This window comes from Phocoena sinus, chromosome 2, assembly GCF_008692025.1.
Source record: "Phocoena sinus isolate mPhoSin1 chromosome 2, mPhoSin1.pri, whole genome shotgun sequence".
In the NCBI taxonomy this organism is placed as follows: domain Eukaryota; kingdom Metazoa; phylum Chordata; class Mammalia; order Artiodactyla; family Phocoenidae; genus Phocoena; species Phocoena sinus.
In genome coordinates, this window is record NC_045764.1 from 20,396,461 (window position 1) to 20,684,818 (window position 288,358).

General features: G+C 42.6%; 2 protein-coding genes across 2 annotated transcripts; one reads left to right on the top strand and one right to left on the bottom strand.

Annotated features, from left to right (window-relative positions):
• Positions 1–72,535: 72,535 nt before the first annotated feature.
• Positions 72,536–73,306, bottom strand: LOC116748523. The gene is given in 3 exon segments (XM_032621670.1): positions 72,536–73,151; positions 73,153–73,267; positions 73,270–73,306. Coding segments are annotated over 3 exon segments (768 nt in total).
• Positions 73,307–79,530: 6,224 nt separating this feature from the next.
• On the top strand, positions 79,531–224,185 carry USP6NL (USP6 N-terminal like). Its single transcript, XM_032623105.1, is given in 16 exon segments — positions 79,531–79,661; positions 97,694–97,780; positions 162,061–162,128; positions 164,775–164,857; positions 173,276–173,315; positions 183,447–183,527; positions 191,461–191,568; positions 200,218–200,327; positions 202,471–202,519; positions 204,140–204,260; positions 207,404–207,458; positions 207,460–207,496; positions 208,154–208,219; positions 208,312–208,411; positions 210,899–211,051; positions 220,766–224,185. Coding segments are annotated over 15 exon segments (2,493 nt in total). The 5' UTR covers positions 79,531–79,661; positions 97,694–97,776; the 3' UTR covers positions 222,184–224,185.
• The last annotated feature ends 64,173 nt before the right edge of the window (positions 224,186–288,358 follow it).

A 288,358-nucleotide genomic window follows, 5' to 3' on the forward strand; every position in this document is an offset into this window, starting at 1 on the left:
TACTCTGTGGCTTACACACCAGATAGCTATGGTTTCATGGTTCTGGAGCCTGCAAGTCTGAGCTCAAGGTACCAGCAGGGTTGGTTCCTTTTGGGGGCGGTGAAGGAAGTGTCTTTTCCAGGCTCTCTTCTTAGCTTGTCCACGGCCGTCTTCTCTGTGTCTGTTCATATCATTTTCCATGTTCGTGTCTGTGTCCACATTTCCCTTTCTTATAAGGCCACCAGTCACATAGGACTAGGGCCCACCCTAATGACCTCGTTTTGACTTGATTACCTCTTTGAAGACCTTATCTCCAAGAAAGGTCCCATTCTGAGGTACTGGGAGTTGGGACTCCAACATATGAATTTGCAGGAGATACAATTCAACCCATAACAGCCAGTACGTTTATTTTTTTAATTAATTAACTTATTTATTTATTTTTGGCTGCGTTGGGTCTTTGTTGCTGTGCATGGGCTTTCTCTAGTTGTGGCGAACGGGGGCTACTCTTCGTGGCGGTGCGCGGGCTTCTCGCTGTGGTGCCTTCTCTTGTTGCAGAGCACGGGCTGTAGGCGTGCGGGCTCAGTAGTTGTGGCTCGCTCTAGAGCACAGGCTCAGTAGTTGTGGCGCATGGGCTTCGATGCTCCGCGGCATGTGGGATCTTCCCGGACCCGGGGCTCGAACCTGTGTCCCCTGCATTGGCAGGCGGATTCTTAACCACTGCGCCACCAGGGAAGCCCAACAGCCAGTAAGTCTTAAACTTCAGTGTACCTATGGCTTCCCTGGGGGCTTATTAAAAATTGGATTGCCAGGACTTCCCTGGTGGTCCAGTGTTTAAGATTCTGTGCTTCCAATGCAGCTTCCAATGAGGCGAATGCGGGTTCGATCCTCGATCTGGGGACTGAGATCCTGCATGCTGCGTGGTGTGGCCAAAGAGAAAAGAAAAGAAAACAAAACAAAACAAAAAAATGGAAGTGCTAGTGACAGCCCCACAGATTCTAATTTGATAGAACTGGGGTGGAGTTCAGGACTCTGTGTTTTCACAGCCCCCTGGGATAAGTGTGATGTGCCCCCTCTTCCCATAAACCCTCCCAGATTTCATACCATGAACTCAGCACTTCGCTTACTGAGGGCTTATGATGGTGTTGTACCCACCACCTCAAGCTGCAAAGAAATGACTTTCTTTTCTATCTAGCTTTTCCTAAGTCTCTACTGCAGGACCAGGCACCACTCACATGTCACCACACACCCTCTTTAATTTTCCACCCTTGTCACATCTGGAGGCTGCCAAGCCCACTTTGATGGCCATCATCCTCTCCTACTGGTGGGTGGATGGTGTGACTTGGGTTTGGGACTTTGGGGCCCAGCTCTCCTGCTTATTGACTGGTTGATCCCTGGGCCTCTCTGAGGCTGAGTTTACACACATCTGCATCGAGAAACTTCCCTGTCCATCCCAGAGGGCCCCTGACTGGATCGAAGGAAACAATGTTTGCAAAAGGCAGGGTACCTGGTATGTAGAGAGGGCAGAGTGGTTACTGGTTACTATTATAATCCTCTTCCTGCTTCAGATGGCAAAATCCGATTTAACTCGTTTCTGCAAGTCACATGTGCTATAAGGCAACAAGGAGAAAGTCTATCCCAGAGACCTCAGAGGCTGTCAGTTCTGGAAATGAAGATGGAGCCTCTCCTTCAAATGTAGCACCCAGTGTTGGCACGTGAGATCCGCAAGGTGTGCTCTGAAAACCTGTTTTAGAAATCCACTGCCTGATGACTTCTCGCCTCAAAGAAACCTGCCCCTCATCTCCAAAATTGGAGGTATAATGGTTACACCAGGATGGCATAATGGTTACAAGCACAGGGTCTGGAGCCTGCCTGGTTTCAAGGGGCCAGTACCATCATCTCCTAGTCGTGCCACCTTTTGCAAGTCCCTTAACTTCTCTGTGCCTTGCTTTCTTCATTTGTAAAACAGAGAAATAATAATCCTGTGATGGTTAATTTTATGTGTCAATTTGACTGGGCCAACGGTTGACCAGAGAGCTGGTAAAACTTTGTTTCTGGTGTGTATGTAAGGGTGTTTGGGGAAAAGATTAGCACTTGAATAGGTAGACTGAGTAGAGAAGATCGCCTTCACCCATGCAGGGGGGCCTCACTCAAGCTGCTGAAGTCTGAACGGAGTAAGCAGGCAGAGGACGGGCGAGTTCACTCTCCCTCCTTGAGCTAGGCTGTCCATCTGCTCCTGCCCTGGGACATTGGGGCTTCTGGTTCTTGGGCCTTTGGACTTGGACTAGGACTTACACCATCTGTCCCCTGATTCTCGGGTCTTCAGGGTTGAACTGGAACCACACCATGGGTGTTCCTGGGTCTCCAGCTTGCAGAGAGCAGGTTGTAGGACTTCTCAGCCTCCATCATCAAGTGAGCCAGTCCCTCATAATATCTGTCTATCTATCTATCTATCACCTATTGGTTGTGTTTTCTTGCTGTATGACAAACGACCACAAAGGTAGTGACACCCAGTCATAATCCTGCAGGTCAGAAGTCAGGCAGGCTCAGTGGGACCCTCTGCTTAGGGGCTCATAGGCTGGAATCAAGACCGTTATCTGGAGGCTCTGGGGGTGAATCCACTTCCAGGCTTACTCAGATTGTTGGCAGAATTTGGTTCCCTGCAACTGTAGGACGGAAGTCCCTGTTCTGGGTTTACTGTCAGTCCAGGGCCTCTCTGGAGCGGGTTGAGTCAATGAGTGCATTGACTCTCGTTCTTGTGCTTTGCAATTCTGAGACTTCCTCTTCTGCCCCTCATCTTAAGGGCTTATGTGGTTATATCGGGCCCACCCAGATCATCCAGGATAATCTATTTTAAGGTCAACTGATCACATCTGCAAAGTCCCTTTGTCATGTACGGTAACACATTCATGGACAAGATAGCATATTCATAATCTCAGGAATTAGTGCGTGGAATCTCTTGGGGCGCCATAATTCTGCCTACAACAAGGGTATTCCTTAAAGACTTTCCCCCTGGATCAGAGGTCAAGGTGTGTTTTACATACATACAGTTTCACCTGCAACACATGCTGTAATATGTTTTGTTTTCTCTGCTCTTCAGCACAGTCCACATCCAACTTGTGGATGCAGTGGATGGTAAAGCTGATCCCAAATCATCTATGTCAGCCTGCCTCTGTGGCTCAATTCCTGCAAAGCAGTGCATGGTTTGGGTGGAGTGGCTCTTCTACCACCCCCCCCCAGCTCCAGAAATGGGTCCTTGTTTTCTAAGGTAGTCCCACCCTACCCCCAGGCACACTGATTAGTTCAGAGATGGGCATGTGGTCCATATCAGAAGGATGCTTAGGATCTCTGATCCAGTTGGGGGAAGGTATTCTCTTCTTGCTCTATGGGATGGAGGCAGTTTATCCCAGGAGCTGCTCGTGACCATCTTGTAACCAAAGAGGACAGAGCCCTTGGTTGAAACCAATACCAGGAAGACAAACAGGGACAAGAAATGGAAAGAAATATGGGTTTTTGGTGGCATTGTTGAACTGCTGGATCAACCCCTGCCTGAAGCCCACTCCACGTTTGGGCTTTTCATTTATGCGAACCAATAAGTTCTTATTGTTAAAACCACTTTGAGTTAGATTGGCTCTTACTTGCCACCAAAAGTACCCCAACAGACAGAACTTTTTTAACAATATGGTGATTTTACAGATTGGAGTAACGGATGGGGCCACCAAGAGAGGTGGGGTCTCCTGGGTTTTTCCTCCCCCCACCACACCGCAGGGACTGCAGCCACGGGTCCCTCTGAGTTGTGGTCGACAGTGGGGTGAGGAGTGGCCCTGGCAGAGCAGGAGGAATGCCCAGCTGGGGAGGCAGTGGTCAGACAGGGGGCTCTGGACCCCGCGCGGGCAACCCACCTCCTTCTGCTGTCACGCCTGCCCAGATGCACCAGAGGGGGTGACACTGAAGAAGGAAGGAAAGGCTGGTACCTGGTTAATGTGAGTGACGTGCTGGGCAGGGCCTGGCACGTGTAGCCCTGGGACAGAGCCATATGCCCTGTGTCCTCTGAGGTGGACGGGGCACCAGAGAATAGACGTTTGCTTTTTCTCTTCCTCAGCAAGTTCTGTGTCTAAAAACCACCTCCTTGTTATGGGCTGAATTGTGCCCCCTCAGAATTCCTATGTTGAAGCCCTAACCCCCCGAACCTCAGAAGGTGACTGCGTTTGGAGATAAGGCCTTTACAGAGGGGACTAAGGTTAAATGAGGTCAGCGGATGGGCCTCTCATCCAACATGACAGGCTACCGTATAAGAAGAGGCGATGTGGACACACAGAGACACACCAGAAATATGCCCACAGAGGAAGGACCACGCAAAGACACTGTGAGAAGTTGGCCGTCTGCAAGCCAAGGAGAGAGGCCTCTGGAGAAACCAACCTTGCTGACACCTTGATCTTGGACTTCCAGCCTCCAGAACTGTGAGAACATAAATGTCTGTTGTTTCAGCCACCAAGTCCTTGGGATTTGTTACGGCAACCTGAGCTGACTAATACACCTGGATTGAATGGCGCTCCCCTAAAAGATATGTCCAGCAGAACCTGTGAATATCACCTTATTCAGAAAACGTATCTTTGCAGATGTAATTAGGTTAAGGATTTCGAGGTGAAAACATTCCAGATTAACCAAGTGGACCATAAATCCAATGACAGAAGACAGAAAAGCAGAGGCGAAACACAGAGATGGCCGCGTGAAGGAGGTGGAGGTCGGAATCACGCAGCTGCCAGCCAAGGATTGCTGGCGGCCCCCAGAAGCTAGGAGAGAGGCATGGAAAGGGTTCACCCTCAGAACCCCAGAAAGACCAACCTGCCAACACCTTGATTTCACACTTCCGTCCTCCAAAACTGTGAGAGAGTAATTTCCATTGTTTTAAGCCACCCAGTTTGTGGTCATTTGTTATGGCAGCGCTAGGAAACCAATACACAGCGGGACTCACGTTTGGGGCCCTCCGGGCTAGATTTAGTCCCGAGGAAGTGGCTGACCCCACCTCTAAGAGCCCAAGCCTCTTGTGCACAACTCTTGCCAGGTGGTGGACAGAGATGGCTGGTGGAATCAAGCAGGAACGGTTTCCAGCAGCGGTGCTCGGTGGCCTTCAGAAGCAAAGACATTTTAGACTTGATGTTTTTCTCTGCTCAGATGGTGTGGACCTCTTGGGGTGAGGAGGGAGAGGGAGAGCCCCATGAAGGAGATAAATGGATTTCCTGATAATTAGACAAGGTCTGAGTATTAATGGTAAAAGTAGAAGGTGCGGCGAGCCGCTTCTGACCAGCAGAATGACGAGTCACCACACGCTAGATTCTTCTCGTATCACACTTTATTGGAGTACAGCTTGGTTTCAGACAGATGGAAGGAAGACCCCGAGCCTTGTTCACACTGGCTTTTATAATGCACTATAACCTGTGGCAACCTGTGGTTGGCTGGTTAACTCAACAAGATATGTGCTGTTCACAATTTATTGGTTGCAATTCTGATCCTTCATTAGCATATTGGCTCGTCGTGGCGCATGTGTGGCACATAGCCTTTGGGCTACTCCCTGATAACCGTTATCTGCGACATGGCAGAACACAGGCTTCCCGTTATCTGCGACATGGCAGAACAACGGCTTCCCACATCTCCCCCTTTTTGTTTTCTTAGACCCAGGAGCTGAACTCGAACAATGCCCGCACAAGCGCTCACCCCATGGGATGCTCGCTGAGCAAGAGTTGGTTCGAGAAGCTGGCTCATCACCCTCCCCGTCGTGCAATGTCCACACAGACTGCGGAGTGCAGGGGCTGATGTGCCTCGTGATTCCCATCAAAAGTGCAATGGTCATAAACCGTTTTGTGCAAGGGCAATCACTACGGGTCGTTCAAGATGGAGATCCAGGCGCCAGGGGAGTCGCCTTTACTAATGGCCACCAATGCCTGCGTGAACAACATCTTATCTCGCTTCGTCCGAGTTCGCAAGCGACATATCAACCACAGGCACACCACAAGTCCTGCCATGCAACACACTGCAAACATCCCTACACCAATCCACTCCTTAAAGAAGGTAAAGGCAGAGGACAGCCAGGTAGTAAAGTCCCCAAGCGTAACGGGGTCTAGCCTAGTAGCATTTAAAGTCTTAATCTGTATCTTCTGGTTTAATAGCATCAATTCAGCCTCTCGGGACCAATTGCCTCTCAGGAAATTGCCAATCTCCCTGCTCCGGTTCAGGGCATCTGGATTACTCACCGACGGTCCACTCCGTGTGTCGAGTTCTGAATCGGTCCTCCATGCGGGGTGCGAAGTTCCCGGGTTTCGGCACCACTTGCGGCGAGCCGCTTCTGACCAGCAGAATGACGAGTCACCACACGCTAGATTCTTCTCGTATCACGCTTTATTGGAGTACAGCTTGGTTTCAGACAGATGGAAGGAAGACCCCGAGCCTTGTTCACACTGGCTTTTATAATGCACTATAACCTGTGGCAACCTGTGGTTGGCTGGTTAACTCAACAAGATATGTGCTGTTCACAATTTATTGGTTGCAATTCTGATCCTTCATTAGCATATTGGCTCGTCGTGGCGCATGTGTGGCACATAGCCTTTGGGCTACTCCCTGATAACCGTTATCTGCGACATGGCAGAACACAGGCTTCCCGTTATCTGCGACATGGCAGAACAACGGCTTCCCACAAGAAGGGATGTGACCATATGGGCACACTGATTGGAGCGCTTTTTACTGGTCACCCAGGGCTGGACCTGCCCCCGTAGGTCTGCTCTGGGCTGTGCTTTTGAACGCGGAGATTCCTTACATCTCTATTTCTGCGATCCCTTCTCAAAAAAATGTAATTACAATTCAGGAATTCTGATGTTTGAAAGAAAACAACTATTATTGGTTAAGCCAGAGACGGGGTGCTGGAAAACAGTGGGCACCCTTCCCCTCCCCCTTCTCCCTCTGTTCCAAACCCTAGACCCCACAAACCACACAGGCAGAGCCAGATAGCTCCATGGTACTGCCAGGTAGGGGAATCACTGCTTGTTACAGGAGCATCTGTGGCCAGGAATCAGGTTAGGAATTCCTAACATCTCTGGCAGACATGTGGGTGGGTTTACCAAATAGTGGCTCTCCTTCTTGCCAGATGTCTCCTCCGGCTGCAGGATGCCGGCAGCTCTCAGCTCTGGGTGCCCTCATCTTCTCCCTGTTTGGCAAATTCTTCCTTGGTTTTCTCTGTGCCCAGTTCCACTTCACACACTGTGTGGGTGTAAGTTAAGGAAATACATGATCACGGCCCATGGGGGTGGGGGAACCTGGTGCCGGGAGAGGCTGGAACGACCTAAGGGTTTGGAGTCAACCAGGAGCCTTCCTGGGATAAGGTGAAGCCCAGATTGGGGCAGGGTGTCTGGGCTTTGCCACTGGATGCCAAATGTTGGTGCAGATTTTTGAAATAATGGTTTTAAAAGACTGTAAAGTTGAAAGCTGGTGACTTTTTAAAAACATTAAAAATTTTTTTTGGCTCCGTGGCAAGTGGGATCTTAGTTCCCCTACCAGGGATTGAACCGGTGTCCCCTGCGTGGGAAGCATGGAGTCTTAACCACTGGACCACCAGGGAAGTCCCTTAAGCTGGTAACTCTTGAGGAAGTGCCCTACCATACTCCTTGCCTCTCCCATCCCCACCCGAGGGCAGCTCTCTGGCTGGGGTGGCCAGGTGACCCCTGTCCCTGTGTCAGCTACGGTGGACACCGGGGTGCAGAGAGGAGGCTTTGTCTATGTAGGGAGCGCTCTCCCCTTGCCATCGGGCATATGGTTGTTCCATTGACCTGAGGGCACTTTTCACACTTTGATCTTCTGCTGCCAAAATGGCTACTAGAGCTAGCTATAAACTTGGGGAAAGATTCTCTTTGGAGGAAGACGGACTCCTGTGCACCTGGAGAAGGACCAGGCAGAGGGATTGGAGAATGTGGATCCTTGACAAGGTCCTGCTGAGGTACCAGCCACAGAGGCCATCTCTTAGCTTTGAGGGTGGAGGCTCCTAACAGAAACGAAAGGCTTTCTTTTTCTCAGATGTCAGCTCAGTTGAAAGCAGGTCCCTGTTTTCTTGGCTCTGGTTGTGGCCAAGAGGACGTCCATCTCCAGGTGGGCACTAAGGGCTGTCAGAGGTATTGTGGGGAGGACGCCGGGGCCACCGTCCCAGAGCCACCACAGCCTGGGGGCCTGTTCTGTTCTCTGCTGCCCACACCCTGCTCGGTGGAACGCTGGTCTGTAATTTCATGGACCTGCATTTCCCAAGAATAAAGTCAGACCACAACTCTGTCACTCCCGAGAGCTTAATGAGATCAACAGAACATGGTCGTGTCCAGCCGCAAACCCCACTGTCGGTGCTCAGACACAGAAAAGAATACAATCCCATACTGTAAACTTTGAAAAGTGGTCCCTGAGGAAAGAAACATGATATACTAAGCAGCTCCTAACTCCAGCTTCACCCCCTGCAAACATCCCCCGAAAGCAAAATATAAAAAGGAAGATTAATCAACAAAATCAGGAACATTCTCTAGTGAATGAAACAGTTTGACAATATTGATAGGGAAACTGCATGAGAACAAAAACTCTTACCCCGCCCCTCCACCCCCAGGCTCTCAGGATCTTAGCCCCTTTCCAGAGCTCCACAAAATTTGGAGGAATGACCCTAAGACCTGAGGGATCCACACAGCAGTTAGAAATACTCATAATGAGGTAGTGTGAAATCTAGGACATTTCACACCATCTCAGAAGAGAAAGCTAGGTGCAGCTTTGCCAGCAAAAGCTGCTCGGAACCCCACAGAAACTCTCCTCTGTCTCTTCCCTGTTAAGTGACCAGATACAGAAAGTGGCTATGACTGCAAACCCCCCATCAAAACTATAGCTCAGAAGGGGAGACATAAGCGATCCGATAAGGAGTGAAGTATGTCACAGGGAATTCAACCACACTCTAAGAGAGAGAAACGGAAGCCTGGAACAGCAGATGTGCAAAAATAATCAAGAAAGCAAAGGCAGGAATAAATAAACAGCCGTAAAGATGACGGACGAAGAAACCAGTCTGGAAAAAAACCTCATCAAAGGAACACAAGTAGATTGGAATCCATGTTTCCGGCTGTAATAGACACAGGTGGATCCCCAGACCGCCTCTAATAGGCCGTGTTGGCTGCTGACAGCCAGCCCTTAGCTGCTGTTCTGCCCAGGATGCTATGCAACCGCCCCAGCCCCAGGGCAGCTGGAAGCCAAGGCTGCCTGATGAGGAAAGGCTGGCCTCCTCGCCTTAAGGTGGACCAACCTCGTGTTCAGGCTCCAGGGTGCTGACTTGTGGGGCCCACAGCTTTACCCACGACTGTGTGGGTGGTGCTCGAGAAACATGTGAAGGAGACAGTTCACACCAGTTGGGACTCATGGCTCATCTATTTCTCAATGAGCACAGAAAGCCTTATTCTTTCCCCACCCAAGAAGAAACAGTTCTAAGCCCTTGAAGTGGCTGTAAAGGGAGGATTTTCTGCCCAGAAACTGGGTTTCACTGAGGCTTTTCCTGGGCCTGGCATCCGAGCCCAGCGTCAGCAGGCTGTGGGCTGTGAGCAGGTGTAACTGGTTCTCTGGGCAATGACGGTAATGAGGTCACCAACGAGCCATCCCTCCTGTGTGTTTAAATGGCACAAGCCCAGAATACCTGAGTTTCTCCTGGGGTGAAAAGGAAGGGACATACCTGGGGCCAGTCAGACTGCTGATGCCATTTTCTGTATCCAGATACTTCCCTCAACCCTGTGTATGAAGCCCCTTTGTAGAGATCTTCTCCTCTGGGAGACAGAGCCCCCATCCCCCAGCATGGAGCACTACTGAGGCCACACCAGATAGAGCTGGCAGCACCTGGGTCACCCTTGTCCCGTGGTTAAGTAGCCTATCAAAGGTGGTTTCTCCTGAACAACTGGTCTACCCCGTAGTACCTGGCCTCGTCCTGTGTGTGGCTCGCGTCGGTGACACCTCCTCAGTGTGACTTCAGAGCCTCTCTGTGATGTTCCTCCCTACCCCTCATCTTCCCCCATACCTCCTGTTCCTTCTGACACCTGAAATTCCAGTTAGACCATATTCCTCTTTGTATTAAGTCAGGCTTCTCCAGAGAAACAGGACAAATAGGATATATATAGATAGACAGATATACAAAGGAGATTTATTGTGAGGGATTGGCTCATGCAATTTTGGAGCCGGAGACGTCCCACAATCTGCCCTCTGTAAGCTGGAGGCCCAGGAAAGCCAGTAGTGTAGTTCCAGTCCAAACCTGAAGGCCTGAGAACCAGGGGGCTAGTGGGTAAGTCCTGGTCCAGGTCTGAGGGAGTGCTAATGTCTAAAGTCAGGAGAAGGTGGACATCCCACCTCAAGCAGACAGAGCGAGTTCCTCTTTCCTCTGCCTTTTTGTTCTATTCAGGCTCTCCATGGATTGGATGATGCCCACACACATCAGAGAGGGAAATCTTTACTCACTCTACCAATTCAAATGCTTCTGAAACGTCCTCATAGGCATGCCCAGAAATAATATTTTACCAGCTACTTGGGCATCCCTTGGCCGAGTCATATTAACAATTAAATTACCCAGCAAGAACACAGATGCTGCTCAGAGAGGCAATAGCTCAGCTGCCAGAGGTCAGCCATTGACATCTTGATGAAAGACCATCACATTTTCCCTTAAAACCTAAGGTTTAGGAGAACATAGGGCTGGGCTGGGACCTGCAAGAAGAAGGAAAGGAGTGAGGTGGACACTAGGGTGGGCAGGTGGAGGAAGCTGAAGATTCCTTTGTCTACTTTTACAGTTTGCCTGTGGGCTGGTCCAGCTTTGGGCCAGGTGTGGGAGAGAGGGCCACGGGGTACAGAAGTCCACCAGGACCCTACGTACTTCTTCCCAGACCTGTGCCAAAGCTAACCTTGCTTGAAAAATAAGATCAATGCGCTGGTGAACCATGGTGAGCTCTGGGGACTGTGGAGGAACCCAGCCTTGCCTCCCCAACCTGTCCAGTTACAAACGAGGAGGAACCTGGGAGCACAGCCACCATTGGCTTCATGCTCTACGGAGCTGCCTGACGACTAAGGACTTCTCCTCTGAGTCGGGTTTGTTACCACGTTTCGCTCCTGGAATGCATTGTTTTCTCTCCTTTTTAAGACATTGGAAGTCGTTTGATGAGCTGATGTTTATATTTCATGTTCTCTCATGCCAAATGGGCACTTATTATTACCTAGAATTACAAAAGCATTTGGTGTTTTCCAAGCTTAGCTACCTTCAGATTCCAAGAATATCTTGCTTTTTATACAATATAGGGGGTCTGAAACAGTTGTATGTAAATCAGATTTCTGACAATTTAGTAATGTTGAAAATTCACTAGTGACCAAAAGGAAACTTCTGATGGATCTGGGGGGGGGGTGCAAAATAAAATAATTATCATTCTGTAATGATTACTGTTGTCTCTGTGCTAGGCAATTGAAGTATCATAAGTTGAGATTCTGGGTTGGCGTTTTTTACAGGAAGGCATCCTGTAATATAAATGCTTACTTGTCTTATATCCTCTATGTAGTTATCCTGTCTTTTCCTTCATTTTTTTTTTCCTCCTCCACTTTACTTTAATTGGCTGTGACTCACATAACAAGTCAAGCGCATTAGAAGCCAGACCAAGACATTCAGGGATAGTCCCAAGAACCCTGGGCCTGGCAGGCACCCCAGCTCCAGGGGAAGCCATCCGTTTCCTCAACCGGTCCACCTGGCAAAAGGTAATTACCGTTTGTGATGCTTGTTAAAGCAGCTGGTGGAGTGAGAGCAGGTTGGGCTGCCCCTTCGCGCCCCAAACAAATGAAACACCTACTGTTCACAGCCCCATCCTAGGTGCTGGTGCAATCGCCTTCCCTGGATTCCCAAGAGGTCAGCCTTGAACGTGAGTCCTTGCTGCCTTGAAGGCTCGTAGGCGGGTCCTGCCTGGAAGTAGGGGGGCACAGAGAGGGGTCTCCTCCAGACCTGGCCCCAGGGTCCCCCTCAGCCTGGAGTTCTCTGATGGCAGCAGGAGCCCCAGAGTTCTGGTGACTTGGCAGGGAGGAAGCGTGACTCGCCAGGCTAGTTGTGATTCTAAGGTGTGAGGCAGCGGCTCACTTAAAGGAAATGCAGCCTTCTCCTCTCCCTTCCGAGAGGGAGCCGCCAGAACCCTGGTTTAACACGAGTTAAACAGGTGCCAGAAAGAACAAAGAACTCTCGGCCTGCTGATCTGGTTTGAAAGCTGCTTGTGCAAGCGGCCAGGGCAGGGCTGTCCCAGTGTCTCTCAGCCCAGCCCTCCCGGCTGCCCTGAGGTGGCCGTGCGTTCTGGGGTGAAGCCAGTGGCCAGCAAGGGTACGCTTATCTCCGTGTTCAAGCAGGCCTGGGATCTAAAAGGCAGACTCTTTCCCTTCTTGTTCCAAACCTGTGTGTGTGTGTGTGTGTGTGTGTGTGTGTGTGTGTGTGTGTGTGTGTGTGAAATTGCAGGGGGAGGGGGGAGCCTGCAGGGCATAGAACAGCATCTCTCATGCCAGGTGCCCTGTCTGTTCCCCTCACGCTGGAGCTGGGCAGAGCAAGAGGCTGAAGTCGATGTTACTCCACTAACAAAGACAGAAGCTTTGAAACAGACCAGCTCAGGCCTCCATGATGGGAGGCAGAGGTTCTGAAAGGAGCCTGATGGGAAAGTTGCTGTTTCACTTGGCTCAGTGGTGTGGGACAGAGAGGAGGGGAGATGTACCCTCGGGAGCCGGCTCTGCAAAGTAGAGATAGGACGAGGGCAGGTGGGCTTTTGCAGCTCTGTGCCTTTTTAGGAGGTCGCGCTATAACTGCTCAGTGCGTTCTCCAAGAAGCAGGCTGGGGAGAGCATCTCAGTTGCCTGGGTTGGGCACGGGACAGGGCATGGAGTGCCGGCAGCCGTTTGGGGGGAAGTCAGAGCACAAGGCAAGGCCGGGCCAGGCCAGGATGGCGGGCTGGTTTCACCTTGTGAGCCAACTCTGACCCCAGGGTGCTGTGTTGAGGAGGATCCTAAGTCTCTATCTCAACGGTCTTTCATGTTCCACCAAGGCTGTCAGGGGCGCAGGAGGTCCTTAACCAGCAGACTGCCCAGCTCGTGGAGCTGTGCACCTTTCCTCATCTCTGACGTGCATGTGACCCAGGTCACACAGAACTCTGATTCCTGGGATGTGGGACCCCTTTCTTTATGAGGCCAGACGTATCTGGGCTGGGAGGCAGGGGCAGGCCAGGGCCTGGGAGGCTGAGCCCAGATCTCTTCCTGGTCAGTGGACAAAAGAGCTGGTAGCTAAATGAGGGACCCCTTCTCCTGAAACTCTGGCAGGTTGGGGCAGTTTTTCGACCATTGCCCTGGGGACAGGGGCTTACACATTGTGGGTGCACTCCTCCCAGAAAGGCCCAAAGTCCAGAATAGAGGGCGGTCTCTGGACACCTGACCGGCTGGCTGCCTTGCACAGAGCCTGGAGGGGTTTTGTGTGGGATTAAATAAATCAATTAGGCCGGTGCTGATATACACTAGGTGCTCCATGAATATAAATTCACTTTTCCTTTCTCTCTTTTACAAAAAATGTGGTAAAAATGTGCATAATGTGAAATTTACCATTTTAACCTTTCTTTTTAAAAATTAATTAATTAATTTATTTTTGGCTGCGTTGGGTCTTTGTTGCTGTGCGGGGGCTTTCTCTAGTTGCGGCGAGTTGGGGCTACTCTTCATTGCGGTGCTCCGTCTTCTCACTGTGGTGGCTTCTCTCGTTGCAGAGCACGGCCTCTAGTCTTGCGGGCTTCAATAGTTGTGGCTCGCGGGCTCTAGAGCACAGGCTCGGTAGTTGTGGCGCACGGGCTTAGTTGCTCCACAGCATGTGGGATCTTCCCAGACCAGGACACGAACCTGTGTCCCTTGCATTGGCAGGCAGATTCTTAACCACTGCGCCACCAGGGAAGTCCTGATATGTCCTTTTGTGACTGGTTTATTTCACTTAGCATAGTGTCCTCAAGGTTCATCCATGTTGTAGCAAGTGTCCGAATTTCCTTCCTTTTAGAGGCTGAATAATATTTCATTGAATGTATATGTACCACATTGCTTTTATCCTTTCACCCGTCAGTGGACACCTGGGTTGTTCCCACCCTAGGCTATAGTGACTAATGCTGCTATGAACATGGTATACGTGTGTCCATTTGAGTCCCTTTCATTGAGTCCATTTCAGTGCTGTTCTGGGCACACACAGAGGTGGATCCTTTCTCCTTTGAAACACCTTTAGCAAATTTGATTTTCAAAAACTTGAATAGGTATCATGGAGATTGGAGTGGGCCAGCTATTTTCTGTAGCACTGTCAGATGGCTTTTTACCCTGTGTTCGTCTTGGGGCCCAGAGATGAGGCCATCAACCCACCTGGCTCCCGGCTCTGTATGGGTCCTCTCTCACCCCCAAAGAGCCTTTTAATCTCTCTAGGCCACTGTCCTTCCAGTCTATAGCATTGATGGATCAGCCTAAAACCTGCAAGTCCTCCCTGGAGCATGAGCTGTAGCAACTGCCTTCCACCTGTCCCGATCCTGCAAGTCCATCTTTTCCATTGGCCCTAGTGTCATCCACTTGCTGTGCACATCTCACCCTAACACCTCCCACTGCCTGCAGGATACAGGTGAGGTCTTCCCTGACCACGCCTCCCCACTTTTTGCAATTTATACCATAGTTGCTCATAGTTTTGCACCTTCTATGCCTTTGCTCGTGTGGTCCCCTCTGAATGCCATCCACCTATTACGCCCAACCCATCCTTCGAATATCTACCTGATCCAATTTATCTTTGAAGACTCAGCTCAAGGATTTGCTCTTCCAGAAGGCCTTCCTTGTGTGGCCTGGTTGAGTAGGAATTCAGAAATGTCTGGTGAATTGACGAGGGAATGGCATCCCCAGCGATCTCCCTCCAGGTGAAATGCGAGCGTCCTTTTAATTTTTGCTTTAGAGGTGGGGTCACGCCTATAAAGGGTGTGGGCTCAAGTAAGTCCCACTGGGCTTCCATCCCTTCCCTGGTTGGACAGTTCTATAAAGTTGAAGGTTAACAGAAACACCAAGGGCTCTTTGAAATGAAGAAGCCGCTAAAGGACACGGTATAATTGGAAGTTGTACATGGAGCATAGTTGGGTGATGGCGGCTCTTTAAGGATTCATTGTACAAACTTACATGCATAGATCTATGTGTGAGTCTAGATGTGTAGACCTAGCTCTACAGGAGTCTTAGCGCTTTGTCAGTAGCCATGAAGACCACTGCCTCTCTGATTTGTCCCCTGGCCCCCGGGGTCCCCTAGAGTGGGGGAGCCAGAGCAGGGCTAAGCTTTGCTCTGTCCTGGGAACATTGCTTGTTCCATCTAGGTTGTGACTTAGATATTAATAACTCTGTTTCTTGCTGTCCTCAATCTGGTAGGTTAGCCCTCCCCCATGGGATGCTTGCCCTACATGTAAGCACATTCTTCCTTGTTCTCTGCAATAGTTCAGGCTTAAATATCACCCTTTGCAGAAAATGTAAATGCTAGGGCAAGAAAGTACAGAGTTCAACCAGTTGTAGGTTATAAGTAGTGATTATACCATTTTCTCAGTAATGCCTGCACGGTGATTAGCACCGTGTATGTATTATACCCTATATATGGGGGCTGCTGAAATCTCCTTGGTAGAGACAGACTTCAAATGCAGCTGCACTGGTTTTAAAACAACATCAGTTTAATGTGTGACAGCCCATTCTGTCACCAGGAAGCCAAAGTCATTGCGACATGGATTGAACCACTTAACCTTGGAGTCATTGCAACAGGGGTTGAACCACTGAACGTTGCGGTGGCAGCAGCCTGTGTCTGATGGATATATTCCTGTCTTTGGGATGTTAAAAAAAAAAAAAAGTCACACAAAGCCCTGTGGGAGGAGGATAGAACTTCCCTTCAATTTATACCCTCTCTCTGAGTCTGGGAAGAGACCAGGGAGAGCTCTCCAAAAATGGCTTCCATGCATGCGCCAGCCCTGCTGTGGTCCTTGCCTTGTTCTCATTTTGTTGAAAGTCCCATCCTAGCTGGGATTCCATTCCCAACATGGGTCACCCCTCAACCTGTGGAATGTGCCTAGAGAATCCCCTCCAAGTTATACACAACTGTTCCCACAATATTTCTTCTCTCCACTCTTTATTCTACCTGGTCTCTGCCCTCAGGAAGTTTGCAGACACATAATAGATCGTATGGCATTGGGAGAGATGAATGCTGGGATGCTGGGGTTCCAGGAGAGCCAGATGAAGGCCCTCAGCCCAGCCCAGGGGAGGGGAGCAGAGCGGGCATTTAAAGGAGGTGACTTTGGGGGTGGGGGGCACAGTCGGGAATGCTTCTTTTCAACTCCTGGTGTTTCCTTCCATGTAGAGGAAGCTTTGTTAGTGTAATGCTTCTGGTCTCCTTCTGCCCTGTTGCTTCCTAGAGGAAGAGGAATTCCTTACATTTGGAAAGAGAAGCTGGGTTTGCAGAGTCCAGATATGTCCTCTCCTTTTCTTGGCGAGCCAGCCTACCTGCACGGAGTGCAGGTCTGCTCTGCCTTCTACCCCGCCCCCGGCCCCACAGTAAATATTCCAGGGGCAAGGCATGGAGGTGTGCTCTGACACAGCACAGCCTGTTGCTGGGTGGGCAGCTTTATTTGAAGCTGGGGTTAGTGTCCAGAAGCCCCTTGTTTGCAGATAACATAAGCAACGTTCTCCAATGTCTATTTTGTCAGTCATGAAGATGATGTTTTGGTTTCCAACTGCCTGGCTCCTTTCACTTATTTCTCAAGGACTCAGAACTTGGATAGAGAAGAAGGCTGCCATTTGGGGGACCATGCTGCATTCCAGTAGTGACAGTCAGCTCAGCCCCAAACCCTGATCATTTAAAGAAAAAGGAGGTTGGGAACATGCTCTATCTCCAAAGTGGCTGCCTTTGAAGTATGTGGAGGTGAACTGTACAGACACAGGGAAGAGAAAACACAGAGCTCAGAGTGGGAAGGATTAGCGTCCAAAGACTGAAACACACCAGTGTGGATGGAACATTGTGACTGAGGAAGGAGTGATTGAGAAAAGCCTCGAGAAATCACCAGACCAGACCATGCAGGCTTTGCAGGCTAAGGAAGAAGAGTTTGAATTTTATTTTAAGAGTGATGGTAAGTCAGTGAAGGTCTTAACAGGGCAGTGATATGGTCTCATTTACGCTTCAAGAAGTCATTCTTTTGACCCTGGTAGAGAATGGTCTGTGGGCTGGGTGATGACAATAGGAGAATTGGGAATGAATCCTAAATCTGGCTTGATGCGTGGATGGAAGTGCCATTTACAGAGTTGGTGAAGACCAGGAGGAGGATGGGGAAGGTAATTAAATTTCAGATGCTCCAAGACTTCCCAGTGGCAATGTTAGGTAAGCAGTTGGATATGGGTTCTGGGACTCAGAGGATCTGGAGGAATCCCAACATTTACAGGGGTGTGTATGTGCGTGTGTATGTGTGTGAGTGACCACGCAAAGGAGACAAATGAACACATCCCTGGCCAGTCCATATCATCCTGCCTGGACAGTCACTGACTAGAGAACACTAGCAAAACATTTTTTTTTTTAATTTAAATTTTTATTTAGCAAAGTTTGGGGCTGAATGATACAAACAATTTCCTTTGGAAAATTCCGTATAGAATACCTAGCCTTATAAAGAACTATCATATGATCTTATTTGGGGGAAATTTTCATAACTTCCAGGATATTCTTCTCTACACAATAACTAGTTGTCAATCATTTTCCTGTTGAGGGCAAAGAATGCAGGAGACTTTTCATTCATTACAATTGATGTCTTTCGCAAAAGGACCCCTTAATTAATGTTTATACGGGGCACATAGCTTTTTCAAAGACATCCGGCCCTTCCTAACGCACACAGCTGTGTTTGAGAGCCTGATTTTTCACCCAGCCAAAGGACTCCGCAGGGATCCAGTCTTCATCTCGACCTCTGCCTTTCCACCTTTTTCATAGCGGAGCCACTTTCCTGCAATGCTCCTGCTGGCTGAACTGCATTCATCGCCATGAAAGGGGCTGCCAATATTTAAAGTTCATTTCAGGAAGGTTTCATAATAAGAACTGGGGAAAATAACATAATCTCATTTTAAAACATTTCCTTCCTCTGTTCTGCTGATAGAATCAAACAATTCAGAGTTCCATCTGTCCTGTAACAGATCCAGGTTGCATGATGTGGTTTTTGAAGTTATTTGTTTGCTTTGTTTCAGGGCACCTCTGGTGGGATTCCCTCCCCTCCTGGCTGCATTCAGCCTGTGCCATTTGATCCTTGGATTTGCAATTCCAGGAGCAAAAATAATGAGCTAGCATTGTAGGAAAATGTCACTCAGCCCCAACACAATCAGAACCTAAGTCTGGGGAGGGATGTCAAGCTCTAAAAGGCAGAGTGGATTTTTGCTTAAAGGAACATTTTTAAAGTCAGTATAGAAACACACAAGCATGGAATCAGACAACAGCAATAATAATCCAAATGTGAGTCTATATGTAATGTGCTGACAGGCTCCGTGGTATGTTAATCTTTTTTCCCCTCCCTGGGCCTCTGAACAACCAAGGCATTTTATGGTGCTAAGTGCTACACTGAGAGACCCTTTCCTGATGTGATCTCAGTCCCAGATGAAGGTGGGAGGGGACCACCTTCTACAGCTTTGCCTGACTTTTCCTTTCCTGGGTTTCCAACCTGCCCATCCCATTCCCTGTGGCTTCTAGTTTGAGGGCCGGCAAACCTTTTCTGTAAAGGGCCATGTCTTACTGGTTTAGGCAACTATAACAAAATACCACAGACTGGTGTCTTGTAAACAGAAATTTGCCTCTTACGGTTCTGGATACTGGGATATTCAAGATCAGGTGTCTGGTGAAGGCCCACTTCTCAGACTGTGCCTTCTAGCTGTAACTTAGTGTAACAGAGGGGTGAGAGCTCTCTGGGGTCTCTTTCATAAGAGCCCATTCATGAAGGCTCCACATCCTAATACCATCACAGTGGGTGTTAGGTTTCAACATATGAATTTTGGAGAGATGTAAACATTTAGACCAATGCAGGCCAGATGGTAAATATTTTAGGCCTTGTGGATCACACATCTCTTCCACAACGACTCAATTCTGTCACATAGCATGGGAGCAGCCACAGACAACATGTAAACAACAAGAGTGACTGTGATCCAACAAAACTATTTATGGACATTGAAATTCGAATTTCAAATAAATTTCACATGTCATAAAATAGTATTCTTTTGATTTTTTTTAAAACCATTTAAAAATGTAGAAGGCATTTTTGGCCCATGTGTTGTTCAAAAAAAGGCCGTGGGCAGGACAGATTTGGCCCATGGGCTATAGTTTGCAGCTCTTGTTCTAGGTTATTGCTTTTGTGCTAATGTTCCTCCTGGCCACTAGGGGCACATGACTTCCTCTTGACCACACATCAAAATTCTTTCTCTACAAAAGCAAGGATGAGAGTAAAAGTTTCTATCAGATTGCAGTTGAAAAGTGAAAGGATCCTTCTTATTTTCATTTTTTTAATTCTTTTTTACTCACTTTCCCCTCACTGCTCTCTCTGCTCACCTCTTCACCTAAGTGTTGATCTCCTAAGCTTTCATTCTCTTCCATTCCTCCTTCTCCATTATGTGCTCAATTCTCTTCCAGGACTTTCTCATTAAATTTCACAGTTTGGGTTACCCTTGTGTCTTAAGCCCATGCTGGGCAAATGCAAACCAGACGGTCTGTGACACAAATTTCACAGGTGTGCAGCCAAACGAGACAAATGGGGATGATGGAGGGAGGTTTTCATATAAATTGATTTGATTTAAAGGAGTCTCCTTTATTCTGATGGCTTTCATACTTTTTTTTGGAATTACAGTGTCTGGTCTTTTTTGAAGTGGTGGTACAGTAGATGATAATATATAACAAACAAAAAAATTAGCTATGTGAACTGCCCCCTTTTTTTTCTGAGAAATTTTACCAAAATTTGAAATTCAAAGCTTGACAACAAATATAAATATGATTCCTACCCCAACCTCTCTCCTGGGTTCCAGACCCATAAATCCGAACTGCTCACTGGACATCTTACCTTGAAATACTGTAGGCACCTCCAATTCAACATGTCTAACTTGAAATGTTTTACCTTCCCTCTCCTCCTTCTTCCATCCCTCTTTACCACCCTTCCCTGAAATGAACTCAGATTTTCCTTCTTCCTGAATCCTCTATCATGGTCAGGGCATCACTCTCCCCTTAATAACTCGGGTTAGAAATGTGCAGTTATATCTTACTCCTCCCCCTTCCTCCCCCTCCACGGCTGATCAGTTGCTAAATTCTGTTGATGTCACCTGAGATAAGTTTCCTGAATTGGTTCCCTCCAGCATCTCCAATGCCTCTTCCCCTTTCAGCCCTTAATGGTTTCTTGGTTTCCTACCAATTGCCCCCTGCTCCATGAGTCTTCTCTCCAGCTACCAAAATACTGTCATTAACAATCATCTTTCTAAAACAGATCTGATTGTGTGATTCACCTGCTCAAAGAAACCACCAAGTTCTTCTTATTAGGTACAAAATAAAGTCTTGGATTTCCTACAGCTGTTACTCAAGACGGGTTTGCCCGCAGCCACCTTGCTAGCTTCATTATATATTTACCTTATAAATGTATTTATTTATTTAAATTTTCTATTCTCTGGTCAAAATGACTTAGTCACTTGACTTCCCATCTTTATTCCTTTGCTGACAGCATTCCTTCCATTTGGAATGCCCTTTACTCTTCTCCAAATAACTAAATCCTGCTCAATCTTCAAGACCTAACTAAAATGTCACTTTTTCTATGGAGCTTTTCCTTGTCTTTTTTTTTCTCTAATTAATCAATTTATTTTTGGCTGTGTTGAGTCTTCGTCGCTGTGCGTGGGCTTTCTCTAGTTGTAGCGAGCGGGGGCTACTCTTCATTGCGGTGTGTGGACTTCTCATGGCGGTGGCTTCTCTTGTTGCGGAGCACGGGCTCTAGGCACACAGGCTTCAGTGGTTGTGGCACGCAGGCTTCAGTAGTTGTGGCTCGTAGACTCTAGAGCACAGGCTTAGTAGTTGTGGTGCATGGGCCTAGTTGCTCCATGGCATGTGGGATCTTCCCGGAATGGGGCTCGAACCTGTGTCCCCTGCATTGGCAGGCAGATTCTTAACCACTGTGCCACTGGGGAAGTCCCAGCTTTTCCTTGTCTTTGTTCCTGCTTATCTCTTCCCTACATAGCAATCAAAGCAACCTCTTCCCAATACTAATCAGAATATTTCTTTCCCTTTTTTGAAGCCCTTCAGTAGCTACCCATTGCTCTTAGAATAAAGATCAAACTCTTAGCATTGCTGACAAGGCCCCTGAACATCTGCCCCACATCTGGCATTCCAGCTTCATTCCTCACCATCCCTGTGATGGTTAATTTTATGTGTCAGCTTGACTGGGCCATGGGGTGCCCAGATATTTGGCCAAACATTATTCTGGGTGTTTCTGTGAGGGTGTTTTGGATGAGATTAACATTTAAATGGGTAGGTTGAGTAAAGCAGATTGTCCTTCATAGTGTGGTGAGCTTTGTCTGATCAGTTCAAGGCCTGAAGAGAACAAAAAGCTGATCTCCCCTGGGCACGGAGATTTCCTCCTGCCTGACAGCCTTTGGACTGGGACATTGGGTTTTTTCCTCCCTTTGGACTCAAACTAAATCTTTGACTCTTCCTGGGTCTCGAGTCTAATGGACTTGAGACTGGATGACACCATCCGCTCCCTTGGGTCTCAGGCCTTCAGTCTTGGACTGGAATTACCTTCTTGGCTCTCCTGGGTCTTCAGCTTGCTGACTCACCCTGAAGATACTAGGACAGGCCTGCTTCCATAAACACAGGGACCTATCCCTTATAATAAATCGCTCTCTGTATATATCAATGCATCCTATTAGTTCTGTTTCTCTGGAGCACCATGACTAATACAATCCCTTCCCACCCTAATTATCTGCAGCAACCTGATCTTTCAGTTCCTTGAAAGCACTAAGTCCCTTCCTGCTATGGGGACCCTCCATCCTTCCTTCATGTCCTGGCTAAAGCCAAATCCACCTCAAGCCTCAGCTTAAGCATCGCTTCCTTAAGAAAGCCTGACCCCTCTGCATCCCCTCCCCCATGGCTAGGCCAACTCCTTCTAAACTTCTTTCCTAATGCTCACCATAACTGTAATTTAAATGTTTATTTGTGAATTTACTTGTTTAATGTCTGTGTTCCTCCCAGGACAGGGCGCTTCCTGAGGGCAGGGACCACACCTGTCTTGTTCAACACTGTGGTCCCAGCACGTGGCACAGGGCCATGCACGAATGGATGAATGATTGCGTGGACCCTTGTGCCCGTGGCTGGTATTATACCAGAAGTGATTACGTTCTGCAGAAGACAACAAAAGTGTTAGGGCAAGATAAAGTAATAAACAACCTGCCTGCTTTCATCTGTGTCAAGAAGTGTAAATCCCAAAGAGAAAGACTGTTTTTCTTGTAGTGAGTAATATCACTATTGCTCTGTCATAGCTAAGATAAAAATCAATCTAATTAAAGCAACAAGGTGTTTTCTGGTTGGGTAATTTTGCTTGTTGTGGTTTTTAAAGTGTGTGTAGAGCTGGATGATAATAAATGACTAAGAGTCAGGACAGATGAAATTTTAATTTTTGTTTCTTCACTTTTATCCTTCTCCCACTTTCCATAATGACTTCCGTATGGGGATAAACATGACTCATAACTTGTGTTTTTAAGTTAAAAATGTATAAATTGTAGCTCCCCGGTCTGCCTTATTATTTTCACTTTGCAGAGACTTCCTATTAAGCCAGGTTGTCCTTGATCACTGAGCCGTCCCTGGACGCTGGGCAAAATGAAGCTGAACTCCCTGACGCTGGGTTTCCCACAGGCAGGCCCACCTTTGCTTCTGAAAGACCTTGCAATTCCCTTCTTCCATCTCTTCTGCCTCTTGTTTCCCTTCTTCCTCCCCCACACAGACTTGGCCAGTTTCCATCAGAGGTTTGGAGTGGGGTATTTCTTTTATTCCCCTATCGTGTGCTAAATTCTATTTACAATTCTCCGAAGGACACAACATGCAATCAATGGAAGAAAAAGTTTCCAAAATAATGGTGAAGATTTTGAGACGTGGGAGGCCATCAATGAACAAATCAGTTGACAGAGATATTTTTAAAAAATTTTATTGAAGTAGAGTTGATTTACAAGGTTGTATTAATTTCTGCTGTACAGCAAAGTGATTCAGTTATATACATATATTCTTTTTCATATTCTTTTCCATTATGGTTTATCCCAGGATATTGAATATAATTCCCTGTGCTATGCAATAGGACCTTGTTGTTCGTCCATCCTATATATAATAGTTTGCATCCACTAATCCCAAACTCCCAATCCTTCCCTCCTCTACCCTCCTCCCCCTTGGCAACCACAAGTCTGTTCTCTATGAACAGACATGTTTTGAGAGTCTTCTTTGAGATCCGTGCTGTAGTAAATGATTGAGAACTACAAAAGTATACCATTATCTATTTGTTCCCTACCTAATTAGTATTTATTGAATATTTGTCTTATGCAACTTGGAAGATAGTGTTGGAGCTGGAAAGCCCCATGTGCTACAGTGGGGCATGTCCAGAGGAAAGGAAAGGAGGAAGTCAGTTAGGAAATGTGTCCTCTGGTGTGAGGTGTTGAGTGCCCACACCTGAGAGGTGATAAAGCCTCATGAGGCTCATACCTGATTGGTTCCCTCTGCATGGCTGCCCTGAATGCTGTTTCTCTAAGTATCTTCATGGCCAACTCCCTCACCTTCTTCAACTGTTTCTGCAAATGTCACTGTCTCAATGAAACTTCCTTATCTGTTATGTTCTGATTTTTGTATTTGGTGTCTCCCCCAGAATTTATATGTTGAATCCCTAACCAGTAATGTGATGGTATTAGGAGGTGGGGCCTTTGGGAGGTGATGAGGTCATGAGGGTGGGACCCTCATGAGTGGGATTAGTGCCCTTATGAAAGAGACCCTGCAGTGCTCCCTCATCCCTTCCTCCAGGTGAGGACACAGCAAGGAGACAGCCATCTGTCTATGAACTTGGAAGTATGTGCTCACCAGACACTGAATCTGCTGGTGCATTGAACTTGGCCTTCCAGCCTCCAGAACCATGAGAAATACGTTTCTGTTTATAAGCTCCCCCAGTCTGTGGTATTCTGTTCTAGCAGCCTGAGGAGACTAAGACACTCACCGTGCTATTTAAAATTGCACATCCCGTTCCCTCTGCAACATTCCCTGCCTTGTACTCTCAAATTCCCTTTAACCTTTCCAACTTTTTCTTCTTTTCGTAGCATTTGCCATCTTCCAATATACTATATAACACCCATATTTATTTTGTACATTAGTTATGTTTGCACACCGCCCGCGCCCCCCCCCCCCAGCCGACTATCCATTCCATGAGGGCTTATCTGTTTTATTCATTGGTGTATCTTAAGTACCTAGAAAAGTGCCTGCATATGGCAGATGCTCAATCGGTATGTTTTGAACAAATGACAGGGTCACATATTCTTAGCGAGTTTGCTTTTGTGTTCCTCTAGAACATCACTGCATTGAAATTGATAAATAATTTACCTTCCAACACCTGTTAGTTGATGTTTATTGCTTTTGTTTCCTGGTTTTTAAGTAGCTGAGAGGGAATCACGGAGGTGGTAATTTTATTGAGAATGGAGATGCTAAATTTGCATCCAAGGTGCAGGTGAGTACTCTTTCTGGATGTTTACGGTTCAGACTACAGGCACTAAAGACAAGGAATGAGTGGGGACAGCAAGACTTAGGCTGGGACTAGAATAGCTTGAACTTAGATCAGTGAAGGTCATAGGAAGCACCTTCCTGGCATGATGCCCCAGGGGCACAGATGCAGGAGAAAACAGAGCGTTGGTGAGAAGACCAGCCTGTGGGATGATGGGGACTAAGGTAAAACAGGAAGGGAGGGGCCGGATGCTGAGAACCAGAAAAGCTGGGCAGAGGAGTTTTGACGTTTTGTGATGAGCCACGAGGAGATAGGAAGTGGCCCGATGAGAGCTTGTTTTAGCAGAGTCTTGTAGCTGCTCTACACAGGCTGGCCTGCAAAGTGGAGCCGGAGAAGGTCAGAGCAACCTGCCTTGATGTTGTTACCCACAAGCAAGCCAAGGTCTGAACAAGGTGTAGTAATGGGTCATCTCAGAGATTTTGAAAGAAGCAACTGAAGTTCTTCTGATTTTTATTATGAAAAATTTCAAACATACAGAAACATTTGTAATATATTACTCTACATATATATGTACACACACACACACACACACACACACACACACACACAAACATTGCCTGGATCCAACAACAGAATTTTAAGTGGGTTTTATTTCATTTACCAAGAGTCTACAGATGGGTTACAGTACGGACATTATATACACGGAAGAATATTTTTCCAATTATTGCAGTAAGACCTCAGATTCAACATATGATCATGTTTTCTCATTATAATTTCCATGGAGTCAAGACTGTAATACCAGTTTTAGGATACTTAGTTCTCGAATGCAAACCTCCACGTGAAGTCACAATTCATTAAATGAATGAGGAAGGCAACGTGATGCTGTTTGGCTGAGCGCATCTGTGATTGTAATCTCTGCCAGCAAAGTATTTTTTTAAATGTTCCTGTTAGCTGGGTTGAGATGGAAAATATTGTTTTGTTCCCGTCTAAAGAAAATAAAAGCTCGTGCGGTTACTTTTTGTTGTTGTTGTTGTTTTGCCAAGCATTCTCTGAGGATAAAGAACTCATTCATGCTTCACCATCTTCACCTCTCGTGTGGGGGGAAAAAAAGTAAAAAAGTGAAGTTTGAAGGTGAAAATACTGACGAAAATAAGACTTAGCAGCTTGACATATACTGTTTTTTTTTCTTTTTCTTTTTCCAGGTTTCTTCCTTTCCCCAGTCTTCTGTTTTAGGTTGTTTTCGTTGCTGTGTGTTTTCTTCAGCCTTTTTGGTCTGACCCAGTGTTACTTTCTGTGTCCATCAATTTATAGGTCACCGTTGTCACTTGCCAGTTCTTTCGTGGGTGACTTGTTAAAATGCCAGTTCAGTACCTTCAAACTGGTCCTCTGTATCTGTTTTAAAACCACAGATACTGCAGACTCACTGAGGTTGAGTAGTGCAATAGTGAGGGACTTTGAATTCTCTGTGTAGTAAAGAAAACCCCCCTGGATGGGGGTCAAGGGAAATGGTCTGACGGTGAGTTTTGGAACTGTAGGTTATCGCGTTCCAGCGAGGTTCCTAACTGTTAAGTTCCTACAACGATGGTTCTCAGGCCTGTGTCTTCCTCATTCTGTGGGGGATGAGGTAGTGGTTTGGATACCACACTGCCTCAGAATAGAGTGCTGGGGCCACCCAGCCAGTAGAGATGGATGGGACCGTGTGCCAAACGTCCAGTCAACTCTGGAGGGAACGGGGGAGGGAGAGAAGGAGGTGGGTACTTTTGCTTCGTTCCCTGGGAAGAAGTTCCACCCTTCTCAGTGGTCGACTCTATTTACTTGCCTGGCTTATGAAGACAGACGCTTTTGCTCCTTCCCCTCATTCTTTTTTTGCTTTTGTGTAAAAAATTTTTTTCTATTGAAATATAGTTTGATTTTACAATGTTGTGTTAGTTTCAGGTGTACAGCAAAGTGATTCAGATATATATATATACACACATATATATATACATATGTATATGTATTCTTTTTTTAAGATTCTTTTCTCTTCTTGGTTATTACAAGATATATAGTTCTCTGTGCTATATAGTAGGTGCTTATTGGTTATCTATTTTATATATAGTAGTATGAATATTTTAATCCCAAACTCCTAATTTATCCCTCCCTGCCCTCTTTCCCCTTTGGTAACCATAAGTTTGTTTTCTATATCTGAGTCTATTTCTGTGTTGTAAATAAGTTCGTTTGTGTCCCTCATTCTTTTAAAATCCATTTGGACTTTCACAAGTAACACATGAATACATTCTCTTTGTAAAATACAGACAAAGACAAAAATCTCCCTGAATTCCTCAATACCCAACCTCCTTCCTCCCCCAGACGTAATTGCTAGTATCATTTTGGTATAAATGTGTCCAGATTTTCTTGTTTGCATTTGAGTGGCCGTATTTACATAGAGAAATATATAGTTTTGTGTGTGTATTTACATGAACAGTGTTACGCTTTCTGTAGCCTTCTGCAACTTCAGCTTTCAGTGAACAATATGCTTTGACATCTTCCCATAGATCACTGATGTGGTCTTTTCCATCTGAATTTACTTCATTCCTTCTTTTGCTGCTCCGTTGTATTCCACGGATGTGCCAACATTTAACCAGGCTCTCTAATGATGGTTTTTAAGTTGTTTCCTTTTTTTTTTTTAAACACTGCTGTAATAAACATTCCTTGCTTCTTTGTACATACACTTGAGTAATTCTCTAAGACAGATGGAAACCGGGACAGACATCCAGAAGTGATTGGCTAGCTGAAAGGCACAGGCATTTCATAAAGATAGATGCTGACAAAATCCCACCCCGCAAAAGTGTTATCAGAGTACTGCCGGTGAATAGAAGGCAATCTACTTCTCCACCTTGTCTATGGACAGTCTTGAATCTTTAACGCTCTGCTTTGCAAAAACATAGTATCTCACTGTCATAATTATAAATGGTATGTTATGAGAATTAGTGGCCATTGAGCGCATTTATTAGCTACATGCCCTCCATCTTCTTTTTTCCTCATTAAGATGCCTTAGATGTTTCTTTTAACAAATGTGCGTAATGACAGAAAGATGTGCGTTATTTGAGGGGGTTGAAATGGAAATGCTTCGATCTAGGACCTGGCCCCCCTCACCGGGTACAATATCTGTGTTTGGGGTCTGGACTGTGGTGGCTCTTGTCTAAAATGCCTCTTGTCTAAAATGACTTGGAAAGCTTACAGTTATTAGCTTACAGTTAACTATCTCTAGTTACAGCGAGCGGGGGCTGCTCTTCGTTGCAGTGTGCGGACTTCTCATTGCAGTGGCTTCTCTTGTTGCGGAGCACAGGCTCTAGGTGTGCGGGCTTCAGTAGTTGTAGCACATGGGCTCAGTAGTTGTGGCTCGTGGGCCCTAGAGGGCAGACTCAGTAGTTGTGGCACACGGGCTTAGTTGCTCTGCGGCATGTGGGATCTTCCTGGACCAGGGCTTGAACCCGTGCCCCCTGCATTGGCAGGCAGATTCTTAACCACCGTGCCAGCAGTGAAGCCCAATCTGGCGGCTTTTAAAGAAAGAATTCTCTTTTACTTTGGAGGCTTAGTGACGCCGAGTCAGGTTTTACTGCTCACCCATATCCTTTGACAAGGCTTGATTCTAAACTACAGTCAGCTGGTCAACTGAAACGCTCTGGCCCCTGTTCATCCCCTTCTGAGTGGTTTTCATTCATCCACAGAAATACCAAGGATTTTCTGGGGTCTATCTCATCCCCAAGAGCAGATCTGAAGACATCATTCTCCTAGTACGTTCAATCTTGTCACTTATCAGGACAGGGTCCCTCTGAGCAGGACATTTTCATGCCCTTCACTGCTTGACTCCAATCTACCTTTTTTTTTTTTTTTTGTGGTACGCGGGCCTCCCACTGTTGGGGCCCCTCCCGTTGCGGAGCACAGGCTCCGGACGCGCAGGCTCAGCGGCCATGGCTCACGGGCCCAGCCGCTCCGCGGCATGTGGGATCCTCCCGGACCGGGGCACGAACCCGCACCCCCTGCATGGGCAGGCGGACTCTCAACCACTGCACCACCAGGGAAGCCCCAATCTACCTTTTTAAGCTCACCTAGACCCTCCTCTTTCCCACTCCCACCAATCACAAGCATTCTAGAATCCACCTGAGGTTTCTGAGCCCAGTGAAAGTCGTGAGAAACGCCTTGGACCCGAAGGCAGGGGTGGGGCTGCCAGCGGCTGCTGTTCTGTTGTGCTCCCTTCGCCTGTCCCCTCAGAAGAGCTGTCTCTGCTTCACTGTTCTCGGCTGGCCACACCCTCGCTGCTTGCCCTCTGCCCCTCCTCCTCCAGCCCGGCTGTTTACCCCCAACTTCTTCCCTCCTGCAGCCTTCTCTGATTACCAGGAGGACTTGGCCTCTTCCAAGAGGTGTGGGCGGTGTCTGCAATTGAACCTAAGGTCCCTGGGAAACTCAACAGCTACTCACTGCCATGTCCTGGCTCCCCACCCAAGCAATGCACTGACAGGGACCGGATGAATGCTTCGGTTGGCAGCCACCGGTATGGTTTCAAGTTCCCACCTGCTGTCATTTTGTCCTACCTGTTTGTCCAGGTGAATGCTGTCTACCTTAGAAGGTAAGATCTTGAAAACAAGAGAGCAGTTCTATGCAATTCCTTCTGTACAGTGCTTAGCCCAGAAACACAAGCAATTAGGTACTTAATAAATGCTTCCTGGTGGTAGAACACTACAGGAAATCATTTCTTTAATTATGTATTTCTTAGACTTTCTTGGACTTATCTCTTGAACTAGGTGGAAAGTGGGCGGAGTGGGGTTAGAATGGTGGTGATTATTTTTTAAAACTTTCCAGGGGTTGAACTTCTAATTTGCATATGTGTGATTCCCTAGAGGGTCTGATTTGATGCATAATTCTGGAAGTATAAAGCATATTTACAAAGCCAGGTCCCCAAATGAGCTGCCATACGCAGATCTGAACAAACGTGAGTGAGATCATCCCATTCTTGGCCTCGAGTTATTGCAGTTCTGCTTTGGAGGCTTGTCCCAAGCCAAATAAAACACGAAGGGCAAAGAGTGTTTCCCCATTGCCGTGCCCTGCCCCAGACGCTCTTGAGTCTTTATGCAGCCAGGGCACCTTGCTTTATGTCCGATTTTTCATTTTTAAATAGAACATTTCTACAATTTAAAGAATTGTTTAAACTTACCCAATTTAAATTTTAACTGTAACTTGCTTGTTGGGGAGGGATGTGGGTGTATCATTTTATTTGAAGACTAGATAAATTAAAAGAGGTATATAGGATTGGAATCAGAAAAAGCTACCGATTTTTATTTTTCTTGTCTGTTTTAGTTTAGCCAACTTGACGTTTCTAAGCTTCAGATCTCTTACAATAAGACAGGTGTAATAACATTTTAAAAAACATGTGAGTAGACTATTATACTATCTCTTATAGCTTTAAGTTCTTCCTCACGAGGCATTATCGGAATACCACCCCAAAGATTGTCCTGGGCCTCTTTGGTAAGACTTAGGTCTGGGGACTGAGGCCTTCTAATCCTGGCTGGACCCAGTGACTCACTTTGTGATAGGGAGACGGTCGGTTTCCCTGTACAAGTTTCAGAGTAGTGAGATGGGAGCCCTAACAGCAGCTAGGATGCTGTCTGCCACTGTCTGCCACCCAGAGCTACTAAGAAGCAAAAGTTGCTACGTGGATGCAGAATAGAAAGTAACCCCCGTGTTGAAAGGACTTGCCCCCAGACTGCATGTCACGGCTAAAAACAAGAGCTCTGGACTTCCTGCCTCATGGTCTAGTGCCCAGGCCAGATGTTTGGTGAGAGAGGAAGTAGAAGGGACCAGCCCCAAAACTCTGTCTGCTTTCGCCAGCTCCCAGTTGGCCTGGCATCAAGGGACTTTCCCGGCTACTGTGTGAGGATGGTTTCTACCTGGCTCCATCCATGAATAACCTTCTGGTGAGGACCAGGGACACTGCTGCCCAGAAGTTGGATGTTGGTGGAAGCTCGTGCCGTCCCCCTGCTCATACCCCTGTGTGTGTCCCCGAGGCCTGCAACTTCCTGGGCTTGTCCATCAGAGCCAGGCACAGGGTTTGCTGGGAAGGACCCCTTTGAGGGATGGGAAGGGGCAGGGCCCTGCTTGAGCCTGTTGTGAACAGAGCTGGGATAGGAAATCCAACTGGCAGAGAAGGAGAGAGAGAAGGAGAGCAAGAGGGAGAGGTGTGTGCGTAGTAGAGGGGATGAAAAAGAGAAAAAAGAGGCCAGAAGACAGAAAGTGGGCTCTCTTGTCTCATTCAACTTAATTTTCATTTCAAAATTCTTTTCCTGTTTCTCTGCTCTGGGCTGTCTTGTCCACTCTGCTTCCTGATGTTCTGACTCTCAGCTTTGCTGTGTCTCATCTGCGGTCAGCCTGGCCCTCTGTTTGTTTCCCACTTGATCCAGGCATTTTTTCATTGTTTTTGCCTTCTGCAGTTTCCGGAACACACTTTAGAGACAGCACACTTCTCAGGAATTGGGTGAAAAGCTCTATTTTTATAAGAACATACTTTTTTCTTCCTCCTAAAAACCCTCTCTCTTTTTTTTTTATATAGTTTTTTGTTTTTTTTGGCTGCGTTGGCTTTTTGTTGCTACACGCAGGCTTTCTCTAGTTGCGGCGAGCAGGGGGCTACTCTTCGTTGCGGTGCGTGGCCTTCTCATTGTAGTGGCTTCTCTTGTTGCGGAGCATGGGCTCTACGTGCTCGGGCTTCAGTAGTTGTGGCACGGGGGCTCAGTAGCTGTGGCTCGCGGGCTCTAGAGCACAGGCTCACTAGTTGTGGTGCATGGGCTTAGTGGCTCCGTGGCATGTGGGATCTTCCCGGACCAGGGCTTGAACCCGTGTCCCCTGTATTGGCAGGCAGATTCTTAACCACTGCACCACCAGGGATGCCTCTAAAAACCCTCTTGCTCCCCCTCTGATTTCTCTCAGCCTCACAGTTCACTTCCTCTTACAATGACTTCTTCTTCTTCCTCCTTTCTCCTCACTGTGGGTTGTGTTTTGATAACAGCTTTATTGAGATACAATTCACACATCTTACAATTCGCCCACTTAAAACGTACAACTCAGTGGTTTTTAGCATAGTCACAGAATTGCGCATACATCACCGCAAGCCACTGCAGATCATTTCCATCACTCCCCCAAAGAAACCCTGCACCCACCAGCAGTCACTCCCCACCCCCCTCTCCACCCAGCCCCTGGCAACCAGTATTCTATTTTCTGTCTCTATGAATTTGCCTATTCTGGACATGCCGTATAAATAGAATTACCATAAAGTATTGTCCTTTGTGACTGGCTTCTTGCACTCAGCCCAGTGTTTCCAAGGTTCATCCATGTCATAGCATGTGTCAATTCCTTGTTCTTCTTTATTGCTGATACCCAGAGATTTCGTGTGTCCATGTGGCATGGACAAGCCTGGGGCAAGAGTCAGATGTGACGATACGAACATGCGTTGCGAGGAAAAGAATGCAAAGTGATAGATTATTGAAATACAGTGTGGAGCTTTTGCCAGAAATAGTGCTGAAATTATATTAAGGACCATCAAATAACCCTGGCAGAAGATATGACAAACCTTCCAGAATTCAGGAGGGGTCCAGTCTAGAAAATCCTTTCCATGTACATCTCAATGCTCCCAAACTCCCTCCTCTTGTCCCTTTCTCCCTTTTTCCCTCTAGTCTTTTTGTTCAGAGGAGCAGTATTCCCCCGCTTGGAATTGTGTGCCCATGAGGTTGTACCCATACCTGGGAATTTCAGTTCCAGTCTTGGTCAAGAAGGAGGGAAATGATTTCTTTCTTGGGAATTTGGTTGGGCTCAAATGAGAAAGATCAATAGATAGGTTGAGTTGGCTTTTTAAAGGAGGAGATAAAAACGGCCGAAGATACTGATAGACAAGAGCTTGGAGACTAATTATCATTGAAGTCTGATGTCATAACAAGACCACGTGAGAGCCAGCAGCACAGGAGCAGGGAGTACATTTTGGTAGGTGTGGGTAGAGGGAATCAAGGAAATGGTGTCTTGAATTTCCTTCATTCTCCTGGCAGAGGTTGGAAAGCTTCCTGCAGCCTCCAGCAGGAAGGCTGTTCTCATACACAGCGACAGCTGGCCACGTTTAAAGTCAAGGAGTTAACAGGAACCGTAAGCTAAGAAAGGAATATAGGGGCAGGACGGGAAAGCTCTCCCCTTGCAAAAATATCTCAAAAATTATATTAATAGTTACAAAATCCATTAAATGTAAATATCACGAACTTGATTCATGTGGCTCCAAAACATTAATGCACAAAAAGAGAAAGATCATTTTAAAGCTCTGGAATGGCTGGCATTAGGATATTTTGAGGTTGGGTTGGAAAGAAAGCAGAGAAGTCAGGGTATGATTTACCATGTTCCACTGTCGGGTGATACGCTGCTGTGCACTCTGAAATTCTGAGACTCAAGACCATCCCAGACAGCCTTCATCCATCTGCCGTGTTCTCTAAAGGGCCCAAGTGGTGCTGCTTATGCCCCTGGAGTTTTACAGAGTTCACAGAGACAGTTATTCTATTTATAATCTTCTGTGACCCCAGGACCCAGTCATGCATCCCCAGAGCTGGGCAGGAACAGATGTGCTAACCACCACCACACAGTATTCCGAATTCATTCCCTCACTCAAGTAGGGAACTAACAGGTATTAGTACTACTGCCAGCGTAGTAAGCTGGGTGCTGGGGACAGAGCCATGAATAAAATAATCATGGTCCTGGTTATGAACTGAATGTGCTCACCCTCGGTGTGGTGGTGGGGTCTCTGGGAGGTGATGAGGTCATGAGGGTGGAGCCCTCACGATAGGATTAGTGCCCTTATCAAAGGGACCCCAGAGAGCTCCCTCACCCCTTCCACCATGTGAGGACAACTGTCTATGAAGCGAGAAGACAACTGTCTTTGAAGAAGAAAGTGGGTCCTTACTTGCCACTGAATCTGCATGTGCCTTTAAATTAAAAAAAATTTTTTATACAGTTTTAAAGGTTACTTTCCGTTTACAGTTATTACAAAATATTGGTTACATTCCCCACGTTGTACAACACATCCTTGTGCCTTCCTTACACCCAATAGTTTGTACCTTCCAATCCCTCACCCCCTCCCCACTGATAACCACTAATTTGCTCTCTATCTGTGAGTCTGCTTCTTTTATGTTATATTCACTAGTTTGTTGTATTTTTTAGATTCCACATGTAAGTGATATCATACAGCATTTGTCTTTCTCTGTCTGACTCATTTCACTTAGCATAATATCCTTCAAGTCCATTCATGTCACTGCAAATGGCAAAACTTCATTCTTCTTTTATGGCTGAGTAGTGTTCTATTGTATGTGTACCACATCTTCTTTATCCATTCATTTGTTTATGGACACTTAGGTTGCCTGGCAATTGTAAATAATGCTGCTATGAACATTGGGGTGCATGTATCTTTTTGAATTAGAGTTTTTGTGTTTTTTGGATAGATACCCAGGATTGGCATTTCTGGGTCAGATGGTAGTTCTATTTTTAGTTTTTTGAGAAACTTCCATACTGTTTTCCACAGTGGCTGCTCCAATTTACATTCCCACCAACAGAGTACAAGGGTTCCCGTTTCTCCACATCCTCGCCAACATTTGTTATTTGTGTTCTTTCTGATGATAGCCATCCTGACAGGTGTGAGGTAATATCTTGTGGTTTTCATTTGCATTTCCCTGATGATTAGAGATGTTGAGCATCTTTTCATGTGCCTGTTGGCCACCTGTATTTCCTGTTTGGAAAAATATCTGTTCAGTTCTTCTGCCCAGTTTTTAATCAAGTTTTTTGTTTTTTTGATGTTGAGTTGCATGAGCTGTTTATAGATGTTGGATATTAATTCCTTATTGATCATATCATTTGCAAATATTTTCTCCCACTCAATAGGTTGTCTTTTCATTTTGTTGATGGTTTCCTTTGCTGTGCAGAAACTTTAAAGTCTAATTAGGTCCCATTTGTTTATTTTTGCTTTTATTTCCTTTAGGATATAGATCCAAAAAAACATTGCCTTGATTTATGTCAAAGAGTGTTCTGCCTATGTTTTCCTCTAGGAATTTGATAGTATCTGGCCTTACACTTATGTCTTTTATCCACTCCGAGTTTATGTTTGTATATGGTGTTATAACATGATCTAATTTATTCTTTTAGATGTAGCTGTCCAGTTTTCCCAGCACCACTTATTGAAGAGACTATCTTTTCTCCATTGTATATTCTTGCTTCCTTTGTTGTAGATTAATTGACCATAAGTGTGTGAGTTTATTTCTGGCCTCTCTACTCTGTCGCCCTGATCTATGTGTCTGTGTTTGTGCCAGCACCATATTGTTTTTATTACTGTAGCTTTATAGTATAGTCTGATGTCAGTGAGTGTGTGAATCTGCAAATGCCTTGATCTTGGATTTCCCAGCCTCCAGAACTGTGAGAAATAAATGTCTGTTGTTTATAAGACCCCCAGTTTATGGTGGTCTGTTACAGCAGCCCGCATGAACTAAGACAGGTGTACTCATGCAGCTTTGAGTGAGTGGAAGCAACAGGCATTAAACATGTCTTTAGCTATAACTGCAGGAAGGGCTATGAAGATGCTAAAAGTGAGGGTGTATTGCAGGGGACACTCCCTGAATTGGAAAATTGCTTTTCCCCTGTGCTGAGCCAGACTGTGTTTCTGGGTCAGCTTCCTGCTGCCTGGGTCTTTCTTCCTTTACAGTGAGTTCCCAGCCCTCTTGCAAATGAACTTCTCTCAGGCCACCCCAACATTTTCCGAGATTTGCCTAGGTATATCCCACCACAGGACATGGTTACAGTCTGAACTCAAGCTGAGGTCCCTATTGTGTATGTGAACTTTAAAAGTTTTCTGTTTCTTTTTTTAAGATGGTGGTTAAAAAAAACGCATGACATGAAAGTTACCATCTTAACCATTTTTACATGTAGGTTCAGTAGCATTAAGTACCTTCGTATCGTTGTTCAACTATCACCACCATCCATCTCCAGAACTTTTCCATCTTTCTGAGTGGAAACTCTGTGCCCATTAAACAAAACTCCATACTTCCCTTTCCCCCAGCCTCTGGCAACACCATTCTACTGTCTGTCTCTATGCATTTGACTATGCTAAGAACCTCATATAGTGAAATCATATAATATTTGTCTTTTCATGTCTGGCTTATTTCACTTAGCATAATGTTTTCAAGGTTCATCCATGTTGTAGCATGTGTCAGAAGTGTGTGTGTGTGTGTGTGTGTGTTTAATTCTAAGTATTATTGATGCCCCATTCCCACTATGTTGTCAGGGTCCCCTGACATGGTTTTGGATATGGACATGGATACTGAGCAAAATTTAATAAAGGAGCTATTTATAAGGGTGTGGGTTTAAGGAAACCAACAAGGCGTGGTGAAGCACCCCCCCCCCCTCCGCAACAGAGCTAACAACCACTGGGGGCTGTTACCACTCCAAGGCCTGAAGGGCAATGGGGGTAATGATTACCAGAACCTGGAGAGACTATTGTAGCTGGAGACAGGGCCACCAGTCAGGAGCTGAAGACTTGGGGAGAAGGGAGAAGAGACCCCCACTTCCCTCATCCCCCACCCCCCAATCTTCTTCCTGTGCTTTACACTACCCAACCCAACCAGGAGCCAGAGGGTAAGACTGGCCTTCCCAGGCACAGAGCATGGGGGGCAAGGATAGAGACTGGACCTAGAGGAGCAAACAGTATATCCAGCCTACCACCTTCTACAAGGAGTTAAGTGTGGGGTGAAAGGGGAGGCAAGATGAGAAGCTAGCAACACGAGTGGGCTGAGTTCCTCTAAAAGAGAAAGGGTGTGGGAGATACTCAGAGGGGAAAACAGTCTGAAAGGAAAGAGGAAGAGCCAGAGAGAGAAAATGAAGAGAAAGTAGAGAGATTTGACAGTTCCAGTGAGAGACACTGGGAAGAAACCTTAGGAAGAAGAGATGTCCAAAGGGGATTTACTGTGTGAAGACCTAAAACTCCCCTTTCAGTGTTTCAAGGGACCTTTAGTAAAGATCACTTTATTTTCAAGGCTTTTGTAGAATTTTGAATGTGACACTAAGTTGGACCAGAGTTAGGAACAGGGAAGACCAGTTATACTTGGCATGGAAGGCAGAATAATGGGCCCCAAAAATGTCTGCCTCCCAATCCCCAGGGCCCATGAATATGTTAGGTCATGGAAATGGGAATTGTTTGCAGATAGAATTAAGGCTGCTAATCAGCTGACTTTGAAATAAGAAGATTATCCTGGGTGGGGCCAGTGTAATCATGAGATCTTAACTGGGGAAGAGGGAGGCAGAGGAGTCAGTGTCAGAGTGACATGATGTGAGAAGGAATTGATTGGCCATCACTGGCTTTGAAGATAGAAGGAAGCCACAAGCCAGGGAAGTGGCAGCCTCTGGCAGCTGGAAAAGCCCTTCCAACAACCTGACCTCCAGAACTTAAGATAGTATATTTGTGCTGTTTGAGCCACTGTGTTTGTGGTAATTTGTTACAGCAGCAATAGGAAACTAATACACTTGGGTTTTATGGGTGTGGCGTATAGGTAGCTAAATTTTGGATTGAAAATGTGAAGCTGCATATAATTACCGTAAATACTGTATGTAAATCTATAGCTATGAATTTTACTGATAAGAGCTTTGATTAAACTCCTTAACTTCCTCACACTAGGTGAAAACACGCTAGCTAAAGTAGGACTTGTCCTTTATACTTGCTTTCAGTGCTGTAGTAGCTGTGTGGTTCTTTTAATCTTGGTTCTTGTGTAGCTGCTCTCATCCTGATCCCTTGATCAGTGGAGTGTCTGGATTCTCACTTTGTGGCTTCCTTGGTCTCCTTTGAGAGACCAGTGCTGTGCCCACTTCTGAGCCCCCACAGTCTGTTTTTAGGGTTCTCCATACAGGTGGTTTAATGTCCAATCCGTCATGAAAAGGTTTTGCTCTTCTTTGTAGCCTCCTTGTTGCTGGCATGAGCTTTCACTTCAATCTTGTTGGACACACAAACACAGCAGACTTGTGGTGGGAAGGTTTAAAAGTCCAGCTTTCTGGTAATGACAATACCCACAGAATAAACCCTCGACTCTCAGGCACCTGCAACAGATAAGCTTCTCTATGTCAGCATTTCCACAACTGAAAGAGGTACTTTCAGGCATTGCTGGCAAGAGTTCAAAGCAGCTTAACGACTAAGGAGGAGGACTTAGCAATATTTAATAAACCAACATCAATGGATCTCACCGAATTGAAATCAGGGTGTCAGCAGGGCTGCTTTCTCTTTGATCCAGCAATTCAGCTTAGATTAATTTATTCTGAAGAAACAACCCCCAAAATGAAAAACAACATATGAAAAAGGTTATTGATTGTGGAATTTCTTATAATAGCAAAACATTGAAAGCACAACCAAAGTTCTTGTCCATAAGAGACTGGTTGAATCCATCAAGGAGCAGTCAAGTCATGGAATATTATACAGCCATAAAAAAGAACGACTGAATCACTACGAACTGATGTGTGAGGATTTCCAAGCTATATTATTAAGTGAAAAAAGCAATGTGGAAAAGAATATATAAAGCACATTACCATTTGTGTAAAAAAAGGTTGCAGGGGGATGAGAATGTGTGTGTGTGCGTGCATGCTTGTTTTCACAAGAATCACAGAAAAGGTAAACCAGAAATAAATGAAAATGATTACCTATAGGGTGTAGGTGTGGATGGAGTGGAAGGAATACGGATGAGAGTGATAGTTTTCACTTCTCTGAGTGTTCCTTTTAGGCAGTTTTGAATTCTGAATCATGTAAAGGTTTTAAGTATTAAAAAATTACATTAAATCTAAGAGGAGTTAAAAAAAAAGAAACCTTGAAGTTGAATGCAAACAGAAACAAAGGAATGTATGTGGTTAGCAAATTGATGGCATAACAACACAGAGATAAGAACTACATGTAGTTTTTTTTTTTTTTTTTTTTTTTTTTTTTTGCTGTACGCGCAGGTCTCTCACCGCTATGGCCTCTCCCGTTGCGGAGCACAGGCTCCGGACGCGCAGGCTCAGCGGCCATGGCTCACGGGCCCAGCCGCTCCGCGGCACGTGGGATCCTCCCAGACCGTGGCACGAACCTGTGTCCCCTGCATCGGCAGGCGGACTCTCAACCACTGCGCCACCAGGGAAGCCCTACATGTAGCTTTTAAACCCTGTGCTTTTGACTAGTGGGATATATTCTAAGGGGAAAAAATCGACAGGAGGCTTATGAATTAGGCTAGTAATTGAGACTAATATTAGGGTCATCATGCAAACCTCTCTTGTGTATGTTGTAGGATACAGCAAATGGGTCAATATATTAATTGTGTGTGGGTGACCTAAGGCCCTCACTGTAGCAGGGGGCAGGTAATATAGAATGGAGGTAAATATGGAATGGTGATATGATCCTGCAATGGGAAGCGGGGTATCAGAATGAATTCATGATGTTTCAGTTCTATCCACTGTTAAAGACAAAGTGGGACATTAGTTAAAGCTGTGAAAACATATTTTATTCAGTAACTAGTGACAGTAGGGAAAAGAACTGAGCTCTGTTCTGATTTGCACAGAGTGACTGGGTGTTTTAACAGGAGAAGGAAGGAGTCAGGAGCGGGACAGAGCAGGGCTCAAGTAAGTGATTACCCTGGGTCAGTCAGTGTAGATGTAATTAGGTCAGCTGTGTCTGTTAGCTGGCAATCACGGAAGTGAGAATTCTTCACCCCACAGAGATTAGGAAACAGAGGTACCTATACTTCTTGATGATTACATTTCAAAGGAATGGCTTTTAGGACCTTGAAGATGACACTCTTGGGTTGTAGGAGATACATACATATCTCAAAGGGGCAGAGTAAAGATTCACAACTGTAGGCAATTTTTAGTGAATGCACTAAGAAAGGCTGGTGAGGGGCCTGTCCTCAGGTGTTGGCTGGAACAAACAGTAAATTCTCCTGGCACTGTTGAGTTTTCCAGGCAGGTGTTGAAGGGAGGGGCTGGGGTCATCCTACAGACATGGCCTTATGCTGTTTGAAGCCGTGCTAGAGTTTAGTTGTCTCTTGGTGCAGAGGTTTGGATGGAGTTGTTACACGCAGTTCTCACCATTGAACGTGCCTTGAAGCAGTGACACCCCAGGACCAATAGACACAGTAGTACTCAGATCTTGGTTTCTAAATACCATTTCCCTCTAAAAGGAACAAGCCTCCTTGAATAAATTGTCTGACTATGAATCAGGGACAGGGAAGCTATAATGTGTTTGGAATGTCTTCTTGTGCCAGAAATCAATGGGTGGGACCAGCTACATAATTTGCAGGGCCCAGTACAAAATGAAAATGCAGGGCCTCTTGTTGAAAAACTACTAAGAATGTCAAGAGAGAACCACATAGAAGGCTTTGTAAGAGCAGGGTCACAGGCCCATGAAGCCGGCCCTATTAATGGAAGATGTGTTAAAAGTTCAGAAGAGCCAGCTTGAAGGGGCTCTTGCTGGTGAATTTTGGGACAATTTGAGCACACACAAAAAAAGAATAGTAATAAGAATGGATTATAAAACACAGAATTGAAAAAGAACCGATTGAGACTTCCCTGGTGGCGCAGTGGTTAAGAATCCACCTGCCAATGCAGGGGACACCGGTTCAAGACGCGGTTCGGGAAGATCCCACATGCCACGGAGCAACTAAGCCCATGTGCCACAACTACTGAAGCCTGCACTCTAGAGCCCATGCTCCACAACAAGAGAAGCCACCACAATGAGAAGCCCGCGCACTGCAAGGAAGAGTAGCTCCCGCTTACCGCAACGAGAGAAAGCCCACGTGCAGCAACGAAGACCCAGCAAAGCCAAATAAATGAAAGAAAGAAAGAAAGAAATTTATTTAAAAAAAGCACCATGAATTTATAGTGATACTGAAAATGAGTATCACTATACTCCCTTGCACAGAAGGGAAAACTTTATGAGGAATGCCAGCCAATAAATGTAGACAGAATAATATAATTAGAAAATTTACCATTTTTACCACCACCAATGTAATAATGATACTAAAACATTGGGTTAAAGATTGTTGGGAAACAAGATATTCACACAATTCATAAAGTCTCCCCTTATCACCCGATAGATGACTTATTAATTACAAATGGGAAAAGATGCCTCTGTGATAGAGAGATCTGACAGAAACTATCTTACCCGAGTGATCAGCTTCGCATGAGCGATAATGAGACAATGTTATCATGCATCTCTCAACGTGATGCAATGAAAAGTACATGGGTAGTATTTTGCTCAAAATGTTTAACCTGAATCTAAGCACGAAGAAACAAACAAACGTGGACTGTGGGACATTCTACAAGGCAACTGGCCTAAGCCCTTAAGAAAAAATGTCATGAAAGAAAAAAGTCAGGGAGAGCTGTTGTAGATAAAAGGAGGGTAAAGAGTCATGAGAACCAAGTGAACTGTATGACCATTGATTGTCCTAGATTGAAAAAGAGCTATGGGAGACATTTAGGGGACAACTCTGGAAATTGGGATTTTGGACTGTAGATAATACTATTGTATCAATGTGAAATTTCTTGAGTGTGATGATGGTGTTGGTTATGGAGGAGAATGTCTTTATTTTTAGAAGATACATGCAAAAGACTTAATGCCCCAGTGTCTGCAACTTATTTGCAAACAAAAGGGAGAGAGAAAGGGAAAGGGAAAGAGGAAGGGGGAGTGGGAGGGGGAAGAGGGAGAGAGAGGGCAAAGGTGACAAAATGCTAACGACTGTTTGAATCTGGGTGATGAGTATACAGCTATTCTTATACTATTCTTTCACTTTGCTATAGGAGAGATATTTTTAAAATAAAAACTTGGGGGAAAAAGTTTTCCTAGCTAAAGTCATCTCTCAAGGAGGAACACAGTAGCACATCAAGGGCAGAAAGCCTCTCTAGGTTGGTTGGCAGGACCCCTGAAGCAGCAGACATGCCACCTGGCACTTCAGCATCATTCACGTGTCTGCCAATCTGTGTGCCCAGCATAGTTATGGTGAGCAGAGCAGAGCTGACAGCAGACAGTGGTGTGAGATGGGCACCTGTTCCCAGTGCGGGCTAACAAGAGCCAGGACCGGACTGGTAGACCAGCTAGTCAAGGGCTGAGGTTTCTTCTGTGTCGTGAGAAAGCAGGAAGTCTAGTGCCAGTTCAGGCCGGACAACTTCTTTGGGTCTTATTTGAAAATTGGGGAGAATATACCCTCTTACTTATGCAACAGAGATCAAATAAGATCTTGTACGAGGCAAAACAGTCTTCATAGATTTTCTTATTATCTTATTTTGTAGATTATCTCATTTTATTTTATAGATTTTAATTCTGGAAATATAGATAGCTTTTTTTCACATATGAGCTGTTACAGATGTACTTGCTGTTTGTAGTTCTATTACAGTTTGTGTCCTATATGTACAGAATTTATGATCTTTCTATTTTATACGATTCCCACCAAAAAAAAAAAAAAAAGAAGCGGTGCATCTAGAAGGGTCTCTGCTGCGTTACTGAGTCCTCCTAACTATTCAGGAGTCAGAAGCAGAGGACTTCTTTTCTGACTGGGGTTCATTGAGAACAGATTGCATATTTCAAACTTGTTTTTCTTTCACTACCAGTATCCTTTCAGGACTGAGTGCAGTAGGACACGTGTCACATCATGACGTGCTTTCTAGGTGAATCAGCCTAATGGACAGTAAGGAATATTCCTGAAAGCCATTCCTGCACCAGGGTGGCTAGCAACAAGCGTACACCCAAGTGACTGTGAACCACATGGATATATCCCACCAAACCCAATAAAATGCATCCCTAACTCAACTTCCCTTTGGCTAGAATCCAAAATGCCATAGCCATTCCAGGGGTATCTGTGCAAGGGGAAGGAGGATGGAGAGAAAATCCAAGAGGAAAGAGACAATGGTTTTAATTGATTAGAGTTAAAATATCTTACTTTAGGGCTTCCCTGGTGGCGCAGTGGTTGAGGGTCCGCCTGCCGATGCAGGGGACACGGGTTCGTGCCCCGGTTCGGGAAGATCCCACATGCCGCGGAGCGGATGGGCCCCTGAGCCATGGCTGCTGAGCCTGCGCGTCTGGAGCCTGTGCTCCGCGACGGGAGAGTCCACAACAGTGAGGGGCCCGCGTACAGAAAAAAAAAAAAGAAAAAAAAAATCTTACTTTAAAAAAAAAAGGAGAGAAAAGGAGAGGCAGAGACAGGGAGAGGGACAGACAGGGAGAATCTCTTAGTGTTACATTAAACAGGAAATAGAGAGGTCCACTGGGCAGTCAGAAGTGTGGGTTTGAAGAGATGACGGATGGTAATGTAGAGATTAGGGATGTCATTTCACAATCGTAGCTGCATGAGTGGATGAATCCCCCCAAATGAAAGAAAAGAGGACAGAGGACAGAATCTTGGGTAATGCCTGTATTTCATTGTGAGGTAGGGGAGATGGCTATAAAATGAATCTTAGACCAAGACACTGATTACAGCCCGGACATGAAGAATGAACACAGTCAGGTCGATTGGGGTTTTGTCATTCGTAACAGAAAGATTTTTGATAATACATACATTTAAATATTTAAAGCCAGCTATAAACCTATGTTTATAGCTCTTCTACAATTATAAGATCAAAACATATTAAGTACTAACAAGACTACAAAACTCATAAAAACAGAAATTGACATTCAGTATGACACGTGGTACTGTTTTGCTGAAATAAAATCACTGCTATTGACGTTAATAGTAGAACATCTATTTATGTGGTTGAGATTTCACTTGCTGGTTTGGTTATTTTGATTTTGAGCGTATTTCCCATCATTTGAGTAATTGTCATGATCTCTGGTGATATTTTTCCTTGTGGACAGAATTTATTTTATATCCCCTATCCATTATTTAGAAGAGACCGTCTAATGGTGCATCTCATATATGATGGCAAAAATATCAGTTAACACAGTTTATTCACAGATTGTTCACTGTCCCCACTAATGATCTGTTGTAAGCTGGTGTGTGTTTTCATCATGGACTTCTTACTCTAAATCACTTACAATGTGAGCATGGAGCTGAGCTCTGGGACACACTCTTTTGAGTTCTGTATGCTTACACCACCGTGTGTATTTTGATGACTTAATTCTCCCACCATTTTTCCCCAATCAAACTACTACAATACTTTCATCTCTATAGCATGGCTTCCGATGGTCTACAAATACTTCACCATATAAAGAAAAGAACTAAAGAATATATAATCCACTAAAATTGGGTGGTGGAGGGAAGCAAGGGAGGGGGGAGAAAGGAGAGAGATACTAATTCACCATTGCTCAAAATAAGGTGTTAATACTGTCAAAAGAATGTTCACACCAACCTTTCCACGTCAAAGCCTTTATGGGAGTCAGTGTACCAGAAGCATGGGAGTGGGAGTTAGACAACTCTGAATCTGGTGATGGTCTTACCAGCTTTGACATTGGTAAGTTACTCAATCACTTGGTTTTCTCATCTGTAGAGATGATTAAATGAGGTCATGTAGCTAAAATGCCTAAAACTGCCTGATCCACAGTTGGTGTTCAGTAATAGTAGTTATTAACAGTTTTTGACACTTAGCAGGGTTAGGATAAATGTGGAACTTAAAATGCTGGTAGATTAGGTAAGTAAGGCTCAGAGGTCTGATAGGTCTGGACCTACCAAGCTAAGGGCAGGCGTTGGCTCTTAGGACTATTTAGAGTCTGTATCCAGGTTATTGCTGGTTCTAAATGTTTACGGTGTGATGTCTCGCTGTGTTTGTGTCAGGTTAGTGCATCTGTCCCCCAACTGTCCAAAAACCCAGTGTCACTTACTCATCACATCTTTTTGTAAATTTCATTATCAATCTGGGGAAAGGCTTTGGTACACAGTCCATTCCTGGGGGTTAAAGTGATTATTTCCTTCATCTTTGAGGATGATAATTCTTTTGGTTTTCTTTGGAGCTTCTCCTTTTAGTCTTTCTTAAAGAACTAATTTCTGTTCTTTTTCATTGCCGTTGTTAGTAGGAAGAATTCAGTCCTAATCACTGCAGGAGCAGAGGTTAAGTTCAAGCAGACCTGGTTCCGTCCTGGCTGTCACTTAGCTATTGCCTGATCTTTTTGAGCATGAGTTTCTTCTGCTGGCAGATGAGGAAAAATAATGCTCACCTCCTGGATTATTAGGAGGATTAAATGAGAAATGGCTCTGAAACCCTGGACATATCTTCACTGTTCACATCTTCCCAGCTTCTCCCACCCCAGTTAAAGAGCTCTTTGCAAGATTAGCAGTTCTTTGGCATACAAAAAAAGTATTTAGTTCCTGTTTGGAAAATATTAAAAACTATAGCACCAGGCTGAGTCTTAACCACACTTGAGAAAAATTGGAGAGGAGTTTTAAATTGGAAGCTTACTTTATTCAGGATGAAGAAATACTGAAATCAAGGGGGAAAAAAATCTGCTGTTAACTTAAATACATGATTATTATCATAATTTCTTTTTTTTTTAACTGAGAAGTACAGCTAAAACACAAATGATTTCCAAAGATTATCTGCCAATGCATTTAGTGAGAGGCAGTGTGGTGCAGAGGTGGTGCTAATGAGCTCTGCTAATGAGCTCTACAGTATCCGCAAGTCACCCCCTCTCTCTCGCCTCAGTTTCCTCACCATCAAATGGGGTGATTGTGCTTAACTGGGGGAGGGGAGGGAGGTTGAGGGGATGTGTGAGATGCTTCTGCTCTCACAGTGGTGATAGATATATGGTAGCCATCTTCCCAGAGGGCCCCCAATGACCCCTAATTCTGCGGTTCCCACCGCTGTAGACCCCTCCTCCCCAATATTGCATCAAGGTTGGTCTGTGTGACCCATAGAAGGCTTCAAAAGTGAGGGCCAGCCATTCGAGATAAGGTTAGAAAAGGCACCTTCCGTCCTGGGCTCCTTCTCCCACACCTCCCCCTCCCTTTCTCTCTGTTTCTCTCTCTCTCCCTCTCCCCCTCCTTTTCTCTGTCTCTCTCTCTCTCTCCCTCTCCCTCTCCTTTTCTCTGTCTGTCTCTCTCTCACCATTTGCTCTGTGGAAAGCCCTGCTGTGAGCAGCCCTGGGGAGAGGCCACATGATGAGGAACTGAAGCCTTCTGCAAACCAGCCAGATGCGTGAAGTTAGAAGCCAGCCCTCCAGACCCAGTCAGGTCTCAGAGGACTGCAGCCCCAGCTCATACCTCGACGGCAGGCTCGTGAGAGACCCTGAGCCTGGACCATCCAGCTAAGCTGCTCCCAGATTCTTGACCTACAGAAACTGCGAGATAATAAATGGTTATTGTTTTAGGATGCTAAGTTGGGAATAATTTGTTTTGCAGCAATTGATAACTAATACAGGATGCTACTGGCTTTTAATTAGCAGAGTCAGGATGCTAAGCATCCTGCAGTCTGTGGGACAGTCCTGCTCCCAAAATTCATGTATTGGAACCTAATCCCCAATGTGATGGTATTTGGAGGTGGGGCCTTTGGAAGGTGATTAGCTCATGAGGGTGGAGCCCTCCATAAGTGGAATTAGTGCCCTTAAAAAGGGACCCCAGAGAGCTCCCTCACTCCTCCTGCCATGTGAGGACACAGGGAGAAGACAGCTGCCTATGAACCAGGAAGTTGGCTCTCACCAGACACTGAATCTGCCAGTGCCTTGATCTTGGACTTCCCAGCCTCCATAGCTGTGAGAAATAATTGTTTAGTGTTTAAGTCACACAGTCTATGGTATTTTTGTTAAAGCAACATTAATGGACTTAGACATACCCCCACTGTGGAGATCAGACCTCTCCCAACATTGGCATGATCTCTCCCAGCTTGAAATACGTATGATTGTCTTTTGCAAGTTAAAAGCGTAAGGTCAAAAAGAAAAGGTGTCCATAAATTGCTGTCTAATTCTACGCACATTGAAATGCAGGTATCCAATAGCCCAATGATTCTTCTTTGAATCTATCCTGCAGAAATCCTGGCAGATGTGCACAAAATTATGTACAAGGATGTCTCTTGCCCCTTTGTTTGCAATACCCAGACACTGCAAATAACCTACATGTCCACCAATAGAAGATTAGTCAAATAAGTTGTAGTACATCTGAAATATTACACAACTCCTAACAAAAATGAAGTCAGTCTATATATAATGGCATAAAATGAACTCTAAAGTGTATTGTTAAATGAAAATCTAAATCACAGAATAATGTAAATGGTATACCGTTCAGGTTTTAAAAACAGTATGCTGTGTGTGTGTGCGCACATGTATGTAAATGCATGTAAATAGATAAGATATGGACTGATTCACCTCAAACTCTTATCAGTAAATTTCTATGCGGGAAGGAGCTGTGTGAAGTGGAACTTTGACTTTTGTTCTCCAAAACACTGTTCTGTTTGAATTTTTTACAAAAAACATTAGTTTTGTGATTATAGAATGTTCTGAATTATTATATTCAGTGATATTGGTAATGTCCTGTGTACTTTGGGTGCCACCGAGGTTGGCAGTGTAACAGAAATGGGGACATTGCCGTGGAGCGTATTTCACGTCTCATCCCCCTCAGCCCTGTGAACTCCGCAGTCCCCAAAGGACCCATCACCAGCTGGTCTGGAAACATTGGAAGCAGCTCCAAGTCCAGAGATGGAATTGGGAACACTTAAACTCAGAACATCCTGGAGACCCTCAGTTTCCCTTTGGCTCTTATAAAATGGAAGCTGCGCTTCCTCCATCATTTCCGATTTCAAAGTGGAGTCAAAGATCTCAAGTAAGGAGTATGACTTTATATAGGTTGGACTGGAATGCATCTACTCCTTTGCTCACAGTACACCTCCCCTTATTCATTGACTGGCTGCATTCTTACCTCTGCAGGTCTTTGCCAGATAAAACACATGCTACTAGAGTAGACTTCACTCATTATCAACAAACGAAAGCTTGGTGTTATGTATCCAAAGTCCAAAAAGGTACAAACAATTAGATGAAAATGAGAGTAATGAATATGACTAAGGAAACTGAAAGTTTGATTTATCTGTGAAGATAAAACAGTAAAGATAAACAGTACAGGGACTTCCCTGGCAGTCCAGCAGTTAAGACTCTGTGCTCCCAATGCAGCAGATGCAGGTTCAATCCCTGGTCAGGGAACTAAGAGCCAGCATGCCGTGTGGTGTGGCCAAAAAGTAAAGAAAAAAAACCAAAACAGTACAGACATCTTAGCCAATGACAAATAAGATCCAAAGACAAGACATAGGGAAACAACAAAAGAAAAAAAAAAGAGAGAGAGAAAAGAAGTACAGTTTTAAAGACTTGGTTGACTTGGTTGATCATTGCTTGACCACCACCACCACCACCACCAATTTATTTATTTATGGCTGCGTTGGGTCTTTGTTGCCGCACGCGGGCTTTCTCTAGCTGCGGCAAGTGGGGGCTACTATTCGTTGCGGTGCGCGGGTTCTCATTGTGGTGGCTTCTCGTTTTGGAGCACGGGCTCTAGGTGCACGGGCTTCAGTGGTTATGGCACCCGGGCACAGTAGTTGTGGCTCGTGGGCTCTAGAGCTCAGGCTCAGTAGTTGTGGCACATGGGCTTAGTTGTTCCGCGGCATGTGGGATCTTTCCCGACCAGGGATTGAACCCGTGTTCTCTGCGTTGGCAGGCGGATTCTTAACCACTGTGCCACCAGGGAAGTCCCTTGACCACCATCATAGGAAAATAGAAAATCGCATAGCCTGGTTGAACAAAAACTCAAAGGACTCCCCAGATGCCCTTTTCTCCGGGGTTTGTTACAAACAATACTTGTTCAAGACCTGTAGAGCCAAAGATGTTGTTTTTCCCCACAATCCACAAACCCCTTACTCAGGACGGGAAATGTGCATTCAGTGAATGACTATGTCAAAAACACAATAAAAGAATGGGAAAACCTTACTTTTTTCCTCTGTATGGAATTAAATTGTTGGAAGGAAACCAAGGAAATGACACATCTCACCTCTGTTTCTGGCTAGACAACCATTTAATCATTGATAGTTCTTGATCAAATTGGGGTCTTAGATACTGTAGGTCAATGAATTTATTTTCCAGCAACCAATTTTAATTTTTTTGTATTTCCATGAGGAAATGAGACATGGTACCTTAATGTAGATTATAAATCTATACTACTTTTTAAATTAAAACTAGTGGAAAATTATCCTTTGTACCATCTGCCTGAGTAATAGTTTGGTTACTTGCATGTACAGGCTTGTGTTGATTTTTAATATCTTTATTTAAGTAACTTCTCTCCAACCAAGTCAAGGCAGAGAATAAATCTTTTATTTTCTTCATGTTTTTCTGAATATACTTGACTTTTCACTTCACCTCACAGTCTTAATTTCCTCATCTGTACAAGTAAGAAAGTGGTCAATAAAAGGCTGTAAAGTGTAAACTGTATTAAGGAAAAATTCTGTGGGAAAGGAAATGTGATATTAAAGGGGGAAAGAAACCATATAAAATGCCATCTGTTAAAAAAGAGGTTGTTCAAATATTTAAAAATATGACGATAGTGGGTTATAACAAATCACCATGCTTCGTAGATTCCATCAGATTTATTTAGAAGAATCATATAACAGTTTCATTTGAAAATATTCATATTTACACTGTATTAGAAAACTCATTCTTGTAGCTATTTAGACTTAAGATAACATTTTTTTTTTTTTTTTTTAAGATAACATTTTTTAATATGCCAACTTAAAAAGGTACAGGGAGAGTGTATAACCTTTCAAAATACTTTTAGGAAGAAAAAAGGAAAAAAAACACATTGATTTAGGGATGGGCAGAACAAAGAGGACTAAGAAAGAATAGTCAGAGAGAAAGAAAAAAAACTCAGTGAGCACGTTCACAAAATTCAAAGGAGGAGAGACTTTGGAGGAGAGAGTTTGCTCTAGGCCTCAGAGAGCTGAAACAAGGCAAGTGCCACGAGGTAAGCTACTGAGGCTTCAGTTCATGAGAATACAGATCCTTGCGAGACAGTTCACCCTTCCCCTGCCCAAGGGAGATTTTGAGTTTGGAGATCAAGGATTTCCTTGTCCCCTGAGGGGCTCACAAGGAGTTGAATTGTTTGAGAGCAGAGGAAGCGCTCCAAGGATACTGCAAAATTGAGAATGGACTGTTTAGTGAGGACAGTGTCCTAAGGGATTGGGAATGAGTTGAAGCCCGTGGACTCTCAGAACAGTGGGGCCCATGGCCTTCCCCCTTAGGAACCCGGGGCATGTGGCAGGTGCAGTGTCCACCTAGCGGGGAACGAGGTTATCTAGTCTAGACAGCACCCCCTGTGCCCAGCTTAGAACAGAAGCAGGGGAGCTATTCATCCTCGATGGAAGCATAGGGGATGGACAAGAAGCACGTCACTCCAGACTCTTGGGAACCAAAGATCCCACCCCCAGTGTTGTGTGCTGTCTAAAACCCTCTGGAATCTTGCATGAGCCAGGTCCCAGGAAGGGAACCCCAATAATGGCGGAGATTGGATTTCTTCCCTACCTAGTGGGAAAGGGAGCTTAGCAACAGATTAATTTTTAGAGGGGGAAACATATAAATAGAACATTTCTTTAAGTCTGTGTGTTGTTGCATATTCAAAGCCGCTCCGTAAGGACTGGAAAGTATTTGGTTGCATCTGACAGCTAGGAGGTAGGTCATAGGTGCAGTTTCAGCAGAGTGTGGGGCAAGATCTAGATTTTGTGGAAGGAGGAATGAGTGGGAGGTGAGGAAGTGGAGGAAACACATGCAGACTGCTGTTCCTAGAAACTTGGCTATGAATAGAAAGTGAGATGAAGGGTGCAAGCTTGAGAGGATGCAGAGGAGAGGATTCTGCTGTGAGGCCCCGACAGCAGCTTCGGAACATCATTCTAGCTGACTGTGGTCCTCCTGTCCAGCTTCCTCGGGTATCTTTTTGTTATCTCCTTGGTCTTTATGAAGGAATGTATTATCATAATAAAGGTATTTAACAACGAGGTCCTACTGCATAGCCCAGGGAACTATATTCACTATCCTGTGATAAACCATAATGGAAAAGAAAATGAAAAAGAATGTATATATGTGTATAACCGAATCACTTTGCTGTACAGTAGAAATTAATGCAACATTTTAAATCAACTATACTTCAACAAAATAAATTTTAAAAAATTCTAAGGAAAATAGCGGCAGACCAAATTCAATAATAACAATAAAGGTATTTATTGTAAGGTCAAGTGAGCTGCTTCAATAAATGAACTCCCAAGTCTCAGTGGCTTAACACAATAAGGTTTTGTTTCTCATGAAGTCAAAACCCAATTGGGTATTCCTACTGGGACCCAAGCTCATTCGATCCATGTCACCTTCCATGCGTGGCTTCCAGAGTTGCTCTGGAAAGGGAAACTAGAATAGAGAATTGCCTGGGGGAGGTTTCTGTGGGCCGTGACTGCAGGGGATGAGCATCACCTCTGCACACCTACAGGAGAGTGCATTGATGTGACCACATGTAACTGCAGAGTGGCTGGACATGGAATGTGAGTCCATGAAGAGTCAAGGCTGATGAACGTCTACTAGTCTCCCCCACGTTATTCACCCACTCACTACTATGACCCACTTAGCCTGTATCTTAGCCTCTCAGGACCCCACCGTCAGGTGAGCCTGGTATCCCGACTAGGGTACCCCTCAGATTCCTGTCTTCACCTGTTTCCAGGCTGATACATTTAAGTCTCAGAGTTTCTTGTAGAGACAGTAAGGGAATCATCCCTGCTTAGAAGTGAAGTCACAAAACCCGTATTCTTGGCTTGGGAAGTATCAGAAGGGAAGGCTTAGGTGTCTGGGGGCGGAAGAGGCAGCAGGACCAAACACCCTCCCTCGAAACATGGGCATTTCACTTTCCCTTGAGAATCTCTACTGTGATGACCACTGTCACACCACCATGGCCACAGATACTTTCTCTATGAACGTCCTACCCGCAATGTAAAAACACCCGTCTTCACAGAGTTGAGACAAGATGGCATTTTCAAAGAGACTTTACTGCATTCTAAGGGAGGACAAATGGAAATAAACGAAGCTTCACCAGCCCTTCCTCCTGAGCATTCTCGTTAGCCTATCTTTTGCCTCCAGCTGTTATCCTCAGTCTCAGGGAGCTGCAACATTAAACAGTTGCCTCTAAGTGTTTTTGACAGATGGCCCAGGGAAAAGGTCGTTCTCACTGGGTGAGCTCCGAGTCATGTCAAAGACAGCCTTACAAGTGGAGTCTTCTAGGTCGGCCAGACCGGTCAAATAATGACAATTCTCTGGTAATGAGGTGTTGAAGGAGTTCCGACCCTATTCCCTTTTCAGTGGCTCTGGCTGCTGGGTTTTTGGGGGATTTTTTTTTTTTTTTTTAAGGCTACCATGGTGCTGTAGAGAGGGGATTGAAACAGGAAAAGTTAAAACACCTCAAGAATGTTAGGGCTTCCCTGGTGGCACAGTGGTTGAGAGTCCGCCTGCCGATGCAGGGGACGTGGGTTCGTGCCCCGGTCTGGGAGGATCCCACATGCCGCGGAGCGGCTGGGCCCGTGAGCCATGGCCGCTGAGCCTGCGCGTCCGGAGCCTGTGCTCCGCGGTGGGAGAGGCCACAACAGTGAGAGAGGCCCGCGTACCGCAAAAAAAAAAAAAGAATGTTAAAACATTCTGAGCAGAATTCTGCAATTTTTCTTGATTAAACACTCCCCAGATTGCTGTAAGCCTTGGATTAATTTCCAGAGTTTTGAAAATGCTGATTCTGTCAGTTTTTGCCAATTCTCTCATTGCTTTGTTGGAAGGAAGCATTTTCATAGGTCTGTACCCCACACCATTTCTGCTGACATCACCCTGTATTTATTCTTACAAGCCTCACTATCCTTAGAATGGAAAAGTTCAATCCTATTTGGAGCTGTTACACACTGCGTCTAGCATATCAACTCCCTCATTCAATCATCCATTCATTCTTTTAAGAAAAAGTTGTCGGGTTCCTGATATTTGTTCAAGCTTTGTGTGCAGTATTGACGATGCAACAGTGAACAAGGCAGACCTACTTCCTGCCTCAATGGAGCTTATATCACCAGGGGCAAAAATTCGGTGCTAGGGTGAGGGGTGTTGAGGATAGGGTGAGAAACATGTAATAGAAAATAAGACTACAGTGTGATAAGTGCTATGATAAGAACATACTGGGTTCTGTGGGGGGCTTGTGGGAGAGGCATCCAACTTGAACTTGTCAGGGAAATCTGAGAAAGTTAAAGAATTCGTCATGGGCTCCCCTGGTGGCGCAGTGGTTGAGAGTCCGCCTGCCGATTCAGGGGACACGGGTTCGTGTCCCGGTCCGGGAAGATCTCACGGGCCGCGGAGCGGCTGGGCCCGTGAGCCATGGCCACTGAGCCTGCGCGTCCGGAGCCTGTGCTCCGCAGCGGGAGAGGCCATAGCAGTGAGAGGCCTGCGTACCGCAAAAAAAAAAAAAAATATATGGGCAGAGGACAAATAGTCTACAAAGCAGATGGAGGGGAGATAAAGAGGGAGGAGAAAAATCAGGAGAGGGAGGCATATTGGTTTTTAAATTTAAAAAATTTAATTGTGGTCAAAAACGTAAGATTTGTCATCTTAACCATTTGAGTGTACATGCAGTTCAGTAGCGTTAAGTATATTTATATTGTTGTGCAACCAATCTCCAGGACATTTTCATCTTGCAAAACTGAAACTTCTTACCAATTAAACAACAGCACCTCCAGCCCCCAGCCCCTGCCAGCCACCATTCTACTTTCCACTTCTGTGGATTTGACTTCTCTAGGTACTTCATACAGGTGGAATCATGCTGTATTTGTGAGTGGCTTATTTCACTCAGCATTATGTCCTCAAGTTTCATCCACTGTAGCATGTTTGGTACATTGTTTATAACCAAGAAAAGCCACAGGTATTTTCAGGGGGAAACAGTTTTTGAAAAAATGTGAATATCTGTAGAAAAACTAGAATCACTGAGAAAAACTTTTGCACAAAGGCATTCTGGTAGTTATACAATAAAATTTACAACCAAACTATGTGAAGCATGAGCGTTACTCTTAAAATGTAGTTTTCATCACCTTAATTTCTCCCATACATTTGTTTAGTTCCAAAAATATGTTCTTCTCTATGGTAGCAAATATGACATAAACATTCAAATTCATGAGAAATGTGCATTAAAGGTCTATGCTCAGCTGTTCTATAAATTAAGTATAGGTTTAAAAATTCAAGTAACAGTTGCTTAGACAAGATAAAATGTTATTTCCTCTCACATATTATAAAAAACAAAGTAGGCAGGTCCAGGGAAGTATGGTGCCAGTGTCATAAACGTCCTCCTTGGAGACACAACATGGCTGCTGTAGAACTTATCAATGTATTGCTATCTGGATTTCTGGTAGGAAGGAAGGAGATGGGAAAAGAACAGAGTAAGCTGAAGCCTGAATCAGTGATTTCTGCATGCTTTTCATAGGCTACTCCAATTGTAAGGAGGGTTGGAAAATGTGTTGTTTCAACTGGGTGTAGTGTTACCCCAACAGTGTACGGAAGGAAGAGGTGGGGAATGAACAGCATGTGATGACCAGCTGTCTTTGACTCAGACCATTTTCAGTGAGCTCTCAGCTAACATCCAACTAAAATTTAGAACACTTTCCCTGTTAATGAACAGCTAATTGATGTCTCAATGTTATATAAAACAAATGGACCTATTTAATCAATGACATTTTGCCAGATAAGCAGTGTTTATGGCATGTGGGTACACATATGCTTTTTCATACACTTTTTTTTTTTTTGGCGGTACGCGGGCCTCTCACTGTTGTGGCCTCTCCCGTTGCGGAGCACAGGCTCCGGACGTGCAGGCTCAGCGGCCGTGGCTCACGGGCCCAGCCGCTCTGCGGCATGTGGGATCCTCCCGGACCGGGACACGAACCCTTGTCCCCTGCATCGGCAGGTGGACTCCCAACCACCGCGCCACCAGGGAAGCCCTTCATACACTTTTTAACTTCCTATGTTGGAGCATTCTAGCCTCTGGGGGAAAAAAAGTTTATGTTTTCTTTTGAAAAACAGAAAACTCTCATTGGATACATCATTGAGGGTTTCTTTTCTCTTGAAATCAGAAGTTGTCCTGGGGACTTTTGTCTCTGTTTCTGCATTGGTTATATGACTATAGGCATGTGACCCACATGCTTATACTGAAGGGGATCTCAGGGCAATAGCTCATCTCTGTGTGACAATTTTCTGGTCTTCACCCAAGATGGGGACTGTTTCCCAGGCCTCCTGTCAGTATTATGACTTAACACCCAGTGGGCTGCAGAGGGGGAATTTCTTTCTCGATTTCACCATAAAAGTGTGAAGTTCTATAGGCAGGAGCTGCTGGCGAATGGGATTGGGAGCTCTGGCCTTGTACGTTGAACTAGATCAGGAGCTGGAAAGTAAGGAACTTAGGGGCCACCAGGGAATGTGTCAGCTCCTCAGGGTTAGAGTTTAAATATTGTAAGAGAGGGGGTGGAATAAGGTCTGTGAATCCCAGGAGGAGCTACTTACGTGGGGGTCAGACCCCTCTACTTTGAGAACAACCTTTTTTGATAATAAAAATGTATATACGTATTCTTATCATCTGAATTTAGTCATGGCAAAACACCAAGCTCATCTAAATTGAGAGATCTGTCTACAAAATAACAAGCCTGTAGTCTTAAAAAAATGTTAACGTTACAAAAGGTAAAGAAAGACTAAGGAACTACGTCAGATTAAAGAGACAGATCTACTAAGTGCAAGGTGTGGTTATGGACTGAATCCTGAGTTAGGGAAAATTTTGCTACGAGACATTATTGAGATCACTGAGAAAATTTCAATATGAACTGTATATTCAATAGCACATTGTTTCTTGATTTTGATAATTGTCCCGTGATTGTGTTAAAGCATGTTCTTATTCTTAGAAAATTCACATTTAAGTATTTGAAAGTAAAGGAGCATGATATTTATACGTTATTCTCAAATGGTTCAAAATGGGTGTGTCTCTGTGTGTGTGTATGCGTGTGACTGATAATGAGAAAATAAATGTAAAATGTTAACAACAGTGAATTTGAGTGAAGCATATACAAGAGTTCTTTGTACTTTTTTTTTTCAAATTTGCTATACATTTGAGATTTTTATCAAAACAAAAAGTTAAAAAGCAATCTTTACAGAGGATCTACTCTATGCCAGACATTGTTCTAAGCATTGAGATATGGCAGTTATCAAAAGAAAAATTCTTGTCTTCGTGGAGTTTCCATCCAAAAGGGGGAGACAGAATAAACTAAATAAGTATACTATATTGCATTTGGATGGTGGTAAGTGAAATGGAGGAAAATAAGCAGGGGAGAAGGATAATAAATTCCAGGGTGAGGTATTTGCGATTTTAAGTAGGTGGTGGGTTAGATATCTCCTTTTGTGCCACTTCAGATCTCTTGTGTGCGATCTCTGACCATCCTAGCCCAGGTGCAACCTGGTAGCACCACCTTCACCTTGTCTCCCATTGTGGGGCTGCTCTATTGATGACAAGGTGTGGGACACGTCTCTCAGTGCCCATGGCCACACATGCATGACCATGGACACTAAATCTCCCCATGGGAACTTCCTTGGTGGTCCAGTGGTTGGGACTCTGTGCTTCCATTGCAGGGGGCACAGGTTCGATCCCTGGTAGGGCAACTGAGTTCCTGCATGCTGAATGGTATGGCCAAAAAAAAAAAAAAAAAAAAAGTAGGATCTGTATAAAAAAATAAAACATCCCCAAAACAATAATTCTATAAAACAAGAAAGAAAGAAAGAAAGAAAATCTCCTCCTGGAGTTAACCTTTGACCAGTGTGGGACAGGAGCTGATAGCTACATGCTTCCTCTTTTCTCCTCCACCCCAGATGGCTGTAAAAGTCCTATAGGACCAAGTAACAAGTCACCAACTTCATAATGCAACCTTGCATCTTTGTGTTGGCTCTCCCCTCTGCCCTGCTTTGCCTCCTTCCTCCCTTCCTATTTTGATCCCTGAGGTCACAATCCCCAACGAAGTATGCATACAAAAGCATCTTTCTCAGATTCTGTTTTCTGTGGGAACCTAAGCTATGACAATGGGTGAGGAAGCCCCCCACCCCGGCCCCACTGAGAAGGTATCTTTTTTTTAATAGGAATTTATTGAGCATTTAAAACAATCCAATGAGATAGGTTCTGTTATTATCATCTCTCATTTCATTGTTGAGGAACCTGAGGCTTGGGGAGATGATGTGACTTGTCCAAGATCCTATAGCATAGCAGTGGCAGAACCCAGTTAGTTTGTCTCTTGGCTCATGCTCTGAGCCTTTGTGTTGTGCCCCTTCTTTCCCCCCATTGTATTTATTAATGCCATTTCAAAAGTTCCAGTGTCTTATCAGCTAAGTCAACAGAAACCTAAGAAAGAGTTTTTGTCAATGTGGGGTTCTCGGGTTAAGGGAAAATTAATAATGAGGGTAAGGGCGTTAATGATAGTAATAAGCTCACTGTGATTAGTCAGGATAGGCTAGACTTGGCTGCACCAACAAATAACTCCAAAATTCCCAGGGCTAAAACTAAGATTTAGTTCTTGCTCACGCTACACTCCTACTGCTGGACAACTGGGGGTTCCACTCTGCATTTGTTGTAAGTCAGGCTGATGGGGCAGCCAGCATCTGGAACATTGCTTTGCTGGTTGTTGTGGCAGAGGGAACGCGTGCTGTGGAGGGTCTCACACCAGCAATCACGTGTTTCACGCAGAAGTTACATATGTCACATTCTGTTCACAACTCATTAGCCAGAATGACCCCACTCAACCCAAGGGGGCTAGGAAGCAATCCTACCATATGTCTGGGAGGCAGAGGGCCAGAAATATTTGTTAAGCATCACTAACGACTGTCACACCCACTGAGCAAACCCCAAGTGGAAGTGAAACTCAGGTGCAGAGGCAAGTTCTCCATCGTCAGCATCTTGTCCTCATAAAGAGCATCTTCTCTCAGAGATTAGGGAGACAGAAATCCCTTACATTTGTGTTTTTTAAAAAATATATATTTAAAAAATTGTATTCCAAGTGTTTGGCTTAAAATGCCTTTTTAGATTATTTTTACTATTATTAATTTTTTGAGGAAGGATAGCAAAGACTCCAATATTAAATACACAAGCTTCCCTGCTGCTGAAACAAGGGACGACATTCTCTTTAACTTCAACATAGTTATGTCTTATTAATAGTTTTATTTGTATATCCTCTATTTAGTCAAAGACACTCACAGTTTATACCCAAATGCATATACAGTGTAGAAGGATTATCACTGGTCATTATCTATAACATCAGCTGCCATTCTGAGTCTGTCTACCAGAGCAAATTTTATTATATTTTGGCCACTGATGTAATGAAAATGAAAAGAGGGTTTCTGTATCTATCTGCTTCTTGGTCCTAGATTTTGCAACGTTGGAAAAGGTGGATCTTAACATTTTCTTTGTCAAAAAGAGCATATTTGGTATTCTTTGAGAAGTGGCTTGAGGCTGGTATCACAATATATATACATCTGTCATTAGCCATTCTTTGACTGAGCTGCATCTTCTCAGCTTCTTGAGGATAATGCCACGTTAGAATCTTTATTGAAGAAAGGTGCTGTGGATCAGCGGTCCCCAACCTTTTTGGCATCAGGGACTGGTTACATGGAAGACAATTTTTCCATGGACGGGGTGGGGAGGGGATGGTTCAAGCAGTAATGTGAGCGAAAGGGAGCGACGGGGAGCGGCAGATGAAGCTTTGCTTGCTCGACGCTCACCTCCTGCTGTGCTGCCCGGTTCCACAGGCCTCGGACCACTACCAGGGGTTGGAGACCCCTGCTGTGGATTATAGACATGGTTCCTCCTTATCAGTGAACCCTCCACTTCATCCTAGAAGGAAATGAAATTGCCCTTGCACGGTTTGCTCTGTTCAAAGCTCTCTTCTTTTGTACTTTTCTCTGCTCCTCAGTATTTTTTCTGGTTGATGTTCCTCCTTTTACTTGGAAATGCATTTTATTTCATAGTTGATCTTAGTATCTCCCAGGTAGCAAACATATAAATGCATGATGTGTAATTCCCAAAGCTGTCTTTTATTTTTCCACTTTTTTAAAAAAATAAAATTTATTTATTTTTGGCTGTGCTGGGTCTTTGTTGGTAAGCACGAGCTTTCTCTAGTTGCGGCAAGCGGGGGCTACTCTTCATTGCGGTGCGCAGGTGGCTTCTCTTGTTGCGGAGCACGGGCTCTAGGCGCGTGGGCTTCAGTAGTTGTGGCACTGGGGCTCAGTAGTTGTGGCCTGCGGGCTCCAGAGCGCAGACTCAGTAGTTGTAGTGCATGCGCTTAGTTGCTCCGTGGCATGTGGGATCTTCCAGGACCAGGGCTCGAACCCGTGTCCCCTGCACTGGCAGGCGGATTCTTAACCACTGCACCACCAGGGAAGCCCTCCACTTTTCAAAAGGACTTTTTTTCAGTTGTAGGTACTATGGGTCTTCCATTATATCCACACAATAATTGTCATGACCACATAATATACTGCAGGGCTCCTCTTGTACTTCTTGCTGAAGAGTAAAAAATGAACAACTAACATGTAACAAAACTTGGGAAGAAAATTAACAGGCAAGGGATACCTGTCTTGAGTCTTTGCCTGGATACCAACAGGGATTAGGTTATTGTAATAAAGGATTAGTAGCGCACAGTTATCCCAGAGGAGGAAAATGTTGACCATCTTGCTCTAAGTTGAGTTATTCCTTTATTCAGTCAGTCAATCATTTACTGAGTGTTCACCATGCACTTTGTTTTGGAGCTCTGAACAGGCAGGTAAGTGACATGGTCAGATTTAAATTATAGGCAAATCATGCTGTTAGCAGTGTGAGGCATAGCTATGTGGGACGGAGTGAAGAATGGATGGAAGATAAAGAAGAGATTTGTATTAATCCAAACACAAATTGATGAGAGATTGAATCAAAACAGTGGTGGTGGGAATAGGTGAGGAGGAAATAGATTCAGCAGTTATCTGAAGATGGAATCTACACTTGTTGACTCGTTGGAAATGGGGACAGATGAGAAGGAGCAGTAAGGAGGATGCCCAGGTGGTTGGCTTTGACAATTAGGTGGATGGTGGTGCCATTTATTGAATATGAATACAAAGGAAGAATGGTGTATGTGTCTGTGTGTTTGTGTATGTGCATGTATGTGTGTGATTAAGTTAGTAGTAGACGGGTTGCTGCGAAGGATATGATGGGTTAGTTATGTGGGTCTGGCGGTCAGCAGAAAGTTTCATTTATTTAATAAATTACTGTGTGCCTGGGCTCCAGCTACAAGTGTGGCAATTGGATCATTCCCATACAGGTAGTAGTTAAAACCACGGTGTGGATGAGATCGCGTTAGACTGTGAGTGGAATAAGAAGAGCCCCTTCTCTCCTGTATCATCAACCCCTCTCCTGCTCCTGGATGCTTTTATCAGCAGTGAAACATGCTCTTAGTTTTCCCACCTTGGAAAATCCTCTCTGGACCCCTCCTCCCTTCGGACCTGGCTTCGCCCCTCTCCTGAGCTGACTCTTGCTAAGGCATCCGGGTTTTCCATGTTGCCACATCTAAGGAACACTCCAGTTTTCTGGCCTCGCAATATTAGGATATTCCCATAGGCCCTCACCGCTCCTCTGGCTGCTCTGAATGGAGGAGAATGACTCTTTGTCTTACTCAGGGTCACCTGCCCACGTACCCTATCCGGGCATTGAAGTAACACTGTCTATGCCTCTTTGTCTCACAGAGCTCCCTGGGAAAACATCCCTTTCAGTCCTTGCTTGCAGCCTCTCTTGCCATTAAGCTCAGCCCTAATCTGGGGGTCTGAGCTGTAGGTTAGACCTTGACTGTCCTCTTCCTCCAGCTTCTACATGCCCCCCATCTTCTCCCCATAGAGCTGTTCCCAAACTGCCTTAGACACTGTTCCTTCAGTGAAAATTCCTATGCAAATAGGTGTAACATGTCCAGATGTTTATTTCACAAAATGCAGAGTTTTAGAGGGGAAAGGATTTTAAAGTAATACAAGCTCGCTGTAGATATTATTCAGGAAATGTAAAAATGTATAAACACAAGAAAATTTCCAGTAATTATTACCCAGAAATTACCACTCAACATTTTCAACAATTTCCTTCCCACTTTGGTCTATGTGTCTCACACATTTTATTCAAAAATAAATTAGTCCAGTGGTTAAGACTCCACACTTCCAATGCAGGGGGTGCAGGTTTGATCCCTGGTTGGGGAACTAAGATCCCACATGCCGTGCGGTGCGGCCAAAAATAAAAGTATACTATATATGTAGTTTTAAAAAGTCAGTGAAAGGTATATTTCCATTGTTAATAAATATAGATGGACATAATTTTTTAAAAATTTATTTTATTGAAGTATGGTTGATTTACAATATTGTATTAATTTCTGGTATATAGCAAAGTGACTCAGTTATACATACATATTCTTTTTCATATTCTTTTCCATTACGGTTTATTACTGGGTATTGAATATAGTTCTCTGTACTATACAGTAGGAACTTATTGTTTATTCATTCTGTATATAATAGTTTGCATCTGCTAATCCCAAATTCCCAATCCATCCCTCCCCCACTCCCCCTCCCCCCTGGCAACCACAAGTCTATAGATGGACATAGTTTTTATTGGAATTGCCTTCCGTTAGATGGGTTGCTCTATTTTAACCAATTCTTTATTGGCATGGAGGTGGCTTCCAATTTTTTTATATTGTAAACAAGGCTGTGATAAACCGCCTCCTTATACATGGATCTTTGTGGGTCCTTTTTGTATGTGAGTTATTTCCTTAAAAAATATGCCTAGAAAGTAAATTACTGGACCACTGTATTTACATTACAAAATCTAATACATATTGCCACAGTGCCCTTTAGTTAAATCCTACGAGTTTACATTCCTGCCAACCCATATCACCAGATTCTCAACATATTCTGGGTGTTTTAAAATCTTTGCCAATATGATAGATGAATGATTACATTCTACTGGCCTCAATTTAGGTTTGATTACTTGTGAAGCAGAACAGGTGGTTATTCATTATCTGTGTTTATTTCTCATAAACTTCCTTGCCATGTACCTTGGTGGTTGCCCAGTTTTCTATTGGCACCTTCGTATCGACTCTTACTACAGGACAGGATAACAGCAATGATTACCATCATTATTTAGAGTAAAATTGACCACTGAATCTGATTAACACATTAATATAAGTTCTGTGAGGGGAGGAACCATGTGTGTCTTGTTGATTTTTGATACTATAATGTGTTGTACAGTACTTGGCACATCTGGGTGCTTAATAAGTATGGGTTGAATTAGTAAACTCCCCTTTTTTTCATTGCTTTTGAAAAAATAGACTTTATCTTTTAGAGCAGTTTTAAGTTCACAGCAAAACTGAATGGAGGGTGCAGAGATTTCCCATATGCCCCCTGCTCCTACCCAGACACACTGCCTCTCCCAAGATCAACATCCCTCATCGGATGGTACATTTGTTACAATTGGTGGACCTACATGGACACGGCATCCTCACTAAGAGTCCATAGTTTACATTAAGGTTCACTCCTGGTGTTGTACATTCTGTGGGTTTGAACAAATGTATAATGTCACGTATCCATTATTAAAGAATCATACAGCATTTTCACTGCCCTAAGAATCCTCTGTGTTCCACCTTTTCATGCCTCCCTACTCCTAGCTGCTGGCAACCACTGATCATTTAACTGTTGCCATAGTTTTGCCTTTTCCAGAATGTCTTAGAGTTGCAATCATACAGTACGTGGTCTTTCAATGTTTTATATACATTCTCCTTTAAATGTAAACTTGACTTCTAATAGCAAACTTAAGTTGGGCAGTTTCACTTCTGGACCAAGGCAAGCTACATTTTCTGGGTTGGAAAGAGAATTGTTTTAATTTCACATGCATCCTTCCCAGCTCAGGTAACATAGGGAAGAAAGGAGTGACACATACTAGAGGATGGGGAGTGGGCAGGTAAGGGACTTTGGTAACTGTTGTTCTCAAGTCCTGCCTCTTTGTAAGTGCTCAATAAGTGCTGTTGAAAAAAGGGAGGAAGGATGGAGAGAGAAAAGAAGGAAACTTCCAAGTCCATTATGGGTAATTTAACTTAATTATCCAGTCTCTGCTTTGATTTTAACATGACAATATTAGGTTTACAAGGCGGTAAAGCAAAGTCACCTATTTTTTGAGTGAGTCTGTTGGGCTTGAGGTATAGAAGACCTTTAGGCATAGCTCCCTGTCCTTTCACCAGTTAGGGCTAAAGAGTGACCTCTCTGTATTGAAGTATTAACCAGACTCAGAAGACTCACAATAGGAATGGATTAACTTGGCAAGGGACATGGAGATTTTGAGAACATTGTTGGTCTCTGAGCTACCCCCGGTCAGGTGTGTTAACTACGATTTGAATGCTTTCTTACCTTGCTTTCCGCTGGCTGTGAGTGATTCAGTGGCTGTAACTCTCTTCTGGCCCAGAAGAGAGTTTAACCAATGTTTTTCAAAGGCAGATGTGACATTAGAATCTGATGACAGAATTTAACCAATGCTTTTTAAAGGCAGATGAGACATTAGAATCTGATGACATGATGATATCATGTATAAATTCTCCATTGGCTTATTACCGCCACAAGGGTGATGCTCTGTTTTTTTTACCATTGAATCACCAGCTCTTGGCATCACAGTGCCCAGCACGCATTAGGGACTCAACAAATATTTGTTGATTGAATGAATGATTTTCCATAAATGAATAGCTTATCAAATACCAAGTCCTAGCATTAAAATGAATTTTTCTAAATTCTTTCTTTTTTTTTCTATTTTTGGCCGTGCTGGGCAGCATGCGGGATCTTAGTTCCCTGACCAGGGATCCAACCTGTGCCCCTGCAGTGGAAGTGAGGAGTCCTAACCACTGGACTGCCAGGGAATTCCCTTTAAAAATTAAAAAAAATTTTTTAAAGATAAATTCTTTCATCTCTATACAGTTTTAATTAAAGAAACTTTTTTTTTTTTGAGAATAGGTCTCCTTTCCTCCCCCCCGCCTTTTTGCTGCTTAATGAATTAAGTCTAAACGCCTTAGGCAGGCATTTGAAGTCCTCCATAATGATATGCTCTCAAGTTATGCTCCTAGGATTACTAATTTTCACCTAACACCAGTGGTCCAGCTAAAATGGATGATTATTCTTTATTTTTAAAATGGACCTCCAAAAAAAAAAATGGACCTCCAAACTCTTCTGCTATTAGATTCCCTCTGACCAGGTCAAAGCCTATCTCCTCTGTTACGACGCCTGTAAGATTACCTGGTGAACGTTGTGATGACCCCCCCCCATAGCCATTCCTCTTTTCTTTCTCATTGGCCCAGTTTTCCATGTGAGAACCATACCTTCCCCATGTGGGAAGAAGCCTAACTCCATATATATATATATTTCTCCTATAGATATCTGTACAATCTGTACAATATCTGTACAATGACTTGTCTATAGTCATGGCTAAACAAAACCCATTTATTAAGAAACAAATGAGTCTTTTAAGGCTGAGTAAATTTCAGTGGTTATAGAGTTAATTTTGGTCAAAGGATTTACCTTATTTCTACAAAAAACTTATAGTGTGGTTTAAAATTCTTTTATAAATATAAAAACTCAAACATAAAACTCTTAGAAGAAACATAAGGGTAAATATGCCATGACCTTGGATTAGGCAATAGGACACTAAAAGCAGAACAGTAAGAGAAAAAAATAGATAAATTGGACTTCATCAAAACTGAATACTTTTGTCCATCAAAGGATATTATCAATTAAGTGAAAAGGCAATCTACAGAATGGGAGAAAGTATTTGCAAATCATATATCTGAGAAGGATCAGAGTACATAAAGAACTCTTACAGTTCCAAGATAAAAAGACAAACAACCCAATTTTTTAAATGGGCAAAGGAATTGAGTAAGCATTTCTCCAAAGAAGATTTACAAATGGCCAACAAGCACATGAAGAGATGCTCAGAATCATTAGTCATTAGGGAAATGCAAGTCAAAACCACGAGACACCACTTCATACTCACCAGGATGGCTATAATCACAAAAGTAGAAAACAGGTGTTGGCAGGGATATGGAGAAATTGGAATACCTGTGCATTGCTGTGGGAGTATAAAATGGTTCAGCCGCTGTGGAAGACTGGCAGTTCCTCAAAAAGTTAAACCCAGATCAACCATACAACCCAGCAATTCCACTCCTCAGTATGTATCTAAAATAATGGAAAAGTAGGTACTGAAACAAATACATGTACACACATGTTTATAGCAGCACTATGGACAAGTCAAAAAGTAGAGACCACCCAAATGTCTATTAATGGATGAATGGGGGTATATCCCTACAGTGGAATGTTATTCAGCCATAAAAAGGAATGAAGTAGTGACACATGCTATAACATGTATGAACCTCATACTAAGTGAAAGAAGACAGAGACAAAGCTCATGTATTGTATGATTCCATTCCATTTATAGGAAATATCTGGTGTAAATCCATAGAGAAAGCAGATCAGTGGTTGCTGGGGGTTGGGAAGACAACAAACGGAGAGTAACTGCTTAATGGATACTGAGTTTCTTTTTGGGGGGATGGAAACGTTTTGGAACTACATAGAGGTGGTGATTGTACAACATTGTTAATGCACTAAATGTTACTAAATTGTTCACTTTAAAATGGTTAATTTTATGTTATGTGAATTTCATCTCGACCACATCCAAAAATCTTATATGAGTGAGTCAGTAGGAGCAAAACATACTAACATGCATTTAATACTCAGCTATGAAGTAGTTTTCAAAATTGAATAAATAAATACCTGGATTCTCAGCTAAACTTTCAGTATTGATATGGCAGAAGGCAGTGTTACCCAAAGTGTGGGTTGTGTTCTATTGATGGCAGGTAAGACAGACAAGGCTTTAAATAACATTGCCTTGCATAGTGAGAAATTTAATTTCTTTACTGAGATTTAGACACCTTTTAGTCCATGTGAATATATCAATGACAGTCTCAATTTGGTGCTAGGAAGTTTGCTGTTAGTACATTTAATGTCTCTAATACAAGCTAATCTCCCTTTACAACAAAGAGAGAACAGGCTTCAGGCTCAGAGCCCTCTGGGCAATGTTATTCTGGCGGTTTTAATATCATTGTTTTCAGTGTGTTCTTTTTTACTTTTATCTTCTTTTTTTCTTTTATCTTTATGTCATGTGACATCTGTTTTCTACTTCAGTGACTTACATTCTACTTTACATAGTGATGCAAAATTTCCTCTTTAGATTGATTTAAGTAGAAATGTGAGTCAATAATAATATAAATGGTATGAAGATTTAAGGGATAAAGTAGAACCCAGATGATTAAATAGGACACAGCAGCATAAAGACACATTCTCTAGATTTCGAATTTAAGGACCTGAGTCTCTCCCTACCCAGGCAACACCAGACACATCACTTAGCCCCTGTGCTACTGTTCCTGCCTACCTCAGAGAGCTTTTATGGCAAGTGCTTTACAAATGTAAATTATTGTTATTAAATTACTGTTTATGTTGGGTATTGCCTGATTCAGGGCTGCATTTCCCAGAGTCCTTTGCCAGCAAGTTCTGATAAGGTTTAGGTTCTGCCAGTGAGATGCACTCGGGATTTGAACAGCATAAGGATGGTGCCATTTTTCCTCCAGGAGTGGCTGACACGAGGGTTTGACAGACATACATTTTTGCAGTGAAGCTAGGCACCAAAGAGTGTCCCTGACAGTCACCAGCTTCTAAGCTGCAGGGCAGCTGTGACATTGGCCATGGTTTCCTGTCATTTCCTGCAAGTTCTGATCTCTGGGTGCAGCAGCTTCCTGACATTGGGTCCACAGCTGATGTGGAATAACCTGAAAGTTAGTGGAGGGTCACTCTCAACCTTCACCCATGCACTCCTTCCAAAGCCTTTGTACACATCTGATTTCATGGGTTAAATATTCAATATCTTTCTGCTGGTAATACCTTGAGTAGTTTCTTTTTCCCTCACTGAATCCTAACTGAGATATTATTTATTTCATTGAATTTATGAAAAGCTTACGTTTAATAATAATACAATAAGAGTGAACATTTTTTGAGTGTTTACTACTAGTCATTGGGCTAAGCATTCTGCATGCATAATCTCACTTAGTCCTCTAAGTCAACCCTATGAGGTAGTTTCTATTGCTGTCCTCATTCTGCAGGGGAGGAAACTGAGGCAGAGGGTTGCACACTAACGCAGGTCTCAGAGGTGGCCAGCGGTGGAGTTGGGGTTTGAACTCAGGCTGTCTGAATCCAGAGATTCCTCAGTGACTCTGCGGTAGACTGCCCTTACCCCTGCAAAAAAAGTTTACTTTATGTCGTCAATAAAGTCAACTTCAGGTCTGAAACAAGAAGTTGCCATTTCAAGGGTGACACAGCACATATACTGCATGTTACTTGAGGGTGGCAGCATAAGCGGGGTCTGGGACGGGACCTTGTAATCAAACACACTAATTGTTCTGTGAGGAAGTGAGTGTTCATATGAAATAAGGTAAAGACCATCATAAATAGCCAAAGGAAAGTTCAGTTGCTACCCAATGAGTTTAGATGGCAAATTATTTAGGAAAAATACTTTTGGTTTTCAGAGCTTTGTGGATTTCAAAATTACAGATTAGGAATTACGGACCTGAATCTTTTTTTTTGGCTGCCCCATGCGGCTTGTGGGACCTCATTTCCCTGACCCGGGATTGAACCCGGGCCCTCAGCAGGGAAAGCATGGAGTCCTAACCACTGGACTGCTAGAGAATTCCCCTGGACCTGCATTTTTAATAAAGTATTAGCCAACAGAAAAGATAAACTGAGCAGATAAAAAAAATTTTTTTCCATCTATCGTCTTATTTTAAACGAGTCTTTGGTCTGGCTCCTTGTGACCACTCCTTCTTTCCTTTTTTAGCCAAAGCATGTGGACAAAGACTATTGCATATCTATTTAAGTCAAGTGTAATTGTGAGTATATTTACTTTGCAGACACCAAAAGGTTAAGGTCACTGTGTTCTTTCACAGCACCCAGCAACATGACCCCACTTCAAAGGAAAGAACCAGACAAAATCAGCAACTTAGTAGTGAAAAGCGTGCTCGGAATACGTTAGGATCTCTTACAGCTCCCCTCATTCTTCTACAACTGGACCTTCTAATACAGCATTTCTACTAATCTTGATAAAGTTATTTACTTATTAAGGTTTCAGCTAAAATATATCTAAGTATAGCTTTCACATTTTATTTTTAATCAATTTATTCCAGTTATCTGTAAGTGGGTAAAAAACCACCCTAAACTCAATGGCTTAAAATAATTTTTTATTGCTCTCCTGGTTCTATGGGTTCTGTGGGTTGACTGAGATGTCCTCATTTGGGGTTTCTCATGCGGTTGCACAGTTGGGGCTCAAGACATCTTGAAGGCTTGACTGTGCTGGGTGTCCAAGATGGGGCACCCATGTGACTAGCAGTTGATGCTGGGGGCTCAGCCAGAGTTGTCATTCAGACCACCTAGGTGTGGCCTCTCTGTGTGGCTTGGGCTTCTTTCAGCATGATGGCTGAGCTAGGAGGGAGCCCATCAAAGGTAAGTAAGTATTCCAGAGACCCAGGTGGAAGCAGTAAGACTTCTTATGATCTAGCCTTAGAAATCACTTAACATCACTTCCACCTGATTATTTTTGTCAACAGTGAGTCACAGGTCCAGCCCAGATTCAAGAGGAGGATAGTATAAAAGGATGTGGATAGCAGAGGCATTTTTCATTGGGGGGTCATCTTTGAAATCCAGCTCTCAGACAATGTATATAGATTTATGTGTACAGAGTTTAAAAGTAAATTCAAAAATCACATACACAGAGGCAAAAGTTTTATTGCCCTGCAACGGAGACAAAAATGCCTTGAAGTTGTACTTCAATTTTTTTCAATATCTTAGAATACTTTTTAACACAACTCTGCTTGATGAGACAAATAAAAAACAAATAAATGTCATGAAAGATATCTAAAAGGTGGTCAAACAGAGAGTTGAAGTATGGAAACGCTAAGTTGAGCAGACAGAAGAAATTCTCTAAAGCTATAGAAACATAAGGCGATGCTTTTCAAATGCTATGACATCATTATCGGTCTCTGGCAAACCATGACAGCCATTCTGGTGTGTCATCAGGAGCAGGTTGGCTTGTGAACCAAAGAGCAGAGGAGATAATGAGAGGCAGCCTTTGTAGTTGAAAACAAATCATTCCTACATTTTTTTCCCCTTTGAGTCACAGACCCTTTGGAGCACATGGAAAAGTTAGGAAATACTTTGCCCAGAAAATAAATGTATTTTTTAAAATTGAAGTATAGGTGATGTACAATATTATATAAGAAAAATGTATATTTGTATACCTTTGTTCCTTCCTTCATTTTTTCCTCCCTCTCTCCCTTCCCCCTTTCCTTCATTCCTTCTACAATTATTTAGAGAAAGCTCATTCTGTATCAGACACTGATTTGGACTAAGGGATAGAGTAGGGAAGAAGACAGATCCATTCCCCAGTCTCACGGCATGTCCATTTTTAAGATAGACAGAAAAAACCCAAGTATACCAGTAAAAAAACAAGACGACCCCAGATAGTTATAAGGAACAAACTGTGTACACAGCATCTTGCATACAATTTTATGGGGTTCACAGTCGTGCCACGGACTCTCCTTCCTTGCTGTGCAATCAATAACTTCTCTTTTAAACCAAAGGATAACTTTTCAGTATGAGCATTGTGGATGTGGTTGTTGATTAGTCGTTGCTTTTTCACTTATACTGGGTACACAGGTGTTGACTGGCCTGAGTTGTTTTCAACAATGAAGCACAATTATACACAGTGTCACTGGAGCTGACTTTCCTAACCAATGGGAGAGCACTGGCTCCTTATGAGATTTCAGAAAGTACTACTGCTGGTGAGCATGACAGTGTGCACTGCAAGGCTTTCCACAGCTTTACTAAAAAAAAAAAAAACTCCCCCCACTAGGGAGCTATCTGCTCTCCCTTATTTTAAAAAAATTAAATGGATCCAATAGCCATGGATTCACATTTCAAATTCTCAATTTACAGGAGACTCTAGGAACGCACCCTTTCATCCATATTCTGATGATAGTGAAGGACGTAGGATTTGCTTTGGAGATTTTTTTCCCTCTATGTCCTATGTTCTTCTGTTCTCACCACAAATTGTACTTCTGGCCTTAGTTATTATGGCATCCTGAGGATTTAAACATATACTTTTACCTTGGGCAACATTTTAAGTTTTTTTCATTAGCATAATGCATAACTTTTGCAAAAATGAAATGCAAATATCCATCTATCTTATTCCATCATAATGTGTGAGACATAGTTCTAAACCTTTGTTTTTTGTTTTTGCGGTATGCGGGTCTCTCACTGTTGTGGCCTCTCCCGTTGCGGAGCACAGGCTCCGGACGCGCAGGCTCAGCAGCCATGGCTCACGGGCCCAGCCGCTCCGCGGCATGTGGGATCTTCCCGGACCGGGGCACGAACCCGTGTCCCCTGCATCGGCAGGCAGACTCTCAACTACTGCGCCACCAGGGAAGCCCCTAAACCTTTGTTATTTTTGAAATATTTTAACTGGTAACATAAACTGTTACTCCATACTTTTTTTTTTTTAACTTTTTGGTGCTTTATGGATATCAAGCTTTTACACTTTCTCCAGTTAATACCTGAAATTTTATTGGAATGAATATAAAAGTGGAGTGAGCATAATCTAAATATAATTTTTAGGGGGTTGGTAAAATATGCCCTGTGGGTCAAAGCCACCTATTTCCATGATAAATTTCTAGTGGAATACAGGCACACTTATTCTTTTACATATTGTCTATGGCTGCTCTCATGTTCATTATCTTTCCCCTTTAAGAAAAAGTTTGCCCATCCCTCATTTAGAGGAAAAATGATTCTATCTTTATTTCCTTGCTAATCATTGACATAAATTCTATATATTTATCATATGCCATAGATAAGGGAATTTGCATGCCTGCCGCGTGTCAAGCACTATGCTGGGGATATAAAGACAGAACTTTGTGTTTACTGTTTAACAATAGCTCCAAGACGGTTAATAAAAAAAAATTCTGGGAAGCCCCTAAAGGTATACCTAAGAACAAATACAGGTTTTATACTGAGGTGACGCAATTCATTGATGACACTTTGACTTGGGGAAAATGTGGGTTTTTCTGAACCTTAATCATGCTATTATTGTAGTATAAAATTGAGTCAGTGGTGCTCATAATTAGGTCCAAAGTAAAGTTTTCAAAAAATTACCCATAAAATTTATGGAAAAACATATCTGAAATTTCCACTTCGTTTTGCCAAATAAGCCTGGGGCTGAGGTTGTTCATCCCAAATCCCATTAACTCATTAACTAGTAACTCCGGGTTCTTGTTTATGATGTTTGCGAGGATGTCCCTTGAAGAACATCTCTTGCGTGTCTCTGTGGTCCCCAAGGCCTCCTGAAATGATGAGAGCACAACCACAAATATGGTGATTTAATTCAATAAATGTTTATTGAGGGCCTACCATATGCAAAGCAATCTGCTGGTCCAGTGGGGGCTAAAAGGCTGTATGAGAGGGGGCTCCTGCCTTGCAGAAATTCAAAATTTCCCAAGCTGGGGGATGGCTAATCAGAGCATTCCATAATTTTTGGAGAAGTGTCTTGAGTGTTGAAAAAGTTACCAATGTCCTGCTGTCCCGCCAGCTCCTGATCTGTTTTTACCCCAGTTCATTTCATATATCAAGCTATTTATGGCTTTGTTTTGTTTGCTTTTTGTTTTTGCCTGCACTGTGCGGGATGCGGGATCTTATCAATAGTTTCCTGACCAGGGATCGAACTCGTGCTCCCTGCAGTGGAAGCGTGGAGTCTTAACCACTGGACCGCCATGGAAGTCCCACTAGTTTTGGATCAGGATCATTAAACACTGGTCTTCACAAATCTGGCTTAAATGTATGTAGGAAGACCCAAAGGGAAGTATATACATTGTATTTTCTTAAAGAGTGTACAAAGGAGATCACAACATTTGTGAGCTAGAAGGAGAAGCCTTAGAGACCATTTGAGACCTAAGCTTATGCAAGGTTCTCAAGGTTGCATCCTTTGGAAGAGGCCGTGACCCCGCCTCCTTCCTCCCCTCCTCTCCCATAGTGCACACAGCTCCCAGTTTCTTGGTGTCAGTTTTCAGCAGCTGGAAAAGAGAGATAATAGCCACCATGCAGAGTTGCCAGCTTTAGTAATTCTAGTTCCTGGAATCAAGGACAGGAAGCCTTTTAGTTATTTGCGCACCCTAACTTTGCTAGCTTCTAGTGAATAAATCATTTAACTGCCAGCTAATTACAGTATTGGAAAGTTTACATCATTCATCTTTTTATGGAACCTCTTGACGGACGATTCTGGAGATTAAAACTCTTGACAATTTCCATGATCTAAAAAAGGAAAGCTGACCTAGAGAAATACGGGACAAAAGATCAGCATTTCAGAAGTCTCAAGCAGCAATGGGATCTTACACAGTAGCCTATTTAAAGTGGTGCTGATTTGAACACTTAGATTAAGTTCCTGGAAAAAGACAGAAATGTGACTTTTGTCAGAAGCAGTGCCATTTTATTGAATGAATGATAATTTTGCACTTTCTAAGTACCATGCACTTGCTTCCAGGAAACAACCCTATGAGGCAGGTACTATTGTTATGTCACTTTACAGATGAAGAAACCGAAGAAAGTGAGGCATAGGGAAAAAGTGTCCAAGGTCCTGACAGCTGGTCAGTAGTTGAGCCAGGAACGAAACACGTCCATCCCTCGACCTGCCAGTTGACACCAGCTGAAGCCGGTCGTTTTCGCGCAATGCCTCGAAGCCCCGCTCCAGGTCCTGGCTCTCCAGTGCCGCCCGGGCCCTCCCTCCCTCCCTCCCTCTGGGTTCCAGGAGCCACTTCTGGCCGCGCATCCGGGGGAACGGCGCCCGCACCCGGCAGCCCGGGCAGCGCGCCCCCGCGGCCGGCGGGAACGCGGAAGCTGCGCGCACGTGCCGCCGGGAAGAGGCCGACCGGGCCGCCCCAAGATGGCGGCGGCCGCGGCCGCAGCGGCGTCGGTTGGCAGCGGCCCGTGAGGCGGGCGGGGCCGGTGGCGCGGAGGCGGGGTCCCGGGCGAGCCGCCCTGGGAGGCGGGGGCCGTTTCCATAGCGGCGGCAGGAGGTGTCGCGCCGGGCAACTTCCTGGTTCCAGGGCTCGGCTTCGCCGGGATCCTCTTGGAAGGGAAACAATGGGGCGGAGGGCACTGCGGTAGCCGCCGCCGCGCCGGGACCTCCTGGGCCCCCGGGACTCCCCACGCTGCCTCCGCCGACGGGACCGTCCGGAGGTAAGTTCATTTTCTCCTCTCCCCCCGCCAGAGGCCGGCGGCGGTGGGGCTCGGCGCGTTTCCTCCAGGCAGGGACTCGGAGTTGGCCCCGGGGAGCCGGACGCCGCCATTCCCGGCCCCGGGGGAGGTGGACGGAGCAGCGCTCCCCGTCCCCGCCCTCCAGGGGGACTGGCTCCGGAAACGAGCGCGGCCTGGAACCCCCTGGAACCTGGACGGCAGGGTGCTGCGGGTGTGATTGGCAGGTTGGCGGGCGCGATTGGCAGGTTGGCGGGCGCGGGGTAGGGGGCGCAGGGGGGCGTGCGGGGAGGGTTTGGCGGGGCCGGCGCCCGAGGGGACCTGCCGACCGGTGAAGGGGGTCTCTGGAAGGGTCGGGGGTCGGCCAGGTCCGCGGGGAGGGGAGACCCACAGCCTCTCCCTACCCCCGAGCAAGTTTCGGTCCCCGGGAGACGTGTCTCCCTTGCAAGTTTCAGTTGCGTCCTCCAGAGTCCAAGTGGGCAGGACTGAGGCAAACTTCGTTCTTTTAAATTATTGCCTTCCTGCCGTGGGACTTCGTTTCGACTAGGCAAGGGGAGGATGGGGTGAATGAGGGCTTTGGAGAAGCTGGAAATCTCTGCGCCTTTGCAGAGTTTGCAAAATAGTTTGGAGCTCACAGCCGGGTGTTGGTGCGGCAGTTGTGATGCGGCAGAATGGTTACTCGCAGGTATTTTAATGCCAAGAAATGTGAAGAGTCTATGAATCCACGGGTGGACATTTCTAGAAATTGAAGATTAAAGTCTGCCCGCCCCCCCCCCCACCCCTTCATTTTAATCCACGGATGCTTTTTAGTCAGTAGATTTCAACCTGAGTTAAATGAGTCCCTTACGGGACTGGGAAGGAGTTTTGAATTGGGGCAATACCCAGTCATTGGAAATAAGGAGACACATAGAGAAAAAGTGGGGACATGGTCTTAAATATTTTGTTTGCTGGAAGAAAGTGATTTCAAGCCTGTATTAATTCATTTATAAATAGAAGTAAGTCTTTGGGATAGATATTTAATGTTTCGTAGCACAGAGAAGTTGGACAAAACTTTAGATATCACCCTGGCCAACTCCCTCACATGTTGAATCTATGAGAAGTTCTGTTACAGGGAAGTCAGGGTACTTTTTTCTTCTGTGCAGTCATCTTAACAAGAATCAAATTAGCCAGCATCAAATGGACAGTGGTTTATTTCTCACTCTGTCAGACCCGAAAATTAAGAAAAACGTTTCTGAGCTTGCTGTTTTTTTTATAGTAAAGTCTGTAGACATAGTCTAGTTTATTACTTAAAGTGGATGTTGTTGACCTATGTTATATTCCACATAGGTAACTGAAATATGTCAAAATATGAGAAAAAAGCTACACTAATAAAGGTATAAATTAATTTAAAAAGGAAAACCAGAGCCTTGATTCCAAGTACAGATATTCTGAGTTAACAGAAATTCCTTTGCTGATTACCTATTTAAAGAATCACTGAGGTGTCACAAGGGCATTCAAAGAAGCATCATTTCCCAAACATTAAGAACTTGGGCCCTGAGTCTTGCTGTTGGTGCCTACTTAGTGTTTTTAGCTAGTCTGTCTGACTCTCTGGCATCCTTGTTTCTGGTGAGAATAGCTCATTACCAGTTGTAACATTGTTTTGACATGAAATAGCTCCTCTGGAGGACAGCTGCCATTGGTTAAACAAGCCAGTAAGCAGAAGTGTCGGCTTTGGCACCATCTGTTTTTTTTAAACATCTTTATTGGAGTATAATTGCTTTACAATGGTGTGTTAGTTTCTACTGTATAAAAAAGTGAATCAACTATACATATACATATATCCCCATATCTTGGCACCAGCTGTTAATTGGCTGGTCATCCTTGGGAACCAAGACAACTTCCTGGCATGGCAGATCCAAGTTGGACTTCCAGTGCCAGGCAGAGGTTGTGTGTCAGGCTTTGCCTTCATGTTGCATCTCTCTCAGGTTACTGTTACCTTTTGTAGCTAGTGAAGATGGGTGAAAAAGAGGCCAGTAAATTTAAGCTAGTGGCAAGCTGAAATGAAACAAAATTACTTTGATTTGTAAATGCCAGGAATGTTAAGGCAGTTTGAAGCTGGCAAAAAAACTTAGCCACAATACCAAAACTTTAGGAATTGCTGCTTCAGTTAGAAAGTGGCAAGTGATTACATTTTCTGGTTTATGTTTGCAATTTCACTTCAACCATCCTTGTTTCGCTTTAGCACAATGGTATTGTTACACCAACAATCCTCAGACCATTTATTACCAGAAGGGTATAGTTTGTCCCTTCAGTGTGATTTTGAAAGGCATATTGCATTGTTAGATATGATTTCCTTATATTTAGTGTCTCATTTTTTTTCCTTTAGAAAGTGTCTCAATTTTTACAGTGGAAGTCAATACAAAAATAATATACATTCGAAAGAAATCTGACTTCTAGCACACTTCCTTATAGTACATGGGCATTAGAGCACGGGAATTAGAGTCACAAACTTGGAGTCTCAGCTGGTCTCTGCCATTTCCAGGTTATGGTATTTAATGCAGATAACTTAATTTTTTAAAGCTTGTTTCTTTGTAAAATCCGGGGGGGGGATCATAAATTCACACTTGTTTGTTTATTCAACATATATTTTTTGAGTGCCTTATTGTACCCATGACCTTGTGTTAGGTACCTTGTTTTCAACAACAGGAGGGATCAGTCCTTTGAAGTAAAGTACGGGGAGCTATAAAACCTGTCACCAGGGAACCTAACTTGATTGGGAGTGGCAGGGCAAGCTGTCCTGAGGAAGTGGCTGGTAAGACCTGAAGGATGAGGAGAAGATGGCAGGTGGAAAGGGCAAGTGGGAGGGTGGGACGCTTTGAGTATGAGAGAGAGCGCGTACATGGTCCCTGAAGAGAATGCTTGTGTGTTAGTTCCCTCTGTGGCACATACACCACCACTGTTAGTTGTGGAGGGAAGGTAGGCTCTTGGCCCCGTGCTCGCATCATCTGAACCAGGTGAGAACAAAGGTGGCTCAGCCTTTGTAGAAAGGGAGTTAGTCGAGACGACTCTCACCTCGCTAGACTGGAGATGAGTCTGCACACTTTGTGTCTCCTTTCATAACTCTGGCACTGGTTACTTGATAGTTCTCATATCTGTTAAGTGGTAAATAAAAGGTTCTTTGATTTCTTTAGCGAGATGCTGTATAATATGAGTGTAGTGTTTTGATTTAATTTTGATAGTATTTTCCCTTGGAAGAGCTTAGACCCCCCCCCCCTATTTAAAATATCTCCTCCTCACAAAATGCAAGTAGCAATCCACTGTAAAATTTTTTTTAAAAAATTAGTAAGTGGCAGGTAATTTCATTTGCTTATAGGACGCTCAAGAGTGACTCTGGAGTTTCATATCTTGTTTGGTTAAGTATCTTTGGCTCTAAAGAGATTAGTTATTCTCTGATAGAGGTATATGTTGCACCTGTGTCTTGCTGACATTGATACTAGTGTAGAAAAAGTTTTAATTTTATCCTGGGATTTCCCTTCACTGAATTAACAAGTGAATTAAAAAATATTAGAGCAATGTTTTTCATGAAATAAGTGAAAGAATATCATTTTAAGCTTCTTAACTACATTAATTTTGGTTAGTACTATTATATAGATCAGTAATGGCAAATTAATATTTTATTGCGGAATTAATGCAGCATTTATAAGCCAGTTGGTTCTCTGGATTTTTTGTTCCTGTTTCTTTTTGTTTGGCTTTTGGATGTTTTAATGATTGTTAGCATATCTGCAGTTACATAAGAAAAGATAAGGTGAAATAAGACTTTGAAAAGTCAGTGACAATGGAAAAAAATGGAATGGATGTGGAGGTTAAAATTTACGAAGTTTAGGTATGTGAGTGGGGGCTAGGTATTTCTGTGTATTTTGCTGATGGCTCTTATAGAAATGAATTGGCAGATACCTTGATATTAATGGTTAAAAATTAAGCATCTCACCTGTTCCATGTTCCTTTTCTCTTTCTAGATTTGTTTTGGATTGATTTTAAAAAATAATTATTCCATTTCCTCCTTTTTTATTAGCTTGGGATTATATATTCTTTTACTCTTTTACTCTTTAGTATTTGCCTGAGAAACTCTAATCTTTTCTCTACTTATCAAAGTGTAGCATTAATTGAGACTTTCACCCTTTTTCCAGATAATGTTAAGGCCTTTAAAAACATGTAAGTCAATTTCTTTCCTATTTTTTAAACCTATTTCATTGTTATCATGTTTTTAAATGCATATATGTATTATACCCCAAGGACCTATTTCTGTTGTTTTGTACCATTATTATTCAGTTAGACTTAACTGCCTTTCTTTTCCTTTGCTCCTTCTTGTGATACTGACCTTCCTTCTGAAACAATTTTCCATCTGCCTGCAGAATACCCTTTAGTATTTTCTTTAGAGTGGATTTAGTGTTTAAAAAATTTCAGTCTCTTAGTTTGTCTGAGAATGTTTTTATTTCACGTACATTCTTGAAAGATACATTTTGCTAGGTATAGAATTCTAGATCGGAGATACATACATACATATATTTGTATATTAGTTCTTTGAAGAAGAGATTACTCTATAATCCTTGTTTCTATTGAGAAGCAGCTGCGGTTTATCACTTTGTTGGTAATTTGTTTCTTTCTCAGGCTATTTTTAAGATTTTCTTTTTGTCTTTCAGATTTTATTTCAGATGATGTCCTCTCCCTCCCCCGCCCCTCACCCCCCACCCCTTCCTTTTCTTGCTTGGGCGTATACCTGTTAATGCTGTTACCTGATGTCTTTCATCAGTCTTGGGTAGTTTTTAGCTGTCATCTCTTAAAATATTGCTTCTCCCCATTTCGCATGCTTAATCTTTCTGGGACTTCGATTCCAGTGTTAGGTCTCACTGACTCCACTGTGTATTTCACCTGTCTTCTAGGTTTTCTATTTTTTTCTTTTTTTCTGGACATTTTCTTCTGGCCTATCTTCCGGTTTACTAAGTTAGTCTTCATCTCTGTCTAATTTGGTCTTAAATGTGTTCATTCTCTGGGTTCTTAATTTTGGTTATTGTGTTTTTCATTCTAGAATATCAGTTTGGTTCTTTTTAAAATCTGCTATGCTGCTTTTATAGTTACTAATTCCCTATCAAAATGTTCAAGCTTTGCATATATCTCTGTGGACAGAGTAAGCATGTAACTCTGTCCCAGAGTCCTGCAGGTTTTTTCTGTCGTCTGGTATTTCTCAAGGAGTCTCATCTCCTTGTATGCCTGCTCATCTTTGATTGTGTACTGTTCACTGTATTTGAAAAATTATTTCTAGAAGTAATTATAGATTTAGATAAGGATTTTTCTGTTGCTTTTGCCAGGCACTTAGGATCACCTTGATCCAAATTGAGATTTTTTTTTAGCGTCTGTGCAAAGGCTGGTTTAGTTTACTTTTGTGTTATTCTTTCTTCTGGAATTCAGCTTTTTGAAGTCTTATTCCAAAGCACGGGATGGCTCCCTTGGTGGCTCTTGTACTCTGACATGTTGTCTTCCTAGGTTGCAAGGCTGCCTAAGTGCATTTTAGCCTCTCAGGCACCTCCCTTGATTGGGCAAACATTTCCGGGAGGAAAGAAGCCCCAGGGTACCATGGTCCCCATTTTGGATTCCTCTTCTTAGACTGTGGCTGGTAATTCCTCATTATCTTGTTAGCTCTTTGATCGCCCCACCCCTCCCTACCTTTTAAAAATTAAGGTGTAATATACGTATAATAATATGCACTAATCTTAAATGTATACCCTGAAGAATTTTTATAAATGTAATTAAGTATATAATCACACCCAGTGTAACGTATAGAATATTTTTGCCACCCAGTAGGCTCTGTCACACTCCTTCCCAATCCATGCCACCTTCCTCCCTTACCTCAAGTAACAGTTACTCAGTTTTCTCTCACCATAGAAGTTTTCTAGTTTTTCGTCAAAATGGTATCATACAATATGTACTCTCTTGTCTGACTTGTTTCATTCAACATTGTATTTTATCAGTGAGATTCAGCTATGTTGTTGCAAGTGGCAGTAGTGTTTCTTTTTTATTGCTCTGCACTTTTTCTAGTTTACTGTGGCTTCAAAAAAAATTGCTTCAAAACTCAGTGACTTAAACAATGACAACATTTATGTTTGTCACAAAACTGCAGTTTGGGCAACGCTTGTCTCTGCTTCATTTAGTTTCAAGTAGGGCGGCTCGAAGGCTGGGCCTAACGTTATTTGAACGTTTGCTCCCACAGCTGGTGGTTGATGATAGAGCATCTTAGGTGGCCTGAGTTTGTCACTGGGTGGTGGCCGGTTGCCAGGGCGGTCGTCCTGCACAGGCAGCCCGGGGAGGGGGGGATGTGGAGAGCCAGATGGACGCTAGGTCACCTGTTAGGAACCGACCCAGGTTTAGAGAGAGCAGAAACCTGTTGATGAGAGATGCAAGGTTCTGGAACAACATGTGAGTCGAGAAATATTACAGTGACTGTTATTGGAAAATACTGTCTGTCATAGTAGTAACCTAACATACGAATGTATCACAATTTATTTCTCCATTCTACTTTTAATAGGCATTTGCATTATTTCCAGTTTTGGGCTGTTATAATAAACCTGCTATGAACATTCTTATACATGTATTTTGTTGGACATATGGACTCCTTTCTTTTGGAAGTATCCCTAGAAATGGAATTGTTGAGTAATAGGTAGATAAATATTTAGCTCTTGGAGTTACTGCCAGTTTTTCAAAGTTGTACCAATTTTTACCCTCTGATATTTTTAATAATTAAAAAATATACTTTATATATACATTTATATATATATATTTTTTGGTCTAGGTTTTTGTCTTTAAGGTTGGTGTGTAATAATATGTGGTTTAGTTTTGTCGGAAATGCAGGTCCCTTATTTTGTCTTTTATGTAACTTTCATGTGTTTGTGTTTTACTTTCCCAGCTGATGATTAGTTATTGGAAAATAGAGGCTAAGTAGAATAATGTGGTTGTGAAGTAATAGACTCATTTTGAAAGCAGCATTTTAGAATATGTATTCAAATTAGTTACCATTAGTAGACTACATTAGTTGCTGAAGAGAAGTTTCTTTTTAGAAATTGCTTTTTAGAGATATGAAACCCTATTCATCATCAATTTATATCACATTTTATTATCAGTTTGAATTCTAAGCTCCTTCACCAGACTTGCTTGGGAAATATTTTTCTTTTCTTTTCTTTCTTTCTTTTTTTTTTTTTTTTAAGAAATATGCCCTTCCAGACATTTCACTATTTTAAAAAAATTAATTTATTTTTATTAATTTTTGGCTGCGTTGGGTCTTCGTTGCTGCGCGCAGGGGCTACTCTTCGTTGCGGTGTGCGGGCTACTCATTGCAGTGGCGTCTCTTGTTGCAGGGCACAGGCTCTAGGCGCGCTGGCTTCAGCAGTTGTGGATTGCGGGCTCCAGAGCACAGGCTCAGTAGTTGTGGTGCACAGGCTTAGTTGCTCCACGGCATGTGGGATCTTCCCAGACCAGGGCTTGAACCCATGTCCCCTGCATTGGCAGGCAGACTCTTAACCACTGCGCCACCAGGGAAGCCCAATATTTTTCTTTTACAAAAACTTTTTCCTACAAAGTTGATGATCTGCCATCACTGAGGATTGCCAAAAGAATATCATCTGGATTCCCCCTTTGAATTTAGGATTACCTTTGATTACTTCACTGTTAGTAGTCATTTTGACTTTCTTCCAAGTGCCCTTTGAATCTGCCATCCCCCTCCCTTTTTAAAACATAACCAACATTTTAGACCAGTTTTTTCCAGCTCATACTTGGTTTATTGCAATAATTTATTAATTGAGTCTACTTATAATGCTGAGGAAGTTAGAACCTTTCTTAGTTATCCATTGATCTAAAATTAGTTTTTAGGTCACAAACCTTACAGTGCTAGGAAGAGAACTTAAAAATTATGTTTCAATTCCTTTATTTTATAATAAGACCAAAAATGGATCCATGCTCATGCATGTGTCAAATATATGAGATATTTAGTTTATGAAAGCATTTTTTTTGTCATGCATAATCCCTTGACAATCTTGAGTGGTAGCCAGGTTGAAAAAGCTAACTTCTCATTTTATGGATAAAGGAACCAAGGCTCAGAGAAGTGAAGTGACTTGATCTACATTCCTAGAGCTGGTTAATGGCAGAGCTGGACCACTTTCATCTTGGACTTGCTGTATGTTGAGTGATTTTCTTGCATTCTGCCATCAGCTTGCTGAATTCCAATTTTATTGACATCTTACATGAATTTTCCTCTTTCTACCTGTATACATTTACATTTTTTTGCCCGTACATTTACTCATTTTAACTTAGTATAGGGCCTTTGCGTGAGCTGAAGCCCTTGACTCCCATCTTCTTTAGGACTTTTGTCCTGACTATGTTCTGTTAACGGCAGGGTGGCTGGGATCAGGTTTGTCTCGATTGCTGTATCTCAAGCCCTTTGAGAAGTTTTTACATGTTGTAGAGCTGAATTAGTATTTATTGAATGGATGGATGGATACATTCTTGTGTTTAGAATCCAGCTAGATGTAAATTCCTTAAAGTTGGGCCTGGAATCCTGTCTACTTTTTAATCCTCATAGTGTCTGCAGCAGTGCTTATATTATACTTAGCTGTATGTAATTTTTAATTGACTTTTTAAATGAAGCCAGGCCCCTGAAAATCAGAGATACTGTACCCTTCATTCTAGCTTTTATCTGTAGACCTCAGGCATTATGCTTAGTTCTGGTAGGATGTATCAAGTACGTTAGGCAAATGTGACATGTAAGCAAATTATAAGCTGCTTTTGAAAGGCCCTGCGTCTCTGTAACTGAGATAGGAAAGGAAGCCTTGGGAAGGACATTTGTTTTCCTGAATACCTAGAAGTTGACGCGTTGACCAGTGTAAAGCTACTAGAATTCGATAAGTCCTTCTGGAAACCTAACTTAAATTCTACCTGTAGAGGGGGAAATCAGACCTGGTTCTTATCTGATGCTTCATTAACATACACGTGTAAACAAGCCTAGGAAACCGAAGGATTTCTCATTTTGCCCATCTCCTTCTCTGATCTTATTAGCAGGAAGTACTTTGTTGATTGAGTGAATGGGGTAAATAAACCTTCTACTCTAGCTGTGATAGAAGATTTGCTTTACTTCTCTTGAGCAGGGAAAATGCTGAAAGCCGTGGGAATTCAGCACTGTGTTTCAGGGGGTGTAAACTGCAGAAAGAACATTCTTTATAGAAAGCTCAAGAATTGTGAAAGTACAGTGGTGAGACCATCCATGTCAATGAATAATGACTTTAAATATTAACTAAAGTTTTCTTTATCTGGCATGAGAAGACATTACCCTGGAATCTGCCCTGACATATTTATTTGAACTAATGAACTGTGCATCTGAATTAAGAAGGGAAGGTACTAGAATTGCTAGGATGTGAGTTCCACGAGGATGGGGTATTTGTTTTGTTCGTGGCTGTGTATGCAGAGCCTAGAACACTGTCTGGCTCGTAATAGCTGCTCAGTAAATATTTATTGAATGAATAGTAAATTTTTATATTATCTGTTCATTTTAAATTTAAAAATTGAACATTAATCACTTTAAGTATTGGTTTATAAGCCTTTGGGGAAATACATTTAAGTTGGTTGAGGCATCATTTCTGATACTTCTTGCTGATTGTGAGAAAGTGGCACAAAGCACATTGGGGAGCATTCATTCACTCACTGTCATTAAATTTCTTTGCGATGTTTTTTAAATGGATGCATGAGACTCCATTACATATAAATTAACAATTCATTTAGTCAGTCCCTTATTATTACACATTTAAGTTGTTTATACTTTTTTTTTCTGTTACAAATAATGCTTCAATTAAGACAATTTTCTTAAGCTTTTTCTTGGGATGGTAGTCCAATGCATGGCAATTCAGCAAAACAGGATCTAGGAATTTCTACTAGAAAATGAACTTGTATTATACAGCTGTGAAGGTGAGATCAGAATCTTCATTGATCAGATAGCTGAGAGCAGATGCACAAATGACACAGCTCTTTGGGAAGGCTAGCTGCTTCTACGTTTGGATAATGTATAATCATCAGTCTTTTCATGTAAATTCCCTCTTGCATTTTATAGTGGACCTGGCTATCACTTGTATTTGTCTCTTTCTCTTAAAGAATAAGTGAGTCAGGGCTTCCCTGGTGACACAGTGTTAAGAATCCGCCTGCCAAGGCAGGGGACACGGATTTGAGCCCTGGTCCGGGAAGTTCCCACATGGCCGCGGAGCAACTAAGCCCGTGTGCTGTAACTACTGAGCCTGCGCTCTAGAGCCTGCGAGCCACAACTACTGAAGCCCACGTGCCACAACTACTGAAGCCCACGCACCTAGATCCCGTGCTCCGCAACAAGAGAAGCCACTGCAATGAGAAGCCCACACACCGCAACGAAGAGTAGCGCCCACTCGCCATAACTAGAGAAAGGCCATGCGCAGCAATGAAGACCCAATGTAGCCAAAAATAAATAAAATAAAAAATAAATTAATTAATTAAAAAAAACGAATGTGAGTCACTACAACTCTTTCCGCCTCTTAATTATGGCTTAAAGATTATAAATGCATTTAACTCTTTTATACATGTGATTACTTAACATATGTTGTCATTTTTATTTATAATCATTTCATTTCTGAATTTTGTTGGAAAAGTTTTGCTTTTTCATATTAAAATATATATTCATACAAAGGACTATATGTAATGTTATGTAAGGTCTAATAGAATGATATTTGTACTGTCCCCTCCCTCAGGTTAAGTGGTAGAATGCTAGCACTACCCTCTTGGCTCACACCTCCCTACAACTCCTCTTCTATCTTACTCCTGTCCCCAGAAACTCTGGGATCCAGCATTCTCTTGCTTTTCTTCTTTTTTTTTTTTTTTTTTTTTTTTTTTGCGGTATGTGGGCCTCTCACTACTGTGGCCTCTCCCGTTGCGGAGCACAGGCTCCGGATGCGCAGGCTCAGCGGCCATGGCTCACGAGCAGCCCAGCTGCTCTGCGGCATGTGGGATCTTTCCGGACCGGGGCATGAACCCGTGTCCCCTGCATCGGCAGGCAGACTCTCAACCACTGCGCCACCAGGGAAGCCCCACCCTCTTTTTTTAAAAAATCGTGAATTATATACTTATTTCTGTTGTAGCTTGCTTATTATCCTTAGTTTTACAATTTGAACTTGTTTTTATGGTAACTTTATCTGTGGAAATTCTTACGAGACCTGGGTTAAGAGTGCTTTCTCCCAGAGAAGAATCGCAACTGAGGACACTGTCAACCCAGGGCCACTTAATTTCTAGGCTTGAGATTTTCACAATGTACAAATAGTATGGATTTGAACTTGATACCCGTGTGAAGGTTGGTTTTGGTTGCAAACTTCCAGGGAATATTCCCCTTCTCCCAAAACACCAGTAAGCCTAGACGCAGGGGAGAATTTTTCTCTAGTCTCCGTTTGCAGTAGATTGTTTTTTCATAGTTTATTCTTTTTTTTTTTTTTTTTTTTTAAACATCTTTATTGGGGTATAATTGCTTTACAATGGTGTGTTAGTTTCTGCTTTATAACAAAGTGAATCAGCTATACATATACATATGTTCCCATATGTCTTCCCTCTTGCGTCTCCCTCCCTCCCACTCTCCCCATCCCACCCTTCCAGGCTGTCACAAAGCACCGAGCTAATATCCCTGTGCCTTGCGGCTGCTTCCCCCCAGCTATCTACCTTACTACGTTTGTTAGTGTGTATATGTCCATGACTCTCTCTCGCCCTATCAAAACTCACCCCTCCCCCTCCCCATACCCTCAAGTCCGTTCTCCAGTAGGTCTGCGTCTTTATTCCTATCTTACCCCTAGGTTCTTCATGACATTTTTTTCCCCTTAAATTCCATATATATGTGTTAGCATACGGTATTTGTCTTTTTCTTTCTGACTTACTTCACTCTGTATGACAGACTCTAGGTCTATCCATCTCATTACAAATAGCTCAATTTCATTTCTTTTTAAGGCTGAGTAATATTCCATTGTGTATATGTGCCACATCTTCTTTATCCATTCATCCGATGATGGGCGCTTAGGTTGTTTCCATGTCCTGGCTATTGTAAATAGAGCTGCAATGAACATTTTGGTACATGACTCTTTTTGAATTTTGGTTTTCTCAGGGTATATGCCAAGTAGTGGGATTGCTGGGTCATATGGTAATTCTATCTGTAGTTTTTTAAGGAACCTCCATACTGTTCTCCACAGTGGCTGAACCAATTCACATTCCCACCAGCAGTGCAAGAGTGTCCCCTTTTCTCCACACCCTCTCCAGCATTTATTGTTTCTAGATTTTTTGATGATGGCCATTCTGACTGGTGTGAGATGATATCTCATTGTAGTTTTGATTTGCATTTCTCTAATGATTAATGATGTTGAGCATTCTTTCATGAGTTTGTTGGCATTCTGTATATCTTCTTTGGAGAAATGTCTATTTAGGTCTTCTGCCCATTTTTGGATGGGGTTGTTTGTTTTTTTGTTATTGAGCTGCATGAGCTGCTTGTAAATTTTGGAGATTAATCCTTTGTCAGTTGCTTCATTTGCAAATGTTTTCTCCCATTCTGAGGGTTGTCTTTTGGTCTTGGTTATGGTTTCCTTTGCTGTGCAAAAGCTTTGAAGTTTCATTAGGTCCCATTTGTTTATTTTTGTTTTTATTTCCATTACTCTAGGAGGTGGGTCAGAAAGGATCTTGCTGTGATTTATGTCATAGAGTGTTCTTCCTATGTTTTCTTCTAAGAGTTTGATAGTTTCTGGCCTTACATTTAGGTCTTTAATCCATTTTGAGCTTATTTTTGTGTATGGTGTTAGGGAGTGATCTAATCTCATACTTTTACATGTACCTGTCCAGTTTTCCCAGCACCATTTATTGAAGAGGCTGTCCTTTCTCCACTGTACATTCCTGCCTCCTTTATCAAAGATAAGGTGTCCATATGTGCGTGGGTTTATCTCTGGGCTTTCTATCCTGTTCCACTGATCTATCTTTCTGTTTTTGTGCCAGTACCATACTGTCTTGATTACTGTTGCTTTGTAATATAGTCTGAAGTCAGGGAGCCTTATTCCTCCAGCTCCTTTTTTCGTTCTCAAGATTGCTTTGGCTATTCGGGGTCTTTTGTGTTTCCATACAAATTGCGAAATTTTTTGTTCTAGTTCTGTGAAAAATGCCAGTGGTAGTTTGATAGGGATTGCATTGAATCTGTAGATTGCTTTGGGTAGTAGAGTCATTTTCACAATGTTGATTCTTCCCATCCAAGAACATGGTATATCTCTCCATCTATTTGTATCATCTTTAATTTCTTTCATCAGTGTCTTATAATTTTCTGCATACAGGTCTTTCGTATCCTTAGGTAGGTTTATTCCTAGATATTTTATTCTTTTTGTTGCAATGGTAAATGGGAGTGTTTTCTTGATTTCACTTTCAGATTTTTCATCATTAGTATATAGGAATGCCAGAGATTTCTGTGCATTAATTTTGTATCCTGCTACTTTACCAAATTCATTGATTAGCTCTAGTAGTTTTCTGGTAGCATCTTTAGGATTCTCTATGTATAGTATCATGTCATCTGCAAACAGTGACAGCTTTACTTCTTCTTTTCCGATTTGGATTCCTTTTATTTCCTTTTCTTCTCTGATTGCTGTGGCTAAAACTTCCAAAACTATGTTGAATAAGAGTGGTGAGAGTGGGCAACCTTGTCTTGTTCCTGATCTTAGTGGAAATGCTTTCAGTTTTTCACCATTGAGGATGATGTTTGCTGTGGGCTTGTCATATATGGCTTTTATTATGTTTAGGAAAGTTCCCTCTATGCCTACTTTCTGGAGGGTTTTTATCATAAATGGGTGTTGAATTTTGTCGAAAGCTTTCTCTGCATCTATTGAGATGATCATATGGTTTTTCTCCTTCAATTTGTTAATATGGTTTATCACATTGATAGATTTGCGTATATTGAAGAATCCTTGCATTCCTGGAATAAACCCCACTTGATCATGGTGTATGATCCTTTTAATGTGCTGTTGGATTCTGTTTGCTAGTATTTTGTTGAGGATTTTTGCATCTATGTTCATCAGTGATATTGGCCTGTAGTTTTCTTTCTTTGTGACATCCTTGTCTGGTTTTGGTATCAAGGTGATGGTGGCTTCGTAGAAGGAATTTGGGAGTGTTCCTCCCTCTGCTATATTTTGGAAGAGTTTGAGAAGGATAGGTGTTAGCTCTTCTCTAAACGTTTGATAGAATTCACCTGTGAAGCCATCTGGTCCTGGGCTTTTGTTTGTTGGAAGGTTTTTAATCACAGTTTCAATTTCAGTGCTTGTGATTGGTCTGTTCATATTTTCTATTTCTTCCTGATTCAGTCTTGGCAGGTTGTGCATTTCTAAGAATTTGTCCATTTCTTCCAGATTGTCCATTTTATTGGCATAGAGTTGCTTGTAGTAATCTCTCATGATTTTTTTTATTTCTGCAGTGTCAGTTGTTACTTCTCCTTTTTCATTTCTAATTCTATTGATTTGAGTCTTCTCCCTTTTTTTCTTGATGAGTCTGGCTAGTGGTTTATCTATTTTGTTTATCTTCTCAAAGAACCAGCTTTTAGTTTTATTGATCTTTGCTATCGTTTCCTTCATTTCTTTTTCATTTATTTCTGATCTGATTTTTATGATTTCTTTCCTTCTGCTAGCTTTGGGGTTTTTTTGTTCTTCTTTCTCTAATTGCTTGAGGTGCAAGGTTAGGTTGTTTATTCGAGATGTTTCCTGCTTCTTAAGGTGGGCTTGTATTGCTATAAACTTCCCCCTTAGAACTGCTTTTGCTGCATCCCATAGGTTTTGGGTCGTTGTGTCTCCATTGTCATTTGTTTCTAGGTATTTTTTTATTTCCTCTTTGATTTCTTCAGTGATCACTTCATTATTAAGTAGTGTATTGTTTAGCCTCCATGTGTTTGTATGTTTTAAAGATCTTTTCCTGTAATTGATATCTAGTCTCATGGCGTTGTGGTCGGAAAAGATACTTGATACAATTTCAGTTTTCTTAAATTTACCAAGGCTTGATTTGTGACCCAAGATATGATCTATCCTGGAGAATGTTCCATGAGCACTTGAGAAAAATGTGTATTCTGTTGTTTTTGGATGGAGTGTCCTATAAATATCAATTAAGTCCATCTTGTTTAATGTATCATTTAAAGCTTGTGTTTCCTTATTTATTTTCATTTTGGATGATCTGTCCATGGGTGAAAGTGGGGTGTTAAAGTCCCCTACTATGAATGTGTTACTGTTGATCTCCCCTTTTATGGTTGTTAGTATTTGCCTTATGTATTGAGGTGCTCCTATGTTGGGTGCATAAATATTTACAATTGTTATATCTTCTTCTTGGATCGATCCCTTGATCATTATGTAGTGTCCTTCTTTGTCCCTTTTAATAGTCCTTATTTTAAAGTCTATTTTGTCTGATATGAGAATTGCTACTCCAGCTTTCTTTTGGTTTCCATTTGCATGGAATATCTTTTTCCATCCCCTTACTTTCAGTCTGTATGTGTCTCTAGTTCTGAAGTGGGTCTCTTGTAGACAGCATATATAAGGGTCTTGTTTTTGTATCCATTCAGCCAATCTGTGTCTTTTGGTGGGAGCATTTAGTCCATTTACATTTAAGGTAATTATCGATATGTATGTTCCTATTTCCATTTTATATATTGTTTTGGGTTCGCTACTATAGGTCATTTCCTTCTCTTGTGTTTCGTGTCTAGAGAAGTTCCTTTAGCATTTGTTGTAAAGCTGGTTTGGTGGTGCTGAACTCTCTCAGCTTTTGCTTGTCTGTAAAGGTTTTAATTTCTCCATCAAATGTGAATGAGATCCTTGCTGGGTAGAGTAGTCTTGGTTGCAGGCTATTCTCCTTCAGCACTTTCAGTATGTCCTGCCACTCCCTTCTGGCTTGTAGGGTTTCTGCTGAGAGATCAGCTGTTAACCTTATGGGGATTCCCTTGTGTGTTATTTGTTGTTTTTCCCTTGCTGCTTTTAATATGCTTTCTTTGTATTTAATTTTTGACAGTTTGATTAATATGTGTCTTGGCGTGTTTCTCCTTGTATTTATCCTGTATGGGACCCTCTGTGCTTCCTGGACTTGATTAACTATCTCCTTTCCCATATTAGGGAAGTTTTCAACTATAATCTCTTCAAATATTTTCTCAGTCCCTTTCTTTCTTTCTTCTTCTTCTGGAACCCCTATAATTCGAATGTTGGTGCGTTTCATGTTGTCCCAGAGGTCTCTGAGACTGTCCTCAGTTCTTTTCATTCTTTTTTCTTTATTCTGCTCTGCAGTAGTTATTTCCACTACTTTATCTTCCAGGTCACTTATCCGTTCTTCTGCCTCAGTTATTCTGCTATTGATCCTATCTAGAGTGATTTTAATTTCATTTATTGCATTGTTCATCGTTGCTTGTTTCATCTTTAGTTCTTGTAGGTCCTTGTTAACTGTTTCTTGCATTTTGTCCATTCTACTTCCAAGATTTCGGATCATCCTTACTATCATTATTCTGAATTCTTTTTCAGGTAGATTGCCTATTTCCTCTTCATTTGTTAGGTCTGGTGGGTTTTTATCTTGCTCCTTCATCTGCTGTGTGTTTTTCTGTCTTCTCATTTTGCTTATCTTACTGTGTTTGGGGTCTCCTTTTTGCAGGCTGCACTTTCGTAGTTCCCGTTGTTTTTGATGTCTGTCTCCAGTGGCTAAGGTTGTTTCAGTGGGTTGTGTAGGCTTCCTGGTGGAGGGGACTAGTGCCTGTGTTGTGCTGGATGAGGCTGGATCTTGTCTCTCTAGTGGGCAGGTTCACGTCTGGTGGTGTGTTTTGGGGTGTCTGTGGCCTTATTATGATTTTAGGCAGCCTCTCTGCTAATGGGTGGGGTTGTGTTCCTGTTTTGCTAGTTGTTTGGCATAGGTTGTCCAGCACTGTGGCTTGCTGGTCATTGAGTGAAGCTGGGTGCTGGTGTTAAGATGGAGGTCTCTGGGATATTTCCACCGTTTAATATTATGTGGAGCTGGGAGGTCTCTTGTTGACCAGTGTCCTGAAGTTGGCTCTCCTACCTCAGAGGCAGAGCCCTGACTCCTGGCTGGAGCACCAAGAGCCTTTCATCCACACAGCTCAGAATAAAAGGGAGAAAAAGTAGGGAGAATTAGTAGAAGTATGAGTAAAGAAAGAAGGAAAGGAGGAAAGGAAGGAAGGAAGAAAGAAGCAAAGAAGGAAAGAAAGGAGGGAGGGAGGGAGGGAGGGAGGAAGGAAGGAGGGAAAGAAGGAAAAAAGACAGAAAGAAAGATGATACAGTAAAAATAAAATAAAGTATAATATAGTTATTGAATTAAAAAATATTTAGAAAAAAAAAAAAAAGGGACGGATAGAACCTTAGGACAAATGTTGGAAGCAAAGCTATACAGAGAAAATCTTACACAGAAGCATACACATACACCTTCACAAAAAGAGGTAAAGGGGGATAAATCATAAATCCTGCTCCCTGAGACCACCTCCTCAATTTGGGGTGATTCGTTGTCTAAAGGAGGGAAGGAAGGAAGGAAAGAAAGAAAGAACGAAGGTAAAGTATAATAAAGTTATTACAATTAAACTTAATTATTAAGAAAAAGAATTTTTAAAAAAAAGTCATGGACGGATAGAGCCCTAGGACAGATGGTGGAAGCAAGAGTATACAGACAGGATCTCACACAGAAGCATACACGTACACATTCACAAAAAGAGGAAAAGGGAAAAAAATCATAGATCTCGCTCCTAAATTCCACCTCTTCAATTTGGGATCATTCCTTGTCTATTCAGGTATTCCACAGATGCAGGGTATATCAAGTTGATTGTGGAGCTTTAATCCACTGCTTCTGTGGCTGCTGGGAGAGATTTCCCTTTCTCTTCTTTGTTCTCACAGCTCACAGGAGCTCAGCTTTGGATTTGGCCCTGCCTCTGCGTGTAGGTCGCTGGAGGGCGTCTGTTTTTTCGCTCAGACAGGACGGGGTTAAAGGAGCCGCTGATTCGGGGCCTCCGGCTCACTCAGGCCGGGGGTTGGGGGATGGGGGTAGGAGGGGCACTACGTGCGGGGCGGGCCTGCGGCTGCAGAGGCAGCGTGACGTTGCGGCAGAGGCCGGCGTGATGTTGCACCAGCCTGAGACCCGCCGTGCGTACTCCCGGGGAAGTTGTCCCTGGATCCCGGGAACCTGGCAGTGGTGGGCTGCACAGGCTCCGCGGAAGAGGGGTGTGGAGAGTGACCTGTGCTCGCACACAGGCCCCTTGGTGGCGGCAGCAGCAGCCTTAGCGTCTCCCGCCCGTCTCTGGGGTCCGCGGTTTTAGCTGCGGCTCGTGCCCGTCTCTGGGGTTTGCGCTTTCAGCCGCGGCTCGCGCCCGTCTCGGGGGCTCGCGCCTTCAGCCGCGGCTCGCGCCCGTTTCTGGGGTTCGCGCTTTTAGCCGCGGCTCGCGCCCGTCTCTGGAGTTCCTTTAAGCAGCGCTCTTAAACCCCTCTCCTCGCGCACCAGGAAACAAAGAGGGAAGAAAAAGTCTCTTGCCTCTTCGGCCGGTGCAGGCTTTTCCCCGAACTCCCTCCCGGCTAGTCGTGGTGCACTAACCCCTTCAGGCTATGTTCAAGCCGCCAACCCCAGTCCTCTCCCTGAGCTCCGTCCAAAACCAAAACCCGAGCCTCAGCTCGCAGCTCCGCCCGCCCCGGCGGGTGAGCAGACAAGCCACTCGGGCTGGTGAGTGCCGGTCAGCACCGATCGTCTGTGCAGGAATCTCCCCGCTTTGCCCTCCGCACCCGTCGCTGTGCACTACTCCGCGGTCCCGAAACTCCCCCCTCTGCCTCCCGCAGTCTCTGCCCGCGGAGGGGCTTCCTAGTGTGTGGAAACTTTTCCTCCTTCACAGCTCCCTCCCACTGGTGCAGGTGCCGTCCTTATTCTTTTGTCTCTGTTTTTTCTTTTGCCCTACCCAGTTACGTGGGGAGTTTCTTGCCTTTTGGGAGGTCTGAGGTCTTCTGCCAGCCTTCAGTAGGAGTTCTGTAGGAGTTGTTCCACGTGTGGATGTATTTCTGGTGTATCCGTGGGGAGGAAGGCGATCTCCGCGTCTTACTCTTCCGCCATCTTCAAGGTCCCCTCAGGAGCTCAGCTTTGTACCCGGCCCTGCCCCTGCGCGCAGATCGCTGGAGGGCGTCTGTTTTTTTGCTCAGACAGGACGGGGTTAAAGGAGCCGCTGATTCGGGAGCTCCGGCTCACTCAGGCCGGGGGTTGGGGGATGGGGGAAGGCGGGGCACTGCGTGCGGGGCGGGCCTGCGGCGGCAGAGCTATTCTTTTTTATTGAAGATTTAGTTCTTCAGGGACCAGGCTTTAAGTGCTTATCTTTAGTCTGACTTCCCATATTGTGTAGTATGAAGCTTTTGCTTTGTCCCATGCATGACTGTTAACACTGAAAGCTCTTCAGCATTATCCAATAGAATTTTCCATGATAATGGAAATATTATATATCTGTGCTAATATGATAGCCAGTAGTCACCTTTGAAATGTGGCTAGTGTGACAAAGGAACTGAATTTTAAATTTTAGATGCTTTAAATTAATTTAAAATTAAAAAGCTACATGTGGCTAGTGGCTCAGTATTGGACAGTATAGCTTGGTTATGGGGGATTGTCAGTGCCTCTAGAGCAGTTGCTGGCATCATTGCCCACCTTCCACTCTCTATTTGTGCTCCTGTTTACTTTTTTGGTCTCTGAGGACATCCCTTGTGAGCTTTGCTATGCATTCAAAAGGATAATTCTTACATTTTTATCAAGCATTTTTAGGTGTCATGTAGCAAAAGGGTTCTCAAGCCGTTTGGACACAAGAATTGCAGAAAGGGAAGTCTCTTACAGCTTTATTTTATTAGTTAGTGAAGTACTTACCTTTTTTTTTTTTTTAAAGAAGATGTTGGGGGTAGGAGTTAATTAATTTATTTTTTCTGTGTTGGGTCTTCATTTCTGTGCGAGGGCTTTCTCTAGTTGTGGCAAGCGGGGACCACTCTTCATCGCGGTGTGCCGGCCTCTCACTATTGTGGCCTCTCCTGCTGCGGAGCAGAGGCTCCAGACGCGCAGGCTCAGTAGTTGTGGCTCACGAGCCTAGCCGCTCCGCGGCACGCAGAATCCTCCCAGACCAGGACTCGAACCCATGTCCCCTGCATTAGCAGGCAGACTCTCAACCACTGCGCCACCAGGGAAGCCCTGAAGTACTTATCTTGAATGATAAACATTGGAAAGTTCATAGCAGAGTGGTGGGAATTCTTTAAATAGAAACTGACCATGAAATTAAAAATTATGAGAAAGAATTAATTAAATAATTACTTTGTCCTTATTCTACAAAATTTTTAAAGATGCTAAAAGATAAAAATAGAACTGTGGGTAAAGTTTTTAAAGTCTTACACATAATCTTCAGCTTCTTGGTGTCAGTAAGTGTTTTATGTATACAAGAGTGCATGAATGAAAAAGTATCCACGTATTTAGAAGGAAAAATATTTTGAAAATGGATGGAAATACACCAAATGAGTTTAAGAGATCATAGTGAATGGCGGTATTGGGGGAACAGCTAAATCCTCCTGGATTTAGCAGGAGTGTGTGTTAGTAATTTAGTTGTAGGGATTTTAAAAAAAATCTAAATAATGAGTCCTAGCTATTTCTCACGTAGACACTTCTTTTTCTCTTATAGCCAATTAGAAACATGCAGTTGGTTTTTAATATTTATGAATTAAAAAGTCTAAACTCTTTGTAATTTCTGTTACTTCAGGATTTGCTTACCCTTTCGAAACCATAGGTAACTGATTCTTTTTTTCCGTTTGTATTTCTTATTGTAGTAAAATACACATAAGATTTACCATTTTAACTATTTTAAAGTGTACAGTTCAGGTACATTAAGTACATTCACATTAATGTACAGCCATCACCATTCATCTCCAGAACTTTTTTCATCTTCCCAAAATGAAACTCTTCACCCATTAAACAGTAACTCCCCATTTTCCTTTCCTCCAGCCCCTGGCAACCACCATTCTACTTTCTGTCTGTGTGAATTTGACTTCTCTAGGTCCCTCATACATGTGAAATCATAGAGTACTTGTCCTATTATGACTGGCTTATTTCACTTAGCATAATATCTTCAAGATTAAATTTGATTTTTTAAAATTATAATTTGTGATGAGATTAAAAATGGAGATTACATTAGCTTTTAGTAGAGATTGGGAATCTTTGTGTATTTTCTTTGTAGAAGTTATTGTACAATGAAATAAATTAATGTTAATTTGATCTCCAGACAGAATATTATTAGAAACAATAGAATGTGCTACTGTATGTTGTGGTTTGTAATTCTATTAAATTTAAGTTTTAAAATAATTTAAAAGTGGGACTGTTGAGCTAGTTTTAGAATAGATGATCTGGTGTTATAAAACCAGAAATCCTTTTAAATACTTCCATAGTTTTTAACTGACTAAAAGTGACAGGAGGGACTTCTCTGGTGGCACAGTGGATAAGACTCTGCACTCCCAGTGCAGGGGGCCCGGGTTTGATTCCTGGTCGGGGAACTAGATCCCACATGCGTGGCCACGTGCTGCAACTAAGGAGCCGGCAAGCTGCAACTAAGGAGCCTGTGAGTCACAACTAAGGAGCATGCCTGCTGCAATCAAGACCCAGCGCAACCAAATAAATAAAATAAACTAAATAAAAATAAATATTAAAAAAGTGGGCTTCCCTGGTGGCGCAGTGGTTGAGAGTCTGCCTGCCGATGCAGGGAACGAGGGTTCATGCCCTGGTCCGGGAGGATCCCACATGCCACGGAGTGGCTGGGCCCGTGGGCCATGGCCGCTGAGCCTGCGCGTCTGGGGCCTGTGTGCTCCGCAGTGGGAGAGGCCACAGCAGTGAGAGGCCCGCGTACTGCAAAAAAAAGAAACCCAAAAAACAAAAACAAAACAAAAAAAAAAGTGACAGGAATTATTTTTAGGTCATGTTTAGTGCCTGCAGTAAAGAAAAGGATATGGTGGAGTTTCTTTCCTTTAGCTGGTCCTTGAGTTCCCTGCCAGGATGGGTGTCAGCAGGCCTAAGGAGGCCTGCTGTAGCCTTACCACTTGTGCATATCAAGTGTTATCACAAAAGTTGGAGGAGCCACTTGAAAGAACCCATAGTAGGTTAGCATGAGGATAAATTCTTTGCTGAAAATAAACAGCAGTGGCTCAAGTTCCTGGAAAGTGCGTTGAAAGGCCAGATTTTGCAGAAATATCCCAATAATGCCTTTTATGTGAAACTCTGGATTTAAGACAGACTCTTTCCCTCTTAGACGGTGTGAAAAACAACAAGTAAGATTTTTCTTCTTTCTTCTTCGTATGTCCAGGTTGGTAGCATTTTGAGGAGGAGAAAGGGAATCTGAAAGTTTTATCATTTGTGCTTCTGAACTGCCTCATTGCTGAAAAGAATTGGTAACCACCTACTTGGGGATGGAGGGTCTGCATTTCAAAGCTGTGATTAGCATAAAGAATCTTGAACATAGGACTTCAGTTATAAGTAATTTAAAAATACGTTTTCTAAGAACTACTCCATGACATTAATTCCAACTCATGCATTGTTGCATATTTGTCAAGTACATTTACCACCTCAGATAGTAAGTAAGGTTATAAATCCAGTGTTTATAAGTTTTATTATCCTGGTTTTTTGAGGTTACCATTTTTGGTGCTGAGAAAACTAATATCTGAGGAACTTCAATCCTTGAATAAGTTTTTATTTGGCAGTTTATAACTGTGGGTAGGAGGGGTGCATGACTTAGTACAAAGTGCTTTGATGTTGCCATGTAGGAATTTTAAATTAAGATTAAAAACTTGATATAAGCATGAACAAAGAGAGAAGTCCCTGGGCAGAGAGAGAACCTGTGAGCGAGCTGTGCGTGAGCTCCCGGGGCCCCTGTGAGCGGGTAGTCTCCTCTGTGTCTCTGTGACACAGGGCCCTCGTCCTCGGCCACCTGTCAGTTCGCTCCGTGGGGCAGCGTGCGCCAGCCACCTCCTAGTCTCCTGGCCGGGAAACAAGTCTAATAGACTCGGCGAAGCACCAGGAAGAAAGTGTATTCATTGTGAGGACCTTTCGTCACATGGATTACGTGTTGTTTTAGAATTTTCCCTACAGCTTCTCATTTTCTTTGGGATAATTGGGTTATCTGGAAATGGAAATCATTTAATAGTAGCCACTGCAAGACGAAGAGGAGGGCGTGTGGGGTGGGGGCCAGGTGATTATGGGTAACCCATCGGAGATAGGCCACTACTAATTACAGCGTGTGGACCCTGCTGGGCGTCCAGAATTTCCATTCGGTGAATTTATCCTTCTTTTGTATATTACACAGTATGAGTAGAGATGTTTTATACATGGGGCAAGCATTATTTCTTCAAAAAATGGTTCCTGAACTGAAATCTGTTTCAGAAGCAGAGGTCCTTAGTATTATGCTGTTTTCTTAATTGATCTAGAAAGTAATCACCGCTTCTGGTGATTACGAGAAGTAGCTTATCAGTTTATGAAGGCAGCTACACATGACTTAGCACAAATGTAAATTTTGTATCAAATCTGATGTTACCTTGTTTGTGGAATGTCATGTATTAGGTTTGGGGAGGCATTTGTGCATCCGTGGTTATGTTTAAATGTAGCATTAGTATTACTTTATGCCTCATTTTCTTTAATATATTATCAAGAGAAGAAGATTTATAATGGAAATCTTCGCAAAGCGTTAAGTTTGTATTTATAATAATGCAGGGTGATGCTTTACGTTATACTCAAAAGAACCAAATACAAAATTTTGTATGTAGTATTTATAAAGTGTATTTTTAAAATATGTACAGAAAGTTTCTGGAAAGGAGATATGCCCCACGTGATTGGGTAGATGTAGTGGCATTGTACTGTGAGAGAATTTTTTTCTTTCTACTTTGCTGCTGTTTCCAGCTTTTTAAACCAATGAAACCATATTACTTTTATAGTGAGGAAACTGCCCATTATAAGGGAAAGTCCATAGCAATCACTTTGGTAATCTTTATTTGATGGTGTATATAAATCACCTGTGTGCAGTCAGAGTACATTTAGCTGGTGTGATATGCTTAATTTACCCCCAATGGAGTGCTTTCTTCCTGTGACTTATTTATGTGGGGGTGGGATGGGGAGGGACTGAAGACAAAGGGCACCTGTTAATAAGTTTCTGTGTGGTAACTCCTTTAGACATACTGTTTGCTTTTGAGGTAATGGCTTTACTGAAAAAGGAAAATAGGAGCAGAATCATGATATTCCAAAGATTGGTAATTTTTTATATTTAGATGACGTCATGGGGTTCTTTTAGAAATAGAAAAGTTTTATAAGTAAATTATTTTTATTTCCTTTTAGAAAACTTTAAACACTGACCTTTAGAAAATATGATTTCTTTCTCTTTGTTTTCTGACCAGGACATGTATTCCTCTGAGAAACGTTGGACAGCAGATTTGGGTGTAGTGCCTGATCGGGACCACGTACAAAGACATCTCCAGTCATGGGTAAGTGCCCTTCCTCCTGTGTATCATTTCAGTCCTCTCAGGAGCATCTGTGGTGTTGTACTTAAAGAAAAAAATTGTTACTGAGCAGATTGGAATTATGTCACTTCATCAGAGATTGGATAATCTGGTTCAGCCCAATACTGTGCACTTGCCTGTATTTAAACGATGAGATTGATGTTTGATTTATTCTAAGAAGTTAGGTGTGGTGAGGATATCTGTGTCATTAGCTTCTTGGCTGGTTTAGTTCTACTATCTAAACTTTTCTGTTGACTAGCCATTGGAAAATGACTTTTTGGAAATATGAAGAGGGAAATATTGCAGTTGACCATAATTAGCAGAGGTTTTATTGTGTGAAATTTAATCATTGGGTAACATAGGTTAATATTATATTTAAGCAAAAAAAAGAAAGAAATCTCTTTATCAATGTCTTTGATGGATCAAGGAACCAAGTCTATCCTATAGACCTATGTTGATATAGATTTTATCTTCTCAGTTGTGAGGGGATGGTATAGTAATATTTTCTGTCATTCCTTTCCACTTCTGTTTGTGAACAGAACTGGATTTTACTATTTTGTGTTGTTTACTTTTAGAGAGTGAGGAAAGAATTAAGATTTAATCCTGACTGGGATCCTATGACAGTTCTGATATACTTTTAGAGTACAGTTTTTTGATTATGGAAACTTTGGGATGAAGTGAGCATTTTCTTATTGGAATATAATATTAGAGAGTATAAAAAATTTCACATGTTATTTATATTGATTATATTTACCTTAATAGGAATAGAGTCGCTTTTCTCATCAGTTTGAATAATCAGGCAGTTGATAAGTGAAAATGAAGCTGTTATTGTGAAATCTTTGAGCGCTTTCTACTAGAAGTAATATTGCAAGTAGTGGTCTTTGGTTTTGAAGACTTTACAGTGGGTTACTTTTTCGGTGGTGTGCTTTGAATAAACAAGGAATAGTTGCCAGATGAGTTCAAATACAGATTCGGAAAGAAGCATCTTTGGTTATGTCAGCTCCATTCATATGAAGTTTTGTGAGAATGTTTACCTATCATAGAATGCCAACTCTAGTAAAGATGGTAATATGACTTCATGAACACTAAGAGCATTTTAGTTTAAAAAATGCTTACCTTTTTTGGAAATTTAACTAAATTTTTTTCTGCGTTGTAACCTTAGTGGTCTGGTAGATCACTGTTACAGCTGGCAAGTTCTTTGAGGACAAATACAGGGTGTCTTTGATTTTTGAATCTTGGTGTCTAACACGACTGCCCCCTAAAACTCAGAGCCCTGTGAGCGTGAAAGCAGAGGGAGGGATGGCTTACTAGGCAGCCAAGATACGTATCGGAATCACCACCAATTTATCTATAAATTACAGTGGTTATACTTCATTTGCAAGATTTTTAATTTTTTTATATCTACTAGTTCATTTCTCATCTCTGCTCGTTTGTATTTAACATTTTTTTGGTTCTTTTGTTATTTATCTCTTCGAAGATCTCTTACATGCTTATTTTAAAGTCCTTTTCAGATCATTTGATGATTTTTGTCTTGTCTGCAGTGAGTTTATGTGTGGTTGTTGATATTGTTGGTGTTTTCATCATGTTCTGTAATTCTGCAGGCAAGTTCTGATGGGAGTTTCTTTTTTCTTTTTCCTGTGTGTGTGTGTGCGCGCGTGTGTGTGTCTCTCTGTCTCTTTGTGATTTCCCCTGCTGGTCTAGCATATTTGCCGTTGTCTCTGCCTGGCTTTGGAGTTCCCAGATCAGAATCAGGTCTGTGTTAGTGGACCAGAGCCCCGGTCCCATGGTGACGTTGGGGATATCACAGATTCAGTCACTGAGGCAGCTGGCATTAGGTCAGCCGCTTCCTAAGCTGTAGCCTGAGTGCAGTTAGCAGAAGTCTTTTTCAGTCTAGTTTCCTATCAAGGAAGAGTGCCAGCCAGTCCCTGGTTTTGAGCAAAGAGCCTGGCTACTGACCCTCGTAGCCCTTGTGGAGCCCTTGTTACACCACACGATCAACCCATAGTTAATCCCCGAGGATCAGCTGCCTGCTGCCTTTTCCTGCTTTGGGGCCCAGAGCTCAGCAGACCTCCTGGCTTCAGTGAGGCTCACACTTTGTGTTTCTGTTAGATTTCTGATCTGTGGAGATGTTTAACATGTTTGGGGGCATAGGTATGTCCTTTTGGTCATTTGTCTTCATATTTTATCTGTAATTTCTCTGTGTGTGTTGTGAAGAGAGGGAGCTGCAAAGCGTGAACAATGCCATTGGGCATTTAACCACTGGGATTACAGTGAAGTCCCAAATCCTTACTTCACATTTAAGATTTAAAAATAAATCAGTTTCTGCTTAGTTCCCTGGTTCCTAGAGTTCCTCCCCATCGTCCATCACCACTTCACTCGCTAGGTGAGCCCTGTGGTGCTGTGCCTCCAGAGCATGCTTGCTTGCCTCACTCTAGGAGCTGTCGTCCTCCAGTAAAATCAGCGGCCTGTTTACTCTGATCTTCGTCTATTCTGTAAACTCTTTGAGGGCAAAGACTTATTCCTAGTGGTAAGTTCCTGGCACTCAGTAGATGCTCAGTAAATAGTGCATGGATTTGACGGTTCCTAAGTGACATCCTTACTATGTGGTAACTGTAGCTGTTCCATGTGTTATTATTTTTAGGTTGAAATTCGAGCTGCTCCCATGAAAAGAGTGTGTGTGTAGGATAAAGCGTTCCAAGTAGGGGAGCACTGTGAGAAAGGCATGAAGGTTTGACCATACAAGGATGTTACTGAGTAGTTGAACATTCTGGAATATAGGGCTAGGGAGGAGATGAAATCAGGGTCCGGGGTCGTGTACATTTCTGGAGGTTTGGACTTCGTATCTCAGGGCTTAGGGACTATTGAGGGACTTCAGTTAGGGGAACAACTTAAGATTTTATTCTGGAAAAATTACTCTGACAAAGAGACATTTGTTAGACGTAAATTAAAAAGATGGGTTACAGGCAGTATTTGCTTTGCCTAGTTTTGTTCTTAGTTTTCAGCCCTTTCCTTGCTCCCTTTGAAATAAACTTGGAGTTTCTTTCTTGCCAACTTGATTTTCTGTAGTGATGGAAATCATTCTCGAGCAGAGAACTGGAACCATAGATTAGGGAGTATTGTCATGGTCTGTGCCGTGTTGCAGTTTCTATGGGGTTGTAAGTTTTCATAAAGGTGGGAGGGAACTGAGTATATCAGAGTTCCTGTTTTTGTAAAAATTACTGGAGAAGCACGGTACAGGTTAAAAAATAGGAAGACATGTCATTAAAGATAGAATTTCCAAACCTAGATTTGGGTGAGATTGATAACTAAAATTTTTTTCAGTATTTCTCTAGAGATTACAAGAAAGGTTGGATACTTGTATGTCTGGATGCGTTTAGCTCTGCAGGATTTCCTAACCCTTCCCATGTCATGAACCATGCAGGACATGGTAGTAGTTGTACAGCATGTGAGATAAACTAATGGAGATGTTTGGGGCTTGGAGGCTACCAGCTCTGACACCTCAGGCCGGGCTGAGGGATCAGTTTCTCTGCACATCCTGACACACGAATTGGGATGCTCCAACTGTAAGACCTAGAGAATTTGTTAGGTGCTTTAAGATGTTTTTCAGCTTTTAGTCTCAATTTTTATGTATTCTGTTAAGTTCTGAGGCCGAATATTGGTCTTGTGGACTATGTGTTATATGATGCTGCTATGCTGTGCATTTCATTGTGAATTGTTCACTTTATTACAATTTGCAAAAAGCCTTTTTCAGTACTTAAATTGGTCTTAATTTTCTATAATGCATATTTAGCAATGTTTAGCATTTATCAGATTTGTTAAAGATTTTGTTTTATCAGATGCCAAAGATGCAATAAGGTTGTTATATTTAAAGTCTGGCTGTCATTTAAAATGGATTTTTTAGATCTTTAATGGAGATTATAAAAGCAAGAGTAGTTTGTGTAAAGAGCAGTGCTTGGGACTTCCCTGGTGGCGCAGTGGTTGAGAATCTGCCTGCTAATGCAGGGGACACAGGTTCGAGCCCTGGTCTGGGAGGATCCCACATGCCACGGAGCAACTAGGCCCGTGAGCCACAACTACTGAGCCTGCGCCTTTGGAGCCTGTGCTCCGCAACAAGAGAGGCCGCAATAGTGAGAGGCCTGCGCACCGCGATGAAGAGTGGCCCTCGCTTGCCACAACTAGAGAAAGCCCTCGCACAGAAACGAAGACTCAACACAGCAAAAATAAATAAATAAATTACTAAACTCCTACCCCCAACATCTTCTTAAAAAAAAAAAGACTCCACCTGCCAATGCAGGGGACACGGGTTCCAGCCTTCGTCCAGGAAGATCCCACATGCCGCGGACCAACTAAGGCTGTGCGCCACAACTACTGAAGCCCACGAGCCTAGAGCCTGTGCTCCGCAACAAGAGAAGCCACCGCAGTGAGAAGCCCGCATACCACAAGGAAGAGTAGCCCCCTCTCGCCGCAACCGCGTGCAGCAACAAAGACCCAACACAGCCAAAAATAAATAAATAAACAAATTTATTAAAAAAAGAAGAGCAGTGCTTAACAATTTCTAGATGATTATTTTGATGGAATATGTTTTAAAAAAAAAAAGCCAAAACACCAAAAACCAAAAGTGATAATTTAGGGTACTAATTATTTTTCTTTTCCCAAGTTTTAAGTTAAAAAAAATAAAGCTAATCTATTAAAATTTTTAATCTTTACTTCTGTATTTATTTCACTTTCTTTGGAAAAGTTTTGCTCTGTAAGTAATTATATGAAATGTTTCCTAAGAGAGTCTTTTTGGATGTTGACTGGGCAATCCAGGAGTGAATCTGTTGTGTGGGAGAGTTTGATCCTGCCCTTTGGCCTAAATAGTGGAGTGAGTTTTTTGAGGTTACTTCAGGATATGAAATATTTCTCTTTTACCTGAGGAAAAAGTAATGGCAGCGAATAATTTGGGATGTGGTGTATTTGTGACTTTCTAATAAGAGTAGGAGTAAATATCATCATTCGTTGGAGCGGTGGACTAAGAGATGATGCTGGAGTGAAGAACACTTTAACATTTGTTAGAGCAGATAATGTTACAAATAATTGAGGCGATTACTGAATCCCTGAGTGGTGGGATAAGGATTCTTCTGAGTCTTAAATAGAAAAAATCATGCAACAAGTAAGATAGGACTTTCCCTAAGTACTGGCTACATCTTCTCTCTATAACAATAGCCTATCTAGATGTATATCCTGTTTTGTGGAATAGCTGTGTACCTCAGAAGTTGGGCAGAAGTTAAAGAAAATTTAAGTTGAATTGCATTTTAAATACTGGCATGTCTGCATTTAATGAAATCGAGAGAAATCCCCTAGAAAAGGACATTAATTTCAGAAATTTGAGTTTTACAATTTTTTCTTGAATTCATTTTATTATAACTGATGTACTGGTTTGAAAATTTTCCTATCTCTTTAACAAAAACTTCTCTAAAAACAAAAACTTCTCTAATATATTCTATATGAAAATATTATAGGTATGACTTTTAGTATTTCTCATTCATCAAAAGACATATAATGGAAAACAACTTGTAAGTGATATTTGTTATATGGTCTACAACTAGTTTATCTACATATAATTAACATCAGTTTGTTTTTTTAAAATAGTGTCTGGACAGCTGTATATTATCACTTTTTGCATTTAGTCAAATAGACATTTTCTATTAAGAAAATTTGAGCCTGTCGGATATCATTGTATAGTTGTCTTCTCATTTCCCAGATATGTGAAATTGATGTTAAAAATTTCCTAGCCTGGATATTTCTCCCTTAAAACTGATCTAAAATGATATTTTGGTGTTACTTTTTTTTTTCTTCTTTGGAGATAGACAAGTGATTATGTAATAATTCTTTCTAGCCTGTCTTTAAAGCCTTGGGCTGAAAGGATGAAGAATATAGCGAGAACGTCTTCCCAGTTTCCCTTACCCCAGTCTCCCACTCCCACTTCCAGCACTGAGCCATAGTTAGTTATTTTTTTTTTAAAAAGGAAATGTTGTATAGGTTTCTATCATGATTGTGGTCCAGAAGTTAGGAGGGCAAATGCAGCTGAAAACTTTTTATGAGTTATCTCTTATTTAGCTTCAAAGATGGTGGTCATTGTATAGGCAGATGGTAGTGGAGTGCTATTTTCCCCCCTAAATTCAGAAGCTGACTTCTGCTGGCATTACCTAGGCACCCCTGGAATTGCAACAGTTTTCTTTCTGCTTACACATTTGGAGCATTCAGGTGTTAAACTTTAAACAGTGGGATGTAAAAAGATTATGGTCAGATACTAACATACACTCATATACATCTTATATTAAATTGTGGGGCATGTGGAATTGCAATGTCTTTTTAAAAGTACAGTTGCCTGTTTCAGATTCTAGAAGAATGGAACAGAACTGGAATTTATTGGATGCACTGATAAAAGCTTTCGACACTATATAGTAAAGTACTGTGATCTCCTCACTGGTTAACCTTGTTATATTCTAATAAATGCAAAGTAAGGCAAAATATGTTTGCTTGACTATAACTTAAATGAAATTTGAAATTAAGTTTTTATGTAAACCTACAGTAGTTGGTCTTTTGTATTTTCCTTAGGTAATAACTTTCTGTTCTTCTGTGATACGTAGATATAGATCAAGTAAGTGTATGTACCAGGAAAGGAGGAACTAGGTATTACCAGTGTTGGAAGAATATTACAAACTTGTTTCCTTGTGACAATTATGGCACAGCAAAATTTGAATTTGATTTTTCAACCTGCTTGAATTTATTGTTTTAACTGCAGTAATACAAGGTTATATGCCAAATGATTGATTCAGACTGTTAGAATATGATTGCCAAGATATATCAATATTTCATTGGCATGCTTTATTATAAAAAATGTTGTTTCTGGTGGTAGAAGTAACCTAGAAGCTATATGAAACGGGGTTTCCTTACTGCTAACTAAAGAGAAAGCTTCTTTTTTGTACTCTCTTTTGGGTTAGGAAAGATCCTTCTCTGTTGCCATGAAGAATGCACATGGTCTTGACACATTACCACACATGGAGGCCATGGGGCCATTGTGATTAAAAAAAAAAAATCAGCCGTAGACCTTTCATGGAACTTTGTACCTATATGTACCTGTGGGTATATGTACCTATATGTACAGGGAACTTTGCCCAGGACCGGAGAAAAACCCCACCCCAACTTTTTAGGTACCCAAACTGACTTTGTTAAAAGGAACTTGGATCTCAAATGATTACTTAGTAGAAGTAACTCTCCACTTAAGAAAGGTATACTTAAAAATGTTGACTTGTGTTTTAAAAGTGGAGTCATTATTCTCTTTTCCCCTAAAATGTGATGTAAAAAATTTTTAGCTATCAGGTTTTAGTCTAACCTTAAAGCTATGCTTTCCTAGCTCAGCGCTGAGCTGCATTCTGATGGACAATAATAACTTCTAGGTCTGCAGAATTTTCCTTCTTATTTTTTTCTGTTTAGTGCATATCTGTTCTCAGCAGGTGAAATTCTACCTCTGATATCGTGAAATTCTATCCTTCCTTCCCACCCAGTCCAACTTTATTTTTTCCATGGGATCAATTCTTTATTTTATTTTTAAATATCTGAATGTGTATTTAAAAAATACACATTACTTATTTTTGGAACCATTTGAGAATAGGTTGCATATATCGTGTATTTCGGTGTGTAGTTCTGAAGAATAAGGATACTCTCTTACATGACTGCAGTAAAACTATCAAAAAGATAAATTATGTTTATCTGGCAGTAAAACTATCAAAAAGATAAATTATGTTTATCTGGTCTACAATCCTTATTTCATTGCTGACAGTTTCCCCAATGATGTCCTTTATGACAATTCTGTCCTTCCAGTGCCGGGTCCAGCTGAGTATCATTCACGCCTTGCGTTTAGTGTGAAGTCTCTTTAGCCTCCTCTAATCTGGAAGGTTCCTCAGATGTTCTTTTTTTTTTTTTTCTTTTGCGGTCCGTGGGCCTCTCACTGTTGTGGCCTCTCCCGTTGCGGAGCACAGGCTCCGGACGCGCAGGCTCAGCGGCCATGGCTCACGGGCCCAGCCGCTCCACCGCATGTGGGATCCTCCTGGACCAGGGCACAAACCCGTGTCCCCTGCATCGGCAGGCGGACTCTCAACCACTGTGCCACCAGGGAAGCCCTCTCCAAAGATGTTCTTTATCTCACATGATGTGGTGTTGTAGGACTGCGTGGTGATTTCTCCATTTCCTTCCGATTTGATTCTTTCACAGAAAAATTTCCCATTTCTTCTTTAATTGAAATAGGATTCAAATCTCTTATATAAGGACAGGATTTATTATTCTACTTTACTGGTTTCTGTTTTGCTTTTATTGCAAAGGCTTGAGAAAAATGGTAATGAAATATTTTCTAGAATGTGAGATGACCTTGAAAGGAGACATTTGGCTTTTATCAAGAGAAATTCCTTTCCGTATGATTCCTGTTTTGAATTACATTGACGAAAATCTCAAGATGCTCTTGAATAAGTACTATGAAGGTGTAAGGTATAGCACTATTGAATTTAGTTTTTTTTTTTAATAACAATAAAGCAGCTGCAGCTCTTCATATATAAATTGAATTCGCTTCACTAAAAACTAGCCCTTCCCATAACCCGGTGCTTCTTTGTCTTTGTCCTAATAAATTTTCTTTAGCTAAAAATAGAATAGATGAGCGTATCAAGACTTTGATTCTCATTGGGTTTTTAGGGGTTATATTAAATTTAATGTGAAATGTCAGGATACTTACTATCTATAGTTATAACTCTTAAAAGTTTAATAATTGAAAGGTATATTGGAAGCTAGAAAATTGACAGAATATTGCAAAGCATGAGAGATTCAAAACTTGTTTTTAGACAACATTGAGACAGGTGATGCTATAAATTAATTTCTTAAAATGTTGTAAGAGTTGTGGTGTATGAGTCTGATTTTAAAACAAATTTTAAGGAAGAGAATGTATGATTTAGAATAAATATTAATAATGTTTTCTTTTTAGTACTAATATATTTAGTGAGCACCTCCCCGTGCACTGCTGCTATGTTGGTCTTTGGGGATATAGACAAGGGCAAGACTAACATGGCCCTGGGCCTCATGGAGCACAGAACTAGTGGGGAGGACAGATACCGCAGCGCTGTTAATGCAAAAAGGGAAGCTGGTGTCTGCAGGAGCCAGGGAACCTCCTTCTGGGAGGGCAGGAAGACTACCCTTAGGAAATCATATTCCAGATGAGGCCTGGCTAAGTGAAGAGGAAGGGGGAGAGGGTTCTAAACAGAAGGAACATGTGTGAAGATCTGGAGTTAAGAGGTTGAGATTAAGATTAAGAAATTAAGGAAAATTTAACATTGGTAGAAGTAGGTGTTTGGAGGGGATTAAGTTGGTAACTTCAGTTTAGATAAACACCCTACTGTTGCCTCCATTTTATACTTAATTTTACCTAATCTCATCTAAACTAATCTGCTCTCTTCATTTTCTCTAATCCCCTTTTGTTGTTTTAAAGTATAACTGTAACATTAAAATAAATACATTTGGAAATGGGGGGAAGTCATTGGTAACCCCACTTGTTTGCTTTTTTGCATATGGTCCTCTGGTATTGTCCAGATAGTATATATTTTGATATAATTGGGCTCTTGGTGTATATGCAATTTTATATTTGGATTTCTAACATTGAATTGTGTTTAGATAGTTATCCTATTTCCATAATGGTTTTTATACTTAGAATTCATAATTATATTCCTTAAAGGTAATGATGCATAGTAACTTATTTAACTACGTTCCTATTATTTTTTTTACTTATGATGGTTCATTTTTTTAAAATGTTTGTAAAATGAATATCATTGATGACTTTGCCCTATTTCTTAAAAAAAATTCTTTAGGCTAGATTTATAGTATTGAAATGTTTTCGTAGATTTGTAGTATTGAAATGTTCTTCCTGTCTTTCTTAAAAGACTACATCAATTTACAGTGACTCTGGTAATTGGTGTACAAGGATACCAGTTTCACCATGACTAGCTCAGTAGGCTCAAAATGACATTATACTGTTGCTTTCAGTTGCATATTTGATTTTTAGACAGGATAACTTTCCAAAAAATTTGTGGTAAATGTCCCTAAAGTAAAATTTACCATCTTAACCACTTTTAAGTGTACAGTTCAGTAGTGTTAAGTATATTCACATTGCTGTGCAGCCAGTCTGCGGAACTCTTTTTACCCTGCAAAACCGAAACAACGCATTCATTAAACAGCTTCATGTTCCCCTCCCCACATCCTTTGGCAACCACCACTCTACTTTCTGTCTCTGTGAATGTGACTACTCTGGGTACCTCATGTAAGGGGGAGCATACAGTATTTGTCTTTTTGTGACTGGCTTATTTCATTTAGCATAATGTCCTCAAAGTTCAGACATGTTGTAGCATATATCAGAATTCCCTTACCTTTTAAGGCTGAATGATATTCTACTATATGGATTACATTTTGTTTATTCATCTGTTGACGGACACTTGGTTTGCATCCACCTTTTTTGGCTATTGTGAATAATGCTGCTATGAACCTAGGTGTACAAATATCTCTTTGAGATTCTGCTTTCTGTTCTTTTGAGTATATACTCAGAAATGGAACTGCTGGATCATATGGCAATTCTATGTTTAATTTTTTGAGGAACTGCCATACTGCTTTTCACAGTGGCCATGCCATTTTGCATTGTACTAGAGTTCCAATTTCTCCACATCCTTGTCAACACTTGTTATTTTCTATTTTTGGATACCAGCCATCCTAATGGGTGTTCAGGAGGTATAGCATTGTTAGGATATCTTTTTCATGTGCTCACTATTTACATTTTCTGTTGCATCATATCCTTCTAAAATAGTCTTTTCTTCCAAAATGCTTATTGAAAAATCACAGATTTTTAACCTTGGATGATGCTTTTTTGTCTCTCCAAAAATTTATTATGAGACAATATAGTTGTTTTTTTTTTTTTTTTTTTTTTTTTTTTTTTTTTTTGCAGTACACGGTCCTCTCACTGTTGTGGCCTCTCCCGTTGCGGAGCGCAGGCTCAGCAGCCATGGCTCACAGGCCCAGCCGCTCCGTGGCATGTGGGATCTTCCCGGACCCGGGCACGAACCCGTGTCCCCTGCATTGGCAGGCGGACTCTCAACCGCTGCGCCACTAGGGAAGTCCAACAATATAGTTTTTATATGTTTTTTGGAACATAGGTAATTTTGTGATGGTCAGAGGAGAGAGAATGCGCAGTATACAGAAAAGGCAGAGATGGAAAAAGGTTTCAGAAAGGGAGGAAGAGCAGAGAATGATAGGTACCATGGATCAGTTTTGCTCAATGTATTGTTCTGTCAAGGACTCTCTTAATGGTCTTCCTTCTGTATTGTGGTTAATGTGTTATGGTGATTACAGATTTTATATTGAGGAAACGTTGGAAAGATCTTTCTGAATGTTGAAGAGACTGCTGTGTTTATGTACACAAGTACTTCTATGAACTCTATAGAAATCCCTATGTCTTTATGTTTGTATGTTATGTGTGTGTGTATATATATCTCCCCACATAGGACTCTTTGATCTTAAATGTGATGTTATAATGAATTATGATTTATTCCAAATTGAGTTATGATTTATTTTGAGATAAACATATACTTAAATGATTTTTAATATGTGTGTTTTTTTTTAATAGAGCATTAAATTTCAGTTGTATCCTGATGTTTTTTCTTTTTTTTAAAACATCTTTATTGGAGTATAATTGCTTTATAATGGTGTGTTGGTTTCTCCTTTATAACAAAGTGAATCAGTTATACATATGTTCCCATATCTCTTCCCTCTTGTGTCTCCCTCCCTCCCACCCTCCCTATCCCACCCCTCCAGGCAGTCACAAAGCAATGAGCTGATCTCCCTGTGCTATGCAGCTGCTTCCCACTAGCTATCTACCTTACGTTTGGTAGTGTATATACGACCATGCCACCCTCTCGCTTTGTCACAGTTTACCCTTCCCCCTCCCCATATCCTCAAGTCCATTCTCTAGTAGGTCTGTGTCTTTATTCCCGTCTTGCCCCTAGGTTCTTCATGACCACATATTTTTAATATGTGTTTTTTAATGGTAATGAATTTTTTTAAACTAATTATGTTATTTCATAGCTTTGTTAAAATCTGGAGTAGGTCAGATTGCCTGGATACTGTGTTTTCTTTGAATTCTTGATTTTGAAAATAGTCATATTTAAATTTCCTTATTATGACTAGAAAGTCTCTTTTCCTTCCATATCTGTGCATTCATCTGCATGTAGCTTGGGAAAGTCAAAAGAGAGGTCATTTCTGCACAAAGGAAAGCTTACTTTAAAAATTAAAAATGTGGTAATTCAGAAATTGGAATATGTTCAGTTATAATGTACTATGTATGGCCTTTAATTCACACTGTTTTTCCACTTAAGGGCACATGCTCCAGTCATCCAGTGCTTACTCGCAGTAGTCATCCCAGTTGTAATTCAGTAATGAATTGTTGTAATTATGTGTTTAATGCCAGTTTCTCTTGGAAGAATGAAAGGAGGTTGATCACACACCTGTAATAACCAGCAACTGGCATTGTATCTACTAGGTACCTGCTAGGTATTGTACATACATATTAGATGCGTAATATATTTTGTATGGATGAACAAGATTTTATTGCCTTTAACATGCACTTCGGTGTACAATCAGTACATTAAGAATTTGTGAAGATGTATTGGGATAACATGTTTGTATTTCCCTTGCTTGTAAAGCACATTTTGTACACATTTATGACAGTTTCCACTGAGCTACACAGTTAAGCAGTTTCTTGGTTGCTTTTTATAAGTAAAATGAATTGCCCTTTGGTAAAATATTTTTAAAAACTGGTTTTAGGGCTTCCCTGGTGACACAGTGGTTGAGAGTCCGCTTGCTGATGCAGGGGACATGGGTTCGTGCCCCGGTCCGGGAAGATCCCACATGCTGGGAAGATCCCACATGCCGCGGAGAGGCTAGGCCCGTGAGCCATGGCCGCTGAGCCTGCGCGTCCAGAGCCTGTGCTCCGCAACGGGAGAGGCCGCAGCAGTGAGAGGCCCGCGTACCGCAAAAAAACAAAAAACAAAACTGGTTTTGAAAGAATTGCTAACTTAATTACATTAATACAGATACTTTGTTCATAAACAGTTACTGTATCTAATACACTTGGAGATTATGTAAAAGAAGGATAATATTAACATCCATAAACATATTCTGTGGCTCTTTCCACATCCTACAATTTCAGGACATTTACCTTCATATCTTCTTTGTTTTGTTTTACTTTTTTTCTATGAAAATCTCTGAAGATAGTTGATGAGCTTTTGATAATGTTAATTTTTAAATACCCAGTGTGAATTATTAGGAACACTATTTGGACAGAAAACAGTATAGATTTTTAGGTATAGAAAAAATGTAAAACTTTTATTTTTTATAAACAGTATATGTTGTATTTTCTATTGATGAGTTTGAGTTTGTAGAGATTGATTTTCAGAATTCTAGAACAAAGTGACTATGTTTCAGCCTTACAATTAAAGTAGAATGACAAAGAAGTGAAGTGTATTAACTGGTTTATTAAACCAAGAAGAAACCAGTTGGAAGTGGTTTATAGCTTAATATTCAATAGTGCTTTTCTGTCTGCAGGCCGACTGAATATTTACAGATTATTTTTGTCACAAGAAGTGTGACCTCTCACATTTTTTCTTCTCATTTATCTACATGTTCTGAAAAAAGAATGACAGTAGTTTAATTCTGAAATATATTTCCAGGAAAACCAAAGAAGTTTTCTGAAAATTGGGTAGAAAAAAATCTAAATCATTGCCAAGAATGAAAAGATGCTGGGTGGTTATTCATTTGATCAAAAAATTTTGTGGACAGAGCACAGTGCAAATATCCTGGTCTGTGTTTATTTTATGAAAGAAATGATGAAATATTCAGAAGTGTGAAAACTTCTGTGAAATATCAATTCTAAAAGAGTATGTGTACTGTTGTCTCATTTTTGTAAAATCAGCAAGCAAAAAGTACATGAAAAGTCTGAAAGGTTGTTGGTAGTGCTTATCTCTGTATAATGGGCCTAAGAGAGATTTTTATTTTCTTTTGGCTTATTTTTGGATATTTTTTTCCTACAGTGAACATGCATTCTTTTTGTAAAGAGGAAAACTATTAAAGATATAAATTGAAAAAAAGAAGCAAGCAGAAACCTTGTTAAATTAATTTGCAGTTCTTTAAGATTCTAAGGAGTTGGTTTGAAGTATCTATAACACTATTTTTATGGATAGTAATATAATTCTGCTTTAGAATATATGGATTCTCTTGTACTTGTTTTCACTTAGGGCCAAGAAAGATGCTCCAGTGAACTTGTTCACGGTTTTATTAAATGAATGAGGGAAAGAATACAAATGAGATCAAATTCAATCTTGTTCTTTCTCTCTTCCTGTTTCTTTTCTTTCTTTCTTTCTTTCTTTTTTTCGGTGAGCGAGGAATGGTGGGAAAAGATTTCTTTCCTCTGCTGAGCTGTTTTATCTTTATATCATTTGTCATACAGTTCCTGTTCTTGATCCCTTTTCATCTGAAAGAAGTTGATTTTTGCCTTGTATTCTCCTCTGGAGAAAGGAAAATGGCACAAATTGAAATATCCAAATAGGAGTAGAAAGTGCTGTATTTCTCTCTTTGTCATGTCTTTCTTGTTCTCTCACGGGTTTTCTCCCTTGTGTCTGCTCTGGGAATGCTGGATTTGGAAGTGATGGGAAGGAAAAGTAAATCAGCGGTTTTGGGGCTTAGCCAAAAGTTAGTGGTTTTGGGGGTGGCTATGTATAACAAAAATACAAATGTAGGAAACAAGATTGAGGTAAGAATTTTTCTGTTAAAAAAAGAAGTAGCTCACAACTGTTTGCAGGCAGCCCATTGCAAGGGCAACTATAATAATATTCCTTGTCCTCCAGGCCACATGGATCTCTCATGTATGTAGGCAATTAGGATTTTTGTTTTAAGCACGCTCTCTCTTGTTAAACTCTGTACTCTTTGGATTTATCTTTGTATTAAAGTCTGAAGAGTGGGATGTAGATTATATATATATTAAATATAGATTTCCTTTGTAATTTTTTATAAAGACTGTTATTTTCAGAACAGTTTTAGGTTTACAGAAAAATTGAGTGGAAAGTACCAAGAGTTCCCTCATACCCCTGTTATTAACATCTTACACCAGTGTGGTACATTTACTGCAATTGATGAGCCAATATTGAAGCATTATTGTTAACTAAAGTCCATATTTTACATTAGGGTTCATTCATTGAGTCATATGTTATATGAGTTTTGCCAAATGTATAATGACATGTATCTGTCATTACGATACCATACAGAGTAGTTTTCAATGTCCTAAAAAATCCACATATTCATTCTTCTCTCCTTCTTCCCAAATTCCTGACAACTACTGATCATTTTATTGTCTCCATAGTTTTGCCTTTTCCAGAATGTCATGTGGTTGGAATCATATACTATGCAGCTTATTTCAGATTGACTTCTTTCACTTAGCAATATGCATTTAAGATTCCTCCATGTATTTTTGTGTTTGATAGCTCATTTCCTTTTATTGCTGAATAGTATTCCATTGCCTGGATGTAGCACAGTTTGTTTATCAAGAATTCACCTACTGAAGAACGTCTTGGTTGCTTCCAAGTTTTGGCAATTATAAAGGTTTTTGTGTGGACATAAGTTTTCAGCTCATTTGGGTAAATACCAGGGAGCACAATTGGTAGATCATGTTAGTATATTATATTAGTATATTTAGTTTTGTAAGAAACCAGCAAATTGTATTCCAAAGTGGCTGCACCATTTTGCATTCCCGTCAGCAATAGATGAGAGTTCCTGTTGCTGCACATCCTTGCCAGCATTTGATGTTGTCAGTGTATTGGATTTTAGCCATTCAGAGAGAGGTGCAGTGGTATCTGATTGTCTTAGTTTGAAATTCCCTAATGACATAGGATATTGAGCCTCTGTTTGTATACTTATTTGTTTTCTATATATATCTTTTTTGGTGACGTGATATAGATTTTTAAAAAAACCAAAATGTAATTCCCTTTAAAAAAAAAGTACTGATAGTATAATGTGTTCTCTGTAGAAAAGTATAGCAAAAGGAGACAGTAAATATTTATAATGCCACCATTCAGAGGAAAAATCATTGGTAACATTTTGATAGTTTCCTTCATACACCCATCTCTCTCTTTCCCCTCATGTATGTATAAATAAATGGCAATAGGGCATTCATTAACATTTTGTACTTTTCATGTTTACTTATCCACATAAAGTTAGCTTTTCCTGTGTCATTCTTCTAGAATAGTGGTTCTTAACCTTGGCTGAATATCAGGATCATTTGGGGGAGCTTTTAAAATTTATGGTGTTCAGGCTGCACTGTAGAACAGGGAAGTCAAAATCTCTGTGGATGGACCCAGGCATCATACTTTAAAATATTTCCCAGGTAATTTCAGTGTGTGTTGAAGATTGAGAACCACTGGTCTAGAATGTAATAGAATTACTTTTAAGAAAAAATATAATTCCCCAAACATCACATAAAATATGATGCCCTTTTTATAAAGTTCAGAACAACCAAACAGCAACACAAGGATTGTGTGTGTGTGTTTAATAAAATATAGATAGACATAAAGGAAATCAATGGAATGATAACTACTGGATTCAGGATGATTCTTACTTTGGGGTGAAAGCAGGGAGCTGAGTTGGTGTTTGGGGGCACCATAGGTTAAATGTAGATTATTGTTAACGTCCTAGTTTTTGTCTGAGTGGTTGCTTTGTGGCATTTATTAAATTATTGAAAATGATTAAATAATTAAGTGGATAAGTAAAACTGGGCCATGCATGGACCAATGATAAGAGCTAAGGGCTATGATTAAACCAATTCTTTGTGCCAGAGGCCCAATGAAGAAAAGTATTAAGTAGATGAAAACTTACATCCCTCTTGTAAGCGTATACAGTAGGGTTTAAATATCTCAGTGGTTTGATACCCAGTGTCATCCATCTAAAAAAAGGAACAGGCTATTCCTTAGTAGCTAGAGATCTTACATACTTTCCTTTTTTTCTGAAAGTATACATTAATTCCACTTTCCTCCCAGAGTTTCATCCTAATGCAGTTGGTCAAAAACAACAAACGTGATAAATTTTGATATTCACTATAAACAAATACTTTATTAGAAACTCATGTATCTTAATCAGTTGCATGGGCTGATGTTACTTCTTGTGCCTTGATCAAAGGAGCTGCTGAATTTTCTGTGTCCCCCACCTGCCATGTTTTTACCCTTTGGAGCTCTGCACCATAGTAAGATGGGTGAGGGTTGGCCTTTTTCTCGTAAAATGGGAGAAGGGAGATTGTGTAAAGGGGTAGGAGTGGAGGACCACTGCTTCAGGCATCTCCTCCAGCAGATCAGTTTTAGTGGCAAAATTAATTCTTTTAAGCCTAACCATGCCAGAGTAAGCCCGAACTTGCCTTACAGGAGGGTTCAGAATGGTCTCTGGGGTGAAGGAAGCAAGTATGAGAATGCACGTGCAAGTTAGGTCAATGTGTACGTACATACATAGAGTTAACTGAAACACAGCCTATATACAAATGTGTAATTCTTCTTATATTGTTTATCTCCTCATCATTTTAAATTACTGTTTTGTATGATTTAAACATATATAAATATAAACACATACATATCTTTTTAGACAATAAAATAATGCATATATTGGGATATGTAGTCAGAATTTAACTTATTTTAAAATAGTTTCAGACTTAGGAAAATGTTGCAAGAGTAACATAAACAATTCTCATCTTCTCTTACCTGGATTTCCCAAATGTTAACATTTTACCACAATTGCTTTCTCATTCTAATAAATATTATTTTTGCCCCATCAGAGAGTAAATTAATGTATTGATATTTACCCTTAAGTACTTCAGGGTGTATTTCCTAACATCCAGGATATTCTGTTACATAACTGCCATGGAATGGTCATAGTCAGGAAATTAATATTGATGATCTATAGATTGTATTCAAATTTTGCCAGTTGTCTCAAAATGTCATATATTTTCCTTTATCCCTTTCTGGTCCAGTATCTAATCCGGAATTGTGTGTTCCATTTAGTTATCCCGACTCTTTACTCTCCTCTAGTCTGTAACTGTTCCTCAGTCTGTCTTTGTATTTTGTGATCTTGACATTTTAGAGTACAGCTCAGTTCCATATATTAGAATATATGCTCAGATATTTTTACCGATGTAATGTGTGATAAAAACATGAGAAGCGAATGAGAGAAACAAGAAAAAACTATTGGTAGGTTAGCAGAAGTTAAGGGCTAAAAGTGGTGAACCAGTGTGTTCAAACTGATCATTATATGATTTTCATTTTCAAAACCAATACTGGTATCAGTGAGAATAGGGAGTTATGATACTTGAAATTTATGGAAACATGAATACAGATATTCTTCTCTTCACTGATCAGATATGGAAGATACAGTTGACTGAGAGGATGGTGTCCTGTATATCCCCTTCCTTGCATGGAAAGAGAAAAATTATGAGAGAAAGCAAAGCTACCAGAAAGTACTTTTCACAAACATCATTTCTTTCCCAGAAAAGTGGAAGTAATTTCTCAGGAGCTGGACATGCAAAGAACTGGAAAATAAAGCCAGTAGATACTTAATACCTGTTTCATGTTCAGAACTGCCCTAGGAAATGGGGCAAGGGCTAGAAGGAATTAGGGGAACTTGATTTGAAGGGTTTGACTTAAATGTTGATTTGTCTATTTCAGGTCTTCAAAGGGATTCATTGAAAAACAGTTTTGATTTGAGGTTTAAAACTTGGTCTTTGACCCATCTGAACTCTTGATTTGGTTTGCAAGTACAAACTCTTTAAAGATAATAGGTAGTTAGGATAATTGCTGTGTTTTGTCTTCCATTTGCAAATATTTTCTCACCATCATGGATTTGTAGCACTTATGTCTTCAGTTAACACCCATATGGAGAATACATTATGGGCAGATATATATGCGCATGTTATAGCACCTCTTCTTTGAAGAGCTGACAACTTTACCCTGAATTTCAAAACTGTACATTTTTACAGAAGAGACTTGGTGTCATAGAAGGCAGAAGCCTTTGGGTTTTGGATCCTGTGTTTTACTTCCAACCATAGTTGATTCACCATGTACCTCAGTTGTCCAACTGAAAAATGGGAAAATAACAAGCAAGCCTTTAACTGTGTGGAGGCAAAGGAACTGCCTTTAATTTGCTCTGGGATCTATTATTTTATGATACATTAAGAATATCAGTAAATGGGAAGGAAAGAAAACTAGGAAAGTCAGCAGTACAGTAAGAGGAACAATTTGCTGGTGAAGAATCACTTTAGTAAATGTAACATTTGACAATGTGAACCTGAAGCTCATTTTTCTTTTAATTAACTCTGTAGGTTTACTTTGAAAAGGGCTGCTATGTGCTAACTAGAACACATGACAAAAGTATTAAATATTAATTGAGCATGGTTGCAGCTTGGCTGTTAAAAATCATATGGTTATACTTGACTTGAAAGTCTCTGGCCCACGCCTCTGATGGTGAGACCAATGCACTTACCAATGCACTTACAGCCCTTCTGGGGATTTCCAGTGTGCGGCAGGACCGAGACCTCTCTTCAGGGGCTAGAACCTCAGGGGCATGTGTGAGGAGGAGGGCAGGGAATCCTTAGGATAATTTTTGAGGTACCATTTCTTCTGTGCAGATCTGGGAGCTTGGAGTTAGCAAGATAAAGTTGTATTTTTATCCACATTTTATTTTCTGTATTTCAAATATGAGATTTTTGGGAAATTGGAAAAAAGTATCAGGGCTTTGACAGTGCAGGGTATTTTGGTTGACTGCTTCCGAGCGTGTTTTTAAAAACCTGCACACAGCATCTGCAACCCACTATATGAGAATTTATAGCGTAGCACTTTATTTTTCCTGTCGTGACTTTGTCAGAAAATGTTTTCGCTGTGCTTAGTGCTTTAACAGATGATTACTCGTGTTTTGTTTTGCTTTGTTTATAACTTGTTAATGCTCTGCAAAGTCATACATTTTGGACTTTGAGGATGGTGGTTTTCACATGTGCAAAAATCACTTTGAATCCATCATTTCAAGAAGATGCAGCCCATCCTTTTGTTGTTTCTTATTAACTGCTTCAGAGCCTTCAGGGAGAGCTAAGCAGAGCATGTACTTCTCTGGAGTTGAACCGTGCTTGTGCCTGAGCTTCCTGAAAGCAGAGATGCAGTGAGCTCGCGGTGATGAAACCTGTTGGATTCCTGGAGGAAGCAGCTGGAGCCTTTGGCTTGTTAACTAGCAATGATTCACGTCTTGCAGATTGTAAAGGAGCTGGTGACACCATCCAGGCAAAAAGCAGCCAGAGTGAAGGAAGGTAGGAACAGCATCAGGATGAACAATCAGAGCACTTTAAGGCACTTAGAGGTTTTTACGAATATCGACCTAAAGAGCAGCTATAAAAAAGGAGTTTGAGTTATCCTGTGTGCTTTTGCTCTTCTGATATATTACGGTATCAGAGGAGGATCAGGTAATGACATAATTGTGAACATGCCTCATTATTACTGTTTTTAAACCACAAATTAGAAGCATTTCATTTTATTACAAGGTACGAAGAGTGAGGAGAGGTTATGACATATCTGCTGCGGCAGTACTTTTCATGCTGTAAGGATCCTCTCGCATTATTTATTTTGGCGGTAGAAGAATAATCTGTATAATCCTATTCTCTTTTAACTTTAAAATATACATTTTCATGGCAGAAATCAGAAGAGAACAAGCTAGGATTCTGCCTATAGCAGAGCAAAAGAATTAGATGGTTCTTATTTATGTGAGTAAGTGATAAATAATAGTAATAAATATGAATTTAGTCAAAGAAGGTAGACTCTATTGCCTTTTTCAGTGAATAATTGCTTTTATCTGTCCATGATATATGCTTAATCAGCACTGTTTATATTTAAAATAGTCCTATATTTGTAGCCTGTGACAGTTTGGGATATGCTGGAATACATTTTCAAAATCTTTTTAATTGCATGCCTGACTTACAGATCTTAAAACGAACTAATGCAGATACATCTTTGAAGAAATACTTGTATATTTTCTTTTTAAGCATTTGAAATAGTAAATCTCCAAAATAACAGGAATTAATTTAAGAAATGTAGGCCATCAGCTAAGTTTATAATACTGACAATTTCACTAATTTAATCTAGGGTTTAAAATCAGTCAGTTGATAAATTTATATACCAGCCTTTTCATATGAAAGATATAGCATTCTGTCTTTATATGATTAGCGTAAGCATACCTCAGATGATATAAAATATAGAGTACTTTGGATTTTTTTAAAAACTTGATATGGTCTGTGTTTAAGGTGAAGCTTATGAGATTCCTCAAGTCCTATGTAAAATGATTTAGGGTAATGGTATTAGATAATATTGTAACATGTATACGGAATATTACAGCTGAAAGAAACCTTAGAAATCTTGTCTGTTCTGATTTTATGGAAGAACATGGTATTTAAATGGACAAAAATGCATCTCACAAAGCAAAGAAACTATTGTCATTTACCTTTGAAAATGTGTTAGTCTTATTTAGGATATTTTACAATTATTTACCTCCTGTTTTCTCCTTCACTTTCTTCTGAAGCAAAAGATTGTTTCTATCTCTGAATAGCAGGATTCTAACAATTAGGCATTTTTTAAAAAGCTTTTTGCTTTTACTATTTCAAGAGAATATAAATCAGTTAATTTAATCCCAATCTGTTTGAAAATGTCAGATTCATACAGTTTGACCTTTACAGACAGTCAGAATTTTTTTTTTATTGGAATGTTTCTTCTAGTTTATATGTTTTCAGTCATAATCATAGTTACTTGGAATATACCTGGGGAAAGAATAATAATATTCTTCTTGCCTTTCATAATGCTTGCACACACACACGTAAATAATGTAATCATATTGACAGGAAATGCCATATGAATATAGGAAAAATAGTACTAAAAGATACTAACTAACGTAGTAGAATGGTTTTTGCTCTTAGATTTTTTTCCCCTATATTTCAGGCAGAATTTTCCATGACCAGGGAAAACAGAGGCAGCTTATGCACAGACATTTTTCTTAGAAGCTTGTTTTTCTCAAACCCATTCTCATGGTGTTTTTAATCATTTAGCAAACATATTTACTATTAGTTTTGTCTTCTTGCAAAATAATGTTATATTTTACCAATTTTTAACATTGATAAACTGCTTGGGAAAGGTAAAGTCCTATAGACAAGTATAAAACAATGGCCCATAGGAAGAGGGTTTTTAACTCAATTATTTAAAATATAGTATGAATTTGGATGGCTGCAGAGAGAGCAACATTTCAAAGTATTGTATTCACATTAGTATTAGTAAATAGTATGGAAAAATTGATTTGTGAGGGGAAGTATCAAAATTGAGGATGAAATAATTACGATAAATGGTTTGAGAAGTTTTCATCAGTTTTCCTTGGTATGAGATAGTAAACAAACTTAATATATTTTAAGTAAGATCCAAGGGTATGACTAAGAATTATTTTGGAGAAAGAGAGAAATTATGGAATACTCATGAATATTTTCTCCAAAATTTTCAAAATATTTGCCAAATCATTGCTTTCTCACTTAGTAGAAACATTAATCAAGTATCCCAACCTTCCAGAACTTAGTGAAATACAGTGCTAAGAGTTCATGCTAATGCTCTTTAAAGAACTTAGAATTTTGCAGCAGTTAGCACTATAAGAAAGGGAGAGAACTAGTAACACTATTTGAAGGATAATTTTTGTGGATCCACACTCTATTCTGCTGATGTTGTGGTAACTGCTGGAAGTAATTGATGTTTGTGAGTAGTTGAAGTGGATAGAGATATTTTGTAGTACAGCCTTGGAAGACTAGGCAAAGGATAACTGGTCTTTGGAAAAGTTATGGGATGGAGGGTCAAATATGCATGTATATGTATTCATTCATTTGTTCATTCATCATTCTCATTTGTTCACCTTTATCAGGTGTCCACTATTTGGAAGACACTTTGCTAATCACTGGGGATACAAAATAAAATATGATCTCTGCCCATACCTGGGATATAGTAGATCCCAGCTATTTACTGAGTGAAGGAATGAATGGAAGAATATACATTTGTTAATACAGTCTAGTCTAAGAGGTGTTTGTATAGTCAGGGCAGTATAGTGAGTTGTTTGTTTTGCCATGAGGTCATCATGTGCAGAGTTAAAGCAACTTAGTCTTGTGGACTAGGGAAAGGAATGGGGTAAGTGATTCTGTGCTAAATGGAAAAATAAACTGTAACAGTTTTCGTCTTGAATGACCTGGTTAGCCTGCATCTCCAGGGCCAAGTTTGACTAGATTGGGAAGGAACCACCTCACTGAGTAGACCAGAGGTAAAACCCTACCATCTATTCAGATGTACATAAGGCACAAATGTAATCATCATAACTTTGTATTAGTAAGAAGCCTGGTTTTCTCCTTTAAAGGCCTCGTGTTTATTTGGACAAAAATGTTTTGAAAATACGACATGTTTTCTATCTGGCTAAGTAGAAGTATGCTAAATATAAATTAATCATTTCTTAATGATTCAGGTTCTTTATTGAAACAATTTTTTTGTAGGTTACAAAACCTGATGACCATGTTTATCAAAATTATTTTAAAAATAAGAGTAGATTTAGAATGAAGCCCTGAAAGTCTGTCCTGTTAGTAAAACATATGAGCTTTGGCATCTGTCCTAATCTTTTCATTCCCACTTTCATGCCTTAGCACCTCTCCTCTAGATTATTAAAATAGCCTCCTCATTTATTTTATTTGATAAACATGCATTGAACACTTACTGCATCTTAGGTGAAAGGGTACAGAGATGTATCCTCAAGGAACTCATATGGGGGTGGTAAGAGACAAAAGTCAATGATTACAATAGTATGAGAGGTGTTGTAGTAGACGAGGTGTCGTGGGAACCCAAAGGGGGAACTGGCCCTGATTTGGTAATTAGGAGAGTGAAGGGATTAAACTCTTTGGTGAAGTGACAGATGCCCTCATTTGAGCTAAGTATCAAAGGGTGCATAAAAGCTAGGGGGAAAAGAAGAGAGTGTATAAGCATCTCAAGCAAAATAAATAGTGGAGGAGAGCTCAGGTGCCAAACATGTGAAGAAGTTTGGAAATATTCTTAAGGTGATAGTGGGAGAAGATGAGAAGACTGGTCAGTGGTATGTGGTCATTTAACTCTCTATTCCATCCTTCCATTGCTGTCTGAGATCATTTTGTGAAATAATTTGCCATAAAACCTGGAATTGGGACTTCGCCTATATTTCTAGCTGTGATGATCACTAACTAGATCTCCCCATGCACCCTCTTTGCCAGCGACACCAGAATGCTTGCTGTTTCCCAGATGTGCTGCTCCATCAGGACGGCAAGTCCTTCCCTTCCTTCTCCAGTGACTATAGTCCTTACAGATCAGCCTCCAAGGCTCAAATGCCACCCCCACCAAAAAACATTCCCTGATCTTTTTCTCCTCTTGCCCTTTTAGGTCAGAATTAATCATTCCTTTCTTTTTATTCTCTTAGTATTTTGCTTTTGCCTCTATTACTACACGTTTAAAATTCTACTGTACCTTATGATTATATTTATTAAATTAACCAGTAAATGTTAATTGAAATAATGTTTTGGCTTACTGAACATTTTTGTTTCCATTCTATTTTTTAGCTGTGTTTTAGATAGTTGAGATTGTCATAAACTGATCGTTAGATAAGTGAAATAGTATAGCTGATAACCTAACAATGGACAGAGAAATGTGTGATTCCCCTTTAAGATATTTTGTAATGGTTTGATAGAAAATGGCGTTCAGCTTATGTTTAAACTATACCCATATTTTGCTTCATGTTGACTGTTTAAGCTTGAGAAACTGAAGTTGTAGCATCTAGTGTCCTTTATTTAGTTGTTTGACTTACTGCTAGACTTCTTGGTTTATTACTCACGGTCAAAGCAATCCTCAGTAGTATGGTATCCAATGTGGTTAAAAAAAAAGTGTCTTTTAAATGTACCTCAAACACCATTACAGTGTATTTTGTTCGGTGCTGGGGTTGGGCAGTCTTAATGAGGAGTAGCCTATATCCCAAGTTAAAACAGACATGTGGCCATTACAATAATATGGTGGGCAGGACATTGATGATTTGGGAGCCAGAAAACCTGTGATCTGGTCATACCACCGTGCGACTTTGGGCAGGTCAGTGAGTGTCTTTGTGTCACAGGGTTTTCCATCTATTATATGATGAGTTGTTCCCTAAGACCTCATATAGCCCTGACATTCATATTCTACTGGTTTTCTTAAAGCCATTTTTGTTTTTCCGTGGTAGCCTCTTAGATTAAAGTATCAAATTCATAAAGCCTGCCTGCCTACGTCTACTCTTTCTGAACAAACACATACACAGAGTAAATTGGGTTGTGTAATTGGCTTAATTATGAAGAGCTTTTAGAGATTTCCCACAATTTACTGCTCTGTGAGTAACTGCAGCACGGGGAGCCTGATTGAGAACATGGATACCCAGTCAGGCTAATTGGGTCTCAGCCCTGGATTTGCTACTCACTTACTTATTAGCTGTGTGACCTTTGGCAAGTTGCTTAACCTCCCTGTGCAACAGATTCTTTATCTGAAAAGTAGGGATAATAATAGTATGTACTTCACAGGAGTGTTGTGAGGATTGAGATAAGGCATAGGAAGGACCCTGCACAGTGGCTGGCACCTAGCAAGGGCTAAATGTAAGCTGCTGTTAATATTTTTGTTGGTTTTGTTATCTTTATTATTGTTATTATTGTTGATGCTGCAGTCCTGATCACTTAGATGGCTGATAGCTTGTTTGTAGGTGTTTATGTCTGAGACAGTGTACAGGGTTCTGTGGACAATGGTCAGATTCAATATACTGATGTTTATTAATATTTATTGTAGTGTTGGTTCATTTGTGCTTGGAAAACTTTAAGCAGTGAATTTATTCTTTAAATTTAGCTCTGTAATATTGGACGTCAAAGTTGTATGTGTCTTGTGGGCAAAGTTAATTGAGAAAAGTTTTATCAAAACTTTATTTTAGGGAAATATACTTGTATGTACAGATCTTAATAACCTTGTTTTAAATATTATTTTAAAGAAAAATGGGTCCATTTTATTTAGCTCATAGACCCAGTGTATCTTTGTCTTAACTTTGGTGAAGAATTTAAAAAGTAAAGAGTGAATTTTTGCAATCACTTGTTGCTTGAAACTAAATTATTGGAAAGGTTTTCTTTGAATTGTTTAAACTTCAAAAATTGAATGCAGTGGACTCCCTGACTAGCATTCCTCTCTTGCTTGTCAGTAATGCAGTGCTCTGCTGTAATGAAGCGCAGAGTCTGAACTCCATCCAATGTGCTACGCTAGCCACTAATATGTGGTTCTTTAAACTTAAATAATTAAAATTAAGTAAAATAAGACATTCGGTACCTCAGTCACGCTAGCCGCATCCTGAGTGCTCAACAGCCACATCACAGACAGTTCTGTTAGACAGCGCTGGAGAGATTGTAGAGCCAGGCTGCTGGGATCATTTCCTCAATAGTCATGTGACCTTGGGCAAGTCAGTTCATTTTCCTGTGCCTCAGTCTCCTCATATGTAGGCTTGGACAAAAGTTCTCCTGTGGTTGTTAATGTGGATTAAGAGAGTCAACATTTGTAAAGTGCTTGGAACAGCACCAGGCACGTAGTATGTGTTTGTCAAATAAACAAATGTTCATCGTGTTCAGATTTATTACGTTTCATAACTTATTAATGTGTAGTGATTATCTTTTTGTCTTTTATGTATGTTTTATTGCCCTTTTGAGAAAAAATTTATATATACCAACCTGCTTGGATAAGTTTTTGTATTTGAGTTTTTATATTTAGCCGCAATTTAGAGTAATGTCTCTGTCATGCACTCTGGCTTAAACATTCATTGGGAGTGCTCACTGCTTTCAGGGTGAAGCACGGTTTCCTTTGTCAGGCATTTTGGGAATTCCAGCCTGCCCTTCCCAACTCATTTCCACTGCCATCCAATTCTAGCCCTTTGTTCCATTTTTCAGTTAATCACTGCCTTTGTTGTTAAAAATATTTAATGGTGGTGGTTTCATCTCTTCAAATGGTATATAAGCTCTCCCAGAACGTTTAGCAGTATTATCCGTGCATTGAGTAAACGCTCAGGGTTTGTTCAGGTTGAGTAAAAGAATCTTCTGTTTTTGAAATGCAATCAGTATTTCTTTTAATATCAAAACACAGTTATTCAAGTCATCTCTGAAGTGAAGGGAATTCAAAACCCATTCCACCATCTGTGATGTCAGCATCAGAAATGTGCTCCATCTCTTAAGACTCTGCTACTGGGCTGTACTTGTCTCAGTGGGGAGGGGTCTGGACAGTGGTTCTCACCATGGTAGTCACTACCCTGCAGCATGGTGGTGCCGTGTAAAGCACCATTTGGTGAGGAATTTGGTGATTTTCTGGATGACGCTTTCTAAAAGGATGCTGATTTTATCTTGGTTTACTCATTTCTTTAGGTTATCTCCCATATTCTTTGGTCTGCTGTTTGTTGCTTCTTTCTGTGTTTTTCCTGATTATACGCAAATGCTTATCACATGAATGTAACAATGGGAAAAAAAGTCACTCAAGAGGAAAAAAAGTACCATGTATTATAAAAAGCAAAGCTTAGTTTTTATGTTTCTATAATAATGACATTTAGGTACAATTAGGTATTTTTTCACTTTAAACAGGTTATTTTCTCCATATGAGGAAAAAAGTGTAAAAACTCTAAACCTCTTACCATAGAAATGGTGTGTGCTTGTGGTCTAAGGTCATACAGAATTCCCATTTGTTACTACAGGTTGCTTAATATATAACATCAGTGGCAAATCCATATGGCTGCATTTTGGATTGCATATATTGCATTTATGTTGTGCAAGTTGCCTTGTATTATATGTTGATGGAGAAAAGAGTGGATATTACAAAACCAGTAATGTGAATAAAATTCATACATAAATGGTCTTGCATTATAACTGGAGATACTCAGACATCTTTGAGACTTTGATTTATTATCCTGTGTTGTGGTCTTGGGTTTTTTGGAGGTGGCCTGGGGGATAGTTGGGAACTGTAGGACAGAGGCCCCAGGTTCTACTTGGGAATGATTTAGAGTCTCCCTCTGCATATATCACTACTTGTTACCCTATAACATGGTACTTCTGGTTACTTTTCAAAGTGCTGTGGCTTCATTACACTGTGAGCTTCTTGAGGACAAGGACCACAGTTCATTTATCATTTTGGAGAAAAGTGAATTCTGAAGAATGCAGTGGTTTGTGAGCTTGTCTGGTATTTGTTTCTCTGTAGCTTACCATCAAAGTGATGAATACACCTATGGGTAATAGGTAATTGGTATACTTAATCAGTTACCTAATTATTGAGAGGACTCAATTCTCACTTTATATTATTTTATTACTGAAACAGACTGCCCGGTAGATTTTTTAAAAACTAAATTTATGTGTTTATTATTTTTGGCTGCGTTGGGTCCTCATTGCTGCGCGCAGGCTTTCTTTAGTTGCAGCCAGCGGGGACCACTCTTCGTTGCAGTGCGCGGGCTTCTCACTGCGGTGGCTTCTCTTGTTGCAGAGCACGGGCTCCAGGCATGCGGGCTTCAGCAGTTGTGGCACATGGGCTTAGTTGCTCCGTGGCTTGTGAGATCTTCCCGTACCAGGGCTTGAACCCATGTCTCCTGTGTTGGCAGGTGGATTCCCAACCACTGCGCCACCAGGGAAGCCCCTAGTAAATATTATAAACATTCTCTAGAGAACAATTAGGTTTACAGTGACTTACTATGCTTAGAATGCTACTTGGAATTAACTGTTTGTACCACTGTCTTGATATAATTTAAATGTAATTTAGAAGTGCTGCAATATCTTCATTCAGATAACTTGTTACCCTTTAAAAATTGGCTGCGTAAGTATTGTTTCTCTCCCATTTGGCAGACACCAGATGCAGTGATTAATAAAGGTCATTATGTTGCTTAGTTATGGAGAGCTTTTAATGACTGTTACCTGAACATCTGCTGTTTTCATCACTGCAGTTACCCAGAAAACATCTGATACAATATAGAAGCTGTACTTTGAAAATGTGACTTAGGCTAATCTAATAAATTACTACTTTAGAACATTTAAATATTCCTTTACATTTTAAATAATTGTGAGAAAGCCCTTATCTTTCTGTAAAGTGAGCAATAAAAAGTATCAAGGACAGACTTTCGGAATGGTTGTACTGGATAGTCCTGGAGTCCCATGGGCTAAATTCTCAGCATCTAGGAGTTGTCTGTGTACAGAATTGGGTGGGAGAAGCGGTGACTTTCTCATGCATTCTGACTGTCATGTGAAACCTTGACTGAAAATGAGGGGCTTGGAGTGGAACTGAAAGGAAGGAAAAAGGTTACCCAGACTCTGCTGGGAGAACATTGAAAAGTGAGAAAGGGTTTATTGATTATGGGGTTTTCAAAAATAGGACCAAATACTTTTAAAGTTTTGAAACAATTACAGTGCTTGCTTCAGCAGCACGTATACTAAAATTGAAATAACTACAGATTCCCAGGAAGCTGCAAAACATAGTACTGAGAGGTCCCGTGTACCTTTCACCCAGTTTCCTCCAATGGTAAAATGTTACAGAATGATAGTCGAATATCAAAACCAAAATACTGACATTGATGCAACCCACAGACTTTATTCCGATTTCACCAATTTTATATGCACTTGTGTGTGTGTGTGTGTGTGTGTGTGTGTGTGTGTGTGTGTCTGTGGTGTATAGTTTATGCAGTTTTACCACATATATAGGATCCTTGTAACCACCATCACCATTGAGGTACAGAATTGTTCTGTCACTTACAAAGCTACCCCTTTATAGTCAGTCCTACTCCCTTCACCTTCCCTGCCCTTCTCTAACCTCTTGCAACCACTAATTTGTTTCTTGTCTCTATAATTTGGTCATTTTGAGAATATTATATAAATGTAATAATATATTATGTTACTTTTGGGGATTGGCTCCCCACCACCTCCCAGTATCCATGCAAACTGTTTCATATCAGTCATTTGTTTCTTTTTATTGCTGAGTAGTATCCCATAGTATGGATGTACCAGAATTTGTTTAACCATTTACCCATTGAAGGATATTTGGATTTTTTCAAGATTTTGACCAACACAAATAAAGCTGCTATGGGCATTCATATACAGTTTTTTTTGTGTGGACATAAGTTTTCATTTCTCTGAGGTAAATATCCAGAATATGATTGGTAGATTGAATGATAACTAGATGTCTAGTTTTTCAGGAAACTACCAAAAGACCAATACTTTTATTTCTCCAAACCTTACTTACTAATGCCTAATAAAACTGAGACACTGAGAAATTAGTTCCCATATGGTTGTGTTCTATAAAATTCTGTGTCTACAGATCAAGAGACAACCAAATGGACATTTAGTAGATATAACAGACAAGTTACGGAAGAAGAAGTACAAATGGCTATTAACATATGAAAGGATTTTGAATGTCACTGATAATCAGACAACTATTGTTAGAATTATGTTTAGATGCAAGTAATTTAAAAGCAGGCAGAATGGCTGGGACAGTCCAGGGTGGCTAGTATGGCAGGTACAGTGGGCAAGAAATGCCTTGAGCAACCCAAATCTTTTCATTTTTCTCCTCAGTCACACACAATCTTTGTCCTCATATTGGCAAGATAACTGCTGCTTCTCCATATTTGGGTGCAAGAGCCAGGCCAGAAGAAAAAGGAAAGGGGGAAATCCAGAATGAGTGTCACCTGCAGAAGGGAAGCAAAAACTTTTCCTTAAACCGTCAGCTAGAATTATGTCACGTGCTACCAGCAGCTGCAAAGGGGCCTGGGAAGCAAGTAGTTTTTTACTTGAAACATTCTTGCTGAAAAGATATGGGGTTCTCTTAGTAAGGAAGATGTGGAAATATTGCATAGGCAACTAGCAAAGTTTGTTGGAGAGTGCAGACATGAAGTGTCATGTGTGCCTAAGACCCTGCAATTAAAAAATATGAATAATGCCCTGTGTTATGTAAAAGGTACTAACACATTGTTTGTAAGAGAACAAATTGGTATACTTTTTTTGATGGGCAATGTGATATTCTTTATCAAAATTAAAGGTTGTGTTTTATCTGGCCCATCAGTACAAATCTATGACTCTATTCTGTAGAAATACTGTCCCTGCATATGTACAGAAAGATCTTCGCTGTAGCGTTGTTTACATAATATCAAACCACTAGAAATTATCTGTCTGTCAGTGGGAGAAAGGCTCATACATCATGGCATATCCATACAGTGGAGTACAGTACAGGCAGCCAGTAAAAATAATAAGCTCGATTTATGTAAATAGACCTGGAAAACAGCCATGAAATATAAAACTGCAGGACATTATGCATAATATGGTTCTACTGCCCACCCTCCAGTACATATGTATGTGTTTTTGTATGTGTTCTTGTGTATGTGTGTGGTATGATTGTATCTGTTTTGGCCCTATGCAGAAGAGAAAGACTTTATTGAAAAACACTGAAAACAGTTAACAGTGGGAAGTGGGTTTGGGGAGGGAGAATGTAGGAGGAGATTTCACTTTTCTTTATATACATCTGTATTGCTTGAATAGTTTACAAGCCTGTAATAACTGTTCAATTAGGAAATGAAGTATTGTATAATGTGATTTTTTTTTGGATGCTTGAAGCACATACTTTTATATTTTAACCATTCTGGATGAAACTGCATAACATCTTGTTTTGCCATTTTATGCATATAGTATGCTAAATATTTTTTCTTAGTCACTCAAGGCCTGATGAGATAGTCAGGGCTGCTTAAATATACTCAAAATAGATTTAGATTCAATGAGTTTTAACGCTTCCTTATAAATGTTTAAACTTTGACTTCTTAGGCAGGCCGTACTTTTTGTGTATTATCAGTGTATCTGCCTCTAACAGTTCTTCCTATTTCTAATTTCTGCTGTAATCTTCTTTGACTTGGGAATGAAGCAACCAGCAACCTGGTTTAATTGTGTCTAAAAATAGTTCTGAATAAAAACAAGGTAAATTCGTTCTGAATGAAGGTTTTGAGAGACTTTGTGGGTAAAGTACATGAACTTTAGCTTACTGCTATTTGAACATCTTTTTTTTACTGTTTAGAGCTCTTCTTTTTTGTTTACCTTTGTTTTCAGCTGTGTTTTAGTTGTTTGAGATGGCTTGATACATGAAGTTTGCCAAACCTAGGGATGTTTAAAAAGCAGATAGCCCGTCAGTGTCGCTCTTTTAGAGAAACTTATTACAGCAGTAAGGAAAGGAGATAGGGTGTTTTAGGACAGGGTTATATAGGAAAAAAGCCCCTGAGCATCTGCATTTTCTTTCTGTTCCTTAATGGTAAGATGATTCTTGTCTTTGTTGACAAGTTAATAATTAACCCCATGTAACATAGTGTGCAGTGCATACACATCAGGCTGGGGTTTGAATCCTGGCTCTGTCATGTACTTAGCTAAGTGACCTTCCTGATCCTCAGTTTTCTTACATTTAAAGGCTTATTTTGCTTAATATTAGTACATATTTTATATAAATGCCTAGTTGACACATTCATAGATTAAGTGGAGAAAATTTGTGTAATGTTATCTGGCCCAGAGTATTCAAATAGTGACTTATTATGGAGGATAATGTGAAATTTGAGATTTGTATAATGTATTACACTTTTTTATAACAAAACATTTTATTTTTTCCTTTTATTTTTATAGAATTATTATCCTTAGTGCGGAAAACTTGAACAACACAGAACACACAAGGGGAAAAATTTTTTTAAAAATCCTCTATAATTTCCTTACTCAGGAAAGGTCTCTATTAATATTTTATAGGTCTGTCATTCAGTCTTTTTGCCATGTTCAAATACTACTTGCTTTATATCAATAGACTCAGTGTTAAATCCTTCAAACAACCTTACAGGCGTGGTGATGTCTCAGTCTTCCCTTACTGGAAATGAGGCTGAGAGAGGTTAAGATCGAATTGCTGGTCAGTGGTGGAGCTGGTGTTCATGATCGGGAGTGAGAAGGGGCTCCCCTCCCCACCCAGTTGGAAGCAGTCATCTCTCCTCATAATCAGTTTGCAATAATCTGTGATTATAAGATGTTTGATTAAGATTGCAAAGTAGATTTGGGCTTAATGCATGGTATTTCCGTGTATTATTGTAGTATAATGTTACTTAGGTGATATGCATGTTTGTAGCTCCATAAACATTAAACTCTAATACTTGAGGTCAAAATGAGACTTTGTATTTCTCCAGCGTGATCCTAACTCTTCTAAGCTGTAGAAAATCTGACTGTGGTGCTTGGAATACACTATGTGTTCACTTTGGATGTTGGATTCCTGAGTGGTGTGGAAAATGATCTTAACGTTGCTGTTTTATTGTACTCAGAAAAGGACTAAATCAGCCATATCCTTATTTTTATGATATTTTTGAAATTGTAATTTCCATGATCATGTGTCTTTAAGATAAGAAGTTATTTGGGTCAGTAAATGTTGCCTTTAATTTAAACATCCTGGAGCTTCCCTGATGGCGCAATGGTTAAGAATCCGCCTGCTAATGCAGGGGACATGGGTTCGAGCCCTGGTCCGGGAAGATCCCACATGCCGTGGAGCAACTAAGCCTATGCGCCACAACTACTGAGCCTACACTCTGGAGCCCGCGAGCTACAGCTACTGAGCCCACGCGCTGCAACTACTGAAGCCCGTGTGCCTAGAACCTGCGCTTCGCAACAAGAGAAGCCACCGCAATGAGAAGCCCGCGCACTGCAACAAAGAGTAGCCCCTGCTCACCGCAAGTAGAGAAAGCCCATGTGCAGCAACGAAGACCCAACATGGCCCCCCAAAAATATTAATTAAAAAAAATCCTAAAGCATTTACAGATTTATTTATAATCTTTAGAAACTCCCTGAAAAACTAGTTTGTATATTGTACTATATATACTGCCTATACAGTACCTGTAGGTACACACACACATAAATCTATTTCTTCGGGGGACTTTATCCTTTGTTACACTGTCATACTTGGACCTTTAGCTTAGGGGATTTGGCAGCCTGTTATTTCAGATATTTTGAAAATTGTACTGTCATGATTATAAGTATGTAATGAAGCTTGACTTCATGATTTTTTGTATTGCTTTTTCATGATTTTTTTCAGAAGTAGGTTAAAAAAAATAATGTTAGTAGTTGACCTGAATATATCATCTAGACAGTTACAAAACATGTACCAATATTAAGCAAAATATTGTTTGAATTTAGACATTGTTAAAAAAGAATTTGAATTTAGACATTGTTTGAATTTAGACATTGTTAAAAAAGAATTCCAGAAGAAATTCACTGTATTTGCTCTATATTTGTAGCTGAGGTGGGTAGATCTTTTTGAGTTCTTTAGGTATTTATATATGACTTCAGTATGCTGTAACTTTCAACTTGTTTAGGATTAAGTGGCTATAGTTTATATAAAGTTAATGAGGTGAATTAGATGTGATAATCTTAGAGGTGTGGAGTTGTTAAAGAGCTGGGTGTGTTTGGGGAAGAAATACAGTGTGCCTTGATTATGGAGTCCGTGGATGGGCAGTGGTTTAAGGAGATGTGTTTGGAATTCCACAATCACAGATGAGGACCAGACTGTCAAGGGTTGTTTTAGATACATTGGGATTTATCCTGTAGATATCCAGTGTAGACATCCGGAAAGCATCAGGATAGGAGTTTAGCATCTAGGTGGTACCGGGTAGAGCGACATAGACAGAGGATTCATCATTTTGGGAAAGGATGTGATCACTCATGGGAGAACTTGATGACAGAGGGAGTGAAGACAAGGGAGAGAGGCCCAAGGGAACCCTGTTGGTAAAGGAGACCCTGAGATGGTGGTGTTCCTCTGTACAGGGGCTCTAGTGCTTATCCCTGTAGAAGAGGAATTTAGGCAGGGGCGGGGGGTGGGTGAGGGGGTGGCAGGGGAAGAGGGGAAGAAGAGTCCAGGGCTTCAGAGTGTTTTTGGTGGCTGATCTGACCTCTTCCCAATAGGCTCTAGCCAGCTTTACACCCACTTTGCTTATACCCGTGCAGCTGGATGTGGCTGGAGAATACACCACCTCTGAATAGTTGTACTTTAAATTCCTGATCATCAACTTTAGGTGGGCTTTTAATGCTGCCTGGCAGTCATACCATATTATTCCTACTTCATTCATATCGGTGACTCTCTCAGTTCCCCTGCCTTTCTCAAACCTTCAGCATCTGTTTACCATATCAATTCTCAACTGGTTATCATCTCCTTTTTTAACTGAGAAACTTGAAGCATATTGCTTCCACGGACTAACAGACTCACTGTCAGTTCCTCCATCACATCAGCTGAACGCATGGCCTCTGCCTGTTCCTGCCACACGTGAGCTATCTGCTCCCATGTAAAGCTAGCCCCCTCCTTGTGCACTAAGCTCTCTCTCCTCATACGCTCATAAACATTGCTCACTCAGCTCTCCGTTCTTTCTCTTGTCCTCAGTTTTCTTCCTCTAATGCATCATTCCCATCGTTATACCATGTGCTGTTATTTCTCTCATCAGATGAAACAATACTTCATTTGACTCTGCTCCTCTTGTCGGCAGCTGTTCCATTTCTCTCTTCCCTTTTGCAGTAAATCTCCTCCAAGGAGTTGTCTGTACTCACTGTCTTCAATTTCTCCTCTTCCACTTTTCTTTTAAATTCACTGTAGTCAGACTTTCAGCCCCATGACTTCAATTTAACATTGGCAGAAAGTCAATTTAAAATTTGCTTTTAAAATCATAAGTTTTATTTGAAGCGGAGTGTTATTCACAGCACTTTAATTTCCTTTGCTAAGTATAATATATTTAGAGAAATGTGTAGATTTACCATCCATCCATAGTTGCTATGGTTATATCATAAAGAGGTATTAAAAATGGTAACAAATTTTAATTGCTGTTGTATCATATTGGGTATCATACTTGCTGGCTTTGTACTATTGGGCTCCATATGTCTTTTTGGGTGACTGTTCCTTAATCTTTCCTACTACTAAGAAGTTGTCTAGTTTGGACCAAGCAGATGGTTTCAAGTTTCTCTCTAATATGTTGAATGAAGTTGTGAATGAGTAACTGAGCTGAGTGAGCATGAAGACAGTTAGCATGCAGGAAGTTTAGTGTAGCAGGACAGTAAACTGTTCAGCAAAGTTAATGTGATGTCTAATTAATGATATCCATAATTGATAATGAGTTATATGCTGTAGCTTTAGTTGTCTGTTAAAAGTTCTTCTGAGGACATGGAGTTGCACTAGAATTCTTTTAAAATTCTCTAATTATGATCCCCCAAGGCCGCCTTCTTTCATGCAAGGATTATAAAAATTCTAGGCCTTCAGGGCTTCCCTGGTGGCGCAGTGGTTGAGAGTCCGCCTGCCGATGCAGGGGACACGGGTTCGTGCCCCGGTCCGGGAAGATCCCACATGCCGCGGAGCGGCTGGGCCCGTGAGCCATGGCCGCTGAGCCTGCGCGTCCGGAGCCTGTGCTCCGCAACGGGAGAGGCCACGACAGTGAGAGACCCGCATACCGCAAAAAAAAAAAAAAAAAAAAAAAAAAAATTCTAGGTCTTCAGTTGGTTATACCTATGAAACTGAGAGCCAGATTAGTTTGCTCAAAAATATTGAATATGATCAATTTGTTGTTGTTTTTCAGTCTTTTATATAATTGTAACATATATAATAAGAGACATTCACCTGAGTGAGTAGTCTTGTGGACAGGCTATCGGTTATATCTGGCAAAGTTGCCCAAATGCCATCACTTTATTTCCTGCACAAGGAAACATGGAAATCCAAGTTAGCCAGAGGAATGTTACTACAGGGAGAGATTTGAATTCAGGTGTTGTTATGCTTGGCAAGTTACTTATGACATACCTACCAAATGATCCCAATAGACCATACTTGGGAATTACTGGACATTGTCTTGTAACAGCATATTCTTTCTATTCAACAAATATAATTCCACGAACAAAATATGGTTGTAGACTAATGCGGTAGCGGGGGAAATGAAAAAAGCAAGGAATGATTGAAAAACAATATTCAGAAATTAGTGAGAAATTACATGTAGAGTGGTGAAAGAAAAAGAAATGTGAAAAATGACTCTAAGCTTTTGAACTTAGGGTCTGGCATGGTGATGCTATTGGTGGAAATAGGTAAATTAGGAAGCGTTTCTTGAAAGAAAAAACATGTTTCATTACTTTAAAGTTAAGAATATGTTTAATCGGCCTGCTTCCTCTTGGTGTGAATGAATTCTCTGCATAATGTGAACTGTATTACACCAACATAAAAGAATTTCTTTATCGTATTCCCACCCTAAAGGATATTACCGAACTTTACCAAACCTATGGTTGCTACTGTATCCTCATATATTCCATTTTATACTCCCTGCCTGCCCCTCTCCATAGATGGTATTTCAGGAACTAGTCTTAAAACCACGTACAATTCTAATGTAGGTGGCAAAACTCTAACCCCATTGAAAACAGGAATTCAACATAAAGTAGCATTATTTCCTTATTTTGACAGAGATTATAATTAGCATTTTAGGACTTACGGTAGTATCTGTTCACAGTTCTGAGGTATACACTTAAGAATGACTCACTATCCTGACTCACTTGTTCAAGTTCACTGTCATTCAGAAGCCCTTTTATTCTGCTGTTCTTTTTCTGGCTTTTATTTTTTTCCTGAATGAATAGAATTATTGTAGTAAGTCTCACATTGCTGAATATAACCTTTGTTTTTCCTTAATTGGTGTGTATATGCCTCGCCTCTAGGCATATTCAAGCCTTTTGCTTACGATGGCTGGCATTTTGTTGTTTAGCCTCGGCAGGAAGTACAGTAGGGTGAGAGTCGGTAGTGTGTAAGAGCCGTGAGACAGGGGCTTCCCTGGTGGCGCAGTGGTTGAGAGTCTGCCTGCCGATGCAGGGGACGCGGGTTCGTGCCCCGGTCCGGGAAGATCCCGCATGCCGCGGAGCGGCTGGTCCCCTGAGCCACAGCCACTGAGCCTGTGCGTCTGGAGCCTGTGCTCCGCAACGGGAGAGGCCACAACAGTGAGAGGCCCGCGTACCGCAAAAAAAAAAAAAAAAAAAAAAGAGCCGTGAGACAGCCAGCTCTGTGGTTAATAGGGTGAATGTGTAAATACGGTATCATTTACTTCAGTGAAAATACGCACCTATTGTTTGGGAATGTATTATAAATTTAGTTGTACCCAATTAAAGCCTGTTCCAGGAAGTACCATCAGGTCTCATAAATATTTCTGCTCAACAATTGAGCTGGCCCATTTATTTCAAAGAATATTTGATCAAACAAAATTCCAGGGAAGTAAATAGTCCTTGAGTTTGTGATAGGAGCTGACCAGTAGCTTAAGACTAGATGAATAGACCTAAACAATCCATTATAGAACTACTTACAGATGTTAACATACAGTTAGATGCCCAAGATTTGGAGACTGAGAGGCCTGGGTGTGATTTGTGGCACCACCACCTTATGGCTGTGTAATGGCCAGTGTCACCCTCGCTAAGTCTGTAGTGGTTCCTATGTCACTAGGGTTTTGATTAGGATTAAATTAGGAAGTTCTCGTTCGTTCATTTAGTCATCCAGTAAGTTTAGTGAGCATCAGTTTGGTGTCAGGCACTGTATCACCACTGGTTTACAGTGGAAAATAAAATGACATGGACTGACCTCTGGGTCCAGTGGACAAGACAGAAAGCAAACAAACAAACAGATAATTTACAGTTGCGGTATTTCTGTCAGGACGATATCAAGGCACCGTAAGAGGACCACTGAAGGGGCAGCTCCTAGGTTGACAAGGGAAGAGTGGCAGGAGTCAGCCAGTCAGCATAGAGGGGAGAGCTCTGGCTGGAGAGAATAGAATAGTCCATGGTCCTGATGCAAAAAACAGAGGTGGGGTGGTGGCGGTGTTACTAGGAACTGAAAGAAGGCCTGAGTGGGTTGGAGTATTGCTTGCAAATGGTGAAGAGTGGGATAGATAGCTGTGGCTGATCTGTGTGGTGCCTGGCCCAGCGGGCAGGATTAGTGTCAGCTGCTATCATTGTTCTTATTATAATGATCCTTTCCTTTATGTAGAGGTTACTTTATGGGCTGTCAGTTAAAGCCTTGAAGGAAGCTAATAACTTCCCAAGTAGATGCCATGAAGTCAGTGCATTAAACTTGTGTATGCTGTTTAGAGAGGGCTCGGGCCCTCACTCAGAGCTTGTTGGTGATTATTTTTCATACTGTTCACATAAATTTAGTTACTTGAGTTTTATAACAGCCTAGAAGTAACAAATTGGGGCATGAATTCAGAGGTTCTCCAAAAGACAGAAAGCAGTTACAGTGTAATAAAAATAAAATTTAAAGTGATTAGTGATGGTTAAAAATGTGAGATGATGAAATCTTTTTTTCAGATTTATTGAGGTATTGTTTCCATACAGTGTAATGAATCCACTTGCAGCATAGCTCGATGAATTTTCATAATTATATATAGTCACACAGCCAACCATATCCTGCTATAGAAAAGTTCCATCAAGAATCCTAAGAATTCTTATTTTCTTGTGTTTCTCTGCCTTGGCCACCAGCCTCAAGCAGCCACTAATCTGCTTTCTGTCACTATAGTTTTGTGTTTTCTAGAATTTCATGTAAATGGAGTTGTCCACTATGAAGTCTTTTGGTTTGACTTCCTTTTGTCCATGTTATTGCATGTATTAGTAATGTGTTCCTTTGTATCATTTTGTCGACTGAAAAAAAATTGCACAACCTAAAAGTGGAGAACTATGTTTTATTCAGTGGACATACTGAGGACTTCAGCCTGGAAGACAGGCTCTCAGGTCGCTCTGAGGGACTCTTCCGAAGAGGTAAGTGAGGAGCCAGGATATGTAGGAGTTTTGAAGCAAACCAGATAGTTGGACATCAAAAGCTTTCAGCTAATTAAAGAAAAAACAAGCACCTCAAGTTAATGAATTTAGCCAGTCTGGGCTTCTTGAAGCCATGCTGATATGCACCTTAACTAGCTAGGGCCAGCGTCGTGGTTTTCTCCATCCTGAATTCCCTCAGGGTGCACAGTTGGGGGCTGCTGCAGTGGCTGATGGCTTGATGGCCGCAACATCCTTCATTTACTGATAAATCAGGATATTCTTTGCCGACAGTTTAGTAGTATTCCAAAGTAGAGATGAACCACAATTGGTTTATCCATTCACCAACTATGGACCTTTGGGTTGTTTCTCATCATTGGCTATTATGAATAACACTTGTATGAACATTCACATAAAAGTTTTTATGACTGTATGCTTTCGTTTTGGGTAAATACCTTTTGGGTAAGTAAGTAGGAATTGGATTACTGGGTCATATGGTAAAGTTAATGTTTAACTTTTAGAAGCTGCCTCTACTCTTTCCTAATGGGGCTGTACCATTCTGTATTCTCACAGCCCTGTGTGAGGGTTCTAGGACACCCTCTGCGAGCTTGGTATTGTTTTAGCTTTAGCTGTGGTGGATCTCAGTGTGATTTTAATTTGCATTTCTCTGATAACTAGTGATGTTGAGCATCTTTTTATATGCTTATTGGCCCTTCGAATATCTTCTTTGTTAAGATATCTGCTTGGTATTTTAAGTGTCTGTTAAATCTTTTGCCCATTTAAAAAACGTGCTGTTTATGTTCTTATTTAGTTGTAAGAATTCTTTTTATATTCTGGGCACAAGCTCTTTGGCAGATATTTTACAAGTATTTTCGCTATCTGTGGCTTGCATTTCGTTTTCTTAACTATATTTTTTGAAGTTGAGATTTTAGCTTTGATGCTCTATTTTAATTTTAATAAGATCTATTTTATAAATATTTCTTTTATAGTTTGTGCTTATTTTAGTTAAAAGAAATCTTTGTCTAACCCAGAGTCACAAAGATTTTCTCCTGTGTTTTCTTCTAGAAGTCCCATAGTTTTTGCTGTATGTATAGATCTGTGGTTTATTTCAAGTGAATTTTTGTGTACTGTTCAAGGTAAGGGCCAACGTTTATTAATTTCTCCCCATATAGATACCTAGTTATTCCAGCACCATTTATTGAAAAGACTGTCTTTTCCCCATTGAATCATTTAGACTATGAGACTTTGCTATCATTTGTAACCATCTTCTTTCACCAAGAATTTAAGCTTGACAGCAGTGCTTATTCAAATATAAATAAATCCATCTTGTATTCTTACTGGTAAGTATATATTTTAGGATGTTATAAGAACAATGAAGGGAACTGCTTTTCAGGGCTAATTCAAACTAATGAGGGGGTGTTTGTTGGTAATGTAGAAGTGATGGTAACTTTTTAGAATCTGTCAAGTTCTAAGGAAGAAAGTTCAGTAACCAGTTATGATATATGATTATCTTTAGGAGAGTGATTTAGAAAAATATTAGTGTGAAGGTGGGCTTGCTTATATTCACAGACTCTAAAAGGAGACCTGAATCAATAAAAGAAAAATCTACAATGGCTACTGATTTTAATGAGAAAGAAAAGATGAAGGAATTTACACAAAATGCAGTAGCTGCTTAAAGGTGCTCTTTGAGTTCAAGGGCTTGAATGAAAGGTAGAAGAAAAGATTTGTAACCAATAATGAATGAAAAGAGTAGTAGGTACTTAGAAAACCAGTGTCAGGAAGGATCAAGCGCAGATGAATTGACATCTGTGATTAGTGTGGAGCATGTCAAAAACATCTTAAGAAGCATAATTTGGTACCTGAAGGTCACTAAGGACCAGATAGGCCTGCTGTTCAGGGCAGGTAATGTGTAAATGTGAGAGAGAGAGAGAGAGAGAGAGAGAGAGAGAGAGAGAGAGAGAGAGAGCGCATCTGAGTCCCAGACTCTTTTGCATCCAACTGCCTTTCTGTTTTGTCAAAGCAAAATTATCTTCAAACGGATAAGGGAATGGACAGAAATGAGCCGTAGTTGAAGCCCAATGTAGGTTAGAAGGTGGTAACACCCTTTAAGTCAGGACTTTAGGATAAGTGGAGTAATATAGTCTTGGACGGTTTTGTAGTAATTGTGAATAGTCTTGTAAGGGTAATAAAACATGGAGAAAGTACCTGAAGAATGGACTCAGAGAGGAGCAAGGGGAGACTCTGGTAATTAGAAATGATTGAGTTTCATGATAATTTGAATCAGAATTCTAGCTTGATTTTATTAAATAATGGCTTATGAATGCATTTAAAAGGAAGCGATCTTTAGGAGCTTTTCTGGGTATAATAAGAATAAACTAATGCAACCTCCTTCTTTGTTGTTGTCACTGAATAGACCACCTAAGGAAATGTTAGAGATAGGTTTTATTTGGGTGTTAGAAAGGTATGTGATAAAGTCTTCTATGATGCCACCATAGACTAGAAGTAATTGGTCATGTAAGGATTTTATAATGATTGATGGATCATGTTTAAAGTAATTCATTTATATCAGAGTGAAGGTCTTTGCCAGTGTGTCCTAGGGTCTTAGCTTATTCAACAGCTTTTCGGTGGCTAGAATAAAAATTCGGTTATAATCATTGGATTTATGATGGAAGGAGGAGGGTACAGAGTTGACGAAGCTTATAAGATTATGAAATGGAGATTTACGAAGATCTTACAGGCTAGAATAGTGGACCAAAATGAAAAAAAGCTTGACTAAAAAAGATAAAATGTCAACCTCTACATAGCAATTGAGACAGCTCCTAAGAGGAGGTTGAGAGATGTTACGTATATGCTAAATTGGAGCGCATTACGTTGACTTGCCAGCCTGGTTTGGTTGCAGATCAAGGGCGGTAATAGAGCTGTTGTTCTCCTCACCTCAGACTTTTTCTGGGCTGTCATGTTGGATTTAGGTGTCACATTTCAAAGGGAACTTTAATAAAATGTCATGTGTGCAGTGTGAATATATCAGTGATTTGTATTTATGGGTTGTCATGTGCAAAAGCCCAATTTTGTTTAGAACTAAAAGGAAAACATTTCTAATAATAATTAGAATGTTTTAAGATGGAAGGGGATGACTTGTGAGAGTTCATCTCTGGAAGCATTGAAGGTCACTGCATTTAGAGTGACCACTTATTAAGAATGTTATGGAGGGAAGGTCATCATTTGGGGGAGGTTGAGCTGGATACATTTTGAGGTTCCCTTTAATCCCTTTAACTTTTCTTTTTAATTTTGATTTTTACTTAGGTACCTACACAATCAATTTTATCAATCTTAAAGACTTTATTCATAATTAGTGTCTTATGTTTATATGGCACTTAAAAGTTCTGGAATGCTTTTATGAGCCTGATTAAATGGGATGTTTGCAAGAATTCTACAGGTTGGACAGGAGATTTTTACAATTTTTAGGCAGCTGTATCTTAATTTAGAATATGGCTTCTGGGTTCTCGATAGTCTGGGCTCTGGCACCTGGCACCTGGCTGCGAGACCTTTGGAAATTTCTGAATGCCTTTGTTTTCCTCATCTGTAATTTGGTGATAATAATAGTGACTACACCGTAGGGTTGTTTGAGTTTACATATGATCATTGCTTGAGAATATACGCCTAGAACATTATGCTTAGCTTAGAGCCAGTACCTGACACGTTGTAGACGTTTAGTAAATGTTAGCTACGCGCTTGTTCTTATCACCGTGTATCTCTTGTACAGGTAAGGAGACTGAAGCTCACACAGGTTGTGGCCCAAGTTTACATCAATAATAAGTGGTAGAGAAGTTATTAAGAATTCTGTTGAATTGGATTTTAAAAATGGGGTAAAATTACTGGTATATGGACAAATTTGTGAAACAATATTGATTTCACTTTAATAAGACTTTTTTGAAATTATTGACTGTAGATTTTAGGAAAGCTAGGGTTTTTGTGGGTGTTTACGTATATACACACATTCCAGACATAATTCAGTAGGAAGGCCTTTACTAAAGCATATTATAAATAAAGATAACCACATTTCCCACAAGATTTATGGTGCTTGATAGGGTTTGAAGGGAAGTAGGCAATTAACTTTGGTTTCTGTTGGCTTTCCTAGTGCCAAGCAGTTTGAGCTTCTGATTTCTAGATATGCTTAGATTTCTCGAGGAACATAAGTCAAACTGAAGGCATCTCCTAGAAGAAAAATCCACATCGGCTCTCATTTATAATATTGAAGTAAACAGAAGAATGATCTCACCAAAACTCTGTTCTATCTTTAGATAATCACCTCTTAGAGTTAGTTCATTAAATGCTATGTAGTTTTCTGGTCTAGTTAAAAACAGTTTAAGTTGTGTAGTAACGCTGTTGTTCCCCATAGAGGGTGTGATGCGCTTTAAGGATTGTTACTTTTGCCTTGCTTCCTTGCTGGGGAACACATCTCTTAGGGTAAGGATACTTTTATTCACTTACAGGGTTGTAAACATCTTGAGGGTAGATACTGTGTTTCAGTATTCTATGTTTCTCAGTACTTGCAAAGAGCTTTGCGCGTAGTGAGTGTGTGAAGTTGTCAAAGCATTGATGGCTTTATTGGAAACCAAAGAACCCATTAAATTGGTTGTATTAAAAATGGTCAGTTAAAGTAACTTGCCATTCACAGTGATCTGTTGCCATTCACAACAGATTATAAATGTAATCTGTTTGTCAGCAAGTTTATTAAAGTTATGTTCTTGAAAAGGACTGCAGTTGGCAAAAAAAGCAGTTGGCAAGATCAGTGTCATAAGGAAGATATGAGTTTAAATGAAAAGAATACCCTCTAAAGGGCTTTAAAGCCATTTCAAAAACATTATAAACGCAAGTTTATAATGTTTTGTGGAAGAGAATTTTTCCCCGGCCGGGTGGGGGGGTAGGGGGGATGGTTCAGGCAGTAATGCGAGCCACGGGGGCAGCAGGTGAAGCTTCCCTTGCTTGCCGGCCGCTCACCTCCTGCTGTGCCCGGTTCCTAACTGGCCGCAGACGGTCCACGGGGGCGGGGGTTGGGGGGGCGCGGGTTGGGGACCCCCTGGTGTAAGACATCCATTACAAAACCACCCAGATTTGTCAGCAATAAAAATCCCCTCTGGTAAGTAAACTGATAGGAAAGTTGTGTGTGAGTTGCTGAGGCAGATTCTCCTGTCAGTTTTGCCATTTGGCTTGTGCTTATTTTTTTTTAAAGTATGTGAACCAGCCCTAAATAGCATAAAATATAATGTATTAGCCTTTGTTTAATTTTTGCAGTTCTCAGTAAAGCGCTGATCCTTTTACAGATTATTGTGGTAGAGGGCCTAGTTTTCTAGCCATATACCAAGAAAATAGAATATAGACCCTTAATCTCCTCTTCCTGCGCTGACACAGGCCCCCTGCCTGCATGGGCTGCTGGAGGTGAAAGTATTCATTGGTTTTCGTTTGGTCACCGGAAAGAGTAAGTTTTGCATCTGACAATAGTTTCTATCTTTGAATTTCTGTTCTTCCTTTCCTTCCTTTAGAGCAGTAAAGACAACTGGAAGGTGAATCCATTCCATCAGGAAAAGCTGAGGTGGCCTTGCACTTGAGAGGTCTCTGGAGACTAAAATAAGGGACCATCTGCTTGTGCAGAAGCAGCTATGCTGGAGCAGTAGTAAATCTTCAACCTTTTCCTGAGGAAGGATTTTTCTCCTATTAATTATCTTTACAGTTGTTAAAACTTTTATGTGTTATGTTTTGGTAAGGTGGCACATGTACATGGTAAACAATTCAAAGTGTACTGAAGGTTATCCAGTGAGAGATAAGTGTCCTTTCCATTCATCTCCCCCAGGACAACCGCCGTTAACTTTGTGTATTTATGTACATCCCTGACCCCAGTAGTGTGTTATACACACTGTTCTGAACCTTGCCTTTTTCCCCCCTCTAGTATATCTTGGAGATGAATCCAAATCAAATCAGTATAGAATATTGCTTCATGATTTTTAACAGCTGAATTGATGAACATTTATGTCGTTTCCAGTCTTTTTTGCTGCATTGTGAAGTTGGTCATGCTTATTTACTCATAAAAGAGGAATTTGGTTTACTGTTCTAAATGCATTCTGTAATTTCAGATAGTTTACTCAATGAGTAGGTAATAGTGCTTTCTAAGAAATACTTTCCACAATGAGAAGGATTGCAAGTCTTTTATGTAAAATGTATTTTTATAGTCAGTCTCCTGGAGTATGTGGAAATTGGCATAACTCATCAAGTACAGTATTCTGGAAGAGGCTTTGTCCCATTTAATGACTTCTTAAAAGAGTTTTATTCTTCGGCTGCTGTGTAAAATAATGACTTAGAACCTGATTGAACCTGTGTATAAGTTTTTGAGGTGTATAAGTTTTTGAGGCGTTGGAGTGGGAATGGGATTTATAGGTTACTGTCAAGAAACCTTAAATGTAAATTTTCAGGATCTCCAGACAAGGTGTTACCTGGAGCCTAATGGCAGCCCTTTCCCCTTTTCTCTCATCAGTCAGTTGCATTTAAGACTTGTTTTGTTTTTGTCTTTAAATCTTGAATGTAATGGTGCAAGTTTCTTTTGGAAATCTGTACGCTACTACTGCTATTTTTCTCAAATATGTTATATTCATTATTAGGAAATTAATGAATACATTATATAGGCACTTCATAATATTAAAGGAAAATATATTTGGATGTGATTAGACTTGTTTTTAAAATTTGTGTTTTGAGCAGAATTTTACATCATTAATAAAAGACTTACGATTACCATTCTCTTAGTCATTCAATTCTGAATGACCCAGGTAGTAATGAATGAATACCTCGGTAATAATGATATGTTAACGTATCAAAAGATGAGTTGTTGGTAAGTTTATTTCATTTTATTTATGGCCTCAAACTAATTTTTAATCCCCAAATCTTTTCCTTTGCTTATTTTCCTGTGTACACTTAACTTTTGCACCAAGAGATTACCTTCTGTTCCAGTAGATGGGTGGGATATCATGAAAAGAGAAGGGGAAGGAAAAATGATAAAAGTTTAAAGACCTGTCTTTCCTGCCCAACATGACTGTTGCCATAGGTGCTATTGAAATAGCTGTACTGTCACCATGGACTCCAGCTTTTTATTAGAACGTCACGGCTTTCTCCACTTGTCCAAATGGTGAGTTTCCACCATTCTTGTAAGACCTGGGTCAGATGCTGCCTTGTAGGTAAAGTCTTTTTCTGACTTTGCTTTTTTCCTATTGGCTTCTCTGTAGCATTTAAAAAAGATATCTGTTGAGGGGCATTTATCACATTATTTACAGTTGATTATTTTTCTGACTCAGAAAACTGTGATTTTTTAAAATAAATTTATTTATTTATTTATTTATTTATGGCTGCGTTGGGTCTTCGTTGCTGCGCGTGGGCTTTCTCTAGTTGCGGTGAGCGGGGGCTACTCTTTGTTGTGGTGCGCGGGCTTCTCATTGCGGTGGCTTCTTTTGTTGCAGAGCACGGGCTCTAGGTGCACGGGCTTCAGTAGTTGTGGCACATGGGCTCAGTAGCTGTGGCTCGTGGGCTCTAGAACGCAGGCTCAGTAGTTCTGGCACACGGGCTTAGTTGCTCCGTGGCATGTGGGATCTTCCCCGACCAGGGCTCGAACCTGTGTCCCCTGCATTGGCAGGCGGATTCTTAATCACTGCGCCACCAGCAAAGTCCTGAAAACTGTGATCTTTTTGAAGAATTATGTTTTATCCATATGTATTCACAGTGCAATGGCAATAAATTATGCTCAGTAATTTTTGAATTAATACATATTGGAAGACTTAATCCACCTCATTTTTCCAAGGGAAAGCTGGTATTTATATTCTTAATCTCACCTTCATTCACTTACATGATTGATTATTAGATATTTCAAATGGAATTTTTAGGTATCCATAGAGATAGAGCAGAGTCATTTTGATGACTGTAGATGACTTTCCTCAAAAATTGTTTCATAGCTTTTCATCTAAAACCTCATAAAAAAGACTGAGGAGCAAGTCTGTTTTCTAGTCAGCATGCTCTTTTATTAAAAAGCTTAAAATGTGTTGGAAAATTAAAAAAAATTTTTTCTAACATATATCAATATTACATCTTTATATTTTTTATAAAAGCATATTTTTTAATAAAAGTAGTATATGCCTATTATTGATCATTCAAAAAATACAAAACTGCAAAGAAAAAAATAAAATTATTCATATTTCTTCCTTTCAGAGGTTAAAATGTTACCATTTTGGTGCATTTCATTTCAGTCTTTTTTTCTCTTCATGGTGTTTTTGTTTGTTTGTTTGTTGATGATTTGGTGCTTGGTGTTGGGATAACTGTAGGCTTCCGCTGGCACACTTCTGGTGAGATCCATCAGTTAAGACCTCTGTGGGTCACCTCTAGAGGGGCTCATGCTGTGTTACTATAGCAGGCCCCTCAATTTAGAAGTACTTCCAAAATATTGCCAGGTTGTTTTCTTTTTGAAGCCATTCAATTTTTTGTTTTGCTCAGTTTTTCTTTACCCTCCCCTCCCCCTGCCCCATTAGATTTGGTGTGTTGGTGACAGTGCATAGGGACAGGCGCCGGCCAGGCAGTGGGGCTCCCTCTGCGGCAGGTGACCAGCTCTCTCACTCACACACTGGCTGGTTCACACTCACACCTCAGGGACCTGCTGGTGGTTATACGCCGTGGCTTTTAGGATAACTTGCTCCAGTATTGAAACTGAAATGTTAAAAACTGACGAATGCCAAGGATGAGCTGGGGCAAATCCTAGACAGCAAATCCTGGGGAGCCTTGTCTTCGAAAGGTAGACAGAAGGGAAGGAATTAACACAAAATATTGAGAAAAAGTAGCAAGGGAGGAAGGAGAAGAACGGAGGGCAAGGTGTACAATGTAGGCAGAGTTTCAAGACCAGGGAAATATTTTGCATTGTTCAGTCCAGCTGAGCTGTCACAGGAACGATCCCCTCCTCTTTCAGGCCTTCCCCAACTCACTCAGCCAGCCTCGATTGCTCTCTCTGTTTTGCTCTCACAACGCATGGCGTGTCCTTCTCCTGCAGTCTTTGGCGCCATGTGGCATGAGTCCCCCGCTGCTTGCCAGGCTCCCCGACCTGCTCACTCTGTGCCATGGTCCTGGGCACCTGGCTGGCCCTCCATCAACGCTGCTGAATAAATACATGGCTACATACACTGTGCCTACTTTCCCAATTTTTCAAATTTTGTCCAAGGGTAAAGCTAAGGAAACTTTATTACCTACTCTGCTGGTAACCAACAAAATGCCAAAAATGAAGAAGATTTGTTTCTTGGTCCTAGATGGTTATTTATTGAAGATAGGGTAATATTAGTGTACTGCTGTGCTGATTTTTCTCTAACTCAGCTTGAAAATGCTTTTACTTATATTTTGGTATTTGTATAAGTCAAGAGTTAAGAATTTGTGAAGGTGTTTGATCTTTCTTTAAATTATGCACATTTATGTTCCAAGATGATATTCAGATTGGATTGATAGAATGCTTTTAGTAAGTGGATGTTTTGTGAAGCATCTGTGCCACCATTGAAACAATGATGTGAGAACTTCACTGCCCATTCCTTTAACTTTGGTGAACAATGTCTATTTTGTTTTATTAAGGTGTCTTTGTCAGGGAAATACTGAAATCTTTGTACAATGTTTATATACTACCAATTGCCAGTAGGAGATGTGTTGGGAATATTATTTTTTAAAGTTTGGTATACTTTAGAGCTAATGAATCTTTACTCTGAAGAACATCATGTATTGTATATAGAAGAAAATAAAGACGTGGTTGAAAGGGTTTGTAAAAAAGAAGAAAAGTGTAGGACTGGATTATAGTGAATAGACGGTATGAATGAAAAACCATGTAAGATGCGACTGGTGCGGAGCCCCTGCCTTCTTGTTTCCTGCCCAGGGTCTGGCAGTTGGTAACTAGTAAAGCATTAATTTAAAAAAAAAAAAAAAAAAGCTTAATTGTATAATTGTATCTAGTTGTATATGAAAACAATAGTTAGCTGCCTCAATTTAAACTTTAGAAAAATCTGCTTCCTTGTTTATAATAATCAGATACTGTGAAAATGCATTTTATATCCTTTAAACTCTGACAGCTTTATGGAATCAGTGGAGTGAAACCTTGGAAGCTTGGGTATCTGAAAGTGTACAGGAATAAGTAACTTTGGAAAGTAATCATTTTCAGATCTAGGAAGACTTTTCTTTTTATTGGAGTAGGATATATTCACTGTGGAAACAAAAGAACAGTAGTTTCGAGCACACTGGAGTCAACTAACCCACTTCCTGGTGACTGTGCACCAGTTTCTAGGTAGTATAGACCTTATTAGTTTAGACACACCACACACACACACACCGTCTCTCTGTCTCTCGCTGTCTCTCTCTCTCTCTCTCTCTCTCTCTCGCTCTCTCTCTCTCTCTCTCTCTCTCTCTCTCTCTCTCTCTCTCTCATAATGGGCAGGTGGACACAGACTTTGGAGCCTTTCAGATGTGGGTTTGAGTTGAGCTCTGATGATAATTTAGCCTTGGACAAGTTGCTTGACCTCTACGTTTCATTTTTGTCATCTGCAAAATGTAACTGATAATAGGGTTGTTTGAATATTAAATGAGGTTTTCCGTACACCTAGCACAGTGCCTAATAGGTATTAAAAGCTCAGCAAACAAGTGTTCATTGTTAACAGGCAGGATAAACTGTTCTTCCTTCCTGAGTGATCTTCATTTTCTCCACAGCTTTTCTGGCCTCTTTTCTCTTCAGAAACACATTGGCTTCCTATTGACTGGAGGGTATTTCCTTGGCCTCTTGCCCTTGTTTAATGCTATTTTGATGATTCCTGTTGACAGATCCTCTTGATAAACCTTTGTTCATTTGCATGCTATTTTATTTATTCAAAGACCATGTGGAGTGATTAAGAGCACTCTGAAGCCTTATTGTCTTGGTCTGAACGCCAATTCTCCAACTTCAAAGCTGTGTGATCCTTGCAAGTTCATTAACCTAACAATTTTCTTGTCTCTTAAATGAATGATAATGATACCTACCTCGTAGTTTAGATGTGAAGACATTAAATGAAATAATACACATAAGACTTTTAGATTGTGCAGAATAAGTGCTAGCTATTACTTATGAGCCTGGCTCTTTGTTGGTACTTAATGCATCTAGACTCCTGATCAATGACTACCCCTGTATGTATAGCAGTTTTGATGTTTGTTGTGTAATATGTATAGATCATGTTGTTAGGATTTGTTAGGTGAGGTGTGTTGTATGTTGTGAGAGTTAAGTGGTGTTGTGTCAGAGTTTAGAGCTCTGTCTCTTTTTTTAAAAAAAATAGATTTATTTATTTATTGGCTGTGTTGGGTCTTCGTTGCTGTGTGCGGCTTTCTCTGGTTGCGGCGAGCAGGGGCTGCTCTTTGTTGCAGTGCGAGGGCTTCTCATTGCGGTGGCTTCTCTTGTGGAACACAGGCTCTAGGCGTGTGGGCTTCAGTAGTTGTGGTATGCGGGCTTCAGTAGCTGTGGCTCGCGGGCTCTAGAGCACAGGCTCAATAGTTGTGGCACACGGGCTTAGTTGCTCCGAGGCATGTGGGATCTTCCTGGATCAAGGCTCGAACCCGTGTCCCCTGTGTTGGCACGTGGATTCTTAACCACTGCGCCACCAGGGAAGCCCTGTCTCTCTTTTTAATGATTGTATGAATGACAGCTTCAGTGTGATACGAACACTTACATTTATTGTATCCCACATTGCTGGCTTTTGATGGCCTTATGTTCCAATTTGAACCTAAAGGCCATTTGGGGACCAAATACTTGCATAGCTTATACTTTTGTTTATGTATTAATGCATTTCTTCCTGTTTCCTACTCAGTTGTTGTAGGTAATACTTAGTTCTTGTTTTCATGTCTCATTTTGGGCACAATTTGGTTTTTGCATATTTGCATTTTTGATTTAAAGAGTAGAAAAGTTACCTTTGGGTTTACAATAAGGCTTGCCAAGCTATCTGTGGAATTAGTTATTTGCTATTAGGGTGAGCGGTCTGTGAATTCTCTTTGTCTTATATCTGGTCTACAAGAATTTGCTGTAATTGCATCATTTGTTATTAATACCCATTGGGCTGAATTCAACACAAAGGTTTTTGTAATTAATAAAACTATACATGCTTACAATTCCGAATGAGCTGAAAGAGTTGTGAAAGTTAAGGAAATGAAGTGGATTCAACAGAATTCTTTCTGTAATCATAGAAATTAATCGTGAAGACATTTGATTTAGTATCTACTAAAAGCATAAAGTATTTTAGTAAAGTTAACTTCAGTAATTTGGTGATTATCCTGTCAATTTTTTTTGCCTGTTTCTTGGTCATTTCCTGTTACTATCCTAAAGTATTGATACACCACTTAAAATGTAATAGAGGAGGTTATGATCACAAAGAATATTTTATATAAATGGTTCTTGGATTCTACACAACACCATTGGTCTCCATTTTGCACAAATAATTGACAATTTAGTGTGATAAGATTGGAAGGCTACTGGAACCCAGAAACCAACTGTCAAAATTCATAGGAATCACAAATAGATTTGTTTCTAAGAAAAGAAATGTAAGCACTAGCAGAAGTGAGAAGAAATAGAAAAAGATCACTCGCTTATACTTTAACAAATAGTGTGGCGGTTAGAAACAGGGCTTTGAAGTCAGACAGCCAGACTCTGCTCTGCCACTTACTTCCTGTAGGACCTGAATCACTTCGCCTCTTCGAACATCACGCTCCCTGTGTGTAAACTAGGGAGGGTCATAAAACTGACAGAGTAGGTTGCTGTGAGGATTATGTGAGTTTATGCATAGTAAATGCATGGTAAATGTCTGGTACGCATTAAACCTGCACTAAGCAGGTTATAAAGTATCCACAAGCAAGGAGTTGTTACACACCAATCTTGTGTCATCTGTTACTACAATCATGCTCTCATGCTGCTAGAAAAACTGCTAAGGTGTAGTCTTGAGTCTGCCAGCAATTGTAGGCAGGTTGAAGTGAGTAAAATGACTCATACGCTTGTCTTGGTTCTAGGTATCTGTTGTTGGCAATTTTGTCATTCAACCCTGCTGCCAAATGTGGAAATCAAACTCACATTCAACAAGTAATAATTATGTTTCTCATCAGTAGTAATGGTATTTAAACATTGTTACATCACTTCCTATCCTTTTTCTCTGTGAATCATCTTACACATAAACGTTGGAGTTACTAGTCTGATTTTGGGAGTTCTAGGGAACCAGTAGTAATGCTCTTTCTTTTTGAGAAGTAACACAGGAGACATTGACAGATGGAGAGCAAAATCTTTTGGCTGATTGGAGGGCACGTTAGATCTGAAGTGGAAAGGGCTTATTAGCCTCTCTTGACTTAGATTTACCCACCGGGTGACTAGCACAGCCAAGCAACCCCAGGCCTCCCATCAGGGCAGGTGCTTTCCTGCATAGAGAGGGTATCAGAAGGGATGTGCCCTTCTGATGGGGTGGCTGGGTGAGAAAGCGAGGAGCTCGGCCAAGCCCATCCCCAACTCCTCTGCTCCCGAGAGAGGAGTGAAGGAAGAGTGGGAGGGAGTTGGGAGTGTTTCTCTAGCTGAAGGCCCTTCACTTGAGCTTGAAGCATGATGGGGGCACACGGAGCTGAGTGAGCTGGAGCTTCCAGTAAAGGAAGTGAGACAGTGATGGTCTGTGAGTAGGTTGGGGAGCTGGAAAAAGAGGAAGTGTGAGGTTGGAACACAGACGTAACAAACAAATCTCTGGTTTCTTTCACCTTCCAGTAGCCACATAGTACATACATACACTTATTGATGCATGTATTCATTCATTCCTTAATGGATATGAAGGTCTTGCAAATAATCAGAAGTGCTCATCAGAAATAGATTGTGACTTCTCATGTCTGAGTCCTAATAATATTTCAAATGCTACCTTGAAATAGACTTAAAAAAAAAACAGAATAAAATGTATAAGAAAGGTAAGAATCTTTAGCAGAAGCATATATTTTCTTTTTTCTTTTGCAGTAAAGCTATATCTGGAAAATAGCTTATAAATCTAATTTTTAAAATAAGTTGATATATTGTGTTTACCTGGTTGAATAATTCACATTAGTAACTAATTTTGAGTAATTTTTCAAAAGAAATACTTAGTGAGCAACTACTGTGTGCCGGGCACTGTGATGGATATGAGAGATACCAAGATGAATGAGATACTGTCTTTTGTTTGTGGAGATTACAGTTTAATAGAAGTGACATGGAAGTAAGTATATTCAGTAAATTGTTGTGGGTAACAGATGGTAAATACAGTAGATCTAAAGGCCAGTTCTACCAGTAACCAATTCTACCTTTATGGCAATGGGCATTGGTAAGGTGGATCCTCTAGTAGGTCTGTAGTCATGATTAAATTTTAGGGAAAAAAATTATCCTGTTATAATGAGTCCTTGTCAGTAATTGTAGGACTTTAAATTTATTTTGTTTCTCATCTTTCTAGAATTCAGGAAGCAAGTAATAGAAGCCTTCCCTGGAATTGTTGTTAAAATTATGATTTAAAATATTTTATTAGTTTTAGAAATATTAAATATCTACCTGATGCTGGGTGCTCCATGTTTAAAATATTGGAGATGTGTCCTATTCTTACAGGTCTTAAAATATATATGCCTACAAACAAAACAACGTACAGACAACCTACCAATTATAAAATGTTAATCTTTTTATTTGTAGAAGCAAGAGAAGGGCCTAGAGAATTGAGAGGACTCTATGAAAGGGAGGTGGCGATGGCAGTTGGGAAACTGTTGGAAGAGAACTCATTTGAGCAGTAGATGACAAACGTGCTAACACGAGGACTTTGCTTTATCTCTCGTCAACCCCATCACTCTCCTTGCATGAAAGTTGGGCTTCTATATAAGAATTTGTTTGAAGAAATGTGTTCTGCAAACTGAATGAAAAATTTACAAATGAAAACATGATATAATAGAAAATGCTGATATCATGCTACTAGTGAGATAATAGAAATATTTTGAATGGAAAGGTACAAATCATATTTACACTGACAGTTAAAAGCTAAAATTGAAGAGCACTTAGGCTTATTGTTTGAACACTTTTGTTGTATCAGACAGTGCTTATTACCAGAGGAGTATGAAGATGTATGTGGAAGCTTGTGTGGCTCTTTCGAAGTGGAAAGTGGGGCATTTCTGAGGACTTTTGGGTTTATGGCATTGGTTCTTTCCTGTATTTAACTTTCAGCCTTTGGCTGTCCCTTCCTTGATCATGATTAGTTACACTATTTTTATAATCGCAGCTGTGATCAGAATCTTGTTGTTATGTTGTTTCCAAGTTAACATGGAAAGAGGGGAGGAAGCCAAATGATTTTTCTGAGATTACTACTCTAGTGGGGGAAGGAAGAAGGAGAGAAATGGGTTTTTGAGGTTGTACATTTTTGATACGACACTTGTTTAAGGTGGAGTTAACTGAGCTGTGAGAGGTGGAGGTGGGACTGTGCTGGAGGGCGCAGGAGCATGGATTAGGGTAAAAGGGACCGGAGATTTGGGATCAGTGCTCACAGGACCACCAGGTGGAGCTTTTGGCTAAGGATGTGAAGCTCTCCCGGGATGCTACCCAGTAATAAACTTTGTTGCGGGGAGAGTAGGTATACGTCACTTTTAAGTGTCCGTATTGAATTTTATCTCTCACAGAATAACTAGTTAAAATAAGTGGTATTTCAGGTTCTCTTGTGACTGGTGTGCCTTCCTTTATTTTGTTTTTAGTTGTGTTTTGATGTTGATCTGTTTAACTCGGCTCATTTCTCCTCTGAGCATTCCCTTCAGCCTTGGATCTAGAGCATGGCAAAATAAATGCTGACGTTTTTAGCAATGGTGCCTTTTAAGATTTTATCATTAGAAGAATCTTTATAATTGGTGTATCTTAGTCCATAGTATTCTACGAAAGCGATCACAAATAACTGAAACATTGTTTAGGCACCATCGTTACTTAGGGCCTCTTGGTTGAAAGCTGAGATGGAATTAAAGAACTCAGATTATAGACATGGGTAATTCACTCAGATCATTTCAGGAGAAAGAAGGCATTTGCTTTGTGTACATGCATTGAGCAGGAGAGGAGAGCCAGCAACTGCAGCAGCAGCTCAGAGGCGGGCTAGACTCTCTTTTTTTTTTTTTAGGCTAAAAGGTCTCTCTGATGGTGACTCTGCTTTGCTCTGCGTATTGGGTACCGTTTTCCTCTCTGAAGCATCTTTTTCTCAGCTTACTGGTAGTTTCTGCTTCCTCTTTTTTTTCCGCTTGCCTTTGGTTACAGTAACCTGTTAAGCTCTTTACCTCATAATGTTTCACCTTTAACTCTCATTACAAATTGACTCTCTAGTTTATCCTAGTTCGAATTCCTAAGAGAGGACTAGTTGAATAAATTATGTTCGTGCATTGGGAAATTTTACAGCCGTAAAAAAGGTTGAGGTAGATCCACTGATATATTGGACCCAGCCTGAACTATGCGTCTGGTGACATCACACTGGTACCTTGGTAAGTGGCTGCCACAGTAGGAATATTCGCAGCATAGAAATTGGCAGGTGCCACAAACCAGGGCTCACAGCCTAAACTTCTTCCCTGCAGGAACTGGTTGCTAAGCCTTTATTGGTGTTGATATGCATAAGCTCGAAGATGTACTGTTAAGCAAAAAAGAGTAAGATCTAGAATTATTTATAGAATGGTTCTAGTTTTTAAATAGAAAAGGGACATTTAAATATATGTGTATGTGCATACATACATGCAGATTCTTGTATAGTGTGGAGAATAGTTTTGGGAGATAACGGTGGCTGCTTCTAGGAAGGGGGGACTTAGGTTTGGAGTGGGGTGTGTGGAAGTGTGCAGATCAGAGTTCAATTTTAGGCGCTTTGTATATAGTTGATTATGAACATTAAAAGCCAATAAAATCCTTATATAATCACAGTGTCAGTAGTCAATATAATTTACTTCAATCTCAAACATTATGATGAAGTATGTAGGAAGGAAATATAATCCTAATGTTGAAAGTGTCAAGGTCAGATGAATTCACTTTTCCCACATGTATCAAATTCATAGCCATGCCCCTTAGTACATTGCTTCATATTTGACCATGACTTTTATCACTCTCTGCTTTGTTTGTTCTGAATTTTCTAATAGTCTTCTTATCCTCTTTTTGGTGTCTTTCATATGTAAGCTTTCACTGTATCGCTAATAATATCTGTGATCTACATGTTGCCTAGAATCCACTGTCTTCTTGAAGACACCTTGTATTCCCTATTCTAATGCAGGGTGGTCACTCTCTAGGCAACTACACAGATAGCTTCCTGAGATTGCATGGATCCTGTGTCTACCCCTTTTTTTGATTCTGTTAAAAATTATTCTGACACTTATTAAAACAGTAAAGAAATCCCTATAAATAAGAGATTTATAGTCAGTCAGTCAAGCGAGGGCCTTGGTGGATAGAAAATTACTCAGAGGAGACTTCAAGGATGGAATTCTTGCTAAACCAACTTAACAGGATTTTTGGTAGAGGCAGGCCAGTGTTACCAGATATCAAGGGTGGGGGATGAGGAATCTGACCAGATATCAAGAGCAAAGAGATGTCAAGGGTTGGGGGACTCTCACTGAACTGACTTAGCAGGATTTTTGCTACAGCTGGGCTAGGCAGGCTAAAACAGGACTCAAGGCCTAGTAAAGAAGATGGTTAAAAGTTTGGACAAGGAGAGAGTCTTTGTCAAAGAAACATTGTTTAGGCAGTAAACTCTGAATCATTGTATTAGTTTCCTCTTGCTGCTGTAACGAACTATGACAGACTTGGTGGCTTAAAACAACAAGATTGATTCTCTTACTGTGCTGGAGGCCAGAAGTCTGAAATCAGTTCCACTGGGCTGAAGTCAGCAGTGCTGATTCCTTTTGGAGCCACTAGGGGAGAATGGGCATCCTTGCCTTTCTGAGCTTCTGGAGGCCACCTCCTTTCCTTGGCTCATGGCCCCTTCTTTCCTCACATCACTCCAGCCTCTTGCCTTCATCCTCACACCTACTTCCTCCTCTGACCTTCTTGGCTGCCTTTCATAAGATTCCTGTGATTGCGTTGTGCCCACCTTCACGATCCAGGGTCACCTTCCCACCTCAAGATCCTTACTTAATTACATCCGCAAATTCCTTTTGCCATATTAGGTACATCCACAAGTTCCAGAGATTAGGATGTGGACATATTTTGGGGAGTCATTCTTCAGCTCACCCCACCTTGTAATATCTGTAAACGTTTTTACTTTTTCCTCATACCGAATCAGTTGTTTAGCTTGGTATAGAATTCCAAGCTCATGATCATTTTTTTTTTTTCTCAGAACTTTGAAAATAAGTGCTTCATTACCTTCTAGTTGATAAGAAATTTGATGCCAGTCTGATTCTTATTCCTTGTTTATGATTTGAACTTTTTCCCTCTCTCTAAGCTTCTGACATCTTTAACTGTATTGAATGTTACACCTGGCTTAAGCTGAGTGTAAACGTAATTCACTAGTGTCCAGTTAAGTGTAATTAATGTTCATAATCATGCCTCTAAGGTGGCTGTCACTTTTGCAAAGTACTTTCCATATTGTAGGTCCCAACCCTTTAAAAAAAAAAAACAAAACAGTGAAGGGAAGAAGGAAAGAATAAATAGGACATTTCACAGTGCCACCCTGCAAGTAAGCTATGCGTTTTGTTTCATGAAACATTTATTTCACTTGTATATGTGTGGTGTGTTAAATATTTCCAAAACCCTCCAGAATTTAGTATGCATTTGCTTAGTGTCTGAAACAGGGGCTGAAGCTTTCACATTAAAAAGTATCATTAAAATTAAGTTATAAAATGTACTCGAGAAGAGTATTCCTACTTAGCTTTAGTTTAATGTTTTAAATACAACTTTTCTTTATTGCTCCAAGACAAGTTTTATTAAAAGTAATAAGAATGTGGCTAATTTTGAAGTGCAAGATTAAGGCATATTCAAAGCCCCTGTTTGTTACTAGATGGAATGCTGGGTGTAGGCTGGTGTGGTTCATACTTGGGATCTAGCCTGAAAGGCATGTTTTTACCCTCAACAAACATCATCTTTGTTTGAATATCTGTAGTGCGTGTAACCACAGCAAGGTCTTTTTTTCCCCCTTAGAATATATCTCAGACCTTTTCTTTCTTGTGCCTGTTTCACAAATAGTTTAAAGTAGAGCTGCCTTCCGCTTTTCTGTTTCAGTTTGTTGCAGAATGTGTGAGGGACCACCTAACACTCTTGGTGTGCTTGCAAACTATAAAGCAGTAATGGAATCTTGGAAGAGATAAGTTTACTCTATGAGGACTGAAGCTGTTGTTAATTCCCAAAGCCAGACTGGTTATCTAACAAAGGGTAAAGTACTTTTTAAATTGAAATATATATTTATTTACATTCATCTGTTAAAATGTATACTAGGAAAAATGGTCTGTCAATTTTGTTTCATTGAATTTAAAATTTAGTAACTTTGAATGAATTGTTCATTACAATTTGGGGCTAACTTAGTGATACTAAGTTACAATCCAGGTGGATGCTTGATTCTTTAAAGTTTTTATGTTTAAATGGAATTAGAGGTCTTCTTAAAATGCTCTAGTTGTCGTTTTCTTCCGTTCGTTTGTGCCCAGAGATGTTTTCTGTATACTTGAGTATTTAATCCAAATGCCTTTCTATCCTTATTGCTTAAAATGTGCCTCTTGTACTTTGAAACATTGTTACATTAGATGTAAAGTCAGTTAAGATAATTTGATTTAATTTGGCTTGAATACTGTGATATTTGAATACTGTGTTTGATAATGACAAGTGCCCAGGAACACAGCCTGGAAGTCAGTGCACACTTGCATAGACACAGACAGCTGCCGATACCTTCTGTGGTCAGTGTTTATAGGGCAAACTCTTTGTTCTGCAGTGGAATTTCTAAATAAGCAATCAGAACAAAACCAAAGGGAGTATTCTACTATAATTCTTAATAAACTTCTCAACTGTAGATCAGACAGTATGAAATATAATTTAACTATAGTGAATTCTGCATAAGGACACTACTTCTTACTGGAAAGATGCTTGCTTCACAATGCAGATTATTAAATAATGTCTCTAAACTTGGTGTTGGGAAAGATTGGCATTTCTATTTAGTCTCTTCAAAGAAGCAGGTTTGGCTATATTTTATAAAATTAGTTTGACTTTAACTCTGTTCTCTTTTACATTCATTAACATTACAAAATTTTCTCCGCATCAGGAAATACAAGGATAAGAACTTTCTAAAGGAATTTAAAGATTAGTACTGACTTGATTTGGAGTCAACTATTCTAATCATGTTAATCATTTTATTCCCATAAAATTAGGTACAGTTTCATCCAATTCCAGTACAACCCGTATTACTTGGCTAGGTCTCCTTTCTGGAAATCTCTAGATTGGAGACGACCCATGTAAAGCGTTGTAGCTTACAGTTTGCCACAATGATGTTTTCTTGGGATACTTTGCATCTTCACTTCCGAACTCTATACTTTTTCCAGTTCTTGCCTTTACACTTTTAAACTTCTCATTGTTAAGTTGGAAATATAGTTGAGACTCCTAGGACTAGTAGCAGGAATAAAGGACTAGTATAAAATACTTCAAAGAAAGCACTCATTTATTGGATTTGGCCTAATCACCATAGAAATTCATGCTTAGCTGTTCTGGTAATGGAATAGAATTTACTAAGGAGCCAAGTTTCCTAGTTTGAGTTTAATTTCTGTTAATTTGCTTTCCCTACCCTTTTGTAGAAGTGTAATGTGTTAAAGCTGGGTAACAGGAGAGGGAAAAAGGAATTGATGAAGGTTCGTACGTCTAAAATAGGATAATAAATATGTGTATAATTGAGTTGAGTATCCCAGACTTCTGATTGTATAAGTTAACTGTGAAAATCTGAACAACTAACCTGTATTTTTGTTATTTTATTGAACCATTTGTTATTTATTCACATTTCCCTCAAAGGATAGTATATTGACACTTCGTAGTCTGAGAAAAGCAGTGGCATAAACATTTTTTTCCCAAATGAGCTTTAAGAAATTCACAAATTCCATTCTGCTATTTTTACTATTATAAACAACCTTGTGCTTGTTTGATTATCTCATTATCATAAATTCCTAGAGGTGGAATTATTGGGTAAAGGAGATACCTGTTTTTAAGATTTTTAAAAACTTTTATTTTTTTCTTTACTTTAGAAAACTTTTCTTGTCTTTTGTCCTTAATACTATTTAACATATGGACAGCACTTTGCTATTATGTGGGTATTTATTGGACTATAGTCTCTTCCTATTAAGGTTTTTTTCTTTTTCATATTTATTTATTTATTTGGTTGTGCCGGGTCTTAAGTTGCGGCAGGCAGGCTCCTTAGTTGCAGCTCGTGGGCTCTTTAGTCGCAGCTCGCTGGCTCCTTAGTTGCGGCAGGCAGCCTCCTTAGTTGTGGCGTGCAAACTCCTAGTTGCAGCATGCATGTGGGATCTAGTTCCCTGACCAGAGATTGAACCTGGGCCCCCTACATTGGGAGTGCAGAGACTTAACCACTGTGCCAACCAGGGAAGGCCCTGTTTTTAAGATTTTTGATACATATTATCAAGTTGCTTTCCAGAAAGATTTTATACATTTGTAAGTCTACCCACAGCATAAGTAATGGCAGATTTCCCCACACTATATCAAGATTGAGTAATATCAATGCATTTCTTGGTCAGTGTGAGATAGGTGCAAAGTGGTATTTTATTTATTTATTTATTTTTATTTTTAGCTGTGTTGGGTCTTCGTCGCTGCGTGCGGGCTTTTTCTAGTTGCGGCGAGGGGGCTACTCTTCGTTGTGGTGGCTACTCTTGTTGTGGAGCACGGGCTTTAGGTGCACGGGCTTTAGGTACACGGGGTTTATTAGTTGTGGCACACGGGCTCAGTAGTTGTGGTGCATGGGCTTAGTTGCTCCACAGCATGTGGGATCTTCCTGGACCAGGGATCAAACCCATGTCCCCTGCACTGGCAGGTGGATTCTTAACCACTGTGCCACCAGGGAAGTCCCTTTATTTTATTTTATTTTATTTATTTTTTACATCTTTATTGGAGTATAATTGCTTTACAATGTTCTGTTAGTTTCTGCTGTATAACAAAGTGAATCAGCTATATGCATACATATATCCCCATATCCCCTCCCTCTTGCGTCTCCCTCCCACCCTCCCTATCCCACCTGTCTAGGTGATCACAGAGCACCTAGCTGATCTCCCTGTGCTATGCAGCTGCTTCCCACTAGCTATCTGTTTTACATTTGGTAGTGTATCTATGTCCATGCCACTCTCTCACTTCGTCCCAGCTTACCCTTCCTCCTCCCCATGTCCTCAAGTCCATTCTCTACGTCTGCGTCTTTATTCCTGTCCTGCCTCTAGGTTCATGAGAAACTTTTTTTTTTTTAGATTCCATAGTTAGCGTATGGTATTTGTTTTTCTCTTTCTGACTTACTTCACTCTGTATGACAGACTCTAGGTCCATCTCCCTCCAAAGTGGTATTTTAAAATTTGTATTTCCTTAGTTTCTGATGACTTGAGTTTTTTTCCCCCATGTCTTGGCTTTTAAAATTAGCTTTTATTTTTATCAGAGCTGTACTTGGTGTAAAGATTCAGCAGCCTGTAAAACTTATTTTGAAAAATAAGCTGACTTCCACACCCCTCCCTCCAGGCTGCCCACCCCAAAGAAGTAATCACTCTCCACTCCCAGCTGGTTCATTATCCGTTTACTTGCAAAGCGCTAGATACCATGCCTATATTGCCGCTTCCTGTTCTGCAGATTTAGTCATTATCTCATGGTTTCCTGCTTTGGAGGGTGAGGATTTGGTTTTCTTCCCTGCACTCACTCAACCTCTTACATACACACACGCATCCCTTCAACTCTCGGGACTTGACTTCTTTAATCAACTCCCTGTTTTTAACCCCACCGTCACCTCTTCTCTGGAACCTCCATTTGCTGGGCCACTGAGGGCAAGGATTTAAAGAATCCCTATATTGTCGTTTTAGTGGGGTTTTAGGAGGAATGGATATAAAAGTGTGTGTTCCATCTGCCATCTTTAACTGGACATCCTTTTTCGTGTCTTTAGTGATCTTTTTAATAAAGTAGTGGTTAAAATTATGGACTGTGGAGTCAATACTGTCTGGATTTGAATCTATCTTTGCTGTTTACTAGCTTTGTGACCTTAGACAAGTTGGTTAAAATCTCTAAACCTCATTTTTTTTCCATCTGTGTAATAGAATTAATACAGTGAAGTGCCGTTGTGAGAATTAAGTGTGATAAGGCATGTAAAGTGCTTTCCCGCAGTATCGGATGCTGGCAGTATCTTATTATCTGCCGGGCACTCTGTGCGGAACACAGAGTTGTCACTGCTGTTGTTACTCCTGTGAATTTCTTGCATATGACCTTTGCCCAGTTTCCACTGGAATGCTTGTCTTTCTTTTTGACCAGAGGTGCCTTTTATACAGTCTGTCATTGATCTTTTATTTTTATTTATGGTAGTTGGGGTGTGTAATCATATCCACACTATTTCATGTTTTGACCTTTACTTGTTACCAGACTTAATGATTTTGAAAGATAACCTGGTGGTAATAAGAAAGAAAACTTTATTTGTGGTTGTATTGTGGTAAAAAACTGGAGATTATAATAGTAGTTGGGGCAGTTGATAAGGGAGACCTGAGAGGCTAAATGAAGAAATGATTGTATTCATCACGTCAGAGGAATATTTTTTTTAACTCCTGAAGTCTATCTTGCACTGATTTATTTTGCGAGCAAATTACCTAAAATTTTAAAAGCCTTCTTGAATGCCCTTCTCATCATCTACCCAAGTGGATTTCATCTGAAAACTTAGAGCTGTCAGTTCCAGTTTCTACTTTAATATTTATTTCTATGAAACTAGATCCAAAATTAACTCTTGAGGGATAAGATTTACCATATCCCCTAAGTTAATGCTGTGTTAACCAATTTGCTTTCTTTGAGTATGGTATTGTAATATTGAAATGGTAGATGCGTTGATATTTCAAAGTTATAATTACAGATACCTTATTCGATTTTGCTGGTTTGTCATTTTAGGCAGCATTGACTTACTGTTTTATTTTCATTTGTTTTATCTTAGTTTTATAATTAATTAACTTTATAAATCTTTAAATAACAGTTCATTGAAATTTGATCTCTCCACAGATTCAAACCAGGATGTAGCAATCAAACTTGCCCAGGAGCGAGCTGAAATAGTTGCTAAATATGACAGAGTAAGTATTCATATTTACTCTTTGAGTAATTTTTATTTACAGAAGTATAAACAGAAATGGAGTTCCTTTTTGGAGAGCTTAAATTACAGCAGCAGTTTGTTTACTTCCCGTGACTGTTGAAGTCATCTTATTTCTCTAACTTCATCTCCGTATTTTTTCTTCCTCCTTCCCTGTGCTTTAGCCACTCTGGTCACTTGTTATTCTTCCAACACTTCTTCCAGGCTTGCTCCTGCCTCAGGGCCTTTGCACTGGCTATTTCTTCTTCCTGGAACACTTGTATCCTGGATACCTTCATGCCCTATTGCCTCCTCTTTTTCTTTGCCCAGATGCTACCTCTTAGTGAAATCTTCTCTGACCACACTGTTTAAAAAATACACCCCTCCACCCCCTGGCTCTCTCTATCCCCTTTCTCTTCTTTACTTTTCACCATAGCATTTAAAGTATCAGCATACTTTATATTATACTTTGTTGTCTGCTCTCCCTCCTAGAATGTAAACTCTCCGAGGGTAAGAATTTCTTTTGTTTGATTTGCTCTTGTATCCTAAATACCTACAATAGTTCTGGCTCATACTAGGTATTCAATAAATATTTTAATATAGTAGTATATGGAATTGGATACCCATTTTATTTATAATGGATACGTGATGTTAAAAATTGAACATGGATCTGAAAATATGAATTTATACATGATGTATAATCTCCATTAGCATTTTATCCTTAAGTTAATTATGGAATCTCTTTTTTTTTTTTTTTTTTTTTTTGCGGTATGCGGGCCTCTCACTGTTGTGGCCTCTCCCGTTGCGGAGCACAGGCTCTGGACGTGCAGACTCAGTGGCCATGGCTCACGGGCCCAGCCGCTCCGTGGCATGTGGGATCTTCCCGGACCAGGGCACGAACCCGTGTCCCCTGCATCGGCAGGCAGACTCTCAACCACTGTGCCACCAGGGAAGCCCTGGAATCTCATTTTTGATGCCCTAGAAAATCACAGTTGTTGACGATTTACATATATCCTTATTATTACCTTAGCTCTTGAGATCTACAATGAGTTGTAGCCATGATTTATAAATGTCATGTTTTATATTTATATCACTTGGATGTAATTTCGTATCTGTTATTTTTGATTACTTATGAGAATAACAGGAACATGAAATTATAGAAGGCCATCTGGACTGTGCCCTGCTTCCAGGGAGGCATACAGGCAGAGCTCATCTGAACAATCATGTTCCCAGAGTTTCTTTTTAAGTTGGTTGTTTGGAACATCAGACACCGTTTCCCATTATTATGATTAGGTTTTAACGAAGTCCGTGAAAAACCCAATTAATTTATTTAACTGCTTAACTAATTTAAAACCAACAGAACCATCGTTTGTTCATGCTCACATGCATTTTTTTTTTTCATGCCGTTAACACTTAGTGACCAGGCCAAGTCTCATGCTAGGCCTTGGGGTTTCACTGTACAAACGTGAGTTACAAGGGGTCCCTGCCTGCAAGATGCTCACGGCCTACTCAGAAAACACATGAACAGGCAGTTACCAAACATCCACGAGACAGTCGGGTACTAAGTGTGAAACGTGAGGGATTAGTGTCGACTCTTGCCCTGGGGCTCCTGCTCTAATCAGTGCTGCTTCGCAGCTCAGGAGGGGAGTGTGACGGGCAGTGGGCTGAGGATGGAGCTCTGGGCACACGGACACTTGGTGGGGGCAGCCCATGAGGAAGCTGTCACAGAAGAGTAGGGGAGGGACAGGAGAACCAAGAGACGATGGTGTCATGAGGCTGGGCAGCACTGACAAGCACAGTGGAAAAGTCCACTCGGTGAGGAAACCAGAGTAGTGTCCACGGGATCTGACGGTGGGAGGCCGGTTTTGACCTTGGCAAGGATAGTATCAGGGCCAGTAGAGCTGGGAGTGAAGAGGAAGAGAGGCAAAGTAGGTAGCCCACTCTTCTGAGAAGTTAGGATGAAAAAGCAAGACATACTTTCTTCTAAGATGTTTTCACTCTAAAACCTTCAAGTTTGGCTATTCATTCTTTTTTTAAAAAATAAATTTATTTATTTATTTTTGGCTACGTTGGGGCTTCATTGCTGCGTGCGGGCTTTCTCTAGTTGCGGCGAGCGGGGGCTACTCTTCGTTGCGGTGCGTGGGCTTCTCATTGTGGTGGCTTTTCTTGCTGTGGAGCACGGGCTCTAGGAGAGTGGGCTTAAGTAGTAGTGGCATGCGGGCTTAGCAGTTGTGTCTCGCGGGCTCTAGAGCACAGGCTCAGTAGTTGTGGCGCATGCAGCATGTGGGATCTTCCCGGACCAGGGCCCGAACCCATGTCTCCTGCATTGGCAGGCGGATTCTTAACCACGGCACCACCAGGGAAGCCCTGACGGTTCATTCTTGAGTGGCTTCTTGTCCTCCGTTGCTCCCTCTTTCCCAGTCTGTTTCTCACAGGAACCCAGCTCTGATCACGGCTTAATGTCTTCCAAAGTTTGTATCAAAGAAATAGTGATTATTGCCCAAAATTTTTTTTAAGTTAATTAGGGTCGATAATACCTCAGTTCCAGCTCTTATTTTTAGCAAAAAATAAGTCTTATTTTTTGTTCTTTTTAAGAAATTATTCAGTTTTATATATTCCTAATAACACCCTTCTTTGTCCCCTATTATAGGGACGAGAAGGTGCAGAGATTGAACCTTGGGAAGATGCTGATTACCTTGTTTACAAAGTCACGGATAGATTTGGCTTCTTACAGTAAGTTGCATAGTTTGAAAGCTAACTTTTAAAATTATGTTTCTGTGGTCTCCTATTTCGTTGATTTTCTTTATTTTTAATAGCATTGCTCTGAATAAGATTCCAGGATTGATCCTGCAACATACTTTTTTTATTAAATTCCTGGCATTTTTAACCTCTGTGATTGAAATTGAACTATAGTTAAAAATACAGTCTTTAATATTCATTGTGTTTTAGGAAGAACATTAAGTGCAGTGAATGAGTTATATTAATAATTTAGCAGAATTAAGTGGAAATCAATAACAACTTGTATTTCAAAAATAATGATAAAACATTTTATTTTATATAAATGCATTTTAAAAATAATTAGCAGTTAGAACTTTAGTATCGTGCAGCCTGAAAATGAGCAATGAAAAGAAATGCCACTGATCTTCCTTATGGTGGGAAATGTATTTGTGTTATTGCTTCTGAAAATTAATTCCATTTTTCCTGAGTATGTTACGTAAGGAGTCGAGAGAGGCCTAGAGCACTATAAAGTAAAGTAGTTAAAGTGGTTTTGACTCTTAAAAACATCCTGAAATGATGTGAATTTGCCTGTTTGGTTCTGGCTTTGTTTAGTAAGATTCCCATGGGCTGGAGACTTTTCTGCATCTTCGTAGTTTGTATGGTTCCATACAATTTAGTGATTAACCTACTACTTATTCACATTTATCCTTTCCCAATCTCATTTATTATAAAGAGGAAGAAGCCAGGGATTTTTATTTTATGATACATGATTAAATTTTGAAGGAGGAATACAATTTCTTAGGGAGTTCATAGCAGTAACTTTATAGTACTCAGACCTTCTTTTTCCTTTCTGTTCAGTTTTCTTGCATTTAGAAAGTATTTTGTTGTATCTTGTTTTTCTCAGGGTCACGCAAGTGAACAGAAACAGTTCTGAGAGTTAGAATGTATGCTCTTCTTCTGGCTTTGCTGGTTTCAGTTAACTATTTCACGCCTTATCTGTGAAACAGAAATCATTAATTGCTCTACATACTTAGGGGTACTTGAAGCTTTGAAGAAATAAAATGATAGAATATACTACATACAGGTCTAGACAAACGTAAGGTGTCATTATGCTACCTAATGATATCAGCATATCCGAAATGTTCTCCTGCCTAGTTCTAATTAGAGGACTTTGAATTTCAGCAGACCAACAGAGCAGTGTGTAACTGTGATGAAAATACTGTCCCTAAGGGAAATCCCCACTTTGGCTTTTTTTTTTTTTTTTTTTTAAGTAAATCAAACTTGGCCACAAATGTGACAGGAAATGATTTTACATTTGTGTGGGTTAATGTGCAGATCTGAGGTATGTGAATGCTGTTTGGAAGGACACTTTGAGCATTTAGCACTGTCAAGATCAGTGGGTCCCAAAATCTCCTGCACATTAGAATTAGTTGGAAAATGTTTGTTTGTTTGTTTAAATAGATAGCTGGGTTGTATCCCAGATTCTGATTCAGAAGGTAGGATACAACTCAGCTGATTTTGACCTCCCCAAGTGTTTGTGATGGGCGTGAACCACTACAAAGGATGTTATCATAAAATGGTCTAATATAGGACAAAATATGTATGAAAAATCCGTGCATTCCGGAAGGGTCTAGGAATTAGCTAAATTCTCTTTTCTCATTGCTTGAAACAACTAGCTTCTGGCCCAAGAGCCTAGCCTGTGTCTACAATCTAAAAATCACACTCAGTTACTCCATGTGTCTTTTTACCTCTGTGCTGAGGTCCATTTGGCTCTGGTGGGAAAAAAAGCCAGTCAGTGATTTACCTTAATAATATTAGCTAATATTTATTGAGCGCTTACTGTGTGCCAGGCACTGTTCTAAGCTCTTAACATGGATTATTCCTCTCAAAACTTCTTTGGGATAGGTACTCTTTTTGTCTTTTTTTAGATGAAACTGAAGCACAAAGAGATCAAGCAACTTGCCCAGGTTGCGCTCGCAGTAAGATTGGGGAACTGACCGTGGCAGCCTCAGGGCAGAGCCTGAGTTCTGACCTTCTGCATTCTATTGCCTCTGTGGTTTTAATAAGAGAAACATCGAAGATGCCTAGAAAGAAAATTAAAGGGGGAAAGAAGAGTGCCTAAGGAGAGGGATCTGTTTGAAATGATCCCACTGGTGAGCTCACCGTCTTTGAAAACGAAGCCCAACCAGTCCTCCTACTGCCCCCCTCAATTTTGTATTAACTCCATGGTGCAATCCTAAAGCAGGCAGCACGAACAAAAGTAATGAGGCATAGAAATGGGCTTTAGTGTGGCGTTAGGCTTTACCGAATTTCACCAAACGCATTGATTTTTGTTACAGTGCTTCATTCCAGGGAGACACTTTCTTCCAAGGTTGCTGCTGGGTGTTTTTGCGCTATTGAATAAAGTCACCTGGCCTAGGCATTTAGACGTCGCTCCCTGTCTAAATGCACCTTGATCAAGAGCGTTTCTTTCTGCTGTCTTAGTTCTTTGTAATTTCTGATTGGTTCTGTGATAAACATGCGTTTTAAGTGTCAAGGTCAATAAAATGGTACAAAGTAACTTTGCAGCCTTCTCTGAAGGCTGCTGACTTCATATCTAATTGCAGTTTTTGTAACTTAAATTACTTGTTATGATATGTGGAGAAGGATGACAGTAATTAACAAATACAGTATAGGACTAACTTGGTTTTATAATAGATTTCACAATAAATATAAAAACTGTTGCCAAACCAGCCTGGCGTGATGCTGGAACAGGGTCGTCTTTGTTTAGTACGCAGAAATGGGGAGCTGTCCCTAGCTGCATGCCTGTGATGGACTTGTATCTGGAGAATGGAGAAATCGAGCTTATTTAAGAACTTAGAGAACTTTCAGTATTTGAACTTTCAACACTTTTTTCAAAAATAGTCACTGTCAGTCTGCTCGACAAAGAATGCTTGGTATTTGGATAATCATAGATAATGCTTTTAGGCCACAAGTTATTAATAGAAGAATTAGAAGGAAATTGTTTCAAAAACAAAGATAAAATTAATACCAAGCTTCAGATTTTCAACTACTTATCACAATGTGTACATTTATAAAATTTAGCACATTGTCTGTAGTTTAATGTGACTATATAAATATTTGTAAGCCAGAATAATGGTGTTTTTGTTTTTAAAGAATATCTGTTTTAATGACGAGGCCTTGAGAACTCTTTCTACCCATCCAATAATTTTGACTAGAGTAAATCTAAACTTAGGCAAAATCTGCTACAAAATCAGAAATAAAATTTAGTCAGTATATTGAATAACTGATTTTCACAAGTTAACTTTTATGTTTCCAAATGAAAGTTTATCTCATAGTTACAGAAATACTCCATTTGAGCTATTGAGAAATTACAAGCACATACACTCTAATTAATAATTCTTTTAAGCTTAATAGCAGATAAAAGAAAATAGATCCAGGTAAGGTCCCTGTGTTTCCAGTGATGACTATGTTGTTGTTTTTACTTCGTGTATTTCTACGAGGTGTAGCTTCTTGCTATCAGCTTGGTGTTTTCTTTAAGCAGTCTCTAGGTGCCTCTTTCCATTAGACGATAAACCTTCGTTTTCTAAAGCAGGGGTAGGAAAACATTTTCTGTAAAGAGGCAGATACTAAATACTTTTTGGCTTTGTGGACCATATGGTTTTTCTTACAGCTATTCAACTCTACCATGGTAGCCTGAAAACAACCATAGACAATATATAAATGAGCATGGTGGTGTTCCAGAAAAACTTCATTTACAGAAACAGGCCGATGGCCAGATTTCATTCAGGGGCTGTAGTTTGCTGATCTAAAGGAACACTGCAGTCACCCAGATTTTGGTCTTCCCTTTCTTCTACTTGGAGGATATTTAGGTGTCACGGTAAGAATGCGTACATGAATGCAGGCATGCATTCATCCTTCCCTCCATACATTCATTCAGCAACATTAGTACTCTCCTGCAGCATGCCAGCCATGGTGCCTGAGGCTGCCACAGTGTTTTACGTGTGTATGTATACATTGTGTATAGCTCTTGATAAGGCACGTTCCCTGTTTTCTCTTTGGAAGGCTGTGAAAGAGTGTATGCCAACACAGAGACTAGAAGAGGAAAAGTTCTTTGGAGATCAGTGTTGAGCACATAGCAGATTTTGTATGAAAGATTTTAGAAATGGAGCAATAATGCAAGAAAATTCATGAATGGATCACATTCTATCTATGAGGTCTTAAGACTTTATAAAATTCAACATCCATTCAGGATAAAAACTCATAACAAAATGAGTATGGAGTGAATGTACCTCAACATAATACAGGCTACATGACAAGCTTGCAGCTAACATCATATTCAATGATGAAAAACTGAAAGCTTTTCCTCTAAGATGAGGAACAAGACAAGGGTCCCCACTCTCACCACTTTTATTGAACATAATATTGCAAGTCCTGGCCAGAGCAATTAGGCAAGAAAAAGAAATAAAACACATCTAAATTGGAAGGAAAGAAGTAAAACCAGCTCCATTTGCAGATGATATGTCTGTCTATATAGTCTCTGAAGACTCCACTAAATGTTGGAACTAATAAACAGATGCAGTAAAGTTGTAGGATATACAATCGGCATACAAAAACCAGTTGTATGTCTATACCCTGGTAACAAACTATCAGAAAGAAATTAAGAAAAGTCTCATTTACAGTTGTATCCAAAAGAGTAAAATACCTAGGAATCTCAAGTTAACCAAGGAGATGAAAGACCTGTACACTGAAAACTGTAAGACATTGATGAAATATAAGTAGACACAAATAAATGAAAGGATATTCCATGCTCATGGATTGGAAGAATTAATATTGTTAAAATGGCCATACTGCCCAAAGCAATCTACAGATTTAATTCAGTTTTCATCAAAATTCCAGTGGCATGTTTCCCAGAAATAGAACAGTCAATTATAAAATTTGTGTGGAACCACAGAAGCCCCAGAATAGCCACAGCAATCTGGAGAAAGAAGAACAAAGCTGGAGACATCATGCTTCCTGATTTCAAACTCTATTACAAGTTACAGTAATCAAAACAGTATGGTACTGACATGAAAACAGACACGTAGATCTGTTAGAGTCCATGCATATGTGGTCAGTTAATTTATAACAAAGGAACCAAGAATATACAAAGGGGAAAGGACAGTCTCTTCAGTAAATGGTGTTGGGAAGACTGGACAGCTACATGCAAAAGAATGAAATTGGACCACTATGTTATACAATACCCAAAAATCAACTCAAAATGGATTAAAGACTTGAACATAAGACCTGAAACCATGAAACTCCTAGAGGAAAAAGTAGGTGGTAACCTCCTTGTCATTGGTCTTGGTGATGATTTTTTGGATTTGACACCAAAAGCAAAGCCAACAAAAGTAAAAACAAACACAAACAAACAACAAGTGGGACTACATCAAGCTAAAAAGTTTCTGCATAGCAAAGGAAACCATGAAGAAAATGAAAAGGCAGCCTACTGAATGGGAGAAAAGATTTGCAAATCATATATCTGATAAGGCAGGGGTCCCCAGCCCCCAGTCTGTGGACCGGTACCAGTCTGTGGCCTGTTAGTAACTGGGCCACACAGCAGGAGGTGAGTGGCAGGCGAGTGAGCAAAGCTTCATCTGCTGCTCCCCGTCGCTCGCATTACCACCTGAACCAATCCCCCCACCACCGTCCGTGAAAAATTGTCTTTGACGAAACCAGTACCTGGTGCCAAAAAGGTTGGGGACCACTGTGATAAGGGATTAATATCCAAAATATACAAAGAACTTATACAACTCTAGCCAAACAAACCCTCCAAACAATCCAATAAAAAAATGGGCAGAGGATCTGAATAGGTATTTTTCTAAAGAAGATGGCCAACAGGTACATGAAAATGTGTTCAACATCACTAATCATCAGGCAAATGCAAATCAAAAGCACAGTGAGATATCACCTTGTTCCCGTTAGAATGAATATCCTGAAAAAGACAAGAAATAACACGTTTTGCAAGGATGTGGAGAAAAGGGGACCCTTGTACACTGTTGGTGGGAGCATAAATTGGTATAGCCACTATGGAAAATAGTATGGAGGTTCCTCAAAAAATCAAAAATAGAGCTACTGTCTGATCTAGCAGTTTCACTTGTGGGTATGTATCTGAAGGAAATGAAAGCACTAACTCAAAAAGGTATCTGTACCCACCATGTTCATCGCAGCATTATTCTCAATAGCGAAGACATGAAACAGCCTGAGCATCCATCAGCGGATGAACGGATATGTGGTGAATATATTCAGGGGAATATTATTCAGCCATACAAAAGAAGGAAATGCTGCCATCAGTAACAACATGGGTGGACCTTAAAGGCATTATACTAAGTGAAATAAGTCAGGGAAAGACAGATGCTGTGTGATGTCACTTATGTGTGAAATGTAAAAAAAGGAAAACCCAAGCTCATACGTACAGAGAACACACTGGTGGTCGCCAGAGGCGGGGGTAGGACCTGCCTGGCGCAGACCATGTAGCCTGAGCAGATGATTCGCACCATTCCACAGACGTGTGCAGAACTTGGTTCTGATTCAGTGTTGAGAACAGGCACAGTTAGGTCTGTTAGTCTTGTTTAGTGAATAGGAGGACACTGAAGAGCTTGTCCTCTGGTGGCAGCCAGAGTTGGCACTTCATTTGCAGTTCGGAATGTTCAGTGTTCAGTGTTAGGTCAGGATCTGCTCAAATCAGCTGCACAGAAGGTTGTTCTTGCCCAGGGCAGCCCAGCCCACTCACCCCAGAAATGCCATTGTTGGTGCACACAGAGGTTGCCAGATGTTCTTATTCTTTCAAAATGTCCTTGCTGACCTCATCACCTAGCAAGTACATTCCAGTAGTGTTGACAGGCCTTCTTCTGCCAGTAAATGAAGAATGGATGGGTGCCGTTCATGCATCACTGGTAATTCATGCATTACTAGTAATCAGGATTACAAATCAGCAGGGAAAGTTAGACTAGGAGCCTAACAAAAGCTATTAAAAAAAAAAAAGGTGAATAGGCACTTCAAAAAAAAAAACTTATATTTAATCCTTAGATATTCTTTTTCTTGAGAATTGGTTTCTTAGCCTGTTTTTCATATACTCTTGCACAATCTGAAGATGGATACTTATCTAAGTTTGAGCCCACTGGGTTAGATAGTGCTGTACATCTCTGTATTAGGATAAGTGATGGTGTCTGAGTGAAAATGTTAGTTTTCTTATCTGTGACATGAGGGGGTTGGACTATCTCTCTGAGATCTCTTTTGGCTCTTACACCTTTTGGTCAGTTTCATTGCTGTAGCTTCACGCTTCACCTAAGGACTCTCCAGAGCAGCAAAAGAGTGCTTTTGAAAACGTTGGACTCTTGAATACTAACATATTGTACTCTTAAAAGTGTTATTATCTGGTGTCAATAGAAACTAAGGGAAGAATATGGATAGTTCTTGTCAAAACATCAGTACTACTGATAGAGCAACTCAGAGTACATAGCACTGTTTACAGATAGTACATGGTTTTCATATTACTGACAATTAATTCAAGAGTCTCAGAATGTTTTATATTGCAGGTGGTATCACAAAATTACTGTATCAGAGAAATTGATTTGATCTTTTATTATATTTACACTTTTAAAAATTATTCCCATTGAAGTTTTGACAAATGAAGCTTTCCTTATTTACAGAATAAAAATTGAAGTTTTCTTTTTAATTCATAAATCCATGGGAGGCAGTTTTATTTCCTTATACTAATTTTTTTGAACAATCATTTGTTACAGGCTGTAGTTGAAGACAGAAAGTGGAGGTGATGGTCTAGGGTAGAGGTTGGCAAACTATGGCCTATCGGCCAAATCCAGCTCACCACCTATTTTTGTAAACGTTTCATGGGAACAAAACCACACTCTATTTACATGCTGTCAGTATCTGCTTTCACAGTACGACATCAAAGTTGAGTATTATGAAAAACACTGTGGGACCCACAAAGCCTAAAATATTTACAATTCAATATTTACCTTTGCAGGAAAAGGTTGTTGACTCCTGGACTAGAGCAGTGTTGTCCAGTAGAACTTTGTGCAGTGTGCAGGTGTTCTCACTGTATCTGCACTGTTCAGTATGGTAGCTGAACCACGGCTAATGAGGCTCATAACTGAAATTTTAATTTTATTTCATTTTAATTTACATTTAAAATTAAACAGCCACCTGTGACAGGAGAGGACTGGATTGGACAGAGTGTGTCTAGAGATTTGAAGACAGGGGACGTGGTTACAGAATAGCTCAGTTTTATGTTAAATTCGGTGGAATGGAAGCTTACGTAGCTCTTGAGATGATAAATACATGGTTGTACATCATGTTTACCTACAGGTTTATAATTTTTTAAAAGTTTGCTCTGGTTTCAGCTATTTCACATCCACTGTTTTTCCTCTGCAGCGAAGAGGAGCTCCCATATCATAATGCAGCTATGGAACGGGTAAGTCCAGCTCTGCGTTTGTTTACAGTTACCGGGGGATTACATTCATCAGAGGAATAAAACCTGCCACCTTTGTGATTGTGAGTGCCGTGTTATATGTCAGTGCTGTAGTCATCGTTAGAATTTGACCCTCATGTTTCTTACTGTAAGAAAGTAATTAAATTAATGGTGAAATAATTTTAGATTTTATGGAACTTCTGATAGGTACTTGGAAAAAAGGAGAGGTAGGCGTTAGCAGAGAGTGCATTGTGCACGGGTAGTTCTCCATCGAGGATGCCTCAGGACTCGGGCCTGGTGAGAGCACAGAGCTTGGGAGCAGTGAGAGCCTGGGCCCCTAAGGTGTACAAGTTTCACGGGTGCCTCTAAAGCCGTGGTCCAGACCAGCAGCTCTTTGGAACATAACTGTGCCGTGAGCTTTTAATCACATTTTCCACAGACAACAACAAAAAGAGTTTGCTGTAGTCAGATAAGTACATGTGCATTTTAAAGACTTAGAAGTCTTACGTATAGTAAACTCATCAGTTTTTTTGTAACTCAGTGGTTCCCCTTTCTTCTTTGCACTTGGCTGGGGAGCTGACTCCATAGCTGGGTGTGCATGAGAACCAGCGACTGAATGTTTAAGGTTGCTCAGAGCCTCCCTCCCCCTCTCCATTGTTTTATGTACCTAAAAATGAATTGTAGAATTTATGATTTGAGAGGGAGGCTATTGATCGGGGGGATTATTCTCAGTTTGTTTATGTTTGATGGGGGAAGGAGGCTGGGTTTCAGACAATGGAGGTAAAATTGGAATTGGAATTTGAAAAATATTTTATAAAATCTTTCTAAAATAAAAAATTTCCTGAAAATTAGAACTGTAGCATAACTCTGGATAAAAAGTGCCATTTTACATATACCGTGTAGAGAGCCCTATAGGTACTTCCTGCGGTTAAATTCTCTTGTGACTGCCTGATTCTGTGTCATAACCTTGATGTTTGGGCAAAGAAATTTCTTTCTCTTAATAAAGCTCTATTACTGCTTAGCAACTATATATCAAGCACGGGTCTAGAATCGAGGCCATAGCCTGGAACATCAGGATCAAATACGGCATAGTTTCTGCTCTGAGAGGCTGGCTGTTCATCCAGTGACTAGAGGCAGGTCAGGTGAGACAGTAGTGGGAAATGATAGTGGCTTTCAGGGGCATGGTGTGTGCAGCGTGCCCTGGCAGTGGTGCTGGTGGAGAAGGCGGGCCCCTGCAGCCCAGGGATGCAGGAGAAGGAAGTGACGGCGCTTTCTACCAGTTCTGCCCCTGGTGAACTTCTACCAGACCACTTGGAAGTGGTCACACAGGGATTTGCTTGTGTCCACGTTCTGGCCATTCTCTCTCTGTTAGTGCCCTAACTTGGATAATCCGTGGACCCTCTGGATCCCACAACTGTTATGTCTTCATTCCCTCTCTTCCCAGCTCAGCTCTGCCACAGGCTGGGACCGCCCCCTCCCCTCTCCTGCGCACTTCTCCTGGACTGAACTTTGTGCCTCTGCAGCACCTGCACCTGAGCGGCTCAGTGCAACTGGGAAAAGACTCCCAACAGGGATGACTGGTTTTACTTTACATCCATGATCACAAAGCTCAGCTGGATGTTTATGCTGCCTGGACATCATACCGCTTCCTCCTAGTGAATTTCTGCTCCCATTTTAACTAGTGCAGCTTCCTATTCCCTCTCAAACCTCCAGTACCTCTTTCTCTGGCCTTGCCCAGCCGATGTGCTTGCTTCGTGTTTCTTATTTCTTATCTCTGCACTGTCACACCACGTAGTCAGTTCCCAGTGACCCACCCGCGCGTGTGATTGGTTGCTTAGCCTCACTCTCACACGTTCCCACTTCTTGGCCTTCAGATCCCCCTACTCTCCACATATTCTTCTTTCCTCACTGGCTGCTCTTTCTCCATTTCCTCCACTTGTTCCTTCTCGTCTCATGACTTTATCCTGAGCCCATGGCTCAGGCCTGGAACTTCTCTTTCCTGTCTGGATCTCCTCCTCGGTCATCTCATCTAGTCTCTTGGCTTTAAACGCCAGCCCCCAGACTGTGTGTGCATTTCAGTGTCCAGACTTAGTGTCTGGCTTACTCCATACACTCAGATGTCTTAAAAACGTCCAAACTGGGGTTTCTGTTATTCTCTTCAAATCCATCTGTGAACAAGTTTCCCATCTCAACCAGTGGGAGCGCCACCCTTCCAGGTTTCAGTCTAAAAACTTCTGAGTTGTGTTTGACCATCCCCACACCTCATGTGTCAGCTCGGCCTTCTGCTGCCTGGTCTGCTGGAACCTCTCTTCTGGGGCTTCCAATTCCTTTCTTCTGCTAGTGTCCGCTGTCTGTTCACCACAAGAGCCGGAATGATCCTGTTAAAATAAGAGAGAGCGTGTCACTCTTGATGGAAACATCCTGCCTGCTCTCCAGCTTATCCACAGTAAAAGGGAAGGTCCTTAGAATGATCTCAGAACCCCGTGTGACTGGTTTCCGTGAGTCTCTCCTCTCCTGCTCCCATCTCTTGCTCACCCACCGGCCTCCTCAGTGTTCCCTGACCAGCCCGCCATGTTCCCTCTTTCAGGCTTTTGCCTGGCTGCCTCCTCTCCTGGGGAGCCCCTCCTCCTACCCCCAAGAGCTACAGGGCGCGGTCCCTCATCTCCTCCAGGTATTTACTGTATGACGCCACCTTCGGAATAAGACCCTCCCTGGCATCTCAGATCTTACGTTGGGAACTCCCTCCCCGCTGCATGTCAACTATCCCCCTCCGTCCTTTGTTTCTCTCTTTAGTACTCACACTGTTTCACTTACTCAGTATTTTACTTATATCTTTATTTTGTCTGTTTCCTCACTAGGATGTAATCTCTAGGAGGGGGGGGGTTTCATCTGCTTTGTTTACTGTTGTATCCCCAGAACCTAGAGCAGGGCACATAGTACGTGCTTAATAAATGGTGGCTGAGTGAACGACCAGGTGAACATAAAGACTGTGTTATGTCATTAAACAGGTGAATTTAAAGGTTGGCGGAGCTTGTCCTTTCAAATGTTGACAGTGTGCTTTATTTGAGAAATGAGGGAGAGAAGAGTTGGAAGGTACCTTATCCATATTTGGCAGAATAAAAATCTGGCAACCCACTGTTGACTTTTCTCTCCAATGCCACCTCTCTTCCCCTTTCAAAACGAATTCCTGGTCCAGAAAATTCAGACATGTGGGAACCAGTAGCGTAGATGATTCAAGAAATGTGACAGTGAAGGAAAGAAGAAATATGAGACAAAACCTAGCTGGAGAATGCATGCTTGAGGGAGGTTGTTTGTTTTTAATTTTTTTTAAAAGAGATTTGCCTGTACAGTAAAAGACCTCTTATCCAATGCAGTTAAAGTTATAATTAATGGATTGTTTGCTCTAAACAGTTTAATATAACAGGGAATCACTATGAAATGATACGCACACCTTAATAATTTAACATAAGACATAGTTTTATATTCCCTTGTCAGGCTTTTACTGGGAGCAGGGGTTCTGAGGCTGCCGACTGAGACTCCGTCCTCCCCTTGTCTATAAACTGCACTCATATCGTGTGGCCCAGTTGGTTTCTTTAAAGTGGAATGAGAACTTTAGACACATGCAGAGCAGTCTGAGGCTGGATAAATTAAACTTTTTAGTTTATCAGGATTTCCCCCAATTTTTCTAGTTTCAGTTTAGTTCATATGTTCTTCAGTGATTGCCTAGTCCTAATGGCCAAGGTCTGCCATTTCTAGGAAGCTAATAAAAAATTCTGCATATTCATATGCGGCATTGAATAAAATCAGTGGAAAGGATAGCCTTGTGGAAGCGTACAAGTGTTCATCAGTCTTCACGGAGCATCCACTTGCAACGTGTACTTCCTGCCTGCCGTTCGGGAAGACTTGTACACTGATGCACAGTCAGGTCATCGGGGCTTTTGTTCCAGCTTTGCCAGTGTATTCCTTTTACATAAGGTAATTCTCTGTTTAAAATAGGGTGTGGAAGGCAGGCAGTCCCTCGTAAGAGGATGGGTGTTGGTGTTTGCAGCCTGCTTTGGATTCCCCCTGACAGTCACTGAAGCAAATAAACACACATACTTATTATATTTACTCTGCAGAGAACACTATTAATAATGGATTGTATTGTTTCTTTGAGCTTATTGATGTTTTTAATAAGGAGGAAAGGATATGTAAAGCTATGAATTTTCATGGATTCAGCTACTCCTTTTTGCAGTGCAGTATTTTGCATGGCTTAACAGAATATTGGAGCCTTTTCAGATCTTTAAAAATTATATTTTAATTTTATGAGGTGTGAAATCTTGCTCAAAATACATGACTTTTCAATATCATTATTCTATCAAAACACGACTCTTTGCTTCTTACACTCCTTATCCTCTCCTGACCTCTGCTGGTGAGGTCTAGTTGTGCGTGACTTGGGTCAGCTTTATCCTCAGTCACACATCCTAATATTCAAAAAAACATCTGACGATTTGAACTTCAGTAAAGTTCTAAGACTTCTTATTCTAGAAGAGAAGGCTATTTAATATCCATCCATGCATTGTGTATATGGGTAGCCTTTACTATCTAGCTTATAAATCACGTTACTAGTGGGGGGAGCATTGGACCCAATGCAAGGCAGCTTCATACTATGTGGGTGATGCAGCAGTTGTTAAATACTTCCTATTCAACTGGTCCTGTATAGGATGAAGGTATAGTCTCAGATCACTAGAGGTTGAGTGATCTCAACAAAGAAGATATTGGTCCCATTTTTAATCGTTATACCCTCCTTACCCCAATAGGAGGGGCCAGTCCTGATTCAGAGGGGATGTGAATTTAAGACGATCAGGTATCAGATTGCAAACTTCAAATGGAAGTTTAGTCCTTTCCTGAAAACAGCTCCTGGGGAAGAGTGTACAACACCGTACCATTTCCTAATCAGTGGAGGTAATGGAGAGATAACAAAGGGAATATAGGATGGAGATTAAGACCTCTGCATCATTTTCCTTTTGATATATGTTGTTCTGACATTCTCAGGGGAGTAGAATTTTCTTATACTAGGGTCTCCTATATGATTTTTAAAATTTCAGTGATGAGCACATCTAGTACCCAGATCTTAGTTTTGGAATACCATTCCCCATTAAAAAGAACCACTGTTTCTTTAAAGAAATGGGTGATCTAGGTCTAGGATAGAAAAAAGTATAAAGTGAGCCTGAACTATATTGTGCCAGATCAGTCATGTCTAAAGGATCTGCCTGAAGAGGGGAAATCTCCAAGCAGATAAGAGGCAGTCCAGCGAAATTGGGGGCAATTTGAGCTTCAAAAAGAATAATGATGATAATAATAATGGATTTTAACACATTGAATAAAATAGTCCTTTATACCTTAGTGATATTAAAAATGGGGAGGGACTTGAAAGGAAAAACTTTTTAATAGAAAAATATCAGTTAATAATATAGACAGAATCATAAGGAAAGAAAAATCCACCATACCATTTTACAACCATCAGATTCAGAATTGACTCAGACAGAGATTATAGTGGATGAGAAGACCACTGAGTAGAGCTGTTAAGGAACAGGATGTCCAAACTATCTCAGAGTGCACCACCCACATTACTTATCAGTTACACAAAGGAATTTCTCTATTAGTTAGTGGAGAAATTGGGCAAATACCACTTAACCAAGGGATCAAAAGTTGTATCATTGATAATGGTACAAATCAGCATGATCTGTCACTGGATGTGATGCCATAAGAAGGACACAAAAATCACCTGTGTGATAGTCCCACCAAAATCTAGGGGAAACAGTTAGCAAAGCCAGATAGTGTGGACTAGACTCTTCAAAAGTCAACATCATGAAAGACAAACAAAGGCCAGGGGACTGTTCTAGAGCAAAAGGAACTTAAGAGATGTGCCAGTAAAGGGCAGTGTATGTTCCAGGGTTGTATTCTGAATTCCCCTCCCCAACCCACCTAAAGGAAAACAGCTTTAAAGAACGATTTTGGGGCAAGTGGGGAGTTTGGTATATGGACCGTTTATTACCAAATAACGGACCAATTTTAAATTTCTTGAAAGGGTGTTATAGTTGTACTGTGATTATGTAGGATAATATGTCTTGTTTTTAGGTGTTACATACTTGAAATATTTGGAGTGTTCACGACGTCTGAGATTTTCTAATAGATCAGCGCCCCCCACCCCCCTGCAAAAAAAACTCCTAATATAAATAGATTAAATCTGGCAAAATGTTAATAATCGAAGGATTTTGGTGAAGCATATATAAGTATATGGTGTATTGGTCTTCCACTTTTCTGTAGGCTTGAAATATTTCAATAAAAATTGGGAGAAGTAAGATGTCAGTGTATAAAGGCAACAGAGTTATTTAATATCAGCTTTGTATAGATTCCTAACATCAGTAGTTTCACATTTTAGCAGCACTTTGAAAAGCATTGCCAACATGATGGAATGATCCGTATCTTTATTATGCTACATTAGAGATACTATTGTACTTATGTTTACTTCTGTATTATAGTGATCGAACTGCTATCAAAAGTACTTAGGATTTTGGTCGGTCTAGTCATATTCATTCTCCTTCCCACCGCTCTGCTTCCAAGACCACAAAATGCTATTACATAATTGCTTCATAGTATTGTTTGCTTGTCTCTCTTGATGTAAATTATGTTTAAAAATGTTTATTTAACTTTTCTTATACACCAGTCACAGTTTTAGGTGATGAAATTAAAACAAGAGTATATGATATGGTTCCTGTACTCAAGGAGTTCATCCTTTAATAATAATAATAATAAATATTTGGGCATTTAGACCAACTAGAACACAAGTGGTGTTAGGTGCTATAACAATAATCATAATAATTCTCATTTTATAGATAAGGAAACTAAGATACAGAAAGATTATGTAACTTGTCCCAAATGAAACAGATAAGAAGGGGCAGAACTCAGGCCAGCTGAGTCCTTAGTCCATGCCATGAAATGCTGAAGAAACAGTTTATTTTGCCTGGAGGATGGAGGAATTTGGAAAAGGTTTTGAACCTTTGACATTTGACTGGATCTTGAGAGGATGCATAGGGTTTTGCCAGATGATGGTGAGGAAGAGCCTCACAGGCAGATGAAAAGCAAACACTGGTCAGAGAGGCATGAAAATACATTGTGTGTTGGGAATGACAAATAGTTCAAGGTGGCCAGATCATAAAAGTAGCAGGAAAAAAAAAAAAAAAAGTAGCAGGAAGTGAAACTAGAAGGTGAGTTTGGGCCATATTGTGAAGGGCCAACCGTGTAGAGATTTGAACTTTATTTGTAGCTATTGAAAGATTTTAAGCTGGGACTCACTTTTAAAAGGTCATAGCAGCGTGGAGGCTGGCTTGAAGCCACCCAGGGCTACCTGTGAGGAGTTACTGCCCTCATCTAGGGATGAGGATTGACAGAAAAAGGGCAGAGGATGTGATGGAAGCAGAAGTGGATGGGACCAGCGGAGTGTAGGTTGGGTGTGGAAAGAAGATACAAGGAAGACTGAAGACAACCTAAGCTCCTGGGTTGATTGACTTAGTGGGTGGTGATGCTCTTAATTCGTAGTAGGAAAGGGAGGGGTAATTAGCAGCATGTTTAGGGAAATCGTTTTGGGTGTGCGGAGTTTGAAGTATCTGCTGAACTTCTGTGTGAGATTCTAACTTGCTGTTATATTCTAGTCTGTTTTGGTGTTACTGAGTCCATGGCAAGATGATGTTCCTTAGCCTGTTTTTCTAGAGCATTTAAGTTTACATTTGTCACATGTGTTTTCAGTTACTCCTTACCTCAGAATAAATTCTGGAGTTGTTAAGCTATATAGCTAGCATGTTTGCTGATAAAGTATATTGTATCCATTTATTACAGATTCATGAGTGCATGCAAGTCTGGTGTAGTTGATCGGGCAGAGTTATGGAGTTAACACTTAAACCTGATTGAACTACTGATGTATAATTTTAAAATCCTACAGCCTGGGAGCTTTACCAAAGTGTATTTTTTTCCTTTTTTTTTTTTTTTTTTTTTTTTTGCTGTAGGGGAAAGAAATGTATACTTAATGGTTCTGAAAATTGTGTGCGTCTGTTTTATCCTTGCATGTGAGAATGTGTAGCATTTAAAATAATCTCTCTATATATATGATGAGCATTAGAATACAAAAATGTGCCTTTAAAGAAAAGAATAGCTATTTCTTAAAGTGATTTATTGACAATTTAATAGTCATAAGAATGAAAGATAGCAAAAGACCTGCTAGATCTCAGCAGGGTTTTTCCTGGCAAAGTGTATGTAATTGTACTCTTGGATGGGCTTGAATTATTTGGTGTTTTCCTGTTGGTGGAGAAAGGGATTATGCTTTGAAGAATTCGGGGGTGGGGGGGGGGGAAGTGCAGAAGAACAAGAAAGTACCAAATGGCATCTTAGATCAATCTTAATTTTTCACAGCTTGGCTTTCTGTAAAGTAACATTTAGCAGAAACATTAATTAGATTTCAGAGCCCCACTGAGTTTTAAAATTAAACGTATTTCTGGAACCATCTGTAAGATTTTATTACTAATAATATAATGAAGAATATGCTTAATCTTTTGAGAAATGAGAATCATAACAGTATCTTTTGCTCACAAGTGATCATCTTTGGTTATGAAAAAACCATCAAAATTTTTAAGAGTAAAGAAGTAATTAGAGAGTTTTAAGGATATGCCTAAAAATAAAATTTCATAAAAGTATTCTGATTGGTGAGAATCTTTTCCTAAATTCAGGACTTTCTTTGGGATTTTATGCTTCTTTTGAATCTAAAAATATTGATGGTGGGCCTATGCCATCTGCCTGTTTGAGGCTGGATTGAAGACCGTCAATGAGGAGCTATTGCTTCCATCCAGGAACTGTGATCCCCAACGAGAGCAGGGACATGATGGAGGCAAGAGCGTAGGATATGGCGGCCTGGAGCGCAGGTCCTGGGGCCACGCTGCCTGGCCTTGAACTCACCAGATGCGGGAACTTGGAGAAGTTGATTAGACCCTTTGTGCCTCTGTTTCCGTATTTGTAAAATGGGGGTGATTGGGCTTCCCTGGTGGCGCAGTGGTTAAGAGTCCGCCTGCCGATGCAGGGGACACGGGCTCGTGCCCCGGTCCGGGAAGATCCCACATGCCGCGGAGCGGCTGGGCCCGTGAGCCATGGCCGCTGAGCCTGCGCGTCCGGAGCCTGTGCTCCGCAATGGGAGAGGCCACAGCGGTGAGAGGCCCGCATACCGCCAAAAAAAAAAAAAAAAAAGTATGCTCGTTACACCCTTATGTGGTAGGTATAATCACACAGCCTGTGTGTTCAGCCTCAGCTCCGGATGGTTCCTTTTTTACCCCCTACACTGCTGCATTGTCGAAGAAATACATCTGTCCATGCTTCTCGGAATGTTCTTTCCCATGTTGCACTTGATAAAAACCCTAACCCTCTTCCAGTCCTTCATTTATACTCGCCTCCTCTGACGCCCCTGGGTGGGTTCGACTGCTCCTTCCACAGGGCTTGAGTCACCATCTCTGCCTCTAGGTCACAACACTGCGTATTCCATGTCGAGTGCCCTTAGCAGACGGTGAACTTGCCTTGGGGCAGCAACTATTACTTATTTTTGTACAGTTTTTCACTAACGTAGTGCTAGTTATATGATGATCTCCCCCCAGTAATACCCAATTCTCCTTTACAAAACCACCTTTGTCACCGAAAACATTAAGATGCCAGAAATCGGTAAAATGTGAAAGAAGAGAATGGAATTTTGAAGTTGTGTTTTTGATGCTTCATAAAAATATTTCAGACTGTTTTAAAATTTCCTTTTGGCTTAAATTTGTACAGTACCCAGCGTTTTCAGTGATTAAAATGTTAGAAAATTTAAGTGATCCCTTTCTCTTTACCTGTCCCAATGGAGCATCTCCTTCGTGTCTTAACGTCAGCGAGGGGACACTGTTGACACAAATGTCATCAATTATACAACTTTAAAAAAAAGTTAGGATATTTGCTGTCCAATATAGCATGACTTTTTTAGTAGTCCTTTTTCAGCAGCATTTTCCTTGACTTTTTTTTGTAATTTGTAAGTAAAAGAAGCCTGAAACAAACAGTAACAATGAATTTCAATTTTATTTTTAGCAAAAGCACCTGGAAATTGAAAGAACTACTAAATGGTTGAAAATGTTAAAAGGATGGGAAAAATACAAGAACACTGAAAAGGTAATTAAAAATGTTACTTCCTTATGAAACTATACAAATTCAATGTGGATTTTCCCAGTAAAAGTTCCTCTTTAATTATAAGAGTATTACGTTCATATTCTTAAAAATTTTTTAAGTGTAATTTAATTGAGTGGAATGCCTCAAATTAGGAGTCTCTGTGCTGTCACAGAATAGCCAGTTCAGATGGGTTGCAGGAATTGAGAGGATGTGGCGGACAGTCCAGAGGTCAGCTGGCCTTTGGGGATGATTGAATTCCGCCGCTTGGTTACGTTGCCTGTGATTTCGTTTCTTTCCGTCTTGCTTCTCTGCCTACTTCAGTGTCGGCTTCCTGCTGAGCTTGGCTTCCCTTTGGGATCAGGATTATTGCCGTCGTTCGTATCCCCCTGTCTCCCTGCTCAGAAGGAGAGAGGCCTGGCCTCTGAAAGCTTTCCGTGAGGCAGGAGCATCTCCTTGTCCTAAAGCTTCTAGCAGACCACCCTCGCACCCCGCCCCAGATCTTTTTACCCCGCATTGACTCTGTGCTGTTTTGAATCAATTTGTAAAAATGCATACATCTATTAATATTCCTACTAATCTAATCAGTAGGAATTCCTACTAATTCCTACTATTCTTCCTTAAATATTGGGAAGCTGTGACGTTCCTAGTGGTGTAAGTTTTCCAAAATTCTAACTTTTGCTTGAAAGGGCAGATGTTATCGGGGCAAAAATACTGCCAGGTATTTTCCTTAAAGTGGCTTACTTCATTTATTTTTGAGAAAAATGTCTGCTGAGTACCCAGTGTCAACAACCACGATTGGCTGGTCAGTCGTTCTTTCAAGTAATGATGGTGTCCGTGACCAAAGCTGTTGGTTCAGATCGCGATTCATACAATTCATAAATGCTCTTTCTTGAGGCCGACACTCTCCTCTGTGTGCGTTCCACCTCATCGCTAAGAATTTTAATAAGATGTGTGTGTATTCAGGATTGAGATTGAATGAAATTAATGGTTTCTACTGCTTCGTCCAGGGCATTCCTAAGCGAACTGACCTCTTTTTTAAACTGTGAGGAAAGAATGCAGTGACTGCCAGCACAGTGCTTCCTCTGCCTCAGTTTGTGCTGAGGTACCAGGGGCTTCACCACCATGGCTTTTGGGCTCCCAGTGCCAAAGTCAACATAGGGAAAGAGGCAAACAATGGTTTAGTATCATTACAAAAATAGTCTTGACCTCATGGCCCATGCCTTGGGAACTGCTGACATCTAAGCCTCAGTTTCCTCATCTATAAAGTGGAGATAACAATACCCATTTCAAAGAGATGAAGATTTAATGATTTCATGCATATAAAGCACTTGGCATTGCACCTCGCATATAGTAAGCATTCAATAGGGTTGACTACTGCTATCAGTTTTTTGAAAGAAGGTTGGGCAGTAAAAAATATTTAAAGGGAAAAAAGAAATCTTCCATAATCCTACAGCAAAACACTGAGCTGTTAGGATTTTTGTCTGTTTCCTCACACTTCTTTTCCATGCATTATATATTTTTTCCTTTTTACATAGATATAAATTGTTGTGTGTCAGCCTTTACCAACAAGAATTCCAGGGAGCAGCAGTTCCTTGGGGTCGGATATTACACAAAAGCATTGTTGCCTAATGGTTAAGCAGTAGACTATCCTAGGTTCAGTCCCTAGCTCTGCCACATTACTAGTAGTACGACCTGGAGGAAGGTATTTAACCTTTTTCTGCCTTAGTTTACTTGTCTGTAAAATGGGGGTAATCACAATACCTCCTTCACAGAGTCGTTTTGAGGATTAAATAAGTTAATTCATGTAAAACACAAAGAATAGTGTCTGATACTTAATATGCAGTCAGTAAGTGTTGTTTATTATTACATGAGAAAGGGGCTCTCTGGTTAAATAAAGTTGGGATAAAGATGAACCGAGGTAAGCAGGTTTCTTTACTACAGGGTGCCTCATCATCTTTAATATTATAACGTGGTTGAAATTTTCAAGAGGGACCTTAAATTGCATGACACTTATTCAGCCATGAAAATCTTTTTGTCATGGGGTATCTCACAGGAATAACGTCACTCTTCTTTTTGAGCATCCTAAATATCCCTATTTAAATTCCATTAGACTCTTACTATTTTATTTTATCAGGAGTAAGTTCATTTCTGGGTTGCTGATTTCATTAAGGTGCTTCAAGAAGAATCCGTTCAGAGTAGGATGTTGGTCATGACCCCTGTGCTCTTGTTTAACATTCTGCTTCTCAGACTGGCCTAAAACTGACAACTACTTCACCTGACACCTTTGTGGAAAGGTCTCTCAAGCGCTAATTACAGGATCAGTTTTGATGTGTTGCACCTACACTTTCGTCTCAGCTTCAGTTCAATAAAATATTTGTAGGGTTGTGTGGCTTTATACATATGTCTGAAAGTATATAAGCCTCTGTAAAAATGAGCATTCTACTAGGCTGTTACGCTCACAGCAACTCTGGCTAACGTACTTCCCAGCAAGAGGGATTTTAGTAGAGCTCTTCCTTTCATGAATAATTTTAAAGTATTTTCCCACAGCTATAATGCTAGAATTATTTGATGATATATATGGTCCAGTCTGGTATGAGGTAGAATGTACCTTCCAAAAGAATGCTGCTCTCAGTTCATACCCAGTTTTAAGTTGCATTGAAGTTAAAAAGCAGTATATATTTTTCTTCTCTTCCAAAGGGAGGTATAAGTTTTCTCTCAACAGACTCCTTACTTATGCAGTAGTGGTACAAAGAAGTATCTAAAAATATCTTGAAATAAAAATATATAGCTCTGATAAGAATATTTGGATTTTTAGAATATAAGATTTAATGAAAAATAGTTGCCATTACGGTTGCCTGTGTTTTCACAGTGACTGCCCCCCGTGTACAGTCATAGTGTATTTTTAAAATACAGTCTATTAAATGAAGAGATGAAGTTATCTCTGCTAAGTAGAGGCCATTCTGATTTAACGAGCCATTATATAATTGTGTCTAAGCTCTGTCACAGCAGAGTTCCTACTACAGATACACATTTTTTTTTCTGGTTAAATAACTGAGTGGACCTTTGTTTGTCAGGTAACTAACAGACTCATATTAGCCAACATTTGTACTGATGTGAAAATGGAGGCACGATGTTTAGAAATAAATTTCTCAAGGCCATTATTAGTGACAAGCAAGAGATGCTACGTCCAGATACCATCTGTTTGCTAGCTCTCCCTTTCGGTGTTTGTCAGTAAAAGGCCGGAAGGAAATAGAAAGTGGTTGTAAGAGGCATTAGGGCCTTGTAGATTCTAAAGCTTTCAGATCCAGACTCAGGAGACGTGGGCCTATTTGGAGACAGAGACAAAGGGACCAACGGAGCAGGGGCGACTGAAGGAAATGAAGGCAATGAAGAGCACAGGCAGCTCAGAGAGTAAACTTTTGTCTCCTGGAGTTCACTTGCAGTTTTGATAGTCCCACCAAACTGAGCCAAACTTGCTGGGCTGAAAAGTTTACTCACTCGCAGCCATGCTGACGCACACTGCACATTTATCACTATTTTGAAACCAGTAAGGTTAGAAAGACATGTTGAAAACATTAGGTCAGCTGATGGAAAAAAAAAAATTTTTTTTTTTTTTTAGTTGATGGATTTTTAAATGTATCTGTGTGACTGAAATAGACCGCTTGATTTTATTGGCAAGTGAACAGAGATCATACCCATAAAATAAAATTGTAACAGAATTTTAAAGGTAGTACTTTTCAAATTGGAATATTAAAATATTAAAATCCAACATATAAAAGTTCTCTATATATCATGATTGTTCAGACTATGGTCTATGAAATCTGACTACTTGAATTTCAGTTCTTCTTCCACAGTGTATTAGTTGTGTGACTTTGAGCTTATTACTAAACCTTTCTACACCTGATTTTCTCATCTGTAAAATGGACATGATAAGCACTGTACCTACCTCTTTAGGAATGTAAAAATACTACGAGGAATACTTTGATCTAGAAACGTATCTCGGCTCCTAATAAATAATCATAAAATGTTAGTGTAACTGGTGTTACTAACGTTGCTGTTACTGTTTGATTTATCACTGTCTTTACCCTCGTCCCCACCCTCATTTCTCCTTCCTGGAAAATTCCTGCATATCCTTTATGTTGAGTTTGTTGTCATCCTCTCTAAAGGAAATCTTTCCTTACTCTCTCCCGCAGAACTCACCCCCCCTTCCTCCATTATAGTATCTCTGGTATAGTCTCGGGATGAGAGCCCCGGTGTTGGGCCAATAAAGAAGTGACCACCACAGCAGATTCACTGCCCCTGCCCCCAACACCTTTATCCCTAAACTGTTTCTGGTTCCCCTTAGAATCTCGTGTCTGTTCCGTAAGGGCCAGCTGCCCCCTGAAAGCACTCCCCCAGATTAGACAGCGTGGCGCCTGCCATTCTCCCATTACCACCCGGGCCCACCTCTGGTGGGGGTGATGTCTCTATCACGACTTGCCCCTCAGGGTGTGATACTCAGCTCTGATAGGAATTAACATATGTGGCCTTATTACAAAGGATTATGTTTATAATTATATGATTCTATGATTATCTTCCCCACTACACTGTGAACTCCACAGAACTTTTTCAAGTTTGTATCCATAGTACCTAGTAAGCATTGGCCACAAAGCAGAAAGTCATTACAGTTTCTGTTTACAATGAATGGACGAATGTTGTTCGCTTTCAAGTTGGGATGACTAGCTGTCCCCTTCTACTGATAAATTCTACTACTTTAATAAAGCTGTGATCTCTAAGGGGCAGTGTGATTTGGCAGAAATATCCTGAAGCAGGAGCAGGAAGATGGAATTCTTGGCCTAGGCAGGCCACTTCTTTGTCCCTTGATTCCCTTCCTTTTAAACTGGAGTAGCACCTGCCCTGCCGACATTACAGAGCTGTCCTAGAAGGTGTGAGATACTGCTTTGTCAATTGAAAGATTCTCAACAAGTGAAAACTGTGCTACTGTTCTGGAGAATAAGCAGATTTTATTATAATTGTTGTGCTTTGATACGATTCCTACTTTGTTTTACAAAATTTCCAGAATTTCTACAATAGTTGAAAATTTGTGAGGAAAGATCTGTAACCACAGTGTCAGTCTGTCATGTAACAGTAGAAGTATTTGAAAAATAGTAACTACAATTTAAAATGCTTATTTTAAGATCTCATAATTTGATTCTTTTTCTACTGTATCTTACTTTGTAAACACGTTTCATCTCATTACCTTGCACAGCTTGAATCCAGATACATCCCTTTTTATATTCCTTTTGGGTTTTGATTATAATTTTATTTTACAATTTTATAATTTTATTTTTAATGCTTTCTGCTCTTCAATTTCATTAATATTTTCCATTCCATGTATTTTAGTAAGTCCGGTTAAGCAGGACAGTAGATATACTACATAACACATGGTTTTAGAAAGATGGTCTTTGCTTTTCATAAAATATAAAATCAGTATCTTTTATTACTAACTGGTAACATCTTCTGTGTGTCTTTGGGCAAGTTACTGAATCTTTTTGTGATTCACTGTCAGCATTTGTAAAATTGGGGTAATAATATCTCATAGAATTATTAATATCATTGAATGAGACAACATATGTAAACAGTTTTAAATAGTTTCCTGTACATAGTAAATGCTCAGTAAAAGTTGGTTTTAACTGTTACTGTTGATGATGATAATGACAGTGCATCAGAGTTTCTTTTTGAGCCTTTTCTAGACATGCCTCATTTTTCGTTTTATCCCTGGAATAACACTAGGACCATTAATTTTTTATTTCTACCTGAAATCTTTCTATTATTTCTTCTTCATTGAATCATGGCAATTTAATGTTTTGTTTTTCTAAATCTAGATTTAACTTTAGGATAAACAGTGAACGGTAATTTATGTACAGTTGGTGAATACAGAATTGAGTGAAAGCAGTAAATACTGTCCAAAACCTTTGTAAGTGATACAGTATAAGAAATGCATGTGGTTCCTATCTTACTCATTGAAAAACATCCATCTAATGGACATTCAGGTCCATCAAAGTTTATCTGTTTACCTGCCGTCATGTTTTACTTGACTATCAAAATTTCACTTTTTCACATTTGCAATAATTCCACATCCTGGTATTCATATTAATTGCTTCAGTTTAACATCCTTACTCTAGAAATTCAGGACATAATTTGAAGTTACTTTAGTGGATGATATTCCTTTAAAAAGTTAAGTTTAGGGGCTTCCCTGGTGGCGCAGTGGTTGAGAGTCCGCCTGCCGATGCAGGGGACACAGGTTCGTGCCCCGGTCCGGGAGGATCCCACATGCCGCGGAGCGGCTGGGCCCGTGAGCCATGGACGCTGAGCCTGCACGTCCGGAGCCTGTGCTCCACAATGGGAGAGGCCACAACAGTGAGAGGCCCACGTACCGCCAAAAAAAAAAAAAAAGTTTATCATAATTTTGAAATGAATATAGATGATAAACTTTCTTTGGAAAGTAAATCTTAAATTCACTTTTTTTTAAACCACACTGTTTGCAATTAATGGTGGTAAATGTTTAGTACATGGGAAATGTTGAAGAAGCAGAATCTAGTTTATACGAAGCCTTTCTGTACATACTCTTCCAGTTACATCTACCGCATAAGTTAAAACTTCAGTGTTTCTAGTCACTGTCTGCTGGAATTTCAAATTTGAGACTTACTGTGTTTATACCAAGAGAACAAAACTGAGATTATGTATGTAATTATCTAATTGAATCAACTTCACAGTATTCAGTGTTTCACAGGAAAAGTTATTCTATAGTGTCACTGATTTAAAATCACAGTTTCTTAAAGCTACATCATAATTTAGTTACTAAAGGTTTCATTTTTAAAAATCTAGTATAATTGTAGAAGTTGAAGCTCTGCTTATTAGTTCATAGCTCGTCAACATCTCAATTATTAGAACTTGCATCTTATTTTCTTGGCCGTACTACTTCAATATATTATTTTGATCATAAAGGTAACTACGTACTTATTCTTACCTCGCTCCTGAAGTTTCTGCCGTAACATTTCCTTTTAAGTTTCATCTACTTTTAAGTTTCAAAGTTTCCTTATGCACGACTCTGTAATGAGCATAATAGGTTTATATGTTATTTTGAATACGTAATTAGCCTTGAGAAAAAAGATATAATTACAAGAAGATGGAGAGGTATGGTGAGTCTTAAGATTCTTAGAGTGATGGCAGTGTACTTTCAAGGACCCAGAGTGTTAATGATGCTGATGACTTATTCCTAATTTCCCTCAAAGGTGATGATGCTCCTTCTTGATGGAAATTTATCACTATTTTTGTCTGGTCAGATAGGATCAATGTCATTAAGAAGAGGACAGAGGTTTTCCTGAAGAAACGCTCCAGAATCGGGAAGAGGAGAGGGAAGAGGGAGAGAGTGTGTGTTTGGGGGGTGGAGGTGGACTTGAATGAAGACTGTAGGTCACATTGAGTTATGAGATAGAAGGTTCTAGAGAGACTCTACCCTCCTTGAAGGCACTTTGACACAAGAGAACCCTTTTGCTATTTGGAACCTTTTAGATGTAGGAGGGAAAAAGAAGAAAATGTGTACCTAGTTAGTTATATCAATGGGGAGTGTGTAAGTCAGATGTTCACAACTTAAAGAACAGCACTGATTGTGCTCTCGTGCCACTGAAGGAACACCTTTGCAGTGTATGAAAATAACTAATGTACTGGGCATACTTACACATTTTCTTGTTTATTCTATGCTTTCTGTGTATATGCCTCCCTGTTTGGATCTGAAAAGTAGAGATGAGAGGATCCAAATGTGCCATGTTAAATTGTATCAATTATGAGGAATCCTTTGAAAAGAAAAGACTAACAAATATTCATTAGTTTGATTTAAGGGACTAGTCTAAGCTTTGTCAGTTTGTAACTTTCAATTTATGTTTCTTTTAATAAGTTTCATAGGAGAATTTACAAAGGAATCCCACTCCAGCTCAGAGGGGAAGTCTGGGCCCTCCTCCTGGAGATCCCGAAAATGAAGGAAGAAACCAGAGACCTATATAGTGTGAGTACCGAGAGCCAGCCTGTTATTTTGAAACGATCATTCAATGTTGGGGCATATTTGTAAGGAAAATTGACTAACACCTGGTTGTAGCTACTCATTTGCAATGCAGTATTAATAATAAAGAGATTTACAATGTCACTTTTAGAGTTTTTGGGAAAATAACAGCAGAATTCAGTTTATCCAACGGCTGCCTGTGTATGATTGACTGTTTTCTTCTTTCCCCTAAGATTGTTACAGTATTTCTAGGTTTTATTTTTTATTTATAAAAAGTTAAACGTTTCACTCAGTGATCAGTAATACTTTCTGTATATTAGTCAGGGCATTAAATTTACCTCCTTGTCCTCTCAGCTATACCCTTTCTAAACCTAAATTTTATATTAACCTTTGAAAGGAATAAGAAACATATATCTAAAAATAACTTTGTGCCTTGGAAAAAGTGTTCAATGTCACTAATAAAAACGAAAAATTAAAAATAAAAATAACTTTGAAATCTCAGAAAATGTATATAAATAGAATAAATTAAGATAGAATAGCTGAAATAAAGACAAATTATAATAAAAATAACTTTGAAATCTGTTCCTCAGAAAATGTATATAAATAGAATAAGACCGAATAACTGAAATAAAGACAAATTATTTGCCATTTAAACCCAACACCAATTATAAAAGGGGCTTTGGAATGCTCTTTTGATATTTTCATATTTATGTATAAATAAGCAAAATTTCATCAAGATGTAAGGTAATAGGGCTTCCCTGGTGGCACAGTGGTTAAGAATCCACCTGCCCATACAGCGGACACAGGTTCGAGCCCTGGTCTGAGAAGATCCCACGTGCCACGGAGCAACTAAGCCCGTGCACCACAACTACTGAGCCTGTGCTCTAGAACCCATGAGCCACAACTACTGAGCCCGCCTGCTGCAACTACTGAAGCCCGTGCACCTAGAGCCCGTGCTCTGCAACAAGAGAAGCCACTGCAGTGAGAAGCCCATGCACCGCAACAAAGAGTAGCCCCCGCTCACCGCAACTGGAGAAAGCCCGCGCGCAGCAACAAAGACCCAATGCAGCCAAAAATAAATAAATTAAATAAATAAATTTTTTAAAAGATGTAATAAATATTGGTTAATTTAAACAGTTACTTGTTTTTTATGATGTAAAGAGTTTTTAAATTAGTTGTTTGGACGCTGCACAGAATATAAGTTTTGTCTCAGGATTTTAGAGTTTCAAATTATTTTAGATGGTTGATTAGACATTTGCCTTTAACGTCATAGTTTTAGAACCAGTATTGAAAAATGATATCTGAGAGAAATATTTAAAATCTAACCCCAGCCGCTAGTATAGTGTGCCTCTCATAGGGTGGGTGCTCAGTAAATAATTTATTTAATTAATAAAGAAGAAAATTTTACTTAGCATGCTGTTTTGGTTTCCTGGGGCTGCCATGACAAAGTCCCACAAACGGAGTGGCTGAAAACAACAGACATTTATTCTCCTGCAGTTCCGGAGGATAGAAGTCTGAGATCAGGGTGTCAGCAGGGCCATGCTCCATCCCAAGGCTTTAGGGAAGAACCTTTCCTTGACTCTTCCTAGATCCTGGAGTTGCCGGCATCCCGGGTGTTCTTTGGCTTGAGGCTGCGTCACTCCAGTCTCTCCCTCTGTCCTCAAGTGGCCTTTCCTTGTGTGTGTCTGTCTCACCTTCTAAGGACTCTAGTCATTGTATTTAGGGTCGACCCTAATCTAGTATGACCTCCTCTTAACTTGACTACATCTGTAAAGACACCGTTTCCAAGTCAGGTCATAGGCCCAGGTTCTAGGAAGACAGGAATTTGGGGTGGATGCTGTTCAACCCAGTACATATGCTAATATTAGAACTGTGGTTCAGGCTTTTTCTACATAGAATAAAATTATCCAATTACTGTATATCCAGTATACAGTAACAAGAAAAGAAATGACTTGCCCACCAATCATTTCAAGCTTGTAATTTTCAGCGCTATCGTAAGCATTATTTTTACTACTTGAGATTCCTCTAGCATTTAACCAAGTCTTCCTTTCCCAGTTACTTTCTTTTACTCTCTCTTTGCAAAAGTAGTATAAATTGCTGTCCTGAAATGGGAAATTCAATGGGAATAAAACTACTTTTTCTTAATCTATTGATACTAAGATTTTTCTCGAATGGTGGCATTGTCCTGATTCCTGAGCCAGTGCTCTTATCTGCTATTTCTCCTGTTCTTTTAATTGTGTCTCATTGTTATCTGTCTCTCTGGGGTATAGTGCTCTGTCTCACAGGTGGCAGAGGTCCAGTGACAGTGGATAACAACCTCACCTGCAGCCTTAGCAAGGCTTAGTAATCTTGTTGGCCAAACCCACAGTGAAATTGCTAGTTTTTCATCCAGATACTTTCCACTGTACTTCTGCTCTCAGGTTTATAGGTTCATTACATTCCTATTTCTTTTAAGTAAAATGTTTATTCTTTATTATTGTGACACTCATGGATCTTAACCCCCCTAATCTCAGAGTAACCTTAGAAGTTGCTTACACCTCCTTTCATTAAGGTAAGAAATATGCTTGATTTCCTATATTCTGCACATTGGCTTGTAACCATTCTAGGACATAAATAATCTTTCTGCTCTATTATTTTTTACCTGCTTAACTGGGCTTTGTTTCTGTCATGAGGTCTTTTCTTACGTTGAATTTTCTTGTCCTCTAGAGTAATTTTTTTTAATAGATCTTTATTGGAGTATAACTGCTTCACAGTACTGTGTTAGTTTCTGTTGTACAACAAAATGAATCAGCCATATGCATACATATACCCCCATATCCCCTCCCTCTCGAGCCTCCCTCCCACCCTCCCTATCCCACGTCTCTAGGTCATTGCAAAGCACTGAGCTGATCTCCCTGTGCTAGGCTGCTGCTTTCCACTAGCTAGCTATTTTACATTCGGTAGTGTATATATGTCGATGCTACTCTCACTTCGTCCCAGCTTCGCCCTCCCACCCGTGTTCTCAAGTCCATTCTCTATGTCCACCTCTTTATTCCTGCCCTGCAACCAGGTTCATCAGTACCATTTTTTTTCTTTAGATTCCATATATATGCGTTAGCATATGGTATTAATTTTCTCATTCTGACTTACTTCACTCTGTATGACAGACTCTAGGTCCATCCATCTCACTACAAGTAACTCAGTTTTGTTTCTTTTTATGGCTGAGTAATATTCCATTGTATATATGTGCCACATCTTCTTTATCCATTCATCTGTCAGTGGACATTTAGGTTGGTTCCATGTCTTGGCTGCTGTAAATAGTGCTGCAGTGAACATTGTGGTACATGTCTCTTTTTGAATTATTGTTTTCTCAGGGTATATGCCCAGTAGTGGGATTGCTGGGTCATATGGTAGTTCTGTTTTTAGCTTAAGGAGCCTCCATACTGTTTTCCATAGTGGTTTTATCAATTTACATTCCCATGAACAGTGCAGGAGGGTTGCCTTTTCACCACACCCTTTCCAGCATTTATAGTTTCTAGATTTTTTGATAATGGCCATTCTGACCAGCGTGAAGTGATACCTCATTGTAGGTTTGATTTGCATTTCTCTAATAATTAGTGATGTTGAGCATCTTTTCATGTGCCTCTTGGCTATCTGTATGTCTTCCTTGGTGAAATGTCTATTTAGGTCTTCCACCCATTTTTTAACTGGATTTTTCATTTTTTGATATTGAGCTTCATGAGCAGTTTATATATTTTGGAGATTAATCCTTTGTTGTTGCATTTGCAAATATTTTCTCCCATTCTGAGGGTTGTCTTTTTGTCTTGTTTATGGTTTCCTTTTCTGTGTAAAAGCTTTTAAGTTTAATTAAGTGCCATTTGTTTATTTTTGTTTTTATTTCCGTTACTCTAGGAGGTGGGTCAAAAAAGATCCTGCTGTGGTTTATGTCAAAGAGCATTTTTCCTATGTTTTCCTCTAAGAGTTTTATAGTGTCTGGTCTTACATGTAAGTCTTTAATCCATTTGGAGTTTATTTTTGTGTATGGTATTAGGTAGTGTTCTAATTTCATTCTTTTATATGTAGCTATCCAGTTTTCCCAGCACCAGTTACTGAAGAGGCTGTCTTTTCTCCACTGTATGCTCTTGCCTCCTTTGTCGTAAATTAGGTGCCCATATGTGCGTAGGTTTATCTCTGGGCATTCTGTCCTGTACCATTGATCCATATTTCTGTTTTTGTGCCAGTACCATACTGTCTTGATTATGGTAGCTTTGTGGTATAGTTTGAAGTCAGGGAGCCTGATTCCTCCAACTCCGTTTTTCTTTCTCAAGATTGCTTTGTCTATTTGGGGTCTTTTATGTTTCCATACGAATTGTAAACTTTTTTGTTCTAATTCTGTGAAGACTGCCATTGATAGTTTGATAGAGATTGCATTGAATCTGTAGATTGCTTTGGGTAGTATAGTCATTTTCACAGTATTGATTCTTCCAATCCAAGACCATGGTATATTTCTCCATCTGTTTGTCATCTTTGATTTCTCTCATCAGTGTTTTATAGTTTTCTGAGTACAAGTCTTTCGCCTCCTTAGGCAGGTTTATTCCTAGGTGTTTTATTCTTTTTGTTGCAGTGGTAAATGGGAGTGTTTCTTTAATTTCTCTTTCTGGTTTTTCGCTGTTGGTGTGTAGGGATGCCAGAGATTTCTGTGCATTAATTTTGTATCCTGCAACCTTACCAGATTCATTGATTAGTTCTAGTAGTTTTCTGGTGGCATCTTTAGGATTTTCTGTGTATAGTATTATGTCATCAGCAAACAGTAACAGTTTTACTTCTTCTTTTCCAATTTTTATGCCTTTTATTTCTTTTTCTTCTCTGATTACTGTGTCCAGGACTTCTAAAACTATGTTGAATAAGAGTGGTGAGAGTGGACATCCTTGTCTTGTTTCTGATCTTAGTGGAAATGCTTTCAGTTTTTCACCATTGAGTATGATGCTTGCTGTGGGTTTGTCATTTATGGCCTTTATTATGTTGAGGTAGGTTCCCTCTATGCCCTTTTTCTGGAGAGTTTTTATCATAAATGGGTGTTGAATTTTGTCAAAAGCTTTTTCTGCATCTATTGAGATGATCACATGGTTTTTATTACTTAATTTGTTAATATGGTGTATCACCCTGATTGATTTGTATATACTGAAGAATCCTTGCAAAAAAAAAAAAAAAAAGAACAATAACAAAGTAAAAAAATAAAATTAGTCTAGGAAACTAACAGATATGTTAGAAGGAATATAAAAATAAAAGTATAGATAAATCAACAACCAGAAGGGAAAAGAAAAAAACAACAGAAGAGGGGGTTGGGAAGGCCTTGGCTGTGGAGGGCGGGGCCTAAGCAAGGGTGAGGTTTGGGCAGTGGGCGGGGCCAATGCTCAGGACCCACAGGGCTGGAAAAGGCTGTGAGGGGTGAGGCTTAGGCTCAAAGAACAGAAGGGGCCCAGGCGTGCCCCCCGCCCCTGGTCTCAGCTGGCAGGGGACCTCACCTGGGAGCCCAGCAGGCTCCCCGTGCCTGAGTGGGCGGGGCAATCGCCCTCTGCTCCTCTCCTGCTCCTCCCGGAGGGCCCCTCCCGCCTGCCTCTCCTGATCTCCCCGGCCTCCCTCCTATACCCCCAGCACCCACGCGGCCTGGAGGGGGCTTTGGAATGGGGGATACCGGCTTGGGAGCTCAGCAGGCTCCCCGGCCCGTGTGGGCCAGGCGATTGCCCTCCGCTTCTCTCCCCTCCCGCTCTTCCTGGAGAGTCCCTCCCGCCTGCCTCTCCTGATCTCCCCGGCCTCGGGGGCGCCGATCCTGTCTGGCCTCCACTTCTCCTCCCGACTCAGTCCCCCTACGTCCTACTGGTTCACTTTGGGGTTCCTCCCGTCTCCTTGGGTGTCAGCACCCCCACCAGCGGCCGGCAGGTGGCTTAGTGGGGAGGTGCTAACTCTGCGTCTTCCCACACCGCCATCTTCAGGAAAAGTTTTCTAGAGTAATTGACATTATAGATGTCTTTGGGTGTTTTTCTCCCTTTCAGCTAAATTTTATTTTAAAGCATATTTTATCATGTCTTGTCAAACATTTTCTTTCTGTGTTTTGATACCTCATCTTTTACCAGGGGGCCTGCAGAACAATAATTGAAACCTCTTTGCTTGCCGACTACCTTATTTTTTTTAAAAGATATTTAAAGAACAAATATGTAAAGATTATTATTTTTAAAGCTAAATTTTTGTAATGTCTCTTGGACCAACTTTTATCAGAAATAGCATACAATACTATTTTAGTGGTTGTACGGTTCTCTAGTGCAATAGTATAAATATCTTCCTTGGTCTTCAGAACTCTGAAGTGTTTTAAAACACTGTGGAAGTGCTCATGTTTTTAAAAGCTGCAGAAGCTGCCCTTCTCTGAGCTCCTACCTCAAGACACAAAACCCACATACTCACAAAACATTTAACATACAAACATATATTCCAGGAAGCCTTGTTTTTTCCACTTTTAGCTTAAGTCAGGAATTAACAGTTATATATATTTACTAGAATAGGTTTTAACAGAAATATATATTTCCAGTACATGGTAAATAGGTCAATATAACACATGTATATAGATGTTTAATTACAATTAAGTCTGGTTACGTATAACTTAATATAAATTTTAATCTCCCACCTGGTTAAACATACTCATTTTGTTCTTTTCCCCCTGAAATGCTGCTTAATTGACAGCAGAGAGGGTTTTTTAGAAAGACAAAAACTGCAAGGAATAAGAAAATGGGAGAAGAGATAACCCTTGCCAATGTTTGGAGACCAGAATTCAGACAAACATTTAGTAATTTTAGCAACCCTGAGAAAACCGGAGGAGGACCTGATTTATATCTCAGAATCCCCAGTGGGCTTCATAATTGCCAGCTCCAGGTACCTCTGGAAGTGGAAGTGAAACTAAAAACAGTAGAAGTGCTTGAAAGTCTGTTGCAGAAGCAGTTAGAGTCCCTGAGTTCCCCCACCTGCTCCCCACCCCTGCACGAGACGGGGGCAGGGTGTGGGTTACTGTTTGGAGAGGATGAAACAGAAGGCCGGTGGGCTGGAGTGGACACAGACCTGCGGAGGAAAGCACAGCGGGAGTGAATGTCCTGAATTTGGGGCAGCCCCGCCTTTCCCTCCGCTCGGCTCCCAGAACAAAACACCGGCATCCGGACGCTTGTCCTCCTGACAGGAACTCAGAAGAGTCTTCTCTAGGAATCTGACCAGCCCAAGAAAATACCCCCAAACTCCTGACTTCAAGGGAAGCCCAGTGAAACCAGCCAGATCACTCTACAGTGAAGACAGAGCTTGAAGCCCCACGTCTGCACGTAGCGCTTTCCATCAGCTTTCTCATGTCTTCTTTCAAATATGAGTGAGGAGAGGAGCTAGGAGATAACATGGAAAATAAGAACAAGTAGAAAAAGCAATTTGTGAGAAACAGGACTATACAGCAAGAAGAAAACGGAAGAGCTATTGCTGGTGTCTTCAGAGGGATAAAAAGAGATATTGTGTCCATAAAACAAGTATAGGATGCTATAAAGGGAACATTAGAGAACAATAGAGCTTATGAATATAAAAAATGATAATAGAAATGAAAAATTCTAGAGGAGGGTTTGAAAATAACAAGTGAAGAAATTTCCCAGAAAATAGATTGTGAAGTCAAAACTCAAATCAATGAGTTTTTCTGATTGAAAATATCCACCAAGTGCCCAAACCTGTGGCTAAAAGTAGATCCAAGCCAAGCACAGAAATTACAAGTTTCAAAACTTGAAGATAGAAGCTCCTATAAGCTTCTAGAGAGGAAAAAATAGATTTTATGTAAAGAAGAAAGAATTAGAATGGCAACACTGGAAGCTAGAAGACAGTGAAGGTGGTGCCTTTTGAGCAAAAATGTTTTCTGACTTAGAATTCTAAAATAGCCAAATAGCTAAGAAAGAAGATAGATTTATCAGACATTCAGAGTGTCACAAAATTTATCTCCCACATGCCCTTTCACAGGAGCTACTGGAGGACAAGCTCCTCCAGAACAAGGGAATAAACCAAGATGTGAGATGTAGGAGACAAGGGACCCAAGCAAAGGAAGGCCTAGCAGATGGTGAAGGGAGACCCCCGAGACCCCCGCTGAGTAGCGGGTCCAAAAGCTCTGGAAGCCAGGTCTGCAGGGAGGGTGCCTGTTCTGTTAGAATAGCACCAGGAGAGGTTGATGCAACTTAAGGTGAGTTTGGATTGAATTAGTGACACATATGTAGAAAATGAAGCAAATCAAGAAACAAGGCAATGATAAGCCCCAAGGAAAACAAGAACATTGTGCTAGAAAGAAGAAAGGGAGCATAGTGAACTGCATGGCTCAGCTGTGAAGAGTCTTAGGAACACAAACTCCAAAACGCTCTCCATCCAAAATGAAAGTCTAACTGTACTGGCAGGATGGGAGGGAGAGGAGGGGGTGGGAGGAGGGAGAGGAGGGGGTGTGGATGGAGAGAAACCTTTCATTGCGCACCTTTTCATATTGTTTTCATTTTTGAACCATGGAAATGGCTTTCCTAAGTCAAAAGTTTTTTAAAGAGAATGATTTTACCATTTGTCATAGGCTTTTTGACAACCGATTTCCATAAAAATGTGCTTTCTTCCCCTCTTTTTCCTCTTCAGAAATTAAAACACAGAGCACGGGGTTGTTCACCTGATATCAGACAAATAGACCTTGATGTCAACCGCACATTTAGGGACCATATCATGTTTAGAGACAGATATGGGGTGAAGTAAGTAAAGTTTAGTATTATGAACTATGAATAGCATGTACAAATAGTCTTTATCAATTTGAAATGTCAATGTTTGGAATGTCTTGTATAGATGATAATTTTGATTCCAATTCTAAGGGCTTAAATTTTGGTGGATCATTTGTTCCATATTGTGTACAATTCAGGAGCTAATTTAACTTAAAATTTTAACCTTTGACATAGTAGGTGCTATAAAATTGCTATAAATCATTTTATGATCTGGGAATTCTTAAATATATGTAGATACTTTTATTAAAAGTATTATCAAAGAAATGAGAGATTGTGTTACTTTTTGAGAGCCGTGTCAGCAATAAATATATTCTTAGATCCTTGACTCCATGCAAAGGTGAAACTAAAAAAATGGGAAATACGCAAATGAAATGACTGTGACAGTTTAGGAATGAAAGGTACAGTTTTGCTGACCTCCTATCAGTTAAGGTTCAACCAGAGAAAAAGAAACCAGTAAGAGATGTAAACTAAGGGATTTATCGTGGGGAATTGGCTTACACAGTTGCAGGGACTGACTAGGCAAGTTCAAGATCTGTAGGGCGGGCCGTCAGGAAGGGCAGCTGGAGCTCTCGGGTGGGCGCGAGTGAAGCCACGGTCCACAGGAGGAGTCCCTCCTTTCAGGGAAGCCTCGGATCTGCTCTTCCAGCCTTTTGACTGCTTGACCCAGGGCTTCCCAGATTATCTAGGGCACTCTCCCCTACTTCAAGTCAATTGACTGTGTACTTTAATGACAGTTACAAAGCACCTACATTAGGGTTTGAATAACTGGGGGTTGTAGCCCGGCCAAGTGGACACATAAAGCTAACCATCACAGTCCACCCTTGTCAACCTAATTTCCGCATAAAGACGATAAAGGCATGCTTTGCCTGACATGGTACAGCTATTCTACTTACGACTGAAAATATGCTAACCCCCTCCGCAGGAAAAGATGCAGCGCCCTTGGGCAGTGTTTACTCTTTTTGCATTGATATGTGTAACCTAAATTCTGTGATGTAAAGTCAACTATTATTAAACATCTTATGTTAGATGATAAGGAAAAGAGAAGGAAGAAGACACATTAAAATATATACATAAACATTGATATCAAAATAAGGAAATGCTCAAAACAGATACAGTCAGCAGTTCTGCGACTGGGCATGTGGTCACTGCTGGTTGGTTACTTACCTTCCCTCTACCCACCCCATATTCCCTTTCCCCTCAGCAAGTGCCTCGGCTGGCTGTGGTTCTTTGCCTGGTGGGGGGACCTAAACCTTTATTCCTGAAGAGTCTGGACCATTAGCAGTCCTGCCTGAATTTGCTTGTGGAGGTTATCCGTTGACTTTAATCACAGGGTTTGGTTATACTCAGAGGCACCTTAAGTGTCTTCTGTGTTCTAGACATGCTCCTGCTTACGTCCACTGTGTCCTAGCACCCCCTTCCCCTTAGTGGTCGGGATCAGTCCCTCCAGCCGGTACAGTCACCTCCTTCTTTGCCTGTTGTTTCGGAGGCATGAGGAGCCCAGAGTGGCCGGGTGGCCGTCTCGGCTTCCAGTTCAGGGGAATCATTGTGTCTCCTGGTGGGGACATTCCTCTCTTTGGAGCCAGGACCTCTAGAGCAGCAGAGCCAAGCATGTTGTTAGTGGACCCGAGAGGTAACGGTGTGTGGAGCCACTCCCGTTCCCACCCCTGGATCCTGGGAGAGGCAGCGCTGGTGCTGGAGGCTGATTTCGGGTGTATACCGCATCCTGGGGGACATGCCCCCCGCCCCCCGCAAGGTACTTCTCGGAGCTGGCAGTGTGAGTGAGTCTTCAGAAGGCCGGTCTGCAGCTCCGTCCAGCCGGCTCCTTCTATGGGGATGATTCTATAGTGAGAGTAGTTCAGTGAAAGAGGGGAACAAATTGAAGAAACTGTGAAGCCCTTCGTGCTTTTTGCTATAAATCCTTTCTGTCAAATTTAGCCTCAAGTTTAGACTGTATTGTTTAAATTTGAGCTCGGGGATCATTTCCTTATTATAGTAGTAGTTTTATCTGGATTATCTGTTTATCTTCAGTCAAACTGTTGTTTATTTTTTAAGTTTATAATTTTAAAAATATGTGAAAAAAAACTAAATTGTGTTCAATGTAAATTTCTTTTTCTAGGCAGCAATCCCTGTTCCACGTTCTTGCTGCATATTCTATCTACAATACAGTAAGTTGGAGCACGCCTGCCCACAGCTTTTTGAGTTGTGCTCTGAACACCTGGAGGAGATCTTTGGGCCTCCCTCCTGACAAGGCCCTTTTGGCCTGCATTGCTTCATCTCAGGACTGGATGGTCTCCAGGTCTCTGTGGATCTTCCTGAGGCTCCCGTGGCCCCCCTGGCGTCTTAGAGCAGAGCTGGTTGGGAAGTAGAAAAACCACAGTATGACAGCGAAGCTCACTTTCCCCCTCTTTCTCCAGACTGTTTTGTTACGTTTTGTGTTGTTGTTTGTCTTGTTTTTATTTTAAGCAGGTAGGACTGGAATGAGCAGGCTAGGAGGACAGGAAGTGGTAGCTAGGTTAATTTCTGCCTGATTCCTGGTGACTCCTCATTGCCCCGGGAGGTTGCCTTTCAGGATCACATTCCATTTATTCAGTGAGGTCCAGGTGGGAGACCATATGTACCTACTTGCTGTCTCCTGGAGTGGGCCAAAACTAAGCTTTTAGGTATTAGAACATGTTATTCTTAAGGCATTGATTACTCTGGGGGGAGAAAGATTTGGGGGGAAAGATCAACTAGTGTCGAAACCAGCGTAGATGCCAAATAAATGCTTGTTGACTAGATTCCAGGAAGGACACCTTGAACCTTGGGGTATATCATTTCTGTTACAGTCAAAACCTTTAAGTTACAAGGGACAGAAATTCACTCAAACAAGGGCAAGTTAAAAAGGGATTGATTAAAGGGACTTCTCACAGAAATGAAGCTCAGGGGGGTTGGAGCTGGAGAGTAAGAAGCCTCCAGTGAGAAGAGCTTCCCTTTCTCTCTCTTCCACTCTGTGGCCATGTGGTAACTCTGATTGTCTCTGGGAACTGTTCATTCCACTGGTTCTCTCTCCAGATTGCTTTCTTTGTCTGCTTATCTGTTTTTCCAAGGCTAGTGTTGCACCCATGGACTCACCATGACCATTCTGTTCAAGTACATACCACCATCGGATTGCAGTCTCTGTGGCTTTGTTCAGTTTTCTTAGAGAAATTAGTAAATCAGTCTTGCAGCCAGTTAATGGTTCCCTGGGGCCAGGTGTCCTCTGCTCCATCAGCTTTGGTTCACATGGCACAGACATGAATCTCTAAGGCCATGTCATAAGCAGGGATTATGGGGAGAGTGGGCAGTTCTCAGGGAAGGAGCATAGGCTGGATAGGTACCCCGCAATGTGTCTGTATAAGGGTCCGGAAGTGTAGAGGAGAAAAGACAGCAAATTTGGGAGCTATATGAGGAGAGAAATTTGCCAGCATCTGAGCAAAGAAGAGGATGGTTGAGCTGAGAATCACACACAAAACAGAAAAATAAACAGCCTCTGCAGAAGGTGTAATGGTACTTACTGAACAGGGCTCAGGGAAATCCGCATAGGTTAGACTTGCCTGTACTTCCTCGTGTATTCTCCGATTCCAGGTGCATTCTTTGATAGTATGTGGCTCAGTGCTGTTGAGATTGTAATATCTCTCTATAGAATTGCCATTAAATAATGTGTTTAGGCCTTTTCTGATTATTTTCTACATCAGTTTTTTATATGTGCATGTACATGTAATTCGATCTGAAAACCCCCAGTTTCTCTGCTCTCGTTTTCTCTTTAGGAAGTTGGATACTGTCAGGGGATGAGCCAGATCACAGCCTTACTCCTCATGTATATGAATGAAGAAGACGCCTTCTGGGCCCTGGTCAAACTGTTCTCGGGCCCCAAACATGCCATGCATGGTAAGAAAACCCCATAGCTGATCATCAGCAACAAACAAGGGAGGGAGAAAAAGGCAAATTCAAACAAAGTCAGACTTTGGAAGATGATCGGTAGGGTTAAGTACAAAAAAATGTTTAGGGGCTTCTTTAATTCATTAGTGTTTGTTACTAGTTTCTCATTTAATTCTTCTCTATTTCTAAACTTTTCTGTTCACGTTTATATTCCTTCGTGTTTACTACAAAGTATACTGTTGACATTTTAAAACTCTTTCCTTACTTGGCCCAGTCAGGAGAAACTAATTTAGGTTTAGAAGAATTTAGGAAAAACTGAATTATTGAGAGCTTTTGTTCAGAACTTTTGGACAGTGAGATGTCATTCAGTGAGATGTCTCCTATTGACTGGATGTTGTGATGTCTGCTTCTTTGTCAAAGAGTATTAATTGAGAAATGACACTTAGGTGTTTAAAGGAAAGGTACACCGTAATTGAGTAGTTTTGTATTTCATGTGTGTGTTTCAGTTGTTTCAGCCGTAAAATTGACTCCGTTTTACAGTAAAAAGGCTGATAACATATTCTGGCCACTTTATTATTTAATATTTCAAAACTTACATAATTTTTTGGTTTTCAAGTTAGAAGGAGGTTTTTAATAACGTTTTCGTTATATTTGCCAAGCATATGCAGTAAACTTTACTTGCGAGAGTTTGGATTGCAGCTTCTCTTGGAAATAAAAGTGGCATTTGTCCGTATAATGCAAAATTATTTTCCCAGTGCCACTGCGTGTGACAATACCAAATTAAAAACAATTTTAACACTAATCACTCTGAGAATGGACCATCTTAGTTCTGTTTGTGAATGTTAAAGCTTTATGTGGTAGGAAACCTGCCACATATTAAAGTAGTATTTAAAATTTTCAAAAGTATGACCTTCCATAGACCATAGTTTATTAAATCTCACATTCTTACCATGTGGTTATGGTGGGGGCATTGTGTGTGTCTGTGTGTGTGTGTGTGTGTGTGTGTGTGTGTGTCTGTCTGTTTCTCCCTCAGTGTTCCCTGTGAATCTTTTAAAAAATAAATACTATCTGCATGATAACTGTTTCTGGTCACTTTGCATCCCATAAAGAGACTCCAGTAGTAAGACACATTATATTGAGCTGCCATCCAATAAACGGTATCATTTCAAAAGACACCTTGAAGAAGAATAACTCTTCTTTATCAGTCTTCATTTTGCTTTACCCTGAGATGGTGTTGCTGATATATCTTGAAGTACAGTGGAATGTTACGGTTTAAGTAGTATGTAATTATGTGGAATACCGCCCAATTTTAGAAAATTCATTCTTTTAAACAAACCTGATAGCTTTGCTTTCAGTAATTATTGTCACCAGTCTAATCTATAAAGCAGTATTAATTTTACTATCCTAACATTTACATTACCAAAGCAGTTTAGGTCATTATTATGGGTAAGTTTGTACTTAGAGATATTTGTTTCAAGGTCTGCCTGTGAAATTATATAACTGAAGGTTACCTCAGTTCTTTGCATTTCCTATATGAAAGTGGTATCACTTACAAATGTGTAGAATAAAGTGAGGGCTGAAGAAAATGAGATTTAAAATATCAAGTCTGGGACACCACTGAAAAGTGAAGCAGAGCTGGGTATCTTAGCACCCTTGGGCACTTGTGTATTACTGAAGGGATTGCCTTTTTCAAAATCAGACTTTTTATTGAAATTCTTCCAACTCCCATTCCTATCAAATTGACCATGAAAGTGGCACAGAAAGAGAGACATGGATTTTTTATGGACTCACTTCACTGGACAGTGTTACGAAGGGAGGAAGTTGCTGTCTGGGAAGTTCTACACGCGCCTTAGAAAGCGGAGAATTAGCTAAGAAGTAGCCCTTCCCTGAAGATTATAAAGCTGTGTTTCCCAGCAGTGTGTTCTTTGGGTTCTTGGAGGGACGTAGTTTCACTTTTTGGAAGCAGGTGTGCTGTGCGGAAAAATGGACTCCAAGAGCCAGTAAGGCTGGGAGATGAGCTAAACGAAGAAAACCAGGTTTCTTTAGTCCATAAAGCAACTTAGAAACATTCAGAAGTTCCTATGCCTCATGAACATAGGCAAGAAGGGTATATATAACACACAGTATTTCTCCTGGATTCTTTTAAAAACAGAACATTTAGTAACATCTTTCGAAGTTAAGTAGAACCCAGGTTGGAAAACACTAATGTGGATAAATGATAAATTCACTGTGTATGCATCCTTTTTAACAGATTATATAGAATATCTGAAAGGAAATTTTTGAATGAAAATAGATGTAAAGTTCCATGACTTAAATACACAAAATGAATACTAACTTCCCATTTACAGTTACTTCCTAGAAATCTTATAGATTATATTGTATAATCAGTTGGGATAGAATATATTAACATCGATCATATAGTGCCTGTATGTTTTAGCTGATGTTAAGTATCACTTATAGAAAGAATTAAAAAGTGATAATAGGGCTTCCCTGGTGGTGCAGTGGTTGAGAGTCTGCCTGCCGTTGCAGGGGACGCGGGTTCGTGCCCCGCTCCGGGAAGATCCCATATGCCGCGGAGCAGCTGGGCCCGTGAGCCATGGCCGCTGAGCTTGTGCTCTGCACAAGTGAGAGGCCCACGTACCGCAAAAAAAAAAAAAAAAAAAAAAAAAAAAAAAAAAGTGATAATAACCTTGGCATGGTATTGGAGTAAGCCTGAAAAGGGTAATAAAATGTTTGTTATGTAATGTATTAATGGTAAAACAAAGTAAGTAATCAAGATTAGAATAACTTATAAAAATGTGTACATATAAGACATGACCCAGTACTTCAAGAGAACAGATAATTTTGATAAATGGCCCCAGTTTCCATTTTTTCTTAGTTTCCCTTTTAATTCAGAAATATTCTGTCCTCTTTTATACTTTTACAAGGATATAGAAGATCCTTAGCAAACACATACTAGACTGTAAGTTTCATTAACCAATGCTTATACACAATTGTTTCCTTGGAGGGGAGGAAAAATATTTGGGTGATTACTGGATTCATTGTTCTTGTTGTTGTTGACAGTTAAAAGATGAAAGAAGTATGTTGCACTTTAAAATAGAGATTTCTGTTGGTGTTGTTTATGAAGTATTGTTTTTATGTTTATATTCTAGGATTTTTTGTCCATGGTTTTCCCAAACTCTTGAGGTTTCAAGAACATCATGAAAAATACTGAATAAATTTTGTCCAAGCTTAAGCAGCACTTGGTAGGTAGATGTGACATTGACTTACACCCACCTACACCAAGAATAAAGCTAGAAGACTTGAGTGCAGCCATTGGTCCCAATTACCCTATTGATTTATAGTCTTGTCCATGTCATTTACTGAGCAGTTGTAATTCCCAGTTTTTCAAAGGACGTTAGATTTGTGAAATTGAGTACGGATGAACTATCACAGCACTAACTCATAGAATCAAACTTTGAAGCTGATATATACGAACAATATAGTTTTTAAGGATGTGTGACTTCTCAGTGATTTGGGAGGTTTTTTAATCACACTAAAATATTTTAGGAGTCATACAAACTCATCCTCAGTGAACCATATACATGCTGTCCTGTAAAACACAGTAATTTAGTAAAGCAAGGATACGTCCCTTTAGAATATATTAAAGAGAAGCAAAGTGTTGTATTACAGTCCTATCTTATGAAGGATTTATTCTCAGGGTGATTTTCAAAAGTAAAATTGAGGGAGAAGAGGGAGTCAGGAGAGAAGAAGTGGAACTACTCCAGCACGAAAGAGATTTGTAATGAATGGTTTTGTTTAGCTGTGACAGCTACCTCCAAAAACCTGCCTAACTTTTAGTATTATATTGTCATATTTTGTGTGCTGCAATCCAGAAGTTGTGAAGTCTTTGTTTTTTCCAGGATTCTCAAGAAATCTACACAAGTTTTTACACAATGAAATGGTTTTTTCAATGTTTCCTTGATCGGGTGAGTATTTATTTACAAAGCCCAATCATAAAATTACAAATTCCAGCCAAGGGCAAACTGTTAATCTTATTTCTGTTTTGTTTTAATTGTAGACTCCCTTTACACTAAACCTCAGAATATGGGACATCTATATCTTTGAAGGAGAACGAATTCTTACTGCTATGTCTTACACAATCTTAAAATTACACAGAAGTAAGAAAATGTTTTAATTATAAAGATTTCACAAAAACCTAGCCTTGTTTTAACTTTGATTTCTCATTACCCACCCAAATTCAAATTCCTTTTCTTTCAGTAATGAGTTTAAAAAATTCTTGGGAATCAGTGAAATTATCTTCAGTTGGCACTTTACTTTCATTGGTTCTTCCTCATGACCAGAAGCTTACTACATTGGAAAACGTCTTTGATTTTTTTCTCTATGTCATTTTCATCTTCACACTTCAGTAGAATGCAGTGTATATGTTTCACTAATAATAATATTCCTGTTAGTTATTTGTTTCCAGGGGGGATCCCTTATTTCTTTTCATTGGTCTGAATCTCAGGTTTGTAGTAGGAAAAGGGAGAGACTAAAGAAGCCAGGCCCCTTAGCTAAAAGGGCTAGTGAGGACGTTTTCCTTTACTGTGTCCTTCACCCAGGAAAAAAGCATCCAGCCCCACGCCGTAGACCAGAGTTGGGGAACCTCCAGCTCATCTCCCTGTTTGGCTGCTTTGCGGCCTCTGAAGCAAGTACAGTCCATGTCCACAGTTGCCCAAATGTAAGGCAAGGCTTTTAAAAGCCTTCAGTTGCAATATTTCAAGGGCTCTGTATATTTGATATGCTGTGCCTTAAGTCAAGGAATGAGAGTTTCTCTTTATGAATATGAAGAACGTTTTTCGTCTTAAAGTCTCAACCCGACCTTAAAACTTTGGTGACTCATCTTGTAACAATGCAGAGAAGAGAGTCGCTGGAAGCTTTGGAACCTCACACAACACTTCCAGCGTAGGGCACAGCCTAGGTTCACGTTCATTGTATACTCTGCATCCTATCTTGTTCTTGAATGATTCATCTCTTCAGTTGCCCCGATAACTTATAAGCTAATTGAGTGCTTGGGGTCATGTTTTATAGTTTTTCTCCCTGCTGTGCTTGGCTTTGTTCTAAGAATGTGTTTAGGTACTTTGATATGAGATTGCTTGATTGCTTACTTGAAAAGCGTGGCCTTCAGGAGCACCAGATTATCCGAATTCTAGGTTGGAATGAAACTTTGAAATCACGCTGTATAGTTTACTCTGAAAGAAGAGGATTCAGAAGTGTTGTGGTCCATCTCCCTCCCTCCCCCAACACGCAAACCACAACACCAAGATGAAACAATTGGCAATGAATTATCTCCCAAGACCTCAGGGGTCTATCATAACCACAGGAAATCAATCAATCAGTCTCTCCTCTCCACCCCTTTACTTCTTTTCTCTCTTTCTGGATTATGAACTGACAAAAATGTAGAGCAAAAGTATCTCTTAGTATACTAAACCATCATTAGTTTACATTAGTTAGTTTAAACATTATTAGTTTAATGTTCCCTAAGCCGTGAGAAAGTAAAAACATGATGTTATATTTCCCTGTAGCTCTCTTCCTCCTCTTAAATTATGTTTTACTTCAGACTCTTACTTAACTTTGACAAGTAAAAAGTTCCTCTACCTTTTGTAAATAAACTTTAAGCATAACAGTTAGTTTTTTTCCTACCATGTCATTAGATTAAATAAGCTGTGGAAAACCTTTGTCTGCTGCTGTGTATTTTTTCTTGTTAGGAAAACACAGCTCAAGGACTTACATGAAGTTCCTTCACCATATAAACCTTCAAAAACTGGACCAATAGTTAGCTGAAGCTTGTAAGATTTTTTTCTTGTTTTTTTTCCCTGATGGCCTTAACAATATTTAGAGACATTGTTACTAAAAAAAAAAAAACACACAGTGATTTTAAACAGTAAAAATAAAAATTAGAAACAACCTAAATGCCCAATATTAGAAGACCAATTAAGTAAAGTATAGAGCGTACAATACAATGGGCTCTTATATAGTTAATGATGGTGGTATAAAATCATGTTTGTTGAAGTGAGAGGTATCAGTGATGTATGCCATCGAGTGGGGGAGAAACGAGGTGAATGACATGGAGAGTATCATTTATTTTTGTAAATTGATACACATGTACATACATCTGCTTGTAGGTCATTGGCTAGTGGATCTTAGCTGATTTTTACTTTCTGCTTTGTATCTGTAATTTGAATTTTTTCATAAGTAGAAATACAATAAAATTAATAATCCAGATTTTTGAGAAATTCTGAGACAGTTAAAATACAGACCTACAAGTGGATGTGCCTATAACAGTTGGAGCTCCGTATCAGTGAAACAGAAAGCACACATGTCATCCTGGGTGGCTCTGGGGGAATATTAATACCCAGGTCCGGTTATTCTTACACCAACGAGAACGTATTTAGCAGCATTCGCCTCTCCCCAAGCCCCCAGGGGTACCTGCTTTTCTCTGTGACTGTTTTAATATCAGAAAAGCTGTTGGTCTTACTCAGTTTCGGTGAAATTCACAAGGCCATGTATAAATTGTATGCTGTGCCCTTTTAAAAACATACATCACAATAGAATAATTATATTCTCAACCTAAAGTAGCTGTTGTTTACCTTTTCCTCCTTTCTCAGAACATCTTATGAAATTGTCTATGGAAGAACTTGTGGAATTTCTTCAGGAGACCTTGGCAAAGGATTTTTTCTTCGAAGACGACTTTGTAATAGAGCAGCTCCAGATTTCTATGGTAGAACTAAAGCGGGCAAAGTTAGACCTTCCAGAACCTGGTAAGGAAATAGCCAGACTCTTTATGTGTAACTTACAATTAAGATTGGAAGACACGGTGCAGTTAACATGGGCCATTTCTGTTTGAAAACAGCAGCATACTTGTGATGACATCATGTAAATCAGATTTCTTAAAATCTTCGATTTTAAGAAAAATTGAATAAACATATTAATTAAATCTGCCTCTCCTAATAGAGTCCCTACTTAAATTTAGGAAGTTTGATATACAAATAATGTTATTTCAACAGAAGTGACCATGGTGCTTTAAGCTACCGTAACAATAAGTGCTTTTTACTTTCATCTCGTTTTGTGGAACCATACGCAGTAACAGAGCAAGTAAAAGTCCCATTTTCTAGAAGAGGAAACTGATACTAAAATGCTAACTCTGAAGCTGCAGAACCTGCAGACACACCATTATTGCTGCCACTAGAGTCAGAGTTTCCTGACTGCTGATCCAGGGCTCTTGGCAGTATGTTGCAGTATATATATATATATATATATATATTTTTTTTTTTTTTTTTTTTTTTTTTTTTTGGCGGTACGCGGGCCTCTCACTGCCGTGGCCTCTCCCGTCGCGCTCCGGACGCGCAGGCCCAGCGGCCATGGCTCACGGGCCCAGCTGCTCCACGGCACGCGGGATCCCCCCGGACCGGGGCACGAACCCGTGTCCCCTGCATCGGCAGGCGGAGTCCCAACCGCTGCGCCACCAGGGGAGCCCTAAATAATATATTTTATTCATTTATTTCAAAACATCTTCCAGGACCACCTGTTAGGTTTTCTGCTAGGTGCTCTGTTGGGGATTTAACTGAAAAGAATGACGTGCTTCTTGCTCTCAGGGTGCACAGAGGAGAGACAGAATTTACACAATAATAGAGTGTGAATAGGGTCATAATAGAGCTAGAAACAGGATAAATGGGGGAAGATGGTTGGAGGGTGATACCGGGTGAGTGGAAGAGAAAAAAAGAAAATGTGGAGAGAGCACAGTAGAAAGAAGTTTTAAGAACACACCTTTGCTAAAAACCAAGATGCTCTGCTTTTAGTTATTTAATTGCAAGGGGTCTAATCCGTGTTCTCCGAGGTTTGTTCTGGGTCTTCAGGATTCACTAGAAAACAAGCCGTCACAGCAATAATGGAGTGTGGGCCTGGGCCCTGTGAGACCATCACCTGTGCTCTGGAAGGTCACCCCTCCCTGGTGCAGTGTGATGATGTCCCTTTTCTGCTAATTCTTTCCTGTAGCAGGGAATGCATTTGGAACGGCAGTTATTAACTATATTCTTGCTATTTCAACATTTATTTTTAAATGTCTTGCCTACTTTTAAAAAGAGTTTAAGACAAGTTTTAGTAAAAGACACATAAAGAAAAAAATATATGTATATAATAGAACTGTTTGAACACGAGAATAAAAATCTCAAAACCTGTGTAATGGAATGGGATGATGTAGCATCTAACTAGCAGCTAGTATGTATTGAATGCTTGCTCTCTGCCACATACCACATGCACTGTCTCATTTAATCCTTAAAATAACTCTTAAGAAAAAGAATTCGTCATCATTTTACACATGAGGAAACCTGGTAGCAGTCGTTCGTAAGATCTTTTACTAGGAAATGGTAGAAAGGGGATGGAGAGTAGTGTGGGGATAAAAGGAGAGGGGTGGATAAACGGGAACACTGGTTGATGTTGCTCTGCTCATGCTGGCGGTTAAGGGGGAACGTGGTGAGGGGGCTCCGCACCACCCGGGCCTCTGACCCAGTCCACCCTGCTGAGTGCACACGGCTTGGCTTAAGCCTTGTCTCCTTCCTGAAGACTCGGCCAGTCCCCCACCTCCCCAAAGCCGCAGAGTTTGGTCACCGCTATTTTGTGCTGGAAACGTGCGTGCCCCGTGTGTGCATCTGTCCCCACACTCGCTGGGCGTCACCCCCGTGCCAGTTAGTTTGATGTCTGCACTAGACGGTAAGTTCCTGGAGGACCGTGACCGTGTCTTCGTGTCGCCAGCACCTAGGGCAGTGCCTGGCATAGAGTAGGCATTCAGTCGATATTTTTTAATGAACAAATGAAGCTATAATGAATTTTTTAGGATATAAAAACATATCGTCTACAAAAGGTTAGCGGGAGGCAGTTTTTGGAGGTGATGGAATCTTTCTGCATCTCGATTGCACACACAGACAAGTCAGTTTAGTTATGTGTTCTGTCTCAATTTGTGAGGGTTTGAGTGCGTTTTCACGTTTGTGTAGTGGAAACTGATGTTACACATGCACAGCAGTTTGTACTGTGTTTGTGACTTGAAAACCCTAGGAAACACACAGTACAGGTTTTAAAAATTATTTCACAAAGATCTGTTTAATTTATGTGCATTAAAATAGGTTTATAAAAATAAATGTGTTAAATGATTATGTCCTTTCAGCTTCCCCTTATCTTTCAAGTTTAATCTGCTAGAAAGAAAGTCCAGCCTATGAGCCTAACTGCAATAAGGGTTTTTGGATTTTTGGAAACTGTCATAGCTATAATTTTGAAAGCATAACTGTATTTCTTTTGATCACCTTGTTGAAAGCTGTAATAGTGTTTGAATTGTATATTCTTCTGGCTTATAGTACATTAAACAGAAATGAAACTGCTCTGTTTTTCAGATATAAATTTGAAATCAGTACTTTTGTGACAATATTTGAAACCTCAAATGGACTTAATATTTAATCTGGAAAAAGGAATAAGATGATTCTGTCCAGAAGAATTTTCCTGACAGTGCTCCCCACCATTTATCACTGAAAACCGTTAGAACAGTCAGAGTACATGTATTCTGTTGTTGAAATTTAAAAAGTAGAAAGTTGCTCACAGGGAAGAGCATTGAGAGCACTTTCCTGTAATTACGTATCCTTGGCGAAGAAGCTGCTCATGTGTTCGGAGGCAGTCTGTGAGACTTGTAGTTGCGTGTGGTGTCCACTGGGTGGTGACAGAGACCTGAGTAAGATCAGAGATGGACCTGCCCAAAGGGGCTTGAGACCCTCCTGTATTCTTAGGGATGCTTAGGAGTATTCTTTTCGGTGGCTTTTCTTTTCTTTTTTTTTTTCAAGGAAAAAAGTTATTTAATAATAAACATTTTTGCGTTTATCCTGAACTATATCAAGCTGTAGTTCCTTTTTTTTTTTCTTTTTGAGCAGAGTAGTCTGATTGTTGGCACTGGCATAAAAATACTCACCATTCACATAATGGAACGCTAGTGAAAAATATCATTTAAACTCCTGGTTTTCAGGGAAAGTGTGGATAATAAATATTAGTACCTATTGCCTGTTTATAGCTATCTCTTTTGACGTCAGTTATGCTTGAATCTTTTAGTTACACTCAGTTGCTTAGGGGTGAAAGGAGATACTTAAACCAAACAAAGGCCAAGTATAGCGGTGTGTGTTTTGGGGGACAGGTAGTTCGAGGAGGTTAAGGTGAATCTATGAAGAGATTGTACAAGAATCTTTAATGCTTATTTGAGATCTACTTTTGTGGGAAAGGGCAGGGGATATTTATTAGCATATGAAAATATGACGATGGCATATGTACTTCTTGGAGGGTCTGCCTAGTACGGCTTCAGCTCAGGGAAAGTTGAATGACTAATCACGGGAGAACCGCCTTGCAACGAGGTTGGGTAGATTTTTTTCTTGATTTTGTACTTACACACAGAGGTCAGCTCCCCCAGGCGCAGGGCCCTTGGGTTTTGGTGCTGTGGTTGCCGAGACTCGGCCTTGCTCAGTTTTTGAGAAACAGGAGCAGGTCCCTGCTCAGACACGCGGGCCCCAGCGGCCTCGGGGGTGGGGGAGCGGTGCTCCACCGTGGGCACCCCCGGCCCTGCTGCCCTCCACGCTCCTCCCTTCTGTCTCCCGTCCTTCCCTCCCCTCCTCCTCTCCCCCCTTTCTCTCTTTTCCCCTCTGGTCCCCTCCTTCCCACCCTCTTCTCACTCCTCTTGAGAGACAGCCCTTTCCATGGTCACGGTGGCCCTGAGGACCCTTAGAAGATGCCAACAGCAAGTGCACATTTGCTCGCTCTTGAATCACTGAGGAGCTGCGCTGTTCAGAGGGGTTGGGTCACTTACAGGAATAATCTGGACGTGGCAGAGTCCGTGTGTCATCAGTCAGCAACTGCTGGTGGCCCTACCCTGCTCCCCGGTCCCAGGTCACTATGGACAGTAGGTGTAGCCTGGCACTGTTCCCAGCACTGCGGCCCGGCCCTGGCACCGGGGAATAAGCTTACCCTTACCAAGCAAGGCCTCCTTGCCTAACTTGCATTACTGTCCTTAAAATTGGGAGGAATTAGGTTTCTTAAGCACTTGCATTATAGAAAGCTCCTTCTTATATCCTTGTCTACTGCCTTTTTCAAATTACTTTCCTTTCTTCCATGCTTATTGATAATCTTTATGGGGGCAAAGAGGCCATATCCTCTAAATGTCTTTGTACAGTCGAGGTATTCACCATGCACCTCTTACAGAATCCTAGCTCCTAGTGAGAGATTGACATTCAGAAATTAATTAGACGCAATGTCCTTTTGTCTGCACTGGATTATTTTTTTTTCTCTCCAAACCCTGCTATATCTAGTTTCATAGCTACGTAGATCTTGGGTATTTATAACCGTTATGTTTTGGTACTATTTGAATGGTATATCGTTACTCTAATTCAGATTAATTACATTTGAATGAGCGGACATTTTGTCAAAACCTTACCGGTAATTCTGTTAATATTTTAGATGCTATAGGAAGGTCTGCAAAATAAGTAGGACTGCACTTTAAGTAGGTTATCTTCTGCTAAGGTGAAAGGGAAATGTATTATGGGCTACCATGAAAGAACTTTAAGAAGCTGCTTTTTTGATATTTTAGAACAGTCACAGACTTTTTTTTTCCCGGTGTGGATTTTGGCCTCTTGACCATTAAGTAAATGGAACATGCTAAAATTTTCTTTTAATTCTAATGTAATGTGTAGATGCATAGAATATTAATGTCTCTTCCTTAGAGAAATTCGTGTATTGACTTGAATATAAAGTAGTGTTAAGTGTAAGGTGAGTACTTTTCTTACCCATTATATTGAAAAATTAAAACTCTCTTGTATGGATGACACGTACCTTTCCATTTTGTTTCAGGCATGAAATTACCACCTCAGTCCATTACTTCCTTCTCACTTTTTTATTCCTTCTCCTGAGAAATATGTGCCTTATTTTTGTAATCCTGCGTTTTACCCTGTGTCCTATTAGTCTTTACTGATACGGGCCTTTTATGTATCCAAAGGATTTCGGGATGGAAGTCTATGGACAGTAGAATACAGGAACAGGACGTGATGTTCAGTTTTCTCCCCTAGTACCTCTTCCCCCTCACGTTCTCCCTCCCACCACCACTGTAAAGTGTTCTTAAAAAATTTCTTCCATTGCATCAGCCCCTTATTAAACCCCACTGTACTGCATTTCAGTTACTCCAAACCTAGAATATTGCTTAAATTCTGGGTACCACACTTACAAAGATGCCTTTTATCTTTATCAGCATCAGTAAGTAGCTACAGCTGAATGTCTGCGTTTCCATAGGAAATCACAAGAATCTGTGAAGTAACGGAACTCGAGTTACCCCTGTGGGTCTGTTACTGCCTGTGTCCACCCTCCACACTTACGGTGTTCAGTTGTCTTTTTGACCTGGTTTTGTAAAAATTTTTTTTTTTTTTTTTCGGTCCGTGGGCCTCTCACTGTTGTGGCCTCTCCCGTTGCGGAGCACAGGCTCCGGATGTACAGGCTCAGCGGCCATGGCTCATGGGCCCAGCCGCTCCGCGGCATGTGGGATCTTCCCGGACCGGGGCACGAACCCATGTCCCCTGCATCGGCAGGCGGACTCCCAACCACTGCGCCACCAGGGAAGCCCCTAAAATAAGTTTTAATTACTGTAGTTGGTTTCATTACATTGTCGACATTGAAAATCTCCTAGAACCATAAAAGCAGATGATCATAAATAATGAAATATGTGACTTTTCACTAACAGGAAAAGCAATCCATAAAATTTGTGTTTAGTAAAAGCAAATCAGTTTTGAGGTTTAGGATGTAGACCGAAGGGTAGTGTCTTAGTCCGTGCGCGCTGCTACAACAAAAGCGCCACAGACAGTGGCTCAAACAACAGAATTGATTTTCTCATGATTCTGGAGGCTGGAAGTCCAAGATCAAGGTGAGGGCAGGGTTGGTTTCTTCTCCGCTTGGCTTTAGGTGCTACCTTCTCACTCTGTCTTCACGTGGTCCTCCCTCTGTGTGTGTCTCTGTCCACATCGCCTCTTCTTATACGGTCACCTGTCATGTTGGATGAGAGGCCCACTCCGCTGACCTCATTTAACCTTAGTCCCCTCTGTAAAGGCCTTATCTCCAAACGCAGTCACCTTCTGAGGTTCGGGGGGTTAGGGCTTCAACATAGGAATTCTGAGGGGGCACAATTCAGCCCATTACAAGGAGGTGGTTTTTAGACACAGACCTTGCTGAGGAAGAGAAAAAGCAAACGTCTATTCTCTGGTGCCCCGTCCACCTCAGAGGACACAGGGCATGTGGCTCTGTCCCAGGGCTACACGTGCCAGGCCCTGCCCAGCACGTCACTCACATTAACCAGGTACCGGCCTTTCCTTCCCTCTTCAGTGTCACCCCCTCTGGTGCATCTGGGCAGGCGTGACAGCAGAAGGAGGTGGGTTGCCCGCGTGGGGTCCAGAGTCCCCTGTCTGACCACTGCCTCCCCAGCTGGGCATTCCTCCTGCTCTGCCAGGGCCACTCCTCACCCCACTGTCGACCACAACTCAGAGGGACCTGTGGCTGCAGTCCCCGAGGTTTGGGGGAGGAAAAACCCAGGAAACCCCACCTCTCTTGGTGGCCCCGTCCATTACTCCACTGTGGAAAGGGTGTGAGCACTAATCCCATCACGAGGCTGCACCCTGTGACCTGATTACCTCCCAAACCCCATCTCCAAACACCATTACATGGAGGTGACGCTGGGGAGTTTCAACATGGATTTTAGGAGGACACAGACATTCAAACCATAGCAGATAGCTAACCCTCGAAAAACCTAATTTCAAGCAACTGTTTTCGTGACTTGTGAATTGATAAAGACTGAAACCCTAACGCAGGGTCTGGGCTGAGAGAAGCAGGTGAGGCTTCGGCTGATCGATGGTGTTCTAGGGAGAAGGCGTGCAACCTGCAGCAGCTGGGCAGCTTGAAATCTGTTCTTCTTTTTTTGTTTTTTTAATACCGCTGTGGAGAATTTTTAGAAACATTTAGAATGATTTCATGGGAAGTAGAGTGTTGGCGGCTCTCTGCAGGCTGCCGGGAGCCATCAAGTGGTGGGGACGTGGGACGGCTTGGAGGGCTCAGCGTGAGGATCTCTACAGCTGATCCTGTCTGTCCCTGTAACGTGCATCTTGCAGGCATGGATTAGCACTCTCTCCAGGAGCCACTGTTTTCCTTTTCTTTTTAATGGTTATGTTTTCCATCAGGTTTTCTACACGCCAACCTGAAAAGGCTGATGTTATTATCTGATGGAATATCAATCGGCCAGTCCAATTACTGTGTTGTGCGCTTAGAGAGTTGTCAGAGTGGAGGCGAAAGAAAACTCCTGCATTCGGTTTTTTCTATCATATCTTCCAGATAATTTGTGTTTGTTGCGGTTATTTTCTTACAGGAAAGAAGGAATTCATATGTTTCCTTGGGACTAAATGGATAGCTACTTGTAGAGCTGATAAAAACTTGGGGGACACCAGATAGATTTTAATTTTATTTTTATTGTTTGTTTTTTTTTGTTTTTTTGCGGTACGCGGGCCTCTCACTGCCGTGGCCTCCCCCGCCGTGGAGCACAGGCTCTGGACGCGCAGGCCCAGCGGCCATGGCCCACGGGCCCAGCCGCTCCGTGGCATGCGGGATCCTCCCGGACCGGGGCACGAACCCGCGTCCCCCGCACCGGCAGGCGGACTCTCAACCACTGTGCCACCAGGGAAGCCCCTTATTGTTCGTTTTTAACCTGATAGGCTGAATGACTACTTGTGAATATCCTGGACTAGGGCTGCATTTGAGTCAGCTTTCTCACCTCAATTCCAGATATTTCATATGAGGCTAGTCAGGATGAACTGGAATGCTCCAGACTATTTTACATGCAACGTTCATAAACAAAGCTTTTCTCAATGACAAGCATTTTCAAGTTTGGGTTATCAGTTAAAATAGTCTGTCCGTATATCATAAAACGTCTTTATTACAGAAAGATGCAAGAACCATGTTGATTATGCCAAGACCACTGAATCAGAAAAGCATAAAGTATCTTTAGCTCAATAATTCTTATTCTGGTAGCTTAACTATTTAAAGGATATCGCATTGCCATCATTCTCTACTCCCTCCTCTCCCAAAGAAAAGCTCATTGAATTATTTTAACATCTTAAAGAACATTATGGTATGTGGGTAAATAATACAATTATCGTCACCTAGACCGTAAGCTACCTGAGAATGAGGCGGCGTCTGCCTGCTCACAGCTGGTGGACTCGTCGTGGCTTTCCTCAGGAAACGTTTGTTAGGTGGGTGGGTGGCAGGGCATTTGGAGAGTGCAGTGACTTATTTTTAAGTGAGAATATATGGTTCTGTAGTAATAGAAGACATTAAAAAAAAAATACGTCTTAAGCTTTGGAATTTTTACAAGTGGAGTCTGTTGTTTTTTTCAGGATGGTATTTAGTGGAGTCCATATTGTGGATCATTTTAAACACTTTACAAAATGCCCATCTTATTGCATGTTCCTTTAATTCCTCATTAATTTTCCCATGTTAGTTATTTAAAATTTAAAATCAGGGCTTCCCTGGTGGCGCAGTGGTTGAGAGTCCGCCCACCGATGCAGAGGACACGGGTTCGTGCCCCGGTCCGGGAAGATCCCACATGCCGCGGAGCGGCTGGGCCTGTGAGCCATGGCCGCCGAGCCTGCGCGTCCGGAGCCTGTGCTACGCAACGGGAGAGGCCACAACAGAGAGAGGCCCGCGTACCGAAAAAAAAAAGAAAAAAAAAAAAGTAAAATCAAATCATATTAGATCAAAAGTATCTAATATGATTTTCTCTTTCTTTTTTGTTCTTTTTCCCTTTTTTTTGCATTTAAAGTAGGACCCTCTTAGAGTAGTAATTTGGAAATAGAGAATGCTATTTCTTTGTATATGGTGGAAGGTACTGAGAGAATAATAATAAGCTATTTGGGGATAACTTGGAGACCACAGTTGGTCATCAGTTAACTTTTAAACTTGGCAGACCTGCTTGAGGTTGTTAGGAACCATTTTACTGAGATTCCAAAACTGTTTTAGTTGAGGTATGCTTAAGTGGAAGGAATGTAATGGTGAGACACTGAACTACTGACCTGCAGGATTGTTTTAGGAATAGAAATGAGAATATCAGCTTCTCATTCATGGTAAAGCAGGTAACTATCTTAACAAAATATAAGAATATGTTACACAATTGTATGATCCTTACTCATAAGGTTATAAAATTTTCCCATCTGCACATTGCATAATAAGACTTTGAGTTTTGGTATGCCTTAGTATGAATCTCTCTAAAAAATGCTTCTCCTAAGCCACTAAAATTCTGTGTGTCTGTGTATGTTTATGCATGTGCTTGAGTGCACACATGAAAAGTAAGCAGTTATTCATGATACAGTTCTTATATTTGATACCGTTTATGCATGCGCTTATGTCACTTATGAATTGATCTTTCCCTTTAGGTAAAGAGGATGAATTTCCAAAGAAACCTTTGGGACAACTTCCCCCTGAATCTCAATCAGCTGGCGTCAGTCACCTGAGCAACGGACAGAGAAGTGTGGGCAGGTCAAGTCCGCATCTGGACGGCAGGAGAGAGAGCGGCTCGTCACCTTACAAAGCCCACGAGCATTCCCCTCCCCATCAAAGTAGAACAGGTACCCTCGAGAGGGCGCGGCAGCTGCGGCGGAAGTCGGTGGACGAGGAGAGTAAAAAGCTTAAAGATGAGGTGGATTTTCAAAGGAGACTTCCATCGGGTCCACAGGACAATTCCAGGCAGTATAACCACGCAGCCGCTAACCAGAATAGCAACGCCACTTCACACATCAGGAAGGAGTTTGTGCCCAAATGGAATAAGCCGTCAGATATCTCAGCTATTGAGAAAACCGCCAAGTATGCCATTGAAGGCCGAAGTCGGGCTGCACACCCCACGCCAAGAGTCACCGTCCCCGGTTCCGCCGATCCGTGGGCCCCCAGCGTCAGGCAGAAGGTGAAGGTGCTGGATGCGGACGAAGGGAAGCGTGGCTCCACAGCCTCGCAGTATGACAATGTACCCGGGGATGGAGCCAGCGCGGCCCTGGAGCAGGCGCTGGAGAGGGCGCGCTCCCAGAGCCCCAGGGGCGCGGCCTACCATCACAGCCCAAGGAGGCACGCTGAGCCCAGCTCCAGTCCATCCAGAGCCCCGAACACGTTTACATTTAAATTACAGCCTCCGAGTTATGCAAAATATCCATCCCAGTTAGACGGGGAGGATCGAGGGGCAGCACACCCCCCATCTTACAGTGACCCCCCCACTTACCAGGGCAGTTCTCCAATGCGCATCCCTGCTGCTAACAGCAGCTTTGTGTCTCCACCGTTTCCCCACGGGACACCAGTGAATCCTTCCCGGAGACCTTACGGTTCTACTCTTTCGACTGATGTTTCTCCAGAGAAATCTTACAGCCGCCCAACTCCTCTGGTCCAGCCGTCTAGTCGAATAGAAGTTCTCCCTGTTGATATCGGTGCTGCGGGATATTCGGGCAATTCAGGGTCACCAAAGAATGGGAAATTCCTCCTTCCTCCAGTGGAATGTTTGCCAGATAATAACGGAAAATGGTCGGAAGTTGGTTACGCACTGAGACCGGAGATGCACGGACAGTCGTGGACTCGTGATGCCAGCCGTAGCCACTTAAGCAGTTTACCCAAATACCCCACCTTTCAACACGTCCCCTATCAGGACCACACCCTCCCTGCAGTTTCAGTAGATAGTCCGGTGCGGTATCGAACTTCCCCAGCTCTGGAAGATGCCAGTTCATCTGGGTATCAGTATTCAGGGCCCTCGCCTCCAGTATATCACTACAGGAATCGGGATGGACTCTCTATCCAGGAATCAGTATTGCTGTGAGAATTGATCTGTACTTGCTGCAGCCGAGAGAATAGAAACCATATGAAACCTACATTGCTATGTTGATAATTGCCAAAGCAGTATTTTATACAGTTGTGAACAACTCGCACAATTCTCATGTATGTCAGTGATAAGAATACATGGGAGTGATTTCATCCCCACCTAGATGCTGCTTAAGATGAGCTTTTAACTTGCATCATCACTGAACCTGTTGAAAAGAATTTAACCTGGAAACATAGCAATAGTATTTAGGGATGCACGCACAGTTTCATTTATATCTTTCTCCAAAATCTGAATATTTTTACTCTGTTAGTCTATTCTATTTTGAGTAATGATACAAAGCACTGAAAAACTGTAGAATAGATATTTTTAAGGCTGTGTGTAATGTACGTGTCTTTTAATAGATACTATATGCATCTACGCATACACGTTTGAACATAGAACTAAAGAAATGTTAAAAAAAAAAAACAACTACTTTTCATCTAGATCCATGGAATAATTTATTCTACTTCTTTTCCCTACCTTGTCTTTTGGTCATGTTTTTTTTCCCCCTTATATTTTTAACCCAGGTCCTAAACTGACTTGAGGGTTTGCCCTGGCTTAATTCAGCATCTCACGGAATGCTCAGCTTTCTCGTTCAATGGCTCATTCAGTTTTCAATCTGAAGATTAAAGACATTGGAGAGAAAGGCTAACCACTTAATGGTGCTTAAAATCGGGGCAGTTTAATTTTATGACCAAAGGTGCAGTGCACAATGTATCCGTGTTCACCAAGAGATCAGCTTTCGTGCGTCTGTGCCCGTTTTTCTGTTCTGACCCTCGCAAAGCTCAGAGCAGAGTGTTCCTTGCCAGATGCCCAGGAAGTGTACACACAGCCCTCCGGCGGATGCCAGCAGGAGAAGCTGCAAGTTACTGATCATCAAGCACTCACACGGGGCAGCAGAACAAATTCCTTTACATTCATTTGAAAGCAAGATTAACAATATGGTTACTTCTTACTTCTGCCCCTTACATTACTGTGGAGTCTCCCCGCAAAGGGCCCCGGGGTGGCATTTACATGATCTTTTCCTGGCCCTCTTCTTTAAAGAATGTAGTCAGTGAATATTGCTGCTCGTAGGCTGTTAAATTATCGCTGTGTAAAATTGTAAAAAATGATCCTAATTATTACTAGGAACCTCAGATTTTGGTGGGTTTTTTGTTGTTTTTTTTTAAATAGCGTGACTTTCATACTTTCAAAAATCTTTTTTTTTGTTGTTTGTTTCAGTGAAAAATTCAGGTTCATGGTAACAAATCAGCAATGTCTTTCAAAATCTTCTGTTACACTACAATGACCAAAACACTGACCAAGTTTTGGGCACTCTAAGAAAGTATGCCTTTGGGTTTCACTGGAGAGCTTGTTTTCAACATTACTTTGATCCTATTTGAACAATAGGGAATAGAAAACCTAACATTGATGGTTCTTCTTGTTGCAAGTTGGGGCTTTAAGCTTTCAAGGTACAGAAGTATGTCTTTTAAAATGAGAGTAACATTTGTTTAGCTAGTGAATGTGACAATATTTTTATGTATATAATGAGCCTAATATAATTTTAATCAACTTGGTAATGATGTTATTAAATGGCAAAACAAATGCAGTGTATTAGCAGTCAAACACTGCACGGAAACTCCGATCCACCAGGCTCCTGGTTCAGATCATGTGGAAGCTTAGAAATAAATGTATATAAAATTGTAGCTGGGGATGTGAATTCCAATTTTAAACCATGATTCTGTGACTTGTAATAAACCAAGCTGTACAATTTAGTTTATGATAGCAGCATCAGAGCTGTTCCAAAATATATATATATGTCAACAGTGGTAAATACTGTAGATTTATATATATATATATATATATATATATATATTTGCAAAAAATATATGCACACACACTATTTTCTTATGTCACCTATGACTTTTTTATCTGTACACTTCTTTTGATGTGATTGTTTTTAACATGCTAAATAAGTATATTTTGTTTTGTGTCTTTCATGTGCTTTTTTCAGATGGCATCTCTGATTTTTCTAAAGCTAGTTCCTTTCTAACTGAGCAGATACTGCGTAGCTTTGCCTACGTGACTTTATCACAGTTGTATATGTTTTACTAATTTCCAGTAGTTCTGTATTTAGAACCACATCACCTGCCCTTTATTTGATCTAATCAGCCATTGTTAATAGTGATAAGGTGTTATTTTCAGTCTTCCCCCGTTAGAAAATGTAGATCTGTTAGTCTTTCAAGTAGGAAAATATAGTTCAGAGTCATTTTGCCACCGTACAATTTTACTCTTTCAAATTTATCTTTTAATAAAAGATAAATAGTGAAATAAGGATAAAATATGAAATAACATTCATAAAATAGGCTAAGTATATTTATAAAAAACATTTGGTGAGGATCTTCATGGTGTGGAGACTGATTTTGCTTTAACTACATGTACATGAGTAACTGTTTTGCCACTATTAAGTCTTTTCTTCATAGCAGTTTTGCCTAACACAGTAAGCACTTTGATATAGTTTGTATATTTTAATATTTAGTTTGAAAAGTTAAAGAAACTTAGACCCAGTGTCTCAAAGGGTTTTAAAACTTCAAGTCTTTCAGGTGCTTATGTTGCTTACAGGATTTTTAAAATAGCTTTGAGAGCTGGGAGATAGCCATAGCTGTCAAATCAGACACCCTGGTATTGCAGGGGAGGAAAAAAAATTCTTCTTCCTTCTGCCCTCTAGGTTCTCCACCCAGGCCCTGTAGATTGGACTGACAAAGGACAGACCAACGGGAGAAAAGCAACTGGAAGGTCATTAACACGTGCGTCCTGCATTCACGTGGTATCCGGTGATCAGTCACTCAAAGGGAGGGTTAGCTTGGGGTCTCTCCACCCAACCTAGTAAAGGCAGGGGTGAGGGTGTTAAGGGGGAGAAAGGGCACTTACGGAAAAGCAGGTGACTTTCTGGAAAATAAATGGGCCTTAAGAGAGCAGGTGGGAGACATGATCGTCTGTGACGGGGTCTGGTGGGGCGCCAGAAGAGGAGATTATAGAGTTGCCCCAGGAGGGGATTTAGGAGAGTTGCGTTCTTTGGGGGTGCGGGGGCGTGGCGCTCTGCTTTTAGGCAGATAAGGGATTCCAGAAACTCAAATGCCTTCAGCTCAAAAATCGTTTTTATTGCCCAGTGGCATATTTTGGGGTAACAGATCCCGATACCCTTCACTGTCAATGACAGAATGTTTCTCAAAAGAAGGAAGAGAGATTCAGGTAATGGGGCATTTCCGGAGAAGAAAAATGTTTGTTTACAGGATGTGATGTGATTGTTTGAACTTTTTTTCATTTTAAGAAGATTCTTATACTAAATTTATGTCATACTCAGTGTCACTTTAACATGGAGTTTTATATTTGTTGTCATTTCAGATCTCTCCCTCAGGGCTCGTTATACTATAAGCACAAAAATGACGCCTAGTCAATACTTTGCTAAGATCCCTTTTCTTTTCATTTTCATGATTAGAGAAAAGCATTCCATCTCCACAAATAGGGATTTATTCACAGAGGATCTACAGCTTAATCTTCTGGAAATGCTATTCTCAGTTATCTTTTATTTATTTATTTATTAGCATCTTTATTGGAGTATAATTGCTTTACAGTGGTGTGTTAGTTTCTGCTGTATAACAAAGTGAATCAGCTATATGTATACATCCCCATATCCTCTCCCTCTTGCATCTCCCTCCCACCCTCCCTATCCCACCCCTCTAGGTGGTCACAAAGCACCGGGCTGATCTCCCGGTGCTATGTGGCTGTTTCCCACCAGCTATCCATTTTACATTTGGTAGTGTATATAAGTCCATGCCACTCTCTCTCACTTCATCCCCGCTCAGTTATCTTTTAGATTCACACCTTTGTTTTAGTATGCACTTGATTGTGGGTTAATTGAGACTATGGTTTTTGCAGTCTGTTCTTTGTTTTAATTGTCCTTTAATGGATTTTAAATTTCATTTCTTTTTCTTCTTTTTTTTTTTTGCGGTACGCGGGCCTCTCACTGTTGTGGCCTCTCCCATTGCGGGGCACAGGCTCCGTGGCCATGGCTCACGGGCCCAGCCGCTCCGCGGCATGTGGGATCTTCCCGGACCGGGGCACGAACCCGTGTCCCCTGCATCAGCAGGCGGACTCTCAACCACTGCACCACCAGGGAAGCCCTAAATTTCATTTCTAATATTGATATTAACACTTACTGACCAGATGGTTTTAATAAGTCAGACTTTACTTTTATAATGACCTAAGGTATTGAGAATAGGAAGAAAGGATTCCATTTAACATTTATGTATGAATTGTACTTTCAGAAGGATTTTCAGTTTCCATAAATCTAAGCATAATTGCCACCATTTTATCAATAAGAACCCTGAAAAATAGAGGAACAAATGTTAGATTTCATAGGAGTGGATCTTGACCCCTGCTGCTCGTTAGAACTGGGGAGGTTTTTTTTAAAAAATTGATTGTATATTACCACTGTGAGCTGTCTCAAAAATTCTTAACAGGTCAGTTTCAGAGATTAGAAACTCTGATTTCAGGTAAGTTAAGAAAATTTCCACTGGAAAGACTAACATTACCAGCCATCTCTGTAAATGCTCATGAAGTACTAGCAGTTGTGGAAGGTAGCGGTGGCTTCAGCTGAAGGCGGCTGACCCGGCACTTTCTCTCACTACGTCTTACAGTAGTTCTTCCACATAGGTAGAGCCTTACGAGGATTTCCATTTTCCTGGACAACCTCTGTCACTTTCCGTAAGTGACAGGCTAAAAAGAGGCTTAAGCTGTCAGGAAACGCAAGTGCGTTTTCCCCCCGTGAGAAGCTGAGAAGATGCTGCATATCCTGGTCGTCCACTTGACCGGTCAGCATTTTATTGAGCACCTACAGTGTACTAGTTGCCTCGGGATTGTGCTAGGTTCACACTTCAAGATAAGAGGCACATTTTGTAATCTGTGTCTCAATTCAGTGTTGGGGGCGGGACGTGCACAGGTGACTATTATGGGCACAGAAAGGCCCAACTCAAGAGGGTGAGGGAGGGCCTGTGTGGAGGATTCTCGGAGTAGATGGACTAAAGGGAGGGGAAGGGGGCGTTTGTACAGAGAGGATGGAACGAGCAACTGCGTGGTGCGTGGGGGGAAGTTTCTCGCTTTGGTGTGCGAGTGGGATGGGGTGGGAGGGTCCGCAGAGACCGGGTCCTGGAGGGCCTTTTGTGGCCTGTGGAGGTGGATGCAGGGGCGCAGGCCTGGGGGAAGTTAGGACAATTGCAGCAGGTGTTCTGTCTACAAGGTAGGTGGTCCAGAGCTCAATGCCAGGGAACAAGTTACGAGGAAAAGGTGATGAACTTGAGAACTGTTTACTACGTAAAATTGGCAAAACTTGATAATTGGTTGAGTGTAACCACGATAATTAAGAAAAGTAGCTAACATTACTGAAGGCCTGCTGTGCATCTGGCACTGTACTGAGCATTTTACCTGTATTAACTCACTTAATTCTCAGAATAACTCTCTGAAGTGCGTACGACCCTAATTCCCAGTTTACAGATGAGAAAACTAAGGCACGAAGAGTTGAAGTAACTTACCCCAGGTGACATGGTAGGTAAGAGACCCCGGACTTGAATCTGAATCTAGGGCCTGTGCTTCCCTCCCCGCCACCGACAGTTTTAAGGAGGTATAACTTACCTACCATAAAATTCACCCATTTTAGTGTACACGTCAGTGATTTTTTGGTAAATTTACAGACTTGTGCAACCATCACAACAGACCAATTTTAGAACCTTTCCATCACCTCAAAAAGATCTCTTGTCCCCATTTGCAATATCCATTCCCACCCCCAGCCTCAGGCAACCACTAATCCACCTTATATCTCTTTGATTTCCCTTTTCTGGACATTTCGTATAAATGGAATCAGATAATATGTGGGATTTTTGCATCTGGTTTCTTTTGTACTTGGCCTAATGCTTTTGAGGTTCATCCATGTGTAGCACGTATTAGTAACTACTTTTTTATTGCTGAACAGTATTTTGTTGTATGGCTATATCACATTTTGTTTATCCAGTCACCAGTTGATAGACATTTGGATTGTTTTCACATGGTGCTGTGACCATTTGTGTACAGGTATTTGTGTGGCCTTGTATTCACTTCCCTTGCGTATGTATTTAGCAGTGCTATTGCTGGTTTTTATGATAAGCTTGTGTTTAACTTTTTAAGAAACTCCCACACTCTTCCAAAGTGTCTGTACCATTTACATTCCCACCAGCAATGTTTGAGGGTTCTGATTTCTCCACATCCTCACCAATACTTCTTGTTTTATATATTTTGGTTATAGCCGTGCTAGTGGGTGTGAAGCAATAGCTCATTGTGGCTTTGATTTGCATTTCTCGAATGGCTAAATGATGTTGAGCGTCTTTTCATCTTTTTATGAATCATTCATGTATGTTCTTTGGTGAATGTCTATTCAGATCTTTTGTTCACTTAATTGGGTTTTATTTTTGAAAAGTAAGTGTTCTTAAAATACTCTGGATACAAGTCCTTTATAAGACATATTTGCAAATATTTTCTCCCAGTCTGTGACATGTCTTTTCAGTGTCTTAATGGTGTCTTTTGAAGTGTGAGTGTTTTTAATTTTAATGAAGTTCAGTTTATTGGTTTTTTCTTTATGGATCATGCTTTTAGTATTGTATCTCTCTGCCTAACCCAAGGTCACAAATGATTTTCTCCTATGTTTGATTTCAGAAGTTTTATAGTTTTAGCTCTTACGCTTAGATCTGTGAGCTGTGTTGAATTATTACTGTGTAAGGTGTGAGGTAAGGATCTAAGTTTACGTGGGTATTCGCTGGTCTTAGCACCATGTGTTTAAAAGACTGCTTTCCCCAACTGAATTGCCTTGGTACCTCTAACAGAAATCAGTTGACCATATATATAAATATTTATTTTAAGTTTTGAAATCAGGAAGTGTACACCCTCCAACTTTGTTCTTTTTCAAGTTATTTTGGCTATTTGGGGTCCTTTGCATTTCTATATAAATTTTAGGATCAGCTCGTTAGTTTCTTCAAAAACCAAACCAAAACAACAACCTGTTGAATCTGTAGATCAACTTGGGGATCTTAAAATGTTGGGTCTTTTGATCCATAAACAAAGACTATTTATTTTGATCTTTAATTTTGATTTTTTTTTTTTTTTTTTTTTTTTGCGGTACGCGGGCCTCTCACTGTTGTGGCCTCTCCCGTTGCGGAGCACAGGCTCCGGACGCGCAGGCTCAGCGGCCATGGCTCACGGGCCCAGCCGCTCCGTGGCACGTGGGATCTTCCCAGACCGGGGCACGAACCCGTGTCCCCTGCATCGGCAGGCGGACTCTAAACCACTCTGCCACCAGGGAAACCCTTTAATTTTGACTCTTAATTTATTTTTCATTTGGTTTTTAATTTATTTTTCATTCGTTTTGATCTTTAATTTCAGCAAGCTTTTGTAGATTTAGCCTTGACACTTCTTTTGTTAAAGGTATTCCTAAGTGTTTTATTTTCCTTGCTCTTGTGAATAGAATTGTGTTCTTGAGAGCCTGTGTACTTCCACATCATTCTGTACTGTTGAGGGGAGAGGAGGCTCAAGGTTGATTTCTTCAGTTCCCAGGTTGGGCGGTGGTGTGGATAGTGGGGTCACAATCTGATGAAAAGAATTCAGGAGACAGAGCAGATGTAGGCTTGGTGAGGAAATGGCTTCTGCTTTGACGTGTAGAATCTGAGGAACAGGGGACGGACAGATTGTGCCGTCTGATGGGCAGCCGGGAATTCCAGAGAGATTTGGACTTGCTGGCATGTAAGGATCAGGTCATAGGAGAGCACCTGCCTCGGGAAAAGATGAGCTGAGGATGGGAGAGCCTGGGGGGGTCACTGACAGTTAAGAGGTGCCCCAGGGAAGAAGGTGTGAAGCACTCAGAGAGGCAGTCCTGGACTGGTTCCGCAGTACCCACATGCCCGGTGATTGAAGACAGAGCTTCGGAGTCAGACTGACTCGAGTTTGAAGTCGACATCCACGGAGGCCACTGTTGTCGATTCTGGGAAATCGTGAAGTAGCAGGACGACAGCATCCGTGTCCTCGGGGACCTGATGTGATCCATTTCCTCCTCTGTAGTATGGAGATTGTAGCGCTTATTTCATGGAGTTGTGAGGATTAAAGGAGTTGACTTGTGCAAAGTGTCCAGTGTAGCGTCGTCACGCGGTAGTAAAGTGGAACGTTACCTGTTGTCACACGACCCCACGGAGCTGGGCGTTAGAGACCAGGAGGGTGTGGACCCTGACTTCATGGAGCTGAGAGTCTCGTGAGCAGCTCAGAGGCACACACGACACGACACAACACGACACGTGGGGGGAGGGACGGCACAGGGTGATGGGAGAGGAGGGGCCCTGGCTAGGGGGGCAGGGGTCCCAGGAAGGAGGAAATGGTCGGCGGCCTCAGTGCAGCAGAAAGGCCCATTGCCTTGACTGAAGAAACAATTGGGGTTTGACAGTTTGGGGGTCGGTGCCGTCATCTGCTGTCTCTCCTAGAGCCACGGCCAGGTTGGCACCCATGGGCGGCGATGCCGGTCTCTCCAGAGAAGGGTGGGTGGAGGGAGGGGCTGGGAGGGGTGGATTTACATGGGGAAATAATGCCAGTTAGAGGGTAGTTCTGACCATTCAACCACTCAAGGACCTCTACCAGCCAGCCTGTGGTTTTATTCCAGTTTGTTACGTTCTGTATTCGTGGGGATTAAAACACCAATGATTAACCTTTCTGTAGTTGAGACTTTGCACTTTAATTTGGAGGAAAGTCAGCATAATCTGAAGATGAAGCAGGCTGCATCAGGAAAGCTCTCATGCCCCGCCCAGGGGCGTCCTTGACTCCGGAGAGCAGGTCTTTGAGTTGTGCTGCCATGTGCAGCGCACTAAGGAGGTGTGATCTAGAAGTCGCCGTGCGCGGATGGTGGAGAGGCTCACCGCTCTGAGAGCTAAACACAAATCAGCGATACTAAGGAGGTGTGATCTAGAAGTCGCCGTGCGCGGATGGTGGAGAGGCTCACTGCTCTGAGAGCTAAACACAAATCAGCGATACTAAGGAGGTATGATCTAGAAGTCGCCGTGCGCGGATGGTGGAGAGGCTCACTGCTCTGAGAGCTAAACACAAATCAGCGATACTAAGGAGGTGTGATCTAGAAGTCGCCGTGCGCGGATGGTGGAGAGGCTCACTGCTCTGAGAGCTAAACACAAATCAGCGATGAACCGTGGCTCCCAGAAAGCCCAGGCTTGAATGCGGCTGTTAGCTCTGCCAAGATCCCTGGTGTGGCTCCAGGCAGGCCACTGGGCCTCCCCAGGCCTGGGTTCTCTGATCTGCAATCTCTGGGGGTCGGAAGGAGAGTTTGAAAAGGGCTCTGCCTCAGACTCTAAGGCGAGGGTGCCCCGACCCCAGGTCTCTTTGTCTGCTTTGTGCAGGTACCATGTCGGGTGCTAGGAAGACAGTGGTGAGCAAAGACCAGATGGTCCCTGGCATTACGGAGTGGATGGTCGTGTGGGCAAGGCTGGCATTCTTTGTTACCAGCATAAATGAAGACCCACATCTGTGGCAGGGACCAGGAGGGAGGAGGACCCAGTGCGCTCGGGCCCCTGTGATAACGACAAGCACGAAGGTGATGCTCGTGAGAAATGATGCAGCTTGAATTGTACGGGCAGCGAAGTCGGTGCGGTAATGGGCCGAGGAAACCGGCTCACGGCCATGGGAGATGAGGGGCCCTCGCAGGACGGCCTGGGAGCAGAGGACGCAGAGTAGCAAATATGGCACAGACAGTTCAAGTTGCTAACGTGAAGGCAGTCGTACACTATCAACCGTGTCTGTACCCACGAATAATACCATTCGCAGGGCCACCTTTGGAAAGGCGGATGACGATGGCCCTGGCCGTCTGCAGTTTGCTGGAGTAGACTGGAGGCCGTCACACCTGCGCTGCAGTCTGAGCTTGCCACTTGTCGGCAGGTGAGCTTGGGCAAGTCACGTTCCCTTTCTCGGCTTCACTTTCTCAGCTCTAAAATGTGAGCGTTCGAGCTAGACAGGGTGGTGGAGATGACCTCGGACAGCGGGTCTCAACCAGCGCTGTGAACGAGAGTCACTCGAGAAGCTGCCAGAAATACTGATGCTCAGTCCCCCCCCCCAAGACCAATAAGTCAGAATCTCCCTGGCTGGGGCCTAGGAATTAGGATTGAACCATGTGATGCAATTGTATGGGAATAAACTGCAAGAAGCCAGAGCCTTGGGCTTGAAATCTTGGTTGAGAAGCCATGAGTGACCTGCCTCTCTTAACAAGCAAAGTGTTTTGACCATGAAGAAAGGAGACGTCCTTCCCTTTCCACCTCTACGTCTTTATTGTTCTAGCTCCCATGTCATTCTTCTGTTACTATCCGGAGACACCTTAAAATCATGTGAGGGCATTTCTATCTAGAGGGTTTGAATGGAGTGTGGAAAGAACTCAGGCTTGCAGCAAACTTGGAGATGAGTCTTAGCTTTTCCACTAACCCTGCTGGACCTCAGCCTCTTGAGTAAAATAGAGAAAATGAGACCTTCCCTTCAGGGTCGCTCTGAAGATGTACTGAGGTAATGTACGTGTAATACAGTGCCTGGGACAGAGATGCTCCATAAATGTTAAATGATGAATAGAAATGTTTGTATAGGGAAAGGGCTAATATCATTTATATTTAAAGGGCTTGTTTTTTGCCTTGAGACTTGTGAAGTACCCCCAAGTGGAATATGGGCAAAGCATAGTAAAAGAAAATGTACAGATAAGTACAAAGCGATAAAACATATCCTCCATCTCCACTAACTAGAGAAACTGAAATTGAAGCAATGATTGACAAACAGTTGGCCAAAATGATGTCTGTGCCCTGCTAGTGGGAGGAAAATGCATCCCAAATGTGCCGCTTCCCATGCTGTGTTATCCATACAGCAACACCACTTCCAAGAGCAGAAATGCATGTGGATGTAAAGAGATGTTTGTTTCACCATTGTTGGTAATAAAGAAGAACTGGAAATAGCCTGAATGTCCGTCAACAGAGGATAGGTTAAATTAGAGTGTAACCATATGAAAGGACGCTAACACTGTTCGCCCCTTAAAAACACGGAGATGGCCTGACATGTACTGACATGGGAAGATGTCTGATTTATTGCTCAGTGAACAGAGCTCCAAACAGTATTCACATAGCCCTTGGTTGACTTCCCAGCTTCTGCCTCCCCATCAGGCCAGCCTTGAAGCAGACAGCATTGTGGTGTTGAAGGCCATGCATCGGGTGGGGTCGGGGGTCACTCACCGTAGGTTTGGGAGGACCAGGGAAGTTCTATGTACACGAGCTTCGAAGCCTTAAGGACAGACAGACACAGAAGAAGGTTTTAGAACTGATGGGCAGGCACCTGGGACATAAGAATGAGCCACGTTGAAGTAAGACAGGGTGATGAAGAGGGGTAAAGACCCCTAAAGATGGGGGCATGTCCCAGGTCGGTAGAGATAAGAGGTGAGAGGGAGGCCGGGTAGATAGCTCCCGCTTGGGTCACCGTTTAAAGGCTTTAACGAAGAATGAGACTGACAGGGCTTGCAGTGGAACTCAGCAAGTGCCCATCCTCCATGGAGAGGCCCTCAAACTGCCATGCCCTCCCCTTAAACAGTCCTGCTCCTTCCCTCCCTGTTCTTTCAGCTGGGGAGTTGGCGGAAGAAGAAGGGGCAGGAAATCAGACAGGTCCCTGGGGCAGCCCTGAAAAGCGGCAGGTGGTCACAGGCCAGGAGCCCCGAGCCCAGAGCACTACTGGAAGCCACACCCTGATTGTCTGAGGCTGGTGTGGCCTGGGGTGAAAGGGCACTTGTTTATTTTCACATCGAAGCTAAAGGTCAAGTGATGCCCAGTGAGTGACGGTTTGTAAAGCAATAATAGTTTTTTTGAAAGGCAGGTAACTCGGAAATATAAAGGCCTTGAAACAAGGGGGAGTCCAATCCCTGCTAGTCTCTTCCGGCTGAGTAAGTCGATGTTGGATTTGCTTCTGTTTCAAAGCCTGTGTGGGAAGCTGTCTTCTCTTCCCCGCTGGCCCCATCAGAAACCATGGTGGGTGTTTATTGATTCCAAAAAGAGGTGAGGAGGTTTTAAACCTGGACTTGGCCCATCTTTTTAAAATCACTGGATGTTCCATTCTCCTGGGATAGCCTATCTTTTGGAGTTCATGGATGAGGAAAATGTTCTACAAAGTTTGAGGTACATAGAATTGTCCATTTTTATTTTATCAAATGTATTTATTAAAAGGAAAATATCTTAAACATTTTAAAAAATATGTATTTGTTTTGGTTGTGCTGGGTCTTAGTTGTGGCAGGTGGGTTCCTTAGTTGTGGCATGCGAGCTCTTAGTTGCGGCATGCATGTGGGATCTAGTTCCTGTGTTGGGAGCAAGAAGTCTCATCACTGCGCCACCAGGGAAGTTCCAAAAGGAAAATATTTTAAAGAATATTGTTACACAGGTGAAAAAGAAGAAAGTAAGAGCATAAATCAGAAAAATGGACAGTCCACTAAACTGAATGTAGTTAGCCTTTTTAAAAATACACTATATTGACCTTTATTTTCTTTCTTTTTTTTAAACACCCACATTGTCATGGCAGACTGGTGGAAACTCGATAAGTGGCTCGGCCATGGTGCACACATCAGCATTTAAAGGCCGCTGAATTCGTGTTTGAGTACCAGATGATAAAATTAGATTGCGTGGATTGTAGAAAATTAAATTCTTTAGCTAAACCAGATGCTAAGCTTCTGCCCAGAATCAACATACTGTTAGAAGTCTGGAAACTAATAAACATACCGTAACTATTAATTTATGGATGGGTTGTTGGCAGATAACTTCAGAGAAGGGATCCAGGCTTGAAACAGCTCTTGTAACACCAGATGGAGTGTGTGAGTTTAACGAGTCCCGAGAAGGGATATCTGTACAGTGCCTAAAAAAAAAACAAAAAAACCCACTGGGATCTGAGTTAGGCCTGAGATAAGCTGAGAGAAGCAGAGAAAACTAGAACCTAATTGAAACTGATACAAGAAATTAAGAGCCATGCAAAGAAAACCAGATGTTCTTTTATGATGAAGTACGTTGGAGGGAAGCAGGGACAACTTAACCCACCCAGAATCCAGTCACCTGGCAGCTTCACCCGAGGACAGGAGGCCCGAAGGAACCGGGCTGACTAACCAACTAATGTCCTACACATAGAGTGGGTAGAGCTGGAGCGCTGTGCTCTTGGGGAAACTCTCAGGACGACAGACCACACCCATTGGACTCAGGCCAGGCAATTCCTGAAGCTCCCCGCATCGTGTGATGAACAGTTTCCAGATGGAGAGACAAGCCCAGAGTTGTCCGGGGACAACTTGCCCAAGGTCTCACGACTGGGCAGGAACCAGACCTCACCTGTCCCTGCTGCTGATCCACCCCAAAGCAGATTGAAGACACAAATCCAGAGGAGGAAGGTGGGCACTGCGGTGACCCCTGCCGCCAGCCGGACAGCCCTCACTCAGCCTGAGAGCGAGAGGAGGATAAAGCCTAGTTACCTGAACAACCAACCAACCAACCAACCCTGGTGCAGATATTCAAGAAATGGCAATACGGGTGAAAGAGTCCAACAAATCTGAAGTCTTCCCTGCGTCACTGTGTAGACTGGCCTGTGTAATGAGGTCCCTGAATCCCACAGCGTTACCGAATGTCTGCTGTGTGCCCATAAGTGTTTATCAGAATAAAGTCATATTTTGTTCACTACACATCCAATTAAAAAACAAAAATTCCTAGTTGAAGTCTTCAGTAACACTTGCTGGATTCCTGCAGTAACATTCTACTCAAAGACACAATCTCAAATCATACCATTAAAGCCCAGCTTGGATTATGTCCTTTTCCTGCTTTAAAAACCTTCGGTGGCTCCCAAAGGCCATCAGATGAAATATCCATCATTCAGCCCCGCTTTCAAGGATGCCTGTGACATACAGTGTGAACTTCCTTTCAGCAGGGTTTTCCCATATGTGCTTTCTGGGGCCCCAGGGCCTCTAGAATTGACTCAGGCCGTGGTGGGTTTGGAAGTCATGAAGTTGGATGTTGGCGTAAAAGACAGGAAGGGGCTTTGCTGGCTGAAGCTCGCTAAAGAGGTACAGCAGGACTCAGCTTCGCTGGTGGCAGGTTTCAGTAGCTTAGTCAGTGTTCCAGGCTCCATGGTGCTCGGCCCTGCAGTGGGGGCACCATCTTCCACGGAGTCCACGAAGGAAGTCACCCACCGGGCTGTCGGCAGAATTACAAAGCCTGGTTTGCCTTTATGTCCCTCACACCCTTCCTGTTGCTTTGTCCCCCTCCGGTATCTAGGACTCTTCCCACCTGGTATCACTTCTCTTGAGATCCTCAACATCACATTTATATTTGAATAAAGGTGTCAGATCCCAGTTATGAGTCTACCCAGTGGCCTAGATTTTTCAGAGGCCTCACTCTTCTTACAGTTCTAAGTTACGCAGAACTTTTGAGGAAAGGGTGAGTTTCAACTGGAGGTTGGGCTGTACCATCCATTACCAGGGTCACAGGTTCCTAAACTTCCATGTGTGTGGAAATCGCCTGGGGAGCTTGTTAAAATGCAGATTTGGTTCCGTGGGTTCCAGGATCTCTATTCCTTTTAAGCTCCTGGGCGATGCCAATGCTGCTAGACTGGGGAGCACGCTGTGAGTGACGAGGATAAAGACCAGATGCCCCTGGAGAGCCGTCCGGGAGAAGCTCAGGTTCCCAGGCTCCGTCACTCCCACACCAGGGGGCCAGAGGCTGCCGCCTGGCGTAAACACAAACCGTTTGCCTCGGGAGCTCACGGGCATACATGAGGTAGTGGGGTGTCTGCTTTTCCACGTCTTCGCAGACCTCAGTTATCTCACAGGTCTAGACCGTCAGAAGGCTCTCATCTGGCTGTTGGAGATGGTCCTTTTCATCTCCAGAAGGCAGTTCAGCAAGTTCTCGAGGGAAAAGGGTAAATGTTGCCTTCAGGGATCTCCTGGAGCAGCTTCCAGCAAGCGGAGGAGGTGCCTGTGGACTTGTTCTCCTTAGCACTTCATTTTCCTTCCTACTGTGTTTACAAACAGGCCGCTTAGCTGCAGGTCTTGGGTGGATGACACCCACTCTCGTTCACTTCTGTGTATGTTACTCTGGAGAGGGAAGATAATGCAGTTTAGCTAAGCCAAGCTGTAGGTTGGAAGTTACAACCCACCTAATTCCTTACAGAAGCTATTGATTAAGGCTGTGTCTCTGACACCTGCTGTGCCTGGGCCTCCTGCCATGTGGTTGATGGCAACTCTGACAGCCCTGTCCCTGCAGAACCCAGAGCTCCTGCCACGTTTGTTTCCAGCAAGTCTTTAGTGTCTGCTCTCCTGGCTCCTCTCACCCTCCGCTTCCTTCTAAAGCATGTTTTGAAGTCCACACTGAGACAGGTCACCCAACCCATTTGTCATGTGATGGGGTTACAGACTGTGGAGTCTGCAGCAGATGTCAGCTGGGCCTTTGGAGGCCTGTCACTTCCCCAAAGAGAACACTCTTGTTGACCATCTGGCACAGGGGTGAACACCTTTCTTGCCCAAGAGGTCCTAGGCTTCACTCCAGGGAGCGGCATGAGGGTTAGAACTCAGAGAGAAAGAAAAAAATGGAGTCAGAGACCCAGGAAATGAGGTCCCCACGGAAGGTAAGAGCCTTTGTAAACGTGCCTTTGTTACCTGGATGGATGTTCAGTAAGCATTTGTTGAATGAAAGTGAAAACAAGAAGGAAAAAGCTATTGTATATGAAGCACGGGTGTCACCACCAAATGTCCTGTTCTGCTTCCCTCCCACCAATTACTTGTAAGGCTCTTGTCCCAAGCATGCTGGGGGCCTCATGGAGACATCTGGACGGTGTCCTCCTGAGAAGGTGAGCAGTGACTTATATCATGGGGTTGTGGCAGCTGTGACTGGTCTCCTTCAGGTCATGGAGCTTCTGGACCTGGTTGACAGCAGAGCCTGGACTAAAGCCATATCCTGTGACCCCCAGCTCAACACGCTTTCTATTCTGTCAAGCTGTTGACCCAGCCAGGAAATGTGCACTATCCATGTTTACCCCTCTGTGAGTGAGCATGGGAGTGAGTTAACTCGGAGACCTGTCACTGACCTCCATAAGGCCAGGGGGCCTCCCTAAGAACTAGCATCCCAGAAGACTTGACCTCGAGCCCTGCTCTGTTCTTCACCTTGGGCAAACACTTTTACCCAAAGAAGTTACCTCTTCCCCCATATACAGTGGGGAGGATGCCTAAGATCAGCAGCAGTGGGGGCCACGAACTAACGGTGACTTGTCTGTACCGGCACTAAATGAAAGATGAAGGGACAGATATCCAAGGGGCTGCTGCACTTCCCTTCCCTGCCAAGGAAGTGCAAAGGACTCTCCATTCCAGTTCAGAACCCAGGCAAGGCTCCCCACTTGATCAGCCTGGATTTTTTTTTCTAGGTCATTGGAGGGAAAGAAGTAGTGCACTGTATCCCCTTCCCCTTTTCCTTCCCTCCCTCCCTTCGGTGAACAATTACTGCCTGTTTGCTGTGTATTGGGCACTGTTTCTGGGCACTGGGAATAGAGCAGTGAACAACAACCCACACCCTCATGGGGCTCACATTCCAGTGGGGGAAACAGCAAGGCAAAGCCAACACATGAGCGAGGTAGCTGCTGGGGAAACAAAGCATGGAGAGGAGGAGAGTGCTGGGAGGGGTTGTGATGTTAATCAGGATGGTCAACGAAGTTGACCTTTGAGAATAGACTGAAAGGAGCTGAGGGAGCCAGACATTTAGGTCTTTGGAGGAGAGTCTTTCAGACAGAAGGAATAGCGAGTGCAAATGTCCTGAGGCAGGAGTGGCCGGTGTACTTGAGGAAGAACAGGAGGGCTGGCGAAGCTGAAGCCAAGAGTGTGTGAGGGGCCGAGAAGTCAACGAGAGAGAAGATCTGGGGCCAGATCATGAGATCACAAGGTTGTTAGAAAGATGGGAAATTACTGCAGGATTTCTCCTGGCTGCTGGTTAAGGAGTGGGTCAGGGCGTGCGGAGGGCGGGTGGCAGCAGGCGGAGGAGTTAGCACCTCTCAGCTGTGAACAAAGCGGGGTGGCGATGAGAACTTGGACGGGGCAGAGCAGTGAGGGGTGAGAAGTGGTCGATTCTGAATGCATTTTAAAGACAAAACCAAAAATCCTTGCCATTGGGTTGCATGTGGGACATGAGTGAAGGAAAGGAGACAGAATGACGGCAGGTGTTTGGGGTTTCTTTTCGGCTGAGTAGCTCAAAAGATAACGTACCATGAACTGGGATGGGGAACATGTGAGAAGAACAGGGAGAATGTGAGGGCCTCTGCATTGGGCATATTAAACTTGAGATAATATGGAATGAGACTAAGAAGAGCCTACGTTTGCTGAGCTCTTCCTATGTGTCAGGCACTGGGCAAAGCATCTTACAGATATTGTCCCATTTCATCCTTACAACAGCACTCTTACCGTAGAGATAAGACAGTGGGTAGCTGTGCCCATTCGCAGCCTGACAAGACCTCCTGCAGCAGCAGCAGCAACATAGATCTTTCCTGTCTGATGTTCTGTCTTAACTGCACAGCCATGGTTGGTATTGGCTCACCACACTGTTAATGAAGACGTGAGTCTTCTCCTTGGTCCCACTGCACGGCGAGAGATTATCAGCTTTGTTCTGCTCCTGGAGGCTCATGGATGCCGTGTAAACACAGAGTGAGTGAGTGAGCTTGTGGAACCTGTAGGCGCCGGCCACAGGCTGGACTGACCATGTTCCTCGCCTGTGATGGGAGAAGCCAAGGAACGGGACCCAGGGATGGGGTACATCCATCTACCAGGCGCATGGTGGGTGCGTGGGAGAGTGAGCTTGAAAACCAGGGGCACGGAGTGTTCAAGGTGAGCAACTTCATAACTAGAAGCATCAAAAATAGAAACGTGAAAACATGAGTCAGCATCTGAGGTGAGCAGCGTAAAGCAAGGTGTGAGTGATGGCGGGGGGAGTGGGGCGGGGGACAGTTCAAGCCTAATCTGTGAGACCAGGTGTGCTTTGTTGTTCCTTACCAGCTGGGAGAGCCTTACCAGCTGGGAGAGTCCTACTAGCTGGGACAGTCTTACTAGCTGGGACAGTTTTACCAGCTGGGAGATTCTTACTAGCTAGGAGAGTCTTACTAGCTGGGAGAGTCTTACAAGCTGGGAGAGTCTTACAAGCTGGGAGAGTCTTACTAGCTAGGAGAGTCTTACTAGCTAGGAGAGTCTTACTAGCTAGGAGAGTCTTACTAGCTGGGACAGTTTTACCAGCTGGGAGATTCTTACTAGCTAGGAGAGTCTTACAAGCTGGGAGAGTCTTACTAGCTAGGAGAGTCTTACTAGCTAGGAGAGTCTTACTAGCTGGGACAGTTTTACCAGCTGGGAGATTCTTACTAGCTAGGAGAGTCTTACTAGCTGGGACAGTTTTACCAGCTGGGAGAGTCTTACTAGCTAGGAGAGTCTTACTAGCTGGGACAGTTTTACCAGCTGGGAGATTCTTACTAGCTAGGAGAGTCTTACTAGCTGGGACAGTTTTACCAGCTGGGAGAGTCTTACTAGCTAGGAGAGTCTTACTAGCTGGGACAGTTTTACCAGCTGGGAGAGTCTTACTAGCTAGGAGAGTCTTACTAGCTGGGAGCCTTACAAGCTGGGAGAGTCCTAAGGAGGTCAGCAGTGTGTGCTGAAAAAAAGAGAAGTGGGAAGAGCTCTAATTGTAAGACATTTAAGAAGTATGTTAGTTATCTCCTTGCTGAGTAACAGATCACCCCAAACTGAGTGACTTATAACAGCCGTGGTGATTTGTGATCTCTCACAATTCAGGAGCAGCCAGCGACGTCTCAGAGGCTCTTCCCTCCCACGTGTGGCGCCTGAGCTGGAGTAGGTGGAGTTCCCTGTCCTCCGGCATTTCTCTCTCTGGGGTCTCCACTCAGGGTCTTTCCAGCATGGTGTCTTCACGACAGTGATACTTCCTATGTGACACCTCAGGGTTCCAAAGCCACGTGTCCCCAGAGAGAGAAACAACCAGGAGGAAGCTCGGGGGACAGACAGCCTCCTCTTTGCTGCAGTCTGATTGTCAGAAGCTAGTGCCCACATTTGGCCCTTGTTCACGGGACGTGAAGTAGACTCCACCTTTTTCTGGGAGGTAAATCCAAGGATTTGCTGGCATGATTTATAACCACACAGAAGCCTGTGACATGGTCTGAGGACCTCATAATTATACCCTCCTAATTATACAAGAGGCGTTCAGTGGAAAGTTTCTCGGTGCCTGCGCTGGTTGGCGATTAGTGTCAGACGTGTGAGGGATGATGTGACGTGCAGGCAAGTGGCTACGTTTTCTGAGACTAAATACTGTGTCGATGTCATTACCAGAAAAACCCCCAGGCCTGGAAATACTTTTTTTCTGTGACTCAGGATGGTATATATCAGAGTAGATTGTAAAGTAGTTCATGTCACAGGGATACAAAATAGAGCTAGGAGACAGTAAAGAAAGGAAACAGTAAGGCAGGAAACAGTAAGGAGACTGAGTGGTAGGTAAGAAAGTGACCTTGACTTTGCTGTGCTTTTGATTTGATGCAACAGCAGAAAATTCCAAGTCTTTGAGAGATAGCAATATTCTGGACCAACTAGATCGGCCAGCTGCCTCCATGACTATTAAAGCCGGTAGTGACACCAGTTCTGGCAAAACCAGACTTCTCGTGCTACTGACCGCAGTGTGAAGGCACTTGGGGTTCTATGTGCAGAAATCGAACTATAGATAATTGTTTTGTTAGAGGGGAATTGGGAGTCTTAGTGAATTCAAATGTACCTCCAAGAGGTGTTTGAAAGCCTCCTGCAAGGACATTGATTGCTCTATGGGATGGTTGCCTGATGCCAGCTAATTAGGAAAACCCATTCTGGGCCTAGCTTGAGTGAGCCCGGGGAAGGATAAACAGTGTTACTATAGCTGGTACCCTGGAGTTCCCAGGATAACCTGTAGTCTCCTTACACTTGATTGAGTTTATTACACGCACAGACTTTCGCTAAAGGCCACCGTGTCCCAGCGTGTGAGGCAGTTGCCAAAATGGAGTAGTGCCAATAGCTGGAGCTCTTATCTGTTGCTGCAGCTAAACAATTAAAGAGGAACCTGAGTTTCACTGGAAGCAATTCCTTGGACCATTTGGCGCCGTCTACAACTGGGTCCAGGCATTACCACCACGGGGCCGACTGGCTGGCAAAGGTTCGCCGAGGCTGGGGTACTTTCCACTTTGGGGTCCAGCATTATGACTAATTTCTCAGTGTCTCAGGCTGGGCAGATTCCCATGGGGGCAAACCCCAGACCCACATCTCTTACCGTGTGATGGTGGAATGTAATTTGGCAAATGTTGCACGTATGATGCAAAAATAAATCCATAAGTAAACAAACTCTAAAAGGAGACAAAGAGAAAGTGAGCAAATAAATTTGGAAAACTAGGCTCAATAAAAGTAGTTTTTTCCCTTTTTTGAAACAGGATTTCTCGGAGCCTTTAATACGCCACCATGCCTTGTGAATGTCCAGAATGACAGGTAGCATTTCACCTCTTTTGTGACCATCGGAACCATGTTCCCATGATCACGTTGGGTGACTTCGTTTTCCAGCAACAACTTTGGGATACACTGTCCTAGATCAGAGCTAGGGTCTTTCCCTAGGGCAAAGGGCAGCCAGCCCTTTGGCAGGGCAGCCTTTGGCCTGATGGTCACCAGTGGGGTAAGTATGGAAATTGAGAGTAAGCTTTTAGAAAGTTTTCTGGCAGTTGGACAGATTAATTTTTATGTCTGTTGAACCTAATACCAAAGTAATGGGGCTTATATTTTGTATTTCTTTGCTTGGTATTTCATGTTCGAGTCATTAATTTTTAGGGTACTTTACTAAAAATAACCATCTGCCGCACACTGAAAATTAAAAAAAAAATCACAGTCCTTCCCCTCATCGTTTGAGAGCGTCCCCACCAACATCAAACCCCCGATCAGATTTTTCTAGCATCAGGCCACGAGCACAAAGGTTACCCAGCTGGACTCCAGACTACCTTCCAGCATCCCCTACCCCTGTAGGGCAGCCAGCCCTGCCTGTTATCATTTCTTCGTGCACCTGTAATTTTGTAGTCTGAGTGCAGAATCTCAGACCCCCGCAGCGGTCTATCCACTCCTTGCTCCGGAACGAGAAGCCCCTGGATGCTACCTCGTCAGGAGGAGAAAAGGCAACAGCCATCACTCTGCCTGACCCGCCCGCCACACTCAGCAGCGCTTACCTCCCACCCTTGGAATATTGCTGACAGCTCTTTGAAAACTTAAAAAGTATGACAGGCTTTCAGGAATGGTGACTTCCCACCAAGGAATGGAGGCATGGGAGGATTTAAGTACCTGGGTTTAAACAATGCTTGCCTTTTGTTCTCCCTAATAGTGCTGGTCATGTGGGTTTTTCTTCCCCACAGCTTTCTGACGTGATCGTTCTCCAATAGAGGACTTCAGTCTTTTAAAAACAGTAATTTTGGTAACAGTGGTAATTGGTTTAATTAGAGTTCTTTAAAGGTAGATCCTTCTCGCCCACCTCATCTTAAGACGTGACTCATGCTCTGATCTATCTATCGTGTTACCCTGAATCCACGTGGTATTATTTCCTCCTCATACCTGTTAACGGGCATTGTAGGAGAGGAGGTGGAAAACTTCCAGAAGTCGCTATTTTTTCAGTCTAGAATAATTGCAAGTAATTTTTCTTTGTTCCCAGGAAATGGTAGATAATCAGCTTTCTGTAGAGAAAAATATGCACGTTGCATATGACTGCACTTTGCACGGGGGCCTTTCATGGGGACTAGAGCTCTTAACTGCCCACTGGGTTCCATTTGGATCACAAAAGCCTTCTCTGGCTCCCCAGCAGAACTGATTTGCCTCTCGTGTTTCCGGGGACCCAGTCCTGTCATGAAGCGACAGTAGTTGGCCCTGCATAGAGTTCTTTATCCCCAAATAGCCGCATTCTTTCAAATGGCTGTTTGAGCTGCTTGACACACACTAGGGAAGCTGGCAGAATATCATGCCCTTCCCTTCGGGTATGAGAAGCGTGGTGACAAAGAAGCCACCCAGAAGGCCCCACACGGCTGGGTGGGGGGCTCAGGAGAAGCTTGCAGGGACCAGCCTCCCCCTCGGCCCATCCGGATAACCTCCTCCGCTCCGCTCTTCTGTATGTCGGAGGGGACAGAAACGGGCATCTCTGGCTCTTTGAGTTCTATTTTCTGTTGAGTTTCAATCTTCTGGTTGGTGTTGGGTGAAATTGCTGAGAAAAGTATCCATCACAGATAATCTAGAAAAGGGGAAATTGGAAACCATTGAATTTTGCTTCTAAAACTCCTCTTGGAGTATGACAAGCAAAAGTAAGTAATTTGTATTCTGGAGTTCCTGTTCACTTATACTTTCATGTCCTTTCTTTGTGCTTGTCCACATTTTAGGAAGATAATAAAAATAAATGTTTCCTCTGCAGTTTTCTTTCTATCTGTCATCTATCCATCCATCCATCCATCCACCCTGTACTTATATCTGTTTATCTATTTATCTATACGTCATTATCTGTCTGTAAGGGAGGACAAATTCTCCTCTACTCTTTAGGTCTCCAGTTGGGTCTAAGAATTAAATGGACAAAGACAGATGAACAGGAGAAAGGCATACACGTTTTAGTAAACTGTTACATGTACAAAGGAGCCTTCATAAGAGAATGAAGACCTGAAGAAGCAGCCAGAGCAGAAAGCTTTTATACCTTTTAGACAAAGAAACAATACATTTGTGAAGAATGGATAAGACACAGGGCTTTGGGCCAGAGGTGGTAAATGGTGAAGTAAGATAAGGGTCGGCTGAACAGGGTTTGCTTCTACAGATCTCTCGGCCTCAGATTCCCCATCTCTGGTGATAAGAATATCTTCCTTTCTCCCGGTACAGGGAGGACACCTTTCACAGGGGAGTTTATCTCCTGCTTTCAGGAAGAAAAAGGAAAGTTAGAGAGCCCTTGTTATACCTGCTATTTCTCAAGTGCCTTTAATTCAAAAGAATCAGTATGCCTGAGTGGCATATTTTGGGGGGACATCCTCTGAACTCCTTCACCATCCATTCTATACCTATATCTCCATCTATCTATACATCAGCTGCCTGCCTATCCATCCATCCATCTGTCCATCCATTCGTCCATCCATCAGTCTGTCCATCCATCCATCCGTCTGTCCATCCATCCATCCATCTGTCCATCCATCCGTCCGTCCATCTATCCATCCATCCATCCACCCATCCATCCATCCACCCATCCATCCATCCATCCATCCAATACCTGTCCCTCTACCTGCCTGCCTATCTACCATCATCCATCCTCTGTCTCATTCATCAATAACCCACATGGCCAGGTGTCACCGGTCTGTGATCACCAATTAAGCCACACTTCATCTTGCTGTGAATTTCACAGCTACTTGTCAATTTGTGGATTGTTAATCTGGGTCCCTTCCCTGTCCAGCCCCTCAATCCTGAGATCTCTCCAGCATCCAAATTTGGCATTGTGGTGTCTTATTCATGCTCTGTCACTGAGCTGGGCCACCGTCCCTCCCTGTCAGGCTGCTGCCCTCACCAACATGCTAGCTTTGGCACTCAGCCCTGCGTTTCAGGTACAGTACAGGCTTTTCCCTTAAATTCTGACACCACAACAGGAACCAGACTGTGTTGACGAGTGTGAGTGAGAGAAGGGGAAGGAGGTACAGCACAGGTAACAGATAACCCTACTGGATGGGACTTCCCTTAGAGCCTCTAGGTGGGTCTGTTCTGGGGGTCTTTTTTTTTTTTTTTTTTTTAGTTTTGGCTGTGTTGGGTCTTCGTTTCTGTGCGAGGACTTTCTCTAGTTGTGGTGAGCGGGGGCCGCTCTTCATCGCGGTGCGCGGGCCTCTCACTGTTGTGGCCTCTCCCGTTGCGGAGCACAGGCTCCAGACGCGCAGGCTCAGCGGCCATGGCTCACGGGCCCAGCCGCTCCGCGGCATGTGAGATCTTCCCGTACCGGGGCACGAACCCGTGTCCCCTGCATTGGCAGGTGGACTCTCAACCACTGCGCCACCAGGGAAGCCCTGTTCTGGGGGTCTTTTACAGAGCTCCCCCCACACCTGCTGCCAGGTGACCCTCATGGGGAGGAGGGGCCACTTCTTCCCTGGGAGGGCTTTGTGCTTGTCCCATCTCTGCATTCAGAGGCCAGCCTCCCTAATCCTCACTTCCTGTCTCAAGAGCAGCCTCTCCCCAGGATGACTGACAACAGAAATGGCCCTTGTGTTTGAGAGAGAAACCCGCCCCCACGCTTAGCCTCAGGAATGCTCGCTTGCCTTCTGGTACCTGACAAGAAGGTCCATTAGAACATGATTTTCCAACGTGAGCCTTAAAAAACAAGTGTGTCCAAGAGCATTCCCAAAGGCTGACAGAGACAGCAAGCTACCCAGGTCCCTGCTCTGGACTTTCTTCTCTCCTTTATGATAGAATTCTCCAACCCAGCCTGGCCTCCTGCAGGTGTGCCACCTGCAGGCTGCAGGTACAGCCACTGCAAACCCATTCCTTAGCCCCTAGCCCACCAATTCTTTTTAGGAACTATTCTGTTTCTGCTGTTTACTCCGCATAGAATATGGAGCTTCTCAGCCTCAAACGCGCATTCAGGCCAACAGACTCAACAAGAAGCATGATGTCTGCTTTATATTTCATAATCAAATGTCCACTTAATAGTTCTTCCCAAAACAAAGACAATCAGTCTATCCCAAAGGTGAATTCAAATTTCTTCTTTTTACTAGGTAAATACTGCTTACATATTTAAGATGATTTTTAAAAGGTAACAAAACAAACAAAACCCCCCAAACCTTAGTTAGGGACTGGGATTCTATTTGGGCATCCTGTTTCTCCCCTTCCCTCTCTACCTGTCCTTCCTACCTACCCTGCCAAAGCTGCTCTGAGACAAGTCTGTATATAGTCCCATGCTGTTTACCCTTGGGAGCTCTCTGAGCCCATGCTCCACCCCGGCCATATCCGCCCTCTTTACCCATTCATTTCTGTCCCCTCTGAGCAGAGGTGAGGGAGGCCACATCACACATGCAGTCTCAGCTGGGGTGGCAGCAGCTACCGGGACCCCCTTTCCTTAGAAGCAGTCAGTCAAGTGGGAGTTCCCTTTCTCAGTTCCTGGATCACATCTGCTTATTAAGAAAAAATATTTAAGACTTGAAAATGAGGCAAAAGGTGATGGCATGTTATTTCAGTGTTAACTCAAAAAGATAACCCCAAAGGTTTCAGTTTATTATTCCCTAGGGCATTAACCAGTTTTGTACTATTTTGTATTAACCTAGCACTCAAATTCTAACAGTCCTTTATGAAATTGCTATAAATATCAAGTTCCCCAAGTGTTCCTGGAATTATATTACTATTTCCATCATTCATTAATGAATTGAATGAAGTATTTGATGTGCTCATTTCAATCCTGTAATAGTTATCTATTGCTGGGTAACAAATTATCCCAAATCTTAGTGGTTTAAACAAATAATAAACATTTGTTATGTTACACAGCTTCTGTGGGTTGGGAATTCAAGAGCATTTTAGTAGAATGATCTAGCTTGGGTTCTTTCATGAGATTGCAATCAGCCAGGACTACAGCCAACTGTAGGAGCCTGGGCGGATCTGCTCCCCAAGATGACTCACTTATGTGGGTGACAAGCCAATGGGCACTATTGGCAGGAGGCCTCAGTCCTCACCATGGGGACCTCGCCACACACCTGTGTGAGTTTCCTCATGACATGGCAACTGGCTTCCCCCAGAGCAAATGATCCAGGAGAGAATAGGGGAAAGTCACAGCGTCTGCTAAGACCTAGAAGTTACATCCTGTTGGTCACATTAGTCAGTCCTATTCATTGTGGGAAGAGGTGACACAAGGGCAAGAGTACTGGAGGATGGGGATCATTGGAGGAAGTCTTAGAGGCTGGCTACCAACATCTTCCCTCTGTGCCCCAGTGATTCACGTCCTACCCACACACAAAATGTGCTTAGCCTCTCCCAGGGCCCCCAATGCAGTAGAGTATCAGTTTGAAGTCCAGAATTTCATTATCCAAATTAGATCCAGATGTTCGTGAGGCTCCTTAGGTGTAGTTCCTTGAATCCTCAAAGCCAGGTCTGAAATTTGTGAGCTAGAGAGACAAGTTATCTGCAATAATAGGACAAGCATAGCATAATTACTGAAGACCCTCCTGTTCAACAGAGTTGGAAATTGGGGATGCATGGAAGTCACTGGTTCATAGCAATTTTGAAATCCAGTAGGGTGCAAATTGACATTTCCTGGGAGTAATTTTCCACAGCTCTTGGATTTACTCTGCAGGCTTTTGGTTTTACCCTCTGAGTCATCCTTCCTTTTCCTGTATTTGTGTAGTTTTCTCAGCGTGCTTCTGCCTTGTACAAGTTTCAGGGTCCAAAGACATCTTTTCAGTTTGTGCTGTCTGTCCCTTTCAGCTCAAGCTGTCAATGCTTCTTCCAATATAATTCTCTTAAAAATCTTGTGGATGACCTGTGAATCTCACTGTGGGGGCGGGGGTGGGCTCACTCCATTAGAAAAAAAAAAAAGCTTCACCTACAAATAGCTCCAATATATGCCCTGAAAGGACAGGGTTGTTGAAGTGCTCAGTCTGTGGTGTTTGTCATTTGTATGGCAGCCCGAGCCGACTAAGACACAGTCACACTCTTGGGTTCATCTTTAGACCAGATTTTCCTGATGGTGCCTGTACTTGATTTTTACCTAAGAGCCCTTTAAATTTAACATCATTTGCCATCTGGAGAAGGTGAGAATTTTCAAAAGCAGGAAGTGCTGCTTCTCTTTTGTTTAACAGTCCTGCCTTTCTCTTGTCTCACTTTTTACCAGAAGCAGCAAGAAGAAATCACTCTTCAGTACTCTGCTTGGACCATCTCCTTTGCTAGACCACCCCATGCCTAAGGTACGTTTTCTATCTTCCTTATAAGGCAACAGTGCTGGTAAAGTTTCTGTCTCTACTACATAACAGTTTCCAGTAAGATTTTTCCCTTTTCTTTAATCCTTTACCTGAGGCCACCTCAAAGACAGTCATGCTTCTATAAACAGTTTTTCAAGGCTCTTCAAGTTTTCATGGACACTTTCCTCAAAGTCCTTCCAGCTTTTACTATGAGGTTCCAAAGCCACAAGGAAGCTTTCCTCTAATATCCCTAAACTTATCTGGGAATTCTCACACCAAGAGACAGGGGCCCATCCTCAGAAAAACCCCTCTCACTCTTTCCCAGGAATTCCTCCACGCCTCCAACTCTATTCTTTTTATCCTCTCTCTCTCTCAGTAAGGATGGTGTGTGATTAGTTTGTTGGATATAATTTAGTCATGTCTTACAGACAGATCACAGCTCTTAAACTATTGGCCAAGAATTGAAGCCCCTGGAGGTCTGTGTCTGATGGGGACCCTGACTAGTGGGAGTGCAGTTGTATTCACACTAATGAACACGTCGCACTGTCATTTAGAGCCTTGTGTCATTCTAGGTGCTGCTCCATTTCATTCCTTCAGAACCTTATGAAGTAAGCTCACTGATTGACCAGATGGACCCTGGCGGAGGCATGCAGGGATCAACTCAGGTGTCTCATTTCTGTTCCCATCTGAACCTGAATCCAGGCATTTGCAAGGAGCCTGTGACATGCCAGGGGCAGCGGCTGCTGCTGCCACAGCCATCATCCCTCCATCTCAGGGTCCCTTAGAGCCCCATGGCCTGAGCCACCTTTGTGCATGGCAGCCAGAGGGGCCTGGCGCCACCCCATCACAGCCCCTGCTGGAAACAGCTGCGCGCCCTCCTGTCGTTAGGAGGGAGCAGCATTTGCTCCCCCACACTGTCTCTGAGAGCAGCCTTGGCCAGAGAAAGGTTGGCGGAGTAGAGTTTGTTCATCTGTTCCATCTGCTCCCACCGCCGTGGAAGAGGTCACGACAGCCCACTTGTGTGCAGCCAGTAAATCTGTAAGAGTTTTGCTAATACTGGAAGGGGCATACATGGGCGTGGGGGTTGACTGGATCATGGCCAGCTGTGTGGCTTTTGGCAGGTGATTTAATCTCTCTGAGCCTCCGTGTCCTCATCCACAAGAGGGGATGCCAACCTCTTAGAGGTGTTGTGAGAGTTAAATATAAAACATTTGGTACAGTGTTGGACAAAGGGGAGACGTTTAAGAATGTAAGTTTTATTATTTAGTAGTAAGGAAAGAGGTTTTCATTTGGGGAAAAGTGTATAAGTGTGAAAAAAATTAGATAGCAGGTCTTTATTAGCTTGATGTAGAAAAAGATACTGTAGGACCCCAGACTTCTATGCTACACCCACGAAGAATGAGGAGAGCCCCTTCTGTCTACCATCAGGGGTTCTCAGGCCATGTTGCTTGGTTCATGTTATAGACTGAATGTTTGTGTCCTCCCAAAATCCATCTGTTGAGATCCTAACCCCGCAGTGTGATGGTATCAGGAGGTGGGGCCTTTGGGAGGTGATGAGGTCATGAGGGTGGAGCCCTCATGATGGAATTAGTGTCCTTATAAAGAGACCCCAGAGCACTTTCTAGCCCCTTCTGTAATGTGAGGACACAGCAGGAAGGCACCATCTGCAAACCAGGAAGCAACCCTCACCAGTCACAGAATCAGCAGCCTCCACAGCTGTGAGAAATGAGTGTTTGTTGTTTAGGACACCCAGCCTCTGATATATTTGTTACAGCAGCCCGAGCTGACCAAGACAGGCCCATGGCTGATTTGAACCCAGATGAAATCAGGGGTTTCCAGACACAATACTCCTGTGATGTAGAAACGGGCACAGACTTACTATTTTTTGGAAAGGCTACATTTAATTCATTGTCTCTGTACCTCGTTTTCTTTATTTGGAAGGTGAAGGATTTGACCGGCCCTCAGGCAGGCTCGGAGAATAACAGTCCATCATTCCAAGGGCCTGACTGCCTTCAAACAGCCTCTCAGTCTCTTCTTTGCCCCGAATTGTTTTTCATTGCCCAGCATGGCGTGGGCACATAATAAATGCTCAGGCAACCTAGGATGGCTGTCTGATAAGACCATTCCTCACTCTGCCTGATCTCTGTTACATGCCTCCACCACGCGAGGCTGCTGGAACTGAAGTAGAAATTCCTGTTTGCCAAGCTCTGTCTCCTTCAGTGGCTTTAATGGAGCCTCTGTGTGTCCAGTCTCCCCCGAGTCCTGGTTTGTATGTACTTTTTCAGCCCTGGAAAAAATGCATGTTTGAGCACTTGATTAGACTCTACTTACAGGTGAAAAGAAGGTAGAAAAAGAACTGCCCCCCCCCCCCAAAAAAAACCCCTCAACTCGAATTCTATTGCCAATCCTCGGAGCTTAACCAAGCTCGCAGCCTTGACACCCAGTCCCGGGAAAGGAGTTGAGTGGTTGTGGTCTGGGTGTCAAGTGTCCTGCCGAGACCCAGCAGGAGGGATGAGTCGTATTAATTCCGTCTGACACCAAGGGCCTCGTTGCAATTCTTTTCAGTCCCCGCTCAGAGGTCTGCAGGGAAAAGAATGTTTTTAAATGGAGGACGAAACCTTGGTGCAGGCGGCCTGCCTGGTCTTGGTGGCCGGCTCTCAATAGAGAAATCCAACGTCCAGAGTCAGGCTCTCCACGTGAAGGGCCCTCCCCACGTCCGTCACTGAATGAGGAGCCTGCGCTAGTGGTTCTCTCTGCCCTGGAGCACTCTGTTTGGTGGCTGACTGTAAACTTGGTAACTCAGGGAGTGTGGGTCTGCATCCCCAGACTGATCTGTCCTCTACCCTCTCAGAGGAGCGCATCTGTGGCCTGAGAGTCGTTCGGTGAGATCACTATTTGGTTGACCAACCAGTGGCATCGATTTTATGTTGCTGTGTAAGCCCCCCATTCAGCTGGACGGGAGCTGCCGACTTGGCGCAGGGCTGGGGGCCCCAGGGTGCCTGGCGGGCAGCTGCCCCTGGCTCACGTTATATGCTGTGGCCCGTGTTTCTTTCCACTACGAGTCTGTTCATCAGTGTCCTCCTGGACGTGGCTGTGTCTCCGCGGCAGCTTTGGGTTTTAATTTATTCATGTGTGTGTTATCGGAGCCCTGCACCACTGCCAAAGGCTTTATGGCCTCTTAAGTTTCAGAGCCTTTGCTTTTATGGCCACTGTTTGTTGAAGGGAAGTGCTGTTTGGGGAAATGATCGGTTTACCATCCGACTGGATGATGGCTGAAGGATTAGATTTTCCTCTTTTATTTAGCGCTTGAACAAAACCTGAGCATATGCTGTCCAGTGCCGCGAGTTTTCCCGAACGTCCATTAATTCGTGTGTACGTCCATGGAATCTGCTCTGAGCCAGATTCAGTGCTAGGCATGTGCTAAGTTTGTGTGATCTATCATACTGAATCCGGGGGATCACAGGTTCCTCTGAGATCTGCTGCAGCACTGCTGGGATTCGGATGCAAAGCGTGCATCCTCTAAGTGTCTAAGTGCACTGCAAGCGCTCTCGAGCCTGGCCTTCGCAAGGCGTGTTAGACTCAAGACTGGGTCTGTTGACAGCGGGTCTGCTGAATAGCTGTGGTGGCCATCATCAGTATTATCAGGTGAAGAGAGCTCAGGACCGCGCAGACCTGTCTTAGCCTGTTCTGCCTGCCCTGTATCGAGGGGGCGGCCCTCGTACGGAGCACACGGGGAAGCAGGTGCCACTGTAACAGCGGCTGGGCGAGCACAGGTCTTGCTGTGCAGGCCTGTCCCGCCAAGCTGGCGTGGACTCAGCAGCAGCCTGTCTCCCCTGCAGCCACAATCTTGAGAGGGGATTTTATCCCCTTCTGCCCTGGTGCCTCATGCAGGAGAGCAAAGCAAAGCACACCAGGTACAGCAGCAGGGAAGAGAGACGAGCACAGTGGCCGGGCTCAGCCATCGACCCTGTCCCACCGGAGCCTGAAGAGAAGGGCCCCGGGGTGTCCAGATGAGCAGTGACCTCTCCTCCAGCAGCCACAGCCCAGCCTAAGCTGCACAAAGCCAGGCGAGAACCCCTCTTCCCCACCCTCTAGAGGGAGGTGGAGAGCGACAACTCCCTCCTCTGTGTTACTCTGAGAACCCCTCATATTCCTGCAGGATCAGTGCAGTGGGAAGTTCAGGCCGTGTCCCCAAAATAGGTCAGAGTGGACATCAGTTAAAGCCAAGAGCACACTGCACATCAGACCCCAAGTCCCCACGCCCAGTTCCATGCCCACCTCCCTAACCAGGGAGAGACCCTGTGATCAATTGTCCAGACACAACGCCCAGAACAGGGACCCGCTCCCATTTGTGTTTCACCAGAGGAGCGAAAGCCCCAACCAATGAAATCCCCTGTTTCAGTTATTAGTTTATCATCTCTCAGCCCCAAATCCATTCTTCTTTTCTCTGCCTGTGACACTGGAGCTGGACCCCAGCTGGCTGGGGGAATGTTCTCTTTCGCTGGCTGGAGGAATGTTAGGGTTCCTCAGCAGAGGGCAACAGATGGACCACGGGGCCAGGAAGACCCTTCTCTTACGGGTCCCAGCCCTGCATTGCTGTTGTTCCTCAGTGAAGAGCCTAGACAGCTGCCCCACCCCCCACCCCAGCGAGCTGCTTCTCCAGCTGGCTGCATGCTCCCTGTCGGGCAGGGTCTCCTGAATAGGTGGGAGTCCTAGCCCTGGTTGGGGGTGACCCCCTCCCAGCCCTTGTCCCCTATGTCCACTCTCCCTCCACCAGACAATGTCAGGCCCTTTTGCACCTGCTGCTGCTGGACCCTCTCCAGTCCTCTTATACCCCTTTTAATAGTTTTGGTTAACAGTTCTTAATATTAAATTTCCCCATTCAGATAATCATGGTGGTCGATTTCCTCCAACTAGATCTTGACCAATATTACCCCTCCCTTTTTTGCTGAGAAATGAAAGTCCAAAATAAACTCCCCTCCTTTAAAGAAATTGAACCCTCAAAGAAATCACAGCCCCCAGACTTCTTCTCCCTTATTGCATATTGGGTGTATGTGGAGTTAGCTGATTATTTAGACCACAGGGATATGAAGACAGAACTGGGCTGTGTCTTTCTGCTGGGGTTCTGGGCTGGGAGCATTGGTGTCTGAGGCTGAAGGTTTGTCACCCTGCCTGTCTAGTGGAGGCTGAGGCACATCAGAGACAAGGTGACACAATGATGGAAATCCCCCATCGTACCATTTCGGTCCATCATTTAGCTGAGGCTCGCTCTTCAACTTCACATTTACGTGAGCCAATAAGTTCCTCCCTCCCTCCCTCCCTCCCTCTCTTCCTTCCTTCCTTCCATGGTTTTTTTTAACTGATATTCACATAAAATAAAATTAGCCACTTTAAAGTGAGCCATCCAGGGGCATTTAGTACCTTCACCATGTTGTACAACCACCACCTCTATCTAGTTCCGAAACATTTTCATCGCCCCAGAAGGAAACCTCATAACTCGTGAAGCAGTTATTCCCTTCCCCTCCCCACCCAGCCGCTGACAATCAATCAGCTTTCTGTGTCTCTGGCTTTGCCTGTTCTGGATACTTCATGTGAATGGAATCATACAGTATGTGACCTTTTGTGTCTGTGTTCTCATCACTTGAAAACTCAGTGTTTTCAAGGTTCATCCATGTCGTGGCATGTTATCAGTACCTGATTCTTTTTGTGGCTGAATAACGTCCACTGTAGGTATGTGTCACATTTGGCTCATTCATTCATCCGTTGATGGACACTTGGGTTGTGTCCACCTTTTGGCTAGTGTGACTAACGCTGCTGTGAACATGTGTGTACATGTATTTGTTTGAACATGTTTATAATTCTCTTGGGTGTATGCCTGGGAATGGAATCCTTGGTTCATATGGAAACTCTGTGTTTAACTTTTTGAGGAATTACCAAACTGTTTTCTGAAGTGTCATTGGGTTTTCATAGCTTTAAATCAAGAGTCCCAGCAAAAAAAACATATTGTGGCTTTTGGTCTTTATCTTGTCTTAGTCTATTCAAGCTGTCATAGCAAACAAGTCTGTACCACAGGCAGCGTGACTTATAAACAGCAGAAATTTATTTCTCATAGTCTGGAGGCTGGAAGTCCAAGATCAAGTGGCAGCATCGTGGGGTGAGGGTCCTCTCCTGGGTCAGCATCTTCTCCCTGCATCCTCACATGGTGTAAGGAGTGAGGGAGCTCTGTGGGGTCCCTTTTATAAGGGCACTAATCCCATCCCTGCAGGCTCCACCCTCATGGCCTCATCACCCCAGAGGCCCCACCTCCTAATACCATCAGCTTGGAGGTTAGGATTTCGACATGTGGCTCTCGGGGGGGACACACTCAGACTATAGCAGTCTGGGAGCACTGGGGGGCTGTGGAAGGTTTTTAAGCAGAGAGGTGACAGAATCAGATCTGTGACTTAAACCATGGCTCTGGCTACGCTGTGGTGGGCGGATTCGAGGGAAGAAGCACAGACTCAGGGAGACTGGTGTTGAGGGGAGGGGTTCAGACCATTGCAGCCTTGGGGAGGCTGGTGGGCGAGAGAGGAGGGGCGTGTCCCTTGGCCCCATTTCTATGCCGGGGGAGAGTAGCCCTCAGATTCCAGAACTGCAGCCACCCTTATGGCTGAAGACTCCTTACTGGGCGGCAGTTAGAACGGGCAGGCCTTATAGTCAGGCTGTGGCTGAACCACGATCTCCACCATTTATCAACTGTGGGACTTGGGGTCCTTCCTAGCTTCTCTGTGTCTCAGTTTTTGCAGCTAGGAATCGGGGAGAGTAGGAAAATCTGGCCATATACGAGTGAGGTCATGTATGTAAAGTACTTGGCACAATGGAGAAGGCAGAAGGGCCTCCCCGCAAAGATGTCCACGTCCTAATCCCTGGAACCTGTAACTGGGTTGTGTTCTATGGCAGAAGAGGCTTTGCAGGTATAATTAAGGTTATAGACCTTAAGATCGGAAGATTATCCTGGATTATCTGGGTGGGGCCAGTGTAATCACATGAGTTGTGTTATGGGCTGAACTGTGTCCCCCCCCTCCCAAATTCATATGTTGAAGTCCCCAGAATGTGATTGTTTTTGGAAAGAGGGTCTTTAAAGAGGCAACTGAGGTTAACTTAGGTCAGCATGGTGGGCCCTATTACATATGACTGGGGTCCTTATGAGAAGAAGACAGACACAGGGACGACCACGTGAGCCCACAGGAGAAGGCGGCCATCCACAAGCCAAGGAGAGAAGCCTCAGGAGAAACAGCCTTGCCCACACCTTGATCTGGGACTTCCAGCCTCCAGGACAGGGAGACAATAAGTGTCTGTTGTTTAAGCCCCCCAGGCTTAAACTGGGACTTTGGTATAGCAGCCCTAGTAGTCTAATACACCTGTGGTTCCCTTTTTAATTTTGTTTTCAATTTTAAAGATGAAAAGAAACAAAGGACTAGAATCGACATTGCCAAGGCCCACAGATGGAACTTCATGAGTCAGGTCTTCTCATGTGCGTCACCCACCAGAATCAAAAACACCTTTGCTGGTCCCAGGAGAGCTCTCTCTTCCCACCAAGGACAGAGGCCCCCAGCTCAGCTGGACCTCACTAAGGTGGGTCTGCTCTTCTGTTACGCCCCTTGGTGGTCGTGCTGGCAGCTGGAGGTCTGAACACAGGGCCCGGCCGCAGCCCACACCGTCCATACGACATTCATCCCAAATTCTCGTGCCGGGGCACCCCCTCCTCTGCCTGCTGAAGCATCTCCGACAGAGACCCAGTGCCCCACGTCTAGACGTGGCCGCCAGAGGAAGTAGCAGTGATGGGGGTGCCCATGGCCTCAGGCGAAAGGAAGACAGAGGGAACCAGCAGGCTGGGGCATCCTGGCCCAGCTCGCCCACTGGCCAGCGTGTAGGGAGAGGATGCCGCCCCACTTAGAACGGCCATCCCACTGCTGGTAAACCTGCCCTGTCGGCGCCCTGGAGCCTGGCTGCCTGGTGAGCACCCTGCTGCGGTGGCGGAAGGGAGTCCAGGTGAATGTCCTGTGATACAGAGGAGCGGCATGGAAGCGGGGACTCCAAGGCAAGATACCCCGTCAGCTTCAGCGTCACAAGTCAGTTAAATGGGATTAATGATAATGCTGGCCTGACCCCTTCGGAGGTTATTATTATGAAAACCATCATTCGTGTCTATGATTATGCCACATCCATTCCAGGTCCTTTTCCCACCGTTTTTCTTAAAGCTCAGGAATCGGTGCTGAATAGGCTGCCGGAACCAGGCAGTATTGAGGATTTCTTCAAAATAATCCACTCAGGCCCCGTTCAAATGTGTTCTGCATACACAGAGCTCCTCTGGCCTGTGGCACTGCCAAGTGGATGCATCAGGGTGGCTGGACGGACCCTCCTGTCCCGCTGACAAGGACACCTGGTCGGGGTTGAGTTTTTGGCTCCGGGGAGGGTTCCTCCCACCCCAGGGGCAGATGTTCTGGCTTTGGAATGGGCAGGTCCTTTAACATCTTTGACATAAAGTCCCATGATTTTCTTTGGATATCAGTCGTCACCCATTTAACCTGGCAGTGACAAAAATCCCTGGGTCAAATTGGAGAATTTCACAGTCTCATCTACCCAGCTTGGGTTTGTATGAGTTTGCCCTACAAAGGAGAGAAGGTGGAGAGAGGAGGTGAGCAGAAATGCTGCTCCTTCAGCTCTAGATTCCTTCAGAGACAGCAGAGTTAGTGGAAAGTATGCCAGGCATGGTGTGTCTCGCTCAGAATCGTGTGAAGTTGCAAGGAACAGAAAGCCAGCTTAAGCGGCTTGAACACGTATGCGTATACTTTTCTCATGTAAGCAGGTGTTCAGAGGTAGGGCTTGCTGCCCCTGGTTCCCCTAATCTGTGATGCTCACCCAAGCCTTTCCTTTGCCTCCTGGTTGCAAGACAGATGCTATAGCTCTAGACATCATGTCTGAATTGAAGTCTGAAGACAGAAAGAAGGGAGGCGAGGAGTCAAACCAGCCATGTCTATCCCTTTAATAGGAAAAGTAAAGTTTTCCCGGAAATGTTCTCAACCTACTTCCATTTGGATCCACTGGCCAGAGTGGCTCATAGGGCCACCCCTAGTTGCAAGAGAAGTTGGGAAGTTGGGGAACAGGATTGTCACGGTTATCTGGTGCTGCGCATGTGGCCACCACGGAAAAGAGGAAGAAGGGAGGATGGAGGGTGTGGAGGCTACAACAGTTGCTTTGTCTGACTTATTTTGCAGTCACATCTCCATGCAGAGGACCTCCAATTGAGATTCATTTACGATGCCATCTTGAGCAAACAGGGTCTTTTTACCAGCTGTCTTATGTAGAAAAGCTGTTTCTACAAGTGATGTTATTAACATCCCGGCCGAGCAGCGCTGTGGGTTGACCTTCACTTGCCAGTTGAGAGGAGACTGCTGAGTCCTGCATATTTACCAGCTGTTCCGTTGAAAACGGTTGCATATTTGGAAAGGAAATGAAGCAGATTGGTCCGAGGTTTCAGGATGAAGTTAAAGGTATGAAGGAGGGGACTTCCCTGGTGGCACAGTGGTTGAGAGTCCGCCTGCTGATGCAGGGGACGCGGGTTCGTGTCCCGGTCCGGGAAGATCCCACATGCTGCGGAGCGGCTGGGCCCGTGAGCCATGGCCGCTGAGCCTGCGCATCCAGAGACTGTGCTCCGCAATGGGAGAGGCCACAACAGTGAGAGGCCCGCATACCACAAAAAAAAAAAAAAAAAAAAAAAAAGGTATGAAGGAGGGACGTCCTTCTTGAACAAAGAAAGTCTCTTCAATCCTAGTGAAGCAATGGTTTGTGAGAAGACCTTACAGAGCCAAGGCCAGGTGGTGGTTGCCCTTGGAAACCAAGGGAACTTTCTTCCTGATTGGGTAGCTGGTCATGAAGAGGGTTATGGCAGCCTGGCCTGGCTGCCATGCTTTTTGTTTTTTTTTAATTCTTTTTTATTGAAATATAGTTGATTTACAGTGTTGTGTTAGTTTCAGCTATACATGTATATATTTTTTCATATTCTTTTCCACTATGGCTTATTACAAGATATTGAATATAGTTCCCTGTGCTGTGCAGTAGGACCTTGTTCTGGCTGCCATGCTTTCATGCAGATTTTTTTTTTTTAATTACGTAAATGGAGAGAAAACAAAGGATAGAGGATAAGAGCCCATAACAGAGGGACTGTTGGTTTTCTCTCAGGAAAGATACCTTCAAGAACCTCCAGCAAAGCTTTGCTAATTATTACTTAGGCACCCAAAGGGAGGCCTCTCTCCCATAAGGCTAATGAGAGATCTGATACAAAGTGAGTGTTGCTCCTGAGATTCCTAATTCTGCACAAAATCAGAGAGTTTTTCAACCCAAGACAAGGTTAGGTGATAGTTTACGAGAGGTTGAGTTCTTAGTGAGCTGACACCACGTTGTTCTTATAAGTGAAACTTACCCTGTTGTTTTTTTTTAACAAATTTATTTATTTTGTTTATTTATTTTTGGCTGCACTGGGTCTTTGTTGCTGCACGTGGGCTTTCTCTACTAGTGGCAAGCGGGGGCTTCTCTTCGTGGCGGTGTGCGGGCTTCTCATTGTGGTGGCTTCTCTTGTTGTGGAACACGGGCTCTAGGTGTGTGGGCTTCAGTAGTTGTGGCACGTGAGCTCAGTAGTTGTGGCTCGCAGGCTCTAGAGCACAGGCTCAGTAGTTGTGGTGCACGGGCTTAGTTGCTCCCTGACATGTGGGATCTTCCTGGACCAGGGCTTGGAGCCATGTCCCCTGCCTTGGCAGGCGGATTCTAAACCGCTGCGCCACCAAGGAAGCCCAAAATTTACACTGTTTTAAATAATATATATGTTTATTTATTTATATTTACAAAAACACCTCTGGTCTGGCTCATAGGTTTCCTAATTCTCTCAGCTTTCCTGGCTGGAGAGGAGCGTTCCCTCCGACTCCCCAGGCCACCTGGCGGCCATGACGGGTACCGCAGTGTCCAGAGGGGACTCGTTTGTCCCCTAGGGGTGTCCATGCCAAATCCAGTTCCTTTTTAGTGATAGAAAAGACACATGGACTGTTTCGCGTCTCAGATGCTGATTTTTATTTTTTCGGATTGCATCCTCCTGTCTTTGTGTGTGTGTGTGTGTCTTATGCTATTATGATTTTTATTATGGTAAAAAACACATAACATAAAATTTACCATCTTTACCATTTTCAACAGTACCATTTATAGTAATACTGAGTATATTCCCATTACTGTGAAACAGATCTCCAAAACTTTTCACCTGGTAGAACTGAAACTGTATACCCATTAAGCTTCCACTCTCTCTGATTTCCTCCCTCATCATCTTTCAGCAGGGTGAGTTTAAGCCTCTCTCGCCGACCCGACGGCTGAGGACCCGGGGCTTCAGTGGAAAGCTGGCAGCTTGTCGCCCATGAAGCACCCTCTTCACCTCGGATGAGAGCCGGGGGGTGGGGGGGAAATGGAGCTGAAGAAGGTAAAGCGGTTTCCCAACAGGGGGCTTATGGACCAACACGGAAAGGGTGGTGCTGAGCTGGCAGCTTGCTAGATGGCTGTGGGGCAAACCACCCGGGTTCCTTCTCGTGGTCCCGCTCCCTGGAGAGGCTGGGGTGGGGCGGGGGGCGTAATCACGTGAGGCGTTCGCAAAGGAAAGAGAGGCCGGTCAGGCCAGCGATCGGTTCAAGGCAGTGGAGCTGAACTGAATCTGTGTCTCTTATGTCGAATTTGCCTTATGTTGGTACACGGAGAAGACTGTATTTTCCTACTGGTTAATGTGAATTAAAGTCGTATTTGCTTCCTTTGACGGAATCATCCCAAAGTGATGGGAAGCGGTCTCCCCGTGCTCGCTGCCCCCTGGTGGCCTCACTGCTGCTTGGGCTCAGCAGGGCCCTTATCTGCGGGGAGGAGATCTGTGACACGGGTTCCTGTCCACTCCCTGCCATCCCCAGCCACAGGGTAGGGCGTCTGTGTGTAAATATGTGTGTGTGAAGATATAGTCTATTTACATATAAAATGTACTTCTATTTATAAACTGGAACGATAAACCGAAGACTGCAGGGCTGCAGGACAGGGAGAGATGCTTGGCTTGTCCGTCAGGGCTGCCTGTGGGCCTGGGTGAGAGGAGTCCCTGCCCGGGCCTGGGGGGTGAGGACCCCGTGGGCTGAGTTACGGGGAGCCAACACCCTCCTTTCTAGATCACAGGACTCTGGAACTCCCTACCCACGTGGCCCCAAGCCCACTTCGAGGGCCCCGTCTCAGGGTTCATCCTCCTGAAGGCTGACTAGGGCTGGTGTGTCCACATGTGTGTGTGCAAGGCCCCCTGCGCTATGGGGAAGCGGGGGTGGGGGGAATGGGACCAGGAGGGGCAGTGAGCGGCAGGCTGCCCTGTGCCACCACGTTCCAGTGTGGAGCTCTAAGTAGCCAGGACTTCTACCTGGAGATTGGCCTCCATGTCTGTGAGGAAGTGCTTCTCTGAGAAGAGGATGGGACATATTCTATTTAAGAATTTGTTGGCTTGATTTATTACTTTAAAATACATGTCCACATAGAATGTGGGCCTCTGTCTGTAACCTTGTCCCAGGACCCACACATGTTAAGGTCAGTCTACTAATAAATTCACCTTGTTTTGTATATTTACCTTGGGAATCATGAAAATATTTTACATACCGATGGCAAAAAATTAAATTTCAAGGTGTGCTTCCTAAATGTTGAGAGCAAAATGAAACAACTGAGCAGAACTGGGTCTTGAACCACTGGCGTAACTATCTAGAAAGGAACTATTTCAGGTGACTATAAAATGCAATCATTTGACTCTACGTCCCTGGTCAGGCCGTATTCTGAGGAAAAAAGAACTGTAAAACATTTTTAAAAACTAAGGCTACCCTGGTGGCGTAGTGGTTGAGAATCCACCTGCCAATTCAGGGGACACGGGTTCGAGCCCTGGTCCAGGAAGATCCCACATGCTATAGAGCAACTAAGCCCGTGTGCCACAACTACTGAGCCTGCGCTCTAGAGCCCGCGAGCCACAACTACTGAAGCCCGCGTGCCTAGAGCCCACGCTCTGCAACGAGAGAAGCCACCGCAATGAGAAGCCCACGTTTCACAAGAAAGAGTAGTCCCCACTCACCGCAACTAGAGAAAGCCCACGCGCAGCAACAGACCCAACGCGGCCAAAAATAAATAAAATAAATTTATTTAAAAAAAACAACACCGTATTCAGTGACTCCTGTTTGTGGTGGTGTTAGGCATTTTTATTCTGGAGCGGTTGTGTGCACGTTGTGGAATAAAGCACAGCAGTTCTTTGGTTGGCATTTTTGAGGACCGGAATATGCGGCATAAAGGAAGAAGTACAGATGTACCATCAATGAGTTAAGTAAAAATCCCATAGTCCTGAATCTGAATTGAAATTTTTAGTATGAACTCATATATCATGAACACGAAATTCAAAGTATTTCATGGCTTTGTCCAATAAAGATGTTTGAAAGCAGTGAACACCCCCAGAACACAAATCAGAGTATCTGAATATCTAAAACCATTTCCTGCCAGAAGGAACCAGAGCTGAATCCAAGTTTGGGAGGCTTATTCCAAGATGAGCTCAGACTATCTAATTTACCAGAAAGTAAGGAGGTTATATCAAAGATGCTGACATTATGCCAAAGGAGCTGAAGGCCCCCACTGCTGCAGGTTGGGGATCTGAGGGCTATTTTAGGGAACGAACCATAATAAATTGCCCCAGACTTAGTAAGCTTTCAGTCTATTTGCTTCTGGTTCATTCCTTGGACAAAATAATCTACTCAAAAAATCTCTTTGGGATGCAGACCTTAAGCCTGCCCATAGGTCTTTTTCTATTTAAGGGTTTACACTGCCAACCTCCTCTTCCTCATTTTAACAGTGGCTTTCTTGAAGCCACCTGAAATGTTTGAGTGGAAAGCAACATCCTTAATCTGACTGTTGCTTCTAGCCTGGATCCTGTTGTCCGGTTGAAAAGTCTCCACAGGACGCCTTTGAGAAAGGCTCTCAGCTTGTGCCAGGAGACTCTGCTGTTGGTGACAGAAGCAGCTGGCTTTTCCAGCCACTTGGTCAATTTCGATTGCAGGCCACAGGCAGAGTGGCCTTTCTGTCGCAGAGCTGCATCCCTCCATCTTTGCTTGCAAACACACCTGACTTTATGTCTCCCTTGTGGTCCCTTGTTAAAGGTATCAAGGAACAGCCAGACGATCCATGTTGTGAATGTTCTAAAATTATTTTTGCTAGAGACACAGGCTCTTTACGTACCTGATCTGCTTCCAAGTTACTGAAGGCAACTGATTTGCCAAATATCTTGCCACATAACACGGATCACCTGCTTTCCAGCCTGCTGTGTGACTTTCTTACTGTCTGCCACCCCACTGCTAAGACAATGCTGTATAATTTAGTTTTCATTATGGCAGCACCTCCCTTCCAACACCAATTTCAGGACTAATTAGGATACAGGACAGCCGCTGTAACAGAAGATCCCAGAAGACAGGTGCTCAAAGAAGCTAAAATTATATCTCCTGCTCCGTAGAAGCTGGGAAGTGGTCCAGGGATACTGCAGCTCTGCTCTTCAAGGTCACCAGGGATCCCGGGTCCTCACCTGTTTTTGCGCATCTCATCCCTGAGGTTGTTTCCTCTGACTGTGGCGTTGAATTTGAATCATTCCATCGTATCTGCATTTTAGTCCATTCAAGGCAGAATAAGAGGAAATGGAGTGCAAAGAATTTCCTTATAAAAGCAACCTGTAACTTGCACAAATCACTCCTGCCCACAGTTCATTGGCCAAAATTTAGCCATATAGTCACCCCTGAATGCAAAAGAGTCGGGGAAATGTAATTTCTAACTAGGATGCCACGTGCCCGGCTGGAATTCAAGGGGTTCTATGACTACAAGGAAGAAGGGGGAAATAGATACTGGGGTACAATTAACCGTCTCTGCCACACCCAGCCTGTCCTTGGGAGTAGAGCTCACCCCAGGGTACTTTTCCTTAAATCTCTGCTGTCTAGGAAATAGCCATTTTCTGTCCCTCAGAATCCCAACACGTAGCTCGTGATTTAGGTCAGACCATTCGTGAGGTGTTGGTTGGAGTGATGACCCTTCTTCTGGGTGGCTGATCTGATGCAGACCCTCAACTGCCCTGACATGAGATAATAGCAGACAGCTACTACTTGCTGAATAGCCATTTTGCAATGGTTATCCTTTTAAGTGGTTCACATGCATTATCTCATTTCATCTTCACCAAACCCTACGAGACAGGTATTAAAATGCCTGCATCCTGTGTCAGGAGACTGCGCCCAGGACTGTGATTGGGAGAACTTCTCACCAACCTTCTCACCCCTGCTAGGTGTGCAGCCTGATCTCCTTGAAGGAGAGGAAGAGCTGGCTGGTCATGATGCAACAAGGACACCCAGGAGCAGGCTAAGTAACTCTTTATTTTTATTTTTTTTTGTATTCATACAAGAATGTTTATTATGGCATTGTTCATAGTGACAAAAAAATGAGAAGCAAAGTGAACGTTCATGAATGGTTGAATATATTACACACACACACACACACACACACACACACACACACACTACTAAATGTGATATAGCCATTAAATATATAGAACTCATAGAGCAGTATGAATTTGGAGGACGCTTCAAAAGTAGCAAAGGGACTTCCCTAGTAGTCCAGTGGGTAAGATTCCATGCTCCCAATGCAGGGGACCGGGTTCGATCCCTGGTCAGGGAACTAGATCCCGCATGCATGCCGCAACTAAGAGTTTGCATGCCACAACTAAAGATCCCACATGCTGCAACCAAGACCTGGCACAGCCAAAGTAAATAAATAAATAAACAAACAAATATTTTTGTAAAAAGAGTAGCAAAAGCAACATGTAAGAAATATGTAAGAGATGATGTAATCTCATTTTTAAATATGGGGAAATTGGGCTGTTAATGTGGACTGTTGGGATGGGAGGGTCTCATGGGGGAGGAGAAGAAGCAGAAAGCAGAGATCACAGGGGCTTAAGTAACTTTACTTAACTTGGACTTTGCTGTAGGATCAGCATGTCTTGGAAACTAGAGATCTCCAAAGTGGGGACCATGCCCCTCGGGTGGGGTATGGCGTCAGGATGACTCACTGGAATGCAGGAGGACAATTTTAGAACTTTGCTCTGTACTTATTTTTGTCTTATTCTCTAAACATTTCTACTGGGTGTATGCTTTATGACGTGCACACTGTGATTGGAACAGTAGTAAATATATTTAATTGATAAATAAATACGCAACATGAGGTGCTTATGAGACATTGGAATATGATGAGGTGCAAAGCTTGGGGACCACTGCTGCTCCCACAGCCCTCATAGCCCCCTACACCCACAGCAGAGGGAGGACTCAAGGGATGTGGACATTCAGTGGAAACAGCATTTTCTTCACAGGAGCAAGGGGAGAGTCTGCCTGACATGCAGCAGTAGCGGGGAGGGCATGCTGCTTGACCCTTCCAGGTGGCCAGGCTGTCTCACAGCCAATGATGAACCCACGCAGAGCTCACAGAAGACGGAAACCATTTCTCCGGGCTCTCCTGGGGCCTCCTCTCCTGTGTGCAAAACGTGCCTCCCCAGAATCCTTCTCGATCCTTCCGTCCATCTCCTGAAGTTCCAGCCCTGGCCTCATGCTACTTTTGTAGACTAGCCAGTGAGTCCCGTGTGCCTGGACCTCGGATTCTCCTGATGAAAGCACCAGCAAACTCCTTTGCTGGGCTCATTGTAGTGCCACCATGGGGCTGTCGTGAAGATTAATGACTTGGTTCTCATGACGGGCTTTTAGTAATGTCACCGTCATTATTCTCTGGCTGCCTGTTCTGGGACCTGGTAGCCCTCTTAGGGCTCCTGGGTAAACGTTTGCCATTTGAGTAAATACATCCTTCACTCCATCCTTTCCTGCTGCCCAACTTCTAATGAAAACACTTCAAAAACAAGGCCTAAAGCACTATCCTCGCTGGATGTTTCCATCTGGGTCTGGTTAGGAGGCAGAAACCACACAATAATTTGAACAAGGGAAGTTAACTCTAAGGAGTTATTCCACAGGGATAGGAAAGTGGCCATAGAGATGGAAAGAGAACTCTAAGGGGTGCCCTAGGGCAGGACGACAGCCAAGAAAGGGCAGACTTGGAAGGGGGTCCACCATGGTCAAAGCAGGTGTGGTTGGGGGTCACTGGCTGGGACAGAAGTCCACTGGTGGCCTTGGCCAGAGCTGGCCCATGTCCCTGGGCAGCAGGAACCTGTGTCTAGAGCACAGGCGAGGGGGGCTTGTAGGTGGGTGCACAGAGGGTTCAAGGCACTGCTGCCCACGTGAGGCTGGGGGAGAACAGCAGTGTCCCCACTGCAGCTGGGTGGTCACCAGCCTGGGCCAAGGCTGCCTGTGTGCTAGGGCAGAGCACCACCGGGCACTCGTGCACGTGTGCGTGCATACACACAACTGACAGTGCAATAGAAATGAAAAAGAGCAAACCCCTCACCCTGAAATGTGGGAAGAGAACCTGGCCTTTTCCTGCAATGTCCCTCTCACGCTGTCTTCTGACAAAGTTTTTTTCCTGCAGTGTCCCTCTCACGCTGTCTCCTGACAAAGTTTAGCATTGCTCTCACAGTAAAGGAGAAATGCTGAGAGTACACACAGCCCCTTATCACAGAGCAGGTACTGAAGGGTGAATTTGGATCCAATAGGCAAACAATTGATATCTGGCACACTGGGTAAAAATCATGGTATTTATCTGCAAGATAGAATTATATGAAGTAGTTAAAAATTATGTTTTAGAAGACTATTTAATGCCCTGAGAAAATTCTCATGATATACTAAGTGAAAAAGCAGATTACAAAAGCAATCAATACAGTGTAATCCTAATTTTTTTTTTGCGGTAAGCAGGCCTCTCACTGTTGTGGCCTCTCCCGTTACGGAGCACAGGCTCCGGACGCGCAGGCTCAGCAGCCATGGCTCACAGGCCCAGCCACTCCGCGGCATGTGGGATCTTCCCGGAGCGGGGCACGAACCTGTGTACCCTGCATCAGCAGGCGGACTCTCAACCACTGCGCCACCAGGGGAGCCCTGTAATCCTAATTTTTAAAAAAAGAGCAAGAAAAAGAGTGAAGATCTTCATTTAAAAAAAGATTCCTGAATGTCTTCTCCTTTTCCCACTGCCTGTCAACCCCCTCCCATCCTTCCCCGTGTTTTGGTGAGAGTGAGAAAGTGAGTCAAAGGTCAGGCAGTGTATTAGAGAACCAATGATTTTAATTCCCTTCCGGTCATCTGCCTCACCCCTTGCCCAGGAGGAGCTGGGGAAATGTGCAGGGAAAGTATTATGTTACATAGAATCTCAGCCACTTTCCCTCTCCTTTTTGCTTTCAGAATTCCCCCAGTGATATTGGACTGGCCCCTCCTCAGGCCCAGGAGAACTGGAAAGGATTAGACCCCGGCTTCAGGAAAGGGTGTGAGAAAAGATGGTTCCCTTTATCCCGCAGACCAGCAAGGATCAGTGGTCTCATGAAGAAAGGTGGTCCATGGCTGACGGTGCTGGGTAAACCATGCTTAACGTATTTTGCTGTAGGGTTTCTCAGGGTCTGTGTGTGCCTTAGAATCTCTAGCTGGTCAGCAGCAGGTCCCAGCTTTTATTTTAATTCGTGTGTGTGTTTTGTGGAACACAGTTTGGAAAATGCTGCTATAGAAATATATTTAAGATGTCTACAAACATTTTTAAACCTTTAAATACCAAAATGCCCCTGATCTCACAGCATCTTTTCTTATCCTGGTGATTGATTTTGTTACAAATAAAAGTGTGTCCTCATAAAAATATAACTGCCTACATATACATGCACATAATGTACACACATAAATGCACATAATATGCATACATATAATGCGTATATGTACATATACATGCATACACTCATATACGCACCTACACATACATGTGCACTTACACATAATATGCACACACAATACACGTAACACATATGCGTGCACATAATATACATACATTTATACATATACATGTAGACATACACATATAGATACATATATATGCATAACGTGTACACATATATACACACATACTATGCATACACATACATATGCCCATACATATATGTAGACACATGCATATGCATACACACATACAAATAATACACACATATGTGTGCATGATATACACACACTTAACATATATACACGCACATAACACACATTTATAGACACACGTGTGCATGCATATACCTACACATATACACTACACACAATATATACACACATATACATGCATATAATATACATACACATACATAATATACATGCATACATATATATATACATAATGTATGTGCATATACATACACATAATATACATGCGTACACATGCATACACACACACATATACACATTGACAGAGGCCCAAGGACTCTATGACATAGAGGCAGCAGCTCTCATCTCTTAAGGATGAAATTATGGGCAATTTATTTCATCAGTGTGCTTTTCTGTCATCTCCAAAATTCCTGTGGTTAGTTGTTCCTCTTGTATTAAGGCAGAAACACCGTGAACAGCCTTCTATTGTGTTTTTACTCTGGTGTTACAGCCACTCGGAAGGAGAGCTTGGCACACACCCCATCAAGGTGACTGCACAGAGGGTGTCTCTCCCATCACATTTCCCGATGCAGCAGCAACGTTGCAGATGTCAGTGGGGGCAGGTCCTCTGACCCGCTAATGGGCTGTGTCCGATTCTGCAGGGCTTGCTTGCCTTGCAAGGGTCACTCTGTTGTTTTCTCAGCTGCTGGAGCCTGACCCTCTCTGACAATTATTACTTCATGTCAAAAGACTGCCGGGCAAGCTGTCTGGATCTGCCAGGAGAGACGGAGCTGCCCCCATCAAACTCTGGGCTGCGAGGCTCAGGCGGAGGGTGAAAGGTTCTGGAGTTTTCTGTGGAAAGACACCTTGGCCCCGCTCCTGTGCTCCCCCACCCCTGCCCTCCCTAATAACCCCTCACCAGCCTTCAGCTTCCCTCCAAGCTGGAGCAGAGACCTTAGGCAGTGGCAGCATCACGGGGCCAGGGTCTGTGCTGTGAGAAAGTGACAAGAAAGATGGCCCTGGGCTGCTGGCTGACCATCTTCAGGATGGATGATCTGAGTCTCCTGGAATTTGTTCCAAGAGAAAGTGGAGAGGGCTTCTCTCTCCCTGTAATAATGACCCACTTCAATCCCCAGGTTTCCTGCAGGCGTAACGCAGGAGGGAGCGAGGCCCATGTTCACAGCCTCCATCATCTCTCACCGGCTCTTGTTTACAAAGTGCCAACCCAGGCTGCATGCTGCTCTGGGCCTTCCTGGAAGGGGTCATTCATCTGGGAGGAAAGTAGGGGTCCCTGAGAATGATGAAGGGCGATGGAGGGCGGCCACCAGGGCCTCCTACCTCTGTGTTTCCCAGAAGAAGGTCACAAGATGGCAGGGACCAGCCTGGGTCCAGGGAGCACCTCCTCAGGCAGAAGCTGGTGGAACTTCGGGTTCTGACTCCCAAGTTCAATGGCACCAGCGACATGTAGCTCTAACTTGTGACTTCTCCTGCCTCTCTCTGTGTGTGCCCATGGGGGTGGCCTGAGGAAATGCCACTGCTTCCTGGCAGTGCTGAGAGCTGCCCTCTGTTTACATGGATGAATCTAGAATGAAGATGGCTAATCACAACAATGGCTAATACTTTTGGAAGGCTTACCGTGTGCCGGAAAGAAGTGCTTGTAATGGATTATTTCACTTAAAGCAGTCTTTCAACACGTATCCTGTGTGCCGGCAAGGTTCTAGGCACTGCAATGCAGCAGTGGATGAAAGAGACAAAATCCCACGGATGAACAACATGTGGTCTGTACACACGACGGGACAGTATTCAGCCTTAGAGGAAGGGAATTCAGCCACGTGCTACAACATAGATGAACCTTGAGGATATTGTGAAGGAAATAAGCCAGACACAAAAGGACAGATACTGCAGGATTCCACTTACATGAGGTACCTGGAGTAGTCAAGTGGATGGGGATAGGAAGCAGAATGGTGGCTGCCAGGGGCTGGTGGGAGTGGGGAGAATGGGGAGTTGTTGTTTAATGGTGTTGACCTGAAACAAATAGACAGCCAGATATTTCTCCAGCAAAGAGGGTTTATTCAGAATCAGCAGAGAACTGCAATTCGGAGTCTGTGACAATGGTGAACACATACAAGTCCCCGCCCGGCAAGGGAAGGAGAACCCTTTTACAGGGGGGATTGCCTGGGGTTTTAAGAACGTGGATGCACAACCCCTCTTCCCTGGGCTTTTAAAAAAAGTTCCTCAGGTAATTGTCTCGGGCAGCTGGAGCTGAGAATCACTAATTCACAGCCTTGACCGCACATTTAATCAACCAGGAGCTTTAAAAAAATACTGGTGTCTGGGTCCCATCCTGAGGTTCTGATGTCGTTGTTTGAGTGTCTTTGGGCTACAGCGCTTCTGAAAGCTCCCAGGGTGGTCTACTTTACATCCTTGACTGTGAGCCAGACTGGCAGCTCTGAGTCTGGTGACCATCTGCCATGGCCAAAACCCCCATGAAGCACTGTGCCTAGGACCCGTGACACTCTCAGGGGCCTGTGACCTTTAGTTTTCATTTCTTTTAAAATCAAGCAAAAAGATGAACTTTTAGGTTGAAGAAAATGTTGTCATATATATTATTAACATATTCACCTTTGTACCAACAGAGCCGTAAAATGGAATTTTTAAAATTTTTTTGTTGTTGAGGAAGAGCCCACGAAAGTCATGGTGCTGCCCCAATGTCCGCTTTGCTCTTGGTAGCCCCAGGGCCCTGTCCAGAGCTTTGAACCCAGTGGGTGCTGAGTGAATGAGGGAGGAGACTCAAAGGATTAAACAGTTACAAGGAAAATGAAATGCATTACGAGGGGGATGGATGCTCGTGGGACATTCCATGGAACTCATCCCACTGGCAGAGCTTGAAAGATGTGGAGAGATCAGGCCGGAAAAAAAATAAGGAAAGTGAGGTTGAGGAGAAAACTGCCTGATGATAATGCAAAGGACATCTGGCAGGACCAGGGGCATCTCTCTGTCTCCCTGTCTCTGTAAGTCTCTGTCTGTCTCTGTCCCTCCAGTCTCTGTCCCTTTCTTTCTCCACAAGAGCTGCAAGCCTTATTCAATTTGAAGCAGAAGAATTTGAGATGGATGTCTGGGGAGATTTCTAGAACCTACAAATTCTCCTACACAAGACAGGATTATTTGCAAGCATAGCAGCGACCAGGGTGCGGCAGGCTAGGTAGTCACCCAAGCTGCCCACCTGGGGGTTTTGCCCCGTGAGTTGGGCCCCTGGGATGGCTCACTGCCTCATCTCAGTCACTGCACTTCTTCCAGGGGTCAGTGTGGCCTGTCCTCATCGGGGGATGTTTGAGGAGGCAGGTGGCTCTTTCTGGGGCTCTCTGAGCCCACCCCGGTCTGGAAGCAGGGAACGGGTGTGATCATTTGTGAGGTCCATTCCCCAGGATAAGGGCAGCTTTCTCGAGCAGACAGATAAGGGACCTGGCCTTTGGCTCATCTAAAAACAACTGAGGGACTTCCCTGGCGGTCCAGTGGTTAAGACTTTTCCTTCCAGTGCAGAGAGTGCCGGTTCGATCCCTGGTCGGGGAGCTAAGATCCCACATGCCTCGTGGCCAAAAACATAAAACAGAAGCAATGTTGTAACAGATTCAGTAAAAACTTTAAAAATGGTCTTTGGACCAAAAATGGTCCACATCAAAAAAAAATCCTTAAAAAACCAATTGAAATAAAAAAGCAAGCTGGCAATAAAGAGTTTCCTGGGACCCCAGCAGGAGTGCCCTGTGCTGACCATTCTGAGCTTGGATTTCCAGCTTCCAGTGGAGAGAGGCGCTCTAAGAATTCTGTGGTCAGAGCCTCCAGGAGGCCTGGCCCGGGGCACCTGCCTCTTGTAGGTAGGTCAGGTGCCTGGGTTGAGAAACCCACTTAAGGCAAGCCATGGAAGGAGAGCCTGCACACATGACCTGTTCCAGAAAGATGCACGAGAACACAGTCTATTCATACGTTAGGAATAGAGAGTGGCTCATAGGGTTTTTTGTAAAGGCTCGTGCACCAGTGTCCGTCTCAATCAGGCTGACCCGTGGAGGGTGGGCAGAGGGTGGGCCAGGGCAGACCTCCCTTAATGAATGTCCTGCAGGCCTGGGGCAGAGCCCACGTTGTCACACCCCGAGATGCCGCTCCTGTGGCAGGCCTGCGAGGGAAGCGGGCCTGGAATTTTCAAGCCTCTGCTGGAACACAGCCTGGAGCTTTGTGCAGCGCTATGAAATGTTACTGTGTGATGGCCCTTGGTGGTTACCAAGCTGCTATACTCTCTGAAAGCCCGCCTTCCTGCTCTCCACGGCCACGAGCACTGGAAGTGGGTTGAGGGCAGGGCAGGGCCACACATCCTCTGGTCCTGAAGAGCCTTTCCCCCAGCGCGGCTGCCTTTAACCAGTGAGCGTCTGCAGACCCAGAAGCCTGCCTCTGCTGGGATGTCCCCAAGCGCCCCACCCCTTTCGGGGGGAGTGACACCACACCTTTAACACCCCATTAAGCAACCTGAGATTCCATTTTCACTCCCCTGTGGAAAGAGCCCAGCCTCTCCCCGCTCAGTCCAAAGGCCACTTTCCTCTGGAATAATTGGGGGTTGTCTCACTTCTGCCCCAGAGATGGCCACATGCCAGCCTGTTTTCTGACAGCCCTGGACACAGAGCTGCCAGCCTGGGGATTCTGCCCACTTCCTTCATCCCCTGGGGAACATCAGCCCAGGCATCTTCCTGACAGTTCGGGACAGCAGGGGTGGGTTCATGACAGCTGACAGGCGACCACTGAACATGTGGCCCTGTCTGTCCCAAGGGACCCCCCCCCCCCAGCCAGGCCTTCCAGGAACCTCCTCACTGGCCATTTTCTTCTTGGGTTGCTGGCCAGCCCCTCCCTTCATCCCAGGGCTCCCCCTGCCCCTCCAGCCCTCCAGGGAAATTCTGGTTTTATTGCTTAAATCACTGTTGCTTTTTTATGCTGAGGTTTGAACCCTGCTTTGGCTAAACCCCTTTTATCTGGGCAACACCTTTTGAGGGAAGGGGCAGGCGTTTCTTTTAAACCCTAAAGACCCAGGAAAGCCCACTTAGGGCTTCTGCACCCAACCTGGAGCTCCATTTTGTCTCTCACCTGGAACACACTTTCTTTCATTCCTCACAGCAGCAACTCCATCCTGGGACAGACTCTGAGGTCCAGGAAGGGCCTGTAGGTGGACACCGCGTGTCACAGCTACCTCTCCGGCTTTTGTGATGCCTTGGCACGGTTGGCCAAGTCGATGGGTGGGGTCATCCTGTCTTGGGGATGAGAGGCCATCTTGCTAAGTGTTCTTACTCGCTGCTTCTCCGGAGGCTGGTTCTTCCACTGAAAACTTCTATGCTGAGTTCATCTTTGGTTTCAGATCTGGCTGCCAGATTTGGACAGGGCAGCTTTCTCTAGTCATTTATGGCTCTTCTCCTTGCTCCGGATGGAGTCATAGCTGGTATGGAAAAGTGAGACCCCCCAAGGAGACCATTACTGGGTCTCTGTTAAAATCAGGGCCCTCCCATGTTCCAGCTGAAATCTGAGGGCAGGGCAGAGCCTCAGGGACTCCCAGTGATTCTGAGTCAGAGAGGACAACAGGGAGCCTGGCTTCCTGTAGGGTGTTGATCACACGCACACGTATACACATGCACACACGTGTGTGCACACATGTACTTACATATGTGCACACATGAATGTGCTAACAAATGCATGCAGGCACGCACACGTGCACACCTGTGTATTCACGCACAAGCACGCTTACGGTCCCACATCTAGTTGGGGTGCCCAGGGACCTGTGTACACACCAGTCCAGCTTCAGAAACAGCTGTTCTTGAAGTGTATTCTGTCCTAACTTGTAGGTGGCAGGTGAAAATGGCTACGGAAGACTGTAGCCTCCCAACTTGCTTCTGTGGGCAGGCAGACAAGCTTTTGTGGGATGAGAAGAGTATGAGGTCTGAAGGGTTTGGGGAAACAGAAGGACCTGAGTTGGGTCTTCACAGACAGGTAGGGTTTGAATAAGCAGAAGCACATGGGGCATCTAAGACTGGGGAGTCTGTGTAAATAAAGATTGGTGTGGGAGCTAGTAGCTTGGGTGAGACCACACTGGCGGGACTGGAGTGGAGGTGGGTGGAGAGAACAGGCATCGAGGGTCAGAGGAAAGGGGGCTTGGAAGTCTGCATGATGGGAGGGGCACTAGGAACCACTAACATTTCTCAAAAAGAACAAGAAGAAAAGGAAGGAATGTTGACACGTACTTACTCTTTGCAGAATTCTAAACCAGGTGCTTTACATTTATTTAGTCCTTACCATAATCCTGTAAGGTAAGGTATTATTATTCCTATTTTTACAATTGAGGCAGTTGAGGCTCAGAAGATGATGTAACCAACCAGGGCTGCCTATCTTGTAATTGATGTGGCCAACTTTCAAACCCATTTCTCCCGAGTTCCAAAGGTCCTGTTTGTTGCCTGTATCACACTGTCTCCCAAGAAGACAAACAGGGCTAAAATTAATTTGAGGAAAGATTAATCTAGCTGCAGTGAAGACACAGACAGATTGGAGGTGGGGGTCAGGGGACCTGCTATTGAAATAAACAAGAGTGAGATGAATGTACAAGATGAGCCTGGACCATCCTGTCAGCCCAGAAAGCATGGAAACTATCAGAGTGCACGCAGGAGCGAAAGTCCTAGTAGCCAAAGATGAGGCAATTCAGATATCAGTTACAGTGATAACTGCAAGGGATTGATTGCAATGGATTAAAATACATCAGGTATGTTGAAATCGAAGCCTTTATAGCAATGCTAAAAATCAAGCACTCCTTGGTCACTTTTGGAGAAGGTTAGGGAAGCAATTCAATCTTTGGGAAACTGGTATAAGAAGGGAAGAATCAAGCATTCATTCTGTTTTTCCATGAAGTTTCTCCTTTTTAGAAGCATTCTAGCCAATAAATGCAGGAGTTACAGAATTAGAGCATCACCACGTGACCACCTCTAAGTAATGAATGGATCTGGCATCAGTGTCTGTTAACATCAAGAAAGCACTGACCAGATTCTATGCACCTGCTGATGGAAGGAAAACCACTGCCTTTGAAGTTTTTGCCAAAAATAATCACTGAGTCTTTAGGTCTAAATATCCATTTACAGAAAAGTCAAGGGACAGAGGAACATAGCAAATGAAATCTTGGGGATGCAGTCTGAAAAATCCTGCCTGTGGGATTGCTGACTGGATATTGGTTAATATTTGGAAATTGATATTTTTTAAAGGAACGAGAATGGTCTTGCGGATGTGCTGAGAAAACTCTGATTTGGGGGGGATAATTTCTGTAATAATTACAGATGAAATGGTATGTTGTCTGGGGTGCAGGTTGGGGAAATGGAGCAGGATTATGGATGAAACATGACTGGCCATAAGGTGAAAACTGTTGAATTTAGGTGACAGAGGTGCATTAATTTATCTTCTCTACTTTTGTATATGTTTAAAAATGTGCTTCACGTAGGATGGTAATTTTGGTGCAGTGAGGGTGTAAAAGTGGTGCAGGAACAAAGCATTTTTGGAAGGGAAAGATGGGTGAATTGGAGCCGGATCGGGGCAGGAAGGAGTGGGAGGCACGTGTGGAAGCTAAGCCTCTGACACCCCATCAGCGTGCAGCCGGGAACGTGGCCTGGCGTGACCCAGGCTCCCGGGAGCCAGGCCCTGACCGCAGACAAGCTCCTCTGCCTTGGGGAGCTGAGAAGTGTTCCCAGCCCAGCTAGGAGGACTCTCTGCCAGTTCTTTTTGTTGTTGTTGTTGTTTCTTGCGGTACGCGGGCCTCTCACTGCTGTGGCCTCTCCCGCTGCGGAGCACAGGCTCCAGACTCCCAGGCTCAGCGGCCATGGCTCACGGACCCAGCCGCTACGCGGCATGTGGGATCTTCCCGGAGCGGGGCACGAACCCGTGTCCCCTGCATCGGCAGGCGGACTCTCAACCACTGCACCACCAGGGAATTCCTTTTTTTAAACTTTTAATTTTATATTGGAGTACAGTTGATTAACACCGTTGTGTTAGTTTCAGGTGTACAGCAAAGTGATTCAGTTTTACATAAACATGTATCTATTCTGTTTCAAGTTCTTTTCCCATTTAGGTTGTTACATAATACTGAGCAGAGTTCCTTGTGCTATACAGTAGGTCCTTGTTGGTTATCTGTTTTAAATAGAGCAGTGTATACATGCCAATCCCAAACTCCCTATCCCTCCTCGCTACCCTTCCCCCCGGTAACCATTAGTTCATTCTCTAAGTCTGTGAGTCTGTTTCTGTTTTGTAAATGAGTTCGTTTGTATCATCTGCAAGTTCTTTTTTTTTTTTTTTTTTTTTTTTGCGGTACGCGGCCCCGCACTGCCGCGGCCTCTCCCGTCGCGGAGCACAGGCTCCGGACACGCAGGCCCAGCGGCCATGGCCCACGGGCCCAGCCGCTCCGCGGCATGTGGGATCCTCCCGGACTGGGGCACGAACCCGCGGCCCCCGCACCGGCAGACGGACTCTCAACCACTGTGCCACCAGGGAAGCCCCATCTGCCAGTTCTTAATGAGCTGCTCAGTGTTCCCAGCTCTGAGGTCACCTCCTCTGTGAAGTCTCTGGCATCTTCCGGGGCAGAATCAGTCATGCCCTCCTCGGGTTCCCCCGCTCCTCTACCCTAATGGGCTTCTGCCTTGCATTCCATAGGTTGTGTTCAGTCTGTTGTCCCCACTGCCCCATGTCCCACTGGGGCAGAGCCCAGAGCCCTCCCCACAGGAGGCATTCAAAACCTGTGTATTGGTTATGAAACAGACTGCCCCTCGCTCCCTGGCAGGCAAGGACGCAGAAAGTGTGGGAGTGGGTGGGACCAGGGACCAGGAGGAGGAAGGCCTTAGTCAAGTTTCTTCTCAGTGACCACACCCCCTTTTTCCCTGCCTGGCAAACCTGTAAGAATCTGCTGGGGTTGGCCCAGGAGGAGAGATGGCTGAGTCACAGGGCCCTCCTGGACCCCAGCTGTGGTCCTTCTGGTTGCCATGGTGATGGCTCGCTCTTGCTCCCGCATCGTGTGACGGGCCTGGGCTGGCCAAGGCCATTGGGTTGTGAAACTTTGGTGTCCCCCATCCCTTTCCTCTTCTGCAGTTGTCTGGGACACTCCAAATGGCAGGTTCTCGGAATTCTTGGCAATCCCTTTGCAGGTTTCATGACGGATGGGAAGCTGAGAGGGGACTCAGGTGGGCCACTGCATTGCTTGGGGTCTTCACCTGGCCCCAAAGCTTCCTCCCAGTTAAGATTGACAGCAAGAAGCACAGATCTGGGGCTACAGTGGAATCTGGCTGAGGAATCCCAGTTTTCTTCCCTGATGTCATTCGCCTGTGGGAAATGATTCCCAGCCTGGTGGGCTAGGAAGGCCCTGGAGCCATGATCCCTTTGTTTCCGTTCAATTTAGTGGGAGTGATTTTAACAGGACCAGGTAGAAACCGTTCACTTTCCGTGCACCAGGCACCTGACAACACATTTCATTTGTGGTGACAACCAATCTGCTGTCATCCTTTAAGGAGCTCTGGTTCGTCCCCACAGAATTAGGGGGCTTCTCTTAGCTTTCTTGTGCCTGGAACCCCCAGCTTCAAGTCCTTTTCCTTATTAGGTATCACTTTCTGAATGTCAGCTGATTTCTAAGCAAGGGAACGTGATTGGAGGCCGGCTGGGGCTCAGGGTCAGACCGCAGGACGGTAAGGGGCGCTCCCTTTTCTCCTGGCCCCCGGCAGAGGTACCAGTGGAGTCCTGGCCCAGGAAATGCCACACGCTGAATGCTAGGAACATCTTGGTCGATTTCCACTGTATTTCCAGTTGTCCAGTCGCTGTCAAATTCTTCAGTGTCCCTGGAGAGCGCGTCCTTGTCCAGACCCTGAGGTTCAAGCGGGACAAGTCAGCGCAAACCAGGCACCTCCTAGAGGTGTCACTTTTCCTGGCATGCGGCCCCCACAGCTTCTGAAGACCTGGCTCCAGGGATCTCTCATGCCTCCTTCCTACCAGTGAGACTAGCCATGGAAAATTCTAGAATGACAAATTCCAGAACGCTGGACATTGGTCACTAGGATGCACGGATGAATGTCCGTTCTGCTTATAACCACCACAGCCTCCCGGTGAATCCATTCTTCATGCTCCAGATCACTCATGGTAGGAAGTTCTTCCAAAACACTAAAAACTTTGGGGCTATAGTCAATGACCATTTCCTCCCCGTTTCTCTTCAGTGAAGTAGTAGAGGGGCTGGTTAGTCTCCTCCACTTGCTCATGCGCCATTAGCAGGAGGAGCTGTTACATTGCCTGAGCTCTAATGAGCCCCGTAACTGGAGAAGATGGGCCTTTGGGGGTGATTCAGCTTGAGATTCAATGGCCCGGTTATTCCAAGGGGCTTTATTCCTGACCTCGGGGCCCGCAGAGCGGGGTGTCCGGTCACAGGCACATCTAGGACCTGCAGGGTTGTGGAGGGGCCCCAGGCAAGGATGGAGGAGGAAAGACCCAGCTCGCTGGAGGTCTGCCCGTTGTTTTCGCTCAGAACAATGGCCCTTAGAATGATCCGGGCCCAGACGACCGTTCTTGCACACTCTGTGGTTTGCAGCTTTAGGGGATTAAGCACACTCTTCCAGCTTTTATAGTTAATTCAAAATATTCTGGAGAAAAAATGTGGCTTGTCTGTGGGTAGCTCGATGGCCTACTTCCAGGGGGGTAATGGGATGGTTCCTGTCTGCTAGTCTAGATACCGAACTGCCAAGGGGCACAGGTGGCAATTTGAGGACAAATCTTATTTAAAAAAAAAAAAAGAGCAGGCCTGATTCATACAGCTGTCGCCACATGCGTTGGGTATTCACTCTTCACTCCATTCTTCATTAATTCATCCATTCTGTCTACATACAGAATCTACGCAGAGTCCCTCTACTGCGCGTTTCCCCTGCACACACCTCTTGGCTGGGATGCCATCGCTTTGATTGCAGGCTCTGATTGCTCTTTGTTTCTTGCTTCATTTGCACTGAGATGGAAGAATCGCCCCTTTTCTTTCCCAAGGCCGGCGTTCCCACCTGCCTCCCCAGGATCTGATGTTCTTCCTCTACTGGCTCTTTTCCAACATCGTTCAAGTGTGTTTCAGCCATTTCCCTCTGAAAATGTTCCTTTGGGATCCCTAACCTCCCGGCTGTGATTTCTTCCCTCTCCTCGCATCCCCAGCCCAAATATTCCAGGGTTGTCCCCCAACCTCCCCTTCCCACGGACCTTTATCTTTCAGCCCTCCACACCCCTGAACCTGCCCTCACTCGGGGCACCGCTGGCCTCCAGATAAATACATCCAGTGGCCGCTCCCCATCCTCCCTTGTTGGACGGTTCTGCCCTCGACCTCTCCCTGCTAGGGGCACTCCGGTCCCCGGCTCTGGTGACCACACGTTCTTGTGGTTTCCTGGCACCTTTCCGGTTGCTCTTTACTGCCTTCTCTTCATCCTCAAACATCGGTGCTTCCTGGGGCTCTGTTCAGCATTTGCCTCCATCCCGGCTTATAGTCACATCCCAGCTACTCCCCAGACCTAGGGGTCTCCTCCAGTCTGAGTCCCCTTCACCTGCCACCTGGACTGTGGGCAGCGCCTGGTCTCCATGTACCCATCTCGTTCCTCCAGTTTATGTTCCACAGTGAAACCAGAATGATCTTTCTAACCTGCGGTTTGTCACGTCCCTCTTCCTTCAAGGATCTCAAGGTCACCTTTAAGATCTAAAGTCGAAAGTATTTAACCTGATTTACTAGACGTTTCATGATCATCCTTGCTCTTCTCCAGCTGTGTTTTCTTTCTAGAAGGCTCTTTCCATGATTGGGCACCTGGCTAGCAATGAACAGGCAGTTATGGACTGAATTGTGTCCCCCCACCCCCCGCCCGCCAAACTCCAGTACCTCAGAATGAGACTGTATTTGGCCATAGGATCTTTTTTTAAAAATATTTTATTTATTTAATTTTTGGCTGCATCGGGTCTTAGTTGCGGCTCATGGGATCTTCATCGTGGCATGTGGGATCTTTCCTGGCCGAGCATGGCCGGGCTCTTCGTTGCAATGCACGGGCTTCTCTCTAGTTGTGGCATGTGGGTTTTTTTTTCTCTCTCTAGTTGTGGCACGTGGGCTCCAGAGCATATGGGCTCTGTACTTTGTGGCACACAGGCTCCCTAGTTGAGGCACGCACGCCTAGTTGCCCCCATCCTCGCCAGCATGTGGGATCTTAGCTCCCTGACCAGGGATCGAACCTGCGTCCCCTGCATTGTAAGGCAGATTTTTTTTTACCACTGGACCACCAGGGAAGTCCTGGCCATAGGATCTTTAAAGAGGTAGTTAAGTTAAAATGAGGTGGTTAGGATGGGCCCTAATCCAGTATGACCGTGGCCTTTAAAGAGGAGGTTAGGACACAGGCACAGAAGGAAGACCATGTGGAAGACACAGGGAGAAGATGGGTGCCTATAAGCCAAAGAGAGAGGCCAACCCCACCAGCACTATAATCTTGAACTTCTGGTCTCCAGAACTGTGAGAAAATAAGTTTTATTGTTTAAGCCACCCATCCTGTGGCACTTTGTTATGGCAGCCCTAGTAAACTACTACATAAGCTGCAAGCCTATATAATTTCACCTAGTCAAGGCGGCGTTCCTTGACTCACCCTCATAAATTCTTCCCATACCCTCGATTTCCCTTTGCAACGCTTCTAATGTGTGGAATTACTCTTCAGTGACTGTGTTCCTGGCAAGTCATTAAACTTCTATGAGAGTAGAAACTTGTGTTTGTCCTGCATGGCTGTATCCAGTGTTAGCACATTATCTGGTATCTAGAAGACATACCAGTAAGTATTGGTTGCATGACCAACTGAATAGTGACAAGTGAACAGATTTTAAAGTATTAATAGGATGATCCTCTGAGCTGGAAGACTGCCCACTTCATGGAAGCTACATTGACCACAGATTTGGAGTGTACCTGTTGGGTGTGAGGAAGGTGATGGGGAATCTTGATTCCTTGGTCTTGTTTACATCCTTTGCATGGCTTCTTGTTTAGGTGTAAAGTGAAATGAAAGCAAAATTTTTAAATATTATTAAATTTTAATTTAAAAATATTATAACAAGAAATGGTGTAGCATTTGGGGAAGTAATGAGAGGGCACTAGGGTAAGATGGGAACAGGGAAGATAATTCCGGGAAGGGAGGCAAGGAAGACGGTCTTCACCTTTGACTCATTTTCCACAGGGTCTTCCTGGAATAAGAAGGGATCCAACAGGCTGGTCCTGTTTGGTAGCTATTGAGTGAGGCAAAGACGTGGGGGGAAGGATTCCAGAAGGTTCCATGACACATAACTCAGTGTGCCTGTGTCTAGACCCGGTTTCTTCTTGCCCTGACAACTGAGGAGGGAGGCAGCACGCTTCCTGAGAACAGGAGGTTAAACAGGTTTCTCTGTCCCTCCTTTCCTACTTTCTGGAGCCTTCCCTCACCTAACCTTTAGGGTGATCCCTCTATCCTAGGAACCCCCATGCTTCTGCCCCAGGGCTGGGCTCTTGCCCACATTTGCATCATGTGACCCCTCTCTGCAGTATTGAACTGAGGTGGGCGTGTGTGAGCCAATCAAATTCTCACCCCAGGGAGGTTGGACTTGGGATTCAGAGATGGCCAGCTGGCTTCTGCACGTGGCTGGGTGTGGGGGACATACGTGTACGATCCTAAGAACTGGCGGGTCTTCGTGTGCAGCTTTGAGGGCTGAGAAGTGGAGGGTGCTGGGCTGGAGAGACGGAATGAGGCAGAGGGAGGAGCAGGGTGGGGAGCTGGAAGAGCCTGGGGGTGACATGGGTGCTTGAAGATTTTCTAGGTCCTTGTTCTAGAACTTTCCCAAGGCCCACTTGAGTGGATTCCCATGAATCACCTCTCTGTCTTTATAGTACTTCCCTCTTTTTCGCTTAAGTGGCTTGAGATGGTTTACCTTACTGTGACCAAAGGCACCTTGAAATCGTTCCCTCTGTCTCTTCATCCTTCTTTTCTCTCTCCTGCCCACTTCTCTCTTCCTCTCCTCTTGCTTCTCTCTTTTTTTTCCCTTCCTTTCTAGTCACTGGGGCTAAATGGAGGGGCAGTTTTGGGAGCGGAAGGCTCCAGGCTGCAGCAATCAGGGTCCTTCTCTCGTCTGAGGCTCTGGGGTTCAGTTCCTCCCAGGTTCAGCCATCAGGTGAGAGGCCTCCAGTCTCCTTTTAGTCACATTCCCAAGTCTAGATCTGTTTCTCTGACCTAATAAATGTATTTTTCTCATGTGTTCTCAAGTTAAAACCATACCCTAGCGATGGAAATAAGCACTTTTTTGTATCTTTATATATATATGGGGACATTTTCATTTATATTTTTATATGTATGGCTTTTCCCCAACAGATCCTCAAAGAGATATCAGCTCCTACGGAGGGTCCTATTGTCCTCATTTGGTAGAAGTGACACAGCAGGCCTGTGTGTATCTAGTTTATACACAGAATAGAATCACAGTAGTGCAATTGTAATGAACAGGGAGGAAATAAAACCCCTTAAAACACTTTGCTTGATCAAAATTTCAAGGCCCCATACTTCTTATTTGCTAACCCTCCTGGAAGAAAAGTGCTACAGTAATGACCAAAGCGTGCTGAGTTTGGCCTCTCTTTATTAAAAATGTTGTTGTCGTTTAAAGGAGTTTAATTTGAGCATCTAGCAGCAGCCAGTCTCCCTTTAATTACAGCCTTCCGTCTCTGTGGCTAGCTGCACCGCGCTCAGGAGAGCCACAGGGCGACGTGACGGCGGGGCACGAGCAGGGGAAGCCTTCTTTCTGGGAGGGTTTCAATCGCCTTTATCTGGCTTATTTTTGCTTTCTTAGTAAATGTACACTTCGAATACAGGGCGAACAGTTGGATCCCCAGAGCAGTGCTTGGTGTGAAAGCCTATAATTATTTATTTTTCTCCCCTGACAGAACTTCCTTTGAGTCTTTGTCATCTCAGTCTCCCGCCCTCCCCGTGCTCTCGATTTTTGCCTGCTGAGTTGTGAGAATCAAAGACCATCACACAGACGGAGAAAACAGGGATGCGAGCAGGCGCTGGTGCTGGTGGTTGACCGGTCACAGGGCCAGCGGATTCTGTCCCCCGTCCCCTACGGACTCATCCTGTCCTCACATCCACCGCCTGCCTCTCCGCAGCCCTGTCTCCTCCTAAAGACTGTCTTCAGGGCACGTCCAGCACAGGTGACTCATGGTCCCTCCACTGGTGCCAGATGTCAGCTGTCCCTCGTCCTATGGCGCCAGCATTTGTGGGAACGGCCTCTCTATCCTGCATGAGCTTGGGAGCAGAGCTCAGAAAGCATCCCCTCACGCAAGAGCAGAAGTCTGCGTAATAGGATTTCCAGAAGCTCTCCCAAGGGAGGCGGTGTGGGTGTTTACATCACAGCAAACTGCTTAAGGATCCATTTCAGGTGTTTCTCGCTTCTCGAAAATCTTTTTCTATCTCCCTGTCCCCAGGAAGTGCCCGACCTGGGTGGTGGTCCTCTCCTCTTTCATGACAAGCGGAGCAGCCCTGCCCAGCCTCCACTCCCAAACTTGCAGAAAACTCTGTACAGACCATAGTGAAACAAAGAGTGACGGGGTTTAACTAGACCTACTTTCATTTTAAAAGGCCTCTTTATGATCATTTCTGATAGTCATGTCATTCACCATAAGTGACTTATCAAAATATTTTTTTCAAAGAGATGTCTCTGCCTAAGAAAAATAATAATTTTTATTTCACTACTGAGTTTTTAATTGGAGGTTGTAAACGTCATGTCATATTTAACGCTCATTAGATTCCCTCCCTTTGGATTCCAGTAAACATCACACTGTCCATTAATGTGCTCAGGAAATCCTGTTTGGATGCCAAGCACTGACCTGGAGAGCTGGCTGGGGCAGGAACTGGTATGTAGAGGAAGCGTGGAAGAGGGGCCCTTTGGAGGGAGGAAGAGGTGCTACCAGCACACATCTGGATGCTGATTCCACTTCCCTCCTACCTCCCTTCAGGGCTTTCCCGTTGCTTCCAAGGAAAAGCCCACACCTCTTAGCTAGGTGTGCAAGGCCCCCGCCCACAGTTGAGCATCAATTGGAATTTCAGACCTCACCTCCTACCATTTCTCTGCACCTTAACCAAGCTTAGGATTCCCGTGTAATGCCATTCATTGGGTGTTCTTAATGTGGTCCCTTACACTACTGAGCGCTCTAGGGTCTTGTAACAACTAAGGGCACGCCCTGCTCCTGCAGCCCCATCCCATCCATGGAGGGCAAACCCTTTAAGCTGCGGCAGGCTAGTCTCCTGGGCCCGGATCCCTGAGGCTTCCCCACCAGCACAGTTGCCTTGGAAACCGTGCAACCCTGCCCCCCACACCCTCGGAGGTGGGCGTGAGTAGCAGGGTCAGAAGCCGTAGTGTCATTGCGTATTGATTCAACCAGGTTGTGGAAATAATGGGTTAACACTGGACTGGATGAGAATTTGTCCCAGTAACCTGGGCCACGTTGCCAGGCCTTTGAGGTGCAGCATGAGTTCTCTTACCCTCAGGCCATCCCCCGAATTCCTGGCCTGTCACCACGTACCTTGCAGGGGTGTCTGTCCTGGACCTGCGTCAGGCCGAACTCTGTTGCGTCCTGCAGTGAAGCCTGGGTTAGATGCTGCTGGGGAAGGACCAGAGGAGTATCATCTTGGGACCTAACCTCTGGCACTGCCAGGTATGTCCCCCTCTCTCTGATATGCACCTGTCTCACCTCCAGCCCTGCCAGCCAGGGAGCTGGGAATGGGAGCTGTGGGGAGCTCTAGCCTCCCCGAGGCCTGGTCCAGCTTGTTCTGACCTGTCACTAACATCTCCTCCAACACCAAAGATATTTCAGAGGCTCTAAACAGCTCACCTTTAATACCACCCTATTCATATGGGAACCGGAAGTGGGAGGGTGGAGCCATGAGCTGGGCCTGGCCCCAGGTCCTGGGGGTGGGTTTGGAGCAGCTGCTAACCTCTCTCCCTGGGATGTTTTCTCTTTTAGTCTCTAAGACTTGAGCTGGCAGTGTTATTCTCTTTCTTCAAAATTCCTGTGGCCTCTCCTTTCTCTTCCCCAACCCAGACTAATCATGAAGGTTCTGGAAGGCCCCTGGGCACTTCACGAAGCCTGAGGTTTTTGCTGACACCATGAATATCTCTAGCAAACGCTTGGCTGAGTCACACAGAGGCTCTGGATGAACGTTCCCAGCTTCTCTGCCCCTTCCACTGCTGTCCATGGAGCTCTGCAAACTCACCACCCACTTAGGGGTCTTTTTACCCCCTTTCTGCCAGGAGGTAAGAAATTTAGCTTGGATTTTCCCATAACTCTTTCCTCCAACAGACCTGCCTCCCCTTTCTGGGAAGACATCTTTGCTTGAAAATTTGGGTCCAAGAGAAGAGTGCTCACACCCACCTCCCAAGCTGATTCCAGAACCAAGGTTCCAGCTACCCATTCCAAGTCCCTCTCACTCCGAGAGGCTATTCCCATTGCCATGACCCCATTGCCACACCCCTGGGCACCAGAACAGCTCTGCAGCTTGGCAGCTTCCACCTCTGGCTCTGTGGGACCCTAAATGGGATTGAGGCACAGAGGGACCTTGCAGCAAAGTTTGGAGACCCAGGTTGGTAGCCTCTCCCACTTTTCTCCTTATCTTTTCAGCCAGGATATGAAGCAGAGTGGGTAGGAGAGAGCCCAAAGGACCCACCTTGTTATTTTTTCAGCCATTGAAAGTGACTCATGGCCCGTAGTAAAAATGACTCTCTTGCCTGGGTTGACTGCAGCTGGGGGTTGGGACTTACTCTACACCCTTAGCTGTGGCCAACTTGGCCACCATCCCCTTAAAGCGAACACACGTGAGCATAGGAGGTACCAAGGATGTTCAGATTCATCTTAAGGTGTTTGTGAGAAATCTAAACTTCAGAGGTGGGACTAGAAGGAAACTCAGGCATTACATGCTCCCTCCGACCCCCAGTCCTGGGCTAGCAACTGTGCATCCTTGCATCTTCTGGGTGTTGGCCATCTTGGCTCAGACCTTTGGGATGGCACCAAGTGGACACCCGCTAGGCCAGCGTGCGGCACCCTCTCTGCCTTAGTAGCTATTTCTTGCCTTCCCACACAATTTTTCTGCCCTTTTAACTCCTTCTTTCCTCAAGACCCCTCCCCTTCTTCTCCACCCCCACCCCCAGCCTCCACCAGGATTTGAGAAGTTTCTTCCGGCATCTTGTGAGCTTTCCCTGCCTCTGGATATAGTCATGAGCCAGCCACACCCGTCCACTCTGCTGCTTGGTGGAATGAAGGGGGGCAGTGGTGATGCTCTGCTCTCGGGGAGACTTGTCTTTTCCTCTTATTTTCTTTAAGTTCCTAAAACCAATCGGAACCATTGCAAATTGCAAGCCGGTGATTTCTCCCCAAAGTCCTCATCAGTATCACATTTGAGATTCAGAGCCTCTGTGCTAGCATAACACTGACCTTATTATGATATAAACAGTTCTCCGTGCCCTCCCCTCCAGCCCCAGAATGCACACACACTTGCTGACTTGGGGTTACCTTGCAAAAACCCCTCTCTGGCCACAGGACAGGGGGGAGGGTGGGGGCAGGGCGGCACTGCCGCACTGAAGATTAGAAATGACTTGGAGAGGGTCTTCTCCGAGACCTGTCATTTTACAGACGCGAAGCCTGTGACTCGGAGAGGTTAAGTGATTTGCCAGATCGATTTGTGTCGATTTGCCACTGTCGACAAATTTGCTGCAGAATTGGGAGTGGAATCCGTCCCTTCTGACGCCTTCCCTCCCCGCCACGGGGTAGACAGGTGCACTCCCTCGGCTGGGGCAGCCCCCGAGGCCTCTGGGGCGGGTGGAGTCCAGCCTTCCGACACCCCTGTTTTCGTACCTGGCCTCCTCCCCTCCCCTTCCTCTGGGAACCTGCCTTGTCCAGAGGCAGCCACACACCCTCGTCCCAGGAGATTTGTCTTTCCGTTGCTTCCACCGGAGGGCCTGGTTCCACCTCTGGTACCGTCATTCTGGTCCTCCTACAGTGACGACAGTCCTCACGAGAACCCGGGAGGTCTGTCCTTCTGTTGTCTCTTCTCCAGGTGAAGTAACCCTGCTTCCTGCCTATGATTCTGACACCAATTCCCGTGGGTGTGTTTTTTTTCTCCCACCAAGCAATTTTTTTTTTACACCACCAAGCAATTAACTCAGTTCTGACACTACTTGGAGACAGCGTCAGATCCCACAGATGAAGGGCTCAGCCCCACAAGACTGCCCACGCCCAACCTTCAGATGCCAATTGCAAGTCCAGGTTGTCACCGGTGACCCACCAGCTGTCTAGTGGTCATTTTCACAACCACCTCCTTGGGTTCGATTAATTTGCTAGAGCAGCTCAGAAGTCAGACAAGCATTTTACTTACTAGATCACTGGTTTATTATAAAAGGATTAACTCAGGAGTTAGATGGAAGGGATGCATAGGGCAAGGCATGGGGAAAGGGGCACAGAGCTTCCATGCTGTCTCCGAGGGCCGCTCGCCCCAAATCTGTATGTGTTCACCAACCCAGAAGCTCCCCAAACCATGTCCTTTGGGGTTTTTCTGGAGGTTTCATTGCCAATGATTAAATCGTTGGCCATTGGTGATTGACTCAAACTCCAGCTCCGCCCCGCTCCCCAGAGGCTGGGGGAGGGACTGGAATTTCCAACCCTCCAGGCACCCTATTCACATAACAGAGACACCTTTATGGCTCTCCTCCGGTAGGTAATCCCAAGGGTTTTGGGAGCTCTGTGCCAGGAGCAGGGACTCAGACCAAATTTATATTTCCTGTTATAAATCACAGCATCACAGTCCTTCATCGTGGGAAGCCTGGCGTCCAGGGGTCCCCTTCCCCGTCCGTGCGGCTGC